General features: G+C 50.8%; 8 protein-coding genes across 59 annotated transcripts; 4 read left to right on the top strand and 4 right to left on the bottom strand.

The window, feature by feature from the left end:
* The first annotated feature begins 4,314 nt into the window (after positions 1 to 4,314).
* LOC129734956 (coiled-coil domain-containing protein 63-like) lies at positions 4,315 to 14,352 on the top strand. Of its 4 annotated transcripts, none has more exons than XM_055700369.1 (12): positions 4,315 to 4,834; positions 7,925 to 8,014; positions 8,434 to 8,597; positions 8,740 to 8,929; positions 10,061 to 10,180; positions 10,663 to 10,844; positions 11,397 to 11,578; positions 12,094 to 12,314; positions 12,770 to 12,844; positions 13,247 to 13,439; positions 13,815 to 14,012; positions 14,195 to 14,352. In XM_055700369.1, exons 2-12 carry the CDS (start codon positions 8,003 to 8,005, stop codon positions 14,308 to 14,310), a joined length of 1,653 nt encoding a protein of 550 aa, XP_055556344.1. In that variant the 5' UTR covers positions 4,315 to 4,834; positions 7,925 to 8,002; the 3' UTR covers positions 14,311 to 14,352. The 4 variants fall into 4 exon arrangements, with proteins under 4 accessions (XP_055556344.1, XP_055556351.1, XP_055556346.1 ...); XM_055700371.1 differs by lacking the exon at positions 4,315 to 4,834 and adding an exon at positions 6,494 to 6,913; XM_055700372.1 differs by lacking the exons at positions 4,315 to 4,834; positions 7,925 to 8,014 and adding an exon at positions 8,039 to 8,055.
* A 147-nt stretch (positions 14,353 to 14,499) lies between these two features.
* On the bottom strand, positions 14,500 to 19,676 carry LOC102046529 (myosin regulatory light chain 2A, cardiac muscle isoform). The gene is given in 8 exon segments (XM_055700381.1): positions 14,500 to 15,186; positions 15,297 to 15,345; positions 15,428 to 15,503; positions 16,712 to 16,816; positions 17,698 to 17,773; positions 18,467 to 18,556; positions 19,568 to 19,631; positions 19,633 to 19,676. Coding segments are annotated over 8 exon segments (603 nt in total). The 3' UTR covers positions 14,500 to 15,087.
* Positions 19,677 to 28,739: 9,063 nt separating this feature from the next.
* On the top strand, positions 28,740 to 97,750 carry CUX2 (cut like homeobox 2). Of its 17 annotated transcripts, none has more exons than XM_055711161.1 (20): positions 28,740 to 28,844; positions 78,494 to 78,572; positions 83,399 to 83,536; positions 83,699 to 83,825; positions 84,662 to 84,738; positions 84,823 to 84,889; positions 85,174 to 85,222; positions 85,941 to 86,045; positions 86,807 to 86,998; positions 87,107 to 87,165; positions 87,317 to 87,365; positions 87,474 to 87,573; positions 87,812 to 88,447; positions 89,451 to 89,552; positions 90,458 to 91,233; positions 91,693 to 91,852; positions 92,451 to 92,720; positions 92,960 to 93,148; positions 93,256 to 93,529; positions 95,106 to 97,750. In XM_055711161.1, the coding sequence occupies exons 1-20, from the start codon at positions 28,782 to 28,784 to the stop codon at positions 95,767 to 95,769; spliced, it is 4,176 nt and encodes a 1,391-aa protein (XP_055567136.1). In that variant the 5' UTR covers positions 28,740 to 28,781; the 3' UTR covers positions 95,770 to 97,750. The 17 variants fall into 17 exon arrangements, 16 of the variants coding, with proteins under 16 accessions (XP_055567136.1, XP_055567132.1, XP_055567103.1 ...); XM_055711157.1 differs by having other exon boundaries at positions 86,804 to 86,998; XM_055711149.1 differs by lacking the exon at positions 28,740 to 28,844 and adding exons at positions 29,487 to 29,505; positions 78,772 to 78,865 and having other exon boundaries at positions 86,804 to 86,998; positions 87,317 to 87,573.
* Positions 97,751 to 99,231: 1,481 nt separating this feature from the next.
* On the bottom strand, positions 99,232 to 102,295 carry PHETA1 (PH domain containing endocytic trafficking adaptor 1). 2 transcript variants are annotated; one of them, XM_055700948.1, is made up of 3 exons: positions 102,147 to 102,295; positions 101,645 to 101,817; positions 99,232 to 101,161 (listed from the first exon to the last, which is right to left on the bottom strand). In XM_055700948.1, exon 3 carries the CDS (start codon positions 101,148 to 101,150, stop codon positions 100,371 to 100,373), a length of 780 nt encoding a protein of 259 aa, XP_055556923.1. In that variant the 5' UTR covers positions 101,151 to 101,161; positions 101,645 to 101,817; positions 102,147 to 102,295; the 3' UTR covers positions 99,232 to 100,370. The 2 variants fall into 2 exon arrangements, with proteins under 2 accessions (XP_055556923.1, XP_027657520.1); XM_027801719.2 differs by lacking the exon at positions 102,147 to 102,295 and having other exon boundaries at positions 101,645 to 102,092.
* A 3,557-nt stretch (positions 102,296 to 105,852) lies between these two features.
* On the top strand, positions 105,853 to 148,715 carry SH2B3 (SH2B adaptor protein 3). Of its 8 annotated transcripts, none has more exons than XM_055709309.1 (8): positions 105,853 to 106,096; positions 114,725 to 115,510; positions 128,610 to 128,711; positions 128,979 to 129,070; positions 129,188 to 129,279; positions 129,475 to 129,692; positions 130,030 to 130,201; positions 130,536 to 131,234. In XM_055709309.1, the coding sequence occupies exons 2-8, from the start codon at positions 114,752 to 114,754 to the stop codon at positions 130,829 to 130,831; spliced, it is 1,731 nt and encodes a 576-aa protein (XP_055565284.1). In that variant the 5' UTR covers positions 105,853 to 106,096; positions 114,725 to 114,751; the 3' UTR covers positions 130,832 to 131,234. The 8 variants fall into 8 exon arrangements, with proteins under 8 accessions (XP_055565284.1, XP_055565305.1, XP_055565307.1 ...); XM_055709330.1 differs by lacking the exon at positions 105,853 to 106,096 and adding an exon at positions 107,522 to 107,878; XM_055709332.1 differs by lacking the exon at positions 105,853 to 106,096 and adding an exon at positions 107,655 to 107,878 and having other exon boundaries at positions 129,478 to 129,692.
* ATXN2 (ataxin 2) lies at positions 136,729 to 189,229 on the bottom strand. 24 transcript variants are annotated; one of them, XM_055709127.1, is made up of 25 exons: positions 188,969 to 189,229; positions 182,137 to 182,173; positions 180,413 to 180,472; positions 179,569 to 179,640; positions 179,182 to 179,332; positions 171,157 to 171,281; positions 169,800 to 169,891; positions 166,869 to 167,066; positions 166,174 to 166,352; positions 164,452 to 164,661; positions 162,162 to 162,344; positions 160,437 to 160,622; positions 159,601 to 159,708; positions 158,614 to 158,684; positions 157,589 to 157,896; positions 157,038 to 157,101; positions 156,770 to 156,922; positions 156,055 to 156,121; positions 153,860 to 154,044; positions 153,112 to 153,244; positions 148,722 to 148,775; positions 143,005 to 143,150; positions 141,905 to 142,132; positions 138,269 to 138,437; positions 136,729 to 137,376 (listed from the first exon to the last, which is right to left on the bottom strand). In XM_055709127.1, exons 1-25 carry the CDS (start codon positions 189,085 to 189,087, stop codon positions 137,348 to 137,350), a joined length of 3,327 nt encoding a protein of 1,108 aa, XP_055565102.1. In that variant the 5' UTR covers positions 189,088 to 189,229; the 3' UTR covers positions 136,729 to 137,347. The 24 variants fall into 24 exon arrangements, with proteins under 24 accessions (XP_055565102.1, XP_055565119.1, XP_055565096.1 ...); XM_055709144.1 differs by having other exon boundaries at positions 156,061 to 156,121; XM_055709121.1 differs by having other exon boundaries at positions 136,729 to 138,437.
* A 10,701-nt stretch (positions 189,230 to 199,930) lies between these two features.
* Positions 199,931 to 216,734, bottom strand: BRAP (BRCA1 associated protein). The gene is made up of 12 exons (XM_005436723.4): positions 216,548 to 216,734; positions 216,175 to 216,330; positions 215,196 to 215,397; positions 214,198 to 214,387; positions 211,956 to 212,069; positions 211,299 to 211,447; positions 209,027 to 209,102; positions 207,878 to 208,016; positions 207,289 to 207,398; positions 205,557 to 205,646; positions 203,541 to 203,644; positions 199,931 to 202,304 (listed from the first exon to the last, which is right to left on the bottom strand). Exons 1-12 carry the CDS (start codon positions 216,627 to 216,629, stop codon positions 201,944 to 201,946), a joined length of 1,773 nt encoding a protein of 590 aa, XP_005436780.1. The 5' UTR covers positions 216,630 to 216,734; the 3' UTR covers positions 199,931 to 201,943.
* Positions 216,732 to 230,103, top strand: ACAD10 (acyl-CoA dehydrogenase family member 10). Of its 2 annotated transcripts, XM_027801721.2 has the most exons (14): positions 216,732 to 216,825; positions 217,153 to 217,291; positions 217,645 to 217,862; positions 218,376 to 218,524; positions 219,381 to 219,575; positions 221,144 to 221,302; positions 222,079 to 222,238; positions 222,683 to 222,824; positions 223,587 to 223,655; positions 224,463 to 224,644; positions 225,219 to 225,369; positions 226,622 to 226,767; positions 227,578 to 227,751; positions 228,654 to 230,103. In XM_027801721.2, exons 3-14 carry the CDS (start codon positions 217,697 to 217,699, stop codon positions 228,911 to 228,913), a joined length of 1,953 nt encoding a protein of 650 aa, XP_027657522.1. In that variant the 5' UTR covers positions 216,732 to 216,825; positions 217,153 to 217,291; positions 217,645 to 217,696; the 3' UTR covers positions 228,914 to 230,103. The 2 variants fall into 2 exon arrangements, with proteins under 2 accessions (XP_027657522.1, XP_027657523.1); XM_027801722.2 differs by lacking the exon at positions 223,587 to 223,655.
* Positions 230,104 to 234,486: the final 4,383 nt, after the last annotated feature.

Raw genomic sequence — 234,486 nt, 5'->3', positions numbered from 1 at the left:
CTGCATGGGGGATTTCCCACATATTGCATCTGCATTTCAAAATCCCCAGCAGAACAAAGGAATCCCGGGGGGAGTGGAAGATCTCTTTCTCGCTCCCACATCTTGTGTTCAGTGATACGCCTCCCACTGGGGTCCACACAGGCAGAGCAGCCTTTGGACCAACAGCAAACCAACAGACCTTCATCTTATTTCCACTTTCCACTCCTCTGGCAGCCCTCCTGGTGCTCCTTTTTCATTGGTTTTAATTAGAGAAGCAGGTCATCCATGAAGCAGAGTTATGCTGGGGTAAAATCAAAGGAAGCAAAGAAACCAGCCGCGTCCCAGGCTGCTAATGTGCATTTCTGGCCAATGCACTGAGGAACATCCACAAAGTGTTTTCTTCAAGCCATGTGAAGCTGAAGCTACACAAAAATATCCCACTTCATCTTTCTGAGAAGCAGTTGCCTCTGCTTGTCTTGCAAGGTCTGCTCCACACCATGGGTCAATTCACATCCCTCTGTAACCACATCCAGGCAGCCTGAGGTGAGCTATGCAGGGAGCCACCCCGCTCCCCAGTGCCTCTCCCCTTGCGCAACAAAGAGAAAAGGCAAAAAATATGCTCATCCCACCATAAAGCAGCTGAAGAAGGGCTGAAAATCCCTTTGCTGGATGTACAGCACTGGCTGACACCAGTTTTTCCTTTTCCCACCTTGTGAACAGCTCAGCTGAGCCCCATGGAAACCCGCAAGAACTTTCTAGCCGGTTATGAAACTCAGGTTTTGGCGGAGCATAGAGATTCCTGACCAAAGAGGGGAAGACGGGGGCTCCACTCCTTGCCAAAGCAGTGTCAACTGATCTGCTACTGCTGCTCTCCACTTAAAGTAGGACAAAGCCTCCTTTCGCGCTGTTTGTCCGCTTTTTCTAAGCGATGCAGCAGATGACCACCACGCTTGCCCAGGGATGCTCGACGGCAGACAGGAAATACCTTTCATCAGAAACCCATAAAGTACCTCAACTTTTTTTTATTTTTTTTAAAAAAACAAACATGGAGGGACGGAATAGCAAATCACATTTTGCCCATGTCCAAATAGCCTGTCTCAAAAATTTTGAAGCAGAAATCTTTTACCATTTTTTGTCAAACATGTCACTTGAACAAACTTGAGATGGACTTGTTCTCGTTGTTGACAGCATCTGTTGGTGGGAGATTTCAGACAGAGGCCAGCCGTTGAGACTGAAACCTTTGGCTCGGTGGAAATCAAGTCCTGGCTGGGGTGTGCAGGGTACACCAGTGAGAAGAGAGAGCACGACAAAATCTCCGACAGGCATCGCGCTGCTGGCTGTCTGGGAATGGAGCTGCATTCGGCCTCTGCACATGGTTTGAGCCCTTGGTGAGCCCCAAGGTGAAGCCAGAGGCTCAGGAGCAGCAGCCAGCCCTGAGCTCCTTGCCAGGTTCCGCACAGTGCATCTGCCTGCCTGCAGCTGGCAGGTTTTGTTACTGGAGGGAGATCATTGCACTGTATGTTTTGTAAATAAAATATGATACCAAGAAAACACCTGCCTGTGCGTCATCAGCTCCCTTCTGAACAGGACAGGAACCCCTACATCTCCAGATCAGCCTCGCAACATGTTCCAGCTGCTCTTCTTTTGCCTCACAAATTGGCACCGTCTAACCCCCAGACTCCGCAGCATCTGAAATTTGGGGGTCAGCAAAATATTTTCGTCATCAGAAGCAAGAAGCATGCATAAAAGCTTTATCTTGATTGTAACACAAGGAAATCTGGATGCAAACAGTAGAGTTACGAAAACATCTAAATCCTGCCTGGGTATTGAGTTTGGAAAAATAATATTTGACCCACAAGTCACCTGCTCTTGTTTTTGCAGTGTTGGAACAGCCCGTGTAGATCTTTGTTTGAAATGTACACAAACACGTTGAATTTCATGGGCTTAGTAAATATGTAATCTAAGGCAAGGGGAAGTGTGGGTGACTCGCATTTCTTAGGATCCGCCTACATACAGGGATAAAATAATTATTTAATAAAATAATTTCATTATTATCTGCATATATATATGTGCATGTGTGTATATATAGTGTATATATGTATCATATTATACACACGATAGATGTATGTGTGTGCATATATTAGGTATATATATATATGTACAGAACAATAATGAAACAAACGCTCCTTATTTTGCTCCTGTATGTAGGTGGGTATTTATATATATTATATATATTTTTAAACATAGCCAGATTATGAGCAACTGTACAATAAACAAAGTGGCATGTGCATGAGATAGTGAGGACAAATCAGTGGGGAAAAATATTTTACATGGAGGCTTCCAAGGAATGTGACCAGAGTGGTGATTTCTTTGTGGCATTCTTGGTTAAGCCTCTTCTAACAAGAATTGACGGTGCTTTGGACCTTGCCTAATACAGTTCAGCAAGTGAGATATATTCTTTGCCCTGTCCACTGTCTTTTGAAGGGCCGGATCCTTCCTTCCAGAAGTAGGGTGTTCCCAGTGAAGTCTGCACCCTAGAAGGTGCTGAGCTCTCCCCTTCCACCTCATTTTCCCCAGCATTAACAGGAGTGAAAGGCACCCCACTAAAGGTGCTCAGACCCTCAAAGGACTTGGCCCTGGAGAGGGGGTAACAGCTGAAGGTTAAGAAGAAGATATTTCCAGCAAAGAAAACAAGGGCAGGAAGGTTCCTCTGGAAACACTGGACCAATTCCCCTTTTCAAATAACTCAGTTAAGTCCAAGAGAACTTGGCCCACACAATGAGAAAGGATTTGGTGCAAAAGAGCTGGGGTGGGTGGGTGTGGGGGTGGGTGTTGTTCCCTGGGAAGGTGCAGAACAAAAATAGATGTAAATCTGCAAAGGCTGTCACAATGAAGTACATCTGAAGTAACTCTATTGTCTTCAACGGGGTTACTTTGGGCTTACACCATCGTGACTAAGATCAGCGTCTCAGCTTGGGCATGCTCATTACAATAAGTGTTCGCTCGGGGAAGTCAAGCATTGCAGCTGCGTCTTGCAACGGGCAAGCGCCTGCCTTTCAGGTAGACTCTGCATCCTCTTCTCTCCTTCCTCCCGCCAGATCTAAGGGTGCTGAGGCTGCAAGTCCTTTGCTTTATCGCCCTCACGAAGCTGAACTCTGCTTGGGCCCCACCGCGGTAACAAGCTTTTATGAGTACTGTATAACTGCCGGCAGGGGGAATCTGGCACGCATAGTGGGAGCAATTCACGCGGGGAAGGGAGGGGAGGAAGAAAGAGGTTGTCACAGCCAGCCATTCAAATTAAAGTAGGAGTCAATAAGCAATTAAACAAGATTTCAGAGAAGCAAACGGAACTGTGAGGAGGGCCCACACAGCCCATCTCTCTTGCCCATGCCATCCAATTTATGAGCAGAACCTCATTTACCCGTTGGTAGCCAAGGTGCAGCTACATACGGGATAAAGTAACAGCAGAAGCATGAAACAAAAGAGCAAGACACTCTGGAAGGTGCAGGCTGTTTCTCTGTCCTTAAGTATTTCAAAGTGCTGTGCACTTCTTGAAGCCTTTGCAGGGGGAGACCCACGTATCTGAAGGCGCTCAGGAGCCGAAGGGCTTGCTCAGGCTGCACAAACTGCAGTGGGTGAGCGGGGCCGGGAGCTTGTGGCCCCGAGGCGAGCTGGCCACGGGCTCACTCTGCGAGCTGGCCACAAGCTCACCTTCCGAGCCGGGCCACCGGGCTCACCCTGCGAGCTGGCCACCAGGCTCACCCTGCGAGCTGGCCACCAGGCTCACCCTGCGAGCCGGCCACCAGGCTCACCTGCGAGCCGGCCACCAGGCTCACCTGCGAGCCGGCCACCAGGCTCACCTTCGAGCCGGCCACAGGGCTCACCTTCGAGCCGGCCACCGGGCTCACCTTCGAGCCGGCCACCGGGCTCACCTTCGAGCCGGCCACCGGGCTCACCCTGCGAGCTGGCCACCAGGCTCACCCTGCGAGCTGGCCACGGGCACCCAGCAGCGGGCACCCTGCGAGCTGGGCCACAGGTCAACCAGGCCAAGGGCTCGCAGGGAGCAGGAAGGGGCCGCCACTGCCTTCCCAGGTCCCACCACTCACCCCGCAGGCCATGGCTCCTCAGGCTGCAGCACCCGTGAGGCAGATGGCGGCCACAGGTGTGATTTTGGTGCTGTTGGCCCTATTCTAGGGCTGGGGAAGCGGTGGATCCCCAGAGAGGGAGCGCACCCCTCACGCCCGTGGCCTCCTGCCAAGCTGCCGTCGGCCTCCGTGCGGGTGCCCGGAGGAGGCTGTACTGACAGAAGGCCGACCCCAGCCGCCGCCCCCCGCCGTCAGCAGACGCCAAACGCCCTTCTGGCCCTGCTCACGGTCGCGCTTCGCCAGGCCGGGCCGAACCCTGTGACCGCCCCGGTACCGTGTGGCGGCAGTGCCGCACTATTTCACCTCCCGTGAGCGGAAGGATTCCGCGAGAGCAGCACGTCTGCGAGTCGCTTCCCGCCCCGCGCTTCCCGCCCGGCCTGTAAAGGGTTCCCGGTGAGCCGCCCCCCCCTCACAGTATCCGTGCGCCGGCCGAGCTCGCTGAGGAGACGGCGGCCATTTTGTTCAGGGCTGGGTCTCTGCCGAGAGCAGCGGTCGAGCGGGGGAGCCGAGGGGGAAGAGCGAGAGGGAAGAGGGAGAGCGGGGAGGAGAGGAGGAAGGGGAGAAACGAGCCAGAACAAGGGGAGACGTGCCGGCCAAGCAGCGAGCGGAGGGAGGGGGAGCCTCGGGGAGGGGTCCGCCCTGCTGCTGAGAGGCGATGGCGGATATAGACAAGCTCAACATCGACAGCATCATCCAACGGCTGCTGGAGGGTGAGGGTCGGGGACGGCACGGGGCGGGGGGCCATGGTGGGAGGGGGGCGGGGGGCGGCCGAGCCGGTGCCCGGGAGCCCGCCGGTGCGGCGCCTCGGGGTCCCGCCTCAGCCGCCGCCGCGGGTGATGCACGGCGTCCTGCCTGCCCGGTGAGGTCGGGGGAGCAAAATGGAGGGGCGCCGAGGCGCTTTGTCTCGCCGGGGCTCGCCTCCGCCGCCGCCCCGGGCGGCTGTGCCTGTCAGTCCGAACTTTTCCTTCAGCCCTTGTGTTTCCGAGCTGTTTGTGCCCTCCGGTCCCCTCTGTGCGCCCGGTGCAGTGTTTGGACCAGCCGCCTGCCCTCCTCCTCCCCTGCAGCTCTAAGGAGGTGCTTCATTTAGGAGTGTTTACGTAGGGCACTGTTTAAAAAAAACCTGGAGTTTTCTCTTAGCTTCCGCACATGTACGAGGGCTCTGTGCTTGGCTGAGTAGTCGTGGGGCTCTGGAAATAAGACCTAGCGTGTTTAAAGGGTCTGTTGAGGCAGCTTTTCAGAAAGTCGGGAGGAGACTTGAGGATATCGTGGGTTTAGCTTTGATTAGCTGCTTGCATTAATGCTACCATAGGACTTTGGCTCATCGTTCGTATCATATGGTGACTTTTTAGGTGTGAGTAGAGGGTCGGGTTTCGGCCTTTCAGACGGTCTGTGGAAGAGCTTATTTTCTTGTGTTGTCAGTGCTTTGGGTTGAAAAGAGGTGCTTGAGAGTTTATAAATCAAAGGAAAACCTAGAAGTTGCAGGGGCTACCTTCAGCATCATCCCTTCAGTTGCACGGGTCAGCACCGGACTAGGATTTTGGACTAATCTTTCTTAGGGCAAAAGGCAGAGAAGTAGCCAATGGCACAATTTCCAGACTGCCAGCAGGCACTGTTTTTGGTGGCTGTTAACACCTCCTCACCCTGGGGAGTGGTGGCAGCATGGAGCTGGGTTCTCCAGACACCGAAGAACGCCGTGGACTTTGCTCTATAGTGGATCAGAGAAGGAACACAAAAAGGACAGGCACCGTGGACTGTATTTTGAGGCTGGACTAGTCCAAGTGAAGGGAGAGCAGGCTTTTGAGTCACCCAGTGGTATTGTTTCTGGAAAAATAATGTCCGCCCCTGCATCTCTACCTTTATTCTGAACTGGAGCTTGGGCCCTATTTCTGCTGAGGGTGAAGAGAAGCAAAGCGGAGAGAAGGGATCTGCAGTATGAGGCAGTCAGGGCCACCGAGACAGAGTGACAACCTCATCCCTGGAGAGGTGGTGGTTATTATCCCACGGAGCTGTTGATCATGCAGGAATGGGATGAAAATCCCTGGGAGCTTCCCCCAGCCCCGCTGGGAGCCTCAGGCTTCAGTGCCTTCCCAGCATCGCTCTGCCCTCGGATGTGATTTTTCTTACCTAGTGCCACATTCTGCTTTCTGCCATGAAAATCATTTCCAAGTAAATGCATCCTCAGAGCCTGTCCGTCTGGCTGTGAATTAGCCTGGAACTGGATGGCTGGCTTGTTAGCTCATCAGAGTCTCCGGGATAACGGCAAAGAGCAACCTCAGGAGCGATGTGCTGGCTGGGGATTTTGCTCATCGCCTTGAACTGGCCACACGCTGCAACCTGGGCCGCAGATGCCCTTTGCTCACCTTCAGCACCTCCTCTGTTCCGCTTCATCCCAGAGCTGAGTAAGCAACACCAGGTCTACAAAACACAGCCCTGCTGCAGCCTCCAGCGCTGTCTCGTGCTTCTGCCCTCCAGGGATCTCTGGGTTTGCCGAGTCCCTGGGAAGGAGCTGGCCACGCACTCCAGCTTATGAGGAAGGGATTATCACAGCTCTTGTGACTCAGCCCGTGGCTCCCGTGTGCTTCCCTGCACGGAAGGGAGAGAAGCAGGCAGGAATCCTCAGTTTGTCCCCTCTACCGGGCTGCCTGAAGAGTCTCTGTCCCCAGGGACATTCCCCAGGCCGGCAGTACCAACCATTGGTGCTGTCCCGACGGCAGGCATCTTGAGGGTGTCTGGATGCTGAGGGCAATGGCAGTGATGTGGTGATTGCAGCCTCTCCACAAGGAAGACAGGTAGGAAGGCCAGGGAGCCGGCTGTGGGGCCGGCAAGGAAGGGAAAGCAGCTCTGTGGCCCCAAAGTGCTGCTGGGGATGGTGAAGCCCTGGGTGCTGCTTTCCAGTTGGAGCAAAAGGCTTCCAAGTCCCAAATTACGGGCTGATTCAAACACCGCAAAGGGAAGCAAGAACGGGTAAAATGTGGGTTTCTGCTTGCTGTGGACATGCAGCCAGGGAGATGCTGGAGCACATGCTTCAGGGCTGGCTGTGGGACACGGAAACCACTTGGGTCTGTTTCGCGTGGGCTCCCAGCGCTGCCCATGGGGTGGGTGGGGGTGCCCCGGCCGCCCCCTTGGTGACAGTCACAATGGAGACCCCATCCATGCTGCGGTGGGACCTGGCAACGGGGCCAGTGCCTGTTCCACAGAGCCTGGGGCAGGGAGCAGGGCTGGCTCCCTGCCAGGCTCTCCTCTCTCCTGCACTTCCCGTGGGAGGCAGGGGGCTGCTCTTTGGGAATATCTGACTGCCACCGTGGTCCCATCCCCTGGCTGGAGAGGAACCGCAGCACCCTGCGGTGGGGTGAGCAGCGCTGGGGGCAAGAGGGGAGCCCGGGGGGCTGCAGCAGGGCTGGGGGGGACCAGCGGTGGGGGTGAGGGCTGCGTGGTCAGCCCCAGCGCCTTCCCTGCCTGCGGCGGGACAGGGGCTGAATCCAGGCGATATCCCCCACTTACGCTCCCCGGGGGCTCTGCCCGCCGGCATGGGGGGCCTTGGCCTCGCCGGGATTTCTGTGGAAACCCAGGTACTGGACAGGGTGGAACAGCTCAAACCATCTGTTCTTCCCCTACTTATAAACTCAACAGGAGGAGTGTGTTTTGCGATGACATCACTACGGATGCTCTCCTTTTATTCATCGCGCAGCCGTCTGTGATGGTTTCCTCATGTGCCAAACACGCGAGCGGGTGCTGAGGGGCGGGCAGGGGGACACAAACACCCCCTTAACCAGCGTTTCATTTCTCCCCTTGGGAAGCAGGTCTGTCCCCGCAGAGGCTCCATCATCCCCTTCCCGAGGCGTCTGCAGAGCAACCAGCAGAGTTAGCTGGAAGAAACGATGGACTCCAAGGTATAAAGTGAAGCACAAACCCAAGGTGAACTTCTCTGCAGGTGCAGGTCTGCCACGGGGACCTCCCCTGCAGAAATAAACGTGGCGGTGCGGTCAGCCGGGCAGGCGGTGGGGAGCCAGGCTTGCTTTGGCCAGCAGTGTTGGGTGGTGGGGGGACTAATTCTGCAGCCCTCCTGTGCTGGGCACGAAGCTGTGAGGCGGCTCGGCAGCTCTCATGGAGTTGGTTTGGATGACTCAGTGTTTTGGGTGGTCAGGCATATTGTGACGTCATGAATACTGGGTGGCAGCGAAGAGCTGAAGGTGGTGACAAACGGCTGGAGGTGGTGGTGCCATCCACCCGCTCCCCAGTGTCCAGCTCTGCTGTCTACCGCTGCTGGTCGTGTTTGCTCAAGTGACCAAGCTCTCCCTCCCTGTGGCAGTGGGGAGAGCCCTCTCTGGAGCAGAAGGTTTTGGACGTGCCCGCGATGGAGAAAAAAAAGGTGTCTGAAGCCGAGTTCAGGAGACTGCAGAGAGAGTTTCAGAGAGCAGCGGAGAAGAAGAAATCTTACGGTGCCAACGTGAGGCAGCAAATGCAGGCTCAGGAGTGAGTGCAGCTTTGTGTTTGGAAAGTTCCTCCATGCCGAGATCTGGGGACCCCGGTGCTGAAGTGAGGAGGGGTGAGGACTTGCTCCGGTATTGCAGGTGGGATGTGCTAAAGGTCATTTGTTGTCGTTGTGTTTTTACAGAAAAGAAATAGCGTCGCTGACTCAAGAACGCAAAGTGGTGTTATTAACGCCGAGCCAGATCCCATCCCCAAGAAATAGGATGCGGGATGAGAGGAATTGTACGGGGCTCCAAGGCCTTTTGCAGACCAAATATCAGTGTGATTCCCTGATTAAAGACAGAAAAGCCCTGTTAGCGGAGCTGGACAAGGAGGTAAGAGCATCTGGAGCGTTCCCTGGCTGAGCACGGTAGAGCAGTGCAGAGTCACAGAGTCAACCCTATGTAAAACGCACTTGGTTCAGGCTTTGGAATATAATGCTGCCTCCTGGCAAAAACCACAAGACAATGCCAAGCGGGCAGAGCCAGGCTCCCATTCAAGTCAGCACTGGCTGGAAACGTAAGGTCTGACTCTCAACCACCTTCTTGTCCCACGGGTCTCTGCAGCTGCTCTTTGACGGCACGCGCCTGCCTGGGGTCACACAACATCCCTCTGCTTGTCCCTTGAGGGTTTTTTTTTTCCTCATGTAAAAAAAAAAAAGACAAAACTGGAACAGTCAGTTGTGCTGCCTGAGACATGGGAAATAGAGGAGCAGCAACATCTAAGGGATGTCCCATCACTTCTCCTGAGGACAGTCTGGTTGGGTTTGGTCAGTGGTGGGGTGGCATGCCCAGGGCAACCCAGGGCTACAGAAGTGACAGGTCCCTGCAGCTTTCTGCTCTGGACAAGCCACCCATGACGGAAGCCAGGGAACATGCTCAGGTGGTTTGCAGGTGCTAGATGTGCTGTAGAGTTTTCCGCAACAGGGTTAGCTTTCAATCAGGGATCTCTTGGCTGAGTCATACCTCTCCCACCTGCCCCCGGCTTCGTTGTTCTCCAACTACTTCGCTCTTCTCATGGATTTATTTCCTCTGGCAGCTGCCCACTTCTGACAAAAGTTTTCCTCCACTCATTCCCAGGGAGTGCTGCGCAGACCCCTGTCTGGCCAGCACTCTACCCCTACCAAAAAGCCACCCTCCTTGCCTCTTCTGCTCGGCACAGAGTGCTGCTGTGCCGCCTTCAGCACCTGCTGAATTTCCCTCCAGAGGCAGCTGCGTTTCCTTTGCCACACGAAAATAAACCCATTCCTAGTTACAGCGTATGTTTCTTGAGTGTGCAGGGTGGGATCCCTTGGGATTAAAGCTGCCGCTGTAACTGTGAGCTCCTTAATGACATGGTTGCTGTAGTTCAGGTCAACAGGGTATTTTCTTTGGCTAAGTGTCCTGCCAAGAGTCCGGAACGTAGGGGTGGAGATTATACTGACTTTTTTTTCCCCTCTCTTTCTTTTTTCTAACCTGTACGTGCAGATACTAGAGCTGGAAAAAAAGATGGCGAGGCAAAACCGGGCGGCAGTGAAGGCGAAGCAAGCAAACAGTAGCAAACAGCTGCAAAAGCAGATTGAGACACTGGAGCTGCATCTAAACAACGTAAGCAAACATTTTGCAGACCTCCGGAGACCATGTGTGGGGCCACGCTGGGGCCTGTGTGCAACCCCCTTTTTGGCCAGGACCAAGTGTAATGCTGCAGATGCATTTGGTTGAGACAAACTGCATAAAGGAGGAGCTGGCTCGTTCCTCTGGCCTGCTTGCTCCCAGAGTATCTCAAAGGCTCTTTCAAGCTTGGTGAGCCAAATGCAGCACTTGGGCCATGCCAAGAAGCCTGAGGGTCTGCACCTGTTTAGTGATAAACCTGAGCTGCCTGCAGACACCTTGCCTTGGACACCACCAGCTCCTGGTCTGTGCCATGATCAGCCTAGCCTGCTGTTACCTCCCCTGTCTTGGGGAGGGGGATAGTACAGGAGCAACTTCAGAGAAGAGATTTGTCCCAGCTGTGGTCAAGGTCTTTCAGAAGAAACCTGACGCCCCCAAGTCCCGCACCAGCTTCAAACCTTTTGCTTGCCTCTCCCCAGGTCACCGTCCATTTCCATACCATCCTGTCCAGAAACAAAGAGCTCCGAGAAGAGATTGAAAAGCTGCAAATCCAGAAAGCTCTTTTGGGCAAGCTCTCCTTGAAGCTCCATAAGAAGCTGGCTCAGCAGAGGAGAAGGATGAACACTGCCGCTGAGCAGTGCACACAAGGCTACAAGCAGCGGTACGTGGCCTTGTGAACCCTCTGTGGCAAACTTGGCGCTGGTGGGCAATGCCAGCGACGGGTGTCGATGTAAAGAGAGGCCATCTGCAACTTCAGAGAGAGGATGCACCCGCTGTTGTCTAGAGCTGGGTGCTAAGGCTTTGGTGCTTGGTCAGTGCAGGGAGACCGGTACCCACAGGGGGGTTTACTCCGCCTATGCCAGATGTTTCTCAGGATGTGGTGAACTGCCCTACGGAGCAGCCTCTTTCCCCCCAAGTCCCATCTCAGCCTGCATGGGAGGGTGCAGCAGACCTGGAGCAGAGACCAGCCAGCTCCAGGCAAAGTGAGCTTGGCTGCCACAGCTGGGTGCTGTGTCCGAGTACAAACCCCCAGCCAGAGCTGTGTTAGCTGCTGCTGGCCTCGGGCTAACGCAGCTGCATCTGCATGGGAGCCGGCCAGCGTGCACAGCATCACGGGGGTTTTGCTCGGCCAGGCACAGAGATGCATGGGAATGGGCAGGACTACAAATCCTTATACCTTCCCGTGGTGTAACCTGCTGCTCTCTGTGCTCAGGATGGGGGCTCTGGCAAGGATTGCAGCCTTGAACAAAAGACACATAGAAGACACAGTCCAGCGCAATGTTGAGCTGCAGGAGCAGAAGCGTGCCCTAGAAAAGGAGAACAAACTGAAAAACTTCATGCTGACCAAGTGCAGAGATCGCTCGGAATTGGAGGAAGTGGCCAAAAAGAGAAAAGGTACCAGATGAGAGAGAATACCTGCAACTGGTAGCACAAGCCAGGAGTTGGCAGAGTTGCCCAAGGGGGTTGCGTATAGAAGCTTATGGCTCTGCACCCCAAAGGCGGGACCTCTCCCCATAGCTCTGCACCCCAAAGGCGGGACCTGTCCCCTGCCTGCAGGCTCCTTCACCCAGCCTTCAGCCTACAAGTGGAAAGGATGAAGAGTGATAACCAAGTGAAAGCACCCAGCATCATGTGTCTTGGGGTGCCCTTGGGGCAGAGGGAGGGGTGGGGAGGCAGGGAGCTGCCCCTATGGCTCCTTTTGTCCTCTTGGGGAAGGATCCCACCGTGTTTGCCCCGTTCCCATGAGGACAGGGAGCTCCCTGCTTAGTTTTGGGTGAAATAAAGACACTCTCTGCCCCTCTGGCCCCAGGCCCCACGCCAAACCTCAGGGCACCTGCAGGGAAAGGCTCTGCAAAGGGAGCCCTGCAGGGACACGCACAGCCAGGCCTCTTTTTCCATCTCTCCCTCAGCCCTGAAGGCAGCCCAGTGGGCCAAGCAGAGCCAAATGGAGAGCTTCGAGAGCCAGGAGGTGGCTTACAGGCGCCTGCTGGAGCTGGCAGAGGACGGGAACTTTGACCGCCTGGTGGATAACTTGATCGAAAAGGAGGGGAAGAACTTTGCCTCCTTCATCTACATCACTGAGCTGAAGAACGAGATGGAGAAGATGAAGCAGAGGATCAAGGATGTCCAGGTCTCTTCCAAGCTCTTCATGTCTGCCCTTTCTCAGCTGGTGCTTTGGGGCTGGCGTGGGTTTTTTTCCTCTCCCATGTGTCCGGCCTCGCTGCTCACAGCGGAGCCCAGCTCACAGCCTGCCACACGGGTGGGATTAGGGGAATGCAAAGCGGTAGCCCAAAATAGAACTCCCACAGACAGAAGGCTGTGTTCTCAGAGCTGAAAGTGTCTCAGTGCTGCCACCGTGTACCCAGCAGTATGCAGGAGGGCCAAGAGCTGCCTCGGCCTTGAGTGGGGCTGGCTGGAGTGAGAAGGGGGGTCATGACTTGTCCTCCTGCCCTGGGGACAGTGGTCCCCAGAGGGGTCAAGTGGGATGTCCCTGCTCCCAGGGTGGAGGGATGGTCCCCAGCCTCTCTTGGGCACATCTGGTGAGCATTCAGCCAGTATGCCCTCCATGTGCTTGTGTTTACACAGGACGAAATTACGACCCTTATGATGGACCGGGAGGACGCAGAGACGGGCAACTTCCATGTCCTGCAGGAGCTGGAGGTATGGCAGCCGGGATTTCCCTCTGCCAGGGCAGCAGAAGCCTGTGTGTCCCGGCATGTGTCCTAGCGAGTGTGGTCCCGTCAACACCGCTCTGGGCAACGGCTGGAGAGGCATGGGCAGAAAAGGGCCCTGCATTGGCTTTGGCAGCCCTGTCTCCCAGTGCATGAGGAGAGGGTGACTGCAGGGCTTCTGCCAGCCCTGGTTCTCTGGCACCTGGGGCCTGGGCTGTGGCATGGGGAGCTTGGGATCCCCTTCACAGAGCCTTTCCCCTGCAGGGATGGGAGCATCCCACAGCCCCTCCTGGGCCGCCTCCAGTGTCCGGACTGGACTTGGCCAGGACTTGGGGGTGGGGGGGCGCGAGCAGGGGGCTGTTGTGACACCTGGCAAAACCTTTGCGGATAGGAAAAACTAGCGGAAACCACGAGGGAAGCCAACTGGTGCGAAGAGAGATGCAAAGAGAGCAGCAGAGTCCTGGGCCAGATCAAATGTGGCGTGGAGGCCCTTTTGGAAGTAATCGGTGGCGATGCTACGAAGACAACGGAGCAGCTTGGAGAAAATGGGCAGATCACGGATGGGAATCTGACGCGGATTTTAGGTGGGTCAGGGCTGCCCGCCTTCGCTTGCCACATGGCCCAGACCTTGTCTGTCCACCCCCTGCTTGCCCCGTGTTTAGATTGAGCTGGTTTCCTGCCCCCACCCCGTCATGCACGGGTGTCCCTAATGGGAATTTGCGATGCCAAATCCCCAGGAAATTCAGGAGCCAACCGGGACGTAGAACCACCCCGGTGGACCCCCCAGGCCCCCATGTTGGCTCTGGGTGTGGGACCCAGCCTTGACCCCTCGCCCCTGGGGAGCCTGACGGCACTGCCTGGGGGGAATCCATGGGTCCTGTGCCCAGCAGACCGCCGGGGCGGCGTTTGGGCAGGGCCCGGTGGAGGGGCCCTGTGGGACAGCATTCCCTCCCACCCAGGTCTCGTGGAGAAGGAGACCAACGAGCTCCTGCTGATGGAGAGCGTCCTGCGCTACACGCGGGCTGAGGGCTCGCAGCCGGCCCAGCCCTTCGCCAGCCCGCTCCTGGGCACCACCAGCCTCCCGTGGGTGATGGATCGGGCCCGGCTCTGCCCGCCGCCCCCCGCCCTGGACAGCACCCCCGCCGACATCGCCGCCTGTGAGTGAGGTGGGAGGGAGGGGCTACGGCCAGGCAGACAGCCAATCCACAACCCCCTCATGGCCGCCTGGCCAATCCCCCGCTGCCACCTCTCCTCCCCAGCCAATCCCCACCGGCCTGTCCCACCCCACCACATCTATAAGGCCTGTGCCGGCAGACACGGGTGTCCTTTTCTTGGGCAGGGGAGGTGCCGCTGGGCCACGGGCAGCTGCACCAGCTGGTCCTCCAGAGCTGCGAGAAGGAGCTGGGCCACGCTGCCGCTGCCGCCAAGAAGGGGAGCAAGAGCCTCAAGGAGTGAGAGCCCGGCACGGAGGGATGAAATAAACAGTTCCGCTCCTCAGCTGCCCCTCTGCTTCTGCGCCCTGGACATCCTTCCATCTCCCAACACCTTCTGCGGGCTTCAAAAGCTTGCCGGCTGATATTTCGGCACGGCTTGGCCCACTGCTGACAGCAGCCATGGCCGGGGGTGGGAACAGCTGCTCTCCGGCGGGGGGGCCGTTGCCGTTGCTCAACGCCACGCGCTTCCCGCAGCTGGGCATCGCGGGAGTGGTGCACCGGGGACATGGTGACCACAGTCCCTGCCCTGCACCATGCCTGCCCGAGGGGCTTGGTGAGGCCACGGGGGGATGCAGAGCGGGCTCGCGGGACTTTGCCTGCTAAGCTGGGAGAAGCCGGCAGCTCTCTGCTGCCTGAAGGAAAGCTGAGCTCAGCGCTGGTCCTGGGCTGGTGGGCGAAACAGCCTGTTTGGCGTGCACTGAGCTGTGGAGCTGGGCCACGCTGGGAACCGAGGAGGCAAGGGGAGGGGAGGGCACGCGAGGGTGATGTGCACGGGCCGGGAGGCTGGGGCAGGGGGTTCTGGGAGGGCGCGGGGGCTCCCGCCGGGCACAGCCACACTGCGCAGACACACCATGCCAGCCCAAGCACCGCTCACGCCAGCGGCTGGGTTTCCTCTTGCCAAGGGCAGTTTACTGTGGATGCCATTGACGCGTTCCCCAAGGGTAGAGGTAAAGGGACCCCCCGCCCCCCGTGCACCCCAGACAGAGGTGATCCTGCCAGCCCCAGCACCGAGCGTGGGCTAGTCCTTCTCTTCACCGTGCGTAATGATGTGGACAAGGTTTTTATAGTCCAGGTTGCCAGAAATGTCCGGAGGGAATGCTGCGAACATCTGATCGACCTGCCGGGAAACAAACGGGTTGAAAAGGCAGCGCAGAAGGGCTTTGTGGCTGGGGGTCTGTCGGGGAGGAGGGCACAGGAGGCTGGCGGAGGGTGGGAAGGAGCTTGTACCTCTTCCTGGGAAAACCTCTCGCCCTGCGTCATCAGCATTTCTTTGATGCTGCAAACAAGAGCACGGTGAGCACCAGGGAGGCCTCGGTGAGGACACCCCCCTGCCCCCCGTCGAGGCACCCCTTACTCACTAGGCAGATTTCAGGCCTTTCCCCTCTGGATCGAACACCTTGAATGCATTCAGGATTGTCTCCTCCGGGTCAGCACCTGCGGGTGACATGGCCACAGCCGTTGGAGGTGGCGGTGGAGGAAGCCAGCTGCAGCCTCCTGCTTCTCCCAGCCTTTGGGGAGAAGGTGAGGGCCAGGCTGGGAAGTGGGGGGCCCACAGGAATGCTGACCCTGCAGCTGGGACCTCGACCGTGGGTGGTGGCATGTAGAGGAGCAGACATAGGGCCATGGTGTGCCCACAGAGCAGGCGGTGTCACCACCGCCCTGGCGTCCGGCAGCTATCTAATCTTTTGGGTGTATTTATAGAGCTCCAGGCACAGACTCGTGGGGCCTCGTAGCCTTCTGCAGATCTGCCGGGGGGCTGCGTGCCTTGGCTTGTGTAAGTGATACAGGGTGCAGCTGGATGGGCCCCTTGGGTCAAACCCATGCTGTAGGTAGGGCCCTTGCCAGGGTGGCACTTGGTGGCACCGTTGCTGTCAGCAGGCTCAGAGGCACTGCAAGATCTCCTGGCCCCTTTTTTCTGGAGGGACAGCAGCAGCACAGCCTGTTGTTTTTTTTAAACGGCTGTGGAAACTGAGGCATGGGGACCTGCTCCTCCCCCGCAAGCGGCTGGGGAGACATGGGATGAGATCCAGCTCTCTGCATGGGCAGCCCCAGCCCTGCCTTTGGGACTGTTGGTATGGCAGGTTGGCACGAGTTTTGGGGTGCAGGGACCTGCCTGGGGACAGCTGCTCAGGGTACATGGCGCTGAGTTTGTCCTAGCTGTGGTGCCTTGGGATGGGGAGGCGGGGGGAGTGCCCAAGTCCAGGATTTGGAGGACAAAGACTGGAGCTCTTGGGGAGAGGGGTTCTTGCTGGTTATAGTCCCAACAAAGCCTCTCTCTCTGGGGGGGGTCCCTGTGTTGCAACTGGGAGAAGGTGGCACTAAAGGGTGTGGGAGGGGTGGGTGAGGGAGATCATTTCACAGGTATCCCCGGGTTGTCCCTAGGTGTCACCTCTTGGCCGTGGCGTGGGAGGCATCTTTGCTCTGACCCACTCCCCAAGCTCTGCACACCGCAGCATGGCAGTCGGTGCCACCTGCCTTTCCTTGAGCAGCTCCCATCTGAGGCCTCCAAGGAGTCTCTGATGGGTCTCGCCTGGAATGGTGATGGAGATCCTGGGAGCTGGGTGGCCTCCCCACGTGGGACGGGATATTAGTGATGGTGTGGGTGCCCACCAACCCCGCCAGCTTCCCGGGTGCCCCCTCACCTTTCAGTTTCTCTCCAAACATGGTGAGGAACACAGTGAAGTTGATGGGGCCGGGTGCCTCCTTGATCATCTCATCGATCTCCTCGTTTTTCACATTCAGGCGTCCTAGGGGAGAGCAGCGTTGGGCGACTTGTGTGTCCACGTCCTGCTGCAAATTCATGCAGACCTCTGCGCTCCGCTCTACATACTGGGGGCTAGAAGACACAGCACAGGAGCCTTCCCCTGGAGGATTTTGCCCCCAGCCGAGGGAAGCGGCACAGCCCTGGGGAGCCACCTTTGATAAGGAATGGCAGTAGCAGAAGCGATGATGGGAGAATCAACGTGCTGGCTGAGGGTGGGTGGGCTGGACATGTCCAGCTCTGGTTTCTCGGGCTGCAGGATCACAGCAAAGAAGGCTGCAAAGGACTGAGCTGTGCCGCTTCCCTCCTGCACAGCCCCATGGATCAGCCTCCTTCAGCCCTCCTCAGAAGCTGTTTTGGGTCAAACCCACCAGCACTGTGGTTCCCCCTGGCCCCCAGTGCCAGAAACGAACAGGACTGAATGCCTGCGTCCTCTTCCCTGAGCTTGGGGTGTCTTTGGGACTCCCCAGCCCCATCGCTGCTTCGTGCTGACCTCCACGACGGGAGAGCCAAGGTTGCAACTTCAGAGCTTCCTACAAACCCTGTCAATCCCTGTAACGCCCGTACACCCAGGGATGCTGTGGGACGGGCACAGCCAGGCAGGGAGCATTTGGCTGTGTGACCCAGGAGCTGGCTCTCTCTGGTACCTACGGGATAAACCACCCGCTGCTGCAGGAGCTGCTCCGAGTCACCCGGCGTGGGATCTCACTCCCTAACAGAACTGGGTTTGGATCAGGCAGTTTCCAGCAAAACAGGAGATCCAGTTAACTGCCGGGGCTTGGCTAAAGGGGGGCTCACAGCTGGTTTCTCACTTAGTAAGTCTAACGTTGTTGAAGCTCCTGGGGAAGGTCCTAAAAGGGGGCTCACCGAGTGCAGCAAACGTGTCTCTCAGATCTGCCTTGTCGATGAAGCCATCCCGGTTCTGATCCATGATGGTGAACGCCTGAAGCACAGGAGGAGGTCGGGGAGAACAGGAAGAGGGAGAGTGTCAGCCATTGAAAGGCTTTAATACCCTCCTCCTCCTCCCTTTGACTTGGGTGGGACAAGGGCAGTTTGAGCCCTCCCAGGATGGGGCTCTGGGGGTCCTCACCCAGTGGGGGAGCAACAACCACCACCCTAATCCAGCAGCAATCCTGGCCCCTGCACCCTCGGGTGATGTGGGGTGATGGCTTCCTATGGCAGCCCAAATCAATGCCATACAGACCCTCTCCTTGGCCAAAGCCCTCTTCATCCCAGGGATGAGACCAACTGGGGAGGACATCTTGAGCCATCAGCCTCCCCAGCTGGGGCTGGTTATCCCAGTGACTGGAATTTACACAGGACTGTGTGCCAGCTGAAGTAAGCATGAAGTGATCCTGGCACAGCAGGTGGGAGCTACCTAGAGATGTGCTGCTGCTCTCTTGGGTGCTGCCGGCTCCTCTGCAGGCTGCAGGCTCCTAGGCAGCTTTGAGGCAATGCCGTATTTAATGATGTTGCTGAGCTGTTATCCTCACTTTTGAAATAAAATAACTGAAAACTGGGCATGCTGCCTCTTGTTGCAAACCAGCTGTCACCAGTCTGAAAGTGCCGAGGGAGGAGCTAGCTGAAGGTCATGTCACATCAAGGACCCTCGGTCATTTCTACCGAACCCACCTACCTCTTTAAATTCCTGGATCTGGGCCTGCTCGAACATGGAGAAGACATTGGAATTAGCACCTTCGATCCTCTTCTTGGCTTTCTTGGGTGCCTGCAGGGGTTCAAGTATGTGTCACTAACTCACCAGCTTTTTATGTTGTGGAATAAAAGCATGAAACTACCCCATTCTTAGTCATGAGTCCTTCATGGTAGCTCTGGGCTGGTGCTGCCACTGTGTTCTCTTCCCTGGGTGCTTGGTGGTTCCCCACGCATTGCTCAGCAGCTCTGGGCACATGCAACCCTCTGAGATACTGAGGGGTGTTAAGATTCCTCCTTAAATTATAGTTCTGTCTTTGCATTCCTGATAAACTTGGCCAAATAGGTCCAAGGAATGGTGAATTGAGAAATCGCTTCCCCACCAAAGGTACGGCAGGTAAAAGGATGGGCACCGGGGTGAAATGTCCCTGGGTGGAAACCTGATTTGGGAGCACACTGCTGTGGTTGCATGCAAGGGCTGTAGTTATTAGGTGCTTCCTTACCCTGCTGCACTTCTTACTAAAGACACTGCACTTATCAAGATGTTTGCTTAATAAAAAAATTTGCCTCCTCCTGCACTGATGCTTGAAACGACCAGAAATGGCTCAATGTGTCTTTTAAACAGGAGCAGAGGACTGAGCCACTCACCGTCCCACCCTGCCTGTCATCCCTCATTCCACCCGTGCTCCGGCAGCCTTTCCCTCTAATCGGGGCTGGGGGGAGGGGGGGGGGGCTCTGCCAGGAGGAGGCAGAGCAGGAGGGTTTTAGGAGGGTTTTGGGGGACACAATAGCCTTTCCTCTCGCTGCATGGAGGAATGGGAAACAGAAAGATGGCATTTGGACCCCAAAACGGTCTGCTCCACTTAGAAAGCTCTGCTGGCATGGGAGACACCTCCCTGTTCCCCACGGGATGCTGCCGATTCAGCCAGATGCTCCCCGACTTGCTCACCCCCTTTCCAGGGCAGGAGGGATGCTTGGCCCTCAGATCCCTGTCACCTCCATCGCTCCCTGCCCGTTAAATCTATCCTGGTGAAAAAGCTAATGGATTTTGCCTCTTTGGTTGGAGCTTTGGGCTCTCGGTACTCACCATGGCTTTGCAGAAGCACTGATGTTGCTGCGAGAGGTGTCTCGGAGGCAGTCCTCGCCTCCCCTGGGCTGAATAAATACATTCCACTCTGGGTTAAAAATAACCCCATGCCCACTTTTGGTTGTAATAGGTAAGTTAACCACCCCCAACCCTGTTGTCTCTGATTTTCTCTGTCCTTCTCTCTCTAATCTGGAATAGCAGCTTGTTGTTGTCACCGGCTGACGTGACATGTGAGCCAGAGAGGGTTTCAAGGTTAACGAAGTGCCAGGCGGCCCCGCAGCTCCCACACAGTGCTAGAGATGCTGACCTGCAGCAGGGACTGCACAGGAGCAATCCCACCTGCGTTTGTCAGTCGGGCTGGGGCCGGGCTTTTCCTCTCCACTGGGACATGCAGGGAGGGCTCGGCCCCAGGGGAACCCCCAGCTACAGCCCCGCAAGCCTTGGGACATGGATGTTTTGCCTCGGTCCTGCCAGGCATCTTCGGGCGCCTTCATGCCCCGTCACGGCGTGGGCATGGCAAAGCTGGATGCTGCTGGGCTGCTGGAGGCAGAGGAGGCCCCCTGCCCTGCCCTGCCTGCAATGGGGCCCCATTGCCTATGATGCTCGAGGAGCAGAAGCAGCTGCCTGGCCACCCTTCTCCAGCTAACAGGGGACCATCCTGCTGCAGCACCAGCTCAGATGCAGCACCCCATCCAAGAGCACCAGGATGAGGCCGGAGGCAGATGCTGAGCTCCCACAAAGCCGGACAGGCACGCAGGGCTCCCCTCTCATGTGTCACCCCCACAGAGGCACCTGTCACCCAGTTAAGCCAAACACTTGCTAGCTCTGGTCACAGCGAGACATACACAATTAACTCTCCCCATCCCAGTGTGGGGCCACATCCTGCAGCACTGGGGGGCGGTGGCAGCTCACCACCCCAGGCATGGCACAGCTGCCCCGGCCAGAGGCTGCATTTCTGCAGCAGGAGCCACCAAACTGCTGGCAGGCAGCATCAATCCTGCCAGACCTCTGCCAGCCTCTGCTGCCCTCGTGGAGCAGGACCACTAGCCATTGGGACCGGGCACTTTTCCAGTTCTTTGTCTTCCATCTTTTTAGCCTGTTAATTTTATCTCCCCTCCCTCTTGCCTTGCCCTGGGAGCTTGAGCATACCGGGGTGGGAATGGTGCTGGCAGCCCAAGGATGCCTGGCAGCTGCCTCCACAGCCTCCCCCAAGCTCTGCGGTGCCTGGCATGGCCCTGACCCACAGGTGGAGTGTGGGGGGCTGCCGGCCTCACTGCCCATACCGCTGCCTGGCCTCATCCCCTCCACATGTCAAGGAGGCTGGTGGGCCAGCGGGGTGTTGGGGGGGGCTGGGACAGGGCTGGGAACAAAAGGGGACCGTGAAACCAGATCCTTGGAGCTCTGGGTTCTGCCTAGACGCTGCCCTTGTTCTCCCAGAGGACACAAATACTGTGTTTAATCCCTGGAACTCACTGCTCGGTCAACACCTTGATGGCCGGCTGCTGCGGCCGAGCCAGCGAGGACGGCATTACGGGGAGGGTTGAAGTAGGCAGCAGGGAAATGTGTAGGGAAAAGTGCCCGGAGATGAGAAAGGAATGACTTTCCTGACAGAGGAATGACTGCCTCGTCTGGATGGAGTTGCAGCTGAGGGAAGGGATTTCAGGATGGGGCTTGGGATCTGTCTGAGCAAAAGGGCAGGCAAGAGCCAAGGGGGCAGAGCCAGGGTGAGGACCAGCCCCAGCCCTGTGGGCACAGCCGGGGATGAGGGGGATCAATCTCGGCATGGATGCTCCCTCCTCCTGCCAAGTTCAACTGGATTCATCGGCCAGCCGAGCCCAATTACCTTAATTTGTGGCATTAAGGAAAAATCCATAAGCATCAGGGAAGTGATGTGTAGCGGTTTAATGGGACCGGTCGGCCGTGGAGCCACCAGCGCTGCCTGGGCACTGCCTGTCCCTGGCTCCGTGTCCATGCCGGGACATGGCTGGCAGGGCAGGAGGCAGCCCCAGAGCTATGGAGGTTTCCCAGAATATTTTTTTTTTTGTGGAGGAAGCACAATTTCTGCCTGCCCAGCCTGGAAGGGGTCACACCTTGGCCTCTCCCCGGTGTTGCCCAGGTTGTGGTTAGGGATGAGATGGTGGCTGGGGGCTTCAAGGGGTGGCTGTGCCGAGCATGGCACAGAAATCCTGGCTGGGGATGGGATGCAGATGGCTGCCTGTGCTTCTGCCATAATTTGTAAGACGGTGCATCTGCTCCGCTGCTCACTTCTCGCTGTCAGACGTAATCCTCTGTGCTGCACGGGCCAGATCCTGCTCCCCCAATGAGGATCCTGGTCCAGCCTGGGGATGGAGGTGGCTCCAGGCACATCTTTTCCTTCTCCTGCTGTGGATGTTGGAGGACTTACTGGCATCCAGGGAAAGCCAAGTGCTTTAAATATGTATATGTGTACCTATATACCTATAGAGCTCTGTAGTGAACAAAAGAGCTGCTGGGAATGGCTGCAGCCCATGGATGGATGTCAGGGAATAACACACATATCTGTGCCATGGCAAAATCAAGCATCGTCCCTTCTTATCTGCAAAAGAGCCTGTGTTTTACATGAAAAAGCCTTTCTAATTAATAGGACAGCCCCTCTTGAGCTTGATAAAAAATGGAGTCAAAAGGATTTGATTAACCCCCGCTCTTTTCAAGGCACGTGCTCTGCCTGAGCGAGACGCATGCCTGTGCCCGAGCCAAGTCCTGCCCGTGGCTGATAAAGGGCTCCCTTCGTCCCAGGGAGCCAAGCAGCATTGTGCCCATGGGTCACCCCATGCCTACACATCGACGGAGCCGATTTGGGGGTGCCTGGGTCCCAGGGCTGGCCAAGCACAGCCGTACCGGCGTGCCTGGATGCTCCAGAGCCAACCTGCACAGCCACTCGTTCCATGCCGTTGTGGTTGCCTTATGCATATCTTTTGCTCCAACCAATATTTTTTAATGCGATCAGATACATTTGACTAAACTAATACATATGTATACACGCCAGTACATTCCCATTCAAACCAATGTAAATTGCCTTTGACCAATACATTTTCCTGAGAAATCAATGCATTTTAACACTGGATAATATTTATGAAATTGAATTTTTTATTGAAGCTAATGCAATTCTATTTTATGCATTTTTATTAAACTAATGCATTTTAAATTAAACTGTTGTATATTAACTACAATGGCTGTTGGTACTTACAGTAAAATAATATATGTTTGCTGAGATCAATACATATTCCAAACCTAGGAATTTCCAGTTAACAAGGCTATATCAAATATAACAAATGCATGTAGCTACTTAATTTGATGCTTATATACACTGGCTGGTATATTTGTTTATTGGTAATGATTATTTTTAAAGGGAGAAAGCTTATTAAAGATAGAAAAATGGATTCCTATGCAATGCAGAGCTGCTGCTTGAAGCTGATGCCGGTGGCCACCCTGTCCCTGGAGTTCACGCCAAGGGGGCTTGTAGGGTTGGCCCATGTGTCCCAGTGCTGGCTGGTGGCCGGAGGCCATCTCCTCTGCCACAGACGGCTTCTGTGCCCTCAGCCACGTCCCTGCACCTCAGGCTGCCATTGCAGGGGGGCTTGGGGGCATCCTTCCCTTTCCTTGCACTCCCTCCCTGCATCCCCCTTCTGCTGGCAGCATCTTTGGGAGCTCTGGGAGGGTTTTATCCATCTCTCCTTCGTGTTCAGAAGGTTTGCATGTTTAACAGCTTGTTCCAAACAGACTTAATTTAGCATCTTTGCCTGATTGAGCTCCATTTTCACTCGGACTGCGGCAATAACCAGGAGGATCTGCCCAGCTCAGGGGTCTGGGGAAGAGCTGCCACCCACAAAACCAGGGGCTGGCTGGGCCGGGGACAAGGCAGGTCACGGGGACGAGGATGGAGAATACCCCCATCCCTGGGCTGTGGCCTGTCCCAGGGATGTGCCCCGTGCTGGGCGCGGGATGTGGCCCCAGGACGATGCAGCTGTGCTGGCCTCCCGAGCCAGAAATAGCAGCGTTATCTGCCATGCGCACCGTAGTCGAGATAATGTGGGCAAAGCAGTCAAAAAGGCAAATTAATTAAAGCGCATGTGCTAATTGTAGGGGGCATGTGCCTGAAAATAAGTAGCCGCGGCAGAAGCGTGGCCGGTGGGGGGACCCAGGCACCCGGGGGCACCGAGGGCTGAGGCCAGGCACAGCTCAGTGCACGCGCTGCGGGAGCTGCGGTGGGCACCGAGGGGAGGCGGAGGGGCGCTGTGCCCCCCGAGGCGGCTCAGCCTGCGCTCCTGTGCCCCCCTGCGCCCCCCTGTCCCTTAGTGTCCCGCTCGGGTGCCGCCCCAGCCCCCGCAGTGCCCCCCGTGCGCCCCCGCCCCGGCCCGCTGGGACGCGCTGCAGCGCGGCGGCCGCCGCCAGGTGGCGCCATTGTAGCGGGCGCGGTGCGGGCGCTGCCTGGTCCCCGGCGGGGCAGGGAGAGGGGAAGGGTCGGGGGAGATGGGAGGGCAGGGAGAGGGGAGGGGGCAGGGGGAGATGGGAGGGCAGGGAGAGGGAGGGGGCAGGGGGAGATGGGGGGCAGGGAGAGGGAGGGTGCAGGGGGAGATGGGAGGGCAGGGAGAGGGGAGGGTGCAGGGGGAGTGAGGGGAGGGCAGGGAGAGGGGAGGGGGCAGGGGGAGATGGGGGAGCAGGGAGAGGGGAGGGGGCAAAGGGGAGATGGGATGGCAGGGGGAGGGGAGGGGGCAGGGGAGATGGGAGGGCAGGGAGAGGGGAGGGGGCAGGGGGAGATGGGAGGGCAGGGAGAGGGGAGGGGGCAAAGGGGAGATGGGAGGGCAGAGGGAGGGGAGGGGGCAGGGGAGATGGGAGGGCAGGGAGAGGGGAGGGGGCAGGGCGAAAGAGGGAAGGGCAGGGAGAGGGAGGGGGCAGGGGGTGATGGGGGAGCAGGGAGAGGGGAGGGGGCAGGGGGAGAGAGGGCAGGGCAGGGAGAGGGGAAATGAGAAGGCAGGGAGAGGGGAGAGGAGAAGGCGTCGACGGGAGAAGGCAGGGAGAGGGGTGAGGGCAGGAAGAAATTTGGGGAGAGGGGAGAAGGCATGGAGAGGGGCAGGGAGAAAGGGGCAGGGGGAGAGGGCAGTGTGGGGGGCGAGGGCAGGGAGAGGGGCAGGGGAAGAGGGATGAGGGGAGAGGGCAGGGAATGGGAGGGACAGAAGGGAAAGGAGCAGAAGGGGGAGGTGCAGGGAGGAGCGAGACAGGGAGAAGGGTAGGAGGGAGAGGGCAGGCTGCCATGAAGTTACAGCAGCCGCGGTGATGGGCTGCCGTGCTGTGCAACACTTCAAACCATTTGGGAGAGCACGGCACAGAGGCTGGAACAGCTGGTGCCCCGCTACGGAGCATGGCTCCTGCCTCCCTGGGCCAGGCAGAGCCGGGCATCGCTGGCATCGCTGGGCTGACCCTGGCCTCTCGGCTGCAGGAGGCAGAGACCCTGCTGCAGGGGGCACGGGGTAGGCAGGGGAGCCCCTGCCAGGGTCTCCCAGACCCCAGGACCCAGCTCCGCTTGGTGACAGCTGACAGGGCTGTGCTGCTTCATGGGATGGGAACAGGGCTCCGGCAGTGGCCCTCTGGGTCCCCATGAGGGTCTTTCTGCTCTGTGCCCCGGGCTGAAGCTGGGCTCCAGCTCCTGGCCAGCCCCAGGACCTGATGGCGCTGCTGTCCCTTGGTGTGGCGCCTGCCATCCCCCTGCCCATCCTTGGGATAAGGCTCACCTTCACCGTCACCGCTGGCCCGTCACCGCTGGCCTGCGCCAGCATCACCCCTCAGCCACCTACCGGGGCCAGATCACCGCACAAAGGACCTACCATGTGGATCGCAGATGTCAGGAAGGAGAGAATAAATTAATGCCTGAAATGGGAGTATGCTGAAATCCTTTTCTTTTCTTTTTTTTTTAAAGTACACAGAAAAGCCCCTTCCATATTTTAATGAAAAGCCTTTCAGAAGAGGAGGCAAGAGGCTGCCATTTACAACGGGCTATTGTCAGGCGCACAAAGCAAACCCTTCTGGAGACAAACTGATTTATTAACCCGCACCTCGCAGCCCTCCCCCGGGCGGGCGAGCCCTTAGGGGCGGTGGGCGGTGGGGCCGGGCTCCCCCTGCTCCCCCGGGGTTCCCCGGGGTCCAGAGGGACGCTGCCCAAGGGGACACGGGGACACAGGGGGAGCAGGGATGGAGGGTGCTGCCCTGCACCTCTCCATCCCTCTGTGTGGCACAGGGCACAGCCCCTCTCCTCTTCCTTACGGCTCCCATCGATTTAATAGTCATTTGGCCAAACAGAAACATTCCTCCAAAGCCCACAATTTAATTTGCTCACCAAAGATGCCGTTAGTTCTATTTCTGATTTACGAGCCGGCTCCCCTGTTCCCTCAGCAGCAGAGTGGGGCAGTGATGTATGGGCATAAGATCAGCTTTGTGGGTGCGGGGAGAAGGTCCCCTTGGTGCGACCTGTCTCTGATGGTGCCCAACAGCAGATACCTGGAACATCTTGGTCATGAACAGATTGAGCCATCCCCAAGGGGAGGACACCTTGACACCTTGGCATCAAACAGCAGAAACCAACTCTCACCTCAGCTAAGAGCATCCATCCCACCTGGGTTTATTGACCCACCTGTAACCACCCACCACCACCACCACCACCACCAGCAGCACCACCAGCACCACCCCCCAACCCCAACCCCAAGCCCAAGCCCAAGACCAAGACCAAGACCAAGACCAAGACCAAGCCCCACCCCCCCACCCCCCCACCCCGCCCTGTGCAGGGCCCTGAGAGAGGGATGGAGGGATGGAAATGAATTCCCCTGGAGGGATCCCCGCCTTGCACAGCTGGTGCTCTCACTGCTGGCTAATTGCAGCCTCATTAAGCCAAAGGTGAGACACTTGCCTGGCACCACCAGCAGACCCAACCTCATTACAAATCTCAGTGCCTTCCAGGGGGCTCAGGTTTTCTGGTTTTTGTGGTTGTGGGGGCTGAGAGAGGATCTATTTATTTCCAGAGCAAAGCTGGGTGCTTGACTTGGGTGCACTCCAGCAGGGACAGTGCAGAGGCTGGTGATGGTTGGGGTCTTGGTGCATCCATGGAGTTTGCTGTTGATGCCAGTGGTGCTGAGGTTTCAGCTGAGTGTTTGCAACTGCATTGGGCTTCACCAGTTCCAGGCGGGCCGGGTGCTTTTGTTGCTGCACTGTGAGCAGGACCTGCCGCGGGAGCCCACTTCTCCAGCCAGCTCTGGAGGTGGGGAAGGAGCTGGAGCGGGGGTCTTGGGAGCGTCCAGGCTCTCTCTAACACAAGCCGTCTTGGCTCTTGCAAATCCTTTCTTTGAACTTTGATTTTCTGTTCACTCGTTCTTCTGCCTGAGGCGTTTTGCAATTGTGGGATTGTGAGCAGCTCTGAGTTTCTCTGACTGGAAGAGATGAGAAAGAAGAGATCATTTCCTAGCCGCTTGTGCTACAGCGTGGTACCAAGGTCACTTTGGGTGTCTGCCTTACCCTTTTGGACAGTTTTCCTGGTGCCGGTGAGCTTCAGATGGCGAGAAGGGAAGGAGCAGACCTGTCGGAAGCACCCGCAGAGCCGGGTGCGGTTTGAAGGCTACTCCTCTTCTTCAGTATCTTCTGAACTCCAGCTATACTTTTTATTGGAATTCCAAGGGTTCTGCAAAATGCAAGTAACGTCAGCAGGATGATACCTGAGCTGCCAGGTGGGGCCAAGCCCCGGGATGGGGGGGATGCTGTTCTCTCCCCAGCCATGTGCAGGGAGAGGCTCCAGTGCCACAAGAGCCACGGCAGTGAGAGGAGCCAAGAGCTTTGGGGCTGGGATGGTGGAAGACCCCGAGTGACAGCTGCAGGAGTGCTTGTCCTGGCTTTGCTGGCATCCATGTGCACGGGTAGTGGAGGCTGCCGGGATGGCTGACCATCTTCCTCCAGCCCCTCCAACTCCTCCACTGGGATCTCTGCCGTGGCAAGCGGTGACGGGTAAGATGGGAGGAGCAGCACGCTGGTGAGCCAGGGGGCTACTGCGTGCTGCCCTCAGCCTCCCCGCAGCTTCAGAGGCAAAGCAGTGCCCGGGGCTGGTGAGCCTGGGCCAACGCTGCAAGGCTGCATCCCCCTCCATGGGGGGGGTGGGGGGTGGGCAGCTTGCCCCACGCTGGGCCTTGGGGACCAGAGAAGGGCTGTGGGTTTGTGTCACCACCTGGCAGGAGCCCTGGGCTCTTCCATGCGCAGAGGCGTGCACGTGTCTGCACAACAGCTTGGGGTGTTACCTGCTCCTTAGCAGGAATATTAAAACGCTGCACTTGCTTGGTCTGCAAATACCCGCTGCAAAACGTACCCGAAGGGGCAGCTCAGCCCTTCTCCGCTGAAAAGCGAGTCACGGCCGGTGATGCTGGGGTCCCTCTGGTGCAAGCACGGCGGGAGGTGGGTGGGGTGGGGTGGCTGCTTGCCCCTGGGCAAAGGGAATTAACACTCAAAGCTCAATTAACATTGCATAGTTGGTTTGACAGGCTGTGGGGCAGAGGTGGGAAGTTATTCGGGTTGTTTTGGGGTAGGAAAGCCACGGGGGTATTTCTTGGCCAGGTTTTGGTAGTGCCCAGGCGCTGCTGGCTGCTCTCCGATGAAGTTGGTCAAATTCTTCCGTGCCCAGGCACGTTAATTTAAAACAGAGCCCGAACGTGGCCTGGACGTTGGGATTTTTCCTGGAGCGCGTTTGCTGGAGCAACTCCCACCAGGGTCAAAGGTGCTGGATGTGTCAGGTTAAGGGAGGGCAAGAGAAAAACCCAGCCCCCGCTGAAAAAGTTTGACGGGTGGCTGCTGGGTGGCCGTTTCCCACCTTCCTGCGGCACTGGGTGTCACGGAGCCAATTGCGGCTGGGAAAGACCTTGGAGACCCTCAAGCCCAACCGCTGAGCCGGGTTCTTAAAGCGCTGCTTTAAGAAAATACTGATTTATTGGGGGGGGGGGGGGGGGGGGGATCGTTGCGCCGAGGTGCTGCGCCCCTTCCCCGGCGAGGTCCGGCGGGATCCCGGAGCCGGGGGGGGGAGTGTTCCGGTGCCGGGGAGGGGGGCGGCCCGTCCCTCCCCGCGGGGCGCGGCGGCGGGCGCTGCGCTGCGCTGTGCTGCGCTCCCCTCCGCGCCGCTCCGCGCCCCTCCGCGCCGCCGGGCTCCCCCAAGATGGCCGCCGACGTGGGATCGATGTTTCGGTACCGGACGCGGTTTGATGTCCGCCGGCTCCAGGTTGGTGGCGGCGGCGGCGGCCGCGGGGCTGGCGGCGGGGGGGGGATCCGGGCGGCCGCCCCCATCCCTCCCGCCCCCCCCCCGCCCGCTCCCGCCCTCCCTCCGCCCGCCCTTCCCCATCGATAGGTATCAGAAATTGATCCCCGCCGCCGCCGCTCTTTGTTCGGCGCCGCCCGGGAGCATGGAGCAGCGCTAGCGGCGATGGAGCCGCCCGGCCCCCGCCCCGCCGCCCCCGAGGTGACAGCGGGGCCGGGGGGGCGGCCGCCGCTCCGCCCCGGCGGGAGGGAGGGAAGTTGCGCGGGATGAAGTTGCGGGGAGCGCGGCCCCCCGCGCCGCTCCGCCAAGTTTGTGGCGGTGCCCGCCCGCGGAGCGCAGCCGCAGGTGCCCGCGGGCCGCCAAGTGTCCCCGCCGCCTGTCGCCCCCCCGCCGCGGCGGGGCCGGCCCGCTCCCCGCTGCCCGGGGCCGGCGGGGGCGCGGTAGCCCGGGGCGGGCGGAGCGGCGCCGGCCGGAGCCCCGCCGCGCTGCCATTGTTACCGCGGGCCGGGGCCGGCCGGCGGCGTGCGGGACCGGGGCGGGCTGCGGCGCGGGGGCGGGGGGCGCCTTTGTGGCGCTGGGCAGGTCCCGGCCGCCGTGCCCCGCCGTGGTGCCCTCGGCGGTAACGGTAAGTCCTTTGTTAACGCGGGCGGGGGGAGGCTGGTCGGGGGGTGCTGGCAGCCCGTGACCTTAAATAGGCACCGCGGTCGCGGGGAGGCGGCTAATTAACACAATAGCTCGCCCAGCGTCATGGGATGAAACCCAGCCTGGCTCTACTACAGAAGCCGAAAGGCTGGTTGACACGGACATGAAATGGGTTCATCCCTGTAGGATATTACGGAGTTTAAGACGTAGCACGCTTCGTAGGGGAGTAAACAAATGGGAGTGCGATTTCTGGGGCTCCGGTGCTGCAGCAACAGTTCCAGCCTTTCATACATTTTGGCTTTGAAGCGGATCCCGTGCCGCATCTGTGCTAGGCGACCCGAAAAGTACCGCAGGTAGCGCGGCCGGCCGGCTGGCCACGACTGCTCAGCTCGGGCATTGTGGCTGGGCAGGATTAGGGCGCTCGGCGCCGGGGCTGGGCAGCGTTCCCCGCTACGGCACGCTGGGGACCTGCGGGTGCGCGCAGACCGTTATGGAAAGGCAAAACGCTGGCGGCTACTTTTCCGTGGGTCTGTGGCAGGGGGAACTTTGCCGGCGGGGCCGGGCGGTGGGCAGCCCTCCATCCCGGTGGGGGGGGTGGGGGTCGGTGGGCAGGCTCCGTCCCTGCCGTTCTGCTGGACCAGGTGGCTGTGGCTGGGTGCAGAGCGGGAGAGGGAGCGGTGGGGATTGACTTCTGGGCAGGCTTCGTCGCCTCGCCGGGATGATGGTGGGAAAGGTGACCTTGTGCCAGCTTGGCCTAATGCCCTCTACTTAAAAAAAAATAAATAAAAAAAATGGGGGGGGGGGGAAACGAATTAAAAAAGAGGAAACAATCCATTCATATTTTCCAAGGAGTTTTTCCTTATTTTTCTTTCCTCCTTTTTTTTTTTTTTCTCCTTCCTTATTAATGTATGTGTCTAAGCAGCTCTGCTGGCCTGGGGCTAGCTGGGAATGGCAGAGTTTGAGCAACCCTGATGAATGGTGGGCATATGTAAAACATGTAGATAATGTGCTACTCAGCAGCACTTTGATCGAAACAGCGTTGAGCCTTTTTACAGCAAATAGTCTCGGAAATGAGAAGAGATAAAATTCTATCAAAGATAATACCAGACATATTTCACTGGGTTATGAGATTGTTTTATTGTGTACATTACTAATGCAGTATTTTTTTTACAGCTTTCTTGTATATAACAGTCATAGTGGGATTCATACCTTTATAGTTTTTTTGTGTTTTAATTTGCTCTCAGTTTATTATGTTCCGGTTAGCGTTGTATGGATTACACGCTCCGTGTGCCGGATGCTGTTTTCATCTAACCCATTCCGTGTTAAAACGGCAAAAAATGGGAAGAGTTGTGAGCTGCTGATTTGGGATAATAAATACAACCGCAAGTGAGGGGAGAGAGACCAATTAGAGCCATCTTTTATAAATGTCTTCACATCTCATTATGCAGATGAGCTCTGGCTATACAGCTCCAGCGTTTGGTTCGTCAAATAAAATGCTCTTCGTTTTATTTCCTGTAATGCAAATGCTCTCCGCGTGCCGGAGCAGAGTTGGGCAGAAACTTCGGTGGCGGCTCCGCCGGATGGCAGTGTGCCGGGAGCCTGGGAGCGTGGTCTGGTTGATGGAATGTTTTTTGCTGTTCAAAGTTTAAGGGAGAAAAAAAACCCCACCACAACCCACAACTGTGGATGTGATTAAAATATTACAACCTTATGATATTCTGAAGTGCATAAATTTTACATCTCAGCTACAGAGGGAGTTTAGACATCCATTAAATGATATGACAGCTTGACTTATCTAAATGTGCTATCATTTAACAATGTGTCAAAATTCTTCTTTATATAGACGACAGCAGTAAATAAGCTATCAGTCCTCTTGGCTGAAGTCTAATTCCTGCAGCTTGGACTAATAAACTTAACCGCGCTCGTGTGGAGCAGCCTGTGGGCAGGATAACCTCGGGGGGAGGCCAGGGTGCTTTTGGGGCTCTGGGTGGGGGGCACTCAAATTCCCCGGGTCCCACGTGGGATTTTTTGGGCTCTTACGAGGGAGAGACTGGTGGGACCTTCCAGTTTTCTCCAGCATCTCCAGTACCCAACACTCTCCGTTCCCACCCCTGCTTTGCAGAGGTGGAGAGTGGGATGGTGCTGAGGTCGCTGTGCCCAGGGGCAAGAGGGGGGAGCCCGGGGGGGCTCTGGGTGCCCCATCTCAGGGGGGTTTTGTCTTTCCAAGTGGAATCTCAGGGTTGATGCAAGTGCAGCCTGTGCCCAGGGGCAGCTGAGGAGCGCTGTAGGTTGTGAAGGTGGTTTGTGCTTTCCAGTGGCTCCGCCGAGTGTGGGCAGCAGAATTGTCCCGCTTAAACAATTAATATGGATTTAGGAGCAGTGGCACTAATGAAGCCTGGTTCTCTGCAGATGTCTCATGATTGGGTTATCTGTTGTCTGAGAACTGTGCGCCTCTCTTGAGAGGTTCCCAATGCCCAGAGCATTCGTGATGGTGCTCATTGTGTGGATTCTCTACTGTTTCCTACTGAGGCTGTGCTCTGTAGCCTGTCTCTCGGCAGGAACACTGGTCATGTTTCTTTCTTTCACCGAGGAGCCCTCTTCCCTTAGAAATCTAGGACTGTGGTGGCTGGAAATGCTTGTCCCTTCCATGTGCCGCCAAGGAGGTTCAGCTGAACTGACCACCAAAGAAAGCACAGCTGATGCTCCAGCATGGCCCATTAAAACCTTGGCAATGGGGGGACTTGAGTGTCTTTGCATGTCACCATCATTGACCGCTTTCTGGTGTCCCCTTCCTTGACACCTCCACCGCAGCTCCTTCCTTGAGAGAGCCTGAGGTGCAGCATCCACCCTGCATCCCACTGTTCCCCCTAAATCCTTCATTGGGAACAAATATTTCTAATGTTTTCAATTTACACGTGAAGGGGAGGATGCGATGGGCCATGTTGCTGGTCTCACCTGCTGTTGGGTCTGTGTTGTGCGTTGGCAGAAAGTCAGACAGTGAAGTTCCTGAAGTGAAATGTGGGGTTTTGTGGGGGTTTTGTTGGTTTTTTTCTTTTTTTTTTTTCCTCTGAATAATTGAGACGCTGCCAGACAAGAAGAGAGCTGCAGAAAATGAGAGTTTATCTTTAGCTCCACAGCTCTCACTTTAGAAACTGGTGACCCCAATTCCAGCCCGAAGAGTGACTTCTTCCCTAATTAATAAATCCATTAATTAATTGTGTGTGTGCTGCAGCCCACTAGAGATGTACACGCTGGCCTCCTGATCCAGTTTAGTGGATTGTCTCTGTGGCCTTGGAGGGGGGGTGCTGTAAAAAAAAAAACCCACCAAAAAACCCCACACGTTTGTGACCAAGAGGCAAATAGGGGACAGGGATGGAAGTATAATTTGATTTTGTGGGACTGGAGGGAATCGGCTCTTCCGCCTCCTGGTGGGCTTTTCGGCTTGTAGGTGGGCATGGGGGCAGCAAGCAGAGCGCTGGGGGCTGCTATGCCCCCCAAAATGGGAGTGAGCATGGAGGGGGGGTTCATGGAGTACTTTGAGGCAGCTGGGGCAGTGGAGGAGCCCCTGGCATCAATGCCCTGTGTGGTTTGATGGCGAGAGGGGAGCAGTTTCACTGTGGTCTCTGGGCTGCGTCGTCACCTCCCGCTGCCTTTCAGCCATGAGTTTGGCAGGGCTCAGCAGGGCTCGTGTGCTGCAGGTGGAGCTGAATATTAAAATGTTTGGTGATCCGAATTATTATTTATGACCAGATTAAGCAAGCAGTACACTCCCAGCCTTCGAGTCCTTTAGGAGGTACTTGCTTAACTAGATAACCTTGGTGGAGCATGCAGAACTCGCTGTTCATCTCTCTCCATATGTTGGCACAGGAGCTGCTCCCTTCAGTTAATTTTTCTTTCTGTCTGCAGAGACTTCAAATAAAAATGCAGGCATAATTGTTGTGCATGCCAGTCCCATAGCTACTTGTTTTCTCTGCTGAATGGAAAGTTAACTGTTGGCAGAAAAGCACTGTCTTTCAATGCAGGAGGCTTTGCTTGTCTATGATTTGGGGGCTGGAGTGGCCCGTCTGCTCCCCTGTTTTCCCTTCCTGCCTTTGCTGGTTGGAGAAAAGCAGTGTGTTTGGGTTCCCAGGGGTGGCTGTGTGTCCTGTGGGACAGTGGCGATCCTGCTCCCTTCCTCCCTTGGGTGCCGGCATAATCACGGTGCTGTACATCCCTGGCTGCAGGAATTCCCAAGTCTTGAATTTCAGGGAATTATCCCGGGAGCTGCTGACACAACATGGCAAATTGAAAATGCAGGGCCATTGTTTGCGGGGAGGGAGGGTGATGGCAAGCTGCAGCATCCTGGTCCTCAACAGCCTGCCTTGAAACGAAATTAATTTAGGGTTCAAAAGTGACGGTGTGTGCGCTCCCCCTGCCAGAGCTCGAGCCAGAAACACCAGTGCAGCTCGCTCGCTCTGTTAATGGTGTAGTAGATTCCCTCTTGGATTGGAAAAGGCTCATGAGAGGCATCCATTCTACCCAAAAAGCCTGGGTGAAGTTTCTCAGCACACTTCGTACCATCCTGCTCCTATTACCGAAAGATGTAATTCCCCAACTTGGGAGATAATAAGCAGGTATTGACTTCTGCTGGGGTCATTATCAAGATTTATTCAGTCAATATGGCTTCTTGGGTCAATAAATCTTGAGGTTGATAAAGGAGGAATATATACTTGCAGACTTTATTAAAAACTTTTCCCCTTTCATAACACTTTCTTGTGTGTGTTGCACTAGGATCTATGACTGAGTTTTCTTTAATTACTTTTTTTTTTTTTTGTGTGTGTGTGTGGTGCAAGCTTTCTTGCAGCTCTTGGTATGTCTTGCCAAGATGGCAAAACCTGGGAAATGGGATTCGGCCGTGTGCTGGGTCCGGCTTGCTTGAGATTGCTGCCCTGCTAAGAATCCCCCTCTCCCGGCTTGGCTTTGGTGATGGGGTGGGGGGCTTGGGGAGAGTGGGGGCTGCAGGTGCCTTAGCCCACCATCTCGGGGCTCGGTGGGTGGGGAGGATGGGGCTGAGCGTGGGGCATTGGGTTTTTCTGCGGGACGGTTTAAACTCAGGATTCCTGTTCCCAGCCCACTGTAAAAAAATAAAAAGGGATCGTGTCCCCTTCCCTATCCCAGGCTGAGAAATCTCAGTGGGTGCAAGTGATGGAGTGAAACAGCTGGGATGCTCTGTGCTGGGCTGGGCACTGCCCCAGCACCCGCTTGCTGGCTTGGGCAATGGCTTTGTGCCTCAGTTTCCCCAATCCTGGGCCACAAGGGATGAAGTACACTTGCAGACCAGCATTTTGGGGCAAATCAGCCCCAAAAGGGGCCTGGCAGCATCATGGCAGTTGTGCCTGTGCCCTGGGTGCACGGCTGTGTGCTTGTCCATCATCTCCCGTGGTGAAGAGCCCTGGGAAGGGCTGCGCGTGCTGTTTGGGTTGCCCGTGCGAAGGAAGGATCTTGGGGGGCATCTCTGCGGAGAGGTCCAGGCTGGATCAGTGCAGTGAAGAAGTAGCTCTTGGAGCCAGCAGGCCACCAGCCACAGGGGGTCATTGGCAAAATCTAACCAAAAGGCTTAGGTAGCCTGGAAAGCTGAAGTGCTCGTTATTTACCGCAGTGCTTGTTAATGAGCAGGGGTGCAGCAGCATCCTCCCCTTCCCGGTTGATCCCAGCAGATCCCAGTTTGGGGTGGAGGGGGAGCCCGGCAGGAGGGGGCAATATCTGCTCACCCCAGACTTGCATGCAGGAACCTCGTCAGAAGGGCAGCATGCAACGATGGGCAACTTCAGCTTAAATATACTCATCTGTATATTTAATACGATTTATTTTGGCTGTGTGTGCTGAAGAGCTGCTTTGCAGTATTCCCTCAATTGGTGTTTTTTTCTTTCAAGCTGAGCTTCCCGATTTCCCATAGCTGAACAAGCCGACACCACCTTCCAAAATGGTTTCAGTGTGGTGTGGTGTTTTTTTTTTTTTTTTTTTTAATACAGCCTTGCTGTGTAATTATTTTTTTGACTACTTTGGTGTAGCACTTAATGATTTCCCCAAAGCTGCAACAGGACCCCAGAGTATTGATTTAGCCGCAGTTTAAGCGACTTGCTGCTAACGCATGGCCGTTTTAATATTAATTGCTTGGTGTGTGCGTGCTAGCTAGTTCTTCTGCAACGCAGATTTCTAAAAAAGTAAATAACCAATTTGAACCCCGTGTAAATATTCCTCTGGTGGGAGCTGTGCCGTGCGTCAGCCGCTCTGAGCACGCTGCTGTTGCCTTTGGTAACGCTTCTGCAGTTTTACACCAGAGTCAGGACCTCGGGCATCCTTTGTTTTCTTCCGTCGGGATAACATAATAAAATATTACCTGGTGCTGGCAGTGGGTCTTGTAATGTGTGGTGTAAGCACAGCCGCTCACTGGAGCCGCAGCCGGTGTGTTATTGCTTAGCCTGGCTGCAGAGGACATCTATTCTTTATTAATCACGTCGACAGGGAGAGCTGCCTTGGTCTGCAGCTCTTGGAGCGCTTGGCAAACATTGCTTCATCCCTGGGAGCTGGGTAATTATTACCCCACATCCCTCCTGTTTCTCGGCCAAGGGGGCAGCGGTGGGGTCCGGCGGGGGAGCGGTGGGCTCTGCCCCACAGGGGCATGGTTTGGGGGGGTGGTGTTGCTAAAACCCTCCCCCCGTGATGCTCGTCTGCAGTACAGCTGCATGTGGTGGCTAGGGTGGATGATGGCAAGGATGATGCCCTCCAGGAGGAAGGCTCTGAGGGACCCCTGTGCTGTGGCTGACCGCTTTCCCTGGTGGGGCAGAGCATCGTGCTGGGTCCCGCGGGGTCCCTTGAGCAGCACCCTTGGGTCCTGAATCCAGCGCCTGAGTTGCTGGTGAAGGCTCTTCCATGGGGTCTCTCCCCCGTGAGCGTTTGCTGATGCCGGAGCGGGGTGCCCTGGTTCCCTTCCTCTGGCATGGACGGTGGGCTGTGCTCTGCTGATCCCAACCAGCTGCCCCCAGCCCTGGCGGAGCAGGGGGGCGCCCGGGGCCGGTGGGACCCAGCCCACGGCATGGCCCCGGCACGTGTCCTGGCACCCAGGATGGGGCAGTCATCCAAGGCCAGCAGCTTCGCCTGCTCCGTTCTCTGCTTGGCACACGCCACAGAGCTAGCGTCTCCTGCCACTGCACTTTTCTTTCAAATAAAAGCAGCTAATTAACATTATTCTTTAATTATTGCCTTTATCAACAAGGGGTCTGGTTTATACCAGCAGGATAGTCGCTTTCCCTTCCACTACCCAAGCGAATGCTTCAATTCCTGTTGCTTTTGAAATGAATTTGATGTCATCTGCCCATTGTCACTTAATGGGGACACTTGGGTAATGATTGCGTGCTCCAGCCCTGTTAGCAGCACTGCGAGCGTGTAATTTAGCCCCTTAGGCAACGGTACTTTTGAAATCTCTGGATAGTTTTGAACTCTCTGTTCTTAATTAAATATGCAATTTTTCACGGTAACCAGGTTAATTCTTTTGTGTTGTGTTGTAATACTGTTAGGAATTTTCATAGTTCTTATTAAACATTATTCAGGCATTGTGAATTCCATAATTAAAAAAAATGAAAAGAACAAAGCTTGATTCACTTCTTTCTTTTCCCTGGTTAATTTATCAAATGAATTTTGCAAATTTTTCTTTTTCTCCCCAGACAGCGTGCCAAGTGTTTTAAAGGGGAAGGATTTAATTGCTCTGTAGGGATTGGTTGGTTATGAAGGATTTGGCTGTTTGATTAGTAAACCCTATTGGGAATGGTTTAATGCTCCATGATCTTAAAAATTGTCTGATTGTTAGGCTCTCCAAGGATGTTTTCTCTTTTCCTTATGTACGGCAATGGCTTCGCACAAGTGTGATTATTAGATAGCGAGGAGGGAGCAGAGGGGTGGATGGTCGGTGCTGGGTGAGCCCGTGTGCCCTGGCAGTGCCGAGGGAGCCACCGCAGCCCCCAGAGTGGTGGTGGTGGTGGTGGTGATGATGGTGAAACAAACCAGTGGTTGTTTGTGTGCATCCCTGCAGATCATGGGAATGGAGCGCTGGCTGGGATGGGATGGGGCTGCTCCTATGCTGGAGCCTGTGCTCAGCTTCTTTTCCATGACTTGTTCCCCAATATCTACCTTGTAATATAACGAAATTATACAGAATATCTGATTGACCAAGAGGCAAAACCCTGCTGCGTTCTTCATGTTGGAATCACTCTGGTATCCCACTGGGTGGCATCCCTGTAAGGATGCTAAAGTGCATGGGCAGGTCTTGCTGGGGGACATCCTTGCAGCCCTGGCTTCAGCTGGGCAGGACCCTGCGTGAGGAGGAATGCGGGCCTGCAGCCTGTGGGGGGTTTAATCCAGGTCCCCCATAGCTGGGGGGCTCATAGAGCCCCGGTCCAGGAGTTATGTGGGCAATCACCCTGCTCCAGCTGTGGCGCCTGAGGATGTCCAGCCAGTAGCCTTGAAGTGAGGAGGCTTTAAGAAAGGGAAAAACAGCACAAAAATGCTCTGCTTGTGTTTTTCGCTGGCAGGGCTGGTACCTGCTGCCCAGTGGCTGCTGCTTTTTTATTTCTCCCACCCCTGCATACAGGGAGCTGTGCTCTGCCCTCATGCCCCCAGCCCCGACGCCTTCAATTTTGGATTCAGAATCGAATTTGGATCCAGAATCAATGGAGGTGACGTCTGCTCACTGACGTCAGGGCCCTGGGGACGGGCTGTGACTCGAGACACTTCGGTGTGCTGGGGAGAACACGGCTCTCCAAAATCCCTGCTGGAGAGGAGCCCAGGCTTTGCTTCTAGGGTGGCTGGGGAGCATCCCTGTGGGTGCTGCCCCTGCCAGCAGCTCTCTGTGCTACTTTTATAATTTTGGACTTAATGTCAGGGGAGAAAAAGTCACTGTCTGGTGTTTTTAGCCATACCGTCCCATTTGGGGTCCCCTGGGTCCCCCTAGGATTGTGGGGTGATGGATGGTAATGGACTCAGCTGGGACTGAGTGCAGCCAGTCTGCGGGGGTTCCCCAGGGTTATTTGGGCTTTAAGGAGGGGTCAGAGAGTCATTAAACTTATAAATATATTTTGGTTTAAGAGAAGAGCCATTGTTATCATCAAGCTTGGTTTCTGTGGTGCCGTGCCAGTTTTTCCCCATTCTGGTTCAAGCCTCTTGTGTCCAGTGGGATCAGGCTGGTGCTGCCTGCAGCCAGGGCAGCACCTGGGCAGCTTGGGGTAGAAAATAAAGTGTTCAGCAGTGTTGGGCAGGGAGCCTTTACCCCAAAGAGCATGAAAAGCTGCACTTAAAACAGCTGCTTCCCACCAAAACTTGCTGGAAGATGTTGATTTGAGGCTTGGGGAGCCAAGTGATGCTGCTGTGGCTTGGCCGGTGGCAGTCCTGGCTCGCGCTGGGTGCTGGCAGTGGTGCTGAGTCGGAGCCTGTGGTGAGGCTGGGGCTGCTCCACATCCTGGGTGCCTTTGGGTGAATGGTTTTTTTTTTGGGAGGTGGGTGTCAGCCACATGCAAGTGCCCAGGCTTGGTGCTGGGCAGAGCTGAGCCTGCTCCATGCCAGCTGGGTGTCGCCTGGGCATGGTGTGACCCTGGGGGAGTGTCGCCAGCCCATCAAACAAGATCCAAGAGGCAGCTCGCAGGGTAATACCAGCGGTGGCATCAACCCATTGCCATGTCTCCATCACTGTGTTGAGCAGGTGGGTGAGGAATGCAAGCGGGGATTAAAAATAATAATTAAAATTAAAGAAGAAGAAAGTTGCCCATTGCTCCGTCAGTTTTCCTGTTCCTCCATGGCTGAAGAAGCAGCAATGCTGGTGTGGCTAAAGCAGTGATGCAAGCTATTTGCTCCATGAATTTTGCTTGGCAGTGGTGGCCTGGCAGTGCCGTGCGGAATCCAGCAAGTAATGTAAAACACAAAACAAACAAAAAAGCCCCCAAAACCTAAAATACAAAACCAGAAGAAAAAAAATAAAAGAGGAAAAAAAAAAAAAAAGGGCTACACACTTGCAAGGCGAAGCTGAGCAGACGCCGGTAATGTATTCCCAGGCATGACACAGAGTGGCAGCGTGTCATGAACCGTGTCCCCAGGGACCCCTGGGTCTGTGATATTGGCTTTAACCCCCACTGGCTCTGGCCGGGGCGTAAATTCATCAGGCTTACGGGTATTGCTCTTGGACTACTGAATAATTTACAGTTGCAGAGCCCAGCCAGGTTCAGGTCATCGGGGTTCATGGGTTAATAACAGGTTTGGTTTTTGTTGTCAGCAGCTGCCTTGATAACATATGAAAGAATCCTATTCTGTTGATTAGATTTTGAAATGGATCAATTTTTAATCAGCAGAACATCTGACTCACTCAATAAGAGTAGCGTGGTGGAGACAGGACGAGGGGCTCGTTATTTACAGGATTGTTTGTTTTTACTAATACGCAAATTCTCGCAGGGGCTGGAGCCTGCCACCCGCCTCCCCCTGCCCCGGCTCCCCCAAAATACATCTGTGGGATTATCCGCAGCTTCGCACCAGGTATTTGATTCCTCTACTGATTCGGGAGGAAATCCATCGTGCTGTTTAAGAGATCCGAGGGCACGCTGAAGCTTTGATTTAGCTATCTGTTATTATCGATGGAAAAAACATTTACTTACCAATCGCCAAATCTTATCTAGAAAAGCACCTTGGCGTGCTTGGCTCACCCCTTCCCCAGCATCCCTGCATGTTCCACCCCCCAGGGCCACCAAGGAGCACCTTCAAGATGAGCTTGTGGGTGCTGGGAGAGCAGGGGACAACCTCTGGCGGGATGTGGAGGCGTCCTGGCCAAATTCCTGGGTGCGAGCAAAGTTTCAGAGGGAATAACTTTGATTTCCTCACTAATACTAGAAAAGCTGGATCTCCCTGAGAAGTCAAATACTGGGTAGGGGCCTGGGTAGGTGCTTTTTAAATTTTTATATATATATAATATTTTTTTTTAATTAGTTAGGATACAAAAAGAATCCCAGACTTGCTTTTGGGATTGCATTGCAGTATTGCATTGCATCTTGACAACTGCATGTGTTTCTTTTTGTAAAGACATGCATAAAATACTATTTCTTTTTTCTTTTTCTCCCCCTAAATGCAATCCGCTGGGTCAAAATATTGAAGCAAGTGTTAACAAGCACTGAAAATGAAAAACTTTTTTTTTTTTTTTAGTAACAGAAAAAGTAAAATTCTTGTAAATACAACTTTGGGAAGAGCGTCACTGGAGTGCAGGTGACGCCGTAGTGGCTGGCTGGGGACGGCTGTTGCTGGCAGATATTGGTATGGATAAGAACTCGGTTGTGATGGTAATTTGCATAGTTTTGCCCTGGGTGCTTTGGGATTTCACTTTTAAGCCTTGTGCCTTCTGGCAGTCTCCTTAACCTAAATAAATATTTTCCCTCTTGCCACAGATCAATTAAGATCATGGCTACGTGGGGGCTCACTCCTGGCAGGGTTTTTTTCTCCTTTTTTTTTTTTTTCTTCTTGAAACGGTTGTCTTTTATTTAAAATTGGGCGTATTTATGAATTTACATATGTAGGTTTTTTGCTGGTTTGCTGGGGTAGTGGTTTAAGCACCAGGAGAAGCGTGCTGAGCCTCTGGCCAGTGGTGGGGATGCCAGCGATGGGATGTGAGCGTGGGGATGAGCTTCCAGCTCCCGCTGGGTGCCGTCACTTATTCCGTCCCCGTGTCCCCCGTGTTGACTGATGTTTGGCCACAACCAGCCACGCTCTGAGGTCTCCTGTGGGACTTCACAGCTCCTGGTGTTCTAACAGTGCCATAAGCCCAAGGGCTTGTTTCCTTAACATGGAAATAGCGCTGCAGGTAAGAGGTGTTTGCAATAGCTTATGGGCTCTTGCGCCTGCCAGCCGGCATGGGCGATATAGCAATTCCTGCTAAAAACATCACCAATATCAGAAGGTTAAATATGCATATTATATCATCCCTGGCGGTGTTATTTTCAGGAGAGCAATGGGCGTCACAAGTTCACGACTTTGAAATTAGGTTTATTTTAGCGATGGCAAACGCACATCTCTGTTGAGCGTCTGCTGGTTATTTTCTGAGAAAGGTTGAAAGAAGAACATTTTTGTGAAGAGTAGAGGGGCAGCTGACCTGGTTTTTATTTAATAAGAGGTGCTTAGAAGGCATCGATGGAGATGATCAGTCTTCAGCGTCGGGCAGTGGGGAGCTGCTCAGTCCTTGTGCCTGAGAAAGGCAGCGGTTCCTCTGGTAACTTATTAACTCTCAAAATTGCCCTTGTGTTTAGCAACTGGGTAAATGAATTGCTGATGGGTCCCTGAGTTTTAATGTCATTGCCCTGGCCAAGATTGACCCAAAAGACTGCCGGGGCCAGTCCTGCCGCCCCGCGGGTGCGGTGTGGTGGGAGCCAGCCCCACCGGTGGGTTTGGGGATGGTGCTGTGCTGCTTCGCCTGCAGCTTCAGGGCATGCAAGGAGTTTTGCAGCTCAGGGTTCACGTTGGGTCTATGAATCTGTACTTGCGCCAGTCCCAAGGCTGGCTGGTGCAATCCTCCGTCTGTTGCTCGAAAGCTGAGCTGGTTTGATCTAGAGCTACTGAGACCACCACGTAGTCCTGTCCTTTTTCCTCCTTGATTTTTAAGCTGTTTATCTAGATACGAAGCTCCAACAATTTTAGGCACCACAGGGTGTTTGGGTTCATTGGCTTTTGCTAATGGGGTACCTGTGGATTGCCTTTTGGCAGCAGTCCTCTTCTTCTTCCCCATCCCTTGGCTATGTTATTAAAGAATCCCCCTCCAACCAGCATGCATAACCTGAGCCTGGAAGGGTTTCTGTGTTTCAGTCTTTTTATTTTTAGGCCAATAATTAAATGATAACGGAGCCCAGCATCTCTTTATTTAAAGAGCAGATGGAGCATCCTGAGTATTAGCACGGTCCTGGCTCTGACAGCGCCAGCGAGTCCCGGAGCTGGGGGTTTGGATGAGCCCCCCAAGGACTGCGTTATTTGGCCAGGCAGCGGGCAGCAGCGCTGTGGGTTGCCGCTCAGCAGCCGTGCCGCCTCTGCCACGCCAAATTACAAGGGCATCCTTAGGTAGAGGTGAACCAGGATGCTTTTCTGCCCTCCCTTCCTATCCCATGGCTGGATCCCCGTGAGCTGCTTGGAGAAGCACTTTTGGGCTCCGATGGGTTGTAACTCCTTTCCAGCTGTCTGAGTCGGTACAATCCGGTGCGGCTGCTGTGGGCTCAGCCGGGTGCCAGTGGCTCTCCCTCCATCCCGCCTCTGTGAGCAGCCCACAAGCCATCCGAGGAGCTGCGGCTTTTACGGTTATAACTGGTGTGGGGTTTTTTTTGGTGACAAGTGTTTTATAATGGATAATCCCAGTCTGCTACTTTAAAAAGCTATAAAAGAAAATAGCGCAAGCACTGGCTGCTGAGCTTGCCCGAAGCTGGCTGCTCCCTCTTCACCAGCGCCAGCGCGGAGCCGCAGTGATGCATTTGGGGCTGCAGCTGCCGGCGCGGAGGGTCCAGATCAATCGCCAACAAAATCCCCGTCTTTCCCCATTTTTTCTCGAACCGGCATCACCATCTAGCAACCGTGTTGTTTACCTCCCACACTGATGTCTCATTGAAATACCCTATTTTTATTTTTTTCTTAAGCAGCTACAATTGATAATTTAGCTGTGGATAAAGCAACCTTAGAGCTTTTTATTTCTCAGAGGCCAAACATTGATGTTGTGTGAAATGGGAGCTTTGAGGAGGCTTTGTATGGAACTTAGCTTCCTGAAAAATTTATTTACTGCGACTGTGATCTGCAGGAGCGAATTGATGTTTATCTATAGTAGTTCTTGCCAGAAAAAAAAATGCATAACTGCACTTTCTTGGGAAGCCTTGAAAGGCCTTTTAAATAAGTGTCTAATAGTAGGCTCTCAATAGCAAACAGCCAGCTTGATAGACAGTATACAGTATATTATTAACTATAAGCAGGCTTAATCTTTTTCTCATGTTTTAGAGAATGCTTTATAACCTTGTGGCCAAAGAATTCATGATCACCAGGTATTTGAAGCTAAGCAAAATTATACTGGCTGTTACTGCTGGGAGATCAATACTGCTGGGAAGTGCGCGAGGCTGCGAGCTCCTGCTTGCAGCCCGTGTCCTGGCGCCAGCTGCTCCCAGGCAGTCCCAGCTGCGGAGCTGGGATTTAGGTGGCACATCCATAATGTGGAGGTCTCCTTGGAAGAGGGATGCTGAGGGAGAGAGGAGTATTTGTTTATTCTCTATTGCAATTACCCGGTGGGAGCTGGGGGTCCTGGCAGCGTGCTGGAGTGGTGCGCAGGTCCCCACGGAGCTGCATCAGGGGGCAGGATTTGGGTCCAGTGGGATGGAGCCAGCTCATCTGTGTCTTTGCTGAATGTGGTAAAAAAATAGCAGAAGTTTTCTGGCTGGCAGCGTTTGCCACAAGACAAGGGCACTGAAATCCCCGGCGAGCATCCGACCACCACCTTTGCTGCTGGTCAGGAGCCTTTGCTTGCTCCAGGGTGATCGCTGCCACGTGCTTTAGTGCCCTCATTTGCAGTCATGTTCTTCTGCTTTTCCTGCGTGCGCTGAGCTGGATCCTGGGAGCTCTGGCCAGGAGTCAGGGAATCAATAGATGGTTAAGGTGATAAGTGGCTTTGCTAAAAACCAATTTTGCAAGAGGAGTTTGCAAAGAGGTTAGCGGAGAGGATCAGCATCTGCACCCCCCAACAGCTCGCTCCGGCCAGGAGCTTGCCTCCGACCTGAATTAACCTGGGAAGCATCCTTGGTGTGTCACGGCCGCTCTTCTGCTTCTGTAAATCCATGTGGATCCTACGGGAGCGTGGACCCAAGGAATAAGTTGCCTTCCTCCAGAGAGAGCGTTTGGGGAAAATCAGAAGGGTGAATGTGCCTGAAGGCATATAAAATTAAACAAGCAGAATTTGTTCAGCTGATAACTTCTAGCCAGTCTTGGAGCCGGCAGCTCTGCTGGCATCACGCTGGCAGTATTTACATAGGGATGAAATGTTCCCGTACGGCTCCTCCGGCGCTGCCAGGTCTAAGCAGGCTTTTCTTTTAATCTCCACCACAGCTGGCTGCTGCTTCCAACTCTGTTTTCCCTTCAACAGACACAGTTGTCGTGCCCACCGTTGAGAGGATGCCCAAGCCCATTTGTGGTGTGCTTGCTGCTTTTGGTACAGCTCGGTGGTGCTGGTGGGACGGTGCTGTGCGGGGACACCCTGCTGCCTCCCGGCACCGAGCACAAGTGCCCCCCAGTCTCGTGTCCCTGTAGACCCCAATTGCATGTTGCTGCAAGAAATGGATTTGGGAGGAATGGTCAGAAATAGGGAGGAACAGATCTTAGGGGTGTTTCCCCAAAGCAGTTTTGACCACCAGCAGCTACTCCATGGTCTTTTTGGAGGAGATGAGGCTGATGGCGCCTCAGATCTTCCTAACTAAATTATGTCTCTTCCAAATGCAAAATCTCTTTGCACATGTGATGAGTCCCTTAGGACACAATCCAACTTGCTGGTGTCTTTATTTGCTATATCCAAGGGGTCCCAGCTCCCTCCTGGGACTTTGCTGACCTGGTGCTGGTTTCATAGGTGGCTCCTTGTCTGTGTGGAAGTCCCCGAGCCCTGCCTGCTCCTCGGGGCAGGCTGCTTGGGGTGTTTCTGGTGGCATGCCTCAGAAAAAGTTGGCTTGGGATGCAGTTCATCGGGCTGGTGACTTATCTGAGGGCATTGTAACATTCCTCTGGTTCATACCACCCCTTGTGCATCCTCCTCTCCGTTGTGCCCGGGCTGCAAGGTGACAAAGGTGTGGGCTTGCCCACCTATGCGTTTGGTTTTCTATGGGCAGAGACCTGAGTTGTTTTTAGGTTTTCTGGCATTTCTCAGGCTTGACTCCTCTTTTCCCACCTACTAGGCTGGGGATGTCCCCACACTCTGACCTCTAACCTGGGGCACTGGGGCACTGGGGGCTGATGGTGGGATGAGCTGGCAGCAGCCATCCCCTTGCCACGGTTCTTTATTTTTCCTGGTCATCAAGTGGAATTTCTCTTTGGCCGGTGACCCCAGAAGGAGTGTCATGGGATGCTCGTGTGTTTTTCTTGGGCTTTGCTTTCATGCCGTTATTTATTACTATGTTGCTTCATTACACAGCCGCAGTTTGAATGCTGTGGCTGAAACTACCTTATTATTTTATCGTTTTTAATCATCATGGGGAGGCTGTTTCTGGATGCTGATTGATGGAAACATCTTATCTACTCTAGTCAAAGTGTCTCCGCTTTGCGTGGTAATGAAATAGTTTGACACTTTGACACGAGTGGCAAACACTTTTCCGACGATGCAAACAGTGGAGACTTTGATCTAGGTGCAAACTGGTTTCATTACAACAAACACAGCCCCCTTTCATCCGGAAAAGAAGATAAGGGGTTTCAATTGGTGTGAAGCAGCAGCTGCTTTTAATGATTTAAAAAATAAAAATCAGGGGAAAAAATATAAGAAGAGTTAAACTATTACGTGATGTTATAAACTAGCCCCAGTGCCGTGCAGTGAAATAAGGTAGGCGTAAAACCAACAATACAAACGATAAATGTGAAAGAATCCTCCTAGAAACTTTCTCTTATGGGAGATGTTCTGATTTGGTTTTCCCAGTATTTCAAGCGAGAGCATCTTCAGAAGTGCCTTTTTTGGAGAAAAAATCATCCTGTTTTTCATAAAAGTGATGTTTTCCATGGAAAAAAACCCCACTTCTACTATTAACTTTTTTTTTTTTTAAATGAACTGTGAGAGCAGGCAGCCCTTTTGGGGACTCTGTGGTTTGGTGCCAACGCAGAGTCCTGCCCCGTGGCTGCATCCAGGACAGCTCCAGGAGATGCTGGGGCTGTGGTGGGGTCTGCAGGGCAATGGTCCCCACTTCTCCATCTCATCATTTCTCTGGGCAGTGGATGCATCTTTTCTCCCTCCCTGATTTTTCTGCTGGCCAAGCCTGGAGATAGTTTGAATCCTGGTGGGAAGGCTGGAGGGAGGAATCCCAAACATACTCCCAGGCTGACAAAATTCTGCTCAGTCATGAGCTTTTCTTTTTCAATATACAATTTTGAGTAGAAATGGGTAAAATTCCTCCCTGGCATAACTCCATTGGCATTGGGCTGTACTATGCCTGGATTTGGCACAAGTAATTCTAATTAACTGAAGCAGCACCTTCTATCTATTTTGAGTGTCGAGTTTGGGCACGAATGCCCTGTGAGCAGCTGAAGAGAATTTGTGATGTGTGGAAATTGTTAGGTTCAGCAAATCCTGAGGTTTATATGAAGGTTTTCTCTTCCCATTCTGCTGTACAGACAGGAGTGGTGTCAGCCGAGGTGCTGTGTTCGGTCCTCTCACTTCGGGAGTTTTGCTTTTAACTGTTTTCTCAGAAAATCTTTTTCCTTTAAACGTCTTGGACTAGGTGATTGTTGTAGGTCCCTTCCAACTGAACCATCCCATATCCCGTGTCCCATCCAGTGTCCTCTCTCCAAGCCACTGCTGCAGCAAGCACAGCCTGGCACTTGGAGTGGGATGTCCCTTAGGAAGTGTGACACCATGGGATCATGTCCCCTCTCCTGGCAGCTCATCCCAGGGCTGAGGCACTGGGAACGGTCCCCTCCCTGTCCATCCCACCCCATCACTGGCTAGGATCCATTCCATCACCATTCGCTGCCACTGCAGGCTGTGCTGGGATGCCCGCTGCTGGGGACCCCAGCACTGGGTTTGTCCCCTGCCTTGCCCTCGAGCATTGTCCCTCAGGATGTCTCTGCCCAGATCCATAGGGCAAGGAAACATGGAGGTGGTTACGCATGGACAGAAGCACTTAATGTGGTGCCTTCTTAATTAGAGCAGCAATTCCTGCTCCTTGCCCTCATCCTGCCTGCTCCACGCCAGGGGCTGGAGTGCAGTGAAATCCTCCCTGGGAGATGCTGTATTTGGAAATGACAGGGGATTTGGGCTTAATTTTAGCCAGAACATGTGGCTCATTTTTAGATGCTTCTCAAGTCACGGTGGCTTTGTTACAGTCGAGGAAAGAGGGGGAGAAAAAAAAAATCCCCCAAAACCTAGAAAGGCGATGCAGTTTAGATGGTATCTCTCCACAGACTGAGTTACGGAATTTAATACAAGGAAGCTTTTGCAAGTTGCCCGGTCTGCGTTGGAGCACAGAGAGTCTGCATTTGAGATTAAACCTCACATTTCATTTTTATACACTGTGCTTAATCCAATAATGATTCTGTGTTACAAACGGCAATAATATCTTTCAGCATAGTTAATCAGAAGAGACTTAATGCTGTCACTATTTATTAACCTTTGTTGAAAAGCAAGAAGTTTTCTTACTAATCTCTGATTGTTGCTCTTGTCAGGCTCTATCAAGTGCAAACCAGATTTGGCATTCGTTACAGCGGGAATGTTGCTGCTGCATTCCCTGCTGTCCGCTGCATCCAACCCTGTGTAGGGATGTGGTCCCATACAGTGCATGGGGGATGCTTTGGGTGCAGGGGGGACAGGCTGGCTGGTCCACTGTCTCCTATGCCCATACCTGCAGCTCCTGGGTGGATTACAGCCTCTTTGCTCCTCCAGCCGCGCGGACCCTGGCACAACTTTGCCCACCTCGGGGTTATTTTTTGGTTGTGTGACCTGTGTTCCTGCATCCAGGTCTGCCCATCCCTGGGGGCTGTTTGAGCCACAGACTCCTGGCATGGGGAGATGCTCTGCTGGCTGGGTGGCACTGGGACAGTGATGTCGGTCTCTGACGGTTTGTGGGAAGTTAAGTGACTTCCAGCAGCTTCCCCAAAATCTCAGAGACCCCCTTCCCCACTGCTGCCAGCACCCATGCTGGAGGGAGGAGGGTGTTTGTGAACAGGCTGAGGGGTTTTGCAAGAATGTGGTGGCAGGGGCTGAGCCGGGACATGTGGAGGTGGCTGGTCCCTTGCATCCAAAAAGGCATCCCTTGCATCCGAAAATGCATCCCTTGCACCGAGCATCGCCCCAGCCCCTGGCAGAGGCGGGCAGGAGGATGCAGGCAGCGCTGCCCTTGAACCCACAGACCTGCGCTGGTGCTTCCCAGGACAGCTCAGGTGGCTTTGCAATGCCAGGAGCCAAAATGTGGGTTTTGAGGAGGGGGAGCGGTGGACGGCGCATGGTTTTTGAAGCTCCGTGGTGATGAAAGGTCAGTGCATGAAGGAATTTCAGCCTTCGATATTCTTCCGTTTGTCTCCGGTTGCAGGGAGGCCGGTGTTGGAATTTGCTTGTAGGAGCACCTGGAATTAATGAGCCAGCTTGGTGCCGTGCAGAAATCGATTCTTCCTGCATTAATTGTGCTGTGTTCAAGCTTCGGCTTTTTATTCTGAATTATGTAGTTACAGGGAGAGATGTCTCTCTTCGGCACAGCCCTCAGTCCTGTGGGGAAGGGTCCTTCTCCCTGCGCCCATCCTGCCTGGGTGCGGGCAGCACATCCCACCTGCCCGCCGGCTGTGGGACAGGGATGCCCTGCACCGGCCAGAGCTAGAAAACCAAAAACCACCACAAAAAATAAACTCCAGGTGTCTGCTATCTTCCCCTGCAAGCCGCCAAATGAAGAGACTGCAGGTGATGGTCAGGCTGGGTGTGTGTCTCACGGTGGCCAAAGCCACCAGCACCCACCTCCATGGCAGCGCTGGGACCAGCTCTGGTTTGCCGTGGGAGGTGGGGGGCTGGAGCGGGGCAGGTCTCTGCAGAAGGCTGGCATCTCCTTGTAAGTGGGTTTGCAGCAGCTTTTGCATTTATTTGCAAGTTATTTGGCATTTAATGGCCACTTAGTTTTATTTCTTTGTAATGATTTGTGATGTCTGTAACCAAGAATCCATGTGGGTGGAGAGCAAAGTCCCCCAGACCCTTGGGGCTTCAGGAGCTGGTTTGGAAGAGCAGGCGTTGCTGGTATTTCTTATTTTTAGGGTGGACTAGCATCGAGCACTGTTCCGATCTCAGCTCGAGCACTCCAACAGGTGCAGTTATTTTACGTACAGCTACGAAGAATCCCACTTTGCTAATACCGTTAAAGCCTAAACATGGTATTTATATTTTTAGCAAATTGTTCTTTATGGTATTGATTTACATGTAATGTAGTCCTTGCATGAATAACTACCATAAATCTGGAAGCATTTATTATCCGAAATAGCTGCGAACTCAGTCAAATCCTTTATTTGTTAGACGTAATTATGGAGCTTAAACTGCAAGGTAGAAAGTAAAATGTAAACTGTGTTCTGTGACCAGCGCAGAGTTTCTGCCAGCCAGCACATTGATCTGTGATAAGAGGTAACGGTTAAGATAATTTGGCGAAATGAAAAAGTAGGGAATAAATTACAATAAATGGGATCTTTGATCTGGCCTGTCGATATTGGGGATGGTGCCTGCCTCTGCCTTCCCTGCCTAGCTGGAGAAATTAACTTTTGAACTCGATGGCTCCAATCTTTTTCTCCTGACTTTCATCCTTCGTGCTGATGGGCAGCGGGGACAGGCACTTATTTGTTATCCTGTTGATACTGAGGCCAGAAAAGCTGGGCTTTGTGGACACAGGGCTTACAAAACCAGCGTAAATCTTGTTTGGTGTTTGTGAAACAGTGATTGTATTAAAAAAATCCCAAGTCTTGAGCCCTCGCTGGTGCTCTGTGCCAGACGTGGAGGGCTGGAGTTCGGAGGGCTGGAGGGTTTCTTGTTCTAAATTTAGCCATTTAAAAGGAGATTATGGACTATCTATTTGGGACTTTTAAAAAGGCTTTCACAATAACTCTTGGAAGCCTGATGCCTTTAATCCTGAACTTTAATTTAAAATAAAGAAATCTTTTCAACTCCCCTCTTTCCCCTCTGCCATCCCACTATTCCAGACTGAGGTTCGTTCCAACTTGCTTACAGAGCAAGATGTACTAAGCTCTTTTAATTTCTTATGAAGATATTTATTTTTTAATAGAAAGAAAATCAAGTCAACACTCAAGAGTATACACAGCAGTTTACCATGATAGGAGGAATGAATCAGTCTATAAAGTTCAAAATGTACAAAGAGGGAAGAAAAAAAAAAAACCACCAACCCTGACTGATCAAACACGAGGCTCTTCTCTGAGATGTGAAGATAAAAGCCTTTCCCTCTGTGAGCTTCTCCACTATTGGCAGCCAGTGGGATCAAGATTTTTTTTTGTTTTGTTATGGAAAGCTCAAGATAATTAATGTTGTTGAAAGAGGACCATGGGGTTGGCGTCTAGCAGGCTAGCCCCCGAGTCTGGCATCTTGTGAAGCAGCACAGAGTTGGGAGGGGGAAATGTTCCCCATCGAGGGAACTGCCAATTTAACGGAGCAATAAATAATACCGAGAGATAAAAAAGAACGGTTAAAAAGGGATGTGGTGCTGCTGTTGCTGGTTGAGCCTCTATTCCCCGGCTCAAGCTATGAGAACCGTAGTTTGGGACCTGGCAGCATCCCACCTGGCATTACTCCTCCGGATGCTTTTGCAGGAGCAAAATACGTGCAAACTCCTCCTGGATACTGGGAATTAGCGAGCAAGGCTGTGTAGACCTGCTTGCTGCATGCTTGATCTCTCTAGTCTCCTAAAGCTCGTTTGGATTTGTCCTGTTACGGTGTTCATGTTAAATCTGCCTGCACTAATAATCAATAGACGTATGGTCACCCAGGCTGTTTATGTATCTCCTCTATCAAAGCCCTGACAACACGAGATCAAGATGCGAGCAGGCAGGCTCATACATCGAACGCTATTTAAAAAGCGGGATGAATTAATTACGCCATTAACGACTGGGGAAAGACTTTAGGAAGCTTCAGCTGATGGCTTGGAGCCTCGAGCATGAGGCAAACCTAGTAGGTGGTATCTGGTGGTGCTTCATCACTGATGTTTCAGCTTGCATCTGGAGGATGCTGTGGTCCATGGTCCCCATCTGCATGAGACTTGACTGAAATTTGTAGGGTGTGATGAGTCCCTGCAGATCTGGCAGGGAATGGACCAGGGGAAAAGATATATCTAAATGCCCTCGTTCCTAGGAATGAGGGCATTTAGATATATCTTTTCCCCAATCCCTTGGGTCCTGCATCAACACCCCTGGCCAAACACCATCATGGGATGATACATGACCCATGAGCTGTGATGGTCCCCAAACACGACCAGTGCCCGGGGCTGCACTGGCATCACTGGAGCAGAGTGGTCACAGCTGGATTTGCCCCATCCAGCTGTTTGCTCAAAATTGTGTTGAATTATTATTATTTTTTAACTGCTTTGGGGGCTGTCTCTCCTTTCCCAGCCCCCTTCGAAGGAGTCGAGATGGTACAGTTGATTGTCCCGTCCACCACCACCTTTTTCTATTCCAGTTATTTATTATGCAGCATAACCAGAATTGCTCTTAGACAGGACTTGTCAGCTCTAAAAGACACTGACAAATTTTATTAGTTGACAGAAGGGTAGTGGAGTTTTTGTTTTTTTCCCCTCCTGAAAATATTAAAAAGTCATTTTAGTTTAGAAACCTAATTTTAATTTAGTTAGGTTTTAATTTAATTTAGTTTTTAAATTCATTTTCCGGCAGAACTCAATTTTTCAAGTGTAATTTGATGCCGTCAGTGGCTATAATGTTTAATGTCCTACCTATAAATTGCAAGGATGGCTTTAAGATGATTTACAGGATTCAGGGGGATGAAGTAGTCTCCTGGCCCCGCATATGGGCAAAGCTGGAATGAAAATGGTTTTATTGTGGCAGCCACGGCAGCCGATGCTGTTACCTACAGAAAGATGGGAAAACCCTCAATTTTCCTCCTGGCTTAGTGCTGGCTGGAGATGGATAGAAGAGAGATGGGGTCTGTGCTGGGTGGGTACGCTCTGGTGATATTCCTGGCTATCCGTGCTGGGATGAAGGGGTACCCCAGTGAAGGCAAAGGGAGGTTGGGATGGTGGTGTTACCTCACAAACCCATCTGCTTTCCAAAAAGCAAGCTGAGCCCTTTCTGGGTGTGGGGTGCAGGCGACAGCTGACCACTCCGGGGGGTGAAATCAGGGCAGACCCTTGGAAAATACAGCATAATCACATAATATACCCTCCCAGTTTCATCCATCTAAGCATTGCATGTAATTACTGGAGGAGAGAAGTCTTCAGACCATGTATCGAACATTATAAATGGGGATAAGATGATTCTGGTAATGGCTTAATGAAACAGGGGAGGTAGTTGCGGCTGTCTGCATGCATCTTTGGGCCAGGGCCAGATTGACTTGGCAAAGGAGGAGAAACCCCTTGGTGCTTCAGAGAGTGTGGCCGTGGGGAGGGTTTGATTTTTTTTTTTTTTTCCTCTTGGTTTTGGCTTTCTAGTAGCAGCAGTTGGCTCCTTTCATTACCTGGGGGATGTGCTGGCCCCTGGGAATTCTTGCCTGGTGGAATTTGTCTTCATTTTTTGGTAAAGCTGTGGCCAAGCTGTGTGTTCGCAAGTGGGAAGGGAACATCTGGGGGCATCTCTCAGTGTGGGGTCCGGGGAGCCCGGCAGGGGCTGTGCCTGCCCAGGTGTCACTGAGGGGGGCAGGTGGTTTTGGGCAGGGGTCGGTGCAGTCATATCTCGTCTTGTAATGAACTTTGGTGCTGTTGTGGCGTTTGCCCTGCTGTGATCTGAGATGTGTGGTTACATCCAGACTGGGTGCTCAAGGAGCAGGTGCGGTCCTGTCTCATGCTGCAGGTGCTGCTCATGGCTTCAGACCCACCATGGGCTGTAGAAACTTACGGAAGTTGCAGTCACCTCCCAGAGATGGTCAGTGGGAAGCAGGGGAGGGGTCTCTGCTGGCTGTTCAGACCCCAAATCCATCGGCTTGTGCCAAGTGGGTGTTTCTCTAACCATACAAGCCCTCACCCTAAAGATGTGTGCTCCCAGGTTGCTGTGCTGGACAAGGGTCTCCATCCTGGAGGATGCAGATAGAAGGAAAAAGCTCATCCACATGGAGAGGTGCAGCCTTGGACCAGAGACATGCTGGGACCTCCATCCTTGGAGGTCTCCAGAGCTGACCGGGATTGTGGCCCCAAGCATAGGGTTGGGCAGGAGCACTCCAGCCATCCTCCCAACTGGCACTTGTGTGGAGTGGGATGTGCTGCTGGCTTCCCACCTGTCAGAGCACCACTGGCCTGTCATGTGTCTGGCCATGGTGAGCTCCATGGTGTTCATCGCCACTGGCCCACGCCACGTGCCACCAGGCAGGGAGCCCCGCGCCTGGCTTCCTGCAGGGCTGAGTCTGGTTCTTGATGTCCATCCTGCTCAGTAACATTGGACTCCTTCGGTTAATTTTAACACAAATGTTGGAGATCTAAGTGTGTTAAGAGATACTCCAAAACCTTTCATGAAAATGAGCCAGAGAAAACCACGATTGTGCTGTATGGAGAGAGGGGGCGTGAGCAGAGTCATCATATTAGACACTGGAGAATCCACGTGGGAGCTGTCTGCTGTAGCCTGGGCTGTGCCACCATTCCCCTGTGCCACCATCCTGCCATGCCACCATCCCCTATGGCTTCTCCCGGTGTCCCCACACTGACTTTGGGCTCCTGCCTGGTCCAGATGCTGCACGGAGGGGTCTCACCATGCAAATACCCCCCACGTTCAATCCCAAGGCTGACGTGCCAGCACCAAAGGTGAAATCCCAGTGCCCTGCTGGGGTGCCCGTCTCTCCCGGCAAGATGCCATCGCTGCCTGGCGTCCCCCAGGTTGTCATGGTTACTGACGCATGGGACCCCAGAGACCCGGCTGGGAATTAATGGCAGCCCAGGATAAAGGATTCCTGTCTCGGCTGAGTTGATGGATTACATTGATGTGCCATTTGTCATACCGTAATTGTTCTGGCAAATGTAATACCCACTAGTATAAACATTGTGCTGCTTTGCTAATAAAACTGAAAATAGGAAGAGAAAGGATGATGCAGTGTTATGGTCAGTTAAAGAGACACCACCTCTGTGCCGTGCCGGCACCGGGGGCTTCTGCCTGGAAACCCGCCCCGTCCTGCCCTCTTCATCCATGGAAAGGGGGCAAAGCGACCGGTGGGATCCTTGTGGGATGCAGGGCGGCTCTCGGCATCACTTCGCCCATTGCTGCCTTTGTTTGGGGGGTCGGCAGACACCTTGTTTGCCCCCAAGAAGGGCAGGTGGGGACCCTGCGGTGCCCATGCTGGGAGCTGAGCAGCACATTTGGTGTCCGAGGGGGCTGCTGTCTCCTTGGCAGGGCTTTCTAAATGGGGGGGACTTAGGGTGCGGTGGGTGCCTGCCCCTGGGTACCACCCATTTCCCTTGTTTTGGGGGGGCCCAGGGTCTCCCCTGCCGTACCGGCTGCTGCTGCCGGCAGCAGCCGGTGCCCAGATCCCCAGGTAGTTTTGCTTTCGGACTAATCAGCCTGTGGATTAGGAGCCCAGCAGGGATTTCAGCTGGGGCTGAATTGCTCATCCTCCTGTGAGCGGGTCCCAGTGCTGGCCCCGCAGCAGAGGTGATGGAGAGGGCTCGGGGAGCTCCTCCAGCCACCACCGGTCCTCACCGATGGAACCCTTCAGGACAGTGAAGTCCATCATCCCTGCAGCTGCAGCTCAGCTGGGCGTTGGGTCATGATGCCATGGCATGTTTCAGAGGACAGGAACATCTCATCCCTGCCTTCTCCCATTTTTCTGGCACAGAAAGCTATGGTGATGAGGGTGAAGAGGAAGAACAGCCCCCCTCGGTGCAGCCTCCTCAACCCCCTCCTAAATCCTGGAGTCGTTCAGAGGCATAGTGGTTTATACAATCGTATCTCCAAATGTTTTTAAAGTTTCTGGTTGACCTGATTCATAGGGGGGAGGAAAAAAAAAAAAAAAAGATAAACACCCTTTCTGTGTTTGCAGTCATATGTAATTTTTATCTCTTGACCTTTAAACGTAAGCAGCAGTAAAATGAAGAACTATGGCAGTCATTTAACACCCTGCCTGTACTAACTGGTTTCTGCCTGTGAGCCGTGGTTTTAAATTGGCTAATGCAGAATACTTGCAGAGCTAATAATAATTCAGATTACTCCTGTCAGCTATTCCGGTTTCATGGGTAATTTAGTAGTTGAATAAATTTTTAAAAAAATTCATTCGTTCCCATGCACTGTTATGAATCAGTAGATGGTTTACCATTGGCAGCAGTAACTGTAAGAAGATTTAAATTGCTACTGAAAAGGATTTGAGTGAAGGTAATGTTTTATAATGTTCTAAGCCATATGCACTACTTTCAGGCCTCATCAGTTTTACATTGATTCCTAGTGAAGTGTTTAATTGCATCATGAATGCAATATAATTCAGTTCTTTTTGCTAATATGGTATATATCTCAAAGTGATATACAGCACTGACAGTGAAGACTCAGGATTTTCTTCAGATTTTAAAATATGCATCTGTGTGTGTTTGCACGCGCGTGTAGGCATCTGTGCATGGCTGGGAGCACTTTTCTTGGGGTAACCTCTGGGCTCTGGGTTGGGCGCTCAGTGCTGGGACCTGTGGGCTCTCCTGGCACATCTGCATTAGCATCAGCAGGTAGGAGGTCTATACATAAATTTCAATATTTCTATAAAAATATATATATAAAACGTGCTGATCTGACAGCGTGACTACTCTGATCTGTCTCTTGACTGATGCTTAGCAGCAGCTCTGCTCCAGCCCCGGTGCTGTTTCAGTCCATCCCAGCACTGCTCACACCCGCAGCGGGCGGTAGCATCTCGGTTGGAGGCGCAGGCATGATGCTATCAGAGCCTCGTGGGCAGCGGATTAAAAGAAACACACTTTCATGTTAACGCGAAGACAATTTATTTGAGTCCATAAAAGAGCTAATTAGGGATGCGGCAGATCGCTAACTGTTACCCGGTCGCTCTGCACCAGCAGCAGGGAGATGCGCGCTGGCGATGCAGCTCCGGAGCCAGTAATCCTGCCATAAAGCCCGTTCCTGTCCCGCTGCCAAGCATGCTGAGCCGTGCGGGATCGGCTCCGGAGCCACCGATCTGTGCCTGCTGGTGGCCCTGTCCTGGCCCTGGTGCCCTTCCCTCCCTCCCCGATGCCACTGCGCCCCACGGGGCAGGGACCTTCCCTGTGCCCCCCGCCACCTCCCTCTTATTGCTTGCACTCGTTGCAACTTCATCAACTAATTAAGGACAGGGCCCTGCAGAGCCCTTTGTTGTCCTGATGGGGAAACTGAGGCAGGCTCAGTGCTGGCTGGGGTTGTCCCATGGGAGGATGCCAGCTCTCAGCCGCAACAAAGCAAGCATCCCCAAGCCCTGCTGTAACCCCCACTTGCCTGGCTGCATCCCACTGGCTCCTCAGCTTTTAATTCCCAAATTGTCACAGCTTTGCAAGGAGAGGAGCCCCCAGAGCCCCCAGGGACGCATCCCTGGGGAGCGGGTGCTGCTAGGCTGCTGCTGTGCGGCTACAGCTTTTGCCTTCAGGAATCTTGTTATTTTGAGTGAAAGAGTTTATCCCTCAGGACGCAGCACCCTTTATTTCGGGTTGCATCTCACCAGCGCAAGCGGGGAAATCTTGCCCTGGCTGTGCCCCTAGTAGGGAGCTCAGCCCAGGACTGGGGGAGTCGTGGGGGAGGGTGGAGAGAGCAGGATCTGCCCCCCCCCCCCCAGGTTAAGGCTCCTACCCACCCGGCACTGCTGGGGCCGGGATGCATGCCGGCGGTAGAGCCTAATGCGATATCAAAGTCACTAACATGATTACGCTTATATATCATATTAGGGAAAATGAATACTAATTCAATACAAACTACTAATTCAGTAGAACAGAAAATTGCTGAGAGAATAGAAAATTGCTGAGCGTGCTGAAGCTGAGCGTTGCTCGAAGGAGATACGCTGCCTGCCTCTCTCCGTGCTGCTTTCTGCAGTGGTTGGTGGCACAGTTGGCCAGGGCGCACAGAGCATCCCTGGGTGTGTGCCGATGCCAAGCCATGGAGAGGCTCCGGAGATGCTTTGCCAAGGAGCTGGGGTGAGAAACCCCTCTCTGCTTTCGAGCCTGAAGCTCACGGCCAAAGGTTGGGAGATGTTAGGTGGGACCTGTGGGAGAACTGAAGTAGAAGAGCAGGAAAATGGCTCCAGGTGCTGGAGGCAAGGGGGAAATAAAGCTGGCGTGGGAGGGTGAGCCTTCCTGCCGGGGCCATCTGCCCCAGCCGGAGAAGTCTGCCTGATGAAACCAGTATGTTAAGATGTTTTTCTAATGAGTGCATCGTATTTCATTCCTGGGCGGGTGCTGAGCTTGAACTCGCCGAGCTCCAGGGGAGTATCCCTGTCTCAGGGACCACAACGCTGACCGGGGCTTCCTGTGGTCCAGCCTTTCTCCTCAGTGTAAGCTCTGGCTTTCCTCCTCCTCCTCCTCCTGGTAACGTTTCTGCCTGGGGACGTTCCCCCTTTGGCATCTTGGATGCACTCCCTGCACCAGTTGCTGCTGCAAACTGGCTGCGGAGTCTCTGGCTCCCTGGGACAGTCCCCGGCACCGCAGCTGCTCCCAGTGGCACTGCTGTGGGCTTGTGCCGGGGGCTCGGGAGCATCGGGGGCTTGGTGAGAGGCAGCTGCTAATGCCGAAAGTACGTGACAGGCTCTTTGGTTTAATTGGATTTCTCTTTCAAATTATGATTGCTTGTACGAATTTTCAGGCCACAACGTTTCCCAGAGCCACGCAGTGTCCCTGGGTCGTGATGGCTGGCTTGGCTCTCCATCCAGCACCACGGCTGGGGGACCCCGTCCTGGCGAGCTGGTTGCACAGTGCAGGGGACCCAGATTTCCATAATTTACTTCTGAATAAGGAATTTTCATTGTAATTTAATGCATTTACGGTGGGTCATCTGCACTACAGGGGCAGAACAGGGTCCATGGTGCCCAGCCCTGCGCATCCCCCCATCCCACGCATGCACGATGGATGTGGCTGTTTTTGGAAACGCTGGGTATTTACCTGGTTCAAAGAGAGCTGTAACTGGGGCACACAAACGTTTCTGTACTAATATGGTAGGAGAGTCTTATTGTATTAGCAATTTCCCATCAGATCATGTCATATTAGTATTGTATTGTATTAGTATTTGTTTTCACTAATGTGATGTGAAAGTTGCTAATATGATAAGACTCCTGCATTGTATAGTGAAAACAAATATTAATATGATAGGATGGAAAATAGCTAATAAGAAACTAAGTTGCTAATCTGACGTGATGGATCTCCTAAAGGAATTGGTTGTAGCTTTCCTGTACTTTTCCAGAACCACCTTCAACCCCACTCAGGGGCAGACGGGGAGGCAGCAGCACTGACATGCAGCACTGGTGGATTTTAAAGGGACAAATCCACCCGGAAGGTGAAAGCATCTCTTTGGGGCTCAAATCCAGGCTTTCATTGGGCGGATGGGGATAAAAAAATCCCATGCTTATGGGATAGCCCTTGCGTGCCCTTCCCAAGGGTCCTGAGGCAAGTTGATCCCTGGAAAAGTGGAGCAATTATGAATTTAGAGGGAGGAGAGCCATTCCTCCGGTGGGCTGGAGGCCACCCTGAGCTGTGGTTACAGCACAGTCTTAACTATGATGAGACATAACCAACAGTTTCCTAATATTTTTTTTTATTATTTTTTTTCCCCAGCCACCGGAGCAAAATATCAATTTCTGACATGGAGAGCCAGAGTAGGTGAACCAGAGCTAAATAAAAATAAACATTAAACAATTATTGGAATTTAGGTTTATTTAAAAAATCAGCAGGGTTGAGGGAACGAGCCACCTATTAGCGGGGAAAAAGCTATTGGGCTTTTTAACAACATGCTGTTTCTTGGCGGAGGCTGGGATTTGGGCTGTGTGCGCAATCATGTTATTGATTAAAGATGATGTAGCAGCAGCACAATTATATCACAGTTTGCGCTCACTGCGGTGGTACCGTTGGCCTCTCATTTGTCTGTCAGAGATTGGTTTGTTTGCCTTGCCCTTCCCGGGTGTCGCTCGTAGCTCCAATGGGTCAGATCCCCCAGCACTGGCAGAGGATGCTCGAGGCGGATGGGGACTTGGCTTGGGCTGGGTGGTGCAAATGTTTTTAATTGCTTCCCATTCCCTGTTATTTTTGCATTTAATGCAGGTTTGCATTTAATGGTAATTTCAGATTCTGCACTGTCAACCACAGTGATGTGTATGACAGGGGCCTCTTGTATTTTGGGAAGAAGCGAGCTGCCCGGGGTGGATCTGGCGGCACTCACCCTGCACCAGAGTGTCTGGGGTTTCCTGGAGGCTGGGGTGGATCCAGCCCTGTGCTGCTGCAGCTGATGCTCGGGATTCTGTAGTGGGCAAAACTACAGGGAAGGTTGGTTTTAAAGCGTTTCCAGAAAATTCTGCACAGGTATTAAGAGGCCAAGATAGAGGCGATGCTGAACGGGGCTGCGCAGCGCACAGGAGCGAGCTGATAGCTAGCGGGGAGCGTGCATCTTCAAATCAGTCTATAATGCAATCAATTCTGTATATCCCTAGTGAAACAGCAACATTTATTTAACGTCTTTTATAGAGCAGCTGAGTTTTATCACAAATCACATTCCATTTCTATTCATTGGGGACCCCTTGAAGGCTAAAACGCACTTACTTTCCTCCAAGGAAGTTTACCAATTCTTCAATAAAGCCCCATTTGCCTCCGTATGTAAAATTGACACATTTATTGAATATTAAACATTTGCTGGTTGCTTCTGCACTTCTTTCGACTTTATCTGCTGCCCTTAAAAGTCGTTAAGGGAAGGATATATCAAAGTCGCAATAAAGGCCTGTTTATGGATGGAAAGGGGATGCTCGAATCCGCCGGAGAGGCTGGTTTATCCCGTTCAGTGGCTCCATCCTCGGAGCAGCCCTCTTTCCTCTGCTGTCTCCTGGCAATAACCATTTGGCAGCGGTTTTTCCTCTGATTGTTATAAAGGATTTTCTGTGCATAAAAGCTGTTTCATGGCGGGTGCCAGTCGGGGTTGTGCCGGGTTGCGAGGGATACACTTTTCTAACCTAGAGTCAGTTGAGCTAATTAGCAGGAGGTCCAATAAAACAAGTTTTTCTTTTATCACTGTTACTAAGTGCTGTTGTAAATCAATTAAAATGTATTCTAGTAATTCTGTTTTTCCTTGGCGACTCTGTTTAAAGAAATACCGAGCTATTAACAGGATTTTGTGTATGTTTGCGTGGATGTTTATGGGAGAATATCGAACTGTTGCTGTTGAGTTCGGTGCTGGGCAGTGAGCGCAGGAGTGTGCCCTGCCCTGCTTTCTTCCCGCAAGCCATGCGAGTCTGTGCCCATTTATTTGGAGAAGGATGCAGGATTTTTGAAGGTAGTAAGGAGGGAATTTTCTTTTCCTTGAAACAGGGATATACATGCCAGTGGTTTTCCTGATTATTAATGGCTAAAGATGCAGCTGTGCCCTTTGAGTGTGTTCCTGGAGGTGTGTTTTGGGGAGGATTAACTGGGGAGGATGTGAGAGCGATGCAAGGTGGTTCAGCAGTAAGTGGACCTTTAGGTCCATTCCCTAAAGACATCACAGCCTCTGTGCAGTGGGAAAAACCTCAGTGGCTGGAGAAGGAAAATTTGCCAGGAGCAAAAAATTGGAGATTCACACCCTTTCTGCCAGCCATCACTTCCCTCTCTCTCGTTCCTCACCTTTTCTCTTCTTTAATTCACATTATTTTAAGCAGAAATTACAAATGTGGGCCAGCCTGCTCTGCTTGATGGATAATTTCTCCCAGGCCACTGGCTAATTGTGGACGCATCGTTAGCCGAGGAGGTGGCTGCCCAGGTGGTTTCACTGGCTCTTGAGTACCAGCAGAGCAAAACAGCCCTTTGCTGATGGCCAGCTTGATGTCCCAGAGCCCCACCTGCTTGTGTCAGCCTGTCTGGCAACAAGCATCTTCCTCACCATGGGTTAACTCCTTAGCTCCATGTAGGATTTGTTTTGGTAGCATTTGGGAAAAATATCCCCGACCCATCCCAGTCCATTGGCTGTGCTTGCAAGGAATGGACTTGTTCAATGAATACCTTGCTGAGCACCAGGATGGGACCCAACTGTGATTTTTTTGGTGGTTTTCCGGTTGGTTTTTTTAATGTTACCAGCAAGATTAAGGAGCACTAAATTTGAGATTTAGGGGTTGCTTGGTTGTTCTTAAGGATTTCATTTTGTCCCTCCTTTGGAGCAAGGCGGCTTGCGCGCTGCAGGGCTGCGGTGGGCTGCGGGATGGGGTCTGGCTTTGTGCTTTGCTCTGATTGCAGCTCCACCTCTGGATGCTGAATTATAATGTCAGGTCAGAAAATTAAGCTCTCAGGGCTGAGACACCCCGAATTATCCCAAATGAAAGAGCAAACGGGTGTGCAGAGGAGCCAGCCCATCCTCGCAGCAGGGGTGGATTTTCGGGGCACTTGTCCATATTAATTTATAAAAGAAGCTGGCATAATAAATGTCACCTAAACACAGCTCCAGTAAGCGTAGCTCATCTTGAGTGTATAATAAAAATAATTTACAGCTGTCTCTTGGCAGCTCCCGTCTCACTGCTGACCGGGAGGAGAAGCCCCTTTGCCGGGGATCCCACTGCCGGCACGACCCTCGTACCCAGCAAGAAATACCTGAAAGCAGCTCCCGATACAAATAACCTTTGCAGTGCACCAAGAGGCTCTTCTTTATGGGTGAGGGAAAGTGCTTAAAATGCTTAGAGGGAATAAACAGCTTTTAATGAAGTTACATTGCCACATAATGGGTATCATAAAATTGCCTTCATAGTACAGGGTCCCAGGATGGCTTTTATTATCGACTGAGCAGGAATCCTGTCTGTAAAGCTCCGGCAGCTGCAGAGAGGAGAATGCAAAGTCTTCTTAAATTACCTGATTGAAATAACCGGCAAATATTCTGCTTTGCTGCTTTGTTGAAGGCAAAGCAGCCTTTGGGGTGGTCTGTCAGACCTGGTTTGCAGCTTCTGAAGAACACAGGAGTTTCATTGCAGCAAAACAGATGTTCATCTTGTTTCTCTATCGGCTGTTTGATGAGAGATTTATTGCTCTTCTGCTGGGCTGGAGCTCCTCTGCTGCGGAGTCTATTAGGCAGCCCGGGAGCTGGCGGGGAGCCAGGGAAGCAGCGTTTTGATGAAACCCATGAAAAAGCCTCAGCTTCGAAAGGCGCCAGTAATAATGCATCGGCTAGACTCTTCGGATCGGGCGATTGATTGCTGTGATTTGATTTATTGATCAATACCCTCAAATTTGGCGTCTGAGAAGCTGAACTAATCTTTAACTGCTGTGAACATCTCTGCCTGGTGGAGAATTAGAGCTGATAAGGAATGTATGAAAGGAATCTGAGCTTATCTTAATCACACAGTGCCCCGGCGCTGCCTGCGCCGAGCCGGAGTGGATGTGTGCAGAACACAATCACCAGGCAGAACAGAGCAGATCTATAAATTGATGGAATTCAAAGCCTCCAGCATCGATTACCATTATAACAAACAGTGGTGCGCTGAATGTCTGATTATTTTTAGACAAAGATTCTGTGCTCTCAGCAGCAATTTTGCTGATGCTGTCACTGTGTCAGATGTCTGTTGTTGATTGCAATTAGATGCAATACAAAAAAAAAATATTTAAAACTATCTCTGCCTATAGTTTTATTTCCACTTATTAAATCTCCTCCTTTGTTTGCCTCCTCCTAATGTCTGCAGCTGGATGAAATATTGCATTACCAGAAGAGATCTCTTATATTCAGTTGGGTATAATCACTTTACAGATCATTGGATTATATCTGATATGGTTCAGATAATCCTGGGGAAATGTGGGACATTTACTCTGCCTTGCTTAAATGCGCCCTGGTTTAGGATTTTGAATGCAAATCTGCATAACATTTGGGTTTCTGAAACAGGTCTGCAATGCTCCCAATGATCTAATTCTATTAAAACACTAATCAATTCCCCGTGACGTCAGTCCACATTCCTGCCAGTGTGGAGCACTAGGTCCAACGTGGATTTATCCTGTCCTTTTTAAACAGCTTTTGGAGCTGCACAGCATCAGCTTTAATGTTTTAAGGAATGAATTCCCTGGAGCAGTGATGGGGTGTGGGCAGCAGGGAGCACGGCAAGCTGGGTGCCGTGGTTTGGTTTGCCAGGGTTTGGTGTGCCAGGATCCTGCTATGGCCAAGTGTAGCCATCGCTTTGCTGCTTTCCCATTTCTCCCCAGTGCTGGTGCATGGCTGAGCGGCCACGTTTGGGGCCATTCGGTGCTATGGGAATGGCTCTGCCGGGGAAATGTGGCTGGCAAAGGGCAGTTTCTGAGATGGTTCTTCCTGATGGGGAAAGCTCTTTGGGAACCCTTGGTGAAGTCCAAATGAGCGCCAGGGGCTGTGGGGCCACCAAGGGATGCAGAGGCATTGGGACTGGAGGCTGGGGGTCCCTGAGGACCCCTGTTGGACCGGGCTGGGTCTGTCCTGCTGGGTGCTGGGCTGTCTCTCCGTACACCGTGGCAGTGCTGGTGCCAGATATTTAGGGAATTTGACACTTTTATTTGAATCTAAGGAGGGGGGACATGGGCTTTGCCACGTGGCTAGGTGCTGGCCGTGGCCCAGGCCCTGACCTGGCCGCCGGGGAAGCGGGAGGTCTCCTCTTGAACGTGACCTCATCTTGCGCAGACACGCACGGCTCCGGGGCTTGATGGAAAAATGCACCGTGGCGGAGGAGTTATGTGCTGCTGGCAGCTGGTGTTTTCTTTCTTTGGGAAATCTAATATATTGATTAGCTTTCTTCAGAACAGCATCAATAAAGCGTATAATGGCATGGCTGGTGCCTGCGGCGTCTCCTCCCCTGGTCTGAGCCCCCCTGGAGCCGGGAAGGACCTTGGCTGCTCCGTGTCAGGCTCTGTGTCCCACTGGCTGCTCCTCCCTTTCCTGGCAGCTGTGGGCCCTGTTCTGCCCGGCAAACGTGCTTGGCCAGACACCCTGGTGCTCTGGGGGGAGTTCATCCCGGGCAGCCTTTTTCCTGCTCCTTCTCCTCCCATGCCATGCCTCTGCAGCGCAGCTGCCACTAGCTTTGGCTCCACTGGCTCTGGCACGGAGGCAGTTGGCCAAATCCTGGCAAATAGCTCCAGGGTCCAGCAGTGCCAAACCCTGGCAAATACCTCCAGGGTCCGGCAGTGCCATGGGGCATGGCTGCGATACGATCCTGTCCCAGTCACCCCGTCCCTGGGCAGCGAATGTCACCAGCAGAGCCACCCATCACCCAAGGTGGTGGCACTGGCAGTGGCACATGGGCACCATGCCAGGAGGCTCATTGCATCCTGGGTCCCTTCCAGGAGCACATGGATACTCTGCCCATGCCATCGTGGTCCCCAGCATAGCACGGACCCTCCAGCTGCAGCCTGGCCCAGGATTGCAGCTCCAGCCCTGCGGTCACGGCCAGGGAAGGTGGAAGGAGATAGCTTTTCCATTAAAGTGTCTAAGAGAGTTTAGAGAGCGGTTTATTGTTGTTTTTGTGGTGGGTTTTTGTTAGTTTGTTTTTTTTTTTTAAGCTGATTGATTGCAATAATGAATGGAGCCCAGAAATCAGCTGGAACAGCGGCTCGAGGCCGGCTGCTGGATTTAAAGTCCTGGTTGGCTTCAAACCCTCTGAACTATTTCAGCTTTCATCTGTAAAATACGCAGAGAGCAAGCGGGATCTTATTTAGGGCTCTCCCAAGCCCAGATCTCCCCTCAGATGCCAGTGTCTGTAGGAGCGGGTGCCTTGCACTTGTCAAGAGCCCTATTATATACTGCTGGCTTATTTATTTCTTTGTGGTTCACTGGAGAGCGAATCCATCCAGGGCGATGGCCCATTCGTGCGGCAGGTAAAGGCAGCATCATTCAGGATTGATCCAACTTACAGATGTTTTTATTTTTCTTTCAAGTCTGGTCCATTTGTAAAGGGCTGGAGGAGCATCCTGGTCCCCCACTGCACCGGGGTGGAGGTGGCTGGGCTGCATCCCACCGGCTGGGAGCCTGGAAGGGTTTTCTCTGAGTATCTTGCTATGAGCTCATTTCAGAGAGAGATTTTCAGGGGAAATTGACAGCTGATGACTATGGGAAGATGTTTTCAAAAGGAGAAACAATTTACAATAATTAGAAATTTATAAAGTGTCTTTAAACATGGTGGTAATAGGGATAAGAAAACACTTGCTGCAATGTAATCAGTTATTAGCAGCTGATCATTTATCTCGATGGATAGTTGCTGCTGGTACATGAGACACGTGATAAAAGGACTCTTGATTAACTAATTTGAATATCTTTTGAGAACAAATTCTGAGTTCTCTTTTTTCTCCATTGTAACGGATCCGTACATCTGCGAGATAAACACTGAATGAATATGGTAATGAATATTATTCTGAAAGTGTAGTCCTCGAATGCTACCATCGCCCTCCCAGCCCTGGCCTTGGGAAGCTGCTGTAATAGATGTAATAAGGAAGGAGCCTTAAGGAAGCTGGCCGGGAGGAGCTGAGGCTGTGGGATGTAGGAGAGGCGGAGGGGGGGCAGGGATTTGCCAGGGAGTTTGCAGGGATGTGGGGTCCGGGAGGGCAGGACCAGGCTGGCCCCCTCCATCAGCCCCTCTTTGGCCTCCAGTAAGGAGTGGGATGGCAAAACACCGGGGTGGTGGAGCTGCCTGCGAGCAGCTGCCAGCACGACACATCAGATAGCGTCCCTTGATATATGTGTGTTTTTTAAAAAACAGCCTTTTCCTGTCTCGCCAGGAATGGAAATCTGATGTGTGTCTCAAATCTCTGCCCTCTGCAAGATCCCATTACGGCTCTTTTGATAACGTGCTGTAAACCCCGATTCCATTTGCGATGCCGAGACCTTGCAGCTCAGTATCTCTGCGCTGCGGGACCGTGGACCACGGTGGCCCTGGGATGGTCCCTGGGGTGAGCAGTGGCAGCAGTGGGGACCGAGCAGGGATCGGTCCAAGGATGCGGCTGCAGGTGTGCGAGCACGGCACAGCCGCAGCGGCTGGGAAGGCACGGCGAGCCCGGATTTCTCTTTTCTGGCACAGCGAGCAAAGGGAGGAGGTGGCTGCTGGGTGGGTTACATGGGGTCCGGTCCCAGCCCCGCTTGGTTTCTCCGGCAGCTCCGGGCCTTTCGTGCCAGCCGCCTGACCTCGCTGGCAGCTTGGGAGCAGTTCCTCCTGCCTGCCAGTTATTCATCCTCAGCCGCTAATGGACTCCATTCAAATGCCTCTCCCTCCTTCCCCCCTCCCAAATGTTACGATTCACGGTCGTGGCTGAGAGCAGATCCCTTTCGGCTGCAAGAGCCCCAGATATTTTATATCTATGCATCATTTTCTTTCCAGATCCCAATTTTTCCCTTCTCTCCCCCTTCTCCTTACAGCTCTATCCCTGCCCAGAGCAGGTCATGGCTCTGGCTCCATCACCCCAGTCCCCTCCCTGCCTGGCGAGTGATGCTGAGGGACCAGGGGGCTGGACATGGCTGTGCCGGCAGGGGTGGGAAGGTGATGCTCGGAGATGTGGGCACTGCTCCTCCTTGCTTGTATTTACTGCGGCGAGGAGCAAAGTCCGCGTAGCTGTGTATGCAGTTTACAGGTAATTAAACTCAGCTTGGTGAGGATTTAAACATTAATATTGATGCTAAAGTTTTTAATAAAATATAGGGAGAGAGAGAGAGAAAGAGGTATTGATTCCTATAGGCTTTTTATTTTTTCTTTTCTCCTGCTTTATTGTCACAGGGAAGGGTTGATATATTGGTGAGCATGAAATAAGGATGTCCTGTGTGGACACGGGGGTCTGCAGATGAGGACAGATATGATCCCAGAAGGACAAGCTGGGGAAAACTGTTAGGAAAATGCATTTGGAATTGATCTGTATGGCGAGGCCATTCCTGACCCTATCCTCCTGGGCTTCCTCTGTGGTGGGCACAGGCTCAGCCTGGTGCTTGGGGTCAGCATCTTCTTCTTGGGAATGGTGCTGAGCCTCCAAGGTTTCCCATCCCCTTCTGCATCCCATGTGTTGCTCTCTATCACAGCTGGGTCAAGACACAACCCCTTGGACCACGCTGCCAGCATCACTCCCATTCGCAGTGTAGCCTCAGTGGGTCTGGGATGGGGGTCCCTGAGGTCCCCTGGTGTCCCTGTGCCACTGCCATCATCAAACCCCCTCCGCAACCCGTGTTCCTGTACCGCACCAAAGGCTGTTAAAAAGATGCTGACAGCCATTTTTCACTCCCTGCTTCTCTGTATACACACAGGACTTGGGTTTATCTGCTTTCTCGCCAATATTTTTTTATATAACAGTGAAATATTTATTTTGTCCAATAAAAGGCAGTAAGCTTGCAATCTTGCGCAAATTCATTTCAGACTGGGAGCTTCGTTGTCTGGATTTTACACGCGGCAGTGACCCCTGGTAATTGGCTCCATACATCTCTAGCATTGCGGATTTACATAAGGCATAGGGGCTGATTGATGGCCAGGGTCACCCCGCTTGCCCCGTGGCCCATCTAGCAGGGGATGGTGGTGGTGGCCACCCTGTGCTGGCTGTCATCCTGCCCCGTGTCCCACCGTGACATGGCCGGCTGGTTTTTTGGTGATGCCAGGGCAGAAGGAGCTAGTTCCCTGTGATTCAGGCTGTCACAGCTTAAATCCCTGCAGTGCCGGGGTGCGAGGCTGGCTTCACGCCAAGTGTGGCTGTTACCGTCCTGAGATTTTGGTGGGACATGAAGACGGAGCAAACCACAGGTCCTGCAGCTGGAACCAGCTGCTGATACTGGCACAGGTGGTTCTTCCCATTGCAAACCCAGTTTGCCCCCAAAGTGCCCGTTTTGGGAGCTGGGTGGGGATGCTCAGGGTGGGCAAGGTGGGGGTGGGACGTGCATTGGTGGTGGCCGGAGCTCAGGGCACAGCTGAGCCCCATGCAGACACCTCCTGACCTCTGCCACCAGCACCTCAGCCCCCAATTTATCAAAAAGCAATTAATAGCCTCCTCCCCAGCTCAGGTTTTATGGTTTCTGTCCCTTCCCGCCGACTGCAGGGCAGTAATTAGAGTCTGTCTAATGAGGTTTTCATGGCAGGGATACGTTCTCTCACCCCATCTCCCCATCAGACAAAGGCTTTGCCACAGTTTATGGTGCCAGCGTAAATTTTTTCTGGCTGTTTTCACTGCGATACAAGCCAGATCGGGACCGGGGTGTCCCCAGGCACGGCCGGGCTGCAGGATTTACCGGAGAGCACCCGACAGGTCGCTTTGCATCACATCAACCCCATCATTTTTTTTTTTTTTTTCCCCCATTCCACCAAAATTAAAAAGCCATCTATATCTTAAAAACCTTATTTATGAACACTTAAGCGTAAGTAAGTCATCGTTGGACGGCTTCTCTCCCCGCTGATGGATGTAATCTGGCACCAGGGTGGACCGGGAGGGAAATCTGGCAATACAATATGCTGCGCTTGACTATTTTGACACTCGGAGTGTGATGTTTTTTTTACAGTTACTGATGAGCTTATGGCACTGCTCCTTTTGGAGAAGCAAGGAGGAGGCTGGGGCTGAGAATATTGATTAGCGAGCTCCTGATTATCTCAACAACCCTCTCGGCTTGCCTTTTCTTTTGCGGGGAATACAGAATTTCTTCAATTATTCATATAAACCCCCTTGTCGATATTACCAACGCACCGTGGCTGCGCGACGCAGAGCAGAATCAGTCCGGGGGAATTATATTTTGCAACCTTAAAACCCAGCCCTCCTAAACCACCTTTATTTTATTTTTCTTTCCCCTCTTTGGTTTTTTTTCCCCTGTCTCCTTTTGTTTTGTTCCAGAAGGAGCTTAATTCTGTCGCTTTGGTGCTGGCAGCGTGGTGGGGGGAAGGCACACAGTCTCATAAACATTTAATTGAACTCAGCCGGGAATTTAAGAAAAATGTTACCTGAGGTACAGGAGATTTGCTGTTAGAGAATTAACTCGGCAGGACGGCGGATTTCCCTCCCTGGCAACTAGATTTTTGAGAACCATATAGATGTAAGTGACTAACAAGAAGGGAAGCTAATTAGCCACAAAGACAAATTAGAGCCCCTAACCTGGGGGTGTGGGGATTTCTGGCTCTCACTGCCTGCGGTAGCTCCTTTGAATGGGCAGGGCTGGGTCCTGGGGTGGGGATGGGGGCTGCACAGGGGGATGCAGCATCCGCCTGGATGCATCCTGGCAGCGCGGCAGGAAACTTTGGGTTTGAAGGCGTTTATAAAAAGCAAACATTGAGCATTCGGCGCCGAGATGCTGGCACCCAGCTCACAGCCCAGATGGGGGGAGATGTGTTGTTGGTTGTTTTTTTTTTTAAAAAAAGAAAATGTAAAAAAAGATGAGAAGGGAAAAAAAAAGAGCAACTCTAAAATAGCTTCCTCAGAGGCCATGTGGGGAGGGGTGTTTTCTGCTTGCCTGGGTGGGAGGAAAAACTGGCAGCGTTATAGGGGGATGCTCGAAGGAGAGGTGGGCAGGGAAGCAGGTGGGATCTGCCATCGCCCCCATGGTCCCAGGCATGATCCCAGCCCCTTCCCACCCCGTCGGCTCTTGTGGGGTTGCAAGGGGAAGGGGAGAGCCCTGGCAGGGACAAAGTGGACCCAGCTTGGTGTGGCCGAGGCACAGAGTCACTGTCCCCAACCCCTGAGGGGGTTCTATAGCCGATAAAATCCATTTGCTTTCCCTCCCCAGCTGGTCCTGGGTGGCCCTTGTGCCACGTTTGGGCAGGGGTACAGGCAGGGCCCTTGTGCCAGTGAGCTCCCTGATGTCCCCTGCAGGACACCAGGGATGGTGGCCCTGTCTGGAGAGCTTCCAGGCTGGGGAAGGAGCCATCACTGCTGTGAAGTGGCGTGGTGTGGCCAGGAGGTGCCACAATGTGGCCAGGAGGTGCCACAATGTGGCCAGGAGGTGCCATGGTGTGGCCAGGAGGTGCCATAGCATGGCCAGGAGGTGCCATGGTGTGGCCGGGAGGTGCCACAATGTGACCAGGAGGTGCCATAGCATGGCCAGGAGATGCCACAATATGACCAGGAGGTGCCACAATGTGACCAGGAGGTGCTACAATATGACCAGGAGGTGCCATAGCATGGCCAGGAGATGCTGCCATGATGTGACTAGGAGGTGCCATGGTGTGACCAAGAGATGCCACGATGTGACTGGAAGATACCATGCATGGCCCAGAGATGCCACAATGTGGCCAGGAGATGCTGCCATGATGTGACTAGGAGGTGCCATGGTGTGACCAAGAGATGCCGTGATGTGACTGGAAGATACCATGCATGGCCCGGAGATGCCACGATGTGGCCAGGAGGTGCCATGGCATGGCCAGGAGATGCTGCCATGATGTGCCCAGGAGGTGTGGTGGTGTGACCAGGAGAAGCCACAGCATGGCCAGGAGATGCCACACCGTGGCCAGGATGCACCAGATGAGGTTGCAATGGGCGATCTGAGGAGGAGCTGAGCACCAGGCTGTGACGACACGTTCCCAACTGACCATCTTGCTGCAGAAGGCATCTCACTTCATCCTCCAGCCTGCCCCGGGTGCTCCCCAGCCCTGTGCCCCTACCACATTCCCGGAGCCTTTGTGGATGCCTTGGCTGTGGTCCCTGATGCCATTGAGAGATGCGTTGCACTTTAGGATACCTCTTCTTCTCCCCGGCTTTTTAATGCTCTCTCTTTGGGGGCTGCTTTCTCTGCTCCTCTAATGTGCTTCGATGGAAACCCCTGGAGAGCTGCTGGTACTCTGAGCTTGCCAGCAGCGACACATTAGGATCTGTCATCTGCTGAGCATTACCTGATTTTAAATCTGTCTCTTTGGAGCTACGGAACTGCATAAGAAAATATTAAAGTAAACAATAAGTGGATTTACACAAATGCGACTGATTTCCATATTTTTCATCACTTCATTTTATTACTGGGTTTACTGATATGCTCATTTATTTATAGGGCAATCCAGTATTGATTCATTCCGATGCACTATGCATAAACACATAAAAGAGAGTGATAACAATAGGAATACATTTTCAGTCTTTTAAATACTGCATTTTTTCCGATAGTCTTCATTAGATCCGCTATGAGAATATGAGCTATGTCCTTTGGGGAGCCCCAGTCTGTTCCTCTGCCCAAGTGGCACTGGATTTATGGGGGTGTAAGGGAGAGCAGGATGCGATTCCTGGCTTGGCAGCAGCTGCTTCCTTGGCTCTGCCACCTCCCTCCCCCCCGGGTATTTTTTCCACAGGAGGTTTTGGGAGTTTTTATCCTAAAAGGTGGATTTTGCTCCCCTGAGGATGGGTTTCTGAGCTGCCTCAGTGCCAGGCAGAGTGGGATGGACACCAGAGTGCTGCCGCTTCTCCTGCGGCCAGGCGCACAGGGCCCTGGGGGCTCTTCCCCCCCTCTTTTTCTCTTTTTTCTCTCTTTTTCTTTCTTTCCCTCCCCCTCCTTTTCCCTCTCTTTTCCCCCCTTTTTAAAATACTTTTCCCTTTCCCTTCTTCCCTCTCTTTTCCCTCTTTTCCCCCCCTTCTCCCTTTCCCCCTCTTTTCTCAAATTTTTAAAAATACTTCCTTAATATATTTTTTTCTCCACAAAGCACACTTTTCAGCCCTCCCCATGAATATTAACCAGGGAGAGCAGAGTGCTACATCATCTGCGTCACGGGAAGGAGCCCATAAAAGCGCGGTGATGAATGGCGAGCGTTCCCCCTCCGCTCCTTCTTGTAAATGGGAAGGCAAAAAAAAAAATTCATTTTGAAATATTAACCTGGATGGGGACGGATGGGCTTTTCGGGCCATTTCTCTCTGCCATTCCCAAATGCATCTCATATACATTTAGGCTCCTGCATCCTTCCTATATAATTTTTTCCTCGAGGAAGGAGAAACAGGGCCAGGAGAATAAATTGTAACTGCAGAGAATAAGCCCAGCTTTTATTTCCCCCCCGCTCTCCCCCTGATTAGCTAAAGGGCAGTTTCTTTCTCTCACCAAAAGCTGCCCGCCACCGCAGTTTAATGGCAACAGCTTGAGACGGACAAAGTTTGAATATCCTTGCGACGGAGAAAAGAGCAAAGCGAAAGCCCTGCTAATTACAAAAGTTGCTTTATGAAAGATAATTCAAAGCAATAATTTAGCAAACATAATCAAGTAGCGCAGATGGGGATTTTGATGAATAGTTTGCAACATGCAATTAGCAGCTCTTGCAGTTACATATCATTAACCCTCAGAGCACAAAAATTATTTTCTCATTATTAGATGAAAAGGTAAAATTAAGCTGACTAGACAGTAAAGGAACAAACTACAATTAATTACCTTCATTTATTACAGTCATTATTTTAAACTTATTTTTTTTAGTCTGATAGATAGATGAAAACATCTAAATTAAAAGTTTTGTTCTGCTAAATGGGAGGTGAAACTTGGTGATGCTCGGGGTGCGCCCGCGTGCTGGGGCCAGCCTGGCTCCATCCCAGCTCCATCCTGGCTCCATCCCGGCTCCATCCCAGCTCCATCCCAGCCATCCTGAACCCAGGGACCAGCGGCAACCCCTCATCGCCCTGCTTCATCTATGCCAGGGATGCAGAGCCCTGTGCATCCCTGCCCGTCTCCTCTGCCAACCTGGACTGCTGCCACCAGCCACCCAGGGAATTTTGCATATTTTTTGCAGGGCAATAATTTTGCAGGGAAATAATTTGATGGGCTTGCAAGAAATCCAGCCGTGCTGGGAATTAGCCTGCCAGGGTGGCATCTCATGCCAACGGTCAGAAATGAGCCTGCTCCTTCAAGCCGTGCTGGGTTCAATGCTGAAGCCTTTCGTTTCAGTGTGCACATCGGTAGCAGATGGTTTGGAGTTGCCAACTGTCAGCAAATGCACTAAGAAAATAAACTAAGAAAAAATAAAGGAAAAAACATAAGAAAAAAACCCCAACTAAACCAGCCGGGAGAAAAAAGGTGGATTAAATTCTGTTGGTGAGGATGGGAAAATCAGCTTGGAATATTTTCCTGGCATGCTGCGTTGTGGCTGGAGGCTGTAGCTCACCTGGGGACCGGTGTCGAGAGGAGGCAGGAGGATGCTCGTAGCTGGCAGGGGCTGGCAGGGCTGGCGCTGATCTGGGGGCTCAGCCCAAGAAATCCTGTGGTGCAAAGAAGGGGAAGAGCTCGGGCACCTTCTCCCAGAGCCAGCCGGGCTGGGATGCTACGGAAAAAAGGGGGGAAAAAATAACCTAATGAGCTGAACGTTCTCTGACTGCGCTCTCAGGAACTTTGCCAGGGCGTCATTGAACTTGTCAGGAAGTATTACAACAAAATTAAGAACCAGCAGCAATTTTCTTGCGTTCAGGATCCTATGCTTTATAAAGTAAATTATTAATGCATTTTTTTTCTCTGTTAAGCAGTTATTTGCAGCAGTCTTGGTATATTTCTCATTAGAAATAACATCATCTGAAGAACTTATATTGATTCTTTTTATTTTTTTTAATCTCTGAATCATGAACGTGAACAACATATTTCTATGATGTTCCCTTTAACTAGAATTCTCAGGCTTTATTTTTATATTATTGATCTTTTTGACATGAATTGCTTTTTGGCCTTGTGAAAACGTTGCGAGCTGCTTCTGCCGTCGGAGGAATGGGCGGGGGGTGCCGTGGAAGGAGCTGGGGGACATGGGATAGGGTCTGCCCACGTGCGATGGGTCTGTACAATGTGCAATGGGTCTGTGTGGGTGAGATGGGTCTGTGCGGGTGTGTGGTGGGTCTGTGCGGGTGCAGTGGGTCTGTGGGTGTGCAGTGGGTCTGTGTGAGTGTGTGGTGGGTCTGTGTGGGTGTGCAATGGGTCTGTGTGTGTGTGGGGGGGGTCTGTGTGGGGGTGTGTGGGGTCTGTGTCCATGTGCAGTGGGTCTGTGGCTGTGTGGTGGGTCTGTGGGTGTGCTGTGGGTCTGTGTGGGTGTGCAATGGGTCTGTGTGGCTGTGCGATGGGTCTGTGGGTGTGTGGTGGGTCTGTGTGGGTGCAGTGGGTCTGCGCATGTCTGTGATGGATCTATGTCCACATGCAGTGGGTCTGTGTGGGTGTGCAATGGGTCTGTGTCCACATGCAATGGGTCTGTGTGGGTGTGTAGTGGGTCTGTGTGGGTATGCAATGGGTCTGTGGGCGTGCAGTGGGTCTGTGTGGCTGTGCGATGGGTCTCGTGTGGGTGTGTGGTGGGTCTGTCCGGGTGCAGTGGGTCTGCACATGTCTGTGATGGGTCTGTGCATGTGTGATGGGTCTATGTGGGTGTGCAACGCATTTGTGGGCATGCAGTGGGCTTGTGGATGCATGTGCAACAGGTTTGTAGACGTGCAGTGGGTCTGTGCATGTGTGCAACGGGTTTGTGGGTGTATGATGGGTCTGTGTATGTGTGATGCGTCTGTGTGAGTGTGCAATGGGTTTGTGGGTGTGCAATGAGTGTGCATCTGTGCAATGCGTCTGTGCGTCTGCAGTGGGCTTGTGCATGTTTGTGCAATGGGTTTGTGGGTGTGCAACGTGCGTCTGTGCATCTGCAGTGGGCTTGTGCGTGTGAGTGCAATGGGTCTGGGTGCACGATGGGTCTGTGCATGTGCAGTGGGTCTGTGGGTGTGTGCAATGCGTTTGCATGTGTGTGAAGTGGGTCTGTGCATGTCTGGTAGGTTTGGGCATGTGTGCAATGGGCTTGTGCAGCTGTGTGCAACGGGTCGTGTGTGTGCATGATGGGTTTGTGTGTGCAACGGGTCTGCGTGCGCGTGCGTTGGGTCTGTGAGTGTGTGTGCAGTGGGTTTGTGTGGGTGTGCAAGGGGTCTGTGGGTCTGCAGTGGGGATGTGATGGATCTGTGGGTCTGCAGTGGGTCTGCCTGCATGTGTGCAGCAGGTTTGTGCATGTGCACCATGGGTTTGCAGGAGTGTACAGTGGGTGTGTGTGATGGGTCTGTGGGTGTGCAGTGGGTCCGTGGGTGTGCAGTGGGTCTGTGGGTGTGTGTGGTGGGTTTGTGTGGTAGGTTTGTGGGTGTACAATGGGTCTGTGTGTGTGTGCAGTGAGAGTGCAACAGGTTTGTCCATGTGCAACGGGTCTCTGTGTGTGCATGATGGGTCTGTGCTTGCACGATGGGTCTGCGCACGTGTGACAGGTTTAAGGAGTCACTCAGGAAGACAGCAAAGGGACCCTGGCAGGAGGTGGGGGCTCCCTGGCAGGCGGCTGGTGCTACGTGGGGAGTCCAGCCCCCATCACCCAGAGCTCTCCTCTGGGACGCTGGCTCCCTCCTAGGCTCTCCCCCCTCACTCCTCCACCACCCTCCCGCTTTCCCTGACTTCTTTACACGTCAGCAAAAAAAAAAAAAAAAAAAAAAAAAAAAAAAAAGCTAGGAAAATAGCGAAGGCTTGAATGAATTTTTTCATCAGTTTTCTTCAACATTTGGGGTCTCTGCTGCTGCTTTCTCCCCCGACAGCTGTTCCTCTCCGCTGAAAAAGAGCTCATTTGTGGTTTACTGCCACCAGTATTTAGATGGAAATAACCCACTACTTATCCTGCACTTGATCTCATGGATATAAGAATAAACTCACCGCCGGTGCAATGCAAATCCTGTGCCTTTGGAGAGGAGACGTTCAGACAGTGGGTCCTCACCGCCGTGCCGGGAGGAGGACCGGCTGTGCCGGGGGAGTTTTACCATTTTGTCAGTCAATTATAATAATATTTCTGCTTCCAAATGTTTGAAAAGTTGGCTTTGGAAGGTATAATCATGGCACAGAGGCCAGCCTGACAATAGTAATTAATTAGGCTATTACGCATTCTACAGTGATAATTGCTTTGCTGGAAAGTCACCAGCCATGAAAAGGACCCGGCGCGCAAATGTAATTTATCACACGGCGGCAATCCCGCGCCGCTGCCGTGCCTCACCTTGAGCCCATGGATGTTGCAGAGGGAGACGGACCGGGGAAAAAAAATAGAAATTAATAGTATGTCGATATATAATGTGGAGGCAGAGCTTGCCACCGGCCACCAAGGGCTTTGCGGGCAGAGGGAGAGTGGTTGGCGGTGGGTTTGCCATCACCAATGGGTATTGTGGGGATGGGGGGAGCAGGGGTGATGCTGCCCTGACCCCACTGAGACAACGCTGCTTGTGGGGATGTTCAGCTCCCCCATTTTTAGCCATTTTCTCCTCTTTTTAGCAGGATGCTGGTGATGTCGCCCTCCTGGCTGAGGGCACAACAGTTTGGTCCCGGCTTCCAGTTCCTCCCTGCTGGCACAGGTTGGGCATGCATGGTGGGGCAGCCATGGGTGATGGAGAGGTGACGGAGAGAGCTTTTTGCTCTGCACCCTTTGCTTGGTGCCATCTCAGGGCAGATGAAGCTCTTCAGAGCAGCTCGAGCAGGTCCAGGCATCCTCATCGCCCAGCAGCAGAGCCGTGCCAGTGGGCTGTGCCCTCTCCCTTCCTCTCCCATGCAAAGTCCAAAGGGTGTGGGAAGTGGGGAGGGTCAGGAAGGGCTGATGCCGTGGAGCACCCCAGTATCACTCTGCATCCTTACAGACCCCCCCAGCAGGGCTCCCCGTGCCACCCCAGTGCCACGCTGGTGAGTTCCACAGGCACAATGCTGTCCTGCTGCAATACACAGGCAGTGCCACTTGCCGTCTGCTTGCTGCCTCCCTCCTCTCTTCCCCACTTTATTATTATTATTTTAAAGCACCCTGAAGCTAAGTGTTTTTACAGAAAGCTGAAGAAAAGCCCCCAAATTCCTCCTCTGCTGGAAAAGCGGCGCCGAGAAAGTAGGTTTGTGTACGAGACGCTATAAAAAGCCCAGCTTATACAATTTTAACAATAGAAAAATGATCTTTGTGCTCCAGTGCCTGCGAGCTTGGAAGGAGAAGGCGGTTTGCTCAGGTGGCTGCTGGATTACAAATGAGCGGTTTGCTTTGGGTTTGAATGACAAGCAATCACAATCCAGGCTGGCAGGGCGAGCCGGGAGCTCCACCGGCACGGAGGGGATGGGTGGAGGGGAAGGATGCTCTGGCGCGGGAGCTGCCACCGGGCTGAGGCATAAAGTTGGGGCTTTGTTTGGTAATTAGCCCATCGGTGGCTTAAAAGCGGTTGAATTGACTAGTCCACTGTTGGTAACAGTGTGTCTGCCAGCACCGAATGCAGGGTGGGCACCTCTTCCTCCCTCACTGGATGGTGTGGGCGCCCAGTTTGGATCCACCTGAGTGTTTTCCAGCTGGGAATGAGTCAATTCCATCCCCAGCTCCTGCACCCGGGATGGCGGGGACACAGAGGTCTGTGTGTCCCACTGGTGCCCCATCCTACCTGCTGCAGCTGGGGCTGGATGGGCGGGGGTAGCAAGGGGACCCCCAGCAAACAAGGTGGGCAGCAGTCTCCACCCCAAGGTATTGTCGCGCCTTGAAAAATTAAAGGGAGTAAATGATTCATGCTCATAAATGTTGGATGGGAGTGCGCAGCAGATTAGTATGTTGTTCGGTTATTAGCAATGCAGCATGCTGTCTCCCCACCGCCCAGCCAGTGCAAGCATCACCATCACCCTGGCAGCTGAGGGGGACAGGGATGCGAGCAGGTGTCCTGGTCCTGGTGTGAGCATTGCTTCTACCCAAGGCGTCGTGCTGGGAGGGTGGCTGGGGAGGGCTGTTTGCCGGATCCGACCCAACAAGCACAACAACAGGCAGACTTCTTTATTTCTTATTTAAGCACTGACATTAAATTATAATTTTCATTTACTCAGAGCGCATCAATGATTTAGGGCGACGTGACATGGCAGCGGCGCGAGGAGTTTAGCCAAAGGCAGCGAGCGGCTGCACAGGGCACGGAGCGGGCACAGAGCCGTGGCCGGGGGGGGACCCGTGTGCTAGGGGTCACGAGTGGCACTGGTCCTGGTGCCCCGGCAGAACCAGTTCCCTCCTCCGAGCTTGTCTCTGACCCCATTTTTCCATCTCCCTGCAGGTGATTGCACTTAGTAAGAGAAGCAAGGAGGCTGAGACGGCTTTCCTGAGTGTTTACAAGCAATTAATCGAAGCTCCAGGTAAGCAACACGGTGGCGACCTGGCTGCCTAACGAGTTGCGTGCCGGCGCCGGTGCGGAGAGGAGCCGGCGAGGACCGTGGCAGCGCTGCTGGCCCCATCCCCGCTGCGGCTGGCATCAACCTCGGCTCGCGCATGGTGCTCTGGAGATACCAGCCGAAGAGAGGAGTGGAAACAGCTTTTGCCATCGCTGTGTTTCAGCCCCTGAGCCAAATGCATCTTGACATTAGGAAAGGAATACATTTGCTCAGCCCTTGTAATAACACTGCGGCTATCCCCAGTTGTCTTTTTGACGGTAAGTTAACCGAAACGACCGAGCGCCAGCTCGCAGCACGGCTCCTGGCACCGGCCGTGGCTTGGGGACAGCTCTCCCCGTTTCACCGCCAGGCCGGGGTGTACCCCCCGTCTGGGGTGCCGCTTGCAGTCTGGGGAGGGGGAAACCGAGGCACGGGGCAGCCCTGAGGCTTGTGTTGGCAGAGTCGGTGCTAGGGCTGGGTGAGGGGCTGGCACTCCCATCCCCGCTGCTCCGTGCTGGGGGCTCTGCCATGCTCTGAGCTGGGGGGTCGGCTGCGCTGGGCATAGCGTCACAGAGCATCCCCTGGCACAGCAAGGACGGAGAGCTGCAAACAGCTGAAGATGCACAGAAGGGCTCCTGCAGGGCCACTAATTCATTTTCCAGACATTTAGGAATAACAAAATGTTTTAATGATTTCTTAGGGGAATTAGGGAGACATATTTTTGTCCTCATTAAATTTTCTCCTGTGCTACAAGAACCAAGTGTCAGCTCAGTTTCCAGAACCCAGTTATCTTCCCTCCCCACCTCCGCACGCCCACCCACCATGCTTCTTCTGCTTGCACACGCATGCACATGGATGCGCACAGGTGCACGCAGGTGCACACACATGCACACCCCAAAACTGCTCCCCTGTGGTCTCTGTACCCCTCCTCCTCCCCTGTCTGTGCTCTCCCACAGCATCCATCTCGTGCTCCCCTCTCCCCCACTCCCCTCCTGCTCCCCAAATCCTCCCACCCGGCGTTTTGTCCCCGTCTGTTACATGTCCGTGTGTCTCTCGACAGGCGAACTCTTTGTGGAATACTTTACAAGCGCCACATAAGTCCTGATTCGACATTTTTTGCTTTGAATGGCTGCTGTCAACACAAATCTCTGGCAGAGACTGTAACGGAGCCTGATTGCTCAGCAAGTATTTTGATAAGTGAGCTGGCTGTGTGTCTGTAATTACGGGAGAAAACCGTAAATCTTTTGGATATTGTTCACACAGATGTGGCATGAAGGGAAGGGGGGGAAGCAGTAAAATGTGTTAAAAGCATAATTAATGTCATTGTTGTTGGGGATGATTTGATTTAAGGCTGACTTTGACTCGTGGAGGGATTCATAGGGCGCCGGTGGATGTGGTTGAGCAGGTTGGGATGGGGTGGCAGAGGAGGTGCTGCCCCGGTGGGAGACAGCACCGCAGATGCGCTGCGGAGGTACTGTGGATGCACCGTGCATGCACATGGATGCACCGTGCATGCACCACAGACGCACCGTGGGCGTTCCATGGGTGCACCGCGGGTGTCCCGTGCTCCGCTTGGAGCTGGGTGGCAACATGGAGCAGCTGTTAGCCCTCAGCTCCAGCACAGAGCCCTCCACCAGGCTCTGGCACAGGGATGAGCTGCCAGTCCCCAGGGGCACGAGTGCTCCCTGGATCTGTGTGTGCTCAGGAGAAGGTGATGAGGACCCAGGACACCTGCCCCATCCCACCATCCCGTGGGTGCCTTGAGCTGCTCCAGTGCCTACGCAGCAGATGTGTGCTGCTGTGGTCGGGGTGTCTGGGGGCGGGTCTGCCGGACCCCCTCCAGCACAAGGAACGGCTCCTGGCCCTACTCCCCTGTGCCAAGCTGGGGACACCAGGAGGGACCCCTGCCCACCACCCATCCCTACTGCAGCATTACCGGTGGCACTAAAGGACAGCCAATAACGCCAGCTAGTGGCAGCATTTATTATATATACGTGTGTGTGTATGTGTATATATATATATATATAATATTATATATATAAATGTATTATAAAATATATATAAGTGGGTGAACATATGGAGCAATAGATAAGCATGCCTGGGCAGCAGGTTCTGCCTTGTGGCTGGGACTGGCTGTTTCCCACGTGAGCTGGCCATGCTGGCCGTGGGCGATGCCGTGCCACAGTCCCTGGACATGCAGGAGCTGCAGTGGGCGGACACAGTGCTGGAGGTCCTGTTTTGGCACATGCTTCTCTGGCGTCACCCATCTGTGCTGCCGGTGAGTCACTGCTGCGGCGGGGCTCACAGCTGCATGGCTGCGGCGTCAGTGCCATCGTCTCCTCTAACCTGGCATGATGGGGGCCATGACCTACGGAGGAAGGGACTGTCCCCTGCACCGTGACCTGCGTCCTGTGTGGCTCAGAGCGTGGTGGCACGTGGCATCCATGGCACCTTGGTGTGAGCAGATGATGTGCTTGGGTTTAAGTGCATCCCCTCTCCAGCCCAGCACCAGGAGGGTTTGCTCAGCAGCAGCATGAGTGTGGTGCGAGCATGGTGTGAGCATGGCACGAGCTTGGTGCCCGGTGCCGGGAGCGCCTTGGTGCATCCAAACACCTCGCCTGAGGTGGTGGAGCCGGCCCCATGGCCAAAGGCAGCGCTTTCCCAGTGGATGGACGGTGTAGTTTTATCACAATGCAATTAATCCAGCCAGGCGTTTCGCATCAGCGCTGCCCCAGCTGGTGTAGAAAGTGGAGTCAAAGCACCACTTGGGTTTTTTCCCTTCTAAAAGCTCTGCTCCCAACCATTTCATCCTGGGATGTTGGCTCCAAACAGGGAGCAGTGCACTGGGGGATCGCCCCAGCTGTATTTCAGCAGTGGAGCTGCAGCTCATGGGAGGGAAAATGCTGACCCGAGGAAAATCCTCAGAGCTTTATTGCTCAGGCCAGTTCCTCCCGTATTATTTCTTATCACGAAGGTGAGAGGAGTTGCCGGTGCAGATCAGACAGGGCCTGCCCCAGCATTTATCCCAGCGGAGGCAGCTTGCAGGCTGGCACGGAGCCTTCTGCCAACACTCCCGGGGCTGGGGGAGTGCGGGGGGGACCCCTGGCCCCTGCAGCCTGTGAGCTGGCGCCCCGGAGCACAGGGTTTAATTAGCTGTATTGTTATCTCAGCTCATGTACTTACGGGTGTTATTAATGGCTGTGAGAGCATCTAGTCCGGTTTGGGGCTGTGCCGCATCACCGCAACCCGCTTTGATGGCACATTCCTGTATCCTTGGATGGGGAACCAGCCTGCAGGATGCCAAGCTGTGACATGCCATGAGCTGAAGGATGCTGAGCCGAAGGACGCCACGAGCAGCCCAGGAGGGTCCCAGCCAGAACCGAGTCCCCCTTTTCAGTGCCAAAGCCAGCAGCCTGCTGGCTGGGCTCAGCACTCGCCTCTGCATGCATCCCTGTGGCCAGGATCTGGGCACAAATCTTTTATCCTGGCATGTCCTTGGGGTGTCTGTCATGTCCAGCAGAAAAAAGGGGGAATGTTCCCTGCAGGGAATGATGCTCCAGGGGCTTTCAGTGTTAGCATGTGGGGTCCGTCAGTCGCTGGTCCTGCAGGGAAGATGTGTGGCGGGTCCTGCAGTGAGACCCTGCACCCCACAGCAATGATGCTGTAGGATGGGAAGGCAGCAGCGGATCGGAGGGAGTCCCAAAGTCCATCCTGGGGGACACGTGACTTGGCACCACTTGTTTGCAAGGAGCATCCGTGCTAGGCATTTACAGTGAGGATCACAGGCCAAATCCTGCATCTTTTGGGCAGGTTCATCCTGACGATGCCTGGTGCTGCGGTTGGGCTGTGCCAGCGCAGTCCCGGACCACCCTGAATCCTGTGGCATGGCCAAGGTGGTGCCAGGCCCCCTCCATCCTGCACCACTGCCATCTCAGCCAGGGACTCACTGAGCAGAAGAGCTGCTCTGTGTCCTGTTCGGAGTGAAGGCAGCCCGTTGTTTGATTTTTTTCCATCACCGTTATTATTTTTTACCCTTGGATGCCTGCCACGCGTCCGTGCCGTACAGTAGCATGCCTGGCTCCATCCCACTTCCCTGTTTGTCTAACTTTTTGACCCTGGAGAATTCAAATCTATTTTCTTTCCTCTTCTTTTCTAAAAAAAAAAAAAAACCAAACCAAAAAACAAGCCCCCAAACCTATATTAACCTGGCTCAATAGGAGGCATTTTCTTGAACTTATTAAAAAATCCAGACTTGTAAATTAATTTGTTCATGTTGTACAATGGCAGTGCAGATGGACTCATTAGCATGCACACAACAAATAATTATAGATGAATTTTTAGCTGGCCTGCTTAATGGGCTTGCTGGGTTAATTATGTCAATGTATAATTACATCAGCCCTGGGAGACATAATGGCACACCCTGCTGAGCAGACACTAGCTAATGATGGTGTAATGCTGACAGAGGGAAGACGGACGGCTCTGAATGCACCTGCTTACCTCGGCACAAACCGCCATTGTCTGCGCCCAAACGGGCCGGCACTGGTGGCACCGGGGCCACCGGTGCTGCGGGTGCCACTGGCTTGCTCAGGCAGGTGATGCCCCATGCAGCCCTGCTGGCCCCTCCATCCCTTGGGGCTGGCGGTGGAAAGTGCTGGATCAAGGGGTGTCCCCATGGCACTGGGCACCCCACGGGGTTCCCCAGGGCTGGAAGGGAATGTGCTCTGGTTTTCAGTGGAGGCTGGCAGGGAGGGTGGGCAGAGGGCTGGCGGTGGGCATCCCTGCCGCTCACCGCCGCATCCCGTGTCCCACAGACCCCGCTCCTGTGCTGGAGGCTGCCCGGAGCCTGGAGGACCGGCTGCAGCAGCTCCAGCGCCTCGAGCCCGAACCGTCCCCCCTGAAGGATCTCAGCCGCCCCTGGAAGAAACACCCAGAGCTCGTCGGCACCAAAGGTACCCCCAGCACCAGCCGCCAGCAGATGAGGGTGGCAGTGGCGGTCCCCAGCCGGGTCGCCCCATATGCCTCTGAGGATCCCTGGGATGCAGAGGGGTCTCAGGGGCAGGAGCTGTCTCCTGGCCCGTGGTCCCCAGTGGATGAACTGTGTCCTCCTGCAGAGCACAGAGAGGGGACGTCGCCAGCAACTGGACTTGCAGCAGTGGCCGAGCCCCCGTTCTCTGGCGTCGACGGCAAAGCACTGTGCACAGAAACCTTGCTGCAGAGAAATGAGGCAGAAAAGCAAAAGTACGTGAGTACCGGGGACGGGGTCATTTCAGGGTACTGGGGGAACATGTGGCTCTGTCCCTGCTCCTGCCACAGGGGTGTCTGTCTGTCCTTCCCTCTCCTCCTTCCCTTTGCGCCTCCTTTGCTATCCAAGTTGAGAGCAGACGCATCCTGTCCAGAAACCTGGGACAGTCTCGGGCACTCTGAGCATCCCTGTTTGTCATCCCCAATCCCAGGCAGTGGCGGGCACGGGCAGAGCTGGGGCAGGTCCCTCCTGCCAGCCCCTTGTGCCATCTCCCCGACACGTGGCTTTGGTTGGACAAATGGGTTAAAGCCAGGTCGGGCGAATGAACCTCATTAAATGGCCTTTTAATTTGGAGGCTCCCGGCTTTCTCAGTGCCTTCATTGTTATTCCTTAACACGCTGCACCGGGAAACAAATGAGGAATCTTTAAACCCTAAATTGCAGATCTCTGCGAGTAAGTTCCTGGCAAGTGCAGGCTATAAATAATGCAGAATAACTTTTCCCTGATTGCTTCCCCCTCCTCCAATTAATTACAGGCAGGGGTGGGCTGCCATCCCCGCCTTGGCAGAGGGGTTTCAGCTAAAGGGATCAGGGACTGTTTTCAGACCCAAAGTGAATTTTTTTTCCACCTAGGGTAATAAATTCCTTAACATCAAGGGGTAACACGGCTTGGAAGGTGTCCCGGCATCCGCCGGTGGGTCTTTCCCTGGCATCACCAAGCGATGGGGTAGACGAGGGGATGCAGCCAGGGGGTCTCCATGTGCCCGTGGGGGGCTGCAGGGTCGGCCCAGCCGTGGTGCTGCTGGCATGTTGCTGATGCCCATCTCTCACAGGGGACTGCAGGAAGCACAGGTCACTTTGGCTGCTCGGCTGGGGGAGGCAGAGGAGAAGATCAAAGTGCTCCACGCAGGTAGGGGGTGGCCAGGAAAGGGGCTGCCAGCCGCAGGAGGCCAAGCCCTCACCCCGTGGCTCACCCTTCTCTTCCTCTTCCCAGCGCTGAAGGCCACCCAGACGGAGCTGCTGGAGCTGCGGTGTAAATACGACGAGGAAGCTGCATCAAAGTAAGTCACCAGCGGTGCCCGGTCATGCCCGGAGGCTGTTGGCATGCCTGAGGCTGAGCCAAGCTGCTTGTGGCAGCACCAGGACATCCCCATGGTGCTGCTAAATAACTTGAGGAGCTGAGATGCTTTAAGTGACCGCAAGAGCATCCTGAGTCGCAGGGGTCCCTATATCTAAGACGCCTGCTCATGCCCTCACCTACAGCGCAGGCAGGAGCCCTTGCCAGCCATGGAGGGCTGTGTCCGTGCCTCCGTGCCAGCTGACGCCTCTTGCTTTCTCGTCACAGGGCAGATGAAGTAGCCATGATCATGACGAACCTCGAAAAAGCCAACCAGGTGAGCCAGGAGCTGACTTTCTAGCTGGTGCAGGGCACATATCCTGCTCCCCTTCCACTGCACTTGGCTGTGGCCCCTCCAGGCTTATGGGTTTCACCCTGCAGAGCCCAGATGCTGCACCCGCCGCAGCACCCTGAGCATCCTCCTGGATGGATGTCTGTCCCCAAAAATGGTGGCCAGATCCCAGGACTCGGAAGCCCTGCAAAGGGGGCCTCTGGTTTCCTTCACGCAGCAGCTCCTCCAAACCAGCCCAGTGGGACTCCCTGCCCCATGTTGGGGGTCACTGGTGTGTTTGGGCTTCTGCCAGCTGATGTTTGTCACCTCCAGCCTCTCACGGGCATTTTAGGGCACAACCCATGCCACCCTGGTGTTGGTCTCCATTCCTGTTAATTAGTTTCATTCTGAAAATAGAGGTACAAATAAACACGCATGGATAATAAAAGAAGCTTAAAGAGCAATTTGCATGTAGATATGGCTCTTTGGGTGGAAGAAGGCAGTGTCCTGGAGGTGGTCTGTAGCCAGTGCCCAGGGATTGGGATCGGGAACTACATTAGGACATGGGGAGCTGAAATACATGGTGGGCTGCTGGTGGTGGTGGTGGGAGCAGGATGCTTGGGAGAGACACGAGTCTGTGTAGATCCTGGAGCACCACCCTGCCCTGTGTGTGCTGGGATGAGCTGCGGGTGCCTTGCCTGATGTGCTTTCTGCTCTCTTGCAGCGAGCAGAGGCGGCGCAGAGGGAGGTGGAGAGCTTGCGGGAGCAGCTGGCAGCCGTGAATAGCTCCCTGCGCCTGGCCTGCTGCTCCCCGCCGGGCGCTGCCGGGGTGAGAGCACCCCTCAGGGCCGGGAGCACCCCATCACAGCCAGGAGCACCCCTCAGGGCTGGCAGCAGCACCCCATTGCAGCTGGGAGCACCCCATCACAGCTGGGAGCACCCATTTGGGGCCAGCAGCACCCCATCATGGCCAGCAGCACCCTGTCACAGCTGGGAGCACCCATTCGGGGCCAGCAGCACCCCATTGCAGCTGAGAGTACCCCATCACAGCTGAGAGCACCCATTTGGGGCCAGCAGCACCCCATTACAGCTGGCAGCATCCCATCACACCTGGGAGCATCTGTCACAGCCAGGAGCATCCCACTGCACTTGGAAGTACCTCGTCATAGCTAGGAGCACCCCATAGCAGCCAGGAGCACCCTGGCATGTTCACAAGCATCTCGCAGCATGTAGGAGCACCCCATCACATTGGGGAGCACCCACCACCTTCAGGAGCAAGCCTGAAATGCCTGTGACTGAGGTGGTTTTCCACCATGGGGTGGTAGCGTTGGCCATGCCCTACCTGCAGCCCCAGCCTCCCATGGGGTTGGGGGACATGCACCCCCATAGCACCGAGCAGATGCACCTGGGAGACCTTTAAGGGGAGAGAAAAGGTCTGTCCCTCCCCAGGGCTGTGTCACCCCAGGTCCCCATCCCACAGGACTGAGCCCTGGGCTCACCTGCTGCCCATGGGGACATGTCTGACAAGGAGGGTGGCCCTTGTGCCCATGGTGGGTGGCTGGGAGCTGATGGTGTCCCCTCTCCCAGCAGGACAAAGTGAACTATTCCATGTGCTCAGGGTCGAGGCTGGAGGCGGCTCTGGCTGCCAAAGACCGGGAGATCCTGCGGCTCCTGAAAGACGTCCAGCACCTCCAGAGCTCGCTGCAGGAGCTGGAGGAGTCCTCTGCCAACCAGATTGCCGAGCTGGAGGGGCAGCTGGCCGCCAAGAACGAAGCCATCGAGGTGCGCCCGCGGGGGCTTGGGGCTTGCCGGGGCGGGGGGACGTGGGTCTGGCCGTGCCGGGCGTGCACCAGGAGCCGGCTGCGAGGACTCCCCCCCTCTGCTCCGCAGAAGCTGGAGGAGAAGCTGCAGGCGCAGGCGGACTACGAGGAGATCAAAACGGAGCTGAGGTATGGCTTGATCCATGCCTGCTGCCTGCCTGTCCCCGGCCGGCCGGGTGCCGTCAGCACCCACGGCACACTTCAGCAGCCGTAACGCTCGGTGGCTTGATGGCAGCAAAAAGCCGTGCCCGCCGAGTCACCCACCTTGTCTCCCTCCCAGCATCCTGAAGGCGATGAAGGTGGCCTCCGCCAGCTGCAGCCTTCCCCAGGCAAGTGCTGCGGCGTGTGCCGGCATGCTCGCCGGGCTGTGGCACGCGTGCCAGCCCTGCCGCCAGTGGCTCCGCCGCCCTTTCCCATCTCGGCTTGGCTCCTTGCAGAGCATATCGAAGGCAGAGGAGGCCCTGCTGCTGGGGAAGGAGGCTTTCTACCCTTCCCAGAAGTACCTGCTGGAGAAGCCCAGCCTGCTGGCCAGCACTGGTAGGGTTCCCGGGTCCTGCGGCATCCCTGGTCCCATCAGGAGCCTCCCTGGGAATGTGGGCAGCAGGGTCGGATGCTGCCCCAGCGGTGGGAAGGAGCCCGCAGCTGGCAGGGGGAGGACAGGGGGTGGGAAGCCACCTGGGGAAACGGAGGCAGGAGATGCTTTGCTGTGGGGCTGTGCCGGAGCTGCCGGCTGGGGGGACTCTAGTGCGTCTCCCTTTCTCTCATTCATCTCTAGAGGAGGATCACTCCGAAGACGAGTCGGGGAAGGATTCGCTGGGCATGGAGCAGCCGTACCCATCCCCCCAACATGCCCCGGCAGACGAACCCACCTCCCCCACTCCCCTCCCACCTCTTCCCGGTCCCGGCCTGGCTCCTGATGGCCCCCAGACTTTCTCACTGTCCCCCTTCCCAGGGGGCGAGCGGCTGTCAGGAGACCCCAAGGCCCCCCACCCACCACTGCCTGCCTACAAGAATGAGAATGCCAGTGTGGGGCCACCCTTCCCCTCTGCCTTCTTCGGGGCCAAGGGCAGTGCCACGCACCCTGGCACCGCGCCGGCTGCCAGTGCCACCAGCCCGCCTGGCGAGCCATCCGAGGGCAGCACCAGCAGCTCTGCCGAGGAGGAGCAGCTGGACACAGCCGAAATCGCCTTCCAGGTGAAGGAGCAGCTGCTGAAGCACAACATCGGGCAGCGGGTCTTCGGGCATTACGTGCTGGGGCTGTCGCAGGGCTCTGTCAGCGAGATCCTGGCCCGACCCAAGCCCTGGCACAAGCTGACGGTGAAGGGCAAGGAGCCGTTCATCAAGATGAAGCAGTTCCTCTCCGATGAGCAGAACGTGCTGGCCCTGAGGACTATCCAGGTGCGCCAGAGAGGTGAGTGGTTGGGGTGGCCCCAGCCCATGGGTCCTGCCCTGGGATGCTGCAGGCGGTGCTGTGGGATCCCCTCCCAATGCACCCCGCTTCACCCCGGCAGCACCCCAGGGTGCCCCATGCTGCGGCAGGGATGCTCGCCAGCCTGTGATGTGCTGGCAAGAGAGGCAGGGATGCGCATGGAGTCACCGGTGACACTTAGGGATTGTCCCTGGTGGTCCCCTCACTCACTGCAGGGTGGGACGGAATCGGCTGCTGGGTGGGATGGAGCCCAGGCAAATGGTAGCAATTAACAAGAACCCATCATTGTGGAAGCTGCATCCCCGGACGTGCTTTACTCGTTTATTCTGACAAGTGCCATTTAATTATTCATTAGGCTGTTTCATAGCGTATGAATCAATGTGCTCGGGAATATTTTGTTAAAATAATGAAGTTTTAATGCTGTGGGAACTCGGCGCAGTGTTGGCACCACCATGAGATGGTAAAGCCTGACTCCAGGGACTGTGGCTTCTGGCCCCGTCCCAGTGGTGGCAGCAGTTGTGGCTGGTCACTCAGGTCCCCATGGTGGCACAGGACTGGGGGATGCAGGTCCGTGGTCCATGCATCTGCTTGCATTTCAACCCAGACAGCTCCAATTTATTCCCTGGATCCGATCCAGCATTAACCCTTCACCTGCACAGGCGAGAGGGCACAGTGCTGAGGATGGGGGACGTGGTCCCCGTGCCCATGTCTCTGCTCAGCACCCTGTGTGCCGGTGGGGAGTGTGTGCTTTTGGATGGGGCAAGCAAGGTGGCTGGGAGATGCTGTGCCGGAGGCGAGAGCTGGCAGCCGAGGCTACTAGTGCTCCCCATGCACTGACTAGTGACTAATTGGGAATGACATTTGTCTTAAAACCAGCATCCCTAAAATAACTGAACATGAGGAGCAGTAAATACTTCCTGACGTACAAGTGGAGCTTGTAAAACCAGAGCCGGTGACAAAGCTGTTATTCTGCCTCTTTGATCAGGTAGCATCACGCCACGGATCAGGACGCCGGAGACTGGCTCTGATGATGCCATCAAAAGCATCCTGGAGCAGGCAAAGAAGGAGATCGAGTCACAGAAGGGAGGTAGGTGTCAGCATGTGGGTGGCTCCAGGGGTGCCCAAGCCCTTGCTCTGCCCCTGTGGGAGCAGCACCCAGAAGGGTGCCAGCAGCTGGGTGCTGCATGGCTGTGGGTCCCACAGCATGCTGAAACACCCGCAACACTGACAGCATCTGGCACGGGGGTCTCTGCATCCCCTAGGGAATGTTAGCCAGCCCCTGCCCAGCCCAGCACTCGTGGCACAGTCCTGGCCAAGGTGGCCCTGGGCTAACCCTGTGGCTGGCTGGGAGCCGGCACCCAGGATGGAGCAGCCCTGGCGGGGCCAAAATGAGCTTTTTGGGGGACATTTCTCCTGCTGAAAGCCACAGAGGAGGTTTGAGGCATGGTAGGAAGAATCGTTGGTAAATACTGTAAGGGATGGAAGACTCCCCATGCAGCAGCATTTGTATCTGGGCTTTTGGAAACTTTGGATCTACCTTTTTTCTCCCCCCTGCCCCAAACCAGATGATTAAATGAGGATGCATGATCCATCTGGCATGAGGAATCATTACAGCAGCTGCGCTCGCAGTCAATTACAAGAAATGAAATACATTAAAACAGGTAGTCTGCTGAGAAAGCAGAATCCTGGAGAATTAAATTAGACAGGAACGGTGGAAAAACAGTCAGGGAAAACAAACATGTTTGTCTATTGCCGTTGTTGGTAATGGGATTTACTTTGCAATCGTCAAAAAGGCAGCTCGCTTTGAGCTGGGGGGGGCGCAGCTTTTGCTTTGGGGGTGCTGCTTGTTCTTCTGATCTGCACCTGCTTGATGGATAGCACTCCAGAACAGATCGGGATAAAATCCCTTTTCTCCTGCATTTTGAATTATGACCACACGGTAAAACGGTGCATGCTGCTCCTTAGGGCTCCCCTCACCCCTTTTCTTTGCAGGGGAACCCAAAACACCATCAGCATCGCAAACAGTGGCCAACGGGACAGGCGGCAGCAGCTCAGAGGACGCCATCAAGAGCATCTTGGAGCAGGCACGGCGGGAGATGCAGGCACAGCAGCAGGCGCTGCTGGAGATGGAGTCAGGGAGCAGTGGGCGCCCCGGGGATACATCGCCTGCCGAGCGCTCCACGCTGGCCACCGTCAGCCAGAACATCGTTCCGACCTATGTCAAGCAGGAGGAGGGGAGCGGGACCAGCCCTGGCCCCCCGCAGACGCCCCTGGCCGTACTCTCACCCGCTGCCTTTGTCCAGAGCATCATCCGGAAGGTGAAGTCGGAGATCGGCGATGCTGGCTCCTACTTCGACCAGCACTGGGCATCGGAGCGGAGCCTGCTCAGCCGACCCTACACCTCTGTCTCGCCTTCGCTCTCCTCCTCCTCCTCGAGCTACTCCAGCATGGCCAACGGCCGGGGCTGGCCACGGGGCGAGCCCAGCGAGGGTGGCACCAACGAGGATGAGCTGCCACCAGCAGACGATGAACCCCACCGACTGACAGAGATGAAGACGGAGGGAGCTGGTGCAGAGCCAGCAGCTGGTGGTCGTCTCTCCTACTACCCCACCTACGTGCCACGGACCCTGAAGCCCACCGTGCCACCACTGACACCCGAGCAGTATGAGATGTACATGTACAGGGAGGTGGACACGCTGGAGCTGACTCGGCAGGTCAAGGAGAAGTTGGCCAAGAACGGCATCTGCCAGAGGATCTTTGGAGAGAAGGTAACAGCTTGGAGAAGGAGGGTCCACTGTCCCCTCTGCTCTGTAACCCAGATCCCAGGGCACACTGGTGGCCTCCACCAGCTCTTTCCAGGGTCCCCGCTCTCCCTGGTGGGTTTCCCCGTGGAGGATGCCAAGTCCTCAGGGTCTGACCCAACCCCGGTTGGTCTCCCAATGACCACCACTGGGTTAATGGCACTTCCCACCAAGAACACCCTGTCCCCAGTGCAGAGCCCTGTGGGGACCATCCTCCCAGCCCACTGGGTATCCCAGAGGGACCCACCAGAGTCACAGTACCCATGGCTGGGGCCAGGGGGTCTGGACATACCATGGGGCCACGAGCATGGCAGTGGGTGGCAGCCTGCTTCCCCTCCCTTGAAATGGGGACGGAGGGCAGGCAGCAGCCCAGCACAGAGGGCAACATGCCCTGGCCCCAGCGGGTGACACCTACATGGTGCATAGGTGCTGGGGCTGTCCCAGGGCAGCGTGAGCGACATGCTGTCGCGGCCCAAGCCGTGGAGCAAGCTGACGCAGAAGGGTCGGGAGCCTTTCATCCGTATGCAGCTCTGGCTGACCGACCAGCTGGGCCAAGGCATCAGCCAGCAGCCAACACCCTCCCAGGGTAAGTTCCGCTGCCGTCCCCGTGGTCCCCATGTGCCATCAGTGCCCCCGGTGCTTCTGCATCCATCCCCCACATCCCAGTGCAGGGCGAGTTTCTCCTGCTTCCCACCCCAGCGCCGGGAAGATCTGCCCATGCCACCGCCAGCACCCCAACCCGCACCCCAATCCTGGGAAGCCCCTTTCATCCCCCTCTGATCCATCCAACTCATTTTGAACCCCCTTAGTTGGTCACTGTGGCAATTTAGGGCTGTTACACAGATCCTCAAATATTTTGTCAGAAATGGGTTTTGAAAGTCATCTATTTTTTTTTTTTAAAAAAAAAAAAAAGGAAAACCACAGCAGAGTCTTTGGCTTTGTGCCTGGCATAAAGTAGTAGCTGGGTTTTTTATATTAGTGATGTTTTCTCTCTTTAATTATTCCACTGGCACCTCCCATGTTGCTGTAGCCACCAGAGAGAGTTGGCTGGCATCCCCCCTCTCCAGAGGGCAGAGCGGCAGGCATCCCCGAGATAACCTTCCTGCGCCTGCCAGCTCCCTGCTGTTGTCCCCTCCCGCCATCCCTGCCGTCCCCGCTGACCCCTCTGCCCCGGTGTCGCGCAGCCAGCCCGGTGGAGCCCCAGCCGTCCCCCTCGCCGCCCCCCAGCCCTGCCGAGCATGAGAAGGGCTGCCAGGAGCCCCTCACCCTGGCCTTGGAGAGCAGCAAGGAAAACCAGCAGCCCGAGAGCCGGTCGACGCCTGCGATGGGTGGGAAGACGTACCCCAACAGCCAGGGACCTGTGGGCATCCAGGAGATCGTTGCCATGTCCCCCGAGCTGGACACCTACTCCATCACCAAGAAGGTCAAGGAGGTCTTGACAGACAACAATTTAGGTGCGGACCCTGTCTCCGCCTGGGTTTTCGTGAGCTGCTGGTGAGGCTCCATAGATGCATCACCCCAGTTCCCATAGCCGCAGACTCGCCTTGGTTCACTGCGGGTGCCTGGGGGGCGATCCCAAGATGCTGGGGAGGATGCTGGCCGGGAAACAGGGTGTACCCACTCTGCAGAGGGACTGTAGCGCCTGCCTCGCTGCTCTGCCCCACTCTAACCACCTCTGCTTCTCCTCCGCCAGGCCAGCGGCTGTTCGGGGAGAGCATCCTGGGCCTGACGCAGGGCTCGGTGTCCGATCTCCTCTCCAGGCCCAAGCCGTGGCACAAGCTGAGCCTGAAGGGGAGGGAGCCCTTCGTCCGCATGCAGCTCTGGCTCAACGACCCCCACAACGTGGAGAAGCTGCGTGACATGAAGAAGCTGGAGAAGAAAGGTGAGGGTCAGGGCGATGCAGCCCCACCGGGGTGGGCGTGCTGGCCGAGGGGGGTGCTCCTTGGGCTGGGGGGCGAGCGGCGCGCAGCTGGGTCTCCTCTCCTGCAGCCTACCTGAAACGTCGGTACGGGCTGATGAGCACCGGCTCGGACAGCGAATCCCCCAGCGCCCGCTCCGAGTGTGCCAGCCCCAGCCTGCAGCCGCAGGACCTCAGCCTCCTCCAGATTAAGAAGCCACGGGTGGTGCTGGCCCCAGAGGAGAAGGAAGCCCTGAAGAAAGCCTACCAGCTGGAGCCCTACCCCTCCCAGCAGACCATTGAACTGCTCTCCTTCCAGCTCAACCTTAAGACCAACACCGTCATCAACTGGTTCCACAACTACAGGTACGGATGCTCCTGGGTTTCGGACCTCTGGTGGTGCTGTGCCACCAAGGTGGTGTCACTGTTCCTCTTCATGCTCTCCCAGCCCCTCTTTGTCTAGATGGAGAGGTGCAGACCCACATGTGGTCACTGGAGGTCCTCGGGTGCAGAACTGGGGGGGATTGCAAGAGGGATGTAGAGGTCCTGGAGCATGTCCAGAGGAGGGCAGCAAAGCTGGTGGGGGGGGCTGGAGCACAAGGCTGATGGGGAGCAGCTGAGGGCACTGGGGGTGTTCAGCCTGGAGAAAGGAGGCTCGGGGAGGACCTTCTCGCTCTCTACAACTACCTGAAAGAGGCTGCAGGCAGGTGGGCACAGTCTCCCAAGTAACAAGCAACAAGATGAGAGGAAACAGCCTCAAGTTGTGCTGGGGAAGGTTTAGATTGGAGAAAATTAGGAAAAATTTCGTCACTGAAAAGGTGGTCAAGCATCAGAACTGGCTGCCCTGGGAGGTGGTGGAGCCACCGTCCCTGAGAGTTCAAAAACATATAGGTGCAGTGCTCAGGGACATGGTTTAGTGATGGACTTGGCAGTGCTGGATTAACGGTTGGATCAGATCTTAAAGGTCTTTTCCAACCTAAATGATTCTGCGCTTCTATGCAGCCAAAACACTGCATGTGCTTTGGCTGGCAGCTGGTCAGGAGGTGTTGACCACCTTGACCAAGTAACGCAGAGCATCTAAAGAGGTTTCCATGCTCATGTCCACCTGCTCACTGGTGCAGGACACCACTCGCCACCCAGCAGGAGCTCTATGATGGGTGGAGAAAGGCCTTATGGAGGCTTCTGAAGCACAGCATCCATCCCCACAGCAGCCTGACCCCAGGGAGCAGCACAGGCTTCATCCTCAGGCAGCATTGCAGGTGAACGCATGGCTCCTGAACCCTCCCCAGAGCCACACCAAGAGCTGCCTGCTCTGAGTCAACAGCCCAGGGGATGGGCTGTGCCCCCTCCCCTATATAAACCAGTATTAAAAGACATGTAAGTGCTTGTGTCGAGGCTGCAGAGCCTCCAGCTGCCTCCAGGTCCCCCTGGGCAGCGTGAAGTAGATGGTCAATATTTATGGGAGCTGGATGAAGTTACTTGTGTGAAGCCATCGTGTGGGGAGTGCAGGGGAGAGCTTGAAAAGTCAGGCTTTTTGGTGAAGCATTGACTAATGGGGGTTTGAAACCTACGACCTTTCCCCTTGCATGGTTCTAGGAAAGCCCCTCCTGCTCTTGGTAAACACAAATGCCCGAAAATAAACCTTTGAAAAATTTTGTATATTAAATAACAACAACCACAACAACAAAGGTAGTGGAAAACACTTGCAAAACTGGCTCCGTTTGGCTGGAAACAGCCCAAGGTGTTGCAAAATCCGTTCCCCGTGCTCAAGCAGCAGTTTTTCCTCCAAAAAAATGTTTTGAAGGCTGTCAAAGTGGGGTTTTACGTCTCAGGCAATGTCATCACATTTTTCTGGCTGAAGATGCTTGTCCAAGACATGTGGTGCCCGCAACACGGGGCGATGGGTGATGGTCACCAACCCTTTGTGGTTGTGTCCCGGCAGGTCACGGATGCGCCGGGAGATGCTGGTGGAGGGCACGCAGGACAATGACACAGACCCAGAGCAGAGTGGTGGGGCAGCCGTCCCCGGGCGCCGGGCCCCCCACAGCCCCGATTCAGACACCGAGGACCGTAAACCTGTGTTTGGGGGGGGCGAGCACCCCTGTGCCGCGGTGCCCGTGAAGGTGAAGGAGGAGCAGGGGGAGGCAGGTGGCTGGGGCCGCCGGCGGGACTCACGCAGCCCAGCCGGGGCGGCCGAGGGGACCGGACCTCCCCAGGAGGAGCGGGGGGCAGCCCCCCATGCAGCTGCCCCCAGCGCCGGCAGCCTTCCGCGGCGGGGCGGCCGTGCTGGTGCTGCCGCCGGAGGACCCGCACCACCACCGCCACCGCACCCCGACAGCTCCCAGTCCTCTGCGGGCTCATCCCGTTGCAGTTTGGAGGTCTCCCCAACATCGCCCTCAGCAGCATCCTCGCCTGGTCTCACCGGCTCGGCCTCACCGGGGCCATCCTCTGCCGGGCCGGTCTCACCGGCACTGCCGCCAGCCCCCGGCCCCCGGCTCAGCACCAGCGTCCAGCGGCGCCATGAGAAGATGGCCAACCTCAACAACATCATCCACCGCCTGGAGCGGGCTGCCAACCGTGAGGAGGCCCTTGAGTGGGAGTTCTGAGCCCCCCTGCCGCCCTAAATATATATATATATATACACCCCCACATATATATATATATTTTGTTAAATGCAGCACGCACCAAGAGGTGACATGTGGCCAGCGCCACGGAGGGGAGCGCCCATGGAAAGGGGGGGCCCCCACTACAATGCCGCCCCCCTCCCCGGCTTTGTTTTAAATGTGAAAAACTGGGAACAATTTTAGAAAAGAAAAGAAAAAAAGAAAAAAAAAAACAAACAAAAAATATTTATAGACCTCTTTTAGATATTTTAATAAAAGGATACTTTGGAATTTATTAACAGCTTAAGCTGCTTTGATATTAAAGATAGCTATAAAATCAGGATGATGTAGCAGTCGTGTCATTAAATGTACACTGAAGTCTTGTAGTTTGCCACTGGATGAGATTAAAAACAAACAAGAAAAAAAAAACAAACCACAGAAAGACTTACTGAGCAAAGCCATCAAGAAGCACTATGAGACTGACCAAATTTAATAAACTCTTGCCGAGCAGTTTCCACCTCTGTCTGTAAGACACTGCATCGCTTCTGCCCCAGCCAGAGACTGCGTCATAGTCCCTGAAGACTCTAAAGCAAAAACCCTGATGCCATCGAGTATGTATTTAGTTCTGGTGGTTTATGTTTTTTGAAAACCTTTGTAACACAGAATGTCCCGTGCGGTTGTATATGTTGTAGAAATGTCTGCAATAGCCTTCTGGAACAAGATGTAGCATGGTCCGAACGCCGTCCTTCGCGCTTCCTCCAGCCAGTGACCAGTGGCAGCCCTGATACGGCACAGCACGGCTCCTGCCAGCTCCCCAGGAAGAGAACAAAATAAGGCAAAAGCTATGCAAGCAACCTGTGCTTGTGATTTTGGGAGCGAGGTGGGAAGAGGTACCCACATGTGATGCTCGGGGATGGCTCTGGCTCGCTGGGGATGGACATCTATGAGATCCCGGTTCCCCACGTTCTGCCATCGTTTGGGAAAGAAAAAGAGATGAAGCCTTGGAGCTTTGCCCCTGGGGCACCAGTGCTTGGGGACGAGCATCCAAAAAATTATGAGCTGCCTACTCACAGGGGGCCAAACCCTGCTCGGGGCTGCTCCCAGCATCACAGCCAGCTCTTGCGGCTGAAGCACTTTTCCCTAGGGAGAGTGCCCGGGCAGGATGAGCATCCCCTCATTGCAGCCATGTCCTCAGACAGGGGCTGCCGCTGAAGCCAGGATGAGCCCCAGGGTGTTGTGACAGGCTCCTGCCTGAACTGGGCAAGCTCAAACCTGAATTGGGCAAAGTACCATCAAGCTTTGGCTTTGCAGGGCTGACCCTGCGCAGGAGCTCAGCAGTGGCACCATCCTGGCGTGTTCCCCGCCGCCTCCCTGCCCCCAGCACTGCCAGCCAGCTTCTGCTAATGAAATGCCTTTAAAAGATGGGGGGTGGCCAGTGCTGGGCTGGTCTGCCCTGTTCCCTGCCCGCATAGCATCAGCCATCACCCACCAAGGCCACCACCGCTGGGAGGGCTCCCCCGCCAGGCTTCGAGGCTATGCATTGACTAATTTTCCACTGTATACATTTTTATCAGAATAGAAGGTATTTTTATATTTGGGTGGTAGTCGATGAGCGATGCTAAAAGTGGCTTTTGTGAAGGCACAGCTCTGCTTGCCCGCCTGCCCTGCCCCAGCAAGCCCCAGCTTGCCCGCGGCCGCTCTTCCCTTGCCACCGCGCTGCAGAAGGTCGAGGCGCGACCATTGACTGCTCGTCTCCGTCATGTGCTAGCAGGAGCTTTAGTGGAACGGGATTTGAGGAAGCACTTAGGATAGTCTTGAAGACGGCAATCCTGTTGTATTAAAGCTAGCGGGACATACCAATCACGTTTTTGTTAGGCTCATGTACTGTACTTCAAAAGTTTCTATGAGATCGATGAACTTTGTTTAACAATTTTGGAAGGAACAAGTTCTGTAAAGAGCCACTAAATACAGAAGTTGGATACGACTCTGGCCCTGGGGTGTGTTTTGTCTGGAGGCGGCTGGGATGGGAGCTCCTCAGCTTCGCGCAGCGCCTGGGTTGATGTTGGCTCCCTTGGAAGTCGCAGCCTTGCTTTGGGTTCGTGAGCTCTCACTGCCATAAATTATCTCCTGGTGGTTGGGGGGGGGACGGGGGAGAGAAGGGGTGTTCAATGGGGCTAGTCCAGCTCAGGGTATGATCCTGCCCTGTGGAAGTCCTGTGCTCATCCCTGCTGCAGGTTTGCTCCTGCCCCCAGGGTAGCTCAGCATCCTCCAGCATGAGGTTCGGTTCAGTATTGCGGGATGGAGCCACACCCCAGCACTTCTTCAGAACTGGCCATCGCCAGGCAAGCTTGCAGCTTCTGACACGAGGCAGGGCTGTTTGCATTTGATGAATTAATAAATCCATATGTTGCGTATCTGTTTAAGCTTGTTTGTCAGCTAACATGTTGGGAAGGATTTATTTTTAATGAATATCTGAATGTCTGGAGAAGCTGGGCTGGCTGCCATGGAAACCAGCATCTTCCTCTGCAGCCGACTGATGGGGTCACGTTAACCATCTGGATGCTGCGGGTGTAGCTGCGCCTGTCCTCGGTACCGCTCCAAATGCTGAAATACGTAGCAGGGTGCCATGCCTGGCTGGGAGCAGGGCTCCATGTTCTGCAGTGCTCTCAGCAAGCAAGTGACCCCAGCTGGCTTCATGCCTCAGTTTCCCTAAGAGGCGTTCCCCCCCTCCCAACCTGCTGCAGAACCCCACTTCAGCAAGAAACTGGGGTGTTCATGCAGGTGGGGTGTTGCGGGCAGGCACATGGGGTCATGTTGGCCATCTCCTCAAGGGCAGGTTTCCCGATCCCTGCACAGCACCGACACCTGCCCTGGCAAGAGGATAGATATTTTGTCCCTGGCTAAGACCTCTTGGCAGAGGTCTGGGGATGTCCCACCAAGAGCACAGGGCCACCTCGCCATGGGCACCCAAACCTGGTTGGCATCACGCAGTGCAGCCTGTAACCTGGGGTTTGGAGGGGTGGTTGTAACATCCCATTAAGGCTGTAATGCACCAGCAAGTCATGCTGGGGCACCCAGTACTATTTCCACCAGTGAAACTGCTGGAGGGTTTTGCTCCCAGTCTCCCAGCTCTTTTCCAATGCCCAAACCCCATGTCAGTCACCTGTGCCTGGCTGCTTAAGCCATCAGGGAGGGCAGAACTGTGCTGTCCCTGCCGTGGGACCACCCTGGCACTGAATCGTGATATTCTCAGGGTGGCACCAACTCATCCCACCCCTTCCTTTCCACCCATCCCACCCATCCCTGTGGGCAGATGTGGGGCTCCAGGCCACTGCAAATCCCTGGCACTGGCCGTGTCCCACTCGGTGGGGACAGAAAGGGAATGAAATTGTATAGTTAATTCCTACCTGGGCCCCCCTCCCCAGGGGCTTAAAGGTGCAAACAAGAACCAGGGCCAGAAGGGAATTTCTGAAACAACTTTTATTGTAACAAACAAAATCTGGTGCCTGTCCCAAGGGGTCAAAGGGAACCAGAGCCACCCAGCCCAAGCCTGTGGTGCCCTGTCTGCTCCCCCCAGACCTATGGTAGGTCATCCCACCTCCAGGCCAGCAGCTTTAGTGTTGATATAAACCACTGGGGGAAGAGAAGCACCGGTATGAGACACCAGCTTCACTCTGGTTTAGCACATGAATCATTCGACACGCTCCGCTGCTGACACATATGTTCCTGCTCACCACCGCAAGCGATGCTTCCCCTTCACAAGCCAGCCTGGGGATGATGCTCTGACTTGAAATATCCACCCGGTGAGGCAGTGCCTGCAGTTTCTGTGTTCTCCTTGCATCTGTCCCCTCCATGGTTTCACTGGCTGGGCTGCAAGCAGCCATCACCCTATGCAGAACACCCAGGGCTGGGTATCACCAGCTCCCCAGGCAGCTGGGACATGCCGTGCTGCTGCCATTAAGGAAGGACTGCGCTCACTGATATTTTCATTTGCAAACCACATCCTGCTGGAGCAGAGGGATCTGGTGGAGCTCAGCTGACCTCAGCCAATCACTTGTGTTGGGCAGGGAGGGGAAGGCAGTAGCAGGCTCCCCGGCTGTGAAAAACGGTGCAGAGGCTCAGGTGGGTGACATGCCATCAAAATCCTCCTCCAAAAGCATTGCTGGTGCATGATCCTGCTGCAAGAGCATCAAGAGGCCCTACCAGACCCAGTGCAGTGGCTGATTCTCAGGAGGCATCAGCCAGCAAGTGGTTTGTAGCTTGCTTGCGCTGGATGGGCCACCCCGCACCGAGGCATGGCCAGTGGCATGCACCCCTGCAAGATGCCTGAGATCACGAGATGCCTGAGAGCTGGCAGCCCCAGCAGCCCTGGGATTTCATGGCTGGCTGGTGGCACGCTGAGCCCAGCTGCCACCAGTGCCAGGCTGGCATTTCACCATCACAGAGCACACTGGTGTCCCTCAGTGCTGGGCCCTCTGTGGCACCATCAGCAGGTGTCCATCACAGCCATGGACAAGGCTGCACATCCCAGAGTGAGGAGAGGACTGAGGCAGCACCAAGGATGATCATCGGGTCCTGGAAGGTCCCCAGGGCTCAGCCACCTCTCAGGGCCGGGGGCCACGCCGCCTCTCCAGCCAGTCCTGCCGCAGCTGGGCCACCTCCCGGCCATACTGCTCATGGAGTTGGCAGAAGGTGGACAGGCTTTCCGCTGCAGCCACTCTGGCACTGCCTGCCTCACTGCTTGATGCCCGCCTGCGCGGTGGCAGCGGTGGTGGCCGCAGGTTCCCCTCGCTATCGTGCCTGGTGCAGCCAGAGGCACCGGGCAGCCGGTCCGCTCCCGGCACATTGTTCCACACTGCGCAGCCATTCTCCTTTGGCAGGACAGTGGGCAGAGCCGGCAACCGCTCTGGGGACCGCTCCAGCCCCATGGGCTTCGGCTTCCAGGAGCCGGGCAAGCCCTGGCAGCCACTGCAGCCACCAGCTGGTCCCCAGCGCATCTCCTCCAGCTGCTTCTCCAGTGCCCGCACCACCAGGCGCATGTAGTCAAAGCTGGCTCGTGAGAGCGACTTCACCCACGACTCCATGGCAGCCTGGCTCTCTGCTGCCAGCACGTAGGTGCGGGACTTGGCACCGCCAAAGCGGATAGCAAAGGAGAACTCCTCGGCTGAATCACAGAGCTCCACGGTGCAACCCTCCAACACGATGACTCCCAGCGGCTCCCGGCTCTCCCGCTCCTCAAAGTAGAAGAGCATGTTGCCCTTGAGCACAAACCAGCGGCGATGGTATGCCGTGTGCCGCTCGCCGCGCTTGTAGAGGAAGCCAGTGTTGTCTGCTGGGGAGTCACAGGTGGCATAAAAGGCCAGGCTCCGCTCATTCAGCTTCATGGCTCTGCACCCTGTGGGGACAGAGGGTGCTCAGCCGCCTGCCCACACACAGAGTCGGGCGCACCTTTAATTGCAGAGCAATAAGCCGCCAGCTTTTTGTTCTCAGTGGCACCAGCCCTGGCGCCCAGGAAATGGAGCCAGCAAATAAACAGCCCGGTAAGAGCCGGGATAACCCTGCTCCCAGCCAAGGTGCTGCATCCAGCAAGTGCTGGGTGGGTCGGGGCTCCCTGGGGAGGGTTTTCCCACGGAGGAGTCCCCGGCTGGGCTCGTCCCTGTGCCCCATGTCACCTGGTGCAGGTGACCTTACCACCAGCGCCGTGTTTGCCATGTCAGGGCACTCCTCCCCGCAGCACGCAGGGAGGGTTTATGGCCTGCACCGCAGATCCAGCGCTGCTCCAGAGAGCCATGGCCATGGACCCTGTCCCCCAGGGAAGGCCACCTCTCCCTTGTCCCATAATCACAGGTGGCCTCGCCGTGCCAGGCTTTCCACCTACCTGGATCCTGCCTCTAGCTCCGGTCTCTGGCAGCCACCGGCATCAGCAATGGGTGGGGAGCGGTGGGAGCGCTGGGTCCAGGGTCGGCCGGTGCGAGGGGACCGTGGGGGCTGGCACCCCAGTGCCCACCCTGCGGCCACGAAACGCCTGTGGGTGTCGCGGGTCACCGTAGCCTGATGAGCACAAGGCGGACATGCACCAGGATCATTATTTTCCTATGAAGCCACCACGCAGGGTTCAGGGGGATGAGATGGGGGGTCTCGGGGGGCCGGGGGCAGCGGGGACCCTTGCCCGCAGGCAGCTTGGGGTCCTCTTTGGGATCCCCAGATTCTCGGGGACTATGGGGAGTGGGGGACCGCCCTCCCCCGGTACCGGCAGCCCCGCTCCCGGTCGCTCTCGCCCGCTCAGCCCCGCTCCGCTGCGCCCCCAGCCCCGGCCCCTCCCCGCTCCCGGACCCGCTCCCGGACCCGCTCCCGGACCCGCTCCACTCCCACACGGCCACCTTTGTCCTCGGCTCCCCGCCGCCCCGGCTCGGCTCGGCCCGGCCCCGGCGGGCGGAGCGCCGCTCCCGCCCGCCTCCGCCGCCACCGCCCCTCACCGCGGCTCGGGGCAGCTGGGGGCTGACACCGCGCCGGGGATCGGCCCCGGGGCTGGGGGGGCTGGCCCCGGGGCTGGGAGTCTTGGCCCCGGTACTGGGGGGGGTCCTGGCCCCGGGGCTGGGGGGTCCTGGCCCGGGTGCGGGAGGTCCTGGCCTCGAGGCTGGGGGGTCCTGGCCCCGGTTCTGGGGGGTCCTGGCTCGGCCCAAAGCCCTCAGCGTGTCATAGCTCTGGGCACCGGGGCTGAGCTCCAGGCACTGGTGGAGAGATGTGGGAACATGGATCCACATGGGGATATGCATGGCCATGGATGTAGGCATGGGTGTACACATGAATGTATGCAGGGATGTGCATAGGGATGTAGGCATGGATGTGTGCAGGAATGTATGCAGGGATGTACACATGGATGTAGGTATGGATGTGCACTTGGATGTATGCATGCAGGGATGTGCACATGTGGGGATGTGCACATGTGCGCATGGGTGGGAAACCTGAGAGCTTGGTGCTGAAGGTAGCTGCACAGCATTGCTGGAGATGAAGGTGACAGGGCAGAGATTGGCCTTGCATGGGTGGGAGATGCTGCAAGGGACCAAGCTGCAAGTCCTGGCTGCTCTCCCGAGCTTTCAGCCATACCCTTGGGCCAAAGCAGACAGGGACGAGGGTCTCTGCCTTAGTGCAGAGGGAAAGAAGAAACTGAGGCAGGAGCTGAGAGGCCTGGATGGGCATCTGGGGGAAGGTGACAACTGGCACAAGGAGCTAGAAAGCAAGGGGTGACGAGCCATTAGCTGGGTGCTGGAGCTGCCAGGCATTGTGCAACTGTGTGGGCAGAGACCGTGGCCCCCTCACTCGCTCCTGACAGCAAACACTGCATGGCACTCAAGCTGCTGATGCGCTTTTGGCCGGGTGGCCAGCGCTTGCCCCATCCAGGCCAGGGGTGAATAGGTCCAGCAGAGCTGAGCACGGGGGCCTGGGCTGGCTTTCCCGCTGCCGGTACCCACATCCCAGGGCAACCATAAACCTTTTGGCTGGGGGAAGCCTCCAGGCTGACTTCTGCTCTTGGTTGGCCTTCCACCCTGAAAGTGTCACCAGCCTGAGGACCACCTTGGCAACGTTGCTGTCCTTACCATGTCCCAGCAAACACCAGCGTCAAGGATTCGCTCTCCTTATCGCTGTCCCTTTCCTCCAGTTTCTTCGTTCCCCTGCTGGGCTGCATGGCAGTGTATACATTTTAGCAGACAAGGTGTTGGCGCTCATTTTGCAGGCCCCCAGCTAAGAAATCCTGCCGTCTGTGACCTCTGCCACAACCACTGCTGCCCACAGGTCGTGGTCCCCACTGCTCCCCACCGTAGATGCCTCCACCACCCTACACGGCTGCTCGGGGCTTTGCAATCTTCTGCTTGTGGCAGTAGTTTTCAGTTCACTGAGGGTTTTCCCCCCTATCACCTGCAGACTTTCTCTTTCAGACTACAAAAAGGGTTTTAAACTAGCACTAAAACCATCGGGGCTTTATCTTCCCTCCTGAGCAGAGCGGCCCTGTTCAAGGCCACCATGGAAAAGTCTTGGGTCTCCCTGCACCGCTTATCTCCCTGCCTTGCTGAGAGGTGCCTTTTCACACGGCAAGATTAGGAAGGGGAAGGACCGTGGGGAGAAGCAATATCTTTATTAGACCAGCTGGGGTAATTGAAAAAGGGAAGCCCACACTCCAGCTCTGCCTGTCTTTGCTGGGACTCCAAAACCTCGACTGCTTCTTGCAGCCCCATCAGCCGGTTTAGCACGGCGGCCGCTTCCCAGGGAGCCCTTTGGAAGCTGCTTTGGAGAGCCGCCCCAAATCCTCAAAAAACACCGCAAAATTCCCCCCTGGGTTTTTGCTTCCCGTTGGGTCTCCCTTGGGACAATCGCGTGTTGCTGCACTGGCTCCACACTTCCCCTTCTGAGTGGCTCCGTGATATTTTCCCTGTTGTTCCCCCAGTAGCCCCCCAGCAAGCAGCCCAGAGTCTGTGCCTCAGTTTCCCCTGCCAGATCTTGCTGGGAAAGGTAAGAAAATGAATTCCCGTGCTGAGTTTGCCTGACAGCAGGGAAAACGGAGACAAAAAGGGTCTGAAAGGAGGTGAGGGGCTGCCGGGTGCCTTTCTGGACGCGGGCTGCCTTGGGCCTGTGCTTCCTGCTGCTCCCATGACTGGTGAATTGGCTGGTGTGGTTACACAGCGGCGGGTGCTTGATGGCTCAGCGAGGTGAGATGGGGAGCTCTGAGTCACCCAGCTCGGTTGGGGGCCTCCTGGAAACCTGGGGGTGCTGGGTGGGTACAGAGGGGCTGCTGGATGGGGGATGAAACATGGATGCACATGGATGAGAAGGGGTGCGGGTGTCCGTTGTCTGATGGCCCCAGTGGGCCCCAGGGCCCCCAAATGGCCGCGGAAGCTGTGCCCCGGGGTTCAAGGTGAGCAAGCTGTGACCGTCTGGGAAACCGCCGTGTGGGACACTCCGCGGTGCGATGCGGGGTGCGGGCAGCCCGCTCCCGCTCCGAGCCCACGTCCTCCGCGGATCCCCCGCCTTGGCAGCCCCCTGCCCCCCGCCAGGGTGGAGGGTGGGCAGGGCAGGGGGCACATCCGGGCGGGCCGGGGGCGCAGGCGTGGGCGGGGGGCGCAGGCGGCGGGCGGGGGGCGCAGGCGGCGTGCAGCGCGGCGGCTGCCCGGGAGGGGGCGGCTGGAGCCCAGCGACGGCTGCGGGCAGCCAGCCGCGGCGCACCCCACCATCACCACCCTGCCCACCACCACCACCCAGCCCGCCACCTAGCCCACCGCTCTGCCCACCACCCAACCCATCACCACCCAGCCCATTATCACCCGCTCCATCACTCCCCTGCCCACCATCACCCAGCCCACTACCACCCCCTCCACCACCACCCCGCCCACCACCACCCTACCCACCACCACCCAGCCCAGCACCCAGCCCACCACTCTGCTCGCCACCCAACCCACCACCACCTTGGCCATCATCACCCCCTAACCCACCATCACCCATCACCCAACCCACAACCCAGCCCACTAGCACCCCCTCTATCACCACCCAGCCCACCACTACCCTGCCCACCAACACCCAGCCCAGCACCCAGCCCACCAACACCCAGCCCTCTCAAGGGGTGCATGAAAACCAGGCTGAGATTTGGGGGGGCATTGCCAGCTGAGAGCAGGCCCCCATAGACAAGAATTTCCAGATTTCATCCCCCAGACCCTCTTCGGGAAGGGGGGACAACGACCCTCATCTCACAGTGGGATGACAGATGTCACCTGCAGCCGATCACATCCCACTCAGGGGTGGGACAATGCAGATGTGCAGCTTCCAAAACCACCACACACACCCTGAAAATGAAGTGGGCCAGAGTGCGGGAGTTAGGGAGAAAAGTGGGAAGGACACTTGGAAGCTGGTTAAGGCTTTTACGAAGAAGAAAGCCGCAATGGTTAAAAGCTGAGCCCAGTGCAGAGCGGAAGGGAAGCGGTGGCATGTGTGTGTGTGCATGTACAAGGGCATCTGTGCCGCTCTGCATAAACAAACAGAAAAAGCAGAAGTCAGTGGTAGTGAATTAGCAGTTAGAGACTGTAGAAAATTCATACAGGAAGCAAAACAAAAGAGAAATCTCAGGCCACGGGGACTGAGAGGGCGCTTTTGAAATAGATGGAGCTCATAAAGCAAAGTGTGCAATAGCTGCGAGCTGGGACAGCCACCCGTGAGAAGGAGGGCAGGCACCAGGCTCTGCCGACTGCTCAATCTCACTCCAAAAAAAAAAAAAAAAAAAAAGGACAGAAGGTGCAATTATGCATAAAGCAACGGCAGAAGGAATTAAAAAGCAGCTTTTAAGGTAAGATTTTATCATGTCACCCACTCCCAGCGACTTCCCTGTGGGATTTGGGGAGGGCTAGTTGGATGCAGAGTCATCTGGATCCCTGAAGCAGATGATGCCCAAGGGGAACATGGGGTTATAGCTTCAAATCTGGTCTGGGGGGTTGGTGGGGCTGGAGGGGGGTAGCAGGTCTGTGTTCACACCAGCAGCACCCCAGGGCCGTGGTCAGGGCCAGTCCCCGAGCCCAGCAGCAGTGGGGGGTTCCCATTTCAGTCTTTTCCTCATCAAAAGGAGATGGATTGGGATTGGGAATGGATGGGGTGAGCAACTGGGGTGTATTTCTAAGTGTCACCGAGGATGGAGCCTGCTGGTGGTGGCACACAGATGCTGGTTCACAAACAGCTCAGTGTGCCTCAGCCCAGTCTCCAAGGGCAAAATCCTGCAGGTTCCACCTTCCCAACACCCACAAATCGGTTGTGTGGTGTCTGTAAATGCCTGGGTTTCCCCGGCTTGGTGTGCTGGGTGAATGCCAGCCCCTGGGCTGGGCTGCTATGCTGTGGCTCTTGCGTGCCCGGTGTGAGCGGTGCCTGCGGGGCTGTCTGTGGAGCAAGGAGACCCCCTCTGTCACTGGCACTGCTGCTGCCTGGGGGGGGTGAGGTCCCAGAGGAGCTCGCAGGACAACCAGTGACAAGGGTGGGAGATGTCAATGGGCCAGACGTGACGGTACAGACCACAAATCAGCCCTTTCCTGGAAAAAGGTGCAGCAAAAGTTTATTGTCTTCCCATTTCCCATGGCTCACAGGGTGGGTGTCTGCGGCTCTGCTGTGCTGCCCCGGACGGGATGGCACTGGGGGGGCAGCAGGATGGCCGAGCCTGGCCCGGGTACACCCACCCCAGTCCCCAGCCCTGCCTGGGACCAGGAGGACACTGTGACCACTCTGTCACGGCTGAAGCCCTCACCCACGGTGCAGGACAACTGTGGGCCCAGTGGCCTGATCCACTCCTGCGGGGTGCGGAAAGTGCCCTGCGGTGCCTTTTGCAGCCCAATAATTTCCTCGACTGAAAGGCAGAGGAAAATGATGAGAAATGGGGTTTCAGATGGTGTCTCGCCCACTGCTGCCACCACAGAGGTCCCCTGGGTTCCAGCCCGTGGAGCCGTGGGAGGATGCGGCCCGGCAGGAACAGGAAAGCGGGGTGTTTTCCTGCACACACCCCTCCTGAGCCCCCAAACCACCCCACGCTCCGGCTCCCTCCCGACCCCCGGGGGACTAGGACCGGGGATGGGGGAAAGAAAAGAGGGGGACCGAGCAAAAAATTGTGAAAGTCATAAAACCTAAAAAATAATTTAAAAAATAATTAAATAAAAATTAAATAAAACCCACGCCCCCCACGAGCGCAGCCGGGCTGTTTATGCCGCTGCCTCCGCGGGCGCGGATGCGATAAGATAAAGGCACCGTCGGGGAGGGGCGGCGCGGAGCGGTGCGCACCCGCGGAGCTGCCGGCGGGCCCCGGGCGGACGGACAGGCAGACCGACGGACGGGCGGCACGGCCCCTCCGCCCCGCCCCCGCGCAGCCTCCGCCCTCGGCCGCGCCGCTCCGCTTTACATAACCCGCCCGGGGCCGGGGTCCGCGCCCCGCGCCGCCGCGGCTCCGCTCGGCGGAAATGCGGAGCCGCCTGTCCCGGTTTCCTGCCTGAGCCGTGCCGTACCAAGCCGTCCCGTCCGCCCCGTCCGTCCCGTCCCCGGGCGCTCCGCCGCGCACCACCATGGGCGAGCGGCAGCCGGACGCCTTCTCCTGCAGGTAACCGCGGGCGCGCAGCGGGACCGGGCCGGGCCGTGTCGGGCTGTGCCTCTCAAAGCGAAAGCGGCGGGGACCGGCCGGGCGGGAGGAGGCAGCGGCGGCCACTCTCCGGTCGCAGCCCCCGGAGCTCCCTCGGGAGCCAACCCGCTGCCCCCGCCGACCCCAGCGCTGCGGCTCCGGGAGCGTGATCCCCCTCCTCTGCCAGCCCCGAGCCCTTGGACCTCTCCCCATGCTCCCCGCCCCGCACCCCTTTTTGTGGGGGACCACTCTTATCCCGCCCCCCTCCCTCCGGCTCCCCCTTCCCGGGGGCTACGCTCACCCGTGGCGGTCCCGTCCTCCCAGCACCTGGCTCCCCCGTGGGCACTCCCTATCCAAGGGATCCTGTTCCCCTGCGGGTGCCCCCAATCCTGGGGACCCCCATCTTGCTAGCACCCCTTTACCCCAGAGTATCCCCCTCTTCTGGGATCCCTGCCCCCCTCAAGGTCCCCCGTTTCCCTGTCCCTGGAACAAGGGTCCTCTGCACACTCTCCCCTGCCTGCCCCCAGACCCCTATGGCTGCTGCCATGGAGGCAGCCCCTCTTGGAGGGTGCAGGACCCCGTGGGGTGATGCCTGCCTGCCCCAGCTGCCGTTGTGGGGTGCTGCCCTGCCCGTGCCCCATTCTCCTCTGTCCCCGTGCCCGCTGCAAGCGCCGAGCGGAGGTACCAGCCAGAGCCTGACAAGCAGCTCCTCTGGCTTTCTGCTCCCTGCAGACTTTGTTGGCTTGCGAGCGCTGCCTGGCTTGGCAGGCACGGGGGCTCGGAGCACGAGGCCGATGCACCGGCAGACAGCATCCCAGTGGCCTCCCCGTGCCCTGCCAGCGTGCCCAATCCTGCTCGTGCCAAGCCCCAGCGGAGTCACCCACAGAGAGCCCAGACCCGCTGGCTCTGACAGCGGCAATAACATGGTCATTGCTGCCCGGGCTGGGATTTACTGTCAAGGAAACAGGGACGAGTTGTCAAGCTGCGATTTCGATATTGTTGTTGCAAATTGCTTCAAGATGTGGAGTTGTGGGCTGGTGGCCTGGGGACTTTTTGGATTGCTGCATTTAGGTAGGAAAAGCAGCCGGAGGAAGAGGTGGCCGGCACGGGGAGCTGGCGCTGCCTGCTCTCGCATGTCTCCAGCTGCCGTCGGGCTTTGCTGGCAGGCTGTAGGAGTGGAGTCTAAAGGCCTGTGAAATTGCTGGCAGGTTTCACTTTGACTTCTTTGGGACTAGATCAACGCCTGGGATTTCTTTTCAACTTGCTTTTTGGGCAGGAGAGCCTTGTCCCTGTGCATTCTCCCTGGCTGCAATATTGCTTTTATTTTCTCTTCTGCCTTTATGTATTTATTGCCTCTGAAAAGATCTGTTTTGGTTTCACCAGAGCCCGCAGGGCAGTGGGTCTGCCAGCACCGTAAATCGCACCGGAGGGACTGGGGTGCAAATGCCGGTGGCTTTTGAGGGGTCTTACATCCTGCTCACCCAGGGCAAACCCTCCCCACCCACACATCGTGGGGCTGCTGGGGTCTGACAGGCACAGCGAAGACGTCAGGACAAATCCCAGCGGGTGAGACGAAGTGAAAGTGCAAGAGCTTGGTGCTGGCGGGGTTTGCGGTACCTCAGCGCTGCCGCAGCTGGGTGAGGAGGAAGGGCTGAATCCAGCCCTGGGGGGCCTTGCTGTGGTGGGGAGGGAGAGCCAGGTTGGCGGCGAGCTGGGCTGCTGGCTGCTCCCCCTTGTCCCCGTGGGCGAAGCCAGGGACCCCCAGCCGGCTGCTCCCCCGGGAGCGCTGCCTGCGCCCTGTTTCTCCCACGCCTACACCACAGTGATTCATTTCATGCAACAAAACAAACCCTGTTGAAAGAGGCCACCCCACTGCCAGGCTTTTCCCCGCAGGCAATGGGTGTAGGAGAGCATGATGGTGTAAACCAGGGTGCAGGGTGCCAGATGCCACGGTGATGGGTGCCGGGGTGAACGGGAGCAGGCAAAGGGTTTCTGGGGAGTTGAGCTGGCCACAGTGGCTTGTCCTGGTGAGCTTCTGCAGGCCAAGAGAGCGTGGAGCTTGTGTTTGGCCTGAGATGGGTTTGGGTTGGGCTGTCTCCATCCCATCTGTCCCAGCGGAGTGATCAGGGGAAGCCATACGGGTGGATTTCCCCTGGATTTCAAGTGCTGTAACATCACCCACGTCCCCAGAGTTCTGCGCCACTGCTCAGCCCACGCAGAGCTGTAGGTTAAGGCCAGCTTTGGCCTTTCGTATAGCAAGCTGTGTAGTGCCAGGAGGTCAAATGAGAGGGGGGTGCATGTCCTGTGAGAAAGCAGGTATAGGAGAGCAAAATCAGCCTCTCCAAACCTCCCAGCTTTTAACGTGATTTCCTGAGAAAACAACCTGTGTGGTCGTGCGGTGCTGGGGGTCTCTCCAACCTGCTGCGCTGTTCCTTCTTCATTTGTTGGTTTGGCTCAGCCAAAGCAGAGAGAGGGAAGCTCCTGAGACACCCTGGGGTCCTCTAGCTTGTGTGGAAACAGCTGTTGAGTTGCAGGGAGTGATGGTGCTGTGCCGTCATCCTCTATGAGACTCCAGAGAATCCACACCACTGTGGGGGGCTGCTCCACTCAGTGAGGAGAGCAGGACAGTGCCGGGCAGTTTCTGCTGTGGGTTGTGCTAGCCTGAAGCACAGATGGCCTTGGCTGTTTTATAGTGGCGCTGTAAATATGCGGGTGCTGTTTTGGAGGGGTGTGTGTGTGTGATAGGGGCCCTGTCACCCTCCTTGCCACCCATGGGGTCCCCATGCTGCTCTGGGTATGTGGGCTGGGGCTTTCTGTTCTGCTTGGGAGGGGGGGCAGGCACGGAAATCAGCAATATTTACCCCATTGGTGAAAGCAGGCTGCTGGAAGGGAGAAGAGGCTGGGCTGAAGGGCAGCAATAAAACTTCATGGGACTTCCCATGAGTGTGGAGTCAGAACTGCTTTCTGTAGCCACAGGCAGGGGATGTGCCACGAATACGTCATGTTGTGACCCAGCTCAGAGGAGGGTGAAATTGGGGTTCTCCCATCTGCCCCCCCCACCTTATCCCACACTGGGAGGCTGCAGCCAGACCCTTTCTCTCCTCGCCCCCTGCTCAGCCTTGCTGAGCGGCTGCATCTCTGTGCCTACCCCCGAAATGGCCGCACTGCCCTGCTTGTCCCCCTCTGCACTCTCAATCCAGGGTTACATCCAGCTGGTCCTCCAGCGTCGGCTGCCCCACTTCCTGAGGGACTGGGATGCTGAGAGGGGCTGCACCACCACCACCCTGGGGGTACACTCCACATCACCCATCCCTTGCAATCCCACTCCCGGTGGGCTGGATACCCGGGGACTTGTGTCCCCCTGAGCCTCCCTGGGGACCTGGATCCCCCCAAACCCCCTACACCGGATGCTCTCCCATTGAAAAGTGCTGTTCATTGTAACCCAGCCTTTTATAGCTGCCTCGCGAGAGGGCTGTGGGGCCGTGCCAAGAAAGGCTGCTGCCGGCTCAGAATAGCTCTTTTCATGGAGGACATCCTGGGAAGGAACAATGTTCCCGCTCTTGGGATTGTGGGAACTTTGTATTTCTGCCACTCGGGAAGCGGGGAGCTGCAGGGCCAGCAAGGGCGTCTCCCAGACCCTCACTTTGCTCCCTCCTGAAAATAGTCCTCGGGGTGAATTTTGAACAGCCCAGTGCTTATAAAAGGGAGCTGAAAACACCGCCAGCTGCTTTTCCTCCGGTTGGGGAACAGTTGTTTCTGGGAGAGTGGCATATAAATCAAATTTCCTATTTACGTTGCTGGCATGCATTTTCCTGGCGTGGAGAGTGGCGGTGAGGAGTTGGGGCCGGTTTCATTTTCGGATCGTGGCGTGCTGGCTGTGCTGCACATGCTCCGGGGCTGCCTGTGTGCGCACGCGAGTGGGGCTCGCTCAGCTTGGGGCATGGCAGCGTGGTCTCTGCTCCGTAACATTTCCCTTGGAGGCTGGATTTGCAGTGCTGGGTGCTGGAGGGTGCCCTTCTCGTGCAGCTGCAGCCCCCTGCATGGCTGGCTGGGGGTGGGCTGGATCCTGCAGCCCCTCCATGGTGAGGCCAGCCGGCTGGCTCCCAACTGCTCATCCTTCAGGAGTTGGTGGCAGAGCCGCGGCGCTGGCTCCCAGCATTGCCCTGGTGCTGCTCGGTGCTGCCAGCTCCTCTGGCTGCAGTTAAACAACAAATGCATTTACTGGGATTTTTACTACCGTGAAGGCACAAATAACCCACTGCCAGATCCAACCCCTGGGTTACCGTCCCGGCTGGTGCCAGCATCCGCTGCCGCAGCGATGCTCACCAGGTTGGGCAAGAGTTTAATGAAATCTCCCGGGGGCGGCTGGGCTGCAGGGCTGGATCCTGCGCAAGCTGGGGCTCACTGTCCCAGCCCACATCAAAGCCAACCCGTGGCCGGTCTGTCCCGTCCCGCTCTTCCTCAAGCTCCTGGCCTAGCACCCCAAAACAACCCCAGCACCCAAAACCAGCCCCAAGATGGGGTAGGCTGGGTGACGTAGGGCTCTTCCAGCAGCTGGGGGGGTTGCTAGCCCCCTGCATACCAGCCAGCCCATGGTGTGTCCAAGGGTGGGTTGGATTCTCCATTCAGTGCAAATTAAAGCAATTAGCTGTTGCGACAAGTCCTTCAGCTCAGTGCTGACCTGCAGGATGGCTGGAAGCTCCATGTAGGAACATACAGGGTGTAAGGGATGCAGATGTAAATTCTCCCTTAAAGCCACTGGCTGCTGAATTGTGGCATCATGGAGCACAATGGGCTGGAGCAGGGAGAAGCCCACCCAGCAGCGGGCACTCTCATCCCTGTGGCATATTCCTGCAGAAACCTGGGGCTGGGTGGAGGAGCGGGATGCTGCTGTGGTAGCTCAAGCATAGATTCATCCAGGATAGCTGTTTCCACGTGGGAAGTGTGCCGGGCAGGAGCAGGGAGGATGGCATTGCAGTTTGTGCTGGTGCTGGCAGAAGGAAGTGCTGGGGGTGTATTTCCCATCGTTGCGCCGTTTGGAAAAACCAAGTTGCTACTGGAGATGGCCTTCGGCTGCTTCCCGCCACGTGGTGCAGGCAAAGCACAGCTTTTCCCGAACTGCAAACATCTCCCGAAGCCAGCATGGAGCCAGTCTGAAAACCTGGAAGATGAATTCCCTGTCCTGGGAATCTCCCACCTGCCTGAGGAGCCATCCGCATGGATGCCCTGCTTCCTTCTGCATTTTGGGGGAGCATCCCGCCAAGCGTGCCGGCAGTGTCGGTGGCCATGGTGGCAATTCCCGGGTGTCGGGAGGAAGCGGGAGCACAGCCGGAGGATGCTGAGTCATCGGCAGGCTGGTGGTGCTGATAGACGGCGGTACATGGGGGCCCTGCCGGGGGATTCAGCCGGACCACGGCCAGGCGCATGCCCAGCACTGCCGCAACACCGGCCAGCCCTGTGCCTTGGGCAGCTCTTCTGAGAAGCTGGGCCCTGACGAGGCTGGCGGGGGGCAGATAACATCTCCCCTTGCCTACAAACTTCACAGGACATACTAGGAAGGGCGGCGGGTGGGCAGAGATAGAGGTTTGCTTCCCAGCGTTATCGCCTCCCTGGCTGCAAACAAGATCCACCGTGCCGGCACGCTCTGCATCACCCCGCTTGCTTCCTTCTGGCCCCTCTTCATTAATTTTTTTTTTTTTTTTTTAAAAAAAACCACAACCTTTTCCTCCCCCTGACAACTGCAATCACTTTTCCTCTCCTCCCAGCAGCCAGGGTGCTGCTGCCAGGTGGCTGGAGTTTTGGGGAGGTGGCGGTACCTGTGCCAGCGCAGCAGGATCCGGGTGGGCTGGCCAATGTTTCCTGCCTGAGCAGGGTGCAGGGCCCCGATAAGTGTCGCGGGCGAGCACGAGGTTGAGTGGTAAGCGGTGCGGCACAGCCGGGCTGGCCATGGGGAACGCCACTGCCAGGCGCAGCCAGGCACGCTGGGGCAGCTGCACGTCAGCCATGGGTGCTGTCAGATTGACCTTGCAGCAAAATCTGCTTGAGGCAGACATATGATGTGGTTTGCCAGAGCCCGACAGCCCCTCGGTCCCGCAGGCAGCAGAGCATCCCCTGGGGACATGTGCTCATCCCTGGCTGTGCCGGTGGCATGGTCACGGCTCCCCAGGCTGGTGGGGCTGGGTGGATCTGGCAGGCGAGGCAGCTCCGTCCCTGGATTTCTGCAGCTTTTCACGTTGTTTCCTCCCCTCCTGCCCCCACTCCAGTTTTATCAGCTCTGTTGAAATAGGTCTCTGGAGGGAAACCCATTGGCGCGGCGAAGCCTTGGCAGGAGCAGAGCGGATGTGGCCTGGCCGGGTGTCCCCGCGGGGTGGCGGGCAGCTGCAGGCAGCTGTGCTGGCAGGAAGCCGCGCAGACGTCCCACTCCGGGACCTGCCTGTGCCCCACCTCGCAGGTGGGGAAACTGAGGCACGGCCCTGCCAGGTGGGGACAGGGATGCAAGGTGCTGCAGCGGGGCTGGGTGCTCGGGGTCTTGCATGGCCACTGCCTGTGCTGGGTAGTGGGCCGTAGCGATGTTCATGCGGCTGTGTCGCTCACCGGTGTGCTCCTGGTGTGCCCCCGGGCTGGCTGTGGCACGTCCCCATGCTCTGCCCTGGTCAACAGCGGCTTTGACCGGGGCCTGAGCTAAGCACGGCATGTCCCAGGCTGTTTGCCCTGCGGATATGCATTTGGAGCAGCATATGGCCATGCTGGCCGGGGGCTGCTGGGGTGGGGTGGTGGCATCAGGGTGTTGGGGCTGCCGTGACACCGCTGGTGTGCTCTGTCTTGCAGTGCAGCCACCTTGCTGGAGCCACGGCAATGAATGGGCACGCTCTGCCAGCCGGCACGCCAGCGCATCCCCGGGGCTGGCATGAGTTCTGCGAGCTGCACGCCATCAGCACCGCCAAGGAGCTGGCGCGGCACTACCTGCGCTTCGCCACTGAGCACCCGCACCATGACCTCCTGGCCGCCGAGAACTTCTCGGTGCAGTTCACCGACCTCTTCCAGCAGTACTTCTGCCATGAGGTGAAAGAGGGCTTTGCCATGAACCAGCTCCGCATCCTGCCCACCGGCCCGGCACGGGATTACCGGGAGACGCACCGGCGGCACACAGATGCCCCTTTGGGCACAGTGGCCACCAAAGCTGAGGCAGAGCCAGGCGTCCGCCCCGAGCAGCCCAGCCGAAGCCCCGAGGCTGCCCCGGTGGGGCTGCACAAGTCCTGGAGCTCAGAGGAGCTGGCTGGGCCAGCACGGCGGCCCTTCTCGCTCAGCCAACTGCGCAGGAGCTGGCGCAGCCTCTTCCGACGCCGTTCCTCCGATGCCCTCCCCGGGGATGGCGATGGGGAGGCTGCGGCAGAGGTGGCTCTCAAGCCGGGACTGGGCAAGCGCATCCTCCCGTGGGGACTGTCGCGGGAGCAGCCCCCCGAGGTGCGCAAGGAGGGGCTCCTCAAGTACGGGCTGCTGGACGAGACCTCCCTGGACAGCGGGACACGCTGGCAGCGCTGCCGCCTGGTGCTGCGGCGAGCGGGGATGCCTGACAGCGAGGAGTACGTGCTGGAGCTCTTCGACCCGCCCAAGGTAAGGACCTGCCAGCTCTTGCCCATTTCAGCTGGGTGATGCTGTGGGTCACTTGGCAGCAGGTTGGGGACAATGCCAGGGTGCCGGCACGGGGAGGAGCACTGCACCGCTCATCTCGAGGGTTTCTCACTGTGAGCATGTCCGGGCACAAGCCCAGAACCCAGAGGGGTTTGCTCTGCCACTGCTCTCCCTCCACCGCAGCCACACAAGGCTGCACCCTGTTTATGGAAGAGGAGAGTGGAGCCGCTGCTGCAGGCTTGCATTTGAAGGGTGGAATATGCTGTGACCATGTGCCGAGAGTGACGTGTGCGCTCATGGTTGCAATCGGTTGAGATGCAATTGCATCCAACCCTGGGGTGTCCAGCTAAAAGCAGAGCACTTGCCTTTGTGAGCTGAGGATGGAAGCTGGTGGCCTCCATCCCGCTCATTCCCAGCCCCACGGACCTGTCCCAGCAAGCAGGGGGGCACCGACTCAGGCAAACCCCACGTTGACCCCATCCCTGCTGTGCCATGGCTTCAGCACCCAGGGCATCTGCTTGCCTGGGCAAGTTGGGAAAGGAAGGGGGAAAACAGAAACTAGGCTCTGTGCCTTCCTCTGCTCCCTGTGGGACCTGTAAGGGAGTTTAATTTTATTTTTGTAAGTACTTTTGTGGCTAGAAATTCAGATCTCTGCTGCCCCGGGGAGCTCCCGTGGTGCTTAGACGCCGGCTGGAGCGGAGATGATGCAGGATGTGAGTGAACAGGGAGCGATGCGGGGGGAGCTGTGGTATTTAATCTTTAAAAAGACAGTTCCTCCACATGGCAGGTCTTACGCAGGCGTGATGGGATGGGTTTTTTTTCCCTTTTTCCTTTTTTTTTTTTTTTTTTTTTTTGTGTGCTCATTTAACTTCGATGACTAACTTATGCTTTGGAAGGAGGAAGGCTCTGGCAGAGCTGGAGCCTTGTCCCTACTTTGGGCTGTGTTTGCTGCTCACCGTGGCAGCAGAACTAGGGAACAGCTGGCTGAATTCCTGCTGCTTCCATCAAATGACTCAGTATTAAATATAAAACAAAACACCAAAAAAAAGGAACAACAGCAAATTGTAAAATCTGGTTTTGCTCCATCATGTCAGAGATTGCAGTTGTTTGTCCCCACGGGAGTGTGTGTCCCCATCCCTGGGCATGGGGAGGGGTCTGGCTCCAAACAGCATCACTTTGGGGGTCCTCGAGGGTGCTCCCAGCAGCCAGGCAGTGCTGCTGGGTGCTGGCATGGTCTGGAGCCCAGCTCACTGGGATGGCAGTGGGCACATGGGACCCCACCACAGGGAGCACCCTGGCAGGTGGGGAGGGGGTGTTTGGGCTTGTGCTATTTCAGGTGCTGCTGCCAAATTTGCTGCCGGCTTTGCTCCGCTGCATCCGCCGTGGCTGTTGCCCAGACCTGCCCTTGAGGCTTTGCAAAAGCCAGAACTAAAGTGAAGCAAGGGAGTGCCCTCCTGGGGGGGCTGTGCTCCCCCATGCTGGGGGACTTTAGTAGTCAGGGCCAAGCACACCCTTCCATGGGCACCCCCCCATGCCCCCACCACCCAGGCACCAAGCCCCTGAGTGTTTTTATAATTTTTTAATTTTTCCCTGTGCACAGTATGGATTTGGCCACCTCCATGCCCAACAAGATCCCTGGTGACCCGGCACAGCCACAGGGCACAACTAAGCCATCCTTTCTGCCAAGCCTTTTCCCTCAAAAGCTGTTGAGCGCCGAGCAGGGAGCAAAGCCATCGCACCGCCAGCACTTGCACATGGAGCAGCACCCTTATTCTGCAGGATGAGCCCCTGGTCAGGCCCCTGCTGTGTGCTGCCTGCCCCAGGATCTGGTGCTTGCAGACACTGCTTTTTCCACCCTCTTTTTTGTTTTGTGGTTTTTTTTTTTTGTTTTGTTTGGGTGGTTTTGGATGGTTTTTGTTTGGTTTTTTTTTTTTGTTTGTTTTTCCCCCACTCCCCTTATTTTTCTCCCCGTAGCCCCTGACCCACAGGCAGGAGACATTTAAAACAAGACTTTTCCTAAGCACACCCAGCGCTCTGCAGTGTTACGCCTTGCAGTCTGCATCAGATTTCTGTCCCACGGAGATGTCCTGGTGAGTCCCCGTCACTTCGAGGCCGGGGGACCCCGTGGTCCCCGGGGCCCTTGAGCAAGGGGTTTCTCAGCCAGGTCCGTGGATGTGGGGGATGTTCCTCGCTGGATTTTGCAAGTCTGCGGAGCAAATTGCTTCCTGTGCAAATATTCTCAGGGCGGGTCCTTCCTTTTTAATTAACTGGGCCAGGGCCAGATCCTGTCGTCTTTACAGCAGAGTCAATCCAGCCCCTTTCCCAGTAACTGTGGTTGGATTCTGGGGGTGGTGGAAAGCACCCCGCAGTGCTAGGGAGTCCCACTCCCCAAACCCAGCAAGGGGTGAACTGTGGAACAGTGGGAACAAAACAGCTTGTTGGTTTGGGGGGTTTTGGTTTAGTTTGTGTTATTTGGGTTTTTTTTCCTTCAAAACAACCAACTAGTAATGAATAACTCCCTAGAGAAGGTGGTGGGCAGCCCCCTCCCCTCCATCCTCCAGCCCCAGGGTGCTCACAGGGCTTTGCTGCTGCCTTTCACCCATGTGGTAGATCTATTCCTGATTTTAAGATGTTGTTGATCGTCATGGAATATTAATGGTTTTAAATAAGCAACGGTAAAAACAGTCCTTGGGTGCTCTCATACCCGGCTGGTCTCTGGACTGTTAGACTCGGTCACCCTTGAGGTCTCCCTGGAAGCGCCCTCCTCTTTGCCCTTTCTAGCCTTTAAATAATAAGATGCCAATGGAAATCCAGCTCAGCCGCATGGCTTTACAGCATCTAGCCGAGCCCCCAAATATTCAGCACCTTGCAATGGCCTTGGAAAGGCAGGGTGCGTGGCCAAAGCCGGGTGGCCCCACGCGTGCCCCGCTGCGGCTTGGCCATTGCTCCCTTGCTTTGCTTTTGGTAGTTTTTCTTATTTTCTCCCTACTTTCTCCCCGGTGCACTCCAGCAGGGTCTCTGAGCCTAATCCCGTAACGTGCCTGGCATCAAAGGGAGCAGGGCGCTTTGAAGAGCCCTAATCCCATTTACTGCTTGGGTGGCTGTGGCCAGCGCTGCGCTGGGTGAAGGGTGAGTGTCGGCGAGCCGTGCTGGAGCCGCCGCTGGCGGTCCCTGCGGTGCTGCCTGGTGTGGGCATTCCGTTCCCTAGGCACATGCTGGTCCCACCAGAGCTCCAGCCGACCGAGATGGGCCTTTTGGGCAGAGGGAGCAGCTCGCTTTCCCATGCTTGCAGCTGCTGCTGGGTTGGTTTTGGCATCGCTCCTTCCTCCCTCCAGCACTGGAAAAATGATGTTGCAAAGGAATGATCTGGAGGCGGTTGGAGCCGGAGTGGGTCACAGCCTGGCCGCAGGGCACCAGTGGGCTCAGGGCACCCAGTGTGGGGTGAGGGGCACCCGGACCCCCACCCTGGGGACACAGCAGGGGGTGTCGGTGTGCTGGGGAGAGGAGGGGTGCAAGGATGCGATGCTACCGACCCATGCCGGGGTGAGGTGATCATGTTCTGTGGCATGAGGCTGCTGGGGCCAGACCCAACAGCAGCAGGGCCATCCTGATGTGCAGAGCTCCTGGAGCAGGGGGGATATCAGGGTCTCTATAATCTACGTATGGCTCTACACATACATGTGTGCGGGAAAACCAGTGAAACCCTGGGTATGGTCCTAGGCATGCAACCCAAGTGGATTCTCTGATGTTTAGTATGAGGGTGATGCTTACCAGTCCTCCTTGCTTCCCGTGGAGGAAATAAGGGCTTTCTCCTCTACATGCCATTTGTTCTCATATAACTTGTAGCATTGAGTGGCTCTGAGGCCCCTCCACCTTCCTAAATTTAAGCCAAAGCTGGCAAAACAGGTTTGCGTGTTTTAGAACAGCCCCGCGGTGTTTCAGGGCTGCCCTGTTCATCGGCTGAGCCCCAGCCCCAAGTGCCTCTATACGGCCAAATCCTAAACTCCATGAAAACTGATTTGCAACGGAAATGTCCCAAGCTGTTTCTGTTGACCAGATGTTTTTACAGGAAGGGGAAGGGAAATGGGATTTGCATTTGTGCTGGTTTCTTTATAGCATTTTAATGAAATCCAGTGCATCCCGTAAATTGATGGCACGCCGAGATGAGCTGGAAAGACTCCTTCCGGTGAAAACCCATGGTGCCTGTGTCGTGGCTCATGTGTCTTCAGCCGTGGCCGCAGGAGCAGCAGTATTTTTATCTCAGTGCTCAGTGTGAGACTGCTTTGACTTTTTTTCTCTCTTTCTTTTTCCCCTTCCTTTCACCTGAAGCGGGTTTCTGAGAACTGCCACCTCCTGAACAAGCAGGTCCCGTGCCGCTGAGCTCTGATTTTCAGTGCCTGGGGCTCTACGTGGCATGGGGTGGGAGACATCCCAGCATTGCGGTCTCCATTCCCATGCCAGCTCCTCCTGGAACTGCTTGCTTTGTACCTTCAGGAGCAACTGGGGCTGCTCAGACACAGCCTTAAGTAACTCAGCTGAGAATATATGGAGAGGCAGTGGCAGAGGGGGAGCCCACAGGGATGGAGAGGCCAAATTTTGGGAAGGCTTGACCCAGCAGCAGCAGCTGGTTTTGCATCCCTATCCCAGGCAGGGACTTGAGGAAACCCCCTCTTCTGCAGCACAGTGCTTTGCTTCAAATCCAAAGCACATTTCCTCTTACTAGTGACCTATAATTATGCTTAAAAACTGGACACACCAAGTTGGATGTGCAAATGCCCTTGTCGCTGCTGCAACCTCGTGAGCTAATTTGTTCCTCTATTCCTGCCAAAAAAGATACAAAACGTTTTTTTCCTCCCAGGGTCCCCACGAGCAGAGCACCTGTTGCCTGCAGGCTCTGGGTGCCAGTGATGGGAAACATCTCAGTGTCCTGTTGTCACTGTGGCCCAGGAAGCGCATGTTTGTGTCAATCTGGATCCCATCTGATGTCTTCCATCCTGTGAGCCAGAGCAGGCTGGATCATGTGTGCTCCTACCCTCAGCCTCGAGGTTCGCCCAGGGGCGAGCTGACTTGCACCACATGTTATTTTCTCTCTTTGTTGTAATAAAAATGTTAAACAATCCCAGCCTGGCAGGGTTGCTGCCTTGATCCTCCAGCCAAGAGTGACCCTGTTGCATTGTCCCTTGGTGGCTGGACATGAGGCTGGGACTGCATCCCCAGGGACCGCATCCCTCTCCCTGCATCCCCAGGGACCGCATCCCTCTTCTGGCATCCCACTCCCGGCATCCCCAGGGCAGGAGCTGGGAAACCTGCTGTGGGGTAAGAGGTTTGTGATTCCCTCAGGAGAGGCAGAACCATGCCCAAAGTGGCACTGAAACCTGCCTGCGGATTTTCACCACCAAGCAGGGCAGGTAGCGCATCCCCTCACTGCTCTGCTTTCGGCACTGCACCACTTGCTGTTCTTCGAAGGCGCATGGGGCTGGGCGTCCTTTCGGCTTTTTGAGATTTTAGTGGTGACTTTTTCTGGTTGTTTTTTTTCTTCTTTTTTTTTTTTTTTTTTTTTTTCCCTCCTCTTTTTTGGTATCGCAGAGTGAGGGCACACAGGGGGAGGGTGATGAGACAAAAGGTTATTTGTCATTTATTAACCACAACTTTTTCCATCCTTGGTCATGCACGGAAAAAACACTTTTAGCAGTGTAACCACAGCCCCGGCGTTAATTGCTGAAGAGCAGAGTTTCTTATTTTGGAAACTGTGTTGCTGGGATGGAACTAGCCAGGGCTTGATTGGGTTGCAAGGAGAAGGGTGCAGGACAGAGCCCCAGCCTGCCACTTCCCCGGGCACTGGGGCTGTTGGGGTTTGCAGGAGAGGGGCTCGGAGGGTTGCCTTTCTTATTAACCCCATCCTTTAAAATCCACCCCGTGGTTTCTGGGGTGCAGGTTGTGCCGTTGCTGTGACCCCCCCAGCTCGTGGCAGTGATGCTCACGGCTGGGGCAGTCTCCCTTGCAGGGATGCTGCAGAGCTGCTTGGGTAGGAAAGTACCACGTACAAGCTGAGAAGTGAGCAAAAAATAGCAATATTAAGAGAATCACAGGAAAAAGGACTGGAAAAGCGCTCAAGGACTGTGCTGCTTCCTTCCAAGAGTCCCACAGCTGGAGGTGCAAGGGGCTGTGGGGTGGTGGTGGGTGCTGGGTCCCGCTCAGCCCTGGCAGCCAGTGCGAGATGCCCAGTGGTATTTTTTGGGTGGTTGCCTCTTTTTTTTTTTTTTCTTTTTTTTCTTTTTTTTTTTTTCTTTTTTTACATCCCAGGATGTGGTTGTTTCGAGGCTGAGTGCTGCTTCTTTCAAAGGTAAATATTTATGAGAGCCTGTGCAGGCAGCACGGCGTCTGGAAGGATTCATCCCAGCGGAGGGGGCTGAGCTGGGGCTGATCCCACTCCTCCCTGCCAAGCAGCTGGTCCCAGCTCTGACTGATGCCAGTGATGGGCATTGTAATGTCCAGCATCACCTCAAGATGATGTTAAAAATGAAGCATTTTGGGCAAGGTCTGCTTCCTTCAGCTGTGCAGGGCACAGCACTGGGCAAGGGTCAGGTCCTGCTTTAGGATCAAAATACCCACCCGGGGGGATCAAACGCTCCCACTTGGGCTCTTGGAGCTCTTGCATCGTCCTGGGTGATGCAAAAACCTTGGGTGATGCAAAACCAGAGCACACCCTGGGGACTGCAGGGACCCTGTGGGGACTGTGTGGGGTCGGTGCTGGGGACCGTGCACCCCCCAGCCCTTGGGGGCCAGGCTGTGGGGTCACACTCCCCGGCTGCAGCCGGCTCCTGCTTGCAGCAGACACCTTGTTTACTTTCCGCGCTTGTTATTTATTCCAGGAAATTATTAAAGCAGCCCATGCTGGAAGCGAGTTTGGCTTAAAATAAATAAAAAAATGTATAAAGGGGGCTGGCAAATGCCGCCTGTTTACAGATCCTGTTTATAAACTCCCATCTTCCTAAACCCTGCTGTGAATGTGAGCCGCTGGCCTCTGTGTTTTGGGGTGGTTTGCAGGGATTTGGGGAGGAAAGGCATTTGTGCAGAGCTGGTGGCTGCTGCCTTGCTTGGTGGAGGTTTATCAATGCATAAAGAGGGGCAATCAGCCCTGAGAATGGGGTGGGGTTTTCTAGTCAGACACCCCCCCCCCCAGATCCCTCCCCAAAGGGTATGGATTTACCCAGTGGCTTTTGGGGTTGCGTTTTGCAGCACCCCAGGTTTAATTTAAGAAGAAATAGGGACTCAGTGGAGCAATGGGGGATCTGGGCTGTGTTTTCTTGTGTTCCCGTTCACTGGCGATGGGAACAGAAGGTGCTTTGTGCCCCGGCCGCCCCCAAGCCAGCGCTTCAGGCCGGCACAACGGTGCCTCTTGTCACCGCTGAGCCCGGTCCCCTCGGGGATGGCTCTGTCCCCTGCCATGAGCTTTGGAGATGCTTAGAGATGGAGTATCTTGGAAACTCTTTTGTGCCTCTGGTGTTGGTGGTTTGAGGGTGCTGGCTGGGGTTTGGGGTGGGCAGAGAGGGGTGTCGAGAGAGGTAATGGCCGGGGTCCACAGGGAGCTCAAGCTCACCCAGCAGCCCACAGCGGGGATCACCTCTCATGTTTCTCTGCTTAACAGAGGCAGGAAACCTCCTACCTCCAGTTCCTCAAGGCCAGAACAGAGAACCCCATGGTAGTGCTTACTGCGGTTGTCAGTAGGTTTCAGAGTGAACAGCCTCTACATGCAGGCAGAGAAGCGGGAGTGTGCCATCCTGGAGCCCTCCCCAGAGAGCTTTGACAGGGCAAGCCCAGACAGGGGGGCCCTGCAGTGGGCACGGGATGCAGGAGGCACATGAGAGGCTGGCGGTGTGCAGGGAAATGGCCCAAATCAGCAGGGTCCCAGACCCCATCCCCATCCCCGGCACGGGGCTGCCTGGGGTGGAGCTGTGCGGGGGGTCAGCCGTGGGGCAAACGCCCAAGGAGGAGCATTGGGATTAGCCACACTACCAGCAGTGGGATGAGCTGCTGGTGGACAGACATTGGGATTACTGTGCTGCAAACCTGCAAGGCTGAACACCGGGATTAGCCATGGTGCAACTCCCTGAGGATGAACGCTGGGATTAGCCATGGTGCAACTCCCTGAGGATGGACACCGGGATTAGCCATGATGCAACTCCCTGAGGACACATGCTGGGATTATCTATGGTGCAAAATCCTCAAGAACAATCATTTAGTTTAACCATGGTGAAAACTCCCAAGGACAAACACTGGGATTATCCATCATGCAAAGTCCCCAAGGACGAACGCTGGGATTACCCATGGTGCAAACTCCTGAGGACGATTGCTAGTACAGCAGACACTTTGCACCCTCCAGCACAACCCTTGGTGCCCACCCCAGCCCCACTGGACCCCTGCTGCCCTGCACCAGGGCATTGTGTTTCCCCTCCAGTTTGCCTGGCATCCCCCGGGACAGGGCTGTGTGCCTCCATGCTCCTGGGAAACTTCACAAAACTCCCCGGGGGCTGTGGGTGCAGGATGTGGTTTTACACTGGCATAACCCAGCACCCGCACCGCTGCAGACCTTGGTGGCTGTCATCTGCCCATCCACCAGCAGCCCGGTGGGGCTGAGCCATGCTGGGGTACGCTGCAGCTCTGGCTGAGGTTGTGCCTTGCAGCAGGGGTACACAGTGGGCTCCATCATCTACAAGAAGCGACAAATCTCGCCCATACCCATTGGGGACTTTGCACAACGGCTTGCAGCGTGACTCAGAGTGGAAGCGAAATTGCTGGCACAGGGAAATCCCCAGTGCATGGAGGGGCCGACAGCAGCACCCGCTGCTCTCGAAGGATTTACTGCCATGGCCATGCCACTGCCATCATTGTTGTGCCACCACCAGCAGCACCATGCCCCTGCCATCATTGCTGTGCCACTGCCATCAGCACCATGCCACTGCCTGTCATCTCTGTGGCACTGCCCTCCTCACTGTGCCACAGATGTCAATGCCATGCCACTGCCATCATTGCCGTGCCACCAACATCATCACCCTGCTGCTCCCGTCATTGCTGTGCCACCACCGTCATTCCTCTGTCACTGCTATTGTTGCTGTGCCACCACTATCACCATGCTGCTGCCATCAAAACTATGCCACTGCCATCATCCCCCTGCCACCGCTGTCATTGCTGTGCCACCACTGTCATCCCTGTGCCACCACTGCCTTTTCCAGCAGGGGACCGGGTACTGGCTGAATCCACTGGGAAGAGTGGGTTGGCTCCGGCTCCCTCCAGTGCAAACCAGTGTTGCGGGTGGTGGCAGCGCTTTGGGGACCCAGCAGAAATCGGCTGAACTTGGGGGTGTCTGAGTGGGTGGTGGATGCCAGCACCCTGCCAGTGCGTGGGCGCCACTGGTGCCAGTCAAACCTAGAGGTGCCGCTGCTCCCGAGCGTGGGCGATGTGGCGGTGCAATTTCACTCTCGTTCTTGGAAAGCTGGCTGCCTTCCTCTTCAGAGTGAAAAAGTTCTCCCAGAATTTGCAGTGTCCCCTGCGCATCCGTGCGGGTTGTGCTCCTTACAGCAGCAGCTCAAAGCGGCACAGTGGGAGCTTTCCTGGCATGCGTGCGTGGGCTGGGAGGAATTTTGCTTCCAAAAAAAGAACAAAAATCCAAAATAGCCTTGTTGGAGAGAGCCAGGGAGACCCAGTATGCTCAGCCAGCCCTCCCAAACAGTGGTTTCCCCACTGCTGCTCCCACATGGAAGCATGGAAGGCAAGTGACAAGGTGTCCATGCAGGGTGCTGGAGGGAGCATCGCCGTGGAAGGGGCAGCGATGCTCATGGGCATGGGCATCACGCACTGGCCTCACGTAAACACAGGTAGTAAAGACAGTGGCAGGTAAAGGAGCTGCGGTGAGAGCTGTTACGGGGGGGTTGCAAGGAGGAAACGCAGCAGCTCCTCTCCACGCCTGCGACACCCGAGTGCAGCTGTGACCTTGGCCTGACCTTCAGCTAGCGCTTCTGGCACAACCACAGCGCCAAGCTGGTGTCGGTCTCCTTCCTATATTTGGCAGATTCTGGCAAACCCCACTTTCTCCCGGCTGCCCTGCCCTCCCAGGTGCGCGGTGGCCGCAGATGCTGTGCCGGCACTCCCCGTGCTGGGCTGGTTCTCCCCACGCGGCGCCGGTGCTCCCTGTGACACCCCATGGGGACTCCCTGGGGTTGGAGGTGCAGTGGGATGTCCTCCCTGGGTCGAGCCGTGGGCTCTGGCAGGATGCTCAGGGCAGGGAGCAGGAGGGAGTTTAATCCTGGGGGTGTTTTCCTGTGTCTCCCAGTTGGCCCCATGTCCCTGGCCACTGCGTACAGCTCTGGTCTGGCTGAAGCTTCATATTTTTAAACTCTACAAAAATCCCCTGCAAAGAACAAAAATACAGATACTGGGGTTCAGCAGACTGCGGGTGGGAGGGTACTGCTTCCACGCACTGAATCTAAGTAGGTGCTGAGAGCTGGTGTGGATCCTCCGTCCCCAGCCGATGGGACCGTCACCCCCATCGATGTTCTGGTGTCCCCAGCAGTGCCTGGCCACTGTCAGCCACTGCAGGGGGAGGCAGTTCGGGGGAGCTGGGCCACATCCTGCTGCCATCAGCCCTGTGAGCCACACACCAGCCGTGTCACATCCCAGGATGGCTGATTTTCATGGCAGGTGGCAAGACGGGGGATGCCACAGTGATGGCACGGTGGCAGCTGTGTTCTGAGGGCTCGGGAGTGCAGCTTTATAGGGCATCCTGTCCCCGGGAGGTTTTGGGGGGTGCTCAACCACATGCTGGGGTTTCTTCCCTGTCCACAGGATCCTTTGGGGGAGCGGTGGGGTGAAGTCTGCAGGCTGGGAGCTGAGCTGGGGCAGCATCCCAAGCACCTGGAGTATCCCATTCCACCCCATCCCGAACACCGTGAACATCCCATCCCACCCTGAGCATCCTTAGCACCCCAAGCCAAGCCTGCAGCTGGGGGTATCCAGCCCCACGATGCTGTTGTGGCACCTTTCTTGCTAAGGAGGAGCCCGTGGGTGCTGGGCGAGCACGCGGTGTATTGAGTGTGCAGTTTTGGTTACCGAGAAATCCCTTTCTTGGTACCAGCCACCATCGAGCAGGGCATCTTGCGGTCAGGTGCGGCAGTTCGGGGGGTGGGGGCACCGTGCCTGCGGTAGGCACTTCTCCGAAGCCAGACTGGTTTTTTTGGGTGCCGTATCGCTCTGCTGCATCATTTCCTTCTCCCTTTACACTCCCCGTCTGCACTTTTCCCCAGGAGGGGCGCAGGGGGCTTCGCCGAACTCCCTTTTCTTGGAATTTCCCACTTCCTAGGAAAGCGGGAGGCTGACCCCAAGGCTGTGGTTGGGATGTATGCCGATAAAACCGGCTGCACCGGCAAGCTTGGGGACGTGCCGGATGTCACAACCCACGTGTGGGAAAGCAGCCAGGACGGGCAACCCCTTTGCTTTCTCCCTGCAGGACTTTTGTGCAGGATGTGGTTATTTTCCAAGGATGGCAAAAAAATAAAACTCCTTTGGGATAAAAAGCACCGGTGCCACCATGGTGGCTGGCGGCGCCGTTGGTGACAGTGATTGCAGCAGCTGCAATCACTGTTGCTGACGGCACTGGGGGTGCTGCGAGCCACCGCGGTAGCACCAAACCCATTACACGATGCTGTTCAGCAAGAAACTTCTAAGAACTTTCTTTTCGGTGCAGCTTGGTGCTGATAAGGGCTGGTCCCTCTCACGCTGTGTTTCCGGCCCCAAAGTACACTGAGTCCTCAGTTGAGAGTGTCGAGGGAGGGAGGAAAGAGGGGGGGATGGAAAAAAAAAATATAAACTAAACACGGTTTGGTTGGGTGACCACAGAGAGTGCCAAGTCCCGGGTAGGGACAGTCCCTGGTGAGGACCCCCTGGGGGTCCCACAGGTGGTTGGGGACAAAGGGGGGGTGGCTTTGCCATGAGCATCACAAGCTCGGAGCAAAATTCAAGCCCTTTGGTTGGCAAATGCCATCATGTGGTGGAGTGCCTGCAGCCCAGCGTCCTTGCGGGGACAGCGGCGGCCGTGGATGGGAGAGGACTGCTGGAGCCGGCACAGGGTGCAGCAGCCCAGCCCGTGGGATGCTGAAGGTGCCGAGTGAATCACAGCCAGCCAAATTTTTGTTGTGCCAGGCTGGCAGGAAGCCTGGTGCAGGGGATGAGCATGCCCAGCACATACTGGTACTGGCGGGGCTTTGCTGGACTCAACAGGGTGGCTCGCTTGCAGAGCCGTGCGTTTGGCTCTGGCCACAGGGGTCAGCGTGGAGGGGTTGGCTCCATCGCCCAGCACCAGCACAGGGTCCCCCAGGGGCATTTCGCACCCAGGAGGGTCACTGGCACCCCGGATAGAGCCCGGTCCTGGCGGTGGCTGGGTGGGTGCCACGTGCCGCAGCCTCACCGCAGTCAGCGGCTCGTTTGCCGGCACACAGGGCGCGTTGGGGAGCAGAGGAACTGAAAGCTGCTGGGAGGGGTATTATTAGCCTTTATGGAAGTGTTTGCTCAGCGTTTTGTCATGTGCCTGTGTCAGCGCCAAACTGGCTGGGTGGCTGCGGAGAGCTCTTGGCACGCCACCACCGCGCGCGCCGCTGACCCCCGCACCCACAAGCAGGGTGCTCCCTGCCTGCACCCCGATTTCCCCATCAGTGCACACAGTCTCCCCAGAACGCAGCGCCATTCTGGGAGCCCCCTTCTCCCTCCTCTCCTCCAGCCATCCTTCCGCTGCTGGGTCCTTGGGGCCACCAAAGTGGGTCCCCGCTCTGGGTGCTACTTGGCCCCCCCTGGGGTGCCCTGTGTCATGCAGGGTATTTCCTTGCCACATGGGGTATTTCCTTGCCAGTGGGGTATTTCCTTGCCAGTGGGGTATTTCCCTGCAGAGCCGGGTATTTCCTTGCTGGCTGATGTGGCTCAGGTGGCTCCTGGCAGGCTTGACCCCTTCCCAGTGGAGCAGCGGGCGGTGGGGCAGTGTTTTGGGGTGCAGGGGTGTTGGGACTCAGCTCAGCTGCTGCGCTCCCCTCCGCAGGGCTCCAAGCCGAAGCTGCACGCTGCCTGCTCTGCCGTCCAGGAGGTGCGGAGGTGCACGCGCCTCGAGATGCCTGATAACATCCACACCTTCGTCCTCAAGGTAGGGTCTGGCTGAGGGGGGGTCCAGAGCCAGCCCCACGGCCTTTCCCACCCTCCGGGGTGCACGTGGCCGCTGAGCGCTCCCGTGCCAAATTTCGGTTCCTCTTCCCAGCCGGGGAGGGGGTGCACAAGGGGGGATGTGGCATGCAGGGTGGGGGATGCTGTGCCCTGGCTGGGGTCAGGTTTGGTGCCCAAGTGCGGGGGGGTGGGGAGGGGGATGCACATCTCTCTGTCTGAAGCCCCTGTGTCCCTGTCTGATGTCCCCCAGGTCACCAACACCACTGATGTCCTGTTTGAGGCAGGGGACGAGCAGCAGCTCAGCTCCTGGACAGCCGCCATCCGGGAATGTGCGCGCAGGGGGTAAGCGCCCGGTGGATGTCCCCGAGCCTGGGGATAGGGACAGCAGCTCTGTGTCCCCCAGAAACGTGCTGGCTCCGCACCGCCAGTGCTCAGCCTGGATTCTCCCGTCCCCGGCAGGTCTGACACGGGTGACCCTGAACTCCTGGTGTGCCGGCACCCTGACCCCACGGCTGCCAGCCCCACCACCAGCACTGACACTCTCAGCCAAGGTGAGCAGTGGGGACACTTGGGGGACCTTGGGGACAGGGCATCACTTGCCGGGGGGTCACTGCGTCCTGCCGTGGCTGGCTGGGCTGATCAGGCATCCCCAAATGGCATGGCAGGGGGCAGAGCCAGAGGGCAGGGGGATGGGGGGAATAGGCAGGGGTCCCCACTTCCCTGGGGCACTCATCCGTGTGCCCTAGCAGGGGCGACGCCGGGGGACCCGGGGGAGGCGGCAGGGCCGAAGATGGAGCAGTTCCTCTCCTCCTGCCCCTGGTTCCATGGGCCCATCTCCCGCGTGAAGGCGGCTCAGCTGGTGCAGCTGGGGGGGCTGGAGGGCCACGGTGTCTTCCTGGTGCGGCAGAGCGAGACGCGTCGCGGCGAGTACGTGCTCACCTTCAACTTCCAGGGCAGAGCAAAGGTACGGGTGGGAGAGGGTCTGGGGTGGGAATCTTGCAGGAGCCCCTTGGGCAGACCCCCCGCCATGGCATGGTCCCTGTCCCATTGCATCCCACCCTGGGGAGATGCTCTCTCCTTGCCTGGTCCCTGCCCTGATGCTGGCAATGGGCTGGCAGCCCCATCCCCGCTCCTGGGGGGCAAAACCCCCTGCAGCAAGCAGGGCACTGCAGGCTGGGGATGTAGCACATCGTGCTAAGGCCATTTGTCCCCTCCCCACCCCAAATATACCTGTGCTCCCCATCATCTCCTCCAGCAAAGGAGCCGGTGGAAGAGTAACAGGTCTGTACTCCTCCCTGCAGCACCTGCGGCTGGCGCTGACGGAGCGGGGCCAGTGCCGCGTCCAGCACCTCCGCTTCTCCTCTATTGTGGAGATGCTGCACCACTTCCATCGCTACCCCATCCCGCTGGAGTGCGGGACAGCCTGTGACGTCCGTCTGTCCAGCTACGTCGTCGTCCTGCCCCAGCTGCAAGGTAGTTGGGCATGGAGGGATGTTTCTACGGGTGCAGGGGTGGGGGGTCCATTCCCAGCGGGAGGGTCCCCGGGGTGGATGCGGATGCCCTGGGGCTGGGAGAGCTGTGCCCTTTGGCCACAGCGTGGGGTGGGGAAGTGGAAGGATCCGGGCAGTGGCACAAAAGGTGACTCCCAAGCTCCTGGCTTCCTCTTTCGAGAAAGGAGAAGCTGCCCCAAACCGCCAGCCTCTCCTCGCTACGGCTGGGAGTGTGTGGGATGCACCCCGGTACCCAGAGCGGGTGCAACAAGGCAGGAGCATCCCACCGACCGGCCATCTCTCCCCTCCGCCTGCAGCTCCTGGCTCCAGCAGCACGGTCCCTCTCCCCATGCCCATTCCCAGCTGGAGCCCTGAATTCAGCCTCGCCCCCACCGGCTCCACCTGCCCCCGCAGCCCCGATGACACCCCCCCCGGTCCCCCACCGGAGCAGATCTTCCACCTGGTGCCGCCACCGGCAGAGCTGGCGCAGAGCCTGCGCCCAAGCAGGGCAGCCATGGTGCCTGGCACCCGGCACCGTGATTCGGACTACGAGGTAGAGGCGCCAGGCCGGGGCCACGTCCGTGCCATCGACAACCAGTACACGCCGCTCTGACGGGTGCTGCGCCGGCACCGGGATGCACTTTCGGGTGGAGAAATCCCAGAGACCTTCCGGGTATCCCATCGAGAGAAAGAATGTACCTAGTTTCTTCCTTCTGGTTAGGGATGATTATTGTATTTTTGCAAGGAAGGGGGTAATTTTTCACTCCAGTACGGGTGTGCTCCCTCTCTTCGGCCTGTTAAAGGGCCTTTTATTTTTATTTTTTGTTATTATCAAAGCTTTCTCATTACTGTTTACACACCGCTCGTGCCTGCATCCCTGCGTGCCAAGCATCGCGCTGTCGGGCTCGGTCTCACACCTGTCCCTGACACGACAGTGCCCAGCGAAGGAGCCAGAGTCTTGCGTTACACTCACTTAATTGGAGAAAGGAAAAGAAGAAAAAAAAGGAAAAAAATAAAAATTAAGAAAAAAAAGAAAAAAATAATTTTTAAAAAAGTGGATTATAATTTCATCAACCAGTTGCTGCTCTGGGCCACACACAGGCGAAGATGAGCCCCGTCCTCCTGTCCCAGCACGTGCTGCCGCTGCCGAACGCACCAGCAAAGCCCGACTTGCCGGAGCTGAGCTCCCACGTCGGGTGAAGATGACGATTGTGATCAGAGTTTGGGCTTTGTTGTTAAATAAGGCAAAAACTGGCTTTTCTTGTTCTTCTTTTTTAACCTAGCACAGTTGCAGTCACTGCCTGCACCAGCTGGAGGAATCCTTACACCATTAGCCTTGCTAATTAAGATGTGAACACTAACTGCTCCATCATTAATAATGTCACTAGCTGAGAACTAACACGGAGACTGACAGCAGACCGCTCCTCCTGGTGATGGAGGCGTTTTATCCTGGTGATAAAGGCGTTTTATCCCGGTGATGGAGGCATCTTATCCCAGTGATGGAAGCATTTTATGCACAATCTAAAGTAATTTTGTTTTTCCCCAAAAGATTTTTTTTTCACCTTGCCAGTGCAGGTGGCTGCCCACCCCACTCTTGCTTGCCTCCCCCCCTGCCCAAAACACTGTGTAATGAGGAGTGTGGGGGTATTTTAAGCTATGCAACAGCCTCTGGCAGGTGAGGGGGGGTCCCTTTGGCATACTCCTCCCTACCTGGAGGAAAAGCCTCTCCCAGCCATCTCCCCCCAAGCCTGCAGAGGGGCTGCGCCCCCCGGCATGGCTTAGGTAGAGGAGGCCGGAGGGTCACAACTCGGCGGCTGGAATTACACACACAGCGGGCGCTTCAGCCTGTTCGCTGCGCGCATCTCACCCTAGGAGCTTGCACAGCGAGCCGCGTGCCGAGCACTGCTCCAACTCCTGCAGGAACAACCGTGCAGCCACCAAATCCCCAGGGCTCAACATCCCCCCGTCCCTGGCAAAGGGAGAGCAGCACCGGAGCCAGGAGCTTGGCTGCGCCCCAACTTCCACGGCTGCTTCCAGCCCTGGTGCCACTTTACCTGGGGCAGCCAGCGCGGCCACGCCGGGAGAGGAACCACTTCTTAGAAGCTGCCGTTATTTTAAGAATAAGGAAGGAGCTGGAGCCCTTGCGACACACAGGAGGGGATGTTCGCAGAGTTCAACTTCCAGATTTCTCAGCGCAGCCGGTGCGACACTCCCTGGGATTTCGGATGCAAGACTCGCCTTGAAATTGCTTTAGAGGAAAGCCTTTTCTTTTTATTTCCCTTGAAATGGCAATAGAGGTGGGAACCCTCAGGAGCGTTAACGTTTAGGAATGAATTTACAAGCACGCAAACACAAAGCCTCCTTGGGGCCAAGCTAGGGAGTTTTGCAAAAATCCAGCCCCTAGGCAGGGCTTTGCTGTTAAGCCTGGTGAGCCCAGTCAGTAGTGGAAGCCCAAGGAGCCCAGTTCTGCTCAAGGTCAAGCACTGAAGATCATGGTGCTGTGCTGGGCTGGCCCAGAAAGGGCCGATGGAGCGCAGGCAGGAGCCAGGACCAGGCAGGGCTAAAACAGCCAGGGCCAAACACAGCCCAGGGAGCAGCCGTGAGAGCAAGTCTGGTTTTATAAGTAGTAGTCAAAGTACAAGGGCTGGGAGAAACAGGATACCATCGGCTTGAGAAACCATTTTGGATTTGCGTTTTGTGCCTCCTATCCCTTGCCTCATTCCTCTCCTGGGCTGTCTTTGTGCATTTAGAGCAGGCAAAGCCTTTCCCCCCTGTGCCTTCTCTGTTTAAAGCAACTTGAGAATGGGTGCATGGGGAGGAATTCTCTGTTTCGGGGGGACACCAGCATTTCCCGGCACTCAGCACATGCCGTTCGTTGCACACTCACTCTTGAAACCGGAGCATTAAGAGCAAATTGCACTGGCCGGTTGCACCTCCAGCACTGCCAAACCCAGAGAGGCTGCTGGAGAAACAAAGCCAGCCCTGTCCTCAGCTGGAGCTTCTCAGCCGTATCCGCATCCCGTTTTCCTCCCCAGAGCAGCACAAAGGCTGCAGCGAACAGCAGGAGTGTATACCGGGGCTGCTTTGTGCCAGGCGAGTCAGCTCCCTCCATTGCTAATAAATAACTCCCCGTGGTCTTGCGTTTGTGGGGATGGAGAAGGGAAGGGGAGGAAGCAGAGCACAAGCTGTCAGCTCCTCTCCTTGCTCGGTGCACGGTTCCTGGAGCACGCACACCTGGGAAAATGCTTGCATGTGCTAAATCTTGCTAAGGTTCAAAGAGCTGATTTTTAGTCCTGCTGAGCTGCAGGCAGCCACATTAAAAGGAGGCATTCCCCAAAAGATGAGGTGGTCTCACCCAAATCACCCTATGCTCAGAGCATCTGCAAGGAAGAATGGGCTGGGAAAAGGCATTGGTATTCACAGCCGGTGCAGCCCTTGGCAGATCAGTCCGATGCTGGTGCTGCTGGGATGGGTTGTTTTGGCGCGCTGGGGCTTATTGTTCGAGCGCCAACAACTAAACATGCACACACGTGTGGTATTTTTAACCTGCAGTTTAATTGCAAGGGGTTTCTCTGTAGTTGAAATGGAAATTGCTGTGCTTGATTAGCAAAATATCTGAGTTCATTATCACCCCGTCAGCCTCTTCCCCTGCACAGACAAACTCTGGTGGATGCGAACGCCCATTCTCCCCACCAGTGAGTGGTGGGAAAAGTCTGATTATTTACATAGTTATTTAATAGTTATTTCCATCTCACACCTCACCAAGGTGGCCATGGGCTGGCCAGCCACCCAGCTCCACCACCTCCCCACCTTATCCTCCGCTCGGACCTGCTGTGGTCCTGACCCCAGCTGCACCGAGACCCGAGGTGGGGTGGGGGGTGGCCTATTTCCCCAGCTCCTGGAGGACCGAGTTTCAAATCCCGTTTCTCCTAGAAAGCATCTGGCTTGCAACCCAGGTCAGAGCCTGACCTGCAGCCCTACCTCTGCTCCTGCCAGCGCACTTGGCGACGTGAATCCAGCCCGTAAGGTACAGCAGTGGGCAGAGAGCATTAAGCCATTCCATTCCTATGGAATATAAGAAACTTGATGGAATTTTTATGTTCTTCTAATAACTTGGAAAAAGAGCCTAGGACTTTGCAGGTTTAGTTCCCCAGCCCATGTGGGCCTTTATTGGCATTTATGAAGGATCAGCAGAGTTTTGGGAGGAGGGGAAGCCAAGGGCAGACCCCCCGCACAGCTGCAGGTACGGCCACCTCCTGGGCTCCCACGGATGAGAAGGAGCATTTCCTAGAGTTGAAATAAAGTCAGACGTGACCACCGGCTTGTGCCTTGGCCCCGGAGCCGGGCATGTGCCACACCAGTTCAGATCCAATGTAACAAAGCCAGGACGCCAGTGGCAGCACTGGCCGGTACCCCATGACTGCTGCAGCCTCCCCAGGACAGGGCTGCCCCATTCCAGCCGGCACGTGGGGACAGTTGGTTTTGGCAAGATGCCGTCACTCTCTGGGATAGCAGGGACCTGGCTTAGCACAGAACCTGCCAGCTGGGTCCAGCCAGAACTTCCCCCCCATCTCCATCTCACACCTGGGAAACCACTTGCTGTTTGCTGGCAGACCCTCCCCCTGGGTGGCCTCTGCCTGTCCGGAGGGGTTAGTGGTTCTGAAGATCAGGACATACAGCATTATTTAACCTCTTCATCCCTCCCTCCCTCCTGCACCCCAGCCCTGAGGAATGGCAGCAGGTTACCAAACACTGACACCACCGCCGCCTCACCCGTCTTTTTTTGCATTAAAACTATTCTGGGGCAAAACTTTGTGGAATAGGTCCAGGTGTAGGGTGAGGCCAAAGCTCATTTCTTACAGCTCTGGACCACAGAACGCTGCTGTCATCCAGCCTGCGCAGTTTTATTCTTAACAAGCATATAAAGCCTTGAAATCTCGACTAACAGGTTTGAGTACAGTATTCCAAATTTTAATTTAAGCTGGTTCGATCCGAACACACCCAACCTTCGCCAGCAACTCCAGAGGCCGGGAGGAGACTGTGCGTTCTCTAACTCAGCCTTTAGCAGGATGATTAAAGCCAACGTTTTGTTGGATGAGAAGCATATTGATTTGAAAGTTCTACTTTTCACCTGCACAGAAGAGTTGTTCTTGTATAGTAGGTTTTTCTATATATTGTTTCTGTATGTACTGTACAAGTAACTTATTCTTGAATAATGCAATTTTACCATAATATAAAAAAAAAAATTCTGCTCTTAATAAACTGTTTTTAGAACTTTTTTTCTCACTTTTAGTCTTCAGTCTGATTCCCTCTAGGTGCCTGGATGCTATTTTAGCAGATAGTGGTTGCTAAGACAGGAACCCTCCCTCAGAAATGAAAAGCAAGCCAACAGCCTGGGCGAGCAAGCTGTTCCTTCTCAGAAGGTTCATTCAGGGAGTTCTGCCCCAAGTCACCATCACTGCGACACCTCATGCCCCCTGCTGCCCACCTCAACAAGAATCCTGTACATTTTACTGCACTGCTGGCCTGGAAGGATTAAGACAGAAGCTGCAACAGTTATTTGTATTCCCCTGCACGTTTTTCACCAAGACACAAAACACAACGTTAACCACTGTCCAGGAAAGCTTATACAGTTTACTTGTCCCGCTTCTGAAGTGCAGCTATATTATAATCCAGTTTTAACCAGCATCACCTTTTGGTTAGCCATCAAAGATGCCTGCACCATACAGAACTGTTCAGTGATAACGAGCCTGTGCCTTACTGGAGGAGGTGGTAGCCAAGTGCTTTTTCCTGTGCTTTTCCCCCCGTCTTTTTACCATTTTGCTAAGAAATGCTTACTCTGGTTTCTTCCTTTCTCCAGCAGCACCACTGACTTTAAACAGTTTTATCATCTTAAAAGCCTCGATGCCCAGTTGTGACATCTTCTGTGACATCAGCCAGAATGGTGTGAAGCTAAGGCATTAGGGAGTCGATCTGAAGACAAGGAATGTTAAATACCTGCACCAAACTTCATAGAATCCTAGAACGGTTTGGGTTGGAAGGGACCTTAAAGACCACCTAGTTCCACCCCCCTGCCACGGGCAGGGACACCTTCCACCAGCCCAGGTTGCTCCCAGCCCCATCCAGCCCGGCCTTGAGCACCTCCAGGGATGGGGCACCCACAGCTGCGCTGGGCAGCCTGTGCCAGTGTCCCACCACCCGCACAGTAAAGATAATATCTAACCTGACTATCCTCTTTCAGCCTAAAATTATTACCCCTTGTCCTATCACTACCCTGCCCTTCTGATCTCGAAAGCTTTCACTGATTTTTGCAATGGCCCTGCAAGTCAAATTGGAGGGATGTGGCTTCCTGGTGGGGGGCACACACACGACACGGCAGCAGCACACAGCAGAAACACACGGCAAAGCTTACCTGATGCTAAATAAAACAGTCGCTCCAATTACAATTGAAAGCTGGAGAAGACATTAAAGTAAGATACTGGTAAAAACAAGACACAAACACTAAGTAGGTCAGTTTTTAAAACTTTTTTTATTTTTTAATTTTTTTTTAAGTTTTTATTTTATATTATCTACAAAGTAAAAGTTTTCTTAACTTAAAAGTTACATCACTGTCTCACGATAGTGATTATCTCATCAAACGTGATTTATAAATAATAATTCATCAGTTTGACGATTAGAATTTTTTTTTTTTACTGAACCTGTTTCAAGTTTAGTTAGAAGTAAAAGGGATCTCCAAGTCTTGATTTTTAGTGATAATAGCAGCAAGAATCACTCTTGTTACTTCTTTTGCTAGCTGATGAGTTCATAACTTTGAAGGGTCATTAAAAAATAAATAACTTCCAGTTTTCAGCAAGCAGAGTTGGGGCACTTGCAGGACTCAGATACAGTGCATGGAATTATGGAATAGCCCACAAGTTCCTAAATGCCTCTACTCAGTCCGAATCTCTCCCACTGCAAGATGAACTGTTAGCATTCCTAGTGGATGTTACAAGAAATCAAATTTTTTTTTTTTTTTTAAACAAAATAAAATGAAATTCTAGTTTTCTGTGCTTCCAGTTGGCAGAAGCAGTAGAAGGAGGGTATTTGGCCTACAAAAGGTATCCAGCCTTTCAGTTATTCCAGATGAGCCTTACAACTGCTGTTGGTGGTGGGCTTGTACTGTAAAAAAAAAGTTCAAATGTAAATAGTAAATTGGCAAGCCACACAACAGTTTGCTAGTAAAGTGGTCACAGGACAACTACTGAGCTGAATTTTTTTTTTCCTTTCCTTTTTCTCTCTCTCTTTTTTCTTTTTTCTTTTTTTTTTTTTTTTTTTTTTTTAAGAGAACAAAACAAAATCCTGCATATCAAGATGTCCTTTGGATGCTTTTTTCCCTACTTAAACCTTCAGAAAGCAGCCTTGTTCTGCTCACACATTCCCCAAGAAACAAGATCAGGTAACTAGTTCACTACAGAAGTTTAGAGGCTGTTTGGAAATGAATTATAAAGAAACCTAGGTAAGGTTAAATTTAAAGTGGAAAGAAATCATACAGCACCTACTTTTCCCAAAAAGTAAAGCTGCAGAACGTTACTCTGAATTAAAAGATTAGATTTCAGTTGTCACTTTACTTCAGTCATTAGAAGTTTAACAGCCCTACCCCCAAGCAACATTTTCACTCCTATCCTCAAGACCGATCACTTTAAATTTAATAAAACCTCAGAACATTATAAACAGGCTACACAGAACAGTCCATCCCCCACGGCAAAACCACAGCAAAACCTGAAAGAACACAGCCCCACAGTGCCAGTGTCCGCATAGTTATCCATTTCTCTACTTCAGCTAGAGAGAAGCAAAATCTTTACTAAATTAGCTAAATCTCATACACTTATCTAGCCTCGCATTTGGGCTGGCAAAGTATAAATGCGAAATGCAGAAACATTCTGCCTTCAGCATTTTCTTCAATTATTAATTTTTTTTTTTAAGTCTTTTCCCCAAATCTGGCTCATAACAGTTCTCACTACTACGACCTGGCTCAGTTAAGGTGCAGGTCTCCCGGGCACACACTCCTCACCTGAAGGGTGCGTCATATAGGGGAAATGTGTTGTTGTCGAGACTGGAATGGGCTGTAGTGCACTTTGAGCGATGGCGGCTTGGGGACCACCAGGTGGCTGTGTCGTCATTAGCATCATTGGAGCATGGGCAGTTGGGTGAGAAGGAACCATTCCTGACTGTACATGAGCCTGAAACAAAGAGCTCTTTAGTATAATGGTCACAAGGAGGCATCACTCCTGGCCACATGACTGTCCAAAGTTTTCTCCAGCTGTACCAGTAAATCCAGAGATTTACTCCATTTTAACTAGATTAGCTATAGGGATTAAGTCAGAGATCTTAACACAAAAATAATTAAAAAAAAAAAAAAAGAAAAAAAAAAAAAGAAAAAGAAGGGCTCAAATCCTTATTGCTGGCTCTGAGTCACATTCTCAATTTTAGCCATATGGACAGTGAGCGCTGGGAGAAACGGCCAGCATTAAACAGTGGGATATTTAAAAAAAAAATCAAAAAGACCAAACCACAAAAAGAAAAAAAAAAACCAAACCCAAAAAAACTCAGCAACAAATCTTCAGAACATTACTGTTAGTAACCTAGATCAAAGCACTTCCTATGCAGAGAATGCAGTGGGTGCAGACAGGACCCTCATGCACACTGGCAGCCTGGCATCCCCTCCTCAGCTGCTCATTACACAACTCCCCATTCCTTCCTGACTCCCCTGCCCCAGAAACCACTCTCTCCAGTGACCTGTGCCCACGTTATCGTTCATCGAAGCAGTCATTCTAAGATGAGTGATTTCATCCCTTTATACTGTTAGGTCAGCTTTGTTCTGTTTCCAGTTAAGCTCATCACAGTTAAGGTCCTTGTGTAATCCGAGCAATCATAGTTAAGTCTCAGCGGAAAAATGGGATTAAGCTTTACAATGGCTGATCACCTTCTGGCAAACAAGTTCAGTAACTTGTCAGTTGGCTTCTTTAGCTCAGAGCAGTTCATGACTAGAGGTCATCAATTTTTTGGTTTAAAAAGCTAGTAAACACTAGTTTCTTAAAAGCACAAAATGTTACGGAACTCTTAGAGCTCTCAGAATGTTTCTCGTGGAGGGGGGAAGCATGTGTATCTAAGGTTTGCTTTGTCCTTCTCCCATATCCCATTAACAGAGCACTACGCTGCAGTCATTTCAGCCTCACAAGTTTCACAGGCCAGTGAAGACAGATAGCAGGTAGTGGCTACAATTTTATTTCTTAAAGACGAAAGGGTTACCTGACTCATCACAGACATTCCTCAAACTCCTTATCAGACTTGCACTGTATTAGTAGCACTCGAGAAGCCTTTAAAGGCAGGAACTGCAATTTAAATCTCACTCTTGCTCTAAAAAAAGGCTTAGAAGATAAGGCTGTGAAACAGAAATACCTTTCAGGATCAGCACCATTTTTACTTTGACAAACATGCTATTATAGCAGCCATCACTATAAAGCAGCTATTCATATAGCAGCTGTATTCAATACACACATTGGATAAAAAAACTTCTGCGCTGGCTTGAACGCTTTGCAAATTTGGCAGCTGACAGTACTCTGTAATGAATTTTAAAGTACTGTTTCTCAAGTGAGATAGCTAACAGCTCGAGGTTCATCTGATAACCTAAAGGGAAATTCAATTGATCCCCTGTGTTAGCCTAACTGAAATCCCTAATACATGGTATTTCAGAATTGTGTTCAGAAGTTGGAAATGAGGCTGCTAAGAAACTATTAAATCCAGTGATTAGTTTCCCCACAGTGGAATAATTACATGCATTTAAAATTTCTTACAGAACTGTAGTTATTCCTTCATTAGAGATTTTTGAGGGAACTACTTCATTTTTGAAAAGTCAGTTAGTTTGGTATAAATATCACGGACTATAGATTGCAGGCTCCATCCTAAAAAAATTACAGAAGAGACTGCGTAAGTCAAATAACGAAAGGGAAGGCAGGCTTTGCGTGCAGTTGCTAAAAAATCCCGACTGTGCAGTCAGTCCTGACTAAAAGTTGCATCTGATTTGCTTTAGCGAGGTTCGCTTATTAAGTGCTCGACACACATAAGGAAGGCAACGGTCACATCCTGCAGCACAGGCAAGGCCCGGCCGTGCCGGGTACAGCACAGTTCAGATAGTTTTACCTTTAAGCTGACCTTGCAACAAATATGTTTCGTGTTTCAAGGCACGGCACTGAACATACCACTAAGCCAGGAGCTCGCAGCAAGACCCTTCCGAAGGGTTGCGTGTGAGCTCCCCCAAGAAGCTCTACAGCCCAGGCATTCACACCAGCGCCATCACACCGGGGCACAGCCAGTATCTTGTTTCTGGCAGAAACCAGAGCCTGGGAGGATATGGCAAGATGCCACATCAGCAGTCAAGTTTGGACATCCTCTCCTTATCCTCCCACAATATAAAAGCAGAGAAATGAAAAACCTAATGGAATTAAAAAGCTAAAACCTCAACAACAATAAAACAATTCCTAAATAACTATTAATTCATTGGCTTAACTGACTGTCCCAGGGACTGAAGCAAAGATTTTATCAGAATTCTGCAAGGGACTGGACACCTATTAGGCTAACCTCCCTAGCTGCAGCTAGTCATGACATCCCAAACTATTGTTAACCTTTACGAGAAGACATAAGCCAGATACCAAATCCTTGGTCTGAAGAAGAAATTGTGCAGGCAAATTACTGATTAACTCTCCGTTCCTTGACGAAGTACACTAAATCCATGAGATTTAGTAAACATCAGAAAATCTTTGCAACACTGCTTTACACAGAGCTCTTGATTAATCTGTCATGTGCTTCCCTTCCCAAAATCCTTTTTTCACTGAGTTGACCACAAGAGAGCAGTTAAGAGAAGTGGGTTTCTGATCCTGAAGCAAGGACTGTTGTTAAGTTGCCCAACAATCACTGGGGATCTTCTGCATAAGCAGTTCATTTAGAACCACACACAGACACATACACACACACGCACACAGGGGTTTCTCTTTCAGCAAGGATTGTCTTGCAGTTATCTAAACTGAACCTCATCTGTCTCCCATCGCAGTGCCTTGCTACTCCCTAGTAATTCTGCACAATATACTTTACTGGATGTACCTGTATAGATTTAACTACAATGCAGAGCCTAAAACTGCCACCAAAAGCAACAATTCAGCCTTCCTCCACTCAGCTCTCGCCTCCAACCTTTCTGTATGCCAGCTCTTCCTGTGATCATGCAGTGAACCCGAGCAGTGAACTGATTTGACTGAGAAAGAGCCTAAAAAAGGGGGGAGGGGAGGCACACTTCAGCTGAATCATGTCCCCAGTCTGGTTTGCTGCATGGCCAAACAGTTCTGTGAGCAGAATGGTGGGACAGGACAAGGGTGGGAGCCGGGAACTGGGAAGAGAGCTCAATTTCTTTCAGTAGCAGTACCAGCTTAAGATGTCTTCATTAAACTACAGTTGCAGATGCACTGGGTGTTGGAAGCTGAGGTCCAAGTATCTTGTAATATTCTAAATAAAGGCAATGTACAGACAGAAACCTAAATAACACGACAGGTAGTCTGTGCTGAGAGGTGACAGAATGGAAATCACTTCAGCAGGCCCAACTGTCCTAACTTTGTGGCATTAAGACATTTAGTCTTGAAGGTTGTTAAACTGTGTTTACCTGGGGGACATGGGCCATGTGTGGCGGATTGGTATATGCAGGTTGAACATGGGAGGGATGAATGGTGAAGACTGTTTGTTGTGCTGTAGGAAAACTATTTTGTGGAGACTGCGTATTGGAGCCTGGCGTCATGGAAGGTGGGGTTGGAGCTAGACCTGCGTGGTAAATTGCAGACTGCTGTTGTGGGTTTGCCAGGTGGAGTGCCTGAGCAGCCTGGTGCTGATGATGCTGCAAAAAAAGACAGAAGATCATTTAGGTTATGGTCTAGAAGCGAGAAATGTTTATTCTGTAAACTAGCATAAGAAAGGTTCGCAGAACTGCTCTCGATAGTGAACGTTTTAAGTGGCAAATCTAAGGATCACCACACCTATGGTCACAAGGAAACTCATTTCATTTCCACCGGGCTAGTTTTCTTCTTGCACTAGCAAGTCATGAGAGCAGGAGTCTGGAAAATAGAGCCTAGACTGCCAGGTAAAAACAAGGAGAGCCTGCCACCATGGAGCTGGATACACTTCACAGTTGCACTTAGAAGCCCAAAGTTACTACCAGTAGGTAACTAAGGCATGCAGCACTATCACGAGGCCTGTTTTGTTTTCAGCTGCTTGTCTTTGACAAAATACAGTCAAATGCTTCTCAGCATTTATCTGCTATTTCCAGTTATAACTCCACTTTAATGAAAGCTCTGACAAAATTACGATCCTTCCTTAATCATAATACGGAAACAAGCTGTACCTCATCCCCTGAGATGGAGAAAGGAATGCCTGCATTCTGATATTGGTCCTTACCAACGAAAAGGGACTGCCAAAGGTTTCCCTGCTAGCTTATCTAACGAACTATGTCACAAGCTTACCACCTCTAAGTCCTAGCCACTGCAAGCAGAGAAAAACTAAGTTATATAGCTCTACTTCCTTCCTTCCTTCCAGAAAACAGAGGGGAATCTAGACAAGTCCTGCATGAGATCTGTCACATGCAGTTTGTCTGGGCAACTGCTCCAGTCTACCATTTTTCCTCTCAAAGAAATCAATGTAGTGATGTCAAGCAGCAGATAGATGCAATGTTAAATACAATTTAAAGCCATTCACTCCCTTAAGTTCTGTTACCTGCACGGGGCTAGGAGCAGGGTGGCTTCCAGCATGTTGGCTTTGCTGCTGGCCAGTTGGTGTGGCAGAAGGCTGAGGATGCGGAGGATGCGGATGCAGGGTAGCATTAGGGTGGGCATACTGCTGGGCAAGTGAGCCAGTAGAAACTAGGATGAAAAAGAAAAATATTTAACAACAGATACAGTACATGCATCTCATCAAGTCACCATGTATACTTGAAGATTTCACTATGTTTCAAACATACTATAAATATATTCCCTCCCCCTTCTAAAAAAAAGAAATTATCTTGCAAATAGCTGAGTATCTTACCTTGCTTTTGTGTAGTTTGGTTTTGCAGGAAAGTCTATAAATAACCATAATTAGACAGTTCATCTTCCCTAGTTTGACAATGTAACAGATACTACATAGAAAAAAGCAGTATTTCATCTTTTGTTTTGTCAAACAGACCAGTTTAAAATATCAAATTTGTCATTTTCATACAATTTAGTTTTTCCTGTAATATACTTTTCAAAGGTGTTATAAGCCATTTTTATTTCCACCATCCAAAAAATTCTTTGGCCTTATACCTGGCTAACCTCACCATGCTACTCTTCTGGAAATTGCTCACAGTACAGTCAGTGTAAAGTATATACACTGCATGTATGCTTAAGAGCTATAGGCACACACAGCATATACATAACAGCTGAGAAAACTGAGGCTGCTTGAGCATCAAGTTTTTTTGCTAAAGCCAGTATCTTGTACTGAAATAAGGTATCTTGTAGTGAAATAACGTATCTTGCCTCTCGCCTCAAGGCCAATTACAGAGTCTGTTCTGACTCACCACCATTCTGTGAGCTTCTCAACATTGCCATTAAATTCTTAATTCCTTGAAACAGTAGCAAATAAGGTACCAAACTCAGAAAAAGGAAAAAAACTTAACATAAAACTTTCACACCAGCGAAACCACATCTGTTGCTACAGCCATACCAGTCTCCAACAGCAAATGAACATCAACAAGTTCCTCCTTGAGGAGTCCTGCTCTGTTCTGCCTCAAAACGGGCCACACCAAATTGTTTTGTGGTTTTGTTTTGGTTTGTGTTTTTTTTTTTTACTTCTGAGGGAACCTAACAAAGCATGAAAAGCCATAATGATAGCAAATCTTCCTTTAAACACAAAGCATGCAACTGGAAAGCAAGACCCTTAGAAAATGAAGATGCTTTGCCTGTTCCCTTGTATTGCTTTTACGTCTTGTGCAACCACCAGCCCAGAGTTCACAACTGCACTTCTGCACATGACGATGCACACTACTCTCTCCAGTATGACAGCTTGTCAAAACCCAGGTTTGTTCTGCTGACAACAGTGCTAAAAGACAAACCAGTCCAAGCAAACTACCAACCTGCTCCAGAATCTTCCCTGCAACCGCTTCTTATTTGGTTCGGTACTTTTTTGTCATTCTGACTGAAGTTAATTACCTCTTACTATTTATCAGGTTACAGCCTTTTTAATGGGGTTTGTATAATACAAGAACTCCACAGCCAGCGATGCCTGCAGCATATCTCTAGAAGTGACGGGTTTTCTAGTGGTGTTTTCTTGCCCTAGTCAACAAACCTGAAAAGCAGAGCACAGGGAGAAACTTCGAGTGCACCTGTTAAGCTGCAAGCACCTGCCCCACGTACTGACAGCTAGTGAGGTGTGTTGTCTTTGCTTTCGCAAGGAACTGTTTGCTGCAGCTTCAGAAGAGGTTTCACTGTGCTGGGCTATAAGTTCATGAATACACAGATCCGCCTGAATGTATATAAAGGATGAAAGACAAGATGGGTGGAGAAAACAGACAAAAACGTAGCTGCATCTGAAAGCACAATACTATTCAGCAAAAGCAAGCTGCAAAAAGACAACAACCCCACGGTGCTCTGTTAACCAGCCCTGACACACTACTACCCTGTGCAAATACTTGTTTTCCTCCAGTCTGGCTTGCTCTAAAGCTTACAAATACTAGTTCTGACATACTCCAACTCACTAGAACACACACAGACTGTCTTTTTGCCTAATAGAGATTTCTCTCTCCTGTGCAGGCCACTATGAAGGTCTCTCCTTTAGAAAATAACTGCCTACTATATTTAACTTCATCCCGCCCTACTATCTTGAAAGCTCAACTAAATATTCACTGAGCAAATGGTCTAACAGTGATGTGCACTACAGTTCCAGGCTATTAATGCAGATGAACTTCATATACCTTTGCAACCCTAAATTCTTGCAGTCTGGAGTTGAGCCTAACATATTTATGCATGAGCATGTAAGCGTACTTAAGCACGAGTGTACAAGCATAGTCATACGTTGTAAGCGTTTCTGATTGAGAGGGGTTTTGAAAACAGCTCAATATTTTCTATGCACACTGTGAAAACCACCAGTATTTTCTGCAATAGCACTTTGTTACCCTTTCAAATGCAAGGAAAGTATCTTTTTTCTTTTTTTTTTAATATCACTGCTAAAACTTATTTTGGAGCAGCATCCCCACCACTCTTCCATTTGACTTTCAAACATTGCTCCTTCTTACAACAACTATGTGAAAATTATCAGTGGAAACACACTGATCATTTTTACAGTATGAAGTTTACAGCTTCCTACAGTAGGAAAATTTTTCAACCTCATTATTATACACACTCTGAAGAAGGCCAGAAGTTATTACCTCTGTCAAAGTAACAGAAATAAATGCATAGAGGGATTGACTTGCTTGCCAAAGGGCATGCTACCAGAAATCTTGCCCAGCTCTCATCCCACTGCCTCAGCCACGGAGCTGGCACGCCTGCCTACAAATTAACATCCAACTCCATTCAAGAGGTTTTAAAATGTATATGAAAATTAATTCCAAGTTGTAAGATATTCAAGGCTTCCCACATCCTGCCACATTGCTTGTTAAGAGCCCCTGAAATAATGTGGTACTCCCTTAAACCATTTGTGCAATTCATCTTTCATTTCTTTATAGCTGAGAGAACAACAAACTAAGTTATTCTGAAGCAAGTACATTATACAATAAAACTTCACAATGAAATATTTCTCTCTGAAGAAACCAGTTAAACCAAGGAATAGTACCCTAAAGAATAGATACAGAAATGGGAGGAGGATCAAGTTTTTGTCATAGTAGCAGCTCTTCCATAACCATCTAATATCTTTTATCCATAGCTTTGCATTTAAAGTACCAGATTTTTTTATACTGAAGTATTTTTATTTGCCTAGCTTCTCCTCTCTCCCATTTTTTCTTAGACAAATTACTCAAATAAGCTCTAGAAGTCTGGTTAAAACTACTTCAGATGCTGCTGCAAATTATGTTTTAATAGTAATATTAAAAGTGCCTTTCAAAAAATGTTATTTGGACACTTATCTAAATCCTGTACAGATACTGCATACAAATCAAGAAAGGTTCAGGATGAGTGGCAGCAAGTCTGAAATACATGCCCAGATCTTTGTTAGTTCAAAACCAGAGTTCAACTTCAACTCGAGAAATGTAAAGGTTTTCCATGTTTATTTAGTGCAATTAATAGTTCATGACAAGCCAATGAAATCTACGAGACCAACAAGCCTGTGAAAGAAGTCTTGCAAAACAGTCATGAGAAATTCACCTGCTTGGCCATAACTAAAGCACTTTCACTGTGACTTTTTTCAAGAATTTTTGCCTATTCATCAAAACAGCTCACTACACATATCAAATGGCGAACAAGATTAGACAGGAGGTGAAAAAAAAGAAAAGAATCACCAATTATCCAGCATTTTCCCCCATTGTCAGTACTTTGGAGATCTTCCAAAAGGCCATCCAAGAAAGTGCTGAGAAAGCTCTAAGAAAGGACAAAACAGCTCTGCATATCTGCTTGCTGCAAGTAACCTCAGCACATGCCAGCAAAAATACGCTATTTTTCTTACCCTTTAGGCCTTAGGTTCCTCTCCCCCCGAAATATTCCCTGGGCTAACCTGCTTCACTTCAGCATCCTTCTGATCAAGTCAGTTCCTAACATGAAATATTTAACTGCACTAACCTTGCAGGGATACACAGTGAAGAGAAGTGATTCAGTAATGAAGTGAGCAAAAAATATCAGATGGATTGAATTACTGAATTCAACTCTACAAAAGTACAACCCATTTTTCTGAGAGGCAAACAAGTAGTAGTAGCCATCAAACCCACAGAAGGAACTGCAATCAAAAGAGGTCAGAGCAGCAGAAATCAAGCAGAACTCCCAGCTACAAGGGTATATGCAAAAACCATATAATGTATTTTCTTATTTTCCCTGGTAGGAATTTCAACGCTGCCAATGGTGGTCATCGTTGGTCATCGTCCAAAGATGCACTGAAGAGCCTATTTTGAAGAACTGACCAGTGAACAAACTTCAAAACTATTGCCAGACCCAGTAAGATGGTGAGGATAACTACATTTAAAAGACCTGAATGGTAGGAAGCAAAGAAATAGCAAATGTTTCTTTCATAATACAAACATTTAAAGAAGTCATTTTAAACAGGTAGAGTGGACTTCACTTAAGAGATTATCCATGAAAGGAACGAGCTTATTAAAGTTATTTCAGTGCACCAAACCAAGACGCATGAAAACAGGACAGGTCAGCATCCTACAACACTAGTTCATGCAGAACCATGTACAAGAAACACAGGAAGTCTGTTCCACAAGAGATTTTTGGAGAACAAAGGGTATTTCTCACATCCCTCTTGCATGAGCTAACTCAAAAAAAACCCAGAATAGTGCCTGGCATAGGCTGCATGGACTTGCAGACAGACGCAGGAACAAGCCTCACTGCAGGACAGGAGCAAGTATGAAAATACCCTGAAACTGCAAGCCCTCCTTTCCCACATCTTGGGTGACAGCTACAGTTCATCCTGCAACCACACACCCCCAAAACCCAGCTTCCTTAAAGTGCTGTAATGAACACCAACATACAAGGCAGTGTTTTTTAGTTATCTGCCTTTTCCAGCACACGTACTCAACTGAAGTCTGTATTAGCTGCTCTGTACTGAGAGCACGGAGAACGTCAGCCCCTCTCCCATTGCTTACACTGATGCAGGTCACCAGCAACACCACACAGGAGCACCGGAGCCAGGTAACAGTAACTGGTAATGTTCACCAGCCACTGAGGAAGCGGTGGATGCTATGCACTGGCAAGGAGCCTCAGCTAGTCACTCTCATTACAGTAACGACAAGGTACATTGTTGACAGCACTCCTTCAGCGGCACCAAAGTAACGCTACAGAAAGCTGCCTTCACTGCAGCTGCAAGTTATTTCCTCCCAGGGGCTCAGAACTTGAGCCACAGCTTTCTGAAGAGATGAGGCACAAGATACTTCTCCTTTTAGGAAGCCGATTAACTTGCCAAGTTTTAAAAAATCCCATTTTGTATCTCTGTGAAAGAAAGGGAGCAAGGCAGTTCACCCACGTTTTAAGCAGAGGCTATCCACGTGCAGTGCTCACTTCTGGTTGCAGAGGAAAAGACTGGGTAGTAAAGTCAGATTATTCGACATGCAAAACACATTTTAAAAAAAAATGACAAATCAGTTTCCTGTGGTCATATAAATCTGTTCAACAGCTTCAACCCCCCCAGCCATTGAAATGAACCTTCCTGCGTTTTCCACATACTGGTTTGGTGCAAGGAAACTTATTCCCTCAACACGTCCCATTCCTTTAACATCTGTTCTTTAGAAAGTGCTTTTCTGTACAATCAAAATTAGTACAAAAAACCCAACTCACTGGCAAAGTAGAAAGAAGGGCCTGTCTCCTTGCTGTATGGTATTTTGGGACATGCTGAATTTGGGAAATAGAAAGGTAAATTAGCCTCTTGCCACGTGCATACTTCCCGTCTTCTGGAAAGGTCAGCGTCATTTTTTTTTTTTGAAGATTGTAGAACCATGCAGATATTTTTATTTACTTAGGTACTATTAGAACTGGATATTTAGCTTTACACGAGTGGAGATGAAATAACACAAGTCTCAAGTAAGCCTTCCTTCTTAACTGTGATACTGAGGTCTTCAGTTCTTAATTAACACAAAAATAAACCTTATGTCAATTAATGGTCTATTACAGTCCACTGTAATAAGAAGGTTAAGAAGTAATTACACTAGAATAGAAATTGGCCCCTTTCTTTTTCAGCTATATCACTGTCATTCTTAACAGTTCCAAGACACCTTTGGTGACTGGTTCACTCTTAGTCCCTGGAGAATCCTCTGAAGTTTATATTATATCCACCATTGTACTATCTGGGCAATAGAATTTACGCTACTGCTGAGACAGAAACCAGATAAAGTTAGAGACAACACCAGACCAGTAAAACATATGCAGAAGGGGAAAGGGGAAGGGAGAATGGGGACAGGAATGAGAGCACAAAAAAACAGGAAATGCATCTGTATAAAACCAAGGTCTGGTTTTACACAAGTTTGTTTTTAAACACAAAAGTTAAGTTTTTCAGAGGACTCCGGTTATCTGAAAACACAGGCAATTCAGCTACATGGCAAAACTAGCACAACTTCATTGTCATAGGAATGAATATATCCACCCTCTACTTAGATAACCAAATTTTCTACTAACAGCACAAGATAAGTTTGGGTCTTTGTGTGACACAGACCAAGCAGTCAAACTGCAAACCATGGCCAGCAAACTCTACCAGCCCAGTGATACTGGTTATCAGGGAGATCACACAGAGCCAACGCTTTGAGACAGACAGTACATTCTGAAACCAACGTGCAGTTTAGCAGCGTAAGAACGACAGCTCCGCATTCAGGTATGTGCATGTGGCAGTTAAAGGTGTGTGTACTGCTCTCTTTCAGCAGTGCCTGTATTTCAAACTCTCCTTGGCAAGGACATTTAAGTGGCTCACGGCTCCAGAAGTTACGAGCTGTAGTGTGTAATAGCTGTTTTTAATCGTCTGGCTGGTAGACGGTAAGATAGATAGTTGCTTGAACATTGTCCTTCCCAATTGTGTTTTGAGGGGGAAAACCCAATGATTTAAAACACTCCTTTGTCACACGTTTAGATGGGTTTACTGGTGACACGCAGCTCAGCTGCTCTGCTTCTCTTGAGCTCTTGTCAGCAGCGGGTTGTGAAACAGAAGCAGGACACTGTAACGACTGGCAAGGAAATCCCAGAAGTGCAGAAATATCCCATTAAATAGCATTAGATAAAAATACTTTTCTTTAAAATGGAAGAGTGCTTAATCAACAAGTGGAGGTCACTAGGTATTTTGGATTCAGCTATCTCTTCACCAGAGAGGAAAGAAAACAAACCCCCAACTTGCGGCAGTGAGGGCAGTCCACTTAATGGATCAACAGGCACTTCTCTTCGCTGGCAGGCAGTTACTACTCGCCACAGACTTTCAAGTTGTCCCAAACCATTAGTGAAGATGGAGTTTCAGATCTCACCAGAAAACATTTCACACCTTAAGAATACTCCATCAGCAGTGCCCCCCCAACCCCCACGTCTCGGTGTGGCTGTCCTTGCAGACATCTTCTCTCTACCACACATGCAGGAAAAAACAATCGGGTGAATTTTGCAAGAATTATCTCAAAGAAAGCACTAGTACCTTGAAGGATAAAAAGGCAGTATAGCCCACTGAATCCTGATATCAATGGGGGAAAAATAAATCTAAAAATAAATAATAATTAATAAAAAATAATCAGATAGCAATTTTAAAGAGACAAAAGGAAATCTGAGAACTTGTTTGAGCAAGTGCTCCAGAAAACAAAAGCAGCGGTGGTGGTTGTTTCTCAGGAAAGTTGTTATTCTGTACTTTCAAATCAGTTTTGCGAACCAGAATCAAAGTGCATTGGTATATTTAGTTCAAAGATACCTTGGGTAAACTTAAGATTCCCAAAATAACAGAACATAAGTTACGGGTATGCTCTTATAGTCACTCAATCAGATGTGAACGACTCCAGCACGTTGTTCTTTAGCAGTGCACTCCATAAGCAGCTTATATTTATCACCTTAGGCATTTCTACATTTTTCCCAAGCGTTCACACATCGGCAAATGGAAGCTGAAGTGAATATGTTACAGATGGACACATTTTGAGGAAACACAATCCGTCTAGGCAAGGTCTTCAAGTACTCGGCACAGGGAAGACTTGCAAAAATCTGAACTGAGTGCTGCACTACATCAGAAGTCATTTCATGTGTAGCTAACTGTAAACTTTGTAAGTTAAGGGTACATTTGAGCCAATTCATGTTCACTAGGCAATAAACACGTCTGTACATGGCAAGAATATACTCTTTAAAAAAGTATCTCATATGGAGTTCATGATCCAGCTGGGTTCAATGGTTTCAGTAACAAGAATTTCAAGCACTTGATCTTTTACTGGGAAGGTGAGAGAGTATTTAGAAGAGTCACCAAGTAGCTACTTGAAAGAACACAAAAGGACATGCAGTTTCTGTTAAATTAGGTGTTCTTGGAAAAGAAGTATTTAATTACATGGCAGGAAACACCAAAGAATTCTCATTTGACCCAACTTAGTTGTTTGCACTGGTATGTAATCACATACCTACAACAGACAAGCTGCAAAACCAACACAAAATGAGATCTAACAGTTTTAAGTTAGAATATCAGTGAAAAAACTATACAGACATCTGGTCAAAGCCAACCAAGGGACCAGGCTTGTACTTCAATGCTGCAGAGCCCACTGGTTACAGAAGATAAGGATGGTGCACAATGGGAAATTGCTAGAAAGTCACATGCAACCATTCTGAATCAAATCTCAGATTATCTCATGTTTGGTTTTATTTTAATTAGGATTTGAGAGGAGAGTTTTCACCAATAAAGGTCTGAAAGCCTTTGATCATTCACTTTATCGGAATTCTATTTAATCTAATGAAAAAGCAAACAGAGGATCTGTTTACATGGACACCTCAAGCACAAGAGTTGAAAAGATCAAAGTAATACAATTAGCAAGGACCTGTGAGAGAAAGACTTAATCTCTACAAGTAACTTCCATTTCAGCTTCAGTACAAATGAGCTAAAGTGTTCTTCCTCCAAGTGTCAAAAAAGGATTCTCTATATTTTTTTGTTTCTTAGCTATGTTACCACAGCACTGCAGAGATCTGACAGGATGTTTTCAAGTGGGTAAGACACAGGCTTTTTAAAATCAGAATTCATTTCACACTAAACTTCAGATTCTTAGCCTTGTAAGTTTTCATGACACATCATGGACTTCCATTAAGTAGCAGTGTAAAGCTAAGCACCGGAAAACATACAAAGATGTCTAAAGGTACAGAAAATCTTTTATTAGAATCTAAGTCAATAATATATGTGACCCAATAAAAATCTTCCTCAGATGCTATAACAAGTATCGAAATGCCACGTTTTCAAGAGACCATCTGCTGTTTTGACATTTTATGACAATTTCCAAGCCTTCTAGCAACCTTGATTCTACCTCTTTCGACAGCATGTTTTGCAGTGAGGTTTTTTCCTCTGAACTGGGCATTGATTTATCATACATTTATAATGCTTTAGAAGGTGGTGGTTTTTTTTCACATTTTACTTTGTAACAAGGTAACCCACATTTTCAGCACTTCACTGTATGTGAAATATGCCCATCTGATAATGCTGGAGACTAATTGTCAAAGTCAGAGCAATACATGAGCTGTTTCATATACTTATTCTTGACTTACCAAAAAAGAAAGGTAAGCAACACATGTTTTATTTTGCTTAAACAGCAGTGTTCATACTGTTAATAATGCTAGTAGTATCATAAAGACAGCATTTCACTATTTGTCAGAACTAAAGTCAGGTTTTGAAACTGAGGTCATAGCCTTGCAATAAAACAAGTCCTAATTATAATCAAGAAACAATCAAGGGATGGTGTGTCAAGAGCATCAAGAGAACTTGAACAAACTTCTTTCAGCAGGTATTCTTTAGCAGCTCCCAGGTTGAAATTTCATCTTGGTCACTGGCATCCTACTGAAATCAGCATACTTGAGTTTTCATTTTAACCAGGTGGCTCAGTTTTCAATGCTCTGCTCATCATCTTACAAAATATAAAACACATCTACTGGTGTAATCTGAATGATACCCACGTTTGAAGCTTGAGATTAAATACATCCCTGCACAACATAAGAACTTAAAAAGTTACATATAACACAAAACGTTTCCTACCATACATAGCATGCGTCTGTTCATGCGCACCATACTGTGTTGCAGAAGAAGATACTAAACCAGGCTGTGCGTGTGTTGGTGGTGCCATCATCCTAGCGTTGCCCTGTATTACAGGGCTATAAACATGAGGATGCTGCATTCAACAGAAATAAGAAAACAGACAGTTAATTGGAGGACTATTACAAAGAAACTAGTGTCATCTAAACAATAATTATGTACTTACAAACAGTAACAGCTTGGCCTTACTAAAATGCAGAGCAAACTAAAGATTTCATCCTATCACAATTAACCCAATTGTTTCAAAAAAACCTAAGGACATTATCTGCAGTATGCTAGAAAATGACAAAAACCACTGGCGTATCTAATTTTTGCCACTCTCATAACATACTAAGCTTATGTACATAATTATATATGTACCCAATTACTTATGTACATTTCAAAGTCCTTGAAGTAAGAGAAGTACATCAAATAGTTTATTTTTAGAACACATAACTAGGAGATGTCCTGGCCATGACTGGAAAGGAATTCTTCAAGGAGCTAAAAAGGCAGTATCAATAAATGCCAACTTCTAGACTGACCTTAAAATTAGTTACATGCTCTGAAGCACATTACACCACCACCACGTATGCTCCAGAACACAGAAACTGTTCAAAGTGACTTCTAACGACTAGAGACAATACGGTATTTAGGACTGACCCTCTTAATTATTCTCATTATGACTTCTCACGTACACTGAAAGGACTCTTACCTGAGACTGGTAGTGTGGCACATGCTGCACAAGAGGCTGATTAGGAAACTGTTGGGGACTATATGCAACGTATTGTGTTGAATAAGCAGGTGGTGTAGCTACAATTGGTGGGCCTGCTGCTGAGGCAGGATGCATCATGGTGCTCTGATGATGTTGGTCTTGCCGTTGCTGTGGCATATTTGGTACTGCAAAGCAAAGAGCGCCTCACATTAGAAACACAGGATGAAGAATGACGATCTTCCTGAAAGGTTTTACATTGCAATGTCACTGTGACCCAGTGGAATATCCTCACCCCTCACCTTAACTACGTATTGAAGCTCTATCAAAAAGGAACAGCACAAAAAGGAGTTCCTCCAGGAAACATGTGATTTTCATCACTGCCTTTGAGTCATGTATATGACAAGCTTGGGCCTACTTTTTTTGTGAAGGAAGGAAGACAGAGGGAGGGAAAGACTGAGAAGAATCAGTAACGGAAGAAAAAAGGTTGTATCAGGATACCCACATTAATCAAATTTGATCCTGTCCCCTTCAAAAGGTTTATTTCACCCTCTATGGGAACAACTCAGCAACAGTTCCATCAGCTGGAGAAGCTGAGTCTGTTAAAATTACTTGTGCTTATGACTGAGAGGAGCAGAATAAAAGTCCCCAGGCAGCCACAATCTGAGGCATTCACATCTTTTAAGCTCTGTGCTACCCCTTCGGATAGCACAAAGCAACTTTTAGGTCACAGTCAACACTGAAGGGGACAAATGAACCTATAAGAAGAAGGAGTAGGAATAATTAGAAGGAAGAAAGATTAAGAGAGCAGAGCACTGTGGTGTGGGACTACCTGAGCTATCCTGGTAAGACGACCAACTGAACCACAGCAGCAGGGCACTCAGAACAAACTAATTCAGCCTACTAAGCAACAGGGCATGAGAGTTCAAGGTGAGCTTCAGCTTGCTGCAGTGAGACTGCAACTAATAACTATGCTAACTCAAGCACCTGTAAATTCCACTGCAGTGTGCAATGTAGACAGACCCCTCAGAGAGAGGAAAGGAGGGAAATGTTGAGATGTCAGTAAATTCATTCAGTGATGACTGTATTTACACTGCAAATCAACAATAGAAAAAAAGTAAATACAGGATGCAACTTGAACAGAGTAAAGGCACTGAACTTTAACCCATGCAGCTCCTTCAGGACTATGCTGCACACAGAACGGATATGCAGAAAGTAATGAAATTTAGAAAAGAAACTGAGTATAGGAAAGCAGCCTCACACAGCAAGTGAGTACACAGCAATATAGTTTTGATTAGAAAAATCAGTGTTACCAACCAAAAGATTTCATGGGTCAGGTCACAGTAAAGTTAGTGTTTCTTAAAATAGAAATACATTGCAGGTTTTTGTCTTCCCTACACGCATAAAGGCTACTTGTTTGTTTTCAAACAGCAGAACTGCTCTTTTAAACAATTTCTTCCTCCAGTGACTGGAGCTGCAGCACTGGAACCTATCATCATGACCCACTGTATAAAACTGCAAGAAAGCACGCACTGTGTAGAATTAAAGCATTATCTGAAACATGACTATAAAAAACAAGACCAGCATCTTTGTGCTCCTTCGCTGCACTGTGCAGAAAAGAGTGCATCTTGCCACACATGTTCTCATCTCCATAGCCACAGGTGTCACTTGCTAGAAACATAGTATTGTTAGTCTAGCTGTTCAGTTGCTGTTGCAAAAGGACTGCAAAAGAACAAACTAGAACCAGCAGCAAGTGCTGTCCAGAAGAGTAGCACAGCATATTCTTTCAGAAGAAACAGCCATCCTGCTTGTTGACAAAAAATACCCCAAACCTCTACTAAAGTACCATTCTCTGCTGTAAACCAGCGCAGAAAAAAGTTCCCTTTAAACAAACCCGTAACATTCATGAAATAAAGGAGATGACCAGCTTACCCTCACATTCCAAGTAACAGACATTTTCCCATTTGTCAAATCAGATTCCAGACCAAGCAACTCCCCATTACTCAAACTTATCATGTTTTGGCTGAATTAGTTTATCTAGAAATGCATTAGTATTTGTGCTTACTTCCATTTATTAAAAATAGCATTTAAAATATCAATCGAAAACAAGTTAACATGGGATTAGAAAATACACAAACATTTGTAAATTATTCATGCTGCATGCAGACTAAGAACCAAACAGGCAGTATTATTCTCACCTTTACCTGCTCTATATGTCTTGGCTTGGTTCACTGGCATGGGCGTCATAGGAATAGGATACAAAGGCTGAAACAGAAGGAGTTGAAGCTATGACATTCATTTAAAAAGTGAGTGTGTGTTGGGGTGGGGGCCCCAACTCAGCTTTGATGTGTTTTACTCTGTTATGTTACATGATTTAGTGAACTCTGCCTAACCTATGATATTTTCTTGGATCGCTGTGATTAAGTCTGCGTGTACAAACAAGAAAGACAGTATGGTTCGCAACAATCAGTCAAGTAATGCTACTCACTGCTACTTCAAGCAGTGTACCAAATCAGACAGCTTTATAACATTAGTTAGATTTGAAATTCTAGTAATCCCTACAACGACCAGAAACTAGTGGGACACAGCTGGAAGCTAAGGATGAAGAAACAGCTGCTCGAAACTCAAGAGTGAGAGCACGCTTGGAGGACTGGGGAGGAAATCTGCACAGATTAACAATAAATGTGAGTAAGAGCTGCCGGAATTTACAAGTGTTTAAGACTATTAGAACATCTAGACTGAGGGACCACTGGGAAAAGTCAGTATTTACATAGCTAAAACTAAATCGCACCCATATTTACAGAAGTAATGTAAGCTGTACCGTTTAACTGTTTTTTAGATCTCATAAGTCTCCTCAACTTGCTGACAATCATAAAAAATGTTAACAAGTTTGCAGCATATGCTGCACTTTACCTGCACGCCTGGACTCACTGGAACTGGGTACATCATATTTGGTGCAAAACAGACAGGCTGAGTGTACACTGGGGTTGGCTGCTGATGACCCACCATGGAGGGGCTAGGTTGAGCTTGCGGACGAGGGGAAGTTGGTGTAGTAGAAGGTTTCGGCTACAAACAGAGTTCAGCAATGCATATACAAGGTTAGCTTGATTACCCTCCTAGTAAAAGGTCTGCTTATAAAGATCTACTCAAAGGCAATGTGAAATAGTACCAAATAACTTACTTGAGCAAAAGATCGAGGGTTGAACTCTTTTGCGTTGGGATTAAGTGTTGATTTTCTAACTTGCCTAAACATAAAAAACAAAAATGATGTTCAGCATTACGCTTTTACAAGTGTATCTGCAGAACTCCTTAACAGTTAAAAATTTAAAGATTTGAAACATCTCATTTCCATCTGTGAGTCAGAATTTTGAGAACTCAAACAAACACACAGCATGCAAAAAGCCAGTCTTGCTGACAGTACTATTACTATAATTATCCATGAAAAAAGTTTTCCTGCTGTTGATACTACAGCTCACATGACCCAGGAAAACATTTAAATAAGCATTTAGATAGGAATTAGGCATCAACAGGACCAGAGTTCAATATGCAGCTCTGCCACCGACTCACGAGATGACTTTCAGTACAGTCACTTCACCTGTTCCCTCTGTGTAACAGAGGGTACTTAGATCAGGCATGTAACCAGCAAGACATTACACATTCATAACAGCTTTTTCTACAAACTGCTAAATGCTAATAACAGATGTGCTTATTCTAAAAGGCATAATTACTCACTCAGAAGTATCTTTCTTCTCCTCTTTATCCTCTTTATCTTGTTTATTTCCAGGCCCAGATGTCTGTACACCTTGTGAAGTTACCTCAGGCCCTCGCTTTTGCTCAGAACTATTACTTATTGAAGGAGAAATACTTGGACTATTAGGTTTGCTACTGCCACCGTTAGAATTATTATTACTGCCAGTTTCTATGATAGATTCTTTAGGGGTTGATTCTGTCTTTTCTTTAACTACATCTCTTGATTTTTCACCTTCTCGGGTTTTGTTTAGCAGCTGATCCACTGCATCTGAAGAGGAACTCGACTGTAACTGAAGAAATACAAGGAATTTATTCAGTAAATTGATGTACCGAACTAGGGAGAGACAATCTAATGCTATTACATACAGAGTATGATACAGTCCCACAGACCTCAATCATCTGGAAATGACTATTCAAAACATAGGTTTACATTTCTATTAGAAAACAAATCTATGAACATTGACAATATTTTAAGCCTACACTGTGAAGGAAGATCTTCAGTGACTCAGCTGACCTGTATGTTGACTAGGAAGTGACAGGGAAGCTGAAGACAACCCTCTGGACTCATCCCCCTGTGTGATTTAACAGTAACACTTGAAAAGCTAACCTGAGTTAATAAACCACTATAACCAGGAAACAAGTAATATGAATTAATCTTCAATTTTCCTCAGCAAAACCCTTCATTTAATTTGGAAATAGCTCTTCCGTATGGAGTGTAAATGTGATAATTATTTGTACCCAACGATCAAACAGCTTCAAGTTTTCAAGTTCTATTTTCAGCATACAGTCAATATGCACATTTACATGTATTAGGCAATTGTACTAGCAAGAGTCAGCATTGATTTTATACTATCTAGCATGGATTCCTATAGATATTTTCATAAATTAAGCACAAGTAGTAAGAACCTGTTTTGCTGTTAACCTGTGCAGTGTATTCAATTCATTAAAATAATCTGGATGCACACGAGAACTGTCATACCATCAAGTTAACATACAAAGAAACTTACCCTGAAGTCGTTCTTAAATTTCTTTAAATCATCAATCTGTTTTCTATGTTCTGAAACAATTGGAGATACACCTGCCAAATAAAAGACCAACGTTGTCCCAGTATTTCTAACACAATTTTTATATGCAACCCCTACACATCACTAAGTTTGCAAAAAGGTAATGCTGGCATATCTACATGATACAATTTCATTTGTAATTTAGTATAATTCCATGAAGTATGTGTATGAGCACACAAAAATACTCCGTGAAACCACGGCGTTACATAACTGACATCTCTATAGTCCTAACGCATCACACCAAGGCAGAAGCCCTGAGGTGCAGGGACTGCAGAACTCAGCTGAACACAAAAAAGCATGCAACAAACCCCTCAAAACCTAACATGCCAGCATTTCAAGACATAGCAAGTAAAGGTGAAACCCTGATGAAGGTTAGGTTTACTGTTGGACTCGATGATATTAAAGGTCTTTTCCAATCTATGATTCTGTGACTCGAAGTTCAACAACATGAAAAGATTCTTTCGAGAACCGAGTGAACAAACAATGCTGCAGAGAAAGCCAAATTTAGGGCATAATAGGAAGAAGCACAGTTAGAAAAAGCTATGCTGACCACGATGCTCAGAAGTATTGTGAGCATAGCTGTAAGGAGAAACACTTATTCAATCTAAAGGCAGCTAAAAAACAGCTTTGTGAGCAAGAAAAAGAAGGGGCAGGGGGGAGAAAAAATAATAAAAAAAACCAACCAAGTGAAAAGAAATTACTTCATCCACATGAGCATCTTTATGCTTTGTGTTGACGAAATGAGTCAAGGACAACATTTAAAATTGTAGGCCTGCCACTTGACAACTACATGACCAAATTTCACCTGTAGAACACCCAAAGTCAGACTGCCTCCAAGTCTTCCTTTAAATGCTAAGTAGTCAATATAGCAGGTTTAGTGTGTGGAATTCCTATGTTACTCAAGTATATATGAAAGCTTTTGATACAAACCTTTGCTTTCAGGTTTAGGAAAACTAGGAGAAGTCTCACTTGGCTTTATATTCTCCTTGTTTCCAGTTGCAGAATTTTGCCTCTGGTCCTGAAGCCTAGTATCTTTAGCTAGAAAAGAAATTGCCGAAGTTATTCTCTTATACACAATTCAAACTGACCAAAGAGAGATGGCAAGATAGAAACAGGAGATTTAACCATGCTTAGCTTACAAAAGAAAAACCCTAAGTTACACATTTTCTGCTACCTAGTTAGGGCCTGGAGGGTTATCCTCCCCCCTTCCCCACCTTACAGTCTTTAAGCCAAATGAAAGTCCCAGTCAAACACATTCCTCTCATCATACACAGAGATTAACTAACTAGGCTGAAAAAACTATAAACTGAGGGCAAATTATTTTCAACAGTCCAGCCCTTCATACAGAATGCTACAAAGACTTGAGAGTTCTTAAGACATTTGACTGTGCTCTTGCATGTGAGGCTTTTTTCCTTCCTTTCGCTATGCTCAAAATATTCTTTGAAACTAGTGGCCTATGTTTCTTTAAATTCGAAAACAGCCAGGAACCCAGTTTGAAAAAAATTAATAATCCTTAAGTCAAACACCTGTAAGAGCCCATACTCCTTAAAAGGCAGAAGAAATTAAGCATATAAACTTATCAAAAAGCCTCTCTTTAACCTTAGTTTAAAGCTAACATCATGAGAAAAGGGGAACTCGCTACACAGTAAAATTAAATGTATCAGAAGTTTTCCCATCATTTAGAAAGCAGCTTTGCTCTTTCCAGGCCCATTCGTTGTTAGGGATTAGGGAAAGGGAGCAATTGCAAGCTGGCAAGGGTAACTCACCTTCGCTGGAAGGGGTGACTGCTCTGTTGGATGCAGGGCTGGCAGGTGTAGGAGAGGCAGCTGGAACAGGCATGGCAACAGATTCAGTGGGAATAGTACCAGGCTGAGAAGGCAGAGCTGGTCCCATAGGAGTGCTGCTCTGCCTTGGAGACCTAGGCCTGTGTGTTTTAGGGGATAATCTCGGAACTAGAAACAAACAGGAGAAAATAGTTATAGGATAAGTTTCCTCATCTGTTCAGCAGTTTGCTTATTTTTAAAATGACTAAAAACATGCCTTAAAATACTTAGTGGAACATGATATAGTAATTGAAAGCCTGGTTACCTTTCAGGTACATCTCCTAGTTCTTTAAAACGCAGCATTTCAGACAAGTGGTGTGATTTTTCTGCAGATTGTCCCCTAATACATATCCCTGCCCTGTAGTCCCACCATGAAACTGCAATACGCTCCCCGGCACCCCAGTAGTACAACTACAACAGCTCACATTAACACAGTTTCAGGCAGAACAGAAAAGGTGGTCAGGTCTCCATTCAAACAGATGTAAAACATTTTTTAAAGGGCTGAAAAAAACACATCCATTTTACAGCGTCCTCTTTTGGAGGTTTGCCAGCTGGAAAAAAAACAACATAGCCTATTGAAAGAAGATTACTTGATGTATTTTTTGCCCTTCTGTTAAAGCAGCAAGGAAAGTTGTATATTCTTTAAACCGTAAGTTGTACCTCCTGCTTTCCTGCTCATCCCACTGTGGCTAGTTAGTTGCTTTACATCACATATTAACTTCAAGTGAGCGAGGAGAAAGAGAGATAAGTCATTTAACAGTCCTACTTGCATGTTAATTATATATAAAGTGGGGGGTGAGGAGGGAAGATAAATCAGAGATAATGCCAGAACAGAAGAGTTTAAATCTTTTCCACAAGGCAACACATCTATGGGGGGTCTAATTCATACCTTCTTTCTGGAAAATTCGCTCCCACTACACTCCTCTAGAATTCCAGCACTGCTAAAAAGTATCAGACTTCAAACTGTCACTCACTTGCCCTTCCAATTCAAGAAAGCGCCCAGCTGCTGACAGCTCCCTAGAACACAGCCTCAACTACAAAAGCTCGAGACTAGGGCTTGTGTAACAAGACAAAATCTTCCAATTTGAAGTCAAATATTAAAAAAAGATGTTAACTGATTCAAAAAAAGAAGAGACACTGACTACATCTGCTACTATCATACTCAAACACAAAATGACCACTTAAAACCTGCGTAAATTTTAAAGGAAAAATACATCCAACAACTTGAATATCATTTCACCTTCTCTTTTAACACCGACCCTTCCCTATTCAAACACCTCCTCCATTTGTAAAGCACAAACCAGTTACACTGACATTAACTAGATTCAGTGATGCAACGGAATGTATGTAACTTCTCTTGTCTCCTTCAATAACTTTCCTGAAAATTACTCAACAACTAATTCCCACGTTTTTCCTTCCTTTTGTTGCATACAGCATCTGACTTCACCTCTCTGCAGTTAGGACAATATTGCGCTTGAAGGACCAACCCACCAACTATTTCACTAAGCTATCTGGGAACATCCTTCTCTTACTTCACCTGAGCAAGCTAAGTTAGCAGACCAGTGTTTATGCAGAGCCTGAATTGTCTAGAAACGCAGTATTCTGCTTAGCATTCACACTCTAAAGTACCCCTGGCAAGCCATCTGCAATAAGCCAAGCTTTACCTACCCCCACTGACAACTGATGACCACGTCCCACCTGAAGGGCTGCCTCGTGCCACTGCAGTAGTAGATGCTTCCCCTGGTGCATTATGAGATACAAATTCTAAGCCACTTGAAATTGTACCCCTACCAGTAGAGACTCTGTGACCTCGAGGGTGCCGTTGTGCCTTAGGAGACATCCGTGGAGGCCCTGAGAAAAAGAAGACAACCCCACACAATAAGTACTTAACGTCCATCACTAAGAGTCCCCAAAAATACTATCTGTTTTTAAAACTGGATTTCGTCTAATAACTCTCAATAAGGCAGTAATGGAGTCAAGCAATTTACACTCACATCGACTAGAACCAGGGATCCACGAGACTAAAAAGGCCAAGCCATTGGTCCAGCCAGACTACCAACACGCTCATCACCTTTCTATGACAGCTCACGTTCATTGCTATTTAGAAGCTTTATCAGAATTGAAACAAGTATGCAAGTCCTGGATTTGTAATATTTGAATCCAAGTATCCAATATTGCTTACTGCAAAACAAGCCAGAAAGGTTAGTGGCCCAGCTCCCTCTGGATAAGCACAGTTCCAGGCTATCAAACATTTTCCAGAAAAGAAAAAATTTCCATCGCTTTTGTCAGGTGGTCAGTGATACCAACCATTTATTTACAGAGTAGTCACCACTGGCTGACCAATGCTCTTGGGGAATTTCAGCAGAGCATTCTGCACCGAGGCTAAATTGCCTGCAGCAGGTCACAATTCATTTACAAGTCAGCAAAACTGCAACTAAACAAGTTATTGTTATCCCAAGGTTCAAGTCATGCATGTTTAATGCCAGAAGCTAGAGTCGTAAGTGAATACAGTAATTCTGAACAGCAATTCTGAACAGCTTACACAGCTGCCACAGAATAGTTATACTCAAGTCTAAGCAGCAATATAGTTTCTACATCCTAACAAACATTTTCTTTACAGTATCAAACTTAAATGTTGATACTTCAAAAGGAAAAAAATGTGTAACAGAAGACAATCTGGCTGATTACAGTTATTTTTTAATGTAGGGCAATCATAGAGAAAAGTTCAGATAATGGCTTTCTGGTTTCAAAGTTCTAAAATATCAAGTACCTCTTCTGGTTACATAAGTCTTTAAATGTCAGCCTCTGTTTTAACCATGAATCTAAAGTACACTTCAATCCAAATTACATACAGGCAAGTATTTTAAAGAATACACACACTTTCCAGCAATCCTCTTCTAGTAGTAGAAATTAAAGGTTGCAGTAAGCAGCAGTTCACTGCATGACTGACAAATCCATTGCAAGTGCTAAAAAATAACCGAATTTACATGTGGATTCTCAGTATCTTATCACCTATAACAAGCTCACATTGACAAACTGACAGCAGCACATCATACAGACATGCCTACTACCATCCACTTTCTGGTTATGGACCATCTTGAGCATTTATCAGGCAAGCTGCAGAAGTGTTACTGATTCAATTAGCAGGATGACTGTTCTCTCTCCTGTGGCTCCAGTGGAGCCAACTACAGCAGAGACTGCAAGTTTCCCGTGAGTTTAGTACAACCAGTTTTCATTTTTCCAGGCTTGCTAGACAGTGGGGTGTGCAGGCTAGTTTTTAAGTGCACTTAAATAAAGTAAACCTAGAATTTTAAAATGTGTTCCTTACTGTACCCTCAGAGGACAAACAAATTTAGCTCCGAGAATTCTGCATACAGTTATGGAATACTCATGGGTTAGCCTTTTCCTGCGGATTATTGACTGCTGGGGAGCTGACTTATTGTTCTGCCGCAATGTAAACAGATCTAAAGTTCTCTACAGATTTGCCTTTGAAGCAGCTTATCCTATCCCATTCCACAGTGCACTTCTCTGAATACAGCATTTTTATTATTATTATTATTGTTATTGTTGTTTTTTTATAAAAGGTAATTCAATAATTTAGTTAAATTTGAAATTGTTTTTTGTTGAACAACTGTATTAAAATTTTGGTATTTTATATGAATTTATATTCCTAAAAATGCTCTCTAAAGTTATCAGGTCCTGCGTGTTGCTGTGGGTTAAGACACTGAGCAGCGTTTACAAAGCTGAGTTTATTTCGTACCAACTTGGGAAATTTCACAGCTTTATTTTGTTTTTGTAAAGTTCTTCAAATAAAAAGGTTAATAGAAATAGTCTGATAAACTAAAGTTAAACACAAATTATAGGTTAAGTAATGAAGAGGAAAAACAATTTTGTAATTAAACTCACAAAGGAGTTAAACAAAGACAAACAAAAACATGAACAAATCGTGGTATTGTACCTTCTGAAGACATGCGTTTAGGCATAGTAGAGACAGGAGCTGGAGAACCATGAGCAGAGGGGTGAGACGGGGGCCTGGAGGGCCGCGAGGGGGGCCTGGAGGGCGGCCGTGTAGGGGTGGCTGCCCGAGGTGGAAGAGAGTTGGGACCTGACTGGTAGCGAGAAGGTGGGCGAGAGGAAGGAGATGGGCAAGGCGATGGCCAGGGAACACCTGACAGAACAAATGATATGAAGGAAAGTATAAAAACTAAAGAAAAATTATGGGGAAAAAGGTCAACAGAAAAAAAAAGTAAAATATGACAAAATGATTTTTCATGTTTAACCCTTTGGGGATAGATTAGTTTATTTCTGCAAACAATAAAATAAGTCTCTGCAAGGTTATCTCCTCCACTTCAGGTCAAATTTAACATCTGAATGTCACAAACTCCCCAAAGGGTTAATTAGGATCTACAAATACTACTAAGGAATAGACAGTAAAGTTTGATCTGTTAGCCTATCATATATATGTTCTACAGCACACATCACTCTTGACAAGGTCCTTAAATAGCTACCAGAGGTTCTCAAACAGCGGTTCACATATAGTATTGACTATACAAACTGCTAATTTCAAACCAAATGATGAGCAATATCACTTCTAGGAACTGTATCTTTACAAAAAACAGCGGTGTTCAGTGTCTGAATCCTAACATTTATGCCTTTATCAGTTATCTGAAGTATTAAGGTAGTATTTTAATCTAGGATATAGGGTTCATTGTTTCCAAAACAAAGAAATTGAATTCACAAGCCATTCTGAATGTTTTAGGTATATGATGTTCATTCAGCAGAGTAAAAGGATGTCAGAAACCACAAAGACTACAAACAAATCTCCAGGTTAGCACTGTTTGGGCAAGACTCAGTTGTATATCCTTTATACAGCTGACTGTGTTTAAAAAGGAAGTCTCACTTACCTTCAGATGTTTCTCAGACTTCCTCTCCAGATAGAGGCACTTGAGTATTTACACATTTTTTCATTTATTCGCAGCAATCTCGTGTAACAGCATTTTTAACTTATAAAAATAATGCCTCAAGGATAGGCTACTGCTGAAATCCATCTCAAAAAATGGTGTTCACTTTATGAAACACCAGTTCCTGCTATACAGTGCCTAGTGATGTCTGTTTATAAACATTACCCATGTGTATAGCAGGAAATACTCAAATAGCTATTTGGAGAGAAGGCTGTTGATTCCTTTTCCCCTAATGCTTCTCTTACTTTCCCAACAATGATTTTTTTCCCCCTAAATCATCGTAAAGTCAGCAAATTGCTTTATTCTATTTTGTGGGAAACTGAATCGCACCAGAAAGGACAGAGTGATGCTTCCTCGGCTGCCACCTCCCTTTCACTAGGTGTCAGCATTGCTGCTCCTCCACGCGGAGCTTGGCAGTAGCAGTACATAAAGCCATTTCTAATCTTGAAAACCGCATACTGCACCATCATCTAAGACAAAGGTGTCTGAGAAGGAAAACAAGTGACATTTCTGCTCTGCAAAGCTACAGTGCAGTCAAATGCACATTCCATTACGAGTAGGTCAACCCAAAGCAAAATTGCAACCTCTGTGTTAAATGATGAACGCTAACCTAGCTTCTGAAACACATATCCTAAGACCACACCATATGCAGTTTCAACATAATTAGACAATTGACTGCAATTTCAAAAGGCACATGCATTTAGACTACAGATACTTGCCTCCGTTAACTACTCTCTGATCTGCTCCAGAGTTAGGACTGAATTCTGAAGTATGGGATCCAGACCTTGAAATTGGTGGGCCTGATCCAGACTGGCCCATCCTCGACGAATTTTGTCTTCCACTTCCCCAGGACAGGACATCTCTGTTCCTCTGTCCAGGTGGAATGTATTTATTTTCTCTGAAAGACAGCAAATTTCTGTCAGTGTTAAGATGGAACTGAAAGACAATGAAAAGTACTTGATCCAGCGCTCTGCTGATACTTTCTATCTTTCCTAAATCGAGCTAAAGGAAAATTCTAAATACTATCAGATGTTGACCTAAAATTCACCTCATGAATTGGCTTTTGATACTGACCACACAGTCCACTTTCTATGAGCCCACAGACACTGAATGATTTAGTGCTAATGCCTGAAATTCTCCATGACATACCGAAACCACCGGCCTTTCCTGTAATTTGGTATGAATTCACCACAGCGACATATCAGAATGGGGAAGTCTGTTTCACTACAGAGATAATACAGGGCCAGGCAGAGGTGTACAAGTAAGCCTGAGTGCCAAAACCAGCACTGTTTACACAAGGTTCCTAACCTAATCAGCCCTGCTGAAAAAGCACAGTTTCAATGAGTGAATTGCTACTGTACCAAAATATGTACATAATTTAAATAAAAATACTATTCATAGCATATGCAAGTACCTAGTGTTCACACCATGTCCTTCTCGTTCATTAGCATTTCTCTGAACAGCAGTATATTTTTCTTCTTCTGTTCTTTCATCATTTTCCAAGGCAACCCGAGCTTTGTATTGGGCACTTGATTCAATTTCCTCTGCTAATTGAGTTGCTCTGGCTTCCCGTTTTAAAAACTCTTCTGAATTATCTCTTTCTAATGGCACCCTAAAAGACAACGGAAAGGAAAAGAATCTCTGAAATGCATTCAAAAGCACAAAGAAGCTACAAAAATCACATAGCATTAATTCTAACCAAGTCAGGGTAAAAAAAGCTTACTTTTAAGCCAGTTGACTTGCTGTCTTTTTTAGTATAAGTATGTCAGTATTCCTGGACTGGTTTGATACTATTTGCAAGTTCAGTTTCATTTACCAGCCTAGAGAGCTGAGGTCTGGGTACAGAGCTTTTCCATACGACTTGCAAAATCCCCAGTCCCTAAAGCTATGCAAAGGCTCCAACTTTTAACAGGGTTAAGCACACGACTAATAAAAAGCCTTAGTCTGTTGTTTATCGTATGGGACCAAGTCTAAACTTCTTTAGCTATTTACACATTCCCAATGGACACAAGAGTCCCCAATTCTACTGAAATTAGAGTTACATGCTTAATCCTTTGATAATTCCAGCCACAGAATTTTAGCTCTTCCTGTTATGAATAACTGCAGAAAAGACAAATGCAATACGTTAGAGTACAGGACCAGAAGCCCATGACTCATATGCCATGTCCTAGGACCTCAAAACCATTAATTCCATGTATCTATATTAGGTAATAGCATACTGCAAAAAGCATACACAGCTTCCTTAGGAAAGCCACCAAGGAAGAATTCAATGCACGAGCAATGAAATACTGAAGAAGATAACCAGAAATGGACATCATACCCGGCACTTCCTTCCGTTCACCCATGGTTTGCATTTCACCTGTTCCAATTTCTGTTGAAGTACCAGGTTTTATCAAAGAACACTCTGGTTTCTCCCTGATTCTAATTTTAAGTTCCAAAAGTTGTTTTATCCAACCTTCCTTTAGAATAAACTACACAAAAATACAGAACACAGTTGAGGCTTGGACCATGCTATGCTGGGCATTGTATAACCTCACTACTGCAAATATTTTGAATAATGTAAAAAAGAACAAAGAAAGTAGGTGGAGAGAAAAACCAAGTATGAAATCATATATGCAAGGTTACTCAAGTATTGGTGGCATACTTGGAGTATGAACTAGGAAAACAAGTGGCTTTACCAAATTCCAAGCCAGCACTCAGCTACTACATCACAAGTTTTCCCCCATGCACACATTTTTACTGGCCTTATCAATGGTAACTACAAGAATATTAAATTAAAACCTTACCCTTCAGCGTAAAGCTTTGGCTCAAATAAGATATGCATGAACACAATGCATACAAACCTTAAGTCACGGGCCTCGCTCACCCTGTATTAAGCATACGCACAAGAAAGGAGAATACCCAATACATCCTCATCTATTTAAAGTGACTGGGAAAAAAAAATGAAGGTATGTATGCAGTAGCACTGATGGCAACCTAAACAAGCAAAAGAATGATTTTGCATTTCCTAACAGGGAAAAGGTCAGTAAAGATGAAACAAAGGGGATGGGCAATATGTCATTGTTCAGAACCCTGGTGATAAGAGAAGAATGTACATCAGCTGATCAACCTATTAAAACAGTACACTTGCTAAACCACAAACTTGCACCTTTATGAAGTTTGACAAACTATACCTGCTAATGCTTAGCTCTAGGAAGAGAAAACAAACAAGAAACCCTGTACAATCCTTCAGTTGTACATACAAGCATTTAGCTACACTGCTGCGCATCACACTTGGAGAATCAGGAAAAGTCTCCCAGTTTAGCAGACTGATAATGCAAAGTAAGTTGCTTGACTAGGAAACAATGGAATTCATTTCAAGCCACCTTCATGTTTTTAATCTGTTTCCATTAATATCCATAAAGCAGAAAGATGGAAGACTAAAGTTCAAAAGTACAAAAAGTACTTAGAGCAGTGAAGTATACGAAAGAACTTCCCCAGGATTCAAAGGTAAGCCGATTAAGACACTTTGATTATCACCCTGTTACAGGTCTATTTTAACAAAACAGTACAAATAAAATTGTTGAACCAGAGACCTGTAGACAAGTGCTCCAATTCTACACACAATTATCAAAATACTCACTGCAATTCCTTGACATTCAAAAAATCAGTTTACGCTTTGCAAGTTAAAAGAGTGGGGAAACATTAAAGATGTTTCACAATGGCTGAACATCTGCAATTGATTTGTTTTGCAGTTGCAGTTAACATTATAGCTGCAGACTATTGGGAACAGGTCCACACTGCCAAAGTAGCCAGAGCAGGCTTTATACCACTTCTACATTCAAGTTGTTATTATATTGCAACTAAAACTTTAGTTTAGATCTGGACAAGTTTGCTGAACAAGTCATCCACAATATACACCCTCCCCCCTTAATTACCAGCAACATTTCAACATTGCAAAATCTACCAGATCAGCTGCCTCAATAAAATCAGGACTCAGTCGAACCGTTCTGCTAGGTTAAATTCAAACTATAGGTATAGCAGCTATGTAAAGACAGTTTCACAGTTTGATATTTTCCACTCTATTCATGAATGTTTTCATAAGAAATAAGCATTATTGCATGCCTAAATTCAGAAAATGTTGCAATGGGAATGAACTGCGCCCATTTAAGGGAATATATGATGATCACTACATCTAACCATTCACAGAACACTAGCAAGGTTTAAGCACTATTCATTCATTGCTTTTTCAGTTATTCAATTCCACAACTTAGAAAGTATGTAAAATTACCTTCAGAATATAAAGTTTGTCAAACCAGGGAGAACATTAAATACAAATCTAATAACAAAATATTTTGGAACTTACGTATAAGAAGATAAACTGCTGTCATAAGTTGATACTACACCATAATTTTCTTCATTGTAACGAAACATGTCATTGGGATCCCATCCATTAGACTAGAAGAAAATGATGCTTGTTTTTCAAAATGACATTGGAAATACATTCCCTTTAAATTAAGGGCTGATGGCAGAAGTTAAACCTTTTGCCCTTTTTCCTGGGCCTATGAATTCACTGTCCAGATAACAAAGTTACTAAAGCCACAATTTATTTCAGGGAACTTTGTTCATCAGATGCACAGATTTTTACCTTCAAAAGCAGTGGGTTTTGTTTGTTGTATTTGTGTTGGTTTTATGAGGTTTATTTTTAACTCTGTACTAGAAGATTACTGGCTAGCAAGAAATACATACATACATGAATGCTTTTTCCAAAAAGTGCAAATTGCCACTTCTGAACGTTAGAAGAGTCCCTTGCTGTGGCAAGTGCTGAAACTTTTCAAATGCACTACTAATGCAATTATCTGAGATACACACACCACAGGCAGAAGACCCCCTGTTGATCTGCACAACTTCCCCACTTTAGTAAAACTGCTATTACTGCATTCAAGCACAATGATAAATGTTTTGAATATTTTATAAAACACTGACAGTATTAAGTATTCTAATAAATCTCAGCTGTACAATATGTACACTAAAATTGACAGGATAACTGTTCTACCCAGACAAAGTTAATATGCTCCACAGTAACATGACTAGATTCTCCTCTAATCAGTAATATTATCTTCTTTAACATATTGCAGTCTGAATACCTTACTAAAAAGAATACATGGTTGAGTAAAAGCTGACTGCTATGATATATAAAGAAACATCATTCGAGACCATACTCTTCATCTAACAATTCATAATCCACTGAGATTGTATCTGTGCTTATTAAGTTGTGGGTCAGACTTCCATCAACTTCCTTCATCTTAGCTCAGAGACAGTTAGCTAAGCACAATTTCGCCATAACTTCCAAATGCAATGCTTGTCAGACAGGAATGCTCTGATTAAACATAAATCACTTCAGTGTATTGCTGAATTTGGAGTCCTTAATAAAAGCTCCTCTTTCAGCCAGTCCATGAGTCAAACATGTCCCCTACCACAGCAGCAGCCATTTGTCAGTATTTGCCAAAAGTGGCATTTGAAATCCTGCTATTCTTATTCAAATTGTAAAAAAGTACTGTGGTAGCTGCTAGCAAATACTGAACATACACCCATACAATGCAGGCCAGCAATTTTAGACAGAAGTTCATTACTAGATTGAAATTAAGGAATTGTTTCAAGGCATGTCCAGAGAAATAGGTTATTTTCTACAGACTATTGGAGACAACAAAAGCATTACTTACAACATCTGTCTCTAATGCCTCAAGCTCCTCAGTGGCGGTGGTCTCTCCTCCATCCCATGGTTCAAGATCCTTTTCCTTGTGTTCACCATTCACTTTAGCACTGATGGCTGAATCAGTAAAAGCATCTACAATGGAGTGGGGAGGGATGGGGGTGAAATCAAGTTGGTTAAGTACAGGAAGACATACACACTAGTTATCTGCGGAACAACCAAATACAGCTGAATTGCAGGCACATTAAATATCATTCACCTCCTCTTGTAGTTGCTGTGTTCAGTAGGACTACATTAGAAAGGTGCCTCCTTCATACTTAGAATAACTAAGAAAGTTCAGACTAACTTCTAACATGTTGAAGAACCGCAGTGATTACTTTCAGTTATTTCAAAATATTTTACACAAGCTACATGTATGTTGGGGAGGGGGGGACGGGGACTATCCCCATTCCCCTAGAAAACCCTAGACTTGTATAATACACTTTTCCAAACAGCCCACAAAACTGCACACTAACATATTTTGCAAATATCAAAGAAGCATGAATGCAACCCAATCCCATTCCTCGAAGTATCTCAATTTCTTCTATTTCCACAACTTCTCAACACACCAACATGCACGTACACACTTTTACTCCCTTTGCAGCGTAACTCAATTACCCATTAGCTTGGTGCATCCGTTCACTGTGACATGAACAGAGAAGTCTTCTTTCCTACAAGAGCTTTTTCAAGCAGCAGCTTAGAACATCACACAGCAAGATTCAGAAACTCTCTACCTCTTGTTCTCAACAAGATATGAAAATAAATAAGCAGCAAGTCTGCTATTGTTTATAAAAATTATAAAAACTTACATAAAAAAAATAAAGATCATGAGCTTTTATTTTCACTTGTTCATGTTTCATTCAAGCCAGACTTAAGAAGGAATAATACTAGAATATTAAATTGCTGTGAAAAAAAAGGTACAAAGCCATTCATCAAGGAAGCCAAGCTTTTATATTTGTAAGCAACCAGATCTCAGAGCTGCCATACTTAAACAGAAGGAAATTTAAAAAATAAAATAAGCTTTTAAAAAGTTTATAAATAAATAAATAAGCCTAAAATAAATAAGCCTTCAATCTAGAATCTCCTACTATCATTCTGCTGATAAAATAAGGAGCAAACATTTCAGACCTTTAGAAAAGATGAGCTCAAACCACCAGGCAGTGTCAGATATGGAATAACGTGGCTTAAATTAAATTTTGGCAAGATGTACAATCTTACTAAGAAAAACAAACTTTCAAGCCATCATGAAGAGTTCACAACATATGAAGTTGGCCACTGATGTTACAGTTTTTAAACAATCACTGAAGATTTTTTTAAAGAGACTGCTGACAGCTTATTCCTGTTTTACCCAATTTCACGGGGAAGTTCTGCACATATATTGGTATGATCTGTCATAAAATTTAACTGTGCTTAGGCTGTCTAACAACATTCAGCACTATCTCATGAAATGCTCGCTCAACTCATATGCAAAGACCAAAGGAACTATGGGTAAGCAATTAAGCATTGTTAATAAGCTTATATGAAACAAAATGTTATAGAAGATGTATGAAAATAAAGAGTTTATTAGCTAAACATTCATTTCAAATACAAAAGAATCAGTAAAATAAGAAAAGAAAGCCAAATGAAAGAAAGACACCTAACGAGGCACACCACTGTTAGGGCTTGTGAAATTGCAAAAACCTGCATCAATCACCTTGCGAGATGTCACAGGCTGCCAACCAAAGCTGTGACAGCACCCACGCAGCTGGAGGTTAACACTTTTCAAGTGACATCGTATTTTAGCTCGTCACTAAATGCAATGCCTTTAGCAGGCAGGTTTTGGGATTACTTGTAAACCGTTCTGAAATGGAGTCATTGTTATCGTTGTACTACCTGCGTGCTGATGCAAAATTTCAGTTGCATTTTCAACTGTTCAGAATAGGTAAAAATCAAGGGTGAGAAGAGAAGTCACCAACTAACTGCAAGATACTCTAAATGATTCTGTGAAGTTATGCATGCATGTTTTATAGTGCCATAAATGTGCGAGCAAAGATAGTAAGTTTCCGTTATATATTATGGTAACAAAAGCATTATGAAAGGCAAGATGCAGAGACATAGAGTGACTGCCAAAAAAGTTACCTGTTTCTGAAGGAACTACAACAGATATGGAGAGAGAAAAAATTGGAAGACATCAGATATAAATACAGGTGGATTTTTTCACATTATATGGTTGAATTCAGGCTAAGCTAAACTCTTTCAGTCCCTCTCACAGACATATTCAAACTGATTATACATCTCCCAACTTGCAAAGATCATTTCCACAGTAAAACCTCAGCAATGTTCCCACCTAGTAACAGCCCCATGTACCTCCCCGTTTTGCTTCCCAAAAAACCCCCTCCAAATAGCCTTACAGATTTCTAAGGTATACCAACTTGAAAGAAAACGTCTCTCAGTTTCCCTTCACACAAACAGCTTTTAAAATATAGTATAACAGAAGATATGTTTAAACATCATCTAAAACTACAGTAGTAACAGTGCTACCTCAATTCACAGTTAAGTAGTAACTACAGAGCACATTTAAAGGGAGGCAAAAGTCAGGCTCTAATATTTGGAAACTCTGCATTTACCTGATCAATACCCTGTAGCTACACTGCCACCACCCAGACAGACCAGTGCTGCTTCTGTGCCAACCATTAATTCACTGTCTCATGTTTGGTCTGCTCAGATTGGACATTTTACACTAATGCAAGTTGGAAGCTGCTTATGTCACTTCAGAAACTGCGAAACTTGCTTGTGCATTAGTTCACTGGGAGTAGAGGGAACTCTTCTCCAATGAGACTCGATAAATATGAGTTAGAAGGACTGATGGCAGCACCTGATGAAGGTAAACTTCGGTATTTCAGAAGGATGTTTCCTTAATTTCTATTAAATTACTTCAGACAAACTCCATACACAACTGTGCCATTCTGGATACTGTAAATAAAATACTAGCTTAACAAGTCTTATCTACTCAACCCACTAATTTTCTTATTTAAAAAGCCACATAAACATTTAGCAGAGTGCTGTTAAAAATTATAATGATACAGATGAACTGGGGGAAAAAAAACCTCAAGTCAAAACAAAAACTCCACTAACAAATGCTACAGATCTGAGTAAAATGTGCACAGTCAACTAAGTTTCCCAGCAGAATCCAGTATTACATGGCGCACACAAAGCTTCACTGCTCTTCATTTCTCTCTCACTTTAGAATGAAAGTCACAAGTGAGACTGCAACATCAGTTTAACCTCTACAACTCAAAAGAAAATCCACAGTTAGGAGAAATTCAGGCTACAAAGGCAGACCTCTAGTCAGACAATATGGTCTCATGAGCATTGAGGCAAAGTTTAAATGTAGCAGAACAGTACCTCAAGGCACAGATCACTATTTTCCCGGAACAAACAGCTAGAGAGGCACACGGGACACCAAGATTAAAAATGCAGCAAGTCAAACAAGACTTTACCAAAATTAATGAGCAACAAAATTGAGACCATATGTAAAAAATTCTACAATTACTTGTTTCCAAAACAAAAATACTGCTCTTAAGATTATTAGTAAAGTAGAACCTAAAACATGAACTGCTGCTCCAAGCGCCTCTTGGCAGAGTAGTAACAGACAAGACACTGACTGCACAAGCTCACCCACCCCCTTTATCTGGTGCCTCATATCTCTTAGCTGTTGAATGCACAATTCACATGACACCTTGGCATGGCCAAATTTTTAATCAATTCCTTTTCTACATGGTAAAACTCAAGTTAAAGATCAAATGAAAACTGGTCAAACAAAGAGACTGAGCTGTAACACTCAATTAGCCCCCACTGCCTCTGTATCTGCTTAATGTGACATCTCCTAACCAAGAAGTTTGATGTCAAAGACCTCGTGTCTTGTTTTAAAGCCTGCTAACTGGGGAAAAAAAAAATCCCAAGGACAATCCTATGCAACAGAAATTCACATTAAGTAAAGGCAAACTAAATTTACACATTCTAAGAAAAACTCAGCTTGGGCACATTCTGCCAGTATGTGCTATTAAATGACTTAAAGAAAAAATTGCCAGAATAGAGCAATTAAGAGTCCGGGTTTAATTAATTTCAGTGTTTAACATGCTTGTTTTCACAAACATATTTTGAGCTACTAATGGTGAAGAGCACAAATACGCAATTCAGTGCAACTCTGCAGTTCAAATGCTATTAAACCAATCGGCATTATGTGCCAAACGCGTTCATGCTGCACGCTGCAAGCTTTGATCAAGTTCAGCATGACCCATAGTAAACTGAGGTTTCACCTTAAAGGTTTCAACAGTAAACTCTCATTTGTTTTGTAACTACTTACTACTGATTTGAAACATTAAAACCAGTTACCACCAGTTTTGCAGAGCCAACATTTCCTTCCTTTGTTCATAATATGCCTACCGCTATTCCTCTTCCAACACTTTCTCTGGAAGGATGCCACTTTCAGTGCTAATTCAAGGAAAAACTTAAATAGCCAATTCTCTTCTGCCTTTTTTCATTGGATTTGTAACATTTTTCTCAGAGCGCAGTAATGGTGCCAAAAAACCAATAAAAACATTGTAGAAGCCTTTTACTTTAACAGTCGTTATGATGTTGAATTGTCTTGTCTTTCAAGAGAAGCCAAGAAGGCACTCTGAAGCCTTACTCAAATTTGAATCACATGCAAACCAGCACTGTCGACAGATCAGCGTTTAGGACTACAGGAAACACTGCTAGAAGCTTGCTCTGCAGAACACAGGAGAAATACAATTTTCAATCACGCAGCCCAAGTTAATCTAGCAGCTACCAGATCTAGGCACTTCACCTTTGCCTCAGAAGGTGAAGCAGAAAGACAGGCTAACATACAGCCCAGGATTCCAACTTGCATGTTAGAGCAGATTCTGAGCAGTCGGTTTCCACTGCCACATGCAGAAAACGGTGCCTGTCCCTCTTTAAATGCAGACAGAATAGTTTGAAAGGGGAATGATGGATACAATACAATTTCACCTGAGTTTTCCAATGCATGTTTCATTCATCAGCCTGCCTGTACTGCAAAAGCCCTAATTCCACAGCAAGAGATCCTCAGGTGACTCCTTTTCCATTCCTTCTGAAGCCTTACAGGAATCTACATGAGCACGAAGGTCTACGCAGATTGACAGAGTGGCAAATAAGGGCCCAAGAAGTAGGGACAGATTGATTTTTTTAAACATAAACTGTTACAACGTCCCTATCTACACAGATCTACTATTTCTTCTCCCAACCCTTCCAATTTCTACAATCTGGGCAGGCACCACACCCCGTCTCCACCGTTGCGTCTAATGGTGCAACGTCATGCTTGGCACAAGCAAATCTAAGACTGCTGCTTCCAGACAGGGTGGTTTCACCCACCCCAAGCCTCTGCTGTCGTTACCTCCCCTGCACTCACACTACTGATGTAGCTACAGGATGAATTATCAGCTCACGGCTCCAAAGCTGCACAAGTATGATAGCAATGAAAGGTGCCTGGCAGACTATTTCAGAAGGTTCTTTCAGACACAACTGTATTCTCCACTTTTCTGAAAGGAGAATCCATCCCATTCCCTTTCTCCCCACCTGTTGCTCTTTTCCAGTACTCTTCCAGTCTCTTCTGTCCAGCTTGGTCATACAGGCAGACAATGCAGCTAAGATCTCTGCTATTCAAGTCTGACGGTAAGTCAGAAGATCAAGACTCACAGTCAGGAGCACCGTTTGCTACGCTCCTCCAGCTCAGCAGCAAAGCAAATGCCAGAAAAAAAATCCATAGAATTCCAGATACTTATACTGAACCAGGAAACCAGGATGCACTAAAATTTCCAAAACAGTATCTTTTGCAAAAATGAAGTTTACTTCAAGGCCTCCTCAAAAGTCTAGTAGTCTCCTAAGGAGAGGAGAAACTACTCACACAGACCCCAAAAATCCCTACTCTAGGTTAGCCTCTCCTATGGCAACTGCTTGTGAAGCATCCTTTTGTTTGACTACATTTTTTAAGAAGTGAGAGCAAGCTGCTTTCCAATCAAATATGTTCAAATTGTCTAGTAACTTGTCTGTGAAAGCCAAAAATCATTAAGGACTAGGCAATTTAAAAGTATCTGTTCCTGGATAAGTGCAACACTGTCAAACTTCTCTGGGTACCAGCCAGTAATCATTTCCAATACAAAGGCGGCAAGGAGCCATCTTCTCACCTAGGGGTTCAGACTCAGTGAATACACAGGCTTATTGACTTGGTACCATGAAGACCTGGGTTTATTTGTAAGAACTAAAGGTCAGCAGTTCCTGCATGCATGTTCATACACTTCCATTCTTTTGAATCCTTGCTTATTTAATATCCCATGAAGCAGAAAGCCCATCATTGCTCTAATTTGCAGGTGTGCTCAGAGACTAACTTACGCTTTCCAGCGTCATTCCAAGATAATACGTTTTTGAGACAAAATGGAAAGCAGATTAATCTACCTGCTATGAGTTACTAAGTTTTGCAGCCTTCCCGTTAATCTTGCTCCATCTATACAGCCTGCTTTCAGGTCTCCTCTCCAGCTACTTAAGAGGCTTAGAATGAAAGACATTCCACCTAATAAAGTAAACTGAGCAACTGTTCAACCTGAAGCAGTCATTTTCTTCCAGAAAACTTCCACTGAGTAATTATTCTAGAAGTAGTAGTATATTCTTCATTCTGTCTGCTCAAAATCTATAAAGATTGGGTAATGGGAGAGCCCAGTTTGCATTTACATTAAAGTGATGCTCATAGCAGACCCATTACGAAACAGCTCTCGTGTGATTTAAATTCAAAGTCCCATCCTGAACCTGGAACTTATCTGCATTTCAATGCTACATTTGCTCTGACATTATGCATCTTCTTCTGGGAAAAGCAAATGCCTTGAAACAACAAGCCTCTCATTCTTCAGCTTTACATCAGGCAAGAACACATGCACGTACAAACACAAGGTGAAAAAAGAAAGATCTCATTAAATGTCCACCAGTCTCTACACATCTCTAAGTCACTGCTACATGGGAATAAAGCACATGCATTACAATAACCACTTAGCTCCCAGTGATAGTTGTTGATTAACCTGAAAATGTACAGATCCGCAATTTCACTCCGTGGCACAGAAAGCTATGTATTAGCTTTTATTCCTTAGCCCAGCAGATCAGGAACATAAACACAAAAACCCTTGAGATATGCTGCCCAAAAAAAACCTGCAAAGGAACTAGAGCTGTCTGACTTATGAGCCTCTTAGGTTCTAGAAAAATAATTAAGGTCTTGGAGGTCAGACACTAAAAGAAATGTGAAGGCTGCCAGGCTGCCTGTAAAATCATTCAAATCTGACAGTTTCAAGCCATGTCTTCCAGATTTTAAGACCACTATCCTGCCACCTCACTAGGTTCTTCTGCATTTTTGAGAGCCTGACCTACAGATCTACAAGCAGTAAAGCAGAAATTTAAAAAGACAAATAGTGGATTTTCTAAGAATTTTTAGCTTCATTTGCAGTAGTATTTTTAGAACATTTATATGAACGCCTGTTGAGAGACAAATGTTACTTAGCTAAATATAGACTTTATATATACGTATCAACTAGAACAATAACCTTTTTATAAAGAATTTGTGTATTCATGGATTTTCATATAGCATTTACCAGACTAATTTAGAAAGATATTTACAAAAACAAAACCAACCTCCCTCAAGATCTGTAATATGTTTTGTAACACCACTAAGGATTTGCTTTCCAGACACCAAAACCAGCCACTCAAAGCAGAGCACCCTCACAAAGGTTCTACAACCCATTTTCAAAATTTTGATAACTTTCTGATTTCAGGAGGTGCTGAGCATCCACTCTTTCCATTGACTTTAATGGTATATTTGGATGTTCTGCACTCATTAAGAGTCTAAATGTGAACTTTAGTTTTTGGATCCTAAAGCATCTACTTTGAAAAATCTTGACTTATGATCTTAAGATACAGACAACTTTAAAAACCAGTGTACCTCTTCTCGCATAATTGGTATCCATATCCTTAAAATGCACCATAACAAAATCTGAAGACTTGAACAAGATACTCTCCAGTATGTCTTCACGTTTTGGCCCCAAACTGGATTCTGCAGTTTTCCGATGAGCAGCATCAAGCACTAAATCACACTATTAGAGACATAAACAGAACACACTAACTTAATACATAATAAGCTACTCTGTAACTTCGCATACTTGCAAAAAACCAGGCTTTTACAACAGGTTGCAAAAATGAGTCTTCTTGTGTAAACCCAGACATGAATAGTCAAAATCATTCATAATAAACATCCAAATTTTAATCAAACATTGATTATTCAGTATTAGGATCTTTTAAAGTAGGGAAGAGTCAAAATTAAAAAAATTACCTTAGGACTGTAGGTTTTAAAAACTCCTTCATATATACCACCATTTTTCACCTGTACTTCACATTTGGATCCCTAGAATGCAAGAAAAATGAAAATACAGCTTTCTACCAGCCTGAGAAATTACAAATCTTATTTTTTATGAGAAAATCTGAGAAATTATAAAAATCAAAGATTTATTTTTTAGATAGGTACAATGTGTAAAAACACAGCTCAGTTTTTAGTCAAATCTACTCATTTGACATTTGCCCATTTATAAACACGCCACTGTGTTCTGCAGATGGAAACAGCTGAGTATGTACCAACATCTGTTCTGAAGGGATGCAAAGACACTCACAGAAGCATATTTGGTACTCACAAGAATCCTGACCAGTTAATGCACACAAACAAGCTTTTTGGGGGGAGAGGCGGGGATGGAAATCTATGCATATGTGTGGGTACAAATAAGGATGAAGTCTTAGCCTGGACTCAAGCAGATGTGGGACAGTCCACCTTACTTAATTTTGGCATGTCAGCACTTCCTTTAATATCTGGCAAGAAAGGCTTTCATTCCCTGCACACAGACTCATTTTTATTTATCCATAACCTCTCTGAAGACAAAAAAAAAAATCAAAATATGACCAGTGCACCTAAGAAATTAGCTATGCCTCTGCAAATTGTATGCGAATCTTTCCAAGCCAAAAATACAGAATAGCTGTTACTGTGATTCTTTAAAGCTCAACCTTGGCAAAAGACGTCTACTGTTGAAGATTAATATTCACTCCATTATATTACAATTAGTGGACTAGTTAACAATTCTCTGTCACCATAGAAACTGTTTACCCCCCTTCCAAACATGAAGACTTACAACAACTGATGTAAGTATGTGAACCATTCTCATGTTTGCATAGATGCCATCGAAAGAAATCTGGAAAATAAAAAAGACATCATGAATATAGGAGAAACATTTGTAACAATTCAAAAAGCCAGTACACCAAAAATAACGCAGGCTCTCACCAGTAAGTACTAGTTCCTAGAAACATTGGTCCGAAACCTTACTCAGTCAATATACATAGAACTGAGGTCACATGAGATTTCCAGAGGACCCTTACCCCTTCTCTGATCAATTAAAGATCTGAACACCCTTCCAAACAGGATAAACATCTACAGAGTGCCCCTAACCACTCAATAAGGAAATCTCTTGCTGGTTGGGTGAAGCTTGTGTGCACAGACTCCTAACTGAAAAAGCCCTGCTAACATCCCTCCCTGGCTTAAGAGCCATCAACAGGATATGGTACTTCTGCTGTAAAAGTAAAAAGGTGTTTTCAGGGCCCGCTGAACTACATCTTTTCATCTAACAGACCTGATTACATGCATTAACAGAAGCTGAAGTCATCAAATCCTGGCGCACCAAAGAGCTACAAAACCTATCATTAAATTAGCCAAAAGTAATTCACTGCAGTATCAGAATCTGAGATCCTACACTAGAAGAACTGCCCAAGTATCACCCAGGTTGCTAGATGACATGCTTGCTTGCATAAGGTCACATGAAGAGGCAAGGGTGTCTGTGTTTTGTTGCAAGGTCTGGTATCTCTCCCTGTCAACTTCATGCTTGTGAAGAAAAGAGATGCTGAAACATGCAAGGACATCACCATATTTCGAGATTTTTAACTGACAACATATCTGTTAAACTGTCAGCTACTTAATCTACTTACTCCTGCATGTTAAGCCACCTTCCTGGTCTGCAAAGACATGTTTTTAAGGATGCTCCTATGGTAACAGTAGAGGACATACAGACTAACACTTTGATAATGTTTAGTGTTTGCGTACGACCTTTTTCACCACTCTTCCTCAAAGCTTCTTTATTTTTACTGAAGTGTCTTGAGGTCTTCAATAAATGTTTATGTAAGCAAACTATAGTCCTTTTAAACCTTCCTACTTCTGCCCCATTCCCCAAAATTAATCATCTTGAAAACCGGGCCAATAACAAATTAGCAAATATTTGATTAGGGCAGTTCAAAGATCCACTCTTTAAAATTGAGAACCACATCTTTAGCTTTGATAAAATTATGTTCTACAAGCTACACCTATACTTCAATAATATATAGCCTTGACAGCAACTAAATGTACATTCAGGTTACTGATAATATTGGGTTAGCTATTTCATAGTAAAGCTAAACAAGACTGTTATTTTTGTTTAACTAAATGCTGTTTTACTGTCATCTGTTTAAGGGAGAAGCCAATATCAGAATCTTCAAATAGGAACTAATTCAGAAGCACTGCCTTAAGTTAAATGTTACCGTATCTACAAGTAGAATTGCAAGAAAATGCAGAAAATTTGTAGCAGTGTAGTCAAAAGTTTAAGTCAGCCTTCCACCCTTCAGCCTCTCAGGAGGCTTAAATGAATGCAAGATGCTACATCTTTAGAAAAGCATACCTCAGTCTAAAATATTCATCACAATATCCAAAGGAAAAATTGAGAGACTATGCCAGTATTAGCTGTTCTTACACTGATACTTGGGTTCACTGTACATAAGTTATTTCCTCACATCTAGAAGCGGTACAATGAGGGGGAAAAAAGCATATACTTACTGTAGGCTGAGGTGGTCCCTTGCCACTGCTCCGACCTCTGAAATTAAATACATAGATGGGATACAATTAAAAGAACTGCTGAAACTGGTAAATTTCTTACCAAGTAAGAATTCAAAAACCCATCTTAATTTAGTGTTGAGAACGGGATCAGAGAAAAAGAGCACTCCTCTAGAGCAGAACTTGACAACTACAGGGCCCACGGCATTGACCCTCCAAACTACTGACCTACAAGCAAGTAACACTGGTTAGTAGGCAATATTACCTACAATAAAGGACAAAATGAAGAAAATACTAAGCCTATGTCATTATAAAAAACAAAACAAAACAAAATAATGTTATTACTTATGCAGAATCCTGTAACTAAATCAAATTCCAAAACTTACTGGCATACAAAACCAAACCCCATTCTCAGGCCAATCCCTACTTAGCACAGGGTCCCCCCTCTAAGACCAGAGGCTCAATATATCGTCATCATCTGTCTAAGGGCCACCCAAGTAACTGCCCCATGCTGCAAGGTCCAGAGGAGCCCTGATAGTTAAGGCCCCACCCACAGAGCTTGCTTAGAACTACTACCCACAACCCAGCAAGTGCAACTGGTTAAGTCTGTCCATCCCCTTGAAAACATTAACTACTTTTAATGTGAATCTGTCAATACATAGCACTTGGGACATTTCAAAAAGCTTTTAAATCAACCTCCAAGTCCCTTGCAAACCGAGATGTAACAGTCTGCACCCTCCACCTTAGACATCTGAGTGCCAACAACAGCCCTGCAGCTAGCTAGTCTGCAACAGCTACAATTCTTCCAACTTTGCTGGTCTGCCTTATTTCAAAGCTACTTCCTTGTACCAAGAAGTCCTAATTTCAAACATTTATCAGTTATTTCGATCTGTATTATGACGACTTCAGGAATGCACACTGTAATGAGAGGCAAAATGAAGTCTTTATTAAAAAAAAATATTATTTTTTTAAATAGACCCACCTTACAGGTGCACAATCCTTTAATTAAAGAGACCCAAAGAATCATGTGTATGTTTCAAAAGAGTCAAACTCCGCTGAAATCTAAATCCAACTGAACATCAACCGCATTCGATTGCTTTTGAAAACACTATGCTGTGGTTTAATACAACCTTGCTCTCAAAACAACATGCCCTTATAAATAGGGCTCATGAGTTAGTCAAGAAATCAAAGACATTTCTCTCAATGAACATAAAGATCCCGCTGATAAATTCTGCAGAAATAAGCAAGTCCATCAGAGAACCATAAAAGGCCTTAATGAAGTAAAAATGAAAAACCACTAAACTATCACCTGATTCGTTTAAGAAAACAAGCCTCTGAAACAGAAACGTGGTCTCATACAGCATCACGCACACCGATGGCATTTGCTGATTGGCAACAACGGCAAATTTCGGATGTCTTGCTGACATTTTCAGAATACTTGCAGAGCACTAATCTCACAAAAAAAAAAAAAAACTAATGTAAATAGCCTTTATTTAATTATCTATCAGCCTTAGCTTCCCATAAGGCAGTTTCACAGCTTCAGGCTCACTCTGGAGACAAGCAGGTCTCACCATTTCCTAAGTCTGCCATTTGTCAAATGGCTACCCATAGCACAGTGCTGAAAAGAGCCTTTTGCGAACCTGGAACATAAATTTTGCATAATATTCAGATGAACTATCCTCTTCTTTCAGAAAAGTCATTTCACCAGATGCGAAACACACAAATAAAAGAGAGGTACAGGCCAGTTCTGATTTTTCCTTTTATTACAGTCAAAAGTGTCAACAACACAGTCTTTCAAAGAACATGGCCAAAGTCAAATGATTTCACCAGTTCCCTCTGTTGGTCTCAAAAGATTTTAGAAGATACTCCTTCCTACATCAGCTGTAGAAATGGTCAAAAACGAAAGAGATGTCGTTGAAATAGAAAGCGCTCCCACTTTTAGTGACAAGTATTCTTAGAAGTTAAATAACTGGGTTGCTAGAGTTGTCAGAAGCTTGGAGTATTCTCTTAAGAACCTAAGTGTTCTAGATTTTTCATCTCTTACCACATTTCCAAAATTACTGTTCCTACCCACGTTTCTTTACAAAACAATCTGATTGTGTGCATCCACACTGGCAAGAGGTCCTAACTTCTACATCAGACCAAGAGTTAAGCTACTTGCAGAAATTCTATATGCTCTTCTGATCTAACAGGTGTCTTTACAGACCTGACCTCTTGTTTTCCAGCTACAACTGCTAAACACAAACGATCAGAAAAAAAGGAAAGACATTCACCAATTCTGTCAATGCTACAATTCAATTGAAACTGTGTATCTTCTGCTAAAACCAAGGCCATTGGCTTCAGGTTTATATTCCAACAGGTGAAGAAGACTCAAGTTCAAACCACCCTTTGACATATCTTTGATGCATCATACAAAAAAAAAAAATCTAGGACCTTTACAAAAGCAGAAAGTAGATGGCCTTTACTAGAAGTCTATCACAGTTTAAAACAGGAGAGTAAGAAATGGGGGTGGGGGAAACTAGAAGTGTCAGCAGCAATTTGGTACTGCTATCTAAAACCACATGTTGATTACAGTAAGTATAGTAAATAAAAAAAAAATACATTTCATATTGCAAAAATGGGGATAAAGGCAGGCCTGGGAAAAGGCACACCAGCTTGGCAAATCCACTTGTAAACTTGTAAGCTTTGAGGTAGCAAAGTCACAAAGTCAGAAAAGTGCTGCACCAGACAAAGTAACCACCAAGCAATTAAACTCAGTAGCCAATTTATCGCATGCCAGCAGTCACACCTTAAAAGTGAAAGTCTCTGCAAGGGCTTAATCCCAAGCCCTGCTCAATAAACATTTCCCCCCAGCAGCAACTTGCAATTTTTTTTTCTATTTTTATGAGCATTTACTGTCCTACTCCTTAGCATCCCTCACCTCCCACCCTAATGTTTACATGCCACATAGAGCATTTGTATAAGCAAAACAAGGTCACACATTTATATTTTTCCAGTTAAGTGAAAACTAAGACAAGGGACACAAGCCTTGTCTCTGCAGCAGCATCTTCACTTTGAGACTAAGAAACAAATGTAACCATACTGCAATTAATGTCTACAGCAGAAGCGCACCTACAAAGACTGTTGTATTTAACAAGAGTTAATAGATGTTTCTGGAGCACTGGCTGACATTACTACAGCTTTGAAAACAAATTTACAGGATACTCTAAAGAACTTTCATTACAAGTGCAGAGAGCTGGTAAAGCTTTCTTCTAAAGGAGAAATCAGAAATACAAAGTTTTATTTAAGCGCACTATTTGTCTATGTAAGTCAAATAAATCAAAACTGTCAAATTAAGATTACACAAGAAGTCCTGCAGCATTGTTTTCTGTAGTTTTTCCCTAATACTAACATTAATAATGTCAACCTCTGTCTTCCTACAAGATGACAACCTCTGTAGTGTCTGAACATGTAAGTAATCTGACTCAAGTCTGACCCAATGCCCATCTGTAACCTGTTGATGGACTTAAGTCACTGAAGAAACCTTCTTCACATACTGCCATGAAATCAGTTGTTAAATAACAACTACCTCAAAAGTGGGTATATAATATCATACTAAAGTCCATTAACAGTGATAAGGAGAGACCTGCAGGTTACCCATTCATTTTGCTCAGCAGTTTAGCACGGTTGTATTAAACCGACATACACAAACACGTTAGAATGAACTAGAAAAACTCTGAATGACACTAGTGATCAAACCTCCACAACAGTCACTTCCATTACATCGGAGCACCTCTGCACTCAATATTCCCAATTACTTCTGTCTGAATAGAATGGACACCTCCTCTTCTGCCCTTTACTTAAGCCTTTAGTTAGGGTAATAAAAAACATCAAGGAAAAAGGAAAATAAAGAATAGACCAGAAGTGTTAAGCCTCAAAAGCAAGCTATGCAACATGGGGTCATTTCAATTTTAATTGTTCAATGGGCAAAGCCATTTTATAAAAGATGGTAACTCACGATATTCTTAAAGTTGAGTCCCAAGTCCAGTTAGGCAAGAAAGTTACCAAATAAGAAGGAAAAAGACCTTCTGCCACAATTGTAACTAGACAAGTAACCACCTCAAACCTAAGAGGTGTTTGCTTCAGACAAAACAACAATGGGGAAAAATGAGTAACAAAAAAAGGATGCAGTAATTCAAGGAATGCTGGGACAGATGCAACTTCCCATCACAGGACAGCTAACCTTCCTGTGCTTGTATAAAAGCAAAACTGAACTAAACCACAAAAAGTAGATGTTAGATAATGTTTTGACTAGCAGGTTTGTGTATGAGGTCTACGTTTTCTCCAATTACAGCTCAACCTGCTACTGGCATCCCCCCCTACAGCCTGACTTCCCATCTGCCATATTGCACAGGCAGTTGCCATTAAACAAATGTAGCATTTCACTTAGTGCCTCCTCATACAAAAAGGTATTCTTGTTTTTTCTTCTTGCACACCTTTAAAGATACCTTGATTTGTGATGTTTCCTCTTAATGTAAAAGAAATTAATATCATGAAAACAAATACTGGAATGCTTTATTTATTCACACAAGATTTTACCTTTTCTAACGTGAAATACATATATCCATCATTACAAAACCATGGTAACAAACATAGTGAACAAAGCTGACCCTCCACTCACTATCCAATGTAAAAGGACCAGGTGCTTTGCCCAATTAAGTCTTACAGTAATAAACACACAGCAGAAAATTGGGTCCAGTACAGTTATTAATAAGTTTTCTACCCAAACCTAAGCATCTAAGAGCAACATAGCCATGAAGAGTAACATTTTCCATCTCAAGAAGATAAGAAAGAGAATGCTAGTGCTGCAGGGAAATGAGCTGCTAGGAAGAAAGCTTGGCATAAACTGGAGATGCTTAAGTTTCTATTAAATAATATAATGCTTCAAATCTGAACCAAGATGCAGGCCAGCTAAAAAACAATTTGGGTTTTTTTGAACAGAGAAGCCACTTAGCTTTTCATTTACATGAACCATCTTTGAATTTGCACTCCCATGATAACAAGACTTTTCTTTAGGACAGCAATAGAAGTTCTCTGAAGGTACTCCATGGGGTTCCACCAACCCAGGGGCTGGGATTTTACAGACCCCTCACTCAGAAATAACTTGAAAAATAGATTGACAAAAAAGGAGAACGTGAACACCTCTGAGGGAACATGCCAGCTGCCTAACAGCCCCACTAGAACTCCCTAAGGAGTTTTGAAGTGGAATTTATCCAACAAAACTAGAAATGCAACACTGGGAGGAGAAATCCAATGGCTTTAGTCTTAAAACTCGGAGAGAAATAGAAGCTCACATTCCCTAATCTACAGAGACAAGTGCTGACCATCCTACTGAATTTAAAAAAAAAGCTGTAGGTTTTGTTGCCCTTCACGTTAACCTCTACAGTGCCACTGTATGTTGGCAGGGATAACAGTTTAGCAAAGCACAGTAAACATGAGGTTCAATCTAAACAGCCATACGTAAAAACTATTAAATCATTGCAATGAACTACTGAGGTATTATTGTTATTATTTAAGTTTATTTTGCCCTTTCCAATCCTAGCAAAGCTTTTCCACTTCCAGTTCCACAGACTGGTAACAAAGCAGAACCGTATTTCCAGTGATGCCCAACAATGGGACCGCTGCAAATTCTGTTTTATTACCAACAAAAACAATGCACAAAACTGCGTAAGAATTAAAAGTCAAGGAGTAAGACGAATAAAACTTGAAATGAAACTGCCCTGAGTGACTATGACCTTCAAAACTGTTACTGTCCTGCTCTGATTGTTTGTTAGGACCCCCACAGCACTGGAAAAGAAATCACAACACTAGAAAGTTTATTATTTTTTTTTCCTTCCTCTCCCTCAAAGATGGGTGAATTTGTGTAGCTAACGCTCTCCGAGGAGGCTCAATCTTCCAGGAGCCAGCAGGGCCTCCGCAGCGTGCGTGGGGAGGGGGAGCCGGGCAGCAGCCTGCGGCAGCACCCCCACGGCTCGCCCCCCACCCCGGCGAGAAAGTGCAGCCGCGCTTGGCACCACCACCCAGCGGCGGGGCCAGCCGGCGCTGCCGCGGCCTGCCCGCCCGCCAGCATTTCGATTGCGATTTAAATAAATTGAAAAAAAAAAAAACAAAATTAAAAAAAAATATTTGGATTTAGATTAAAAAAATACAGCCCGGCGAGCCGGAGGTGCTCCGCCGCAGGCGGGCCTCCGCCGGCAGGCACCGGGCAGGAAGGCGGCTCCGGCCCCCTCCCCCGCCCGGCCCCGCCGCCCCCCGGCCCCGCCGCCATCGCGGCCGGCACCTTCCCGCCGCCGGCCCCCCGCGCACGTGCGGCCGCCGGCCCCCGCCGCCGCCTCCTCAGCAGGCGGGTCACGTTGGCCCGGGAGAAGCGGCGCCCCTCGGCCCCTCCGCAAGGCCCCGGCCAGGCCGCGAGGGGCTTCGCCCGCCACCCCGCCACGGAAAATGGAGGGCCTGCCGTGCCCTCCGCCGTCCCCGGCCGCCTGAAGGGCACCGGCGGCGGCCTGGCCTGGCGGCCTCGCCCCGACGGCACTGCGGAACCGGCGGGTCCCTCGGCGGGCCTGCGTGCGCCCCGCCCGCCGCCATGCCGGCTCCCGCCCCACCGGGCGGAGCCCCCCGCGCCGGGCCGCGTCCCCCGCCATGCAGCAGGCCCCGCTCCCCCTTCTCGGCCGCGCCGCCGCCCATGGAGGCCGGTGCGGGGGGGGGAGGGGGGGGGGGAGCGGGGGGGAGCGGTGCCCGCACCGGGCTCTCCGCGGCGGAGCCGGGGCCAAGGCCGGGCCCGCCACTACCGCGCACCCACCTGCCCATGTTCTGCCTCCCGCCGCCCGCGGCTGACGGGAGGCCGGGGCCGCCGCCGCCACCGCCGGGGGGCTTGCGGTTGTTGCCGGCGGCCTGCGCCGCCGCTTGCTTGAGGGACATGACGAGAGGGGAGAGGGCCGGGGGTGCGCGCCGGGGCTGAGCGAGGGCCGGTCCGCGGGGCCTCGCTGCGCTGCCGGGGCCGGGGCGCCGCTGGCTCGGCCGGTTGCTCCCAAACAGTGCGAGCGGGGCGGAGGGAGCGGAGGGCGGCGCGGAGGGATCCGCGGAGGGGGGGGGGAGGGGGGGGGGGGGAGGCCGGGCCGGGCCGGCGGACGAGTGGAGCGGCGGGGCGGAGGGGAGCGGCGGTCACCCCCGCCGCCTCTCGGGCACCTCCGCGGCGGCAGCGAGAGGCCGACGGGGCGGGGGGGCGGCGAGGCGGCGGCGCCGGAGTGGGCGGCGGGCGCGGACTCTTTACGGGAAGTCGGAGGGCGCCGCGGCGGTGCTGCGGCGGGTGAAGGGGCGGAGGCGGGGAGGGGAGGGGAGGGGGACACGTGAGGCGGCGGCGCGGGACGGCGGCAGCTCCCGCCGCAGCTCCCACCGCAGCCCCGGCCCCGCTGAGGGGAACGGGCCGGGCCCGGCGGTGCCGTGAGGCCCCCGTGGGCGCAGCCCCCGCAGCCTGCCCGCGCCTTCACCCCGAGCCCGCGGTAGCCGCAAGGGCGAACCCGTGCCGGTGCCAGGCGGGCGGACACCCCTGGCGCAGCCGCTGCGGCCGGGCCGCAGGCCCCGGGCCCTGAGGGGAGCGCTCCCCCGAGCCCGGCGGCGCAGGTCCCGAGGCTGCGGCCTGAACCCCGCGCCGGCCGAGGCCTGCTCGGGGCAGACGCTGGCGAGGCCCGGCCCCGCTCGCCCCCTCCCCATGCCGAGCAGGAGCAGGAGGCCCGGCAGCGCAGCGTTCAAAAGAAACCAGGCAGCGGGAGGCACCGAAATACAGAAAAAATGGCCGAGCCGCCGAGTAGCTGTGAAAGGCTAAAGGGAGAGCCCTGGCACCCCTGAGCCCGCTAGCCAAGCTGCAGACCGTTTGCTGCATTTAACCACAGAGATCCCGAGCTATCACCAGTAAACACTCGTACCCCCGTGCCCTGCTACCCGTGGAGTCAGCTGCAGTAAAGCAAGATGGGGCCAAAGGGAACGCCACGTTCCTTGCAGACAACCCCTCGGTATTACAGACACTCTGGAGTGTGGAGGGTTTTTTCCCCCCTTACATTGTAAATTTTAATTCCTTTAGGCTGCAGCATCACACTGACAGAGTATTTGAGCCCAAGATGCCAGTTCTCCCATTGCTTCATGTTGTTACCTCTCCACCAAGACCAGGCTTCCTGCAGAAATCAAAGGTGCAGGGACTATTCTGCCTTTCTGTGTTTGTGGTGCCTGCTTTATGCAGAGCAGCGGTTTCACCAACTCATACCAATACATAAAAATAAAGCCTGGTCTGTCCTCTTACCAAAAAAAAAAATCTATGTACATATAGGATTAGTAAGAGCAGATGTAACTTGAAAACCAAGAGCTAAATTGATTTATAGCCATGGTTACTCAAAATGCTCAGAGTTTAATCTATTCATAGAAATGCTCTAGAAATCCCACAGGATTCAAATGTAATAAAAAGGAGCAGCGCTCTTAGGCAGGCATTATTTATACACCTTGCTTGTAAAGCAACAGCTTTCCCATGCAGTTGGAAGAGTTGTGGCTGGCAATGCACAATGGTATAAAGATAACCAATATTTAACAGCTTTCTTAAATTAGCTTTTTTCCCTACACTTTTGACTGTTAACCTGCATGTTTTGTTTCACCTTACAGGCCCAAATAACCTTGTGGTTAACACATTATTAGCTAGATGACAGATACTAGCTGAAATGGGCTCAGCACAAAGACTTTTTCCATTGAAAATACTTCCCCTGAACAGAGCCAGCGGTTTTAAGGAAACTACATTTTTCAATCACTCTAGTGAACTCAAAAGCCACTTAGTTATTTCACAGCCACAAAACCAAGAAGGATATCCAGGATTTCTGCAATCCAAGAGTTTCTGTAGGAGACACCAGCACCTGCAGAGCTGAAGACATCTCACACTACCACTGGCACAAATTTTAGGACCATTTACTGTTAAAGCAGAAGTCTGTTTTGCCCACATGGTGCGATAGCTTCCCTCAGGTTATATTAGTTAAGAAAAAGACCTTTTAATATATACACACACACAAAATCCACTAACATAAAAAATTGTCTGCATTTAACCAAGCTCCTTAGGGTACTTTATAGTATCTTATATATCTTTTGGTTGGTCCTACTGGACCTCAAGCTGAAGGCCTCCACGTGCTGTCATGCTAGGAGAAATGCAGCGGGAAGGGAACTTGAAGAGCCCAATTATGCCTTGAAACTAACTCAAATAAGCTATAGCTAGCAAAGATTACTTAATCATGTGTTTCATCAATGTGCTCTGCATTTTAAAAGAACATTACCAAGCAAGAGCACAAGGAAGCCTGACAAAAGGCTGAGCGTAACATATCCAGGTCACTTAATAGTTGGGTTTTTTTCAAAGGACATTACTTCAATGCTTTTTCAGCTAAGAATGTTTACAGTGCACAGCAATTAGTCGCTATTTATGTGGCTAAAGGTTAAGAACTATTAAAGAGCCTGCAGTGTTTTGAAGTGGCCGCCATGCTGCGGGGTCCTGCTGGCAAAGGTGGAGCCCTTGATATTCAAGGATGTCAAAAATATAGAAATCAACTTCCATGGGCAGAGATGGTTTCTAAGACGTAATATGAACATACTAACCTACATTTTAGGATGACATTACATGCATGGAAAACAGTGTATGAATGATACTCGTGATCATGTCTGCAGTAGTGACTCAAGCACAGTTGCAGTTTGACTTGTTTGCTCCTTCAGTGTGTCTTTGTTTTGCTAAGATCTGTTTGTCTTTCACTGTGCCTTCCCTTTATTGTTTGTTGAGCATCTTTGTTAAAACAAACAAAAACATTAAAATGAAAGGTAGAAGTGACCGAACTAAAATAGCTCTGGGAGTAATGACCACCAGAGAACCTACGGGTTGGTTCCCAGCAGCAGCCAGCTTCTTTGGTGGCCACCAGTGCAGACACCACTCCTCACCTTTCTGTTGTGAGCACAAGTCTGCAGCAGACTACCCAAATTTCCAGCGTAATGGGATTATACTGCTGCTAGGGCACATCCTTCTTTTTACTTCTATCTACGTATACTGCTCTTTGATAACCTGCCATTCCAAATACTCTGTATTTATTACTTCATGGTTTGGCTCTATCGATTCTTCACTTTTTTGCTATTCTCTACCATTGTAGCTACTAGTTTGGTTGCCAGTGCGGTTGTGACAAAGGACAGCCGACAGCAGATGCAGTGGTCTAGCTGTAGAAACATTCAGGAATTAAAGTCACCTGCTCCATGGTCAAGAAAGAAAAGCAACAATTTCTAATGGAGAATCACACTCTGTTTTGCCCTTTCTGTCCACGTTCCATGTTAGAGCTGCTCTTTTTCAAGGCTCCTATTTTCATTCAGATTTGTGATTACATGTGCAGGCTGTATTTACATATGAAGGTGAATGAGTCTGATAACATCATTACTTACCAGGAAGTGCTACGTGATGTAACATTTCCTTGATCTAACCTGCTGTTAGGTGTTGTGCTCTCTCTCTTGAGCTACCCAGGGTGATCCTCAACAGCGTTCAACAAGACAAAGCATGTGTGCCTACAGAGGGACAACCGACATGAGGCACTCAGCATTTTTTCTAAGAAAAATCAGCTGCTAGAGAAGCTCACAGAACTGAGTATTTCCACACATGTTTTCTCTTCCCTGAAGACTGCTGTTATTTAGTTCCATTATCCCTAACCCTCTTCTTGGACACTAAAGCTTTGCGAACAGTGCTGTGGGCACAGGGATCTGCAAACACTTGGAAAGACATTAGGAAAACAAATCAGGTACTCTAACACACAAGAAGCACTTCCCAGAGAGATACTATACTGGCTCATCAACAAAGCTGCCATCAGTTTTAACTGGTGGATGCGCAACCAGCCAAACTAGAAAGGGGTACATACACAACAACAAGCAAAAACAAAGCCCAAGCTCCAAACTGACCAGGTGGGACAACTGCTGCCTACCTCTGCTTTTCCTCCCCACCCTAGTCTCTGTGCAGTCCTGCAGCCCCTCAAAGGTAGAGCTCAGTTCCAAGAAGAGACCAGCTCCGTCAGATACAGTTTTTGATCCGCATACACACTTTTATATCTATTTCATCCCATTTTCTCTCAGCCCAGCAGCTCAGTTCAGATAGGGCACAGATGATAGATGTGCCTGCCGAGCCATGTGTGCCAGCTGCTTCTCCTGCAACCAACAGCAGAGGAAGGGAAACGCTAGTGTCCATGGAGCTCAGGAGAGAGGTACAGAAGTGCCAGAGCTTGTTTTACCTATAACCAACATTTTAATGAACCTTGCTCTCAATCTCCACTGCCCTCAGCCTCTAAACAAGGATGTTTCCTTCCTCAGGCAGCAAAGCTCCAGGACCTGTATGATGAAGCTGTAGCTTCATAGCAATAGTTTTAGGACAGAGCTGCAAATGGGGAGACACCAGCTCTGCCCAGCAAACTGCCAGGCAATCTTCAACCAAACACTTCATGCTTTTAGATTTCACGTTTTTACAAAAGGGCGGGGGGGGAACCCAGCCTAGCGCCTGCTAAGCAGCAGCAGCACACAAAGCAATCGTTATGCCAAGATTTAGCTCTTAAATCCCTCAAGATCTGGTGCTCACAGAGCATAAACAACCTTTGCCTCACAGCCTCGTTGAGCGGTACCTCCATGTTTCCCAAGCACAGCTACACAGACCCACCAATACCCATCCTCTCCCCATCCCTTTGCTGAGACAGGCATGCCAACAAGAAAGCAAGTTGCCATGGCATTTTTTTCCCCCTACAGACAGATGTCCATTAAAAACCAAGTCAGCCTCAGGTTTGCTTCAGAGAGCAGCTTTCAGTTATTATTACCAGCCCGCAAGGAATTTCCACTGTGCCCCTTCACCTCAGATGTTTCAATGCACTTCAGTACTAATCCCTGGGGATTAGAAGAAAACTACTACAGAACAGGCACAGGTACATTCAGAGGACAAATTCAGAATTATGATCTTGTTTTACATTTTTGGCAGATGACTACCACATGACCACATTTGGAAAGGGTTGAATTTGTTACCTCTGGCACTCCTTCCCTTGTTCGCTAAGACTCTGTGCTAAAATCATCAGGCAAATTGGATGTGAGATGCAGAACTTTTCCCCTTCTCTGACATGTTGTACCTGAGGCTCCCATCTGGGATTTTGGCTTCAGGAGGAACCTGCCTGCCCCAGCCAGGAGCATCATCTGAAGTTCCATCTGCGGAGAAACAACTGCCACCCCTCCGCATGGGAACCTCAGGCAGCCTCTGCAAGCAGGGCCAAGCCCTTCCAGCAAACACACATGTCAAGGAGCGATATCTTCTTCCTTGGTTAAAAGGCCACATTTTTATTTAAGGTTGGAAAAAGAGCTTAATGGATTCCATACTCCCCATCAGCCCATCCTGCCTGTGGTAGGAGCCAAGGGCTTGTCAGAGGTGTCCCTTGGGAAGAGCAGGAGAGCTTCCTACTACAGTGCTGGCAGCACATCACCAGCATCCCTGCAGGGTTAAACTTTGGAGGGAATGATCAGATATTTTCATTTGGACCGTAACAGCACTAAATGCACAGGAACTAGATGCTCAAACTTTACAATTAAATTAGTTTTCCTTGCTAAAGCACCGCAGTATTAAGACAACTGGGAAAGAAATCCCCCTAGTGATGTCCAGGGAGGGATCTCCCCTCTCACATCGGGGTCTAAACCTGGCAGGGCTTCTAAAGTGTTCTTCGTTTAGGCTGTGGGACTTGGGAGACATAAGCCTTCTGCGTGGGAGCTGACATTTTGGAGCCGTTATTGCAGCTCGGAGCCCTGCATCCGGGCTGGCTCGCACTGAGTTTTCCACAGGAGCCTGGGTCTTCCAGGGAGCCAAGTACCACCGCAGCCGGAGGAACGGCAGCTCCTCGGAGCTCTGTACAACGGCTGGGGCTGAGCACATACCCAGATGCGGGGTCCCGAGGGAGCGCTCCCTTCCAGGCTCAGAGTCGCTTCCCAAGACAAAGCATTTGGATTTCTCCTCTCGATTACAGCTAGCGCAGCTGCAAATATGATCAAAAATATCTAATCCTCTTAACTGCTTCTGCAGCTTGACTCCAGTCGCTGCAGAGGAAAATGCTGTGATTTCAGTGTACTGCCTGCATTCCCACCCAGCTGCCTATAAACCTTGGCTTTCACACCACTGTTCATTCCTCCTCGTTGATTTCTTGGAAGGAGGAGTAGGTGTTTGGCTCCTTGTGATGAAGCTGCAGGGGTTTGTCAGCAAAGAGTGGAGGCCAGGAGCTCCCGGGTCCCGGGGCTGTGCTCATCTCTCAGTGCTCCATCACTGAGTGAACAGGATCCAGTTGGGATTTCTTCCTCACTCTAGTAAAGCCAGAGCACATTTGAAAACTGCCAAGGAGAATTGCTTGGAAAAAGTTCTCTTTGCTCTTCACACAACCCCTGCACTAGCAGAGGGAAACTCTTGGCATGGCTGTGCTCAGGCAAGAGCGGCCGGCTCCCCCTGCGTCAGCGCAGGGCCACTGGGTGCGGCAGCATCCCTGTCTCCTGTGGAGAACTCCAGCTCACCCACCTCGCTCAGCTGCATCTCCCACTCGGCTCCTCCAGGCCTCGCAGAAGGTTTTCCAACTGGGACTCCACACAGACCATGGATTCCAGCCAACAGCACTAGGAGTTTCTCCAGCCTATGTTAATTCTGCTTGGACTAGGACTACCAATAGCGTCAAGAAATTGTTCTAGGGGATTTAGTCACGTTTTATATGCTAAATGGATTTACTGTGGTTTTATTTTAGGTTTACAGAGCTCAGACACGGAGACCACAAAGTTGCCTTGGAACCTCACCCACACCTGTAGCAGGGGTGTCCCACCACCCCAGAGAGGAGGACCCCACCAAGGCAGGTTTCCTTCACGTGTTTAAGCCCCTCTGCTTTCCATGGCAAGGGACATGCTTCTTCACCTAAGATCATCACACATCAGCAGAGACTAATAAATATCACAAAGTCACATATAAATAGAGACACAAGGGAAGAGGGAGACTGGAAGGCAGAGGCACGTAAACAGGTGCCAAGAACATCATCTTTGCATCCAGGAGAACAAAGTCCTACGCTGACATTGCCCTCCAAGGCCATTGCTGCCACACAGGGACACCGGCTAATAGGCAAGAAAAACAACCAAGTTGCAGTCTACCTCCAGAAAAGCCCCCCTTACACCCAACAAAGGCAGCCTAACTACTTGGCCTGGGGCAGCTGGGGGGGATTGGGGGAATGCTTTGCCACCTCCACCAGCATTAGGTGGAGCACCCCCAGCTCCCTGCCCTGTGCAGGCTCCTGCACACCCCCAGGCACAAAGGGGCTTCACAGCTCAGCTTAAGCACTTCCGAGAGCACAACTGCTTCAGCAGCATGCAGAAGAGAAGCATTGCCACCAAAGTACCACCATCAGATAACCAGGAATGTGCAGGGCCCAGCACCAGAGACCAGCACAGCCCCATGGATCTCAGGGTGGGAATAAAGCACATGCTTAACACAGCACAAGCACAATGGTAGCTCAGCCTCACCCCCCTGCCCTCCAGCCCACAAATCCAGCTAACCTCCACAACCACAAAACACCACTAAACCTGAGCAAAAGACCAAAATCTCACCCTCCTGGTGAGCTCAGATGCTCCTGCTCAGAGCGCAGCCCCACCAGTGAGCAGCAAAGCTTTCCACTGCCACCCAGCACAGCTCAGGAAACCCCCCACAAAGAACCCCACCAGCACCAGCTCCAACAAGGCAGCAACCCCACCAGGTGCAGCAGCTTTATAGGAGCTGTTGGCCCTGAAGAAGGTTCAACGAGGACCAATTTCCTGGTGGGGAAGTAAACATTGTTCTCTCCGAGGTGTTTGATGTTTTTAACCAGCTGGGTATGGAAGGAGTTTGACTCTCCAGCTCCCTGTGAGAAGGTGGAAGGAAACCATGCGAGTATCTTGAAGTTTGTTGTCTAACTCAATTAACCAATTACTTCCAGGTCAAGAAGGAAGGGGCAAAGCTATAAATGCTGCTTGCTACTATAAATAATGTTTGCTCAAGGGTGGTGCAGGAGTGGGAAGTTTTAGGCGTGGGGTTTAAAATGGGGCTTGAAATAAAAGCAAATACCAGGAATTGGTTCCTGCTTTGAGCAAACCTGTCGCTATTTTGCTGTTGCCCCTCGGAGGCTGAAGTGCTCTGATGCACAGAGCTGGCTTTTGCCTTGGGAAATGCAGGAATTCAGGCTGGGCAATGAAAACACAAATGTCCCTCCTGTGCTGCAAAACTTCCCTCCAAACACTGCTGTCCTGGTGTAGGATCTGCTGTGGGCCAGCTGGATGAGCCTGCCTTTAAAATGCAATTATTAGACCAAAATGTCCATTTATGTAAAAAGAGGACTTAAAAAAAAAAAAAAAAAAAGCCTAGGAGGAATCGATGTGAATTTCTCAGAGCTCAAACGAGAACAGACAAGTCAGTTGGTGCAGATCAAGGCAGGAATTTTCCACAGGGCCTTAGGGAATTGGGCTCTGGTGAAAAGGTAAAGGGAGCAGAGAGCGAGTGGTGGGATGGTAGCGTGCCCCTTGGAGGGGCCTGGGCTGGCATAGTGCAGGCAGAGGGAGCACAGCGTGGCTGTGGGGCGCTCCAGCTGCTCAGACAGATGTGCGTCTGCAGGGTGACTCTGTGTCTGCTCTGCCCATGGCACTGTGCAAGGTATTTTCCAGGGCACAAATCAGGGAGATGTCACTTCACCCAGCATCCTAAAAAAGCAGAACCAGAATCACGGAGGGGATTAATTGGTGTTAAGGGACAGGCTCTTCCCAAGGGGCAAATTAGCCCACCAGAAAATTAAGGAATCCCTGGAACAGTGTGAAACAGAGCAATGTCAGCCACATACCTTGCCCCAAAGTTCGGTACCCACGGCCAGCCAGGCTGTGTGCAGGGGGCTCTGCAGGCTGCTGCTGGGCTGGCCCTGCGTGGGCTCATAGAATCCCATCAGCAGAGGGACTGTGGGGTGCTGGAGCTCAGGTGGCCACACCTGAGCACACATGGGCGCTGCATCCCCCTCCCACCCCTGGTGGATCCTGCTCGGAGCTTGGGCATGTACACTGTGGGTGCTGGAGGTCCGGGGAAACCCACCTCACCGTCCAGTCAAGCCCCACGAGCAGCACTGCTTTTGTCTCCTGCTAATCTGGCCTTTGCTGTTTGCTTATGGGGAACATCCCTGGCATGGAGCGGTGACAGCTGAGCCCCAGCTCACCCCGAGCTGCCCTACATCTATTTCCCTTCCAAGCAGGGTGGTACGTCCCTTTCTGTCCCTGCCGTCCCTCTGGCTGCGGGTGCTGCTTCTCCCAGCTGATGAGAAGCCATGCTGACCCATTGCCCCGTCTGACCGCCTCTCTCCAGCCTCGCTCGGGAACAGCTGCTGGAGTGAATCATTTCAGCATCCTGAAAAGCACAGAGGACTGTGCCAAGCGTTGTGCGACTTCTGGCTGTCACTCTGCTCCATCTGTGTTTCTCCCTGGCCATTTTAAGTCCCATAGCCTTTCCTGTGGTCCCCGATGACCTCTCATGAGCAGGATGGTGCTGTTGCCACAGAGGTGCAGAGCAGACAACAGAGCCTCTTGGGCCACCTTGGGTGTTTTCACAGTTACCATCCTGCCCACGTATGTAGAATCACAAGTTATTTTGCTGTCCTGTTCCCTCTCTGCCAGCCAGGGACCTTGTGGAGAGAGGGAACAGCAGGATCCAGCGAGGGTCACCGAACACACTGGCCATGGGTAACCCTCTGGGGGAGAGTAGGGCCCCTGTTTCTTGCTCCTGCTGGAACATCTTGCCGTGACTGCCATGTCAGTCAGGTGGCAAGTGCCAAGGCAGGCTTTGCCCTAGAGCTCTCTTTAATACTGCTCCAGCCACCCGACACAGCACCAGCACGGACAGTAAAAGCCCTTTGCTGTTCATCGGAGGCAAATGCGCATTTCTTTCATGTTTAAAAAAAAAAAAGTCTATTTTAAGGTTTTTAATCATAGCAGAAGCTTGGCGAATCTCAGCTGTCCAGTGCTTGGGGGAAGTTTGATGCTTCTGCAACCTTCTACTGTGGCGATAGTGAGTCATCAGCCACAAAGCTGACCTGTTGTTCCACTTCCAGATGTCAAAACTTGACCGCAGGCTGGAGAGGTCTGAGTGCCACGGCTTTTTCTAGGCACTCGAGCATCCGTTTGATGGGTAAGGAAGAGTCACGGACCAGCCTTTGCTGGGACTTTTCCCTTCACCACGAGCAGGTTTGAGCCACATCAGCGCTGCTTCTGCCCTGTGGCCAGATAGACCATGGTCCTGCGGTGGGGAAGCTTCCCAAGGGAGGGTGCCCTCAACCTCAGCCAGCAGGAGCCGGGGTGAATGTGGCAGTAAGTAAATACCCAGATAGTCACCGTAGGTTGCCTCGTCACCTGGGATGATTTTAGGAAAGGCTGGAGGGCACTCAAGGACTGCGGGTAATTTAGTTTAATGCAAAAGTATTCCACAGTCCTTGCTTTTTCTGCATGAGCTGCCCCCTTCTCCTGAGCTAGAGATAATTACCCTGCCTTATCTGCTTAGATCAGCTCAGCTGAACCAAACTTCCCCCCAACCCAGACATGACAAAGAGCTCGTTTGGACAGATTTGCCTTCGAGTTAAAAAGTAGACTTCAAAAAGAATAGTTGCATGTTTTGTCTTTCTCCCTGCCATCTCTTCCCTCTGCTTCCAGTTGAATACACAAACAAAAATACTGCACGCTGTTTTAATTTTCAATCACATTTTTTGAAAATGAATTCCAAGATACAGTACAGCATCTTAGTGTTCTACACAAAGCAAGCTTTCAGCAAAAGGTCAGAGGATCTTAGATGGTGTAAAAATATATCTTAAATAAAATAGTTTCTATAGGAGAGCAAGCTGTGTTGTACATCTCTAGGTCCTTAGAATAATTTACAGGAGGCAGAGGCCTGGTTGTACAATCCACACACTACAAAAGAGTTAGTGTACATTCATGCTACAAAGTTAGAAAAGGTAGAAGTTCCAGATGATCGGGGCAGATCTCCAAACCCAAGCAGTGGATGCAACGAGTGCACTCACAAGTGCCCTGTATTTCAGTCAGGAAGTTCAACGCTTCCAGTCCATAAAGTCAGGAAGCAGATTATAACAACTCGCCTTCTGAGGCATTCAGTTTATTCTAACTCATTCCTTTCAACTGGCCAAAAAGAACAACTTCTAGCAATAAAGGACTAGCTGTTTATTTCTTTGTTCCAGTTTGGAGCTGGTAAGTCAGAGCTGCATTTTCAGTGTAACAAACTAAGATCACGGCTGTTTCTGCCATGTGAACAACGGAAACGGATCATGCTACGGTCTGAAAAGAACAATGGCGGGACTCTCCCAGCCCTTTTTAATAAAGGATCAGCTTTTGAACACTCAGATGGCTGAGCACAACGCAGCAACCAGGACAGTCACTTCTCTAGCCAAGGTAAAACTCTTCCCATCCCAGAGCGTCAAGTCTGGTACATATTCTAAGTGAAAATCAACCGAAAAAAACCGAAACCAGCCACCCAAGATTTGTCCACAAATTTCCTTTACAGGACCTGTTTACCTGTGGGGCAAATAACCTAGGTTTTGCCAACGGAGATTTTGGCCAGTGCCATGTTTCAGAGCAGAATGGGCAGCACCAAATGACCACAGAAACTGGAAACAGCTGCTGCATCGAGCAGCGAGGGTCCGGTGGCAGGGCAGCATGCCTGGCCCCGCTGCAGCAAAGGCTGGGGGCAGGCGGGTAGGAAGAGAGTTTGTAAAAATACAGCATTACTCACTCTCCTCACCTTGTTTGGAGAAAAGCAGCACTGGAGCTTACACCAACTTACCCCTAGTATAGCCCATGGTGGGAACGCGCATGCGCCCTGCTCTGGCAGGATCGGAACATTCTGGCAGCTGTTAATATCTAACATGTACCAGTGTTTGCAAAAACAGCTCTATTTAATTTGTAGAAATGCCTGTAAAATAACCACATTAAACAGCATCCAGAATATAAAACCTTCATGCTTTCTGCCCCAAACGCAGCAGCATTGGCCTTTCAAAGGCCATCTGTAAAATGAAGAAAGAGATAGTAGCAAAGTCCCTTAAAGCATTTAATATCCTAGAACACAAGCCTTTAAGACTCGTTCAGTTTCTTACACCACTAAGATGGTTTATTTTCCACACCTCACTCCTTTTTATTTCCAAACCACAGTTCTACTCCTGCCCTAGCAGTTCTGCAGCATCAGGACTGAACATACTAAAAGGAGATGTATATAATCTAATTTACACTGTTTATTAAATAAAATATTTTTTTAATTGCAAATACTTTTAATCCAGGAGAAGAACTGGAGAAGCCTTACACACTGGGCCTAGCCTACTCTACAGCATCCCCAGAGGGAATGTGATGTTAAACACGTACACACCCACTCATCCCAAAACAGTACACTCTCCAAGAAAGTCAAACGCATGATAGGAGGGGCCTTGAAAAGGTAGGAAGGCAAAATGGTCATTAAGATCTGCCTTAACAAAAAAAAAAAAAAAAAAGCTAAATAGTGCAGTGAAATGCTTTTAAATACCACAGACACCTCCACTGACTGGCAGCCAGTTTTATGAGCAGCTCTGAAGACAATTTCTAGCTGAGCTTTAGTGAACTGGGCGTTCCCAGCCGGAGTACCGAGAGGTGAGCCTGGCCTACCACCCACATGGCCAGTTTCAGTATGAGCAGAGCATTCTGATTTTCATTTGCCCCTCTTTCCACGGCCTCTCCTGGAAGAGGGTTTGCCCGTGCTCCCTGTGGAGGAGCTGGCAGAAGATGCCACCGCAATGTTGATCTGTCCTTCCTGAATCTCCTGTCGGGTCTCAGCTGGGAGGTGATTGATTTTCTGTTGCGTCTCTAAGTAGAACATGACATCCCGCAACTGCTCCTGAATCTCAGAGATCTGCAAGTCCTTTTGTTCGCAGGTTTCCTTTAACACTCTCTCCTCTTCCTTTAGTTTGTTCTGAAGCAAGGCTTGATTAGCTCTCAAACACTTATTCAGTTCTTGCTCCTCCTTGAGCTCATTGGAAAGCTTGGCCACTTTGTTATTCAGCTGAGAACACCTTACAAACAGAAGCACAAGTCAGGAAAGCAGCGCACCATACCAAGATCAAACCCCACCACACCCTTTTTATTTCCAATCCCTTCAGGCAACTGACCCCCAGCCCCACCAAGACCACCCGGAATTTGGTTTTCTGGCAAAAGATGGGCATGGGGAGGCAACACAAAAGGACTCTTGAAATCCTCTCAGGATTTTCTACTCAGCTTAAGGCTTGCTAGCACCTGTTTGCCTGCATATGGAATAGGATCTCGTGAAGCAGAATCCCTTCCTTTGTCCCTCTGCCCGCATAACCCAGGAGAATCCCTTCTCTTGCAAGTTAGGCAATCCCATCTTGTACCAAATGCCAACAGCGCAGGCAACAGACAGGGTGTGTTTGGGAGCACGCGACCGTCACCTTGAACACACATCTGCGACTTACAGAATAGGTGCCAGAAAGGGCACAGACATTACATGGGGTCCTGAGAGCACTAAAGGCAGTCAGGGACTCCCAGATGCTGGCTCCCACCACACTCTGAGTACAAGACCCTGAAAATACCACTTCGCTCAGGAGCAAGATACTCCCACAAGAATATCATTTACCTTCCCTGCTCCTAACAGCTCGGTGCTTTTGCCCTGAAAGTTTGCTGGCATCATGCACAGACTCCTTTCCACTCAGCAAGGTGAGCTGCGTGAACCACTGCTCACTAGCTTGGGTTCCCTGCTCCAGCTGCTGCAGAGGCAGCAGCGACAGGGGCCCAGTGGGCTAGGAGGAATAGAGCACAGGAGGAGCAGAGCACGCAGTCCCACCTCAGGAGCTGGACCACGCTGATCCACATGGTCCCTGTGCTTCACATCTTTCCTCTAAACACTTCCTCAGATCTACATTTTTCTCTGTGCTGGGTGAGATGCCTCTACTGAGCTGCCTTTCTTCTCTTTGGATGTATCCGCCGATTGCAAAACAGACCGGCGTCTACTTCTGAGCAGGCAGAGGAAGGATTACTGAATGCTAAACATGCAGGCCATGTAAAAAGAGCCAAGAGCCCAAAAGCTGTGTTCCATCTAACAGGCAATTTCAATTTGTGAACACCTACAGAAACGAGAGCTTTTTTAAAATAAGCTGTGTTCTCAGTATACCAGTTTAAATAGCTCGGAATTGCCCAGGAATAGCAAGACATTTTTTTTTTGTTGTTGTTGTTTTGGATGTCAGTGTACGGAGTTTTAATGGCTGCATGGAACTAAACCTGGCAGCGGTACCCACTTCCTTTCGACAAACTGCTTTTCTTTGAGCAAGTCATTCAGCCTCTGTTCCAGACTGTCACACTTCTCAATGGTTTCTTTAAATTTGGTCTTCATGTTGTTAATCTGTAAAAACAAACACACGGGCATTTCAAGCAGATCAAAGTCCTCTGCACTTTCATTATGACATTCAATTTTCTGGAGTGTTTTCCAGACTTCGACCAATTGCTATATCAAGGCAAGCAACAATTTTGAGTCAAGAAAAGGCTTAATTGTGATGAAGACCCTCTGCATTACACTTTGCGGTACCCCTACAAGGAACCATGTTGCCATGGAAGCTGCTCACACAGAACAGCAACTCAGGCTGCAAATCTGTGCCAGGCACCCCATTCAAACAAAAGCCGCATCGGATCCTTAACTTCTTATTGACTGCAGTTAAGCATTCATTTAGCCATTCTCTCAGATGTTTTTGTATCTGTCAGCAGACTTAAATTTCCATCTTCGGGTTTTACAATGCCAGGCTTTTGCTTATTTTAAACTAAACCTCAAATAAGTATGGTAAAAGTCTGAAAATTAACATGCTACTTTGCTCAGCACTGACTCAGCAGCTTGCTGTCATAAGGCAGTGACCTACTGACACAAATATCTTACTCATGCAAAACACAAACAGAAACACACATACATTGGCTTCCTCTTCCTCTCTACTTCACAACTCAAGACAGCTACTGCTGAAGAAAACTGAGCTTTCATTCTCTAGGCACTGCACAGAACATGTTGAAACCTCTAATGTAAGACTTACAGGAAATTTATGGACAGAAATACTTGTTTCCCCTATATTAGTATCAAAAGCGTGCTTGCATGTAGTGAAGGCAGGAATTTAAAGGAAAAATGCTTTCCTGGAGGAGCAATTTGGATAAATATCAGTGTCAGCACACATGGTGCCTTTGCTGATGCCAGAGTCAATGCAGAGCCGGTTTTAAGCCTTCCGGCCTTAATCACTGAATGTTTATGCAGCTGATGGTTAATTTGGGGAAACAGCCTGAGCACCGATAGTGGAATACACTGCATAGTGGCACTGATCCAGACAAGACTTACATGGAGCAAGTGACATGAATAAGACTGTAAGGATCTTTAAACATGAAACCACATTTGGGGCATATATCGTAGCCATTTCACTTTGAGGTTGCTTTGTGGATCATGTTTCCTGGTCACATACAAGATGATTTTTGCTATACCTTTTCCTTTTATAGGGTCCTCCATAAGATTTCTGGGACTGTTCTTTAGAGCAAGGTCAACCACTATTTCAATAGTTCCAATTTCTACGTTTACAATACTACTTAACTGCAGATACTAAATGGTTAATTAGAAGTCATGTAGGCAGTTCAGTTAAGGACTCAACCCTAAATCCTGACTCACTTTAAACCTAGTTGAAAGGATCTACGTGGAGTGAAAAGCATTCAAATATTCTCACTGGATTTCTGCTCATGACATTTTGAAGCAGTCCTGCCTACAGGATGCTTTATAGGAGGAGACTCTGAACTTTTCCCAAAGGGTGATGAGGAGAAATAGGGGATCAAAAAGAAAGGGCAAATCAATATGCATTTGGAGCAGAAAGACAGCTTCCACTTTCTGCAGCCAAGCACATTAAAGTCATATTGTCTATGCTACACTAACCTTCCCTAGAGATACACGTCAGCGTGAGACGGATGACATGGGCAAGCAGGGATCCTGCAGCAGCGCAGACTTGTTTTCCCCACTGCTGCAGTTTCCTGAGCAGCACATTTAAATCAACCCTCAATCTAGGTGGCAATCTACCTACTTCCGCACCGCTGAGCGGCAAATTGCTAGATCTGAGCATCGAGATAAGAGATACGTCTTGAAGCCAATTTTCTCAGCTGGTAGTGGAACAGGCTATGCGAGGCCACGTCATGCAACGCTCAGGCTGCCCGAGAGACCCAACAGTGGCATCTCCCATCAAACTGAGCAGTGTCCAGGGGCTGGTTTCAGCCGTTTCACACATTCCCAGAGCAGAGCTCACCTCTTCAGCTGTATCCTTTTCTATTCGGACAATCTTGTTTTCCCAATAGATTCGCTGCGATTCCAGCTGGCTCGTTAGCAAATATGAGTACTACAAACACAGAAGATACACACAGAACAGTCAGCTTTTGCATAAGGGTGGCTATGCTGATTAAGAAGCCCAAAGGGCTTCGATATACAAATCAATTTAATCAGATGAAATTGAGCATACAGGACATTCTGAACATACATGCAAACTGCAGATCCAGCAGGTGTGTTTCACCAATTTGATTTCAAAATCAAATCACTTGATTCTTTGAAATCAAGGAAAGCCTTCAGAGCACAACAGCAAGGATCAAGCGTGAGTTCTGCCAAGCCATACCCAGTGTCACATCAAGAACTTTTTCAAGAGGAGACATTTTTAATTGTAGTAGCAAAAAGCCTCTACAACTTTTACACTCCACAGGAAATGAAGCATCAGCCGTCTCAGTCACAAATGTCTGAGGTCCCAAAGGCTGCGTTGCAGAGTTCCCCATTCAGAGCCCAAACCCAGGGTAAATGCACACATCTAGCTTTGCTGTCAGAACATCTCTGGGAAAACACCCTCAGCTGCATATAACCACTCACAACTATTGTTCTCCTACAAGCACAGCCCATTCCAATGTTATTTTGGCACCTGAACAAGGATATATGCCTTACATCCCATCTTTTCCCTTCTGGTTTTGCACATGAGTCGTGTGCAAAGAAGATGGGAAAACACCATCATTTCTTATCATCAGGCTAATAAGCACCAAATTAGGCATTTGATACAGAAATAAACATGTGCAAAAAGCCTTGAACACACTGCCAAATCCATTCTTGCTACAAATACTCAGATCTTGTAAGCTAGATAGAGAGGTCTTGCATACTTTAAGCACCAACCTGCCAGAAAAAAGGGTTTAAAATAGCTGGTTTAGCATCTAAGCATTGCTCAGAAAATTCATGGAAAAGAAAACAAATATTTATTTGAGCAACAAGCTTACAAAGTTTGGTCTCTGTGGGCTGTTCCTCCTCAGATACCCTTGTGCCTATTGCGGCTGAAATCATGCTGCAGTATATCTGCTCAGTGGAGCAGTAATTTTGAGTTTCTCTGCTTTACCCTTCTAGTTAGGATAGGAGAAGCTGCCCAACCAGTAAAAACAAAAACGAAACAACAAAAACCTCACAAAAAACAGATCAAGAGAAGGACGCAGAACAGGGCTGGTATCAGACGAGCCTGTCTGCTTTCTTTGACAGCCAAGGTAAGCACACAGCTACAGATTCCTACATACTTGTTCAATTTACAAGCCAAGCTACTCAAATTGACAGTTCCATACACATCCTGGCTCTTAAGCCAAGTCACGGATCTACCAGGAAGGGTTTAGTGAGCGAGTCTGGGCATTCAGACCCATTTCATTCTCCAGTGACCTGAGTGTTCATCACAGTGTAACCAGCTCATCTTCAACCTACCAGCAAACACAGGACAAAACTGCAGCCAGCTTACACTTAGCTGCATTGGCTCTGCAGAGCCAAGAAGAGTTATTATGGAAGAAAAAAAAAAAAAAAAGAAAAAAAAAGAGCAGTAAAAACATCCTGCTTCTGCCTGAAGATGACTGCCTACATGCAGGGAGCTGGTCTGCTGCATAAGCTGATGTAATTGTCCTGTTGTCATATCTGGATTTGAAACACTTCCACACAGCAGCACAATGCAGAGTCCAACAAGCCAAAATATTTACCTCTAATTGTAAGGCATCAATTTTCTCTTCCTGACACATATCTCCCTCGCACTCATACTGAACTATCTTCCCATCAGTTTTACTTGCAACCAGTCGATGGACGTAGTTATCTGAAGGAAGAAAATTCAACCACAGGGAGTTTTAGCTTAAGAACACCCAGGTTGACACCAGTTATGCAGCACAATTAACCATGCAGACTGCTGCAACAGCATATTAGCAAGGCAGAAAGCCAACATCAGATGTATTTGTTATTTAGCAGACGTCGCACAGACACCTTGCAGGATATTTATTACAACAGCCCATTCCCATACCTCAGGGCAAACTGATGGAATGGGAGTAACAAACAAATTCTGCAGAGACTACAGGACCGCCCTGGTTCATTACAGAATCATGTTTTCCCTTCTCCATCTGCTACAGACCCACAAAAACTGCTATTAGAGAGGAGATGGATGTTCCCAAAAGACCAGGTATTAGTACAGATGCAAACCTTTAATCTCCAAGCAAACTCTACCACAAGTACTCTTACCAAAGGGTCCCAAAAGCCATTTTACAAACAAGGTCATCCTACAAGGGAAGACAGAGCGCTTACCTCCAGCATAATCCCAGACTCTGTGGTTGGTCAACTGCATTGCGTAGGTGTGCTGGGTCTCCTCAAAGTGTTTGTAAGCGTGTCGACTCACGTACCGGCCACAGCCTATATGTCCACATATTAAACAGATCCAAAGGTTCTGTCAACAGAATAAGAAAGCTCTGTGTATACAACGCTGTCAAGTGGTGGTGTTGGTGCTCTGAGAAAGTGTGGTCTGACCCTGATGGCCTGCTGATGCTGTGTACATCCAGTCACTTCCTTAAAAAGCAAACAGTGTTTACTTTGCCCCCTCCTGCTTTGAATCCTTTCTCAGCTGGAAGGCGAAAGAGAAGGAGGTACCTGCTCATTTGAGCCAATTACAAGCCTGCAGGTGCTGGGCATGTTGACAGATTACCACAAGCATGGATGGAAGAATGGTCTTGACTAATGAATGAAGCACCTCAGCAGGACCACACAAAAGCAAGCTCTGAAGGGCAGAGACTAGAAGGGACCACGAAATTCAGTGTTAGTTTAGCTGCCTGCTATCATATTCATGTTATCACACACACTCTGATCAGGTTATATAGAATCCTACAATGGTTTGGGTTGGAAGGGACCTTAAAGACCATCCAGTACCAGTCCCCTGCCACGGGCAGGGACACCTTCCACCAGCTCAGGTTGCTCCCAGCCCCATCCAGCCTGGCCTTGGGCACTGCCAGGGATGGGGCACTCACAGCTGTGCTGGACAACCTGTGCCAGTGTCCCACCAACCTCACAGTAAAGAATTTCTTCCTTATATCTAATCTAAATCCACACTCTTTTAGTTTAAAACCACTACCCTTTACCCTATCACTACAGGCTCTACTAAAAAGTCCCACCTGCCTTATAAGCACCCTTTAAGTATTGAAAGGCTGCTTTAAAGTCTCCCCAGAGCCTCCTCTTCTATGCTAATACTTTTTTTTTTAAGAATCAGAAAGATCTGTCAGAACAGGAAATCTGGGAGTTAAGATCCCTTCCCAGTACTGATTCCAACTCATAAGGAAAGCAGATACACCACTGACTGGCAAAATCAGCCCAAAAGCAGCCACAGAATTAACCCCAAAAGCAACTATAGCAGCTGTGCAGTCAGATCTAGTCTAGATCTCACTCACCATCCACCCACCTACTTACTTCTTGAACTCCACACTCAAAACACTTGTTCTCTTCCACCGGCTCAGGTGTTTGGCAGTATCTGCAGACAGGACACCTAGAGGGCAATAAGCATCATGATGAGACACAAGCAGCTCCATCTTAATATTACAGTAATTAAAGAGAGCCAGAGAGCTCAAAGTAAACACTTTATGCAGTGGGACGCTCCCTATATGCACGCTTCTCTCAGTTCACATTTACCCCACACAAATTTGCCTCCATTCCACACAAGGCTACTGTTTTTAAGCCAGTAAATGACAGAAGGACAAAGAACCGTTCTTCCGAAGCCATTTCACAGCCTCAGCTTGATCTGGTTTTGCTGCAGTTTGAGTGTAGAGAACATCTGCAACCAAGAGCATCAGCGGGGCTGCCAGCGACGTCAGCCTCTGCTGGTAAGCAAAAAAGCCATGACCAAGCTCAAGAAACACTTCCCTGCCTCAGTCATAAACATCGCAAGAAGCGCTTGTATAGATGTGTTACACATCTCGAAATATTGCTCCTCCGGACTGCTGCCAGCTGATATCTTCAGTTCTCCATTACATGCAGGGTTTATGCAGCAGCTACACACTGTTGTGGAAGGATGCGGTAACTACACACTGCTGAGGCCAGCCAAGTCACAGAGGCAGGTACTCACACTCGGCAAACATACCTTAATACCCTAAGGAGATGCTTCAATTTCACCCCAACCCAACGGATTCGGTTTCAGCCCTTCCAGGAGGAACATCCCATAACCGTACCCTAAAAGATTCAGTAGCAGGCACCCCGCTATCATTTCTTTTGAAACTATACCACTGCCAGAAAGACAGAAGACCCAAGATCAGATGGAACCTTTGTCCAGACCCCAAGCGCTAGAAGCTCGGCGAGGGAGCAGGGTAACTGCTGTTGCCAGAACTGTTGATGTATTTTTTATTACCTGCTGGATAAGCTACAGAAACACTCAAGGGAGGAGACAATTGGATTGCAGTCAGCTTTCTATACAAATTCAGGTACTTACAGCCTCCGTGGCACCTAAGCAAAGTGGGCACAGATTTTCTTTCTTCGTTCTTCTAGACTGGGAGCTAAGTTCTGCTTAAATTGTATATTAGAGATTTAAGTGCTATTTTGGATCTTGCTCCTACACTGGCTAAGCTCCACTGCTTCAAATTTAAACTGGTTTTGATTTATAGAGCAAAGCAGCCCATAAACTTGAATAGGTACAAATCTGATTAATCTTACTGAGGTTCTGTTACTTTGGCTTACAAATGATATACAGAGGACTAAAAGCTTCCTCACACTCCATCAGAGAATCAGGCAATCAGGGGTACTAGTGACAGAGAAGAAAACACAGTGAGGATCGGCAGCTGCAGTATCTACGGCTGCCTGACGTGCAGTGAAACAGCAAATAGTGTCCAGAGGAATGCAAATATGCACAAGTGACAGCAGCACCTGGGTGCCAGCTGCACCCCCACAGTCAGGTAGCTTGGACACATCAAAATCCTCATCTACAGGGATGTGGGAGAATTGTAATAGCAAGAACAGGAAAGAGTTAGCAGTAGCAAAAAGTTCAGCTGCTTTAAGGACAGACCCAGGTCCCATCCCCAGCCCTGCCCAGTGCCACAGAGGGTCTCCCAGAGCCAGTGACACGGCCTCCCATCACTCAGCCCATACCCACCTTGAATAATATAGCCTGTCTAGGGCAGCTGCCTCCCCTTCCCAATTTACTGAATGATCTTGTCATCGTTCCATCCCATCTCCCTTCTGTCTCCCTTTCCAGTCGTGTCCCCCTGCACAGCTGCTCTTGCCCAGCTCTTCTTCATCCTCTCCCAGCACCTAAATAAGGCAGCAAGACTGCAGAGCTCCCAAAACGACTCCTAAGCTCCAGCAGCCAGATGTGCAGATCTGCCTACAGTGCAGCCTCAGCTATGCTGAGGAAACAAATGACCAGACAGACACGAAAGACCAAACGAAACAGGGCTCTGTGTGCACCCAATGCTGTTTACCCCAGTATTTTTATCCTACTATATTTTAAAATAATCAGCATTACTCTACAACTCCCTGCCTGCCTTGGCAGTGAGGCCCATGGGAAACACTGTTCAATTACTTTTGGTGGGGAGATTTCTCTCTGGGAGTCCCTTAATAAGAAAAAGAAAAAGAGCATTAGAACTTGCAGTAATTCCTTCCCCTACCCTCCAATGAGCAGAACCAGTCTTGTCAGCACATAACCACCACACTCAAAACAGAGTTTTAGATGTGGAAATAAAGAAAAGCCTCTTACGTGGTGTCCTCCCACCGCTGCAGACACTGGCTATGAAAGCTGTGGTTACAGAGCGTGGTAAGGATCCCGTTCACAGACTCATCCATCCTCTCCAGGCACACCGTGCACTTTGGGAGCTCTGTCAGATCCATCACAGGCAGGCTGGCCCCCTTCAAAAGAACAAGCAGAGACAAAGTGCTCAGCACCTTCCAATCACCATAAATTAAGTACCCACATCACAAAAAGTCAAAGTTCTCTCCCATTACCCCTGGCACTAGGGTAAAAAAACTACAAAGTAACCATGTGAGTCTACACAGTGGTTACAAATGTATTGAAAAACAAGGATCCACGACATTCAACAGATCACAGCCAGGATCCTCTTCAGAGCACAGGCTCCCTCCAGCTGTTGCATCTGCAACCATCCCCATTCTGTTTTCTAGATTTGCTAGACATTGACCCATGGCAGGCTTAGGTCTGAGATGCACAGTGGCGAGGCCAGAGATGCACAGTGGCGAGGCACGAAGCCCCTTAAGTCACCAAATTGTTCCAAGTAGCACTGAAATGGGAAATGGGGTTTGGATCGATGCAGTTAAGCAGTTCTTGTGGTGTTCTGCCCAGTCCAAATAATCCTGTTAGAATTCTCTGAAATACAGGAAAAACAAAACAAATCAAGCTTACATCTTCTGATTTGAAGACTTCAGCCCTTTCTACATACACCAGCTGGCAAACATCCTCCTCTATAGAGTTGAACTGCCGGCCGTTGCATGCCATATAAAAGCTATCTGCATCAGCCTGTGCACAAAACAAAGGAAGCCGGTTAAAAAGAGAAAATTCGCAGCTGATACAACTGAGGAAGAGGAGGAGAAATCTGCCGTAATCCTGTCTTCTCCCCTCCACCCAGCCCTGTAATACCAGAGGAGCCATTTCAGGCTGTCAGCTCGTGCCAGCAGGCATTGCATTTTGGCACCAGGCTTAGTTTTACCACTTGAAGACAAGAAGTGAAGTTCACAGCAGTGACAGCTACTCTGATATTTGAGCATTCAGCAGGAACAACGGATTTCCCTTCAGTATCTGATTTGCCCTTTGTCAGCAATTTCAGTGCATTTGCAAAGCAAATTTGGTCTCTGCAAAAATTTAAGAGGGCCACGTTGCAGGACACATGTATCAGGGAAAGGAACAACAATTTAACTGTGGGAAAGAATCCATTTCACTGGTCACAATTCAGGCATGCTCTGAACTGTGCCTTGCAAAAAGGCAGAACCAAAACAATACCTGTCAAATACATCATCCCTTTTCACCCAGTAACCTCCCCAAACCCTTTCTTTCGCAAATGACTGCACCAGATTGAGGCAAGTTAGCTGAAAGCCACATTCCTGGTCACTCCAGCCTGAAACATAAAGGCCCTCGAGATTTGCTTTTGCTACCTGCAGACACAGCCATTAGAGGTCACTGGGGAACAGGGCTTCAGGGCACTTCCTAAGAAACAGGAATTTTAGGGTGAATTTGGGTAAAAGTTTATGAATTTGCTGCAAGGCTGTTTAGGACTAGATTATTTGCCCATGTAATTTCATATGGCGATACACAAAATGCATCTTTGCAGCTACTACAAATAGCCCCAAACGCACACAAATGCTGCCTCTGCACAACAGACGGGGGAAATATCTCGCACAGCATTCATGGCTGGGGGAAACCTCTCCCTGAACCCCAAAATGAGTCATTTACAGTGGGGGGGGAGAGAAGGTACAAGTGAGAGGGTCCACACAGGAACTAACAGGGGCAAATGCTTAAAGCTACAGAGCTGAAGACGACCTGTAAGCAGCAAACTGTGTTTTCTGGTCACAAATTCATCCCCTGGGCTCTCAGTTTTGGGGGCAACTGTCCTTTTCACACTTGTCCTGGTTTCAGCTCAAATAGAATAAATTTTCTGCTTGGTAGCTGGGGCAGTGCTGTGTTTTGGATTTAGTATGAGAATAACGTTGATAACACAGTGATGGTTTTTGTTGTTGCTAAGTAATGTTTATACTAAGTCAAGGACTTTTCACTTTCTCAGGCCCTGCCAGCGAGAGGGCTGGAGGGGCATAAGAAATTGGGAAGGGGAACAGCCAGGATAGCTGACCCAAACCAGCCAAAGGGATATTCCATACCATGGGATGTCATACTCAGCATATAAACTCAGGGGAGTTGGTCAGGGCCTGCTGATCGCTGCTTGGGGACTGGCTGTGCATCAGTCAGTGGGTGGTGAGCAACTATATTGTCCATCACTGGGGTTTTTTTCCCTTTTGGATTTTATTCCTCCCTCTCCTTCTCACTACAATTGTTATTGTATTTTAATTATTAAGTTGTTCTTATTCAAACCCACAATTTTACCTTTTCCCTGAACCTCTTCCCCATCCCTCTGCAGGGGTCAAACGGGGAGCGAGCGAGCCAGCTGCACGTTTAGCTGCCAGCTGGGGTTAAACCACACCACCACTGTACTGGCAGTGGCTGTGAGACCACCCAGCTCCTCAGCAAAGCACAAGTTCTCTTCCAAAGCTCCAAAGCAAAGAACAAGTCCTTCCTAAAAACAAAGCCCCACTGGCTGGGTCCTTTCCATTCAGCTCAGTAAAATGCCCACTCTCTTTTTGAATATGTTCTGAGATAGCAGAAAACTGTGTATCCTCACTATTTTTTTTTTCAAATGTCCTGCCAACAAGAAATAGGATTGGTAGAACACAGCAGTCACTGGCCTCTAGGTCAAGACATGGGACTGACCTCAGACAGCAGCCCCATGAATTCTCTGGGCAACAGGACAGTACTGTTTCTCTGAGGGTAAAGTACAATCTTGGCTAACAGCTGGCCAGTGAAGCAGGGCAGCACTCCTGACAGCAACTGCATAAGACAGTGCGGTCACTTCTACGGCAAAGGGACTCCCAGCTCTTACCTGCGAGCTAAACTTTATCAGCACCATGTACTGGTTTGGAGTGGAATCTCGGATGATTTTCATGTGCTCAATTACTTCATAGAAGGAGGCCACAAACTTCATCAGGTCATGGCTGGTCATTGTAGCAGGGACCGTGAGGATGCACAGCATGGCGCTGCGCCTTACGTCTTCCTTTAAAGAGGTCATCTTGCTAATAAGACAACAGTGACACCAGTTCATCTCATTCAGAGAGGACAGAGGCATATGGCTGGACACATCACATTTCCAACAGTTGCAGTTAAAACAACAACATTACTACCAATCTTAACTCTCTTTCGCACATTTGTAAATATTAAGAAAGGGAAGCGAGGGGCTGTGGTAGTGTCCAGCGTACCCACGTGAAACTATAATCCTTTGCTAAAGAGTAAAACTGGGCAGCTCCAATAAACAATGGTTTTGTCAGGGATCATTTGACATATGTTCTTCTACAAAAACAGTTGAAGCTGGCAAGCCACAGATGCTCAGGACTATTCCTGGAACAAGTGAGCAATGCTTGTAACTATTTCAAATGGCCATTTTGTGTCTCCTGATAGCTTTCAGGAAGACCTGAAATGGAAGTGCTCACGAAATTATAGAGGAAGAGTGTGGAATTGTAACCCCTTATATATTGGATGAAACCTCCTGCCTCAGACAGCTGCCAGGACCCCACAGATCACAGTTTAACTGTGGGATCCCTTGAGAAGCTGCCTTCAAATGTCATTTTTTTAGGAACCTGCACTCATCTTATGCTCTTACAGCCCCTGGTACAAGTCCTCTCCACCTGGAGCTCGGGGGATCCAAGCTCCTCAAGCTCCACCATTAATGCAAGGCACCCTCTGCTCTCCTGGGTGCGAGTCACCCTTCCTGTTTGTCCCAGCTCAAGAGCCACAGCCCTGGGGCTACCGACTCACCCTTCTGGGTGGAGGCATCATTCAGTAGCACTGTTCCCACTAGAGCTACAATTAGTCAAGCATCCTTACTTTGTTTTGTACAGATGCATAATGCCGTGAACTATTTCAACTGAAGGATTCCCACTGAAGAAGGAAATCTGGTCAGGGAGCTGTTTTGAAGGTGAGTCTGGAGCAGCTTCACGCTCTTTACTTTGATCGTCATGTTTATTTTTGTCCTCGGCAGATGCAGCCTCTGAAGATTTTCTTCCTTCCACAGCAGATTTTGTTTCATCTTTTACAAATCAGAATTTTCCACATTACTAATGGCGCATCAGAAATACCTGCTGTTCCCTAAGCACAGCCTGTGTGTACACAACAGCACACTGAGAAGTCAAATCACAACTCTGGAAAGCAGCAGAATGAGACAGTTCTCCTCTTTACTGTCCCAGGGGAAATTCCAGAGCCGCCAGGCATCCAGGGCGAGCCCCTGGCAGGACGCTGCAGATCCAGCTAGGCGAGCTTTGTACCAGTGAAATCCCAACAGGCACCAGTACTAACACCAGGAACGGTTTGCTAAGCAGGGGCGAGGAGCCGGCTGCTCATCCTGTGCTGCTCAATGGCAGCTTGGATGTTTGGCAAGACTTGGTGCTTCCATCTTTAAACTTCCTCCCTACCAGGGAATTTAAGCACCTGCAGAGTGGACTAGTCTCATGGCTACAGATCAGCAATGCTGGCAAGCAAAACACTAACCCGCCCACGGCACAGCCTAAAATAAATTCAATTAAACCCTTATGGAGTGGGAAATGTTTGCCAGGAATGACCAGCTCTCCCATATGGACCCTAGCACAGATTCCTTAATTTTCTAGTTACTTCCCCAAGCCCCACAACCGACCCAAGCCCCACAACCGACCCAAGCCCCAGCCACACCTCCACTGTCCCCACACTGGCAGAGCTGTCACCCACCCGGGTAGCACCTGCTCCCCTTCCACAACAAAGGGCCACCACACCAGCAGGGCAGGTGACAAACAGGGACCCCAAAAAGCTCATCACCCACACCCGAGGCTGGTACCTGGCCGCGGCTGGATAGTCTCAATGATCACATCGGTCATCTCCCTGCGGCCCAGGTGCTGGTGGAGGATGGCCGCCCGCTCCCCCGGGCCCTTCCCCTCCAGGCAGGACGGCACAGCCGGGGCCGCCCCTGTGCCCTCCGCGGCCATCTCCGGAGCTACGCAAGAAAAAGGAGGCGTTGGGACAGGGCGGTGGCAGCGGAGCCCCGGTACCGGGAGCCACCGGGAGTCACCGGCAACACCGGCACGGAGACCCCCACCCCCTGGGACCGCGGACAAGGCGCAGCCCCCTGCCCCGCCCCGGCGGCCAGGGCTATCCCGCACCCGGGCCCAGGCCCCCGCGGGGGGGCCCCGCGCGGCGCCGCAGAGACTCACCGGCCGCGCTGTAAGCGAAGCCCGCGGGCAGCAGCGAGTGCTCGGCCAGCTCCAGCCGGATCACCACCAAGGACACGCTCATGGGCCCGGGCACCACAAACCGCCGCCGCGCTCCGAGGAGGCCAAGGAGATGAAGCACCGCTTCCGCCTCCCGCACCTTTCCCCTCTGACCCCGCCGGGGTCACGCCGGCGACGCGATGACGTAAAGGCGGCGACGCGGCGGCGGACGGCGTGGGGGGCTGTGAGTTGCGCCTAGCTGCTCCTCGCGAGACTTCCAGGTGTGTTCTCGCGAGTCTTGGGGGCTGCGGTGGGTCGGCGCCGTGAAGCGTGGCCTCTGCCTGGCAAGGCTGCGCCGGGCGCGGAGAGGGGGTTTAGGGGGGCCGGAGCCCCCGGGGGTGATTGCAGGGCTGGGAGCAGGGCTGGGGTGCTGGGTGTGCATGTGGGGGGCCACAGGCCCCAGTACCGTGGCAGCATAGCTAAGCTGCAGGGTCCAGGCCTGTCCCCTCAGGCTGAAGCACAGCCCCCCCCTCCCGAAAAATAAATAAAAAAAATAAATAAACTCTTTATTCCTTTCCCCTCACACCTGACACGCTGATATCTTGCAGCTCAGGGCTGTGCCAGGCTTTGGTATGGCTCATGCTGAAGTAAAAAAACCTAAAAGACAGCTCAGCCCTGGAAATAAGGACTTTGCTTCATGGCGCAGAGCTTTCCGTGAAGGGTAAAGGATATCCCTGGATAATCAAAGTAACGCCAGTGTCTTGCAGCCAGTACAATATGTCTGTGAACCCCTTCCCAGCATCGTCTGGCATCATAAGTAACTAGCAAGTCTGGCTTCATGGACATCTGAATCAATAGACAATAGCAACAAAAATATTGCAAAAAATACAGTTGCTTTGCAAAGTTTTGCTATGATTAGGAATTGGTAGTGTGTGCTTTAGCAATGGGTAAAATCATGTTGTACCCCAATGTTTGAAGGGTCTAAGAACCCTGTGTAAAAGCTCATCTGGGGTGGCCCAGTCTGGCTGGGACACTTCATGAGCACGAATAAATATTTACCCTTTTAATTCTGTACTTTGCATCCTACCCTCTCTCCTCAGTGGGCACGGGCCAGTTGTGAATTTTCCCAACGTCCTCCGAGCAGTTTGCAGCATGTACCTGAGGAGCGTTGCCCGCACCCCTTACCTGCTCTGTGCTGGGATCTGGCAGCACCTGCAGGGGTTAATCCGGCGGAGGCAATCTGCATGGTGCCGCTATAAAGCTGTGATCTTTGATGCAAGCGGAGTGCTCCTCCCGTCCCCTTGCAAGACAGCCACAGGTGTGTATTCTCATTTCTTATTTGCTCCTGTTGTTTCTATGCAAGGAGGGAAAAATAAATTTCAGGTGTCCCTGTCAGCCACCTCTGGTTCTGGTAAGACAGCCAAGAACTTGAGGTGATGGCGATGGTCCCCTGTTGTGACCATCAGAAGTGCTAGAACTGGCAGTGACCAGCAACCGTGCTGACAGCTCCAGGTCAGAGCCTGAACCCACCTGGTAATGAAACTCCCGTAGTGACACTGGCTGATGCCACACAACGCTGGTACAGCCCTTCAGCCCACTTTAAGCACACTGTGTTTCCATCCCAAGGGCACCACACCAAAAAACAGAGGTGAGGTGCTTCAGCTGGGGGAATGCCCGAACTTCTCTCTGCGAGTGGGTAAATGACCCCAGTCCAGCATGTCAGCTCTCACGAGTGCTGGTCAATCAGACCTTGGAGGATTTCAGGCTAGTTTCCCAGTTCTGATGACGCCATACGTGCTCTTTCCTAGCTTTCTTACTTTTCTTTATGTAGACTGGGAGGCCCACAATTGTATTCCAGCCGGCACCATCCAGCAAGCTATACGCTCTGGAGGGGAAAGTAGTCCCTCTCTGAAGTACACAAGAGGAGAGCTGACGACTGTGGAGTTTTTGCAGGAATTGGGACAGCAGTGCTTTGAGATTGTAAGCCAACTCCCCCCTCCTCTCTTTGTGCTTCCTGACTGCAGGAAAATGGAATCCTGCAATGTAGTGGTTCAGTGAGGAGAGAGGAGCTTTTAAAAGAAATCTTTTGATGGAAGGTTCTGGATTTACCATCTAGGAAGCATTGCTGTCTGATCAGGGCAGACTTTTCACTGACGTCATCATTCTAGTACCCAGACAGGATGGTCAGCTGAATTCGCCTTCACTTCCACCAGCTTCTTCCTGCACATTTAATAACTTTTTTATTTCAAAACACCTCTAAGGTCAGCCAAGGTGAGAAGTCAGAGAGTCAGAAAACAGCTGAAAGGCTTTTGCTGTTAGTTCATACATGGAGGTGCTTGATGGACGGAGAGCATGGTCTCCAGGGAGCGTTCTTAAGATCAGTAGAGGCCCCTCCACCACAGCTCCAGGAACACAGTGCAAGAATCCTCCTCTGAGTAAAGTATTTTTGAAACAGCTCAGTCTAAAATGCAGATTCCTTTCGTGCCTGCTGAATGGTAAAGCAGTTTATTTACCTCTAACCTGCCCTGAGTCTGTGGCAGGCACAGTCCTAGTGCATTTCTTTTTCCCAAAATCAGCCCTTTATCTCTGCAGCTGCTTCTGTAGAATTAGTGAATTACTAATTCTGTAGAATTAGTTTATTCTGTAGTATAAATGCTTGTTTATTTGGTCCACTTGGTTTAGCTGGGAGATTCACTGACGGCTTCTGCTGCCAAAGGAAGTAGGACAGCAAGATAAGATGATCAGGGAACGTACCTACCCAACCACTCTTATTTTCCTCCTGCTTAAAAAACATTCATGGCTAATTATCGTTCTTGGGGTTTCTCTGGTTTCTTAGGCAAATGTCCGTGTTCCAGTGGACTCTTTTCTCTCGCACTTAATCAGAAATGAGATGATGACACAGCTCCCCATAATGGCAGAAGCAGTACAGTGTATCCGTGCAGAAGGTCTTAAAACAGCTCTTCTAAGCAACAACTTCTGTCTGCTGAATGGGGAGAGCTTTCTGCCCCTAGATGAAAAGCATTTTGATGTGGTAAGCCTGGATGGATTCTAAAATGCATTTCTGTACCTATGTCTATGGAAAGCTGCAACTGAAATTCTTTACATGCAGGTACCAAATGAATGGCAACCAGCAGCACCTGTTAGTAGACCTAGATGTAGCAGTCTGTGAAAATGTTTCCTGGTGTAATTCATTGTAGCAACTGGGCCGTGAAGAGGGTCTGAGTGAGTGGCGGGTACTTGTGCATTTGAAAATTCATTACAAAATGCCCATGCAACCACAAGTGAACATGTAACAGGCATAGGCAGCAATGTTGATAAAGGACTTGGAAGCTGGAGCGCTATGCAAGAAATAATGTTATTACCCAGTGCCCCTGCCTACATTATATTTAGTCCTTTTAAAGCTTGTTGCATCCCAAAAGAGTTGCAAAGCATCCCCTGTGCTACAAACAATTCCACTACTCCAACATGCTGATCTGTCTGAGCTGCAGGTGCAAAGATGAAGCAGAAGATTAGCCATGAACCACGAGGCTGGTTCAAGTGGCTTCACTTTAACAGGCAGCTCCAAGGGCTCAACTCAGCATGATAGAAAATTTGCTTTTTTGTGTGCCCCGACTCACATGTTTGAATTTCAGGAGTTTATTCGTGATGTGAGTTTGTTTTGTAGCTTTGATTAAGACGATGAGATATGCAAAGAGTCGTCATATCAACACATTTAAAACCTGGGACTATTTAAAGTCATCTTGTCAACATTAAGTCATTATCAACTCAGCTTTCTGTGCGTTACACTAGTGACACTGGTGCCTATGAAGTTCTCTTAGTGGAGGGATGCTCTGTTGTGATGCTCTGTGGTACTTTTCATCCCAGACTGTTTCAAAGCACTTCAATAACCATGGCCTATCCAGTGTCATCACTCATGCGGTGTGGCTCTTCTGTAACAGCAGGCAGCAGCTCTGCACAGTAATTAGTGGGGAAAAAAATTACTTGAATGTGGATTTCCATTAGCATGGGCTTTGATATCTATCTAATAGATTAATTTTTATTCCTAGAGTGTCCGTCAGTGCAGGGGTGAAATCTTTCTTGAATTTTTTATGGTTGTGAGGGCAATGTGAGTATTCAGAGACTGACTCAATAATTTCTTGATCCTGATTTGGGCAGATGATTATGGTCAACATCTCTGCTGCTGTGAAGATCTCTTTGCCATGGTTGATAGGTGTGATGGTCAGGGCACCGCTTTTCAGATCGTTTGGAAGGTGGTACAATCCCAGGCTTTCTTGGACAGCATTGAGCAATTGGTTCAGCACAGTCTGGGATGTCCAGTGAGCCTCCCATATCGTAAGATCTCATTGGATATCTTCCATCTGAGGACTGGCTGATCCTGTTCAGCTCATTTGAGCTGACAGAGCCACAGCCAAGGCAGTTTGCACCCACACAGTCACTTGAATCACATCCTATCCAGCTCTGTCAGCCCTCCATTACCCGTGTCCTTTATTTCACATGTTAATTAGATTGTTAGTCCCTTTCCCACCCTCCATTTCCAGCTCTGCACAGCTGTTTGTGGTCACAGTGGGCTCATGCATAATCCATTTGTTGTTGCTGTAGATGGTTGAATCTTATCGGGAAGGAATGTGCAAGCCAGATCCTCGTATCTACAAGCTGTGCTTGGAGCGCTTGGGCGTTCAGCCCCAGGAATCTATCTTCCTCGACAACAGCAGCCAGAACCTAAAAGCAGCAGCCCAGCTTGGCATTAAAACGGTGAAGGTACAAAGTGCAACCAGGGCATGGTTTGGGGTATGGTTTTTAAGTCCAGAGCTGTGTTTGACTTGAACGGCTCAGAATTTTCAAATGGTAGTGGCAGACTTGTGTTGCCAAGCCTTTTGTTCCGGCCTGTCCTTATTCCTACAGGATGTGGCAGGGTGAAAGGGGAGGATTGCTGCCAAAGTCTGCACTGGTCTGTTTCATTCATGGCTCTAAACCCTACAGCCAGCGTAACCTTGGAGAAATCGCTTCTCCTTTATGGACCTCGGTTCCCTATTAGAGAAACAGCCTTAACTGCATGGTTGAGACAACCACATCCACCTGATGGAGAAAATAAGACACATTTAATAGATTTCTAGAAGCTCTGAGGCTTCATGGGTCTCTCAGCTGGGGACTGACTAGTTAAATCCCAGGCTTTGGAGATAGTGAGCACAGGGGTTTTACTTTGCTGAGGGGACTTCTGGGGGAAGGGCAAGCATGGGACTGGTGGGAAGAGTGATCTCTGCTTCCCTGGACCGCACACAGGGAATTCCAGCTCTTAGTCCAGCTGTCCAAGTGCCTACTGTAACAGGTGTGTCTCTGGGACAGAGACCAAGGCGGGAGGCTCAGTGAGTATTGGTAAGAGTGCTCTGTGTTGGCTGGGAATGACCCCTGTGGCGTAGTGGATCAGTGCTCTTGGACTCACAGATAAATGCATCACAAGTGTGCAGAGCTCTTTCTTGTCCAGGCAGTTTTATTTTTAACTATCACCCAGTGTTATTCTATCCCTCTGCTTTCAGGTTGATGATCCAGCAGGAGCACTCAAAGAGCTAGAAACCTATCTGGGTTTTCCTTTGAAAGGGTTTGTTCCATATACTCGTTCAGTGAGACTGGGTGCAGAAATTCCAAAAGACCATCTGCAAAAGTACCTTGAAAATGTTCTTGGTGACCATGCAACAGGTATTGCAGTGCTTTTTGCTCTTCAGTAGGCAAGCTTACATATTCTGGAGCCATTGGCTCTTTCCATCATACAACAGGTGCATTGAAGAATAATATTAATGAAAGGCTCCTAATTTCCAAGCGAATGGGACAGCCATTCACATTTCAGTGATCTGATGCTGTTTCCAGAAATGGGAAACAACATTTTAGCACTTCCTCATTTGGGAGGGGTTGAGCACAAGTTGCCAAAGAAATACCAGGAATATTCGTGGCCTGTGAGGCATCTGTGAGCTACTGCCATGCTCCCCAGGGATTTGGGACACTAGAGCAAGGTGTAGGTCCCTGATTGCTGCAAGTGGCATTTCAGACCCAGGCACAGGAAGGGGAAGTAAAACCTCAAGAAGTGGTGAGAAATAATCCCAGCTCGTGCTTCTGTCTGCTGACCTTCTTCTCTCAACTCTTCAGGCCCACTAGTGTTACGGCAGTTTGGCCACAGACAGTCCACCCGGACCTATTCTGTCAAGTTTGGAGGTTGCTTGCTGGTGCTGAAGAAGGAGCCCTCTGACAGCCTGCATCCCTCAGGCCCTGCTGTCAGAAGGGAGTACAGGTGAGAAGGCAGCTGTGCTCCTCATGCCAGCTCAGCGGGGAAGACATGTAGGAGATCCCAAACAACCCCATCCTAGGGAGAGTGCTCTATTTCAACCCTGGCTTTTCTGTTCCACATCACACATCTGCCTCCCACGTTGTCCTTCCCTGCGTTTTGCACAGCTCGATATCCTGATCTGTGGTTTGTCCGTTTGCTACAGCTAGCATGAGCAGTCCTGGATTAAGAGGCAAGGCTGTGCTACCGCCCTGCAGCTGGCGGTGAGCGTGCAGTTAGGACCATGCCTGTGAAAAGCAACCTCCCCACTCCTGCACTGTGATCCTTCCAATCCATGGAAGTACACCACAGCTCTCCCAGCACACGCTGGGAGACGCAGGATCGTACTGTCACGTCTGGCACCTTAGGTGGGAGAGAGGTTGCAGCACAACACTGCAGCTGTGCAATGAGGAGCCCCGTGCTGAAGGGCTCGTGCTGCAAACCAGTTTGTGGTGCTGGAGATCGCTGCCTCAGCAGTGAAACAGCAGGGCACTTGCAGTTGTGATCTCCCTTTGGTTTTCCAGGGTGTATTGGATAGGTCTTGGGACTCTGGGCCATATGAAGATTTTGCTGTGCTTCTTTCACCTACCCCCAACCATATTATCTTAGTGTTTTTAAAACTGAGCACAGGGCTCCAATGTTGTGTGTGTGCCTAGCAGCAATGCAGTTCTAGTGTTGATTCCCTAATACCTTTCTGTGCTGACATGGCTCTCTGACTCACCCTGGCAGGGTACTGAAGGCACTCTCTGAGGCTGGTGTTCCTGTTCCCACTGTACTTGCCCTCTGCGAGGACAGAAGGTAATCTTGTCCCTCAGCTTTCGCTCTGTGCTTGACGACTTCAGCCAGATTCCTGCAAAGATGAGGAGAGGAGAGAAAAGGAGCCAGACCTCACAAAGTGCACTGATCTAATTAGTGTTTGCCCAGTCTCACGCTAGAGGAGCCTCTAGAAGTTCAAAGGACAGTAACACTGTTATTTGGCTTGGTTTAGATGTGTTCTATTTTAGCAATTAATCACAATGCTGTCTTCCTTTGAAAAGCAGCTATAAAACAATGTTGTAGGGCTTCCGGCTGATTTAGGATGCTCAGGTTTCCAATAAGGACTTGATTTTTCTCACTGCCAGACCTCACGCTCGCCACGAGAGCTACAGCCATGATAGCAGCAAATCTGCAGCCACGACACCCTGTGTAGCCTGCAGTCAGCACAGCTCCGCTCAGATCTCTGCTGGCTGTGGTAATGAAGTCTCTGCACTGCAGTTAAATCTGTGTCCACTGCTCGTGGTGTTCAATTGCAGTCTGACAGCCTGGCTCCAGAGCCCACTGCAGGGGAGGCAGGGAGACAGTTGGTGCTGTACCCTGGCCCCAAGCTCAGCTTCCTGGGGCTGGAGGGACCAGGACTAACCATGCTACAGCTGTGTGCCACCACCTGGCATCCTGCGCTGGGCTTGAGCCCAGGCTGCAGTGTGAGTGCTCAGGTGCTGTTGAGGCTGCTCTTCACCTTGCCATGCTGTGAGGCCTGGAGGGCATGTTCAAAATGCAGGTGAGACTTGAGGAGTGGTAGGTAGCAGGATTAACTTCAGGCCCACTGGTTTCACCTTGCTTCCCCAGCACCCTGGGCACACCTTTCTACCTGATGGAGCACTGTGCTGGCCGCGTCTACAGCGATGTCTCCCTCCCTGAGCTGCAGCCGAGCCAGAGGAGAGCTATTTATGCTGCCATGAGTCAAGTCCTCTCCAAGATCCACAGCGCAGACCTCAGAGCAGCTGAGCTGGAGGACCTTGGGGAGCACAGTAAGAGAAGGCTATGTATCCTCTATCACTGTTTTCTTCTCCTGTGTGTCAGCATTTCAAGGGATAGGCTCAGATATGGGACTTGGGCCAAAGCTGGGGGGCCGTTGGGAAAGTAAAGATGCGCAGCAAAGTGTCCGAATCCACAGGTGTGGTGGGAAGGTGTGGAGAGCTGGTTTAGATCCTCCAGGTCTGTGTTTCCTCTTAGTAGTCCCCAGAGCTTCCTGCCATGAGGAAGAGTTGTACTCTGGGTGCAGGAGTTACTTGTTTGCTGCCATCTCTGACCAAACTTCCTCCAGTCTCTCTGCAGAGCTATCTCAGCTTCTTGGAGTTGGTGAACTTACATTTTTGTCCAAGGTCTGATTATTTCCACCAGAATATCAAATCCAGTGCCCAGTTAAGAATATATGAGACCCCTGGAAATCACAATGAAACTCTTGGAGCTTATTTCAGAGTGCTGGACTGAGATCTGCCTGGCTGTTTGACTTTTTCTGCATGCATCTTTTATGCATCCCTTTTGAAGCCTCTTTGTGCCAGTCAGTCCCTTTCCCTGAGAGCCTTTGTTTCTCTGTTACAGGTAATTACATTCAGTGGCAAGTTGAGACCTGGACAAAGCAGTATCGAGCTGTGGAAACTCACGTTATCCCAGCAATGGAGAGACTGATTGAGTGGCTGCCTCTGCATTTTCCTGAATCTCAGAAGACAACAGTTGTGCATGGTGATTTCAGGTACTGCTTGGCTGACAGCACTGCCCTGGAGCACATCCCAGGCAGCAGAGAGGGAGAGAGAGTGTAAAGCAATATGCAGACTCCAAAGAGGTGCTGAGTTGAGCTGGCACAGCAGCTCCAGAGCACTCTGAAAGCTGGGCTCTGGGTCAAGTTCAGCATTGCTCAGGTAACAAGATCTAGAGAGCCACAAGCCCTTCACATCTATCATGAGAAACATATCCCAAGAGCTCTGGCTGGTGCTGTCTTGCACCCAGAGCTCTAGTGTTTTCCCCAGTGTTTGTCTGCTTACTGATCTGTGGCCGTTTAAAGCAGTGTCCATAGGAGAGTGGAGAAACTAGGGGCAGGAACTGGAAGCCTAGCCTCCTGATGTCTAGTTCTAATCTTGCTGCCTCATTGGTGGTTCAGAGTTTCTTTGCCCAGCAGCTGCAAGCACTGTTCTAACACTGGGGGGTCATCAACTGTTTCTGGAATCCTAGAACTCGGTCCTGGTGCATCTTACTAATGATAATTTGGTGCTGAAAGAGTTTGGGTGGCTGGTGAGATGCTGCAGGACATATGGGAAAACCTGCCAGTGTTACAGGAGAAGTCAGGCAGGAGCGTGGTGGCTGGGGACAGAGGTGAGGGATGCTGAGAGCTACTTCTGTGCTGTCAGACCCTGGCTGCCAGGGCTGCGAGGCTCCTTGCAGGCATGTGCCAGTTCTGGGCCAAGGCTCCTTCCGGCAAGGTTGAGTGCACACAGTTCCAGTGTGAATGGAGGCTGGTGAGCTCTCTGCAACCTGGCAGGATGGCTGCCCTCTGTTTCCTCCTCAGTAGGCTGCTGCCCTCTCCTGGGGCTCAAACTGATGAAGGCTGTACTATGCATAATCTACAGAAAGTAACAGTCCAGGGCCTGGCGTTACTGTGTGCCTTTGAAATGACCAGAAGATCTCTCTGGATGGTGACTTGCCTGCTTCACTTTTTAGTTAGCCTGTCCTGTAACATCTGTTAATGAGCTGAGGCTCTGAATAACTTGGTTTCATTCTTGAAAGTACAGTTCAGTTCATCAGTAATGAGGGAGTTCACTACTGAGTCACCTTCATCCACCCTGACCTATGCTTGCAGAAATTAGTGTTTCACTTGTGCAGCCTCCCAAAGGACTCAGCAGTTTTTGAAGAGAGTGAAGAGCACTGGAAAGCACCTACTGCTGCTGAGCGTTGGGATTTTTTTTCCCCCCTCTTAAGACTTTTCTGATCTCTTTTTCCCTCTGATACAGGATGGACAACCTGGTCTTTCATCCAGACAGGCCAGAAGTCCTTGCTGTCCTTGGCTGGAAGCTTTCAACTCTAGGAGATCCCATCTCTGATTTGGCGAATAGCTGTATGGCCTACTTCCTGCCACCTCACTTTAATGCACTGAGAGGTACAGAGAAGGGCAAGGTCACATTTGACACAGAGAGAGAGGAACCAGAGTTCAGAAACAGATTGGCTTCTGCCTAGAGAGCTCAGCTGACAGTTGGGCTCATTGCAGCTGGAAAGAGCTGTGGGCTTTGTACCGTATTCCCTGCTCTGCCCTTTCTCCCCTCCACGAAGAACCCTCCATCCTGGGAAACATCTTTCTGCACGTGCGTAAGCTCTGTGCCGTGGTCACCCCACCCCCAGTTTGCCTCATATCTGCCACCTGTTTGGCAGATACTCTGCCACACACTCCCTGTCCTCGCTGGTGCACGTGGAGCTCTGTTAGCAGCCATGTCAGGGATGGCCCCAGAGGGGAGTGCCCTGCTTCACAGCTTGCAAAACTGCCTTTAAAAGTTAGTTTTGATTATTTTCCCTCTCATTTTAGCTGTGAAGCTGGGGAACTCTTTTGGGTGCGAAAGCTGTGAACCAGGCCAGCCCAGAAGGGGATGTCCACAAAGTTATACACTTGTTATAAAGAAAAATATAGTTAAACCAAGAGGAAAATGGTTCCATCACTAGGAGGGAGATCACTTTCGAGGGAGACTGCTTTCGCAGTCTAACCCTACTGAAGAAACTGCCCTGTATGCATTTCACCTACGTGGGCTGTGCCAAACCAGTATGGAAACAGTATGGCAGCAGTGCAGGTGTTGGATGGGTGCAGGTGTCTCTGCTGCTCCACAGCTACGTGGCTCTGCCACAAGCCTCACTACAGCCCTAGAAAGCTCTGAGCTCCTCACTATCTGCTGACTCACTGTTGCCTCTTCACATCTTCCAGGCTTGAGGAAGCGTGATTTGGGGCACCTGGGAGTCCCCACGGCAGAGGAGTATTCCCAGATGTACTGTGGCCACATGGGAGTGGAACACCCTGAGAACTGGAATTTCTACATGGCCTTTGCCTTTTTCCGACTGGCTGCAACGCTGCAGGGACTCTACAAACACTCTCTGGCAGGTGAGGAACACAGCCACGCCAGCTCTGTGCTGCACAGGTCACAGAGCACAGACACACGAGCACCGCTGTGGGAACAGCCCTCACACTGAACCGGGAGAGGTCGCACCGGCAGCACGTGCTGCAGGGTTTGGGTGCTCCTGGCTGTGAATCCTGAGAGCTCTGAAATTCCAGGTGCTACAGCAGTGTGGCACATCTGGAAGTCCTGGGCTTTCAGCATAGAGTTCTAATGGGAAATAAGGGCTCAAAATGAGAGATCTTGTTTCACCTCTGTGTTTGGAGATGAGTGACCTGGAAGCAGTCATCCAAGCGAGTTATTGCTGCATGTGGTCAAGAGGGATGGGAACAGTGTCCTGTAAGGCACAGAGCTCCCCCCCTGCTCCAGCAGAGGCTCTGGAGGGTGTGAGGCTGCTATAGCCTCTCAGACAGGCTGTATTGTGTCAGGTTGTGTCCTGCAAACAGAAAAAAGGGCCAAAGGCTTTTCTCCAGCAGCTGCTTTTTGCTGGATGTGAGGTCTAGTCTGTTCCTGTTTGCTGTTTGTGCTGATCACAGGTTGCTGTGTGATCTTATTTCTTTCATGGGAGAACTGAGCAGAGGCCAGAGTTCAAAGGTTGGAGCCATATCCTACAGGTTGAGCTCTCAGACCTTCGAACTAAGCACCGGCCTTTGCTGGGAGACTCAGAAGCAGAGAGGTGGTGTGAACTCTCAGTGGTGTTTATCTGCATACATCAAGTCTGTCTTGAGAGTCTTTATCAGATAAAACTGAGATGTTGTTTTCATATTCCTTGTGGCTCCCTGAGTCCTGCTGGGCTGGCCCAGACAAGGGCACACAGCGCTGTTTGGGATGTGACTATGTAACGTGGGCTCTCTCAAACAAGTGTGTCCTGTTCTTCCCTTGTCCCCAGGGAGACTAGCCCCAGGTGAAAGCAGCCCAGAGGATGCAGAGTTCGTGGCTGACCTGGCTTGGGAGTTCGCCATAAAGGAAGGATTCCGTGTGTTTGACAGCCTCCCCACCACAAAGCTTCTCGCACGACGTTACAGTACCTGGGCCAGGCAAGGGCCGTTCCTCAGCAGGAGCTATGGAACCTGCCTGTGTCCTGGGGCTCTGGCTGTGCCCAAAGTCCCCCCAGTCACTCCCCCCAGCAACCAGCTGGGGATGGCCTAGGGTCTTTACTGCAAGCTGGAAAACATCATGGGCATCCAGTGGGGTTCTCTGATTTCCCAGTCTGAATGGACTCTACATCCTCTGGTAGAACTGAAGGTTGTTTTGCTGCATCTGCATCAGGGCGGGGGGTCGTGGCATGCCTCTGAGTGCCCTTGCTTTCCTGATCACATCAGATATTTGGCATTCATAGAGTCTGGTGGCTTGGAGAAAGAGGGCTGGGTTCCCATTACCCGCTACATGAGAGTAGCAGAGTTTATATTCTGGGCTACAGCAGTTTCAGAAGCTGGCACACCCAAGATGAGCACATTAATGCCAGCCCAGCTGTAATCACTGGTGCCACTCCACCAAGGTCCTGCCATCAATGTTAATAAGGTCCCCAGAGCTTGGCTGGGCTTGGGCTTTTCCACACCTGCCAGTCCAGCGCTTGCTCGTTCCCTTCCCCTGTCAGGGGGAAGCGTTGCTGCTGCTACCTGGGAAAGGCTAAGTTAAATCTCTTTGTAAGAGTCCCTACCAGTGCTTCCTTGGGAGGTCACTCATGCAGGGCAGGGAGCTGCTCACATCTCCACAGCTTCATTTCCTCCTTGTGGTCTCTTATCCTCCTCTCCCTGGCAAGGGCTGTCCCTGCCAGCAGCTGCCTGCCCAGTAATAAGCCAGCAGCGATCGGCAGTGCAGGCTCTGGCATGCCACTTGGACTTTGGCCTTGCCACTGTCCTGGGCTCTCCTGTGCAGAGCAGATGCTGCTGCAGGCCTGAACTCTCAAAATGAAGGGACACTGGTCATTCCCAGTATGGTGGTGAGGAAGCAGAAACCAGCTACCAAAGTGACTTGCCCATGGTCATGTGGTGGATCAGTGGCAGAGGTGGGAGTAGCAGCAGCTCTCAAACTGTAGAGTTTTAATTCCACATCTCCTTCTGCCAGTGCAAGTCATGTCAATACGCAGGTATCAGGACATGCGAGTCCCCTGGCCAGGCTCTGCAAACTGTCTGGTTTCTCTGTGCTTCCTACTTCCCAGTGCTGCTGGTGGCCAGTGTGGCTCAGTGAGCTCCTGGCTCTGGGCTGGCTGGTGTTGCAACAGGTTTGCTGGGAGTGGTGTCATAAGTAATCATTCAGAAGGCTGTATCATGAAAGCAAACATCACTGTCCTTGGGTTGCTAATGAGATTATATTCTTAATGTATTCTAGTGACATTATCTAATTCTAGCTGGTTATTTAGCTGCCTTTTAGCTGCCAAAAAAACCCAAAAAAGACTATCCCACCTGTTGTTCAGCCCTTCAGAAGCATTTCCTTGTGCTTCAGCAGAAACCAGGAAACCCCAGTATTTCAGGGTGCTTAGCAGCTGACCTGCTGAGGGGTGGAAAGGGAGGGGAAGCAGCAGCTCTGGGGCATTTGGAAATGTTGAGATGTTCAGATCTTCTTGCACTTGTTCAAAACACTCATCTTCAGAGCTGGGAGAGAGCTGTCAAGTCTCCACACATCAGAACTGCCACGCACTCTCTACTCCATGCCTTGGGGTTGTGTTGGGGACACTGCTCCTTGTCTGGGGGACCAGAGAGCCCCCTCATCCCTGCCATCTCCCTGTCCATCCCACTGCTTTTTGCTTTGGCATTGTCCTTAAACTGTCAGCCTTTGCTGTGGAAGCATGTTGTGAAAGCTGGGGGAGAAGTCTTGCTGCATGCAGCAGTCTTTCTGCAGTCTAATGCATTGGAGCGATAAACAGCCGAGTGATCCTGGCCTGGAACCATCACAGCACTCGTAAGCTGGGCGAAGGGGAAGGGCAAGCCTGCCTTGTGCCAGCTGGCCCGGCACGGTAGAGGTTCCTCCCAGTGGGCCTGGGAGCGAGATGCCCTTGGCTGAGGCACTCTTGGCTAAACAGGGCAGCATCTGAGCTGATCCTGCCACATTCCGTGCAGGGAGCCAGCACACTGGTCCTGAAGGTTGCCAGTCCCCGCAGTTCTCTGGAGACATCCTCTCCAGAAAAGCAGAGGAACAGGCTCAGTTTCTCTTTCAGTGTGAGCATAAGCGTGTCTGTCAAAGCGCTGGGCACACAGCTGCACCCCAGCATCCAGGGAGAAGCCAGGACCGGCTGTTGGACAGGCCAGCACCGGCACCGGTGTAGGAAGATGAATGTGTCTCATCCTCTTCCATCAGGCAGAGTGCCAGGACCAAAGCAGTGGCTCTGACAATGTGCAGGCCATGGATCAGGATAGCCAGGTACACACGTACCTAACACTTGACCCTTCTCTGGCCCAAACAGAGCAACACCCCCCTTCTGGGGTGTCTTCCACACCAGGAACAAGGCGCTGCAGTCTGGGGCCCGTGAGCACAAGGGGTGATTTATCCTGCCTGTTGTGGGATCCCAGGTGAGGCCACTTCCCCAGCACTGCATTCCCCAGGGCATTTGGAATGGGCTAGGCCATTTGCTGCCACCCTTCCCTGGTCCTGCAGCTCCCTGCTTGCCCTGCGTGGGCTCTGACCTCGGTCTGGCACAGGTCTCTGCAGCAGAGCATCCCAGCAGTGCAGACCCCAGCCTGGGGCTTCGCTCGGACCTGAGCTCCGTGTCTGTCTGAAGGTCCCGCGTGGTTCCCAGGACAGGTGCTCTCCAAACCAGAGCTGAGCTGCTAGCTGCAGCACTGGGGAGCCTCGGACATGAGGCATGGGAGAGGTCGTGCTAACGGCAGCATGGGAGCCACTGAATTTCAGTGGTGTCTGCTGTTATCTGGGCTCGGTGCCTTTATTGCCAGGCTCAGTAGGTATGGAGCAAAATCCATCCTTGGATCATGAGGCTGCAGGCAGCGGGGGAGGGTTGGTTGGGGATGACCAGGCTGGGGGTGCAAGACTTGGGTTTGGGAATAAGGAGAATGGAGTGGGGTGTCTCTCCTCCTTCAGCACACCTCCTCCAGCAACCTGCAGACACTAGAAGAGACCTTGGTGGTAGGGGGAACTGAATCAGGTCCTCAGGGGCTCTGGATCTGGGGCAGACTGGAGCTGAGGCAGTGCCTGGCCCCTGGAGCTGGGAGGACTCCGTGGTCCTGTGACTGGAGTGGATCTCTCTGGGTTTCTTTGGGGACCACAGCGGAGGCAGACTGGATCAGTGGGGGCTTTCAGTGCTTCACAGAGCGCAGGAGCAAGGGGAGAACTGTGGGAACAATCGTGGTAATTCCTGGGCTTTTTATGTATAGTCTAGTATTAATTCAATATTAAAGTGATGGGCACACAGCCCACTTTCACAAGGTCACATCCATCTGCCCAGGGTCACCACCACTTCCCTGCTCTCAAGGGCACTGTGGGGGCTGCGGAGGAGCCCAGGGCGGCCATGCTGGCTGTAAGGAAGCCTGGTAACCGGAGCTTGTGTTTTCCACAGGCTCCAGGGTGAAACTCTGCTGCGGAGGAGGGAGGGGAGCGGGAGCCTGGCTCTGAGCCTGTCTTTGCTCAGAGTTGGAGTGATTTCTCGGCAGTCATCTGACCCTTGCGCCTCCCATCAGCGTCTATTGCAGGCGGGCCAGAGTTGGCTCTGGTTCTGCCATGAAGGTATTTTCCCCATTGCACCTGGATTTAGTGCTGCTGGGTTTGTCTGCTAAGCCCCAGGGAAGGGAATGGTCCTGCTCAAGAGGAGCAAGAGCGTTAGCACAAGGCTAATTGATGCTCATTGTCATGGGTTGTCCATCCAGGTACCAGCAGAAGACACACAGAGGACAGTGCATGGGTTGCAGGGCTTGGCTGGAGCTCGGCTCCGAGATGTGCCCTGGGGAGACACGGTCTGACTCTCCCTCTGGGGGAGACTGTGCACAGGCACAGCTCTACAGGGAGAACAGGTCTTTCTGGCATCTCCCAAAAGTGCTTGAAAGCACGCAGGTCTGTAATAGGAAGGAGAACGTGTTGGAACAAGTGTTACCTCCTAAAGGGCAGCCCAGGAGCCACTGGTGACAAAGGGGAGTCAGTCACCCTTCAGGGGCTATGGGTGGCCCAGGATGAGAGGCTGGGATGCAGCACAAGAGGATTTCTCAGCTGATCTAGGAAACACGCAGCCTAATCCGAGTCCTGCTGGGTAACCTTGGGCAGTCGTTTTGCCTCTCTGGGCTTGGTGGCTCCTCCTGGCCGAACAGGGCTGATATCCCCCTCCCTGAGTGAAATGCCTGCAGAGCTACCGCCGTGCTGCCACCGAGACCTTCAGCCACCTGGGGTTTCCAGGACAGCGGGTTAAACTATTTTTGATTTAACATATTCCAATTTTTCTAGCCCCTTTAATAAACAAGAGCCATCCACCCACGGTTACCCTTCACAGACTCCTCACTTAAAGGAGCCAAAGAGGCACTGTCAGATACAAGGTAATTACCACAGATTTATGTTAAAAACTCTATTTTTTTTTTAGGCTGTGGCTTCCTTAGTGATGACGAGGATAACCAGAGAGCATCTCTGTGTGCCCTGTGTGCGAATTGGCACTTAGGCACACTGAAGTTGTGTGTGAAGATGATGAAGGCACCTTAAGCGAAGAAGCAGAAAAGGCCTTTTGTTGTTGGGAGCAATTTTACAAAGCCTCTTGTTTGCAAGCGCTGAGTATTCCTGCTGTGAGGGCGCTTTGCTGGCTTTGTTCCGCTTCCCCTCCACACCTGCAGTTTCCTTTTCAGATCCCCATGGGTGTGCTAACAGCAGCATGTCCAGGTAACGGGGTCCCCGACCGCCCCCGCAAAACTAACCAGTGCCACAGAGATGTTTCTGGTTCCCCCTGGCCTTTCTCCTTGTTGCCTGCACCAAGTTCCCTGGGCCCGGACAGGGACAGGGACAGGGACAAGGACAGGGGCAGTCACTGCCGGCACTGGACACTGGTGAGACATCCCCGGTGCACCAAACCAAGCCGAGCCAATGTGGTTGGAACTGAGCTGGACTGAACCAACCCGAATGGGGCTAAGCTGAGCTGTGCCCAGCTGAGCTGTGCCACACTGACGTGAACGGGACCCTGGCTGAACCGAGCTGAGCCAAACCGTGCTGCTTGAACCCAGGCACGCCAAGCCTGTTGGGCTTGGGCTGTGCTGATGCAGACAGAAGTGAGCCTAGCTGTGCCAGACTGAGCCGAGCTGATACTAGCCATGCCGACTGAGCTGAGCTGAGCCAAGCCGTGCCAGACTGAGCCAAGCTGCGCCAGACCGAGCAGAGCTGAGCCTAGCCACGCTGGATTGAGCCGAGCCGTGCTGGACCGAGCTGAGCCCAGCTGTGCCAGACTGAACTGAGCTGAGCCTAGCTGTGCCAGACCAAGCCGACCCCAGCCGTACCAGACCAAGCTGAGCTGACCCTAGCCATGCTGGACCAAACCGAGCCTAGCTGTGCCAGACCAAACCGAGCCTAGCCATGCCAGCCTGAGCCGAGCCCAGCTGTGCTAGACTGAGCCAAACCGTGCCTAGCTTTGCTGGGCCGAGCCAAGCCCAGCTGTGCTGGACCGAGCCAAGCCTAGCCGTGCTGGACCAAGCCCAGTTGAGCCTAGCTGTGCCGGACCGAGCTAAGCTGAGCCTAGCTGTGCCGGACCAAGCCAAGCACAACTGTGCTGGACTGAGCTGAGCCCAGCTGTGTTGGACCAAGCC

Source organism: Falco cherrug, chromosome 1 (genome assembly GCF_023634085.1).
Source record: "Falco cherrug isolate bFalChe1 chromosome 1, bFalChe1.pri, whole genome shotgun sequence".
Taxonomy (NCBI): Eukaryota; Metazoa; Chordata; class Aves; order Falconiformes; family Falconidae; genus Falco; species Falco cherrug.
The sequence above is the reverse complement of the archived record's forward strand: the minus strand, read 5'-3'. Positions and strand labels throughout refer to the sequence as shown.

Bases quoted from the DNA above. Each gene is read 5' to 3' on its own strand.
- SH2B3 (XM_055709288.1), top strand. From the start codon at position 114,236: ATGTGGCCTGGCCGGGTGTCCCCGCGGGGTGGCGGGCAGCTGCAGGCA. The intron at 128,712-128,978 runs GTAGGGTCTGGC...GATGTCCCCCAG, and splicing joins TCCACACCTTCGTCCTCAAG to GTCACCAACACCACTGATGT. The intron at 130,202-130,535 runs GTAGTTGGGCAT...CTCCGCCTGCAG, and splicing joins CGTCCTGCCCCAGCTGCAAG to CTCCTGGCTCCAGCAGCACG.
- PHETA1 (XM_055700948.1), bottom strand. From the start codon at position 101,150: ATGAAGCTGAATGAGCGGAGCCTGGCCTTTTATGCCACCTGTGACTCC.
- LOC129734956 (XM_055700369.1), top strand. The intron at 12,845-13,246 runs GTATGGCAGCCG...CTTTGCGGATAG, and splicing joins ATGTCCTGCAGGAGCTGGAG to GAAAAACTAGCGGAAACCAC. The intron at 14,013-14,194 runs GTGAGTGAGGTG...TTTCTTGGGCAG, and splicing joins CCCCGCCGACATCGCCGCCT to GGGAGGTGCCGCTGGGCCAC.
- ACAD10 (XM_027801721.2), top strand. From the start codon at position 217,697: ATGTACCTGAGGAGCGTTGCCCGCACCCCTTACCTGCTCTGTGCTGGG. The intron at 218,525-219,380 runs GTAAGCCAACTC...CTGGTTTCTTAG, and splicing joins GACAGCAGTGCTTTGAGATT to GCAAATGTCCGTGTTCCAGT. The intron at 226,768-227,577 runs GTACAGAGAAGG...CACATCTTCCAG, and splicing joins TCACTTTAATGCACTGAGAG to GCTTGAGGAAGCGTGATTTG.
- ATXN2 (XM_055709121.1), bottom strand. From the start codon at position 189,087: ATGTCCCTCAAGCAAGCGGCGGCGCAGGCCGCCGGCAACAACCGCAAG. The intron at 166,353-166,868 runs GTACTTGCATAT...GCTGTCTTTCAG, and splicing joins GGACATGGTGTGAACACTAG to AGAAAATAAATACATTCCAC. The intron at 160,623-162,161 runs GTAGGTAAAGCT...GTTTGTTTCTAG, and splicing joins GTCATCAGTTGTCAGTGGGG to TTCCGAGATTATCCCCTAAA.
- CUX2 (XM_055711055.1), top strand. From the start codon at position 79,433: ATGCACATGGATGCGCACAGGTGCACGCAGGTGCACACACATGCACAC. The intron at 85,223-85,940 runs GTGAGCCAGGAG...GCTCTCTTGCAG, and splicing joins ACCTCGAAAAAGCCAACCAG to CGAGCAGAGGCGGCGCAGAG. The intron at 87,166-87,316 runs GTATGGCTTGAT...TCTCCCTCCCAG, and splicing joins GAGATCAAAACGGAGCTGAG to CATCCTGAAGGCGATGAAGG.
- BRAP (XM_005436723.4), bottom strand. From the start codon at position 216,629: ATGAGCGTGTCCTTGGTGGTGATCCGGCTGGAGCTGGCCGAGCACTCG. The intron at 212,070-214,197 runs GTAAGAGCTGGG...TTTTGTGCACAG, and splicing joins TGATAAAGTTTAGCTCGCAG to GCTGATGCAGATAGCTTTTA. The intron at 203,645-205,556 runs GTGAGCTCTGCT...TTGTTTTTACAG, and splicing joins AAAAGGATACAGCTGAAGAG to ATTAACAACATGAAGACCAA.